This window comes from Salvelinus alpinus, chromosome 22 (assembly GCF_045679555.1).
Source record: "Salvelinus alpinus chromosome 22, SLU_Salpinus.1, whole genome shotgun sequence".
Taxonomy (NCBI): Eukaryota; Metazoa; Chordata; class Actinopteri; order Salmoniformes; family Salmonidae; genus Salvelinus; species Salvelinus alpinus.
The window spans coordinates 13909177-14129743 of record NC_092107.1 but is presented as its reverse complement, the minus strand read 5'-3'; the positions used below and the strand labels follow the sequence as shown (position 1 = coordinate 14129743).

Genomic DNA, 220567 nt, shown 5'->3' with positions numbered 1-220567 from the left:
CTTCTTCGCTTACACGCTTGACAGAAACCTGCGGAGATAGCCCTGTGGAGAGAGGCCTGGCTGGGACACACAGAAAGACACAAGAGAATGACCTCCAAAGTCTTTGCACTTCCACCAAATGAATGAAAGATAGATCTCACATTCTAAATTGATCTGGTGCAAATCCATCCAACCCGCTCTCCAGCTGTCTGGAGAGCGATACAGCCAGGCGGATATCCTGCTCACACTACTGTTAAGCTCTTTTTGGTCCCGAGTTTGAGTTTTACAATGGCGCTTTTACATAGAGACTATCTAAGAGATATCAATGTGCTCTGTCTTTCTTACAGTGGTAATGCAAGATTAAGTTTTTTTTCCCCTGTCTGTTTTTTCACGTGCGCTGCGTACAGGTCTTCCGGGTGGCCACTGTGTGTATGGGCAGCCCCGCTGACTCCATTTATTGGGAGTACAGAGACAAGGACAAGAACTTCCACCGCATGGGCCCCCTGTCCCCCAAGTCCATTGGCAGGTCAAAGTGACATATCTCCTTGGATGGACACACCCTTGCATCCATTGGTTGGTGTTTACCCCTCTGTTATTGGATGAATATGACTGTCAGGATTGTTGAAGACAGTGCCAACCCTTCAGTTAGTATTCAATGTATAATAAGGCAGTCATACAGCATTCTCCAGCTCATACAACTGTGTGCTTATGCTGTCCAGACTCTCCTATTCTCTCCTCACCGGTTATAGGGTGACGCAAGAGCAGCTCCTTCAGTCACCCCCGGAGGACAAGACGTGTGCATACAAAGGATGCTTCCACTGAAACTCAGGTGAAACTACATTAGATATTTGAGATAAGAGATCGAAGGTGATCTGTTGACTGTGTATGTATATTGCATTGTGAGAAATAGAAAACAGGTAAGACATTTGTGAAAATCTGACGTTTTGGGAAATATTTTGTAATTATCATGATGATCCCAAACTGGGAATATGTCTGACCTCACCTGAGGGTCAAATATTAATGGACTGACGGGCAGAAGTTCTGCTAGGAATACTTTCCTTCTCCTCACACTCTGTTTTCCTCTTCACTTTCCCATTCCCCCCCCCCCACCTGAGATCTGTTCATCAGACCTAGGACAGCTGTAGATTATAGTTGACATGTAAAATAGGAGACTGATTTTATTATTACGCATGTTGTAAACTGAGTGTACGAGACATTATGACCACCTGCTCTTTCCATGACATAGACTTACCAGGTGAAAGCTATGATCCCTTAATTGATGTCACTTGTTAAATCCACTTTAATCCGTGTAGATGAAGGGGAGGAGACAGGTTAAAGAAGGATTTTTAAGCCTTGAGACAACTGAGACATGGATTGTGTGTGTGCCATTCAGAGGGTGAATGGGCAAGACAAAAGATTTAAGTGCTAGTTAAATCCACTTTAATCAGTGTAGATGAAGGGGAGGAGACAGGTTAAATAAGGATTTTTAAGCCTTGAGACAACTGAGACATGGATTGTGTGTGTGCCATTCAGAGGGTGAATGGGCAAGACAAAAGATTTAAGTGCCTTTGAACGGGGTATGGTAGTAGGTGACAGGCACATCAAGAATGGTTCACCATCCAAAGGACATCCAGCCAACTTGACACAGCTGTGGGAAGCATTAGAGTCAATATGGGCCAGCATCCATGTGGAACGCTTTCGATACCTTGTAGAGTCCATGCATGACTAATTGAGGCTGTTCTGAGAGCAAAAGGGGGTGGAACTCAATATTAGGAAGCTGTTCCTAATGTTTTGTACACTCAGTCTATGTGTCTGATGTGTACAGTCAATACTTGAGTGATTCCTCTAATGTCCAGTCTATGGAGCTAACAGAAAACCCATTTGAATGGAGCCTGATTAAAAGAGGCACTTCATTCAGCTTTTTGCACCTTTTCTCTTTAATCTGCCTTCCATAATGCAGAGGAACACTCAAAGACCAGGCTCATCAGTGCTGGCAACACTTCTGCATTGGGACAAAAATATATGCTGTTCTTTCATACAATCATTATCTGGTAAACTGCAGCACTAAAACATGCCTTTTCAAAAAGTTTGTTGAGTTTTTATTGATTTGACTATTCTTGATTTCTCAGCTTTTGTACTTCAGTCCTTCTCAACACAGTTTTCTTTCTGTGTGGAATGTGTTGTTAACCTAGTGTGTATGGAGACTACTCACCTACAGCGGCTTGCGAAAGTATTCACCCCCTTGGCATTTTTACTATTTTGTTGCCTTACAATCTGGAATTCAAATTTATTTTTGGGGGGCTTGTATCATTTGATTAACAGAACATGCCTACCACTTTGAAGATGCAAAATATGTTTTATTGTGAAACAAACAAGAAATATGACAATAAAACTGAAAACTTGAGCTTGCATAACTATTCACCCCCCCAAGTCAATACTTTGTAGAGCCACCTTTTGCAGCAATTACAGCTGCAAGTCTCTTGGGGTATGTCTCTATAAGCTTGGCACATCTAGCCACTGGGATTTTTGCCCAATCTTCAAGGCAAAATTGCTCCAGCAAGTTGGATTGGTTCCGCTGGTGTACAGCAATCATTAAGTCATACCACAGATTCTCAATTGGATTGAGGTCTGGCCTTTGACTAGGCCATTCCAAGACATTTAAATGGTTCCCCTTAAACCACTCGAGGGATTTAATGGTGCTCCGTGGGATGTTCAAAAGTTTCTGCAATTGTTTTATAACCCAACCCTGATCTGTACTTCTCTACAACTTTGTCCCTGACCTGTTTGGTGACCTAATTGGTCTTCATGGTGCCGCTTGCTTGGTGGTGTTGCAGAATCTGGGGCCTTTCAGAACAGGTGTGTATATATACTGAGATCATGTGACACTTAGATTGCACACAGGTGGACTTTATTTAACTAATTATGTGACTTCTGAAGGTAATTGGTTGCACCAGATCTTATTTAGGGGCTTCATTGCAAAGGTGGTGAATACATATACATGCACCACTTTTCCGTTTTAATTTTTTTTCATTTCACGTTACCAATTTGGACTATTTAGTGTATGTCCATTACATGAAATCTAAATAAAAATCCATTTAAATTACAGTTTGTAATACAACAAAATAGGAAAAACACCACGGGGGATGAATACTTTTGCAAGGCACTGTAGGTACTACCTCTGTTTGGCTTAGGCCTATAGTTGCTTAGATGCTTGTAGTCTTCTTGAGCTATACATTGGTGGATTGTGGTTTTAACTGGTGGTGTGTGTTTTCATTCTCCTAACTTCAGTGGAGGCTTTAGATATGTGTGTACAGTCGATATACCATGACAACATCATTCATTTCACATTCATTTTAAGACTCATTGAGTGAATAAAGCTGTGTTTTTATCTGAAACCACAAGAGGGCAGCAATTGCTAGCGCTAAATAAAAAAGATTAGCTCTAATTGACACGGATATGGCCCCAATCAAAGTTAAGGCAAAAACAACCTACTGTAGGGGAAATGTAAGAAAGACAAAAATAGAGTACCAAAATACAGTGTCATCTAATTAAAATACACATTTTATTAAGTATGTTCAGAACATTTCTAGGGAAATGTAGTGTGAGGACAGTTCTTTGGGCTGGTGCTTGAGTGGCAGCCTATTCGGCGTCCCGTGCTTTCCTGTGGAAACGGCGCTGCGGAATCCTGCGTTGTCGGAGGCTGATAACTGCTTTTGAACAGACTGAAGGAACAAACGGCATGGAAATATTAGGGATTTCCTTTTTTGTGTTAAAAATAGGAATGGCTATTTCCAGTCACCCCTGGGAGATAGCACTAGCCCATTCTAGTTAGTTACTTCAGTACACAGTGTATTTTTGAACCTCTGCCCTACCCCTCCTTGCCCTTTCTCATTGCCATGCCCACGTGCCCTTTACTCACAGATTGGCCCCTGACTCTCTCTCTCACACAAACAGGATGCGATTCTCTCTCTACTTCCTTAAAGACTTCTCTGTCAGTGACAAGTTGTGTCCACGCCTAGTTCAGGAACACTGGCCCGCCGTGTAGGAGTTCTCCCACTGTGCCTGGCTCACCTTGACACACACTACTGTAACAGCTGCAGGTTCTGACACACACACACCTCATATCACCCTTACAGTGTGAGCGGATAGGACATGAAAGATAGTTCAGACCAGCATAGAGAGAAAGAGAGAGAGAGAGGGAGAGAGTTGGGCCTCCTTCGCCTTGTGTGTTGAGGGATGGACAGCATTGAGAAAGAGAAAGAGGAAGTGTGTGTAGGAAACCTTCAGCCCAGAAAGGACCTTGAGCCTGTCTTCTGTTAATTAATAACTATCTTCTGCATTGTTTCTGGAAACTCATAATTCATAATATCTTGTCCATGATCAGTGTAAACAACAAACTATATCCTTGAACTTGAAAAACGTCTCAGAAAAGTACACTATTAGCGATCACACTTTCAACGAACCACAACGTATAAAGGCTTTATAGGGCATTCAATAAGTCTTCATAAACAATACGTAAATGCTTTACATTTTATTAATAAGCAAAGTCATGCTACATAGAGGGTAATTCAAAAGGTCATTACTTTCGGTGCTTTGCCAAATGAACCTTTTTTCATGTCCATTTCTGGTTCTGGTTGCCTTCTGTTACAGTTCTTACTCTTCCCAGTATGTTCCAGGGACGTCAGTGTGTGTTCTCTCGCTCTTCTCATCCATAACAGTCTGCTAGGCTAAGCCCGGGCTGAGGTCTTGCTGCATCAAGGCCACTGTTTCCTGTTGATGCCCAGCAATCAGGAATACCTCGGGCGCATGTCACAGGTCAAAGGATGTGTGTCACTGTCACTTCCCATCTCAGCAGCCCCCCAGACACTGTAGGAAGGCATACACCAAGGGCCCACTACCACCACATGTACAGTGCTTCGGAAAGTATTCAGACCCCTTGACTTTTTTCCACATTTTGTTACGTCACAGCCTTATTCTAAAATGTATTAAATAATTTCCCCCCCTCATCAATCTACACACAATACCCCATAATGACAAAGAAAAAACAGGTTTTGAGACATTTTTGCAAATGTATAAAAAAAAACCCTGAAATGTCACATTTACATAAGTATTCAGACCCTTTACTCAGAACTTTGTTGAAGCACCTTAGGCAGCAATTACAGCCTCTAGTCTTCTTGGGTATGACGCTACAAGCGTGGCACACCTGCATTTGGAGAGTTTCTCCCATTCATCTCTGCAGATCCTCTCAAGCTCTGTCAGGTTGGATGGGGAGCGTTGCTGCACAGCTATTTTCAGGTCTCTCCAAAGATGATCGGGTTGAAGTCCGGGCTCTGGTTGGGCCACTCAAGGACATTCAAGGACTTGTCCCGAAGCCACCCCTGCATTGTCTTGGCTGTGTGCTTAGCGCTGTTGTCCTGTTGGAAGGTGAACCTTAGCCCCAGTCTGAGGTCCTGAGAGCTTTGGAGCAGGTTTTCATCAAGGCTCTCTCTGTCCTTTGCTCCGTTCATCTTTCCCTCCATCCTGACTAGTCTCCCAGTCCCTGCCACTGAAAAACATCCTCACATCATGATGCTGCCACCACCTTGCTTCACCAAAAGAATGGTGCCAGGTTTCCTCCAGACGTAATGCTTGGCATTCAGGCCAAAGAGTTCAATCTTGGTTTCATCAGACGAGAGAATCTTGTTTCTCATGGTCTGAGAGACCTTTAGGTGTCTTTTGGCAAACTCCAAGTGGGCTGTCATGTGCCTTTTACTGAGGAGTGGCTTCCGTCTGGCCACTCTACCATAAATGCCTGATTGGTGGAGTGCTGCAGAGATGGTTGTCCTTCTGGAAGGTTCTCCCATCTCCATAGAGGAACTCTGGAGCTCTGTCAGAGTGACCACAGCCCTTCTCCCCCGATTGCTCAGTTTAGGCCAGCGTCTTGGTGGTTCCAAACTTCTTCCATTTAAGAATGATGGAGGCCACTGTGTTCTTGGGGACCTTCAATGCTGAAGACATTTTTTGGTACCCTTTCCCAGATCTGTGCCTCAACACAATCCTGTCTCGGAGCTCTATGGACAATTCCTTCGACCTCATGGCTTGGTTTTTGCTCTGACATGTACTGTCAACTGTGAGACCTTATATAGACCGGTGTGTGCCTTTCCAAATCATGTCCAATCAATTGAATTTACCACAGATGGACTCCAATCAAGTTGTAGAAACATCTTAAGGATGATCGATGGAAACAGAATGCACCTGAGCTCAAATTCGAGTCTCATAGAAAATGGTCTGAATACTTATGTAAATAGGGTATTTCTGTTGTTTATTTTTAATAAATGTACAAACATTTCTAAAAACCTGTTTTCGCTTTTAAATCCATTTTAGAATAAGGCTGTAACGTAACAAAATGTGGAAAAAGGGAAGCGGTCTGAATACTTTCCGAAGGCACTGTACAAACAGCCATGCTCTCACAAACATATCTGCATGTTCACAAGGCCGTACACAAATCGTGATGAACACACACATCTAGGGAACACTGTGATGGAGGATAAGAAGGAACAGAAACAGAAGTTATAGAAGAGACACAGCCCACTACACCACACACACCTTCCACAAAACACTATTCAACACAACCACAATCAGTTTCTATACATATTCTCAGTCACCCTCACCACAAATCCCACCACTGACTGACCATATTGATGACCCAAAACATACAGTAATATAGAGCCACTTTTCCTTCACCACTCATACACCCAAACCCATGCTATATCTCCAGACTCAGCAAAACTCAATCTATCATTGATATTCAATCAATATCAGTGTTGATAATTAATATTGTGCGGTGGCATTGCTGAGATCCCTGGACGTCAGTGGTCCAGGGAGGGCAGCTTTTAAAGGGTGTGACTGAGAGGATGCTGAGAAGATGCTGAGAGGATGTTGGTCGAAGGAACAAACAGGAACCTTGGGAGGAGTCACAGGGCACTGAGGGCAGTCAGTGTCACAACAAAGATCAATGGGTTCATCTCTGTGTGTGTGTGTGTGTGTGTGTGTGTGTGTGTGTGTGTGTGTGTGTGTGTGTGTGTGTGTGTGTGTGTGTGTGTGTGTGTGTGTGTGTGTGTGTGTGTGTGTGTGTGTGTGTTTTTACACCATTCTGTCACCCCAGACAAAGATATGGTCACAATGTCTCTGCTTCCAGCCTCTGTCTGATGACCCCCTGGCCTACTCCCCTCTGACCATCTGCCTGTCTACATTAATTAATGTACCCCTTGGGAAGAGGAAACCGAAGACACTAGAAACAGAAGAGGCACAAGTCTCTTATTTGTTTTTGGAGAGGTGGGGGAGGCATGTGGCGTTTACGCATGTCTCCCAGTTGTACAAGGGGCTTTACAAGTAGGCCGTCATTGTAGAGAAGAATTTGTTATTAAATGACTTGCCTAGTTAAATATAAAAGGTTAAATAAAATAATGTAATACAAATATCCAGGGGAAACGTGAGGAGAGAGAGTGGGTTCCTCTGGTGTTTACCCTGTGAACGTTGGGAACGTCCGAGACAGGATGCATGGGTCCAAGAGGAAGCCCTGATACCCGGGCCAACCCAGAGTGCATTGCGCCACAGCGATCTGGTGTGCAGGGACATCAATTATACCGCTGGGCCGGCTGTGGAAAGAGAGCCTGACACAGTGACCATCAACACACATCCTTTGCCTGCTAAGGGGGAATTTGCACTAGAGCACTCTGCACAGAAGCAGGAAACATCCTTGTGCTTTGACTGTCTTGGCCTCGTTTGATAACTGAGAAAAGAAGCATACATGTAAATCACTGTATGTGCGGCCAGTAAAATCATATTTTTCTACTTTAGTTTTACTTTTCATTCTTTCTATTGACAGTGTAACAAAAACTGCCCTATTCCTCTCACCGACGTTAAGGGGAGGAATTTTTCCAAACGTGCGAAGGGGGAATTCATTGCTACGCCGTCAGAAGGACCGAGTAAGTGGACGGAGGACAGAGAGAGACAGAGAGCGAGGGATCGAGAAAGAGAGAAGGAAAGAGAGAGAGAGAGAGCGACCATGATGGAGCTGAGGATCCAGTTGGTCCCTACAGGTGAGATCATCCTGTCCCCTGGGAAGAATGGAGAGAGCTTCTGCCACAGCTGCACCAAGGTGAGTCCATCCATTCAATCTGCTCACTCCTCATACACTTTAAATAACTAGATATCCAAGAGTAGGATTTCCCTAGCCTGGTCCTAGATCAGTTTGTGCTGTCTTGCTAACTTTGCCAACCTTGGCGAGACAGCACAAACATATCTGGGACTAGGCTAGGATCTGCCTGTGTGGAAGTGGAGCTGATGTATCATTTTAGAGGTTGACTGTGCACGGGGGAAAAGTTGTTCCCCTTGGCCACTCACTCTGGTTTTTGCTTGACCACAGGAGGTTGGTGGCACCTTAATTGGGGAAAACAGGCTTGTGGTAATGGTTTCCATGTGTTTAATGCCATTCCATTCGTTCCGTTCCAGCCATTATTATGAACCGTCCTCCCCTCAGCAGCCTCTAAGCGGCTTAACTATGTACGGTAAATTTGTTTGTGCCAAATGGTTGGCTTGACAGAGTGCAATCGATATCATCCTCATTCGATTTTTCCACTCAGTGCCCGCAGTCGGAAAACACCTGCTAGGCCATTGATGTTGATTATGCATGCCGGTCCAGCAGAGTGCCAAGTGAAAAATGTTACATGGGGCTCATAATGTGCTGGCTACTTCAGTGTGTTTGGAGAGGTGTGAAACGTCATCCAATGTAAATGCAGATTCAGAAAAAAGGCAATTTGAATAAATAAATTAGAAACAATAAGAAAATCCAAAACCAACTGAATGGTCGATTGCCACTTAAATAATGATATTAACATAACACATTATCAATGTCAAGAAGGGTTACATGTTTCTCTATGGAATGGGGATTGCACAAGTTCCTGGTAAATGTGAGAGAGTGGTGATAGAGCGGGTGGGACTGAGTCTTCTGTTCACACAATCTAAGGAATGCAGGGTGTGGGGCTTTAAATCAGACAGCATATGGTGAAACAACAGGCTGTACCATAGAAAGCAGTGCAGGTTAATGGAATGTTGGACTAGTACACAAACCAACTTTGACCAACTTGGTTCTTAGGAATAGATAGAGATCTATAGCGTACACCCGGTGAGACGTTATTAACTTTATCTGATACATCTTAGTTCATCAAGTTCAGTTTGAGCCTTATGTTCGTTCAGTGAGCAGGAATGGCTAATGACGGGAATGGTACAGAATGTAGGTGAGGAGAAGACAGAGAAATTCCTGAACAGCACATTCGTTTCCCATGCATCCCAACATTCCACCACGGTCACATCACCCTCTTGTGCCTCTGATTGTGTGTGTGTGTGTCTGTGTGTGTGTGTGTGTGTGTGTGTGTGCGTGCGTGCGTGCGTGTGATTGAACATGTGGACTTGTGAACTGAAGGCACGTGTAGTGTATGAGTTAATGAGTGTGCATATCATATACACTATTTTCTCATTCCTTATCGAGAAAGGAACAATGCCCTCTTCCAGTTTCACACAGATTCTGTGGCGACAGACAGAGACACTCTCTGGAGTACAGTCTGTCTTTCTAATGAACAGGGGCTTGTCAACAGGATACAACCTTTCCTCCCAGCATAATTAAAGCAGGGTGAGGAGGGCTAGCAAAGCTGGGTGGTGTGTGTGAGTGAGAGAGAGAGAGGTGGGCTACAGTACTGAATCGATCACTACCCCCTCTGGCAGGGGTGCCATATTGCAGTCCATTATCTCATACAGGCAGGCAATTGAACTGCAAAGGTCACCTTCACATGGGAAGAGGTGGTGTAATATGGCACCATTAAAAATGCTGACAATAATAAAACAATGCTGACATTGGACTTTTGTTAAGGTGTACATGCCTCAGACCTGTAGCCTACTATGACAGTAGAATGGCATAATATACTAGAATAACATTAACATTTATAACATTTATAGCAATAGCAAATGGTGGAACTTGCTGCCACAGATCTGATCAAAAACGCGCATGGCGGCCACACCCTTTCCAAGAACCACGCAATGCAAGCACGCGGACAGAAGGTGTAGTGGCAGGTCTTCTGACAGTAGAGGGCAGAAGAACACTACTACGAAGTCAGCGAAGGGAAAGTGAGTTGAATGCCGTTTGCGGTTTTTCTTTTCTCGTTCAGGATCATTTTCAACGGCATATTCTCACCTGCACAACAATATTTACAGACACTCTCAACCCATGTTATTCTTAGGGTAGGAGCTATAGGCAAACATCCCTATAGGCATACAATCCATATAGGAAAACATTGAATAGGCTAATCAAAGCAAGGAAGTGTGCTCTCACAGTGCAACATTAGGTTCACACAGGGCTATCCAATGCAAACATTGCATAGACTACTTCCCATATAGCCTATTTAGTGTTACGCCTGTTGAAAACAGTTTGATGTAAAAACAAATGATATCACTCCTTAAGTCTGTGGGATGGGTCTCGAGAACTTCCTGGTATCTATGCTGCGTTCATAACCAAGTGTGAAGGTAGTATTTACCATATACGACTGGGGAAATTTACTTGAATGCCCTTCGAAGTCATACTTGCAAGTAGGAAAGTCGTCTATTGCCCCGTTAGTGCTAGTTGGAACTAGGAAACTCCGAAATGTCTGACTTCTTAACTGGTTGAACGCGGCACGTGCATAACTATAACCAGTTAGCATGTGATTGCCGCATATAAATTCTGCGCTCCGACTTCTCTCACTTGCTGACCTCTGTCGTCACCTACTAAGGAAATTACCTCTTGATAACATAATTTTCAGCAGTTTACTGTAACAACAAAAAATATTCAAAAAAGCAATCTATTATAGGTTTTTGGAACACGATCATTTGTTTACAACCATGACTTTTATACGAATATACCAAATAACAGAGACAAACTTTATACACAGGGGTATACACATTTAAACTAAAATACATAGGCTAAGGTTTCACGGGCATTTATAATTCACTTTGCTTTTACAAGCATGATAGTTGCTCTTTTAGTTTATGGTTAATGCAGCTTGTTGATCATTAGCCAATCGTCGTTTTTCAACGAGTTCAAAGCACGTGAATGCACCCAACTTGTATTTACGACTTCACAACTGGTAACTACCATGTTCCCAATAGGTTGTGAACGCAGCATAAGGGCTGTTGCGTGTTTGAAAGAGGGAGGGGAAATTACTGACATATTCCACGACTCACCAGGGGACTGAAATACTCAGAATAATATAATCATATTTTTTTATGGCTTAAAATTACTGCTGTTGTATACTTGAAGTGTATTTGCTAGACAACGTTACTCTTAAAAAAAGAAAGAAAGTGTATTCTAATTTAAAATAGATGAATAGTGGTGGATAGTCTAGGCTACCAAGGCTGTGGAGAAAAAAAACCTTCACTAGAATTACAGCCGCTAGATTGTAGTTGCTTGTTGGATCAGTAACGAGGAACCGCTGAAAGGACTGGTCCCATAGAGACGGAGTTGAATCTGGGTTTAACGAGAGACAGAACAGCTTGCTGTCTTTTTGTAGCCTACCGGCGAAGAGACATCAGGGCGAAGTAACCCACTGTGTCGTATTGACTTCGGCTAATTGAAGGTATGTATATCTTGAGGTACCTTGTTTTGCCTCCGTTTTCTAAACAGGCTGTTACAAAGTTATTTTGTAGCGGGAAGAAGTTTGCGTGCTTCATATTTGTGACAATGTAGGAAGTCGGCGACGAGGCCGTCTGGTTGTAACTACTACGACAAGTATTTTAATTCGCCAATGTATGGGATCATGAGGCTATTAGGAGTGGCTGGCAGTCATGCCATGCGTGATGTAACAACTTTACCACCTGAACACTTGCCAATCCATGCCCTGTCCTGACTGCCAGCCAGCCCCTCCTAATAGCCTCATGATCCCATACATTGGCGAATTAAAATACTTATCGTAGTAGTTAAAACCAGCATGCCCATTTTAGTGATACTGAACAACCTAACTAGACTAAGCTGCCTGGTGGTTTGTGGGTAGCTGTGTGAGTGTCTTGGGTGACCTGGGGTTATGTCAACAGGACTGTGAGTGTCCACCTGTCCAACCCCGACTGTATACAGGGTTGAGATGTGGCATTGTTCTCCACTCACATCTTATGGCTGTATATGTGAAGAGACAGTAATAAAAACAGAGAAGCCTACAGCTTCATTGTGGTGTTTTTTTGTTTGTTTGTTTGTTCAATTGTCGAGTTAGGCAAGCACTAAAACCAATCGATGGTGTTGTCAGTCCTTTTTCCCACAACAGAACTTCTTGGGGATATTTTGTCTGCTGTTTAACTGTAGCCAAGATTTTCCATTAGACTAGCTCAGAGGGATGCTGTGATTTCCCCCCCCCCCTCCTCCCTTAAAACGAAGTCCTGCTATTCCAGTTTTAGCCCAAGGCAGAACAATTTGGGGATTGAGTTTTTTTCCCAGCTGTCTGCACTCTACTGATATTTAGGCACCTCCCAGCTCTGTCTCACAAAACTTGAGACTCTGACAGCGGCATTCACAGAGCCAAATATAACCCTCTGCTTGACCCCACCACATTGTTTGCATAATATCCTTTTTGCATGTATCACTTTGCCACTGGGCAATTCTGTTTTATGTTATTTAACCCCCCCCCCCACCACCACCACAACAGCAAATGCTTTTGTCATCAGCTGCTACATGTGACCAGCCAATATGTGTTGTGTGTGAACTCAATGGTGGCGACATGGGCGGCTCTGCAGACCTTGTCTTGTTGTGACCCTCTTGTCACAGAGCCAGCTGTCAGTGCTGCAGAGCCTTACCCCAGGAGACTTATTGGATCCACCTGCCTCAGTGCCTCGGCCTCTTCCACCTCTAACAGGAAACTCTCAGGGCTTACTACTCAAACTTGGCCAACATGGCTGATTGCCCTAAACCATTTCGTCGACCCCCCCCCCCCCCCCCCCCCCCATGAAACACTCACCACCAAAGTCACCAACACTGCAGTTTGTTGGATTACCTTGTTAGTTGGAACAGATGATGAACGGTTGGATTTGTACTAGAGACTAATGAACAAAGATTGAGAGGGGATGAGAAGGGAGATTATGTATTAGAATAGGAAAACTCTTGGTCAAATGATAAAAGGTCTTGACAACATTCGTCCAGGCCTTGTGAATTAGAGACCTAGGGACAGCTTGCAAAAGTACTGTACTTTCTCAGTTGCTATGGTATCACAGGTGTGGCGTGTCACACACATTCTGCCCAGAGTTTGAAAACCAAGCAACAGAGAGATGGGGCATGTCTGGGACACGCTGCCCTGAAAACAGCCACGTCGATGTACTTCTGTATCATGTTTCATGTTCTGTGTGGACCGCAGGAAGAGTAGCTGCTGCTTTTGCAACAGCTAATGGGGATCCTGATAAACAACCAAATACTGTGGTAGACAGTGAGGCCACACTGATGTTTCACTCCCTGGTAGGAGTGGATCTGCCAATGTTCATGTATTAGTGGAGGAGGACATGGGATCTGGGCCATAGCCTGCTTCTATTTAGATAGCAAAAGTATATGGTCATCTAGGAAGGGGAGTGGGAAAGACCGACGGAGACTGACAGATGGGAAATGGTGGGAGAAACACACTACTTATTGATTTGGGAGCTCATATGACACGTCTGAGAGAGCGAGGGAGCAATGGGCGAAAAGGGAGGCGCGAGAGAACGTGTTTTGTATGCATTTTCTTTTTGTTTGTTTTGAGTCTCGCTCGCGTCAACATACTATTGGTTAGTCGTCTGAGGTATTTGTATGAGAGCGGTTTTGGAGAACGAAGAAGAGGTGGAGGCCGTGCTTGACTTGGGCAGGAGTTCACCGGAGCTGAGTACCGGCACCTCAAATGTTCTACTGCTCGAGCTCCTGTTCCTCTTATAGGATATTTGCTCAAAAGTATTGTGGAGATCCTGCATCTAAATATAAACAGTACCGGAACCCAAAATGAGTTCTGGCACCTATTTCAGTCCAAGTCAAGCATTGGGTAGAGGAGTGTATGCATGGAATGAGTCAGTCTGGTAGAATGCGAGTCTGGTAGTGAGTCAATGTAGAGTGCTGCGTGTACGCCGGTGAGTCATGAACTGAGCCGGTTGGACGATCTGGAGTTTGTCTCCTTTTAGCTGTGGCTTTTCCACCAGAAATGTCCCGGCCTTAGAAGAGTAGAACGCCCCGCCCTGCTACCAAGTCTTGCTTCCTATCAGGAGAAAACTACTATCAGACTGGGGAACCCTTCTGGCTCAGTCAAACCTGGATTGTGTTCCTTAAGGCACACCGTAACAAAGCTTTTCTAAATGATGAGGAACAGAAAAGGAAAATGGGCTTTTTGTTTTTGGACGGTTTCAGATAGTACCTCCCTGTTTTGGCCAGGTTTCTTTCTGTTTCGTGCCTAGTGAGCATGACTGGTCGAGTATGATGTGTCTCAGAATTCAAGACCTACACCACCCCCCCCCCCCCCCCCCCCACACACACACCCACGCATTCACACTGATAAACCTGACGGACAGGGGTAGAGTGAAGGGTTGTGGGAAGGGAAAGGACAGGAGGTGTGGCTTAGAGATCCTCTTTCCATCGCTAATCCTTCACTTTGTGGTACTTCTGCTCCGTTAAACTAAACATAGGAATTGGTACCAGTTGACCTAGTAAGCCTATAACATCCATGGGTATGATGCCATGATTGAATTGTGGTATTATTGCGATATAGGAGTTTATAAAGCCTTTTATGAATTAACATTTTGTTCATTGTTCACTTTGAGCTCACTGACTGGAGTACAAAGTAAAAGCATTTTAGTGATAGTTTGTGCATTTCGTCCTTGTATCACGATAATCACCACGTCTTCTCTACCAAATGGGCAACAGTTGGACGCGATGCCTTCTGTCCAGACTGGAGACTCCTGTAGTTTCAGTACTGCTCTCAGTAACACTTTACTTAAAGCCTGCGCGTACAATGCTTTATAACCTGCTATAAGCATGTATGGGACTTCATAACTACATTTTTTTATTAACTTGTGGCTCGTTGTATTCCAGCCCTCCTGCTCCACTCAGATGAACGAGGTATGTGCTCACTAAGAAAATGGCCCCTTTCTGTGGTAGATAACCTGTCGCCTTATGGACCTATCTTTGTAGGGCTGTGACGATACCAGTGTCGCAATATTTTGTCCATGGCAAAAATGAAAACACGATGCAGACCATTCTTGGGTCCTTTAAAAACCTGCTGCAGGTACAATATTGCTGTAACTTGGAAAATTAATGTGACTCTGGGTGACAGCAGAATGATGCTTATTTCCAACATCAGGGCCGTTTTTCCGAAAGGAGTTAAATCCACTTTGTGTTTTGTTTCCTTGCCGCGATACTGGTCTCGTCCCGGCCGTACTTCTTTCCCCAATGACTGTACAACACTCATAGCCTGTAAATGGCCCGTGTGCTCCCTCTCTGCTGGCCCACCTACCCATTGTGTCCCACTGTGTTCGTTCCCACACTCTGTGTACCAGCTAGAGCCTTACCTGTACACCTTCCTGGTGTGTGTCTTGTGGTCCTCTGAGAAGTTAACCAGGCATGGATATACCCTGGTTCCAGATCTGTTTTGTGTTGTTTTACCAACTCCCCATTGTCATTGCCACCTTTTTGTCGAGACGGCACAAACGGATCTGGGACCAGGCTAGCATGGAACGTTAGATACATTGACTATACATAAACTTAGTTCCTTTCAGTGTGGTTGCCATCACTGGGACCTTGGCCAGCAACACTGTGCCTGCCCCCCCCCCGCTCTTCCTGATTGGCCAGCCTGCCAGCCCTGCACGTTAACCTTTACCCAGGTACACTCCATGACAGCCTGGGCCGTAAGCCAACGGCAATCCCAACCAGGTGTGTCCTTGTGTTGTCCCAACCCTGTACTGTCAATCACTCAACGTGATGTAGGAGGGGAGGGGGAGAGTATGGGTCATCGGAAAACAAATATTTAGGCCAGATGGATTGGTACAGGGCTGCGTTCAGCAGGACACGACGTTGTGGAATGTTGCAGATAAAGGTCACGAGTAAAGCTGACGTGATTCCGTATGCCAGCTGTCAGAGCGGCGTGGTTGTAGCCCGGTCAAGAGGACCGACCGCTTCGCTCTCGCGCGATCAGGCTCCTTCCACCAGTATCGCATGTTTGTTCTACGTCATATATTTCTATCTGAACGCCAGCCACCCACCCACAGGTGGCGGTGTGGAGGGGGGGCAGTAGTAAAACTAGTAGGAAGTGTCTCCTCTGTCTGTCAGGGAATGGATTGATGAATGTCGACGCAATTACAGTAGAGCCCCTGGATTGGCGAACCCATTAGTCAAACAAGCACAATGAGTTTACCACTGATAGGATCAATTAAATGTAGGGCTCTGAATTAGACATGGATATTGCAAAGTTCCTCTGTCAGCACCAACAGACCTCCTTTTATCTCTTCTGATACATGTAATTAGACTTGATGTATCATCTGTTCAAACGAGACTTTCCAAAACCTCAATTCCAGTGTACTATTACTATCACATACTCTATGAAATAATAGTTTATGCTTTTCATTCAGCTGCAACCGATGGGAGTCTTTCTGTTTCAAACGGAGCAGGGCGTGATGAGCGCTTGGCCCGGGTGCGAGGGAGAGCGTGAACGAATGCAAACACTGCCAAGGAGATGGGCTTGATAAGAGGAGGTGGAACAAAATGAAGTGACACCTGGCATCACCTCTAAGGATCTCTCACCCCCATGGCCTATGTTGTGCCCCCACTACACACACCGCTGTCCGTACAGAACTCCCACGCAAACACACACTAGCCACAGCTCACTCTATGGGACACGCAGCGGTACATTCATGTCACACCCGGGTCTACGTCCAGGTTGGGTTTAACTATGTGCTTAGTGCACGGAGCTGTTCCTTCAGTGTGATCCACCCGCACGCTGCTGCCTATAGGCCTGTGTCTCTCAATAAGCTCCTGTCAGCAGTCATCTGATCCTCTAACTCTGTCCTGACTGGTCCCTTCGGAGAGGAGGCAGCTACGCCCTGTGTGTTCAGACCCTCTCTCTCTCTCTGCCTCGGGGTGTGTGTGTGAGAGAGAGAGAGATGGCATCCGGTAATTGGGGGGGATGTGATGCGTAGAATGAGACGGCGGGGGGGGGCGCTCGTCTGTGTGTCATTGTGTTGTCATGATTACAGTGCTGTCTGCTCATTCGTGGGTAGTAATAATACCCAATGACCTGCCACAGAGACGTGTGTGTGGAAAAGTAAGTGTGTGTGTCATTGCCTCAGCTGTTGTCTGTGTATTGTCATCTAAGCAGCCTAACCCCTGACTCTGCTCTGTGGGTGGTTGGGGACAAGATTCCAGAGATGTTGCGACGTGAAGTGCGTTTGTCCCCAGACTGCTGAGCGCTTCCGTTGGGAAAGAGGCTGTGCTTGCTTGTGCCTGCTCTGTGGGGCCCCAGTTTAAGCCCAGTTCCAAGCCTCACGTTTCGTCATTCCTAAATTGCTGAATTTATTGCAAAGTCAAACCACACACAAACTCACATCATATGGTGGGTTTAATTACAATTCTCCCTTCTGCAAAGTCTTTATCTAGTGTGTGTGTGTCATTGCTTTGGACAATATGGATACTCTAGTATTGAACCATATTCACAAAGCAGCTCTGAGTAGGAATGCTGATCTAGGATCAGTTTTTCCTTTCAAATCATAATGAATGAGAGGAGACCTGATCCTAGGTCAGTACTCTTACTCTGATACCCTGCATGAGTATGGGCCCTGCTCTGTTAGGCTCCTGTCCCCTTGTCCATAGGCTCCTGTCCCCTTGTCCATAAACTCCCGTCCTATATGTTCCTATGAGCAGCCTAACGACAATCTGAGCCTGTTTGTCTGGGCGTGGCCGTGTGTGCTGCATGTCTGACAGTGTCTGCAGCTGGGAGTCAATGCGGTATGTTGGAACAATGTTTTGGTTAGAGAAGTGAGGAGAAATGGCAGATATATGTGCTGGGGGAACTGGTTCCGTCATTCTGATATGCTGTAGGATAGATATAGTGCCGGAGAGGAGTAGAGGGAATTGGACAGAGGATTTTTGGCAGCAGTATGCCAAATCCGTTCTTTAGTCCTTTGTTCGGGCAGCAGTGCAGGTGTTACTGATGTGGAACCGGCACGAGAAGCCACAACCGAGGGAACAGGAAAGGCAGCGTTAGACATTTTGACAACTCGCCGCAAGTGCTTCTGATTCCCTCCGTTTACAGTGGATCTGTGACAGTAAGCAAAGCATAAACATCTCGAAACAAAATGACACACGACCTTTCACCCCGCGCTGCCGGAGAGGAAGGAAATGTCCTCGCTCCCTCGCATATTTAGCTCGGGGAGGATGGAGGGACAAGGAAAAGGGGACTGAATGGAGGAGTTGAGGAAAGGGTGTGCTGCCAGTATTGGTATTCGATCGCTATAGATGATAGGGAGCTTAGATGACCAGGGATGGAAGCGTGTATGTAAACTGTACTTCATACCCCTCAGCCTGCTGCCGGTAGCGGGGGCTGCCCATATAAGGCCGTGTGGGTATAAATAAGCCTGAGAGGGCCCCTCTAGCCTTGGGGAGGAGACCAGGGAGGGAGGATGGGCCCATCTGCCCTATTTGTACTGTACTTTATGAGTTCCAGCTGGTGTGCACAGCAGTCTCCCAGATATTGAGTCTGGGACAAAAGTCACGGTGAAATGCTGTAGGGAGGTCCTCCTACTGCGAGTCTCAGCTCGCCCCTGTTGACTCCAAAGGCTTGTTTGCTGTGTGTGTGAGTGAGAAAAATAGCCTTTGTTGGGTGATTTGCCATTGACCTGATATGCTGAGGTCAGGCTCGCCTCAACTGAGATGATCGGTGTGGGAAAGGTGGTGATTAATCAGTTTAGCCTCTAAACGAGGAAGCGTAAGAAAAGCTGATCCCAGACCAGGGTGTGGCCTTCTTGTGAGGAACACGGCTGCCATCTTCACCTCGCCCATACAGAGGAATCTCCACTGATAGGTTTAGAGACTCTGCTTGTGTGTGTGTGTGTGTGTGTGCGCTGAAACCACTTCCTCCTCCTCATTTCTGCTGTGGTAATAGAGAGAGAGAGGAGGGCTCGTCCGGTTCAGCTGGTTGGCTGGGATCATGTCTTTATGGAATACTGGAGACACTTTAGGAAATGCCTGCACGGCCCAAAGTGCTGGCTCTGCAGAAAAGCAATGTGTGTGTGTGTGTGTGTGGCAGGGTGTCTCTTGGCGAGAAGGAGTGGGAATCAGATGTGCAGACTGAAAAAAAGAGAGACTGCTCTCTCTTTTGGCCTGTTTGCTTCCGTTACCCTAGCAAGCGAACTGCCGTAACATTGCTTAGTCTAACTATCCTTGTTGACCGGATGAACGTTGACGTCGGCGGCGGGAGTAGAATCCTCTGTAGAGAGAGACCAGAGGGCTGTAAGTGACCCGGTGTGTGCTGTAGGGGCGGGACATTTTGCTGATGTTCCCAGGTGATGGACTAGGCTTCTTTTCCTCTCTCCTGCAGATGAGCAGCGTTACACTGCTGAACGAATACTCACGCTTGTCCGTTCTGTTGCACAGTGGGTCCTGCCTCGTGATCTTAATTCCTGGTTTGTTTCCGTGTTTTATCTGCTCTATCCAATACTTTCCGTGTGCACAACGAGCTCCCTCAGAGGAGGCTGGTGGGGGAGGAGCTATACGAGGACGGGCTCATTGTAATGGCTGGAATTGATTCAATGGAACGGACTCCGACGCTGTTTGCGTGTGTTCGGTGTGATTGTTACCATTCCAGTGGTTCCATTCCAGCCATTACAATGAGCCCGTCCTCCTGCTGCTCCATTTGTATTACAGTTTGTGTTGTTTTTATTTCACTTGGTCCCCACGCCCCCCTCAAGTCTTGACTCATGTTGGGGCTCGATGCCTAAGATTTTCGCGGTCCACCCTGCGTATGTGGGGACTTTCCTGCTCCAGGTCCTGCTCAAGTCAGATTCGAGCGAGCCTCCGACAGCAGATGCTCTGTACTAGACAGTCACTCAGGCCTGTCAGGCCTGTTCACCGTGGAAACGTCTTCTCTCTGCTGTGTATGGGAGAAGTAGACGGCAACAGCACACTCACACCCCGGTGCCGCCACAATGATTCACAAGAGGCAGAGGGGCACACGAGTCAGACGAGAGAGAGAGAGAGAAATAGGTCAGTTTGAGTGTATTTGTGGTTGGGAAGCCCCCCGTGTTAATATTACACTGAGTCACCAGAGAGACAGCGTTATGTCACGACAGAGTATGATCTCATCAGCATCCTCTCTGACCACACTGAGGCTGGGTGACTGAGGCTACAGCTCTCTGAGTTTCCCCTCTTGCTCTCCGTCTTTTGTCTTTTGCTATCTCCTCTTCTTCCTCTCTCTCTCTCTGTTGCTCTCCCCTGTTTCTGTCTTTCTCTCTCTGTTGCTCTCCCTGTTTCTGTCTTTCTCTCTCTGTTGCTCTCCCTGTTTCTGTCTTTCTCTCTCTGTTGCTCTCCCTGTTTCTGTCTTTCTCTCTCTGTTGCTCTCCCCTGTTTCTGTCTTTCTCTCTCTGTTGCTCTCCCCTGTTTCTGTCTTTCTCTTTCTGTTGCTCTCCCCTGTTTCTGTCTTTCTCTCTCTGTTGCTCTCCCGTCTCTTTATTTAACTAGGCAAATTGGTTAATAACAAATTCTTATTTACAATGATGGCCTACTCCGGCCAAACCCGGATGATGCTGGGCCAGTTGTGCGCCGCCCTATGGGACTCCCAATCACAGCCGGATGTGATGCAGCCTGGATTCGAACCAGGTACTGCAGTGAGACCACTGCACCACTCGGGACACCCATATGTTGCTCTCCCCTGTCTCTCTGTTGCTCTCCCCTGTCTCTCTGTTGCTCTCCCCTGTCTGTCTTTCTCTCCTTTTCTGTGTTCTTCCCTCTTTTTTTCTTTCTCTCTCCCTTTTTTTTTAAACTGGCTGTTTCCTGCCCACATGGCTTACATTCTTCGGACCTGACATCACAGTGGTCTTTCATCTTCTCCTCCCCTCTCACCCCCCGCCCTTTCTCTTCCAGTCAAGCCTCCTCACATTTGGTTCTTTAGCAAACTGAAGGTTACCGTCCCTCAAATATAGATTCTTCACCTCCCTCCACCTTTCCCTGTTCTTTCAACTGATAGACAGACAAGCAAAAAGAATCACACACACACAAGCATACCGCACACCAATGAATGCATGCACAAACATACGCACAGGCATTTCGCCACACCCGCAATAACATCTGCTAAACAAGTGTATGAGACACATTTTGATTTGATTTGACGCAAACACACTCGCACACCCGTGAGACGGAGACGGAGTGTACGGGTGAGGGAAGAGGAGGCTGACAGTCAGACGGTCTGGTTAGTGTCATCGTGGGTGGCTGCAGGTTCCAGGACAGTTTTACTGCAGTCCGGAGCTAATGGGACCCGTCGTAGCATTGCAGAGGGCTGTGTTTGCAATCGCATGGATTTAGGTAGTGTGTCTAGTTAAATAGAAACTACAGTGGCAATGTCAACCATTGTCCATCACTAGAAAGATAACAAATCAAATCAAATCAAATTTTATTAGTCACATACACATGGTTAGCAGATGTTAATGCGAGTGTAGCGAAATGCTTGTGCTTCTAGTTCCGACAATGCAGTAATAACCAACAAGTAATCTAACCTAACAATTCCACAACTACTACCTTATACACACACACACAAGTGTAAAGGGATAAAGAATATGTACATAAAGATATATGAATGAGTGGTGGTACAGAACGGCATGGCAAGATGCAGTAGATGGTATAGAGTACGGTATATACATATGAGATGAGTACTGTAGGGTATGTAAACATAAAGTGGCATAGTTTAAAGTGGCTAGTGGTACATGTATTACATAAAGATGGCAAGATGCAGTAGATGATATAGAGTACAGTATATACATATGAGATGGGTAATGTAGGGTATGTAAACATTATATTAAGTGGCATTGTTTAAAGTGGCTAGTGGTACATTTTTACATAATTTTCATCAATTCCCATTTTTAAAGTGGCTGGAGTTGAGTCAGTATGTTGGCAGCGGCCGCTAAATGTTAGTGGTGGCTGTTTAACAGTCTGATGGCCTTGAGATAGAAGCTGTTTTTCAGTCTCTCGGTCCCTGCTTTGATGCACCTGTACTGACCTCGCCTTCTGGATGATAGCGGGGTGAACAGGCAGTGGCTTGGGTGGTTGTTGTCCTTGATGATCTTTATGGCCTTCCTGTGACATCGGGTGGTGTAGGTGTCCTGGAGGGCAGGTAGTTTGCCCCCGGTGATGCGTTCTGCAGACCTCACTACCCTCTGGAGAGCCTTACGGTTGTGGGCGGAGCAGTTGCCGTACCAGGCGGTGATACAGCCCGACAGGATGCTCTCGATTGTGCATCTGTAGAAGTTTGTGAGTGCTTTTAACAGAGAGTGGCTGTGATGTGTTTCTGGCCAGGAGGGTTCGAGGTCTATTTCCCCCTGTAGCAGAGCTGCATAACGACATAGCAGGACACTAATAGTCTGATCACACAGCCGGAGAATGGAAAATAACCCTAGCGACCAGCAATACGGACAGGAGGGAGGAAGAGACTGGGAGGAGAGAGCTATATTAAGAAACGGCTAGATGGAGAGATGATACTGCTTGAGTGCGTAAATATTCGCCTGGTGCTACAATTGTTCAAACGTGACTATTAGAATGTTTAAGAGGCCCGTCTTCCTGTTTTTCATTCCAAGGCTCCAGAAGACACTGGTTGAGTTCCAGGAAGACTATACAATGCTGTCGCCTGCCAGATGTCATATCATAGCTCCGTTTGTTGCTGCATGCAGCTCGACTACAATTAAGTCGGTCTGGAACGTGGCCGCTGTCTCCATCTCCCGAGTGGCGCAGCGGTCTAAGGCACTGCATCTCAGCGCTAGAGGCGTCACTACAGACCCTGGTTCGTTTCCCAGGCTGTATCACAACCGGCCGTGATTGTGAGTCCCATTGGAGCGACCCACAATTGTCCCAGCGTCGTCCGGGGTAGGCCGTCATTGTAAATAAGAATTTGTCCTTAACTGACTCGCCTAGTTCAATAAAATGTTGAATCCTATTATGGCCGGTCATAAAATGTATGAAATGAAGGTGGGTTGAAATAGGAGTGTGCTGCTCTGTGTCTGTGTGACGGTAATGGATGGTAGATGTCAGCGGTGTGTTTGGGCACCAGGCCCAAGCAAGGCCGCGAATTTCTCTCCTCCTGACTCCCTCTGTAAACTAAGCTGCTCGGCGGAGGGGCGGGGTAGTATTTACTGTGTACACGGTACCAGATATCATCGTTATCATATTAGACTTCAACCAGATGCTGCTTTAAGCTGATGAGTCACCGGCAATTGTTGAGGGTCGTGTCACAGATTTGTGTCGTGCACTGAGCGATCTCGCGTACCAGCGGTATGGGTTTGCCGCCTACAACAGGGGGAGAGAGAGGAGGGGAATCGTGAGTTTATGGGTTTGCCGCCTACAACAGGGAGAGAGAGGAGGGGAATCGTGAGTTTATGGGTTTGCCGCCTACAACAGGGGGAGAGAGAGGAGGGGAATCGTGAGTTTATGGGTTTGCCCCTACAACAGGGGGAGGAGAATCGTGGGTTTATGAGAGGGAGACAGAGCGAGACTATATGAGGGAGAGAGATGGTGAGACTAGATGAGGGAGAGAGAGAGATGGTGGGCTTAGATGAGGGAGAGAGAGAGAGATGGTGGGCCTAGGTGAGGGAGAGAGAGAGATGGTGGGCCTAGATGAGAGAGAGAGAGATATATATATATATATGGTGGGCCTAGATGAGGGAGGGAGAGAGAGAGATGGTGGGCCTAGATGAGGGAGGGAGAGAGAGAGATGGTGGGCCTAGATGAGGGAGAGGAAGTGATAGAGGAATAAAGAAATAGGGGAGGGGAAGAGAATGAAACTAGATTAAGGTTCCTCAGAGTGAGAGTGAAAATAAGTTCTCATTGCTGATTTCCCACGGATGCAGGGTCCCATGACTTGGGGTTGTGTGTTTTCCCTTCAGCATTGTTTGGTCTGTTTTCCCTGAAGTGGCGTGATTGGAGACAAGTAGTGTTTCCACTCTGGGAACCAATGAGAGAGCAGCTGGACCATAGTCACCATGTGCATCTACTGTCCTCTTCTCTCCCAGATGTGTGTCTGTACAGTATGTCCTGCAGTGTGTGTGTGTCGGCTCTGCTGTGTTAGCTCCAACCCAGGTTCTGTCAACACTGTTGAACTGAGACGATCTGGCACAGTGCTTGGCTGCCGTTTTTAAACTTCATAATGACCCAGGTTGTCCTCACTTCAGACACCCTTGGTGCACATAGTCGATCTTTGAAAATGAGTCTCTTCAATTCATCAAACTCTTTTTAATGTCCGACTTGGTCCAGCAGGAATGTGAGGGAGGAGTATTGAATGACAGAATGAAAGGTGGTGTAATGAAAGGAAGACGAGAGGACACTACATAAGCCTGCATATCAGACAGATGTGCAGAAATAGTTGCCTGACTCTTGATAAGGTTTGTTTTGTTGTTTTTTTGCGTTGCCAAGGTTACATCCCCTTTCCAGTCCCTTGACAACAGCGCGATTTACTGCCGGGCCATCAAGGCTGAATTTGAATTAGTCCTAGACAGCAGACCTGGGTTCAAATACTATTTGACATCTTTCAAATACTTGGGAGTGTTTGCTTTCACCTGCCTGGAGCGGCAGATGGTTGGGGTTTGGCCTTCTATTGGTTCCGTTGTGCCAGACAAGCTCAATCAAGCACAGCTAAAGTATTAGAAATGATTTCTCTAGGGGTCTTGAGGTCCTGACTGAAAGTTGTGGGAGAGGAAAGCATTAACAACCAGGACAGACGGATACCCCCCCCCCCCCCTCTCTGTTCAGCACAAATATGCTACATCAGCATTACCGTGCACAATGTACAGCCACAATGTATGCCAATGAAGCATTGCGCAATCTGACAACATATGCTTGACATTGATTTAATTAGCGTTAAAGTCACGGCAAGTCTTTTTTCTCTCTGTCCATTTCTTTGTTTCTTTTTTCCTTCATTCTCTGTTCATTCTCATGCCCAGCGGTGCCCATGTGAGAGAGGGGGAGAGAGAGAGTGAAAGAGAGAGAGCGACAGACGGACAAAGAGGGAAACTCACACCGTCTGGAAAATATTACTCCGATTCCTGCAGGCGGGGTCTCTGATTGTGTTGGCAGTGCCGAGACGGGGCGAGAGAGAGAATGAGAAACGGGGTATAGGCTACAATTCCTGAGCGTAGCTCTGTAGCATATATTGGAGAGTACAGACAACAGAAAAGGGTACGTTTTGAAAAGTGAAGGTGAAGTTCTCATTTCTGACTGGCTCCTCTATCACATGCTACTACTGCCAGCTGAGCTGTAGGCTTGTCCAGTAGAGGGGGCTGTAGAGCGCAGCGTCAGCAGCAGGCAGGGGGGGAGGCTACAAGGCTGCGGACTACAGGGGGAATATGTCCAGAGCTTTACCTGAGCAGTGTTAGGGGCTTGCCTGGGGAACGCTGGGACCTGTCTGCAGGGTGGGGGCAGGAAAGGGAGAGACACCAACCCCCAACATCCTCACCTGGGTCCTGTTCATTAGGCATGAAACGGAGAAAAACAGACTGAAACCGAGAGGGAGTACCTGGCTTTTCACACTACTGAGCCGAACTGAACAGAGCTAAACCAAGCTGTGCTGAGCTGGCCTGGTTATGCGCCCGCTAGAGCTGTGCTGAAAAGGATTATGTGAGAAATAAAATATCTGAGCCAGATATTACATTTTGGTTCAGAACGATAGTGTGAAAAGGGCACATGTGGCTTGGCTGTTAGCTGAAGCCACCAGGCACCTCCGCAGACAGAAAACACTGCTACCTGCTAATGATTCTCATAAAGTTGGGATTTCCTGGGCCTTTGTAGTTCACCGCCATCCTACCCCTTAACTGTGGAGCTCACCACCACTGTCATGATTCAGGTTTTTCTAATGTTTTTCATTTTATTCGCCTCATTTCCACTCTTTAGGCCAGACGTCTGGACACAGATTAAGCCTACTAGTGGACTAAAAACCCTTTCAATGGCGATTCTCTATGGAGCATCATTTTTAATCCATGACCAGGCTTAATCTATGTAAACCCTCTCTTTGTGTTTAATCAGAGCTTGTTAAAGGGATATTACAAATCTAGAGTGTTTCCTTACCTTAAAAGCAGTATGTGGACAAGAAGAGACTGCAATCCACACTGATCTTGTTATTCCACACTGATCTTGTTATTCCACACTGATCTTGTTATTCCACACTGATCACTTATTTTTTATATATATATAGATTAGGAAACCTATGTAATGTTGCTGAACTATCACTTTTTTTAAAGCTGCAATATGTCACTTTTTGGGGGACCGGACCAAATTCCCGTGGACGTGTGTTATAGATCTGTCATTCTCATTGAAAGCAAGTCTAAGAAGCGGTTGATCTGTTCTATGTGCGCTATTTTTATGGCTTCCCATTTTTAAGTTTTGTCCTTGCGTCTTTTACTTTTAGGTTTCGTACACCAGCTTCAAACAATCGAACATCCAATATTGTTAGTTATAGAACATTGTATTTTACAGCGGTTTAGATAGTAACATGATTCTCTACACCAGGGTTTCCCTAACTTGGTCCTGCCCCCCCCCCCCCCCCCCCCCCCCCCCCCACCTCACCCCCCGGTGCACGTTTTGGTTTTTGCCCTAGCACCACACAGCGAATTAAAATAATCAAAGCTTGATGATGAGTTGGTTGTTTAAATCAGCTGTGTAGTTCTAGGGCAAAAAACGAAATGTGCCCCCAGATGGGGCCACAGGACCGAGTTTGGGAAACCCTGCTCTACACTATACATGCTTGTTTTTTCACATAAACTGAAAATAAGTGAACAATTTTTGAATTTTAGCAACCAGGAAATGGCGATTTCAGCATAGAGCATCTTAAAATGTTTAAGCTAATATTACTTATTTATTTGATTCACGGGGAAGTGGCTAGTGTTGTGTTCAGTCTCTGACCGCCGGACTGCTCTGAACTAACTATGGACGGTGTCCCCAATGGCACCCTATTCCCTACATAGTGCACTACTTTTGACCAGAGACCTATGGAATAGGATGGCGTTTGGGTCGCAGGCCACGGTCATAATAACAGTTCTATCAGAGTAAAGTTAATGATGGAATCCTACTTAGTCACTTGTCAGCGTGGGGGTGGGAAAGAAACTGTGAGCTGCTCGGCAACATTAATCATGGCAATAGTGGAATGTTCTTCTCCTGTTAAATCACTGTCTCCTAAAAGAAAGGAGGGAGGGAGAGGAAGGAAGAAGCGAAGCTGTATGATTAAGCTGTAGTTCATAAAACATTTAGTAAAGTACCGTTTTTGTCTTTCTGTGCGAGTCATCCTGTATTCTCCCATAACTCCTCACAGGTCCCCTTCTCCTTGTACAGAGGGACACATTTCTCTCTCTCCAGGGGTGGTTAAGTCCAGATGTGTGTGTGTGTGTGTGCTTGAAGATGTTTTTGTGGAATTTCTTTATGCCCCATCTGCCTTGTTTAAGAGTAGATGAGGCAGAGAGCAGAGAGAGAGAGAGAGAGAGAGAGAGAGCGAGGAGACAAGAGAAACTAAAACTACTTCACCTTCCACTGTAAATCCCTTGTTGGGCCCTGTGCTGGAGGAGCGAGGGAATGAAAGAGGGAGGGGGAGAGAAAAGGAGGGTGGAGTGTGTCACTCCACAGGGACTGCTTCCTCTGGAGGAGGAGGAGGAGGAGGAGAGGCGGCAGCAGCAGCAGCAGCTGGGTCACTCCTACACATGGCTCCGGAGAAGTTGTAAAAACAAATGTTGCACGATCGCTCTGAAGTGGACGACTCACATTCTGGGAGTATTAAACAATTGTTAAAGCCGACCAATAAACAGGAAGGAGAGAGATGAAGTACAGAGCCACGGTAAGAGAAGAACTGCACGCTCACTCATTCTGCTCAAAGGCATTTGGAACTTGGAAGCAGCACTCTGCAATACAACAGTACACGTTTCATGCTGAGTCGTGTGTGTGTGTGCGCGCTTCAGTTTAAATTGTGTACATGTGACGGTGCTGAAGGACATGCGTCTAAGGGCAGCAAATATATATGGCTGTTCCCTTCTAGGGTCGTTGGAGGTTTCGGTAGAGTGAGTATTGCGTAACAGCTTTGTCAATCCGTGCTCTTGAACTCCAAGGACACAGGAGAGGGAGGAGCGTAGCTGGGTTTTTGACCCCAAAGCACCAGTTTCTCCTGACGCATACCTAGCTATCCAGCTATGAAACGATCTAGTCTTCATATCTAGCTCTCCATCCATCACTTGTAACCGGGGGGGGTTTGACCGCAAAGCCTCTAGCCAGTTTCTCCTGAGTCCTGATGCTGACCCACCTAGAATCCATCTATGAATTCATCTCCCAAGTTCTCTTCCTATCCAGGGTCGTATTCATTAGGCACCAAAACGGACTGAAACCGGAAGGGACTACACGAACCTGTCCAATAAGAAATTCTCGTTCTACATTTCCGTTGCAAAACGTTTCACAAAAATGTTCTGTATTGAATACCGCCCAGTTCTAATTTCTATGCGGTATCTATGTGGAGGTATCTGTTTGTGTTGGTGTGTTTGCGCCACCACAGTGTTGTAATGGCAGGCCTGTGTTGTGAGGCTGGGCCTGGATTCTTTGGCGCTGACTGGGAGTGCGAGGGATGATGTTAATGAAACTACTGTCACAGTACCGAGGCAGCGCTCCAAGTCTTCCCCAACCCCACTGCATATCTTCCGGTCACTTCCGCAGCCCGGGGGCTCCATAGAGAGAGATGGATGACTCGTCATGGATATAACCTTTTTTTTTTTTTAGCATGGACATTGCCATTGAGGACTTCTGCCTTGCTTCGGACATTTTTAAAGTAGTCAACTGGGTGGGGATTCCTATTGGTTGTAGCCTCAACCCGTGCTGCCACAGACGCTATAATGGTACACATATAAAGATGATTCTATCTTTATGTGACTGAGTCTCTGGGGGAGGGGACTGGGAGGGAAGACTGGTAGTGTCCCATTAATCTGTTTCTTCCTGAAGTCTGCACTTGTTCCCTACTCCTATACAACTGTAAAACCATTGGATTGGTCAAGGCATAGGTTAGGAAGTTTCCATCGTTTACTTATACCTGTCATTTCATTCCAAATAATTTCCATCTTTTTATTTTGAGGACAGCACGCCCCAACTTTGGCTCCTACCGGCTCGTTGTCCTCAGCCTGTTTTCAAATCCCTTTTGAGGGGTGTGGTCACTTGAACCAATTCCCATGGAAAACCGTCGATTTGAGTGATATTTCCACCACCTCATTCAAAATCCCAATTCAACCCCTGGTTGTATGTCATAGCGTTTTGATAGACCAAATATGATTTGTACAGTTTCCATAGGTTTGTTTAGTTAACTTCAAGGTCACCGCATGTTATCGAAAGAGTGCTAGTGTGTGTGTGAACCAATGCTGCTGTGAACCTCCAGCTAACTGCACACTGAAAGAGCATCTAATAAGGAAGATGTGGGCTAGCCCCTTTTTGAACAGGGTCGTATTCACTAGACCCCAAACGGAAGAAAACTGACCGGAACTACGAGGGCCTAGTCCACGGCTTTTCTTATTTGTTGCAAAACCAGGTGCCCCATTCCCAGGGTCTCCCATCTTGTAAGGAGTGCATTTAGAAGTTGTCCAGACTAGTTAAGGTGGAATTAATCAAATATTTAGATTTTGGACTGCAATATAACTGATCATTCCTGTGTCCTGCTAGTCTCTCCTTGAAAGCAGCACTCTCTGAGACTGCAATGAAAACTACTCATGCTATATGACTCCCATTGTATACAATACTTTAGCCTGCAATAGATGACCTTGCTATTGCCTCCATCTCTCTCCCTGTCAGTTGCTCCTGATTTTAGAATCTCATTGAGAGGAAATGCTGTTAATTTTAGTGGCACACTGCAATGAGGGGCTGGTGCACAGAGACCCACTGATTACAGAATACACGGAGTGTCCCCTGAGAGACTGAATGTGCAGTCACCGCTGCCTCTTATTGGCAGTACGGTTGCTTTTCGTTTTAATTGGCTGGTCTGCTGTAGTGAGGAAAGGACTAGTTTGCGGTACAGGAAAAGTTTAGCAGAAAGTAAGTTAGAGAATGTTGATTTGAACCTGTTGACTGGTGTTCTTGAAATGCCCTCCAACCATCCGGTTGGGTCTGTGTTTTGGGCTGGACATGAATCTTAGAACTTGTTCTTTTTTGAAGGGGAATATATATATTTTTTGAGTGGGAGATGGAGAATGTTGTCACCTGCTAACTTCGAGCTATTGTTGTCACACCTGTCCTTCCACTTTCCCCTATACACACACGTGCGTGCCTACACGCACCACCTTCACACGCGTCCCTCTTTTCCAAGCCTTGAGGGGGGTGGGGGGGGGGACTCCATAGCAGTCAATCACCATCAAAACATGTCATAGCAAATACTGGTCTCCTTAGACCTCTTTAAAACAGCTCTTTCCAAGTCTGTCATCATAAACCCTTGTTGATTTCACTTCAGTAGGTTCTCAGTCTGTGTGTTGCCGTGTGAAATATTTCTACAGTGACACTTCCTATGAATACCCGCTTTGTAATGTATTATAAGCATTTATAACAAGCCATGCATTATAACACACGATATATGCACTAATAGCAGTTCAATATACCTGAAAGTTATGCTTTAAAAGTGAAAGTGCGTTGTGGTTTGATACATATCTTGACTGTTTTTGAACCATTTTGCTTCCTTGCTAAATGGCCACTTTGACCTCACTTGCTGCCATGGAAAACCCAGAAGCTTCACAGTCTACAACCTTGAGAAAGACCATGACTGCTGTCCCCTATCAGTTCTGTAGTGAGTCACGTGTTTGATCCCATAATGTCTGAGAGACCTAAAGTATCAATCTGTGCTCGCGCTCTTTCCCTCTCGGCATTCCTCCGTTTTTAATAAGACGAAAGAGCGGGGGAGGGTCAGACACCTGATTCATGGTGTAAAAGTGTTCAAATGGGTAAAACTCTGAGTGACTAACCATGCTCTCCGTAGGAGCAGATTACACGCATATTTGTTTTTAGTTACGCTGGCTGAATCAGAACAGAGGAAAATATTCTCCACTCTCCAACAGACAAAAATCCCTCCCTATTCTTACTCTAATGCTACGGTTAGATAGCAGGAGGTAGACTGCAAACCGGATGTAATTGTTTTCAATGAGAGACCGACGGTAAATGTCGTTGAGGCTGGCGGTGAATTCCGTCAAATATTTCAACGTTTGTTGCCCTCAGTAGTCGTTATCTCCCCGATGTTGATTTCCAGTGTTTACTGAAATCACCATAGCAACGGATACAGTCGTGCTGGCTTGCTTTTGCCATCACCGGATTTCTTGTGCTGCTATGCCGACTGGTATGATGTTTTTGCTTCCCTCGTCTAAAATAAAAGTCGCATTAGTTTTACTCTTCTACTGAGATCATTTACCTGAGAAAATATGATCAAGAAGTGACCTTTTTATAAAGAAGCCTTTATTCATGTGTAAACGTCAACCCCCCCAAATCTGAAAAGGCTAATAACATGAAATTCTATTATGTAATAATATAACAGGATACTATGGCTAAGGACCACTTACAGTTGATTCCGTTTAGAAACATAACCACTTACCATCCATTACAGTTACAGAGAGAGACTTGTATGTCAATTTGTCATAGCTGTTATACCTCAGACTTTAAAGATGCTGATAATGCAAATGAACCATTCAGCTGCTTGGTCCATACGCCATTCATAGGGCTTTTATAAACTCAGGGGGAAAAAGAAACGTCCCTTTTTCAGGACCCTGTCTTTCAAAGATAATTCATAAAAATCCAAATAACTTCACAGATCTTCATTGTAAAGGGTTTAAACACTGTTTCCCATGCTTGTTCAATGAACCCTGAACAATTAATGAACATGCACCTGTGGAAAGGTCATTAAGACACTAACCGCTTACAGACAGTAGGCAATTAAGGTCACAGTTATGAAAACTTAGGACACTAAAGAGGCCTTTCTACAGACTCTGGAAAAACACAAAGATAGATGCCCAGGGTCACTGCTCATCTGCGTGAACGTGCCTTAGGCATGCTGCAAGGAAGCATGAGGACTGCAGATGTGGCCAGGGCAATAAATTGCAATGTCCGTACTGTGAGACGCCTAAGACAGCGCTACAGGAAGACGGACAGCTGATCGATGGACAGCTGATCGATGGACAGCTGATCGTTCTCGCAGTGGCAGACCACATGTAACAACACCTGCACAGGATCGGTACAGCCGAACATCACACCTGCGGGACAGGTACAGGATGCCAACAACTGCCGAGTTACACCAGGAACGCACAATCCCTCCATCAGTGCTCGGACTGTCCGCAATAGGCTGATAGGCTGGACTGATGGGTTGTAGGCCTGTTGTAAGGCAGGTCCTCACCAGACATCACCAGCAACAACGTCGCCTATGGGCACAAACCCACCGTCGCTGGACCAGACAAGACAGGCCAAAAGTGCTCTTCACTGATGAGTCGGGGTTTTGTCTCACCAGGGGTGATGGTCAGATTCACGTTTATCGTTGAAGGAATGAGCGTTACACCGAGGCCTGTACTCTGGAGCGGGATCAATTTGGAGGTGGATGGTCCGTCATGGTCTGGGGCGGTGTGTCACAGCATCATCGGACTGAGCTTGTTGTCATTGCAGGCAATCTCAAAGCTGTGTGTTACAGGGAAGACATCCTCCTCCCTCATGTGGTACCCTTCCTGCAGGCTCATCCAGGCTCAACCCTCCAGCATGACAATGCCACCAGCCATACTGCTCGTTCTCTGCGTGATTTCCTGCAAGACAGGAATGTCAGTGTTCTGCCATGGCCAGCGAAGAGCCCGGATCTCAATGCCATTGACCACGTCAGGGACCTGTTGGATCGGAGGTTGAGGGCTTGGGACTTTCCCCCCAGAAATGTCCGGGAACTTGCAGGAAGAGTGGGGTAACATCTCACAGCAAGAACTGGCAAGTCTGGTGCAGTCCATGAGGAGGAGATGCACTGCAGTACTTAATGCAGCTGTTGGCCACACCAGATACTGACTGTTACTTTTGATTTTGACCCCCCCCCCCCTTTTGTTCAGGGACACATTATTCAATTTCTGTTAGTCACATGTCTGTGGAACTTGTTCAGTTTATGTCTCAGTTGTTGAATCTTATGTTCATACAAATATTTACACATGTTAAGTTTGCTGAAAATAAACACAGTTGACAGTGAGAGGACATTTCTTTTTTTGCTGAGTTTATATCACAATTTAGACCTTTTTAAGCAACCAAAGGACACGGCAAAGGGCAAGCATTGTTTTATGGTTATGTAGCAGACCCAGTCATTCCCCTTAGCCACACCCGGTTGTTCACTACTCTGTGCAGATGAGTGGGTGGGTGGGTGGGTGGGTAGGTGGGTGGGTAAGGGAGGGAGAGAGAGAGAACACAGCAGTAGGCCGTGTCGGGCTCCCGGCTCCTTTGTTTTCTCCACAGGATTTGGAAAAGGTGACAGCATGCTGTTAGCGGCAAGTACTGTAACGAGCGCAGGGGTGTTGGTGTGTTCAACAAAGACGTGTGGTGGGAAGGGGCAGAGGGTGGGGAGGCAGGAAAACACAACTGTAAAAGCCTCTTTTGAGGAACAATGAAGTAATGGAGAGAGAGAGAGGTGGTGTTGGGAGAACTCTGTGAGAAGGGGAAACCAAAAGGGGTTCCTCTCCCTGTCAGAGAGAACTCCCTCCCTGTGTTAAGAAGAACGTTGGCACTGTTCCATCGTTTCTTGAAACGCTTTCCCCATAGAAATAGAACCTATAGAACGGTTCATCATGGCATCATTAACTTATATGGGGAAGTCCATTCTAGTAATTCTATTTCTATGGCTTTCCCCTTGCTGTTGGAGCCCCACCCACCCTCAGTCGGTGTCATCAACTTATTGTTGCGAGTTCGAATAGTAGAGTAGACAAGGTGCAATTTCAACATTTGATGGTGCATCAGAAGTTTTTCTCTTATGTCAGTTACTGATAGTCAATCAATTAGCCCATGTCAGCTAAAATGTTTTAGATTGCTAAATTAGTTTTGCGGCCAGCTATCTGAAGTTGTTATTGTGGTCAAATGACCAGTCGGGTGCCCCCCATTGATTTTGTTAGTCAGTCTCATGGATGTGGGTATGCAGACCCGCAAGCAACTGCGGCCCCTCGTGATGAGTTCAGATTTGTGGCCCCCACCCCCTCAGTTTCCCATCCCTGGATTACATGGCCAGATAACAGGTTTCTCACTAACTGGGAAAAATGGTGTTCCTCATCTCCCTGTCAGAGAGAGAACTCCTTCCCTGTGTCAAAAAGAATGTTGGCACTGTTCCATCATTTCTTGAAATGTTTTCCCATAGAAATATAATCAGTAGAATGAATGGTCCACACATGGCATCATTAGGGAAAGGGGGATACCTAGACAGTTGTACCACTGAATACATTAAAATGAAATGGGTCTTCCGCATTTAACCCAACCCCTCTGAATCAGAGAGGTGCGGGGAGCTGCCTTAATCAACATCCACATCTTCGACTAACTGCCTTGCTCAGGGTCAGAACGACAGATTTTTACCTTGTCAGCTCGGGGATTCGATCCAGCAACCTTTCGGTTACTGGCCCAAGGCTCTAACCACTAGGCTACCTGCTACCCCATAATTATATTGCTATGGCTTTCCCCTGGCTGTTGGAGCGATTTAGATGCCCAGATAACAGGCTTCTTGCTAACGAGCCCAACGAACCCTGGGAGAGAGACTACTCTCAGCGCAGCACCGCCCTGAGACGGACCACTTTTTCCTCAGGAACTGCAGGTTCTTTGTTCCTCTGGCCGTGTGAAACGATAGCCCACCAAGACTCGGGTCACCCCTCTCCATACCATTCGTTATGATCTGAAAAGGCAGAACGTATTCCAGATCAGCCCTCCTACTCTGGGGCTGTGAATACGGGCCTACGACTTGAAGGGGGGGATGGTGGAGGAGAGAAAGGAGATGGAGGGGTGGTGTTGACGACCACAAACTACATAAAGCCCCTCGGAGGGATACAGTGTGAATGAAGTGTGAGTTAAAGAGGCTGGTGTGAAAGCTTGAGTCATCACCCTGTAAAGATTACAGATGTTGCATCTTAATTTGAGCCAGTTTGCTACAGCAGGAAAATAAACCTGCAGCAACAGGGAATGTGGATTTTAATTAATGGACATTTTTGCAAGGGTTGATACATCTTTCGTAAGGGAAAATCAAGTCTTAAATTTCAAAATGGAAATTCCGAACTTCAGAAGTCTTTTTAAACTTCAAATATACTGCATTGCAGGAACGTTGTCCTGCAACAGGATGATCACGTTAGTTATTCTAGCTGGAACAACTCACCCGCCATTAATTCATAAAACAAAACAACATGAAATGTTGTAATTAGGTGTTGGTGTGCGGAGTCTCCTCAAGCCGAGGCAATTCATTAGCATTAAAGTCTGAAGGGCTCTACGCAGTCTATGCGAATGGAGCCGGATAGAGGTCCGTTTGCCTCGCTCTTTAGGAAGTTCTACGTATGTTTGTGCGGCTGCATTCATGGAAGGCAAATGGACCTCCGTCTGCTCCGTTTTGCATAGACTGTGTAGAGCCCTTAACGACCAGGGTTGTGGCACAATTGGCACCCTATTCCCTACAGTGCACTACTTCTAACCAGAGCCCTATGGGACCTAGTCAAAAGTAGTGCACTAATGTAGGGAGCAAGGTGCCATTTGTGAAAACTATTGGGACTACTTCACTGTCATCTCTTCTGCCATCTCTCGTTATAGCTCCCTGTTGCATAAAGGTGAAGGAGGGATGAGGGAGAAGAATGAGGGAGAAGAATGAGGGAGAAGAATGAGGGAGAAGAATGAGGGAGAAGAATGAGGGAGAAGAATGAGGGAGAAGAATGAGGGGGGAGCAGGGTAGGGTACCGTGTGAAGCAGGGAGTTGTTTTTGGAACGTTGGGGGGAGTACAGTGATGGCGATGGATAAGGAATGGAACCGTTTCCTGGCACCACACGTTCCTCTCCAGTCTCCTCTCCTCCTCCGCTACACATGCGTGTTCTGTCTGTTTCCTCTGTCTCTCTGTCTCTCTCTCTGTGTGTGTGTGTGTGTGTTTTTGTCCTCTGTGATACAGGCCGTCTTGTCCACAGCTGCCTCACCTAGCCCTTAATTAGGAGGAGGAGCACCCCTCTCCATCCCCTGAGCCAAGGCCCTACTGTGTCAATAACGCAACAACAACACATGCAGCTGCTCTGTGGTGTGTGTGTGGCAATGAACATTTGTGTGTGGACCCGTGTGTGTGCTGGCATAATCATCGGTGCGTTCCCTGCCTCGTTGATGCGTCCAGAGCGTGGTGACAGATCTGTGTGGTACTGTATAGTGATAGTGACTCTACTGTTTAGTGAGCCATGGATCTAGGTAACATTCGCGATCTGGTGCGTAAAACTCAAGTCTCCATCGTAGAAAACAGGTTTCTGGGCAAACGCATTGACAAGCTGAAGGATGTAAGTTAAGTGTTTTGAATGCACGTTTTATTTTTAGACTGGGGATTTTAGCTTGGGTGGGGCCTTTAAAGACTTTGGTTGAAGTGTTAACTTTTTTCTTTCGGGGTTTGGTTTTTCTCCGCTTCTAGTTGTAGCTTGCATAGGCTTACAAAATGAGTTATTTTCTAAGGAGGGCTCTTTGGTGTGGAACGCTGCAAAACTCCAGTTTCTACAATCACTTTCTGTCTGTGTATGTTATTGAATGTGGGGGGGAGAAGGCTCTTGCGCCAACTATTCTTTGTCATATTTTTGAACGGAAATGGGTACCTTTTTTGTGAAGCGTTAAGTGTCATAGTGTGTGTCTTGAGGTACGTAGCTAGATTGAGGTACGTAGCTAGATTGAGGTACGTAGCTAGATTGAGGTACGTAGCTAGATTGAGGTACGTAGCTAGATTGAGGTACGTAGCTAGATTGAGGTACGTAGCTAGATTGAGGTACGTTGCTAGATTGAGGTACGTAGCTAGATTCCGGGGCTGTTCTGAGCGCTTGTCAAGCATAAATGAGCACATTGAGAGATGCTCACGCGCAATGTTGATTTCAACTTAACCAGGGTCTGCTTAGAATGTCTCTTTGCCTTACCAATTTATATAATTGCTTCCTATTGCTAACCTCCTTCTCCCTCTCCCCTCCCTCCAGGCTGTGGGGAGTGACGGGGTGCGGATCACCATGGAGAGTGCCCTGACGGCCAGGGACCGGGTGGGTGTACAGGACTTTGTCCTGCTGGAGAACCACACCAGCGAGGCGGCCTTCATCGAGAACCTCCGCAAGCGCTTCAAGGAGAACCTCATCTATGTAAGGCGCCTACCCAGTTACTCTCACCTTCTGGGTCAACGCTTGTTTTTTTGTGTTCCGTTGCATAACATGTTGCTGACCTAATGAATTTGTGCCTGCTGAAAGAAATCAAAAATGGTGTACGTGTAGATGCAGCCCAGCGTTTTCCCCACTGTGTTGTCACCTCAGACACCATGAAGTCTCTCTCGGTCTCTCTCGGTCTCTCTCAGACGTACATCGGCTCAGTCCTGGTGTCGGTGAACCCCTACAAGGATCTGGAGATCTACACCAAGAACCACATGGAGCGTTACCGAGGCGTCAACTTCTACGAGGTCTCTCCCCACATGTGAGTAACCTGAACCCGGGTATCCCAACCCACCATCTCTCCACCTTCTCCTCCTCTCCCATCCCAGTTGACTGAGTCATGGACTAACGGTTATGTAACGGAGGGTTTTCAGAGTGTCTGCTCAGCATACGTTACGTTGAGCCTGTTTGTTTTGAGTTGTTGGGCGAAGAGGGATTTCCTGGCCGGTTCCTCTGACTCTCTGACCACGGACGAACAATGGACTGTATTATTGGAGAGTCCTCCATGCGCTCAACGTTCCCGGCTTCGCTGCTCCTCGACTCTGTGTTTTTTCCCGTTCTACTCAACCATGTAGCCAAATGTTTTCTGTCTGTCTGAGGGGGGGGGTGTGTGTTTTGGGAAGAGAGGGAATACGGAGGAGGGACAGAGATGAATTGGCGACTGGGTGAAGGGAGGAGGGCTGGGGGGATGGTGCAAGGTGGTACCAGAGGGGCGTTCCTCCTAGGAGGAGATTTTCCTGCCCCAGGCCTGACCCCCCCCCCCCCCCCCCCCACCCTCTCCCGGGGCTTTCAGGTGGTGACTGATAGGGCTCTTATCGAGGGGTTGGCGCTAACGTTATCTCAATTCTATGTTTCAAGGGAAGGGGAAAGGGGGATACCTAGTCAGTTGCACAACTGAATGCACTCAACCTAAATGTGTCTCCCACATTTAACCCCACCCCTCTGAATCCACACCCATGTCATGTGGCAAAACAGGCTGAATAAACATGGAGCCTGGTGAAAATGAGTCATCATAACAGGACCGTCATATCTCACTTACTGTGTGACCACCACACCTACCGAATGGGATCTTATTTCAAAGGGTAGAATCATCTTTATTCACCAGGTACATTTGCATGGACCAGGAATTTGACCTGGTGAAATGGTGCGGACAATAAAAACAATATATAGACAAAATAATTAAAAACGAATCCAAACCTTTTGTATCTGCGCAGTTCTTCCTCCTCTACAGTACTTCACTGACTCATGCTCTCTCTCTCTTCCCTCCTTCCAGCTACGCGGTGTCTGACAACTCCTACCGGTCCATGCGGACGGAGCGTAAGGACCAGTGCATCCTCATCTCGGGGGAGAGCGGTGCCGGCAAGACGGAGGCCTCAAAGAAGATCCTGCAGTACTACGCCGTGACCTGTCCCGCCAGCGACCAGGTGGAGACGGTCAAGGACCGCCTGCTGCAGTCCAACCCTGTCCTAGAGGTGAACGCCGGGGGGATTCCACGTCATCCGTTATCCGTTGCATGTGCCTGGCTTGGTCCAGTCTAAAACAAGATGTCATATTTCTGTGTGTGTATCTGTGGCCTCTCCTGGAGTGTGAGCGGGGGTCTCTACTCATGTAGTGTACTGTGTTGAGCTGTGGTGTGTTGGCTGGGCTAGTGGCGTACAGACCAATGGGGAGCAGGTGTGTTACGATCACAGCAGAGCAGTACAGACAGACAGACAGATGGGGAGAAGATGTGTTAGGATCACAGCAGAACAGAGCGATCCAGACTGACTGCCTGCCCTGTAATCTAGCCCCGTGTCTCAGCCACAGCACAACACACCTGACTGTCTGACCTCACTTTAACACATCTGTCTACCTCCTCCCCTCCCATTTCACCCTCTCCGTCCTCTCTCCTGTCTCCCACTCTTTTCTCTCTTCTTTCTTTGTGGACCCCCCCCTCTTTTATCCTCTGCCTCCCTCCTCTCTGCCTCCCTCCTCTCTGCATCCCTCCTCTCTGCCTCCCTATGTGTGTGATCCCAGGCTTTTGGAAACGCCAAAACGTTGCGCAACGACAACTCCAGCCGCTTCGGCAAATACATGGACATCCAGTTTGACTTCAAGGTGAGTGGTCACAAACACAGACGCACACACAATGACAGAGTATGTTCCGGTAAGGTGGATACCAGTATATAACCACTGCCAGTCCTTCCATATTAACTTGTACAATATGTTTATTTTTCCACTCCTACGTTACTGTACTGTCCATGGGGCTTGTTCGTTTCCTGGGGGCGTGTACACCTGCATGTGGCCCTGTGTCTGTCTCAGTATCCTTGCATCACCACCCTCTCCTCCTCTTCCTCCCCCTTTCCCCGGTTCCCTCTCTCCCGCCGGCAGGGTGCACCGGTGGGGGGCCACATCCTCAACTACCTGCTGGAGAAGTCACGGGTGGTGCACCAAAACCACGGCGAGAGGAACTTCCACATCTTCTACCAGCTGATTGAGGGGGGTGAGGAGGATCTGCTGCGGCGCCTGGGCCTGGAGAGGAACCCCCAGCAGTACCAGTACCTCGTCAAGGTGGGGGACACCAGAGCTTCGCTCTATGGTTGGGTCTGGAATGGGACACGGTTCCCTTTTGGACCAGAGTCTGTCCAGCTGTTTGGGGCTCAGGTCAAAAGTCATGCAATCGTGTGGGATTTGAGATTTATCCCCAAGCCTCTCCTTTAGGGCAGGAAGAGGTGTGTCTGTGGCTGCAGTTATCCCTGCCTTCTCTCTCGTTCGCGTTCTCTCGTTCTCTCTCTCTCTCGTTCTCTCTCTCTCTCGTTCTCTCTCTCTCGTTCTCTCTCTCGTTCTCTCTCTCTCGTTCTCTCTCTCTCGTTCTCTCTCTCTCGTTCTCTCTCTCTCGTTCTCTCTCTCTCGTTCTTTCTCTCTCTCTCTCTCGTTCTCTCTCTCGTTCTCTCTCTCTCTCTCGTTCTCTCTCTCGTTCTCTCTCTCTCTCTCTTTCTCTCTCTCGTTCTCTCTCTCTCTCTCGTTCTCTCTCTCGTTCTCTCTCTCTCTCTCTCTCTCTCTCTCTCTCGTTCTCTCTCTCTCTCTCGTTCTCTCTCTCTCTCTCGTTCTCTCTCTCTCTCTCGTTCTCTCTCTCTCTCTCGTTCTCTCTCTCTCTCTCTCGTTCTCTCTCTCTCTCTCGTTCTCTCTCTCTCTCTCTCGTTCTCTCTCTCTCTCTCTCGTTCTCTCTCTCGCTCTCGTTCTCTCTCTCGCTCTCGTTCTCTCTCGCTCTCGTTCTCTCTCGCTCTCTCTCTCTCTCTCTCTCGCTCTCGTTCTCTCTCTCTCTCGTTCTCTCTCGCTCTCGTTCTCTCTCGCTCTCGTTCTCTCTCGTGCTCGCTCTCTCGCTCTCTCTCGCTCTCGTTCTCTCTCGCGCTCGCTCTCTCGCTCTCTCTCTCTCGTTCTCTCTCGCTCTCTCTCGTTCTCTCTCGCTCTCTCTCGTTCTCTCTCTCTCTCTCTCTCGCTCTCTCTCGTTCTCTCTCGCTCTCTCTCTCTCTCTCTCTCTCTCTCTCTCTCTCTCTCTCTCGTTCTCTCTCGCTCTCTCTCTCGTTCTCTCTCGCTCTCTCTCTCGTTCTCTCTCGCTCTCTCTCTCGTTCTCTCTCGCTCTCTCTCTCGTTCTCTCTCTCGCTCTCGTTCTCTCTCTCGCTCTCGTTCTCTCTCGCTCTCGTTCTCTCTCGCTCTCTCGCGCTCTCTCTCGTGCTCTCTCGCGCTCTCTCTCGTGCTCTCTCGCGCTCTCTCTCGTGCTCTCTCGCGCTCTCTCTCGTGCTCTCTCGCGCTCTCTCTCGTGCTCTCTCGCGCTCTCTCTCGTTCTCTCTCGCTCTCTCTCTCGTTCTCTCTCTCTCGCTCTCTCTCTCGTTCTCTCTCGCTCTCTCTCTCGTTCTCTCTCGCTTTCTCTCGCTCTCTCTCTCGTTCTCTCTCTCGTTCTCTCTCGCTCTCTCTCTCGCTCTCTCTCTCGCTCTCTCTCTCGCTCTCTCTCTCGCTCTCTCTCTCGCTCTCTCTCTCGCTCTCTCTCGCTCTCTCTCTCGCTCTCTCTCTCGCTCTCTCTCTCGTTCTCTCTCGCTCTCTCTCTCGTTCTCTCTCGCTCTCTCTCTCGTTCTCTCTCGCTCTCTCTCTCGTTCTCTCTCGCTCTCTCTCTCGTTCTCTCTCGCTCTCTCTCTCGTTCTCTCTCGCTCTCTCTCTCGTTCTCTCTCGCTCTCTCTCTCGTTCTCTCTCGCTCTCTCTCTCGTTCTCTCTCGCTCTCTCTCTCGTTCTCTCTCGCTCTCTCTCTCGTTCTCTCTCGCTCTCTCTCTCGTTCTCTCTCGCTCTCTCTCTCGTTCTCTCTCGCTCTCTCTCTCGTTCTCTCTCGCTCTCTCTCTCGTTCTCTCTCGCTCTCTCTCTCATCCATCCATCGCTCTCTCACTGACGTTCTCTCTCGTGTTGTCTCTAGCCCAGTGGGAGTCTGCTTAATGGACCCAGTGTGTTATTAGTGTTGCTATAGAGACACTCTCAGGTGAAGGAGATGACTATCCCTACTTACTCCCCCACTGAGACCTACAAGACTTCTGCAAAAACACACACACACACGTCCGCACCTAATTTAGTCAGCCAATGAACGTGTGTGTGAGTGTTCAGTATGTGATGTGTGTCTGTGTTCGCTGAATCTACAATTTAGTACGCATACGTGTACAGCCTGTAGAGATAAACCATGCGAAACATGAAACTGCCCGTCTCAAAATACATCTGGAAATCTCTTCACCTTCACCTTGGGGGATGTTTTGTTTTAACTTCACACCTTTCTTTTGTACTTGTCTTACTAACACGAGCATCTGTCTTCTGTTTCTAACACCGATTCAGCGGTTGGCTGCTTTGTTGAGGGATGTTTTTACTTGCGATGTAGCAATGTGGTGTTTTTGGGTTTCTCAGGGGAACTGTCCCAAGGTGAGCTCCATCAACGACCGCAGTGACTGGAAGGTGGTGAGGAAGGCTCTGTCTGTCATCGGCTTCAACGAGGACGAGGTGGAGGTAAGAACCTGTTATTGCCACCGTGACGTCAGCCACTGAGGTAGTGTGTCGTCGGTTACCTCGAATACTACTACTGAGTACTTATTCCGTTTGACTGTCTGACCAATCACGTCTGTGCTTTGGGTTCCACCCTCTGTTTTGCTACTGTAGTTGTTCAGTGGCATGCTGTATGCCCCTTTTTGTGCTGCGGTCTTGTGCATATAGTCCGGTTGTGTGACTGTCTATATTGACCAATAAAGTGATCTTATCTTACAGGGGGTGAAGAGAGGGTGTGGGTGTGATGAGAGAGCTGATTTGTGCTTTGTGGGAGTGTCTCTTGCATTTTCATGACTGTAGTCTGGGCTTGTGGCCAGAGCTCAGTGTGTATCAGTTTAGAAAGGGGAGAGAGCAGGTGGTTATCTATTGTATACAGTACTTACACACACACACACACACACACACAAGGCCAACTTCACTATATGCTTGCATGTGGGGGGAGGATGGTTGGCCCCCTTTTAGTTAAATTATATTTCATAAAGCCTAATTTAATTATTTCAGCCATCAAGATAGCGTTGTCTTTTAGCACATCGCAATAAAATGTGTGTAATCTTATCATGTCTAATCTTCACATGGCTTCTCTCTCTCTCTCCTCTCGTCTCTCCCTAGGAGCTGTTAAACATTATTGCCAGTGTTCTTCACTTGGGCAACATTCAGTATGGAGGAGAGGACAGCGGCAATGCCTACATCACTACAGACACACAGATCAAATACCTGGCGAGGGTATGACCTCTCCCCCCCTTACTACGGTGTACCCACGGAAACACTACTCGTACTACACTCAGTCAATCGTGTACCGTGTCAATACTCAGTCATAACACATTACTCTCTTCCTAGCTCCGCACTTTCACTACTCATTGTCTCAGTAGGATGGATAACATTGACGCTGGTTTTGAATGAATTTGGATGTGTGTTGATGTTTGTTGTTGTTGACGTTTTGCAGTTACTGGGTGTGGATGGCTTGGTCCTGAAAGAGGCGCTAACGCACAAAACGATCATCGCCAAAGGGGAAGAGGTAGGCTGGAACCTTCCCTACGTGCTCTTTATATTACGCTCTGTGAGAAATGTTCTATAGTCAACATAGAACGGCTCCTCGGTACCTCGGCAGGTGAGGAATTGTGGAAGGACTGTTTCCATTGTTCTCTGTGTGTGTCCGTGTCTGATCTGTGTGTGCGTCCTCCAGCTGAAGAGCCCTCTGAACCTGGAGCAGGCGGCGTCGGCCCGGGACGCCCTGTCCAAGGCCGTGTACGGCCGCACCTTCACCTGGCTCGTCAACAAGATCAACGTCTCCCTGGCTTACAAGGTAAAACACAAACACACACACACACGTGAACTAACGCCCCGTTCACCTCTGACCCCCTCCCCTCCGTTGGCATGATATCCCTATATCTACCACAGTCTTCTGCCTCTCCTGTCAGCCTGCACTTTTGACCTATTAGCTGGCCATTTCATAGACCGTGGCGGTAGGACTCCCCCTTGTGGATGTGTTGTAATACTACGTCAGAGCAGTAACGCTAATTCAACTGCACTGCGTTTCTGTACAGGCTATTGTCTGATGGGGATTAGGTCAGTGCATATTTGAGCTGTGAGGTACTCTCTAACCGTAATGCGTCTAGTCCATGTCTGTTGTGAGTTTGTCATTCAGCAGTGCTTATCATGCTGTATTTAGGTACGCATGTTAACAAATGATGAGTCTGTTGGCTTACACGGTTTACGAGAAGTTTACGAATGCTCCTACATGAAAGCTGTCATTTCTTCTTCTAGGATGAGACTTATAAGAACGCTTCAGTCATTGGCCTCCTGGATATCTATGGTTTTGAAGTCTTCCAGCACAACAGGTACCAGAGGAATATAGAACTCATTTTCCCATAATCCGTTGTATTTTCGACAGCGTTTACCATTTTACTGTCATTTTACGGTTCATCTGTAATCGTGTGTACGTGTCGCAGTTTTGAGCAGTTCTGCATTAACTACTGTAACGAGAAGCTGCAGCAGCTCTTCATCGAGCTCACCCTCAAGTCCGAGCAGGATGAGTACGAAGCAGAGGGAATCACGGTGAGACTGCTCTCTCTTTCTCCTATCAGGCCATCTCGTTCTCCATCCCCTCTCAGCCCTCCGCCTCTATGCTTCTATCCGTCTTGGAGGGACCTTCCCTTCCCTCTACTGCACTCCATCTTTTCATTCTCCCTTTACCACTCCCCTCTACCTCTCTTCTGTCCCGTCCTATCCTTCCACCTTCTCCCTATCGGCTCTGTATGACTGTCTACACGGTGATTGGTTGCTCGCTCCACTACGGTTCAGGGCCCGTGTTGCCAAAGAATCTCAGAACAGGAGTGCTGCTGATCTAGGATCAGTTGAGGCTTTTAGATCATAATGACTGAGATTATATGAAAAGGGGGGGGCCTGATCATACATCAGCACTCTTACTGAGACGCTTTGTGAATACGGGCCCATGAGGGAGAGCGATTAATATCCAGTCACTCATTCGTCAAAGGGGACGTTATTGTACAACGTGTAATGTGGGCTGCATTTGTGATGATGATAATGTGGTGGTAAACCTGTTAATAAAGTGACAGTGAACTGTGTGCAGGAGCAAACAGCCATGAAGGTTTGTTTGACCGTATGCATAGTGTGGGTTCAGAATGTCCTCCTTGTCCCGGATTCTCAGCATTCTGTCAATGTTTTGTTTTACAACCGTTCAAACGGTTGTTCCCGTCTTCTAAACAAGCGATTAAAAGATGCCGTTGTGTTCCTTGCTGTCACAGTGGGAGCCTGTGCAGTACTTCAACAACAAGATCATCTGTGATCTGGTGGAGGAGAAGTTCAAAGGCATCATCTCCATTCTGGTGAGAATCCGTTTCAGTCTCTAATGTAACCCTGAGCTTTTCAAGTTGACCTTTCCCCTTTCTCTCGCCTCTTGGCCCCTCTGCGTCTGGTATGTCCTACTGTCACAGTCAACTGTCCATCTAATGTATTTCTCTCTCTTTCTCTCTCTCTCTTTCATTTTCTCTCTTTCATTCTCTCTCTTTCATTTTCTCTCTGTCAGGATGAGGAGTGCCTGAGGCCAGGGGACGCCAGTGACCTCACCTTCCTGGAGAAGTTGGAGAATACTGTGGGAGGCCACGCCCACTTGACAACGTGAGTCTGCGCACATACGAGCGCACGCGTACAAACCTCCCTCTGCTAACAGAGCAACAGGAGATGTCGTGAGAGCTGGCTGTCAGTTGACTTTGTCAGGACACAGAAGCCCGTAGACAATACATGAATCAACAGAGTTGTAATGCTTGGTCTGCAGTAGTGCATAACTATTAAAAACAAAATATCTGTTGGGAACAAAATGCACACAAGTTAAAGGAGAACTCCTCCCATTAGTCCGTTGTAAGCATAAGTCGTGTTCATTAGGTACCAAATGGAAGAAAACAGGTTGAAACCGGGAGGGATTACATGAAAGTGATTTAATAAGAAAAGCTTGTTTTTGTTTTCCGTTGCAAAATGTTTTGCTACGGGGTCTATGGTGTGCCCTGACGAATAGTCACTTGTTGTTGATGTGTTCCTCCTAGTCACAAGCTGGCCGACGGAAAGACCCGGAAGGTGATGGGCCGAGAGGAGTTCAGACTGCTGCACTACGCTGGAGAGGTCAACTACAATGTCAACGGTGTGTGTGTGGAGCAGCAGCAGTGTCAATTGTTAGGGGGAAGCGAGAGGGAGAAGACCAGAGGAAGGATGTTCCTGTAGTTCTTGAAGTGGTCTGTCACTGTGTGTGTAATCATTCTTTCCCCCAACCTTACTTGGAGTGCATGTGTTCTTACTCTCTCTCTCTCTTCCCCCTCTAGGCTTCCTGGACAAGAACAATGACCTCCTCTTCAGGAACTTGAAAGAGGTGAGAGGGAGAATTCAGGCCAAAAGGGGAAAGGATTTAGATGGTAGATGGATGATATGACTCTGAGATTGTGTTGTTACTTATGTCGACTCTCTCTGCCTCTGTCTTACACCGTGTGTGTGAGTTTGTAGAACAGTCTGGTAGTTCTAGTCGTAGTGAGTTGTACTCATTCTCTGTGCGTTGTCCATCCACAGGTCATGTGTATGTCTGATAATAAGATTCTGACCCAGTGCTTTGACCGGGCGGAGCTGAAGGACAGCAAGAGACCTGAGACGGTGAGAACAGCCATTACCCTGTAGTACCACTCAGAGGGCAAAGGTCATAGGTACGCCCATGGGCACGCAACAATACATGCATGTCTGCAATGTACCCCAAAGCATACACTGATGCACAATCACAGACTCATATATACATGTCCTGTCTCATACACACTTACAAACAGCCACTTATTTATATTCTGTGGATCTTCCTCCCGCCACACTGAAGGGTAGAGTGAGTGACAGGGGAATCTCTGCTCCCCGCTCACACACTCAGGAATGCCCTGACACTTGGTTGCCCTCCACACACACACACACACACACACACACACACACACACACACACACACACACACACACACACACACACAGTGGAGGCCCATTGGTTGTGGGTCGCTGGTGTCGAGTCCGTTGACTGATTGTGTTCATTGTTGACGAGACGCGCTCTCTCTCTCTCTCTCCATCCCTACCCCCAACCCTGTCACTGCCCCCAACCCTGTCACGTCACACTGGGACCTGTGTTCTGTCCAGTCTCGGCCTCAGTCCAGCCAGCAGCCGTCCTTTCTGCTCCTCTCCTCTTCCTGCACCTCTCCTCTCTACATCCCTCGCTCAGTGCTCACTCTCTTTCTTTGTTTCTGTCTCTGCCTCCAGGCAGCGACCCAGTTCAAGACCAGCCTGGCGAAGTTAATGGAGATCCTGATGTCCAAGGAGCCGTCGTACGTGCGCTGCATCAAGCCCAACGATGCCAAGCAAGCAGGTAGGAAGGAACCCAATGCATTGCTCGCACCGCGCTGTCAACAGGGTCGTATTCATTAGGGCACACCGGCGCAAAATGTTTCAAAACGTTCAACGGAAAACTAAAATGAGCTTTTCTGATTTGGTCATGGTAGTCCCTCCTTGTTCTAGTACATTTGCTTCCGTTTGGTGCCTAATGAATACAGTGTTTCACCTATATGCATTTAGCAGTGGCGCACCGCTGCATGAATACATGTTTGTTTATTTTTCGGAATGGTAAAACTCTTTCAGTGTAAACTTAAACGGCTAACACCAGGTATAAAATATGTATAAAATATGTCTTATTATATTTTTAAATAAGATCATCTCTGAGAACTAAAAGTCACCAAAATAAAAACTAGACAGCATCAAAAATTCTAAAAATGGCATGGCTTGGGGCCCTCATTTGATTTTGATATGTTTAAGTAATTCCGATCGCATAAGAACACGGCATAAGCCATTGCAGGAAATTAGCTTTGAAACTGCAATTTCTCTCTCAGCCCCATGACAAAATATGTAGAATTGCCGGGAAACTAACTTTAAAACTGTGAAATTGTCTCTCAGCCGTTAACTATGCCATCTGCTATCACACTTACTTAGGTTTTCTGTGCCAGTTCAATAAAAAAAAAATTATAATATCTTGTCTGTCTTGTATCTACGATTCTTAAATCTGACCTTGCGTTTTGATTGTTTTCAGTGACATCAATGGCAGCACTGTACTTCACACTGCGTTGCTCAGTATATCGAGCTGGCCTTTGTCAATAGATGGCCTTCTGTGTCTTTCCTACTGTTGCTCTTTCTCTCCTCACTCCTACCCTCCTTATTGTCCATTGTCTGCATTTCTGGGACTAAGTCGGAGCAATTGTGTTTTTATGGTTTGCTTGAATAAGCATCACGCGTTGCTGCTAACAACTGTAACAACAAACCATTCAACAGAAGCAAAAAGGGAAAATGTCAATAAAAAGTATTGCAATCTCACCAGTTATGTACTACTGTAACTCAGGCTAATGTGGTTTCTCTCCCTCTCACCTCTATCTCTCTCTCAGGACGGTTCGACGAGGTTCTCATCAGGCATCAGGTGAAGTACCTGGGTCTGATGGAGAACCTCCGCGTGAGGAGAGCTGGCTTTGCCTACCGCCGCCACTATGAGACCTTCCTCCAGAGGTGACTATGGCTCGGAGCTAGTCCTGCCTGGCTCGGAGCTAGTCCTGCCTGGCTCGGAGCTAGTCCTGCCTGGCTCGGAGCTAGTCCTGCCTGGCTCGGAGCTAGTCCTGCCTCTATCAGGCTTGAATGTAGTTCACTGGCATTATAGGTTCATTCAATGGCAGATTAAATAATTATGTTAGCAAATTAATACACCTGTAAGTGATTGACTAATCACCACAATTATTCAAAGTTAGTGATATAACCTAAATGTAATATTTTGCATATAATATTCCAGTGTGTGTTGTTTTGTCTGTCCCTGGCAGGTATAAGTCCCTGTGCCCGGAGACCTGGCCTAGCTGGCAGGGCAAGCTGGCAGACGGAGTCTCTACACTGGTCAAACACCTGGGTTACAAACCTGAGGAGTACAAACTGGGCAGGTGAGACCCTTATCCAGTGACAACAGTCATGACGGTACACACACACACACACACACACGCGTGCTAATTCTAGTGACATGCATGTATCTCCCATTAGTTTATCTACATCCCATCTCCCTAACGAGTTCAGTGTCCACTCTGTGTTGATCTAATCCTGTAACTCTGCCTACTCTCAGGGAAAGGCAGAAGTCCATTATCTCGTCAGGGCTGAACTAAATCCCTCCCAGTGCTGAACACACTCTGAATGCCCCTGTGTGTTGTATAAAGGCACACTGCCAGCTTAGTGGCTCTCCGTTTGCTTTACAGATCCAAAATCTTCATCCGTTTTCCAAAGACCCTGTTCGCCACAGAGGACGCGCTGGAAACGAGGAAACACAGCCTTGGTGAGAGAGTCACGTATCACATGGTCTTAGTTGACGGCCGTCACCTGCTGTCTCTCCGGACTGTAGTATCCGAACCCTCTGAACATCTTTGTCTATCTCTATCTCTCTTCAGCCAGCAAACTGCAGTCATCCTGGAAGGGATACAGCCAGAAGACCAAATACCGCAAACTCAGATCATCAGGTAGGAGGGCTACTCTTAACCTCTACGTCCGTGTCAGCAAGCATTTAGCTCTTCTATATGCACTGTGCATGTCTATTCGATTACATTTACATTTAAGTCATTTAGCAGACGCTCTTATCCAGAGCGATTACTCTTGTCTTGTTCAGTTGGATGTTGTACTAAGCCTTTCAGAGTAGGAGTGCAGGCTTCAGATCAGTTTTCATCACAATGAATAAGATTGCATGGACAGACGGGACCTGATCCTAGATCAGCACTGCTACTGTGAGACGCTTGATACAGACGGGCCCAGGTCTTGATTCTCTCGTCGCTGGATCTCAATGAACTCGGGTTAAATAATAAGTCAATTCATAAATTGTGTGTCCCTCTCCAGCGGTGGTGGTCCAGGCGTGGTGGAGGGGCATCCTGGCCTGTAGGAGGGCACAGCGCAAGAGGCAGGCCGCCAACACCATCCGCAGGTGGGTCTCTATTGGGCACGAGTTTAATACACTGCCAATTTTGCAGGTTTTCCTACTTACAAAGCATGTAGAGGTCTGTAATTTTTATCATAGGTACACTTCAACTGTGAGAGACGGAATCTAAAACAAAAATCCAGAAAATCACATTGTTTGATTTTTTAGTAATTAATTTGCATTTTATTGCATGACATAAGTATTTGATACATCAGAGAAGCAGAACTTAATATTTGGTACAGAAACCTTTGTTTGCAATTACAGAGATCATACGTTTCCTGTAGTTCTTGACCAGGTTTGCACACACTGCAGCAGGGATTTTGTCCCACTCCTCCATACAGACCTTCTCCAGATCCTTCAGGTTTCGGAGCTATCGCTGGGCAATACGGACTTTCAGCTCCCTCCAAAGATTTTCTATTGGGTTCAGGTCTGGAGACTGGCTAGGCCACTCCAGGACCTTGAGATGCTTCTCACGGAGCCACTCCTTAGTTGCCCTGGCTGTGTGTTTCGGGTCGTTGTCATGCTGGAAGACCCAGCCACGACCCATCTTCAATGCTCTTACTGAGGGAAGGAGGTTGTTGGCCAAGACCTCGCGATACATGGCCCCATCCATCCTCCCCTCAATACGGTGCAGTCGTCCTGTCCCCTTTGCAGAAAAGCATCCCCAAAGAATGATGTTTCCACCTCCATGCTTCACAGTTGGGATGGTGTTCTTGGGGTTGTACTCATCCTTCTTCTTCCTCCAAACACGGCGAGTGGAGTTTAGACCAAAAAGCTCTATTTTTGTCTCATCAGACCACATGACCTTCTCCCATTCCTCCTCTGGATCATCCAGATGGTCATTGGCAAACTTCAGACGGGCCTGGACATGCGCTGGCTTGAGCAGGGGGACCTGAATCCATGACGGCGTAGTGTGTTACTAATGGTTTTCTTTGAGACTGTGGTCCCAGCTCTCTTCAGGTCATTGACCAGGTCCTGCCGTGTAGTTCTGGGCTGATCCCTCACCTTCCTCATGATCATTGATGCCCCACGAGGTGAGATCTTGCATGGAGCCCCAGACCGAGGGTGATTGACCGTCATCTTGAACTTCTTCCATTTTCTAATAATTGTGCCAACAGTTGTTGCCTTCTCACCAAGCTGCTTGCCTATTGTCCTGTAGCCCATCCCAGCCTTGTGCAGGTCTACATTTTTAGCCCTGATGTCCTTACACAGCTCTCTGGTCTTGGCCATTGTGGAGAGGTTGGAGTCTGTTTGATTGAGTGTGTGGACAGGTGTCTTTTATACAGGTAACGAGTTCAAACAGGTGCAGTTAATACAGGTAATGAGTGGAGAACAGGAGGACTTCTTAAAGAAAAACTAACAGGTCTGTGAGAGCCGGAATTCTTACTGGTTGGTAGGTGATCAAATACTTATGTCATGCAATAAAATGCAAATTAATTACTTAAAAATCATACAATGTGATTTTCTGGATTTTTGTTTTAGATTCTGTCTCTCACAGTTGAAGTGTACCTATGATAAAAATGACAGACCTCTACATGCTTTGTAAGTAGGAAAACCTGCAAAATCGGCAGTGTATCAAATACTTGTCTCCCCACTGTAACTAGGAGGGTGAAAGAAAGTTCATGAATATTCATTAGCTTGTGACACTGCTCTCGGCTCAATGGGCTCCCTTGGATTACTGACATGAGTTCTACTCATATGGAGAAACTTGTGGAAAGTATTTACCCAGACGACATCCACACGTGTTTTGGGCCACTGTGATGTTTGCGGTGTTGTGTAGAAGTTCTTATCAATTTGTTGACGAATGTGTGCAGGAGTGTTTACAAAGCTCTCTGTCTGTGTCTTCTCAGGTTCATCAAGGGCTTCATCTACCGCCATAATGAGCGCTGTCCTGAGAATGAGTACTTCCTGGATTATGTGCGCTACTCCTTCCTGATGAAGCTGCGCAGGAACCTCCCCAAGTCAGTCCTGGACAAGAGCTGGCCCACGCCACCGACCGCCCTCATCGAGGTAACGCAACATTACACGAGACATAGAACTAGTCAGTAAACAGTCTCAATCACATTTAAACTGTACTATGATGTAGGTCAGGGGTTCCCAGACTTTTTTCACTCAGGCCCCCCCGTCCAGCATTGGGGAACATTGCGCACCCACCACGTCTGTTTCTCTGGGCACAAGCATTGTTCGTGACACAAACTGTTTCTCTCTGCCCTCTCGTTGGCCTGGAGAACTTTTTGCAGGTTTAATGCTTATTTCCTTCAATTCTACACATTTTGTCATGCGGTGCAGAGAACATGTTGCAGTTTAAAAGCAAATTTTCTTGCAATTCTATACATTTTGCCATATCTAATGTGTATTCATGTGATATTTGAGTGACTCAAATGTTCCAACAAAATCTACGGGCTAAAAAACCTAGGGGAAAAAAAGTTAGCTGACATGGGCTAGTTGATCTGGACATTTCTTATAGTTATAAATGGCTCTCTGAGGTATACAATGACTGACATGACAAGAGGAAAACTGATGACTACCCAATTTAGAAATTGCACCTTGTGCATTCTACTATTACAAGTTGAAAGCCAGACTGAGTTCCTGTAAATAAAATTATATATATATATATATACACTGCTCAAAAAAATAAAGGGAACACTTAAACAACACAATGTAACTCCAAGTCAATCACACTTCTGTGAAATCAAACTGTCCACTTAGGAAGCAACACTGATTGACAATAAATTTCACATGCTGTTGTGCAAATGGAATAGACAAAAGGTGGAAATTATAGGCAATTAGCAAGACACCCCCAAAAAAGGAGTGATTCTGCAGGTGGTGACCACAGACAACTTCTCAGTTCCTATGCTTCCTGGCTGATGTTTTGGTCACTTTTGAATGCTGGCGGTGCTCTCACTCTAGTGGTAGCATGAGACGGAGTCTACAACCCACACAAGTGGCTCAGGTAGTGCAGTTCATCCAGGATGGCACATCAATGCGAGCTGTGGCAAAAAGGTTTGCTGTGTCTGTCAGCGTAGTGTCCAGAGCATGGAGGCGCTACCAGGAGACAGGCCAGTACATCAGGAGACGTGGAGGAGGCCGTAGGAGGGCAACAACCCAGCAGCAGGACCGCTACCTCCGCCTTTGTGCAAGGAGGTGCACTGCCAGAGCCCTGCAAAATGACCTCCAGCAGGCCACAAATGTGCATGTGTCTGCTCAAACGGTCAGAAACAGACTCCATGAGGGTGGTATGAGGGCCCGACGTCCACAGGTGGGGGTTGTGCTTACAGCCCAGCACCGTGCAGGACGTTTGGCATTTGCCAGAGAACACCAAGATTGGCAAATTCGCCACTGGCGCCCTGTGCTCTTCACAGATGAAAGCAGGTTCACACTGAGCACATGAGCACATGTGACAGACGTGACAGAGTCTGGAGACGCCGTGGAGAACGTTCTGCTGCCTGCAACATCCTCCAGCATGACCGGTTTGGCGGTGGGTCAGTCTGGTGTGGGGTGGCATTTCTTTGTGGGGCCGCACAGGCCTCCATGTGCTCGCCAGAGGTAGCCTGACTGCCATTAGGTACCGAGATGAGATCCTCAGACCCTTTGTGAGACCATATGCTGACACATGCACATTTGTGGCCTGCTGGAGGTCATTTTGCAGGGCTCTGGCAGTGCACCTCCTTGCACAAAGGCGGAGGTAGCGGTCCTGCTGCTGGGTTGTTGCCCTCCTACGGCCTCCTCCACGTCTCCTGATGTACTGGCCTGTCTCCTGGTAGCGCCTCCATGCTCTGGACACTACGCTGACAGACACAGCAAACCTTTTTGCCACAGCTCGGATTGATGTGCCATCCTGGATGAACTGCACTACCTGAGCCACTTGTGTGGGTTGTAGACTCCGTCTCATGCTACCACTAGAGTGAGAGCACCGCCAGCATTCAAAAGTGACCAAAACATCAGCCAGGAAGCATAGGAACTGAGAAGTTGTCTGTGGTCACCACCTGCAGAATCACTCCTTTTTTGGGGGTGTCTTGCTAATTGCCTATAATTTCCACCTTTTGTCTATTCCATTTGCACAACAGCATGTGAAATTTATTGTCAATCAGTGTTGCTTCCTAAGTGGACAGTTTGATTTCACAGAAGTGTGATTGACTTGGAGTTACATTGTGTTGTTTAAGTGTTCCCTTTATTTTTTTGAGCAGTGTATATATACACACACACACACATTACCAGTCAAAAGTTTGGACACACCTACTCATTCCAGGGTTTTTCTTTATTTTTACTATTTTCTACATTTGTAGAATAATATTGAAGACATCAAAACTATGAAATAACACTTATGGAATCATTTAGTAACATTTTGGAACCATTGATGTAGGCTACATTGAAATAGTTCTGTCTGAATTGAGGCATCTTTCTTGATGACATGTTTGAGTTGTTAAAATGGTACGTGACAAGTCATTCTCCGTCCAATAGGCGTCGGAACAGCTACGTAAACTGTACATGCAGAACATGGTGTGGGGCTACTGCAAGAGGATCAACCCAGAGTGGAAACACCAGGTATATAGCATATTATAGAGTATAGTAGTACATTTTATATGTCTTACAAATGAATGTGTGTTCATAGCTCTTCACCAATACGAGTTCAGAACTTCAAATGTGGGTCTTCTACTTCACCAATATAACTTCTCTCCAAACTGTTTGTCCATTCTCTCTGTCTATGAAGTTGGAGCAGAAAATGGTGGCCAGTGAGATCTTCAAAAACAAGAAGGACAACTACCCCCAAAGTGTCCCAAAGCTCTTTATGGGCACAAGAATCAGTAAGTGCCTTGATAAACACGCATGCATTCACGTATATACACACACCTAACATTCTTCCTGTGCCTCTCTCTCCCCTCAGATGGAGAGGAGATTAACCCCAAGGTGTTGCAGTCACTTGGCAGTGAGAATATGAAGGTCAGTACAGTACTAGAGTGTTAATATGCCCATTTGATTCTCTACTTTGGATTTATGTAGGGTTGTGTACTTGTCTTAATATATACTCAGTTCAGTATATTCATGTGTTACTGATTCTTAACTCTGATCGTGTCTGTGGCATGGCTTATCCAGCCTAGCGGTTAATGCTGTTCCCTACAGCTCAAACGTTTGAAACCAGCCCACTGCCTTTGTGACACACCCTCTGTCTTTCCTACGGTCTCTCCTCTTGTCCAATGAAATACAAAATCCGTGAAGATATACGAACCCCCCACCACCACCAATAATGTCCCCCTCTCACTCCTCAGTATGCAGTCCCAGTGACCAAGTACGACAGGAAGGGCTACAAGGCACGACCAAGGCAGCTGCTGCTCACCTCCAACTGTGCCGTCATCGTGGAGGAGGCCAAGCTCAAGCAGCGCATCGACTACGCCACCCTCAAAGGTCAGCGGTCACATGGTTCGGGGGAGAGGATGGGTTGGTGGTCAAATGGCGTTTCAATTGAAATTCTGTTTACTTCCTAAATTGATTGAATGGAAATGGAATTGCCCCATGCCCAGGGTTACTGTTGTCAGGGGTCCTTACAGAGGCTACGCTGAATTGATCTGAGTGATGCTCATAGTTCTCCCAATTGTCTCTGTCTGTGTCTGTGTCTGTCTCTGTCTGTCTGGCCTCAGGTATCTCAGTCAGCTCTCTCAGTGATGGTGTCTTCGTACTGCACGTGCCCACTGAAGACAAAAACCAGAAGGTGAGGCTGACCTCAGTGCTGTCTTAGTCATAACATGGTCCTAACCCCATGGCCATAACCCCATGAGACACTGGTTATTACGCACTTAACCGATGCCTCTGTTAGGTGTAGCAGTGAAGTAGCCTGATCCCAGGTCAGTTTGTGCTGTCTTGCCAACACCTATTGTCATTGTCACGCCAAACGCAAACAGATCTGGGACGGGCTAGTAGTGAAGCTGTAACTCCTCTCCGGTCTCCTCTGGTCTGTAGGGAGATGTGGTGCTTCAGAGTGACCACATCATCGAGACCCTGACCAAAGTGGCCATCTGTGCTGACAAGGTCAACAGCATCAACATCAACCAGGGAAGGTGAGTTGTTGCACTGAAACGGGCCGCGGTCGGATAGTGGATTTGATGGCGTGTCATTCTGTTTGTGGTGTAGGTGTCACTTCATTTGGATAGTCTATTTGTAGATACTGAGACCCGGAACTAGATAAGCCATGTACTGTGTTATTCAGCGGCATGTCAGCTTTCATTGAAAAACAGGTCTACGTTTCTAACATTTACTGGTCAGATTGTATTAATATAAACTATGGACAATCGACATTCTGGGGTTAAATTGGAATTCTACCACCAGCTGGATTTGAATTCATAGACACCAGCATCACCATCTGCAATCAGATTAGTTTCATTTGTTAGAATATATATATATATTTTCAAAAAAAAAAAAAGCCCTTTTTTCTCCCCAATTTCGTGGTATCCAGTTGGTAGTAGTTACAGTCTTGTCTCATCGCTGCAACTCCCGTACGGACTCGGGAGAGGCAAAGATCGAGAGCCATGCGTCCTCCGAAACACAACCCAACCAAGCCGCACTGCTTCTTGACACTGCCTATCCAACCCGGAAGCCAGCCGCACCAATGTGTCGGAGGAAACATCGTACACCTGGTGACATGGTCAGCGTGCACTACGCCCGGCCCGCCACAGGAGTCGCTAGTGCCCGATGAGACAAGGATATCCCTGCCGGCCAAACCCGGACGATGCTGGGCCAATTGTGCGCCGCCCCATGTGCGCCCTCCGCCTGGACTCGAACCCAGAATCTCTGGGATGCAGTGCCTTAGACCACTGCGCCACCCGGGAGGTGCGGGAAAAAAATATATATATTTTGACTGTAAATGAACTGCACCTCATCTCTTCCTCCTTTCTCTCTCTCTCTCCCAGTATAACTTTCACGGTGGGCCAAGGTAAAGAAGGGATCATAGACTTCACTTCTGGCTCCGAGCTGCTGGTTGCCAAGGCGAAGAATGGCCACCTCTCAGTGGTGAGTCGGAATAACGGAGGGATATAAAGCATCAGTCCTCCCCTACAGGACTAATACAGTAGGTTGGAACATCAATACTGCATGATTGGAGTCAGAGATGATTCATTATTGGAGTCCTGCACTAGTATTTATATAAGCTAACTGTACTTTACTTTTTAAGCAGGTTGTTGTTGTGTGACGTACAGGACATGATAGTTTTGTTAACGCCCCTGTAAAACTGTACATTGATTTTCATTGTAGGTGTAATCTCAGGTAGAGACCATTTGTTCTGCATGTTTACATTGTAAAGATAACTTTAATCAATCATTGATTGATTGGTTAAGTTAACTTATTTGTAATGGTTACCTCTGATGTCTTCCCTGAACTATTTCAGACTGCCCCTCGACTGAACTCAAGATGATAGACATGACTGATCATCTGACCACGCCAAGGAAGTCCTTCCTGGAATACGCTCCTATTCACCAATCACAACCGCAGACCCTTCTCTGCCTAAGCCAATCAAATGCCAGGTCTCGCTACAGGAACGGCATGTGCTTCCAATTAAGAAAAAGTCAAGCGATTTAATTAATTGATATTTATGTTTATATATTTTGGGGATTAATACTTGTTATTTGAAATATTACGATTTTATATATGAAGCCAAGGAATAACAATGTTTTGGTGCATTTTTCCTGCACTACTTATGCTTAATTTGGGAACATGAACAAGCAGTCAATGAGGGTGTATCGGGTCTCCTTTTGCTTTTTCTTTCCGTCATTCTTTTTTTCACAATATTTTCTCTGTTCAGCAATGTAGACTTTGCACCCTCTCTAATACTACTCTTAACTGTTTGGGGGCAGAGGCTTTTGTTAAAGTGGAAATGCCGTACATGGCTGATGGTATGTAGGCTAGGTTTGTTATAAGCTATCGAGGAGCAGGGAGTTTGGTAGAGAAGGTCATAAGGAAAAGTTATTTTTTTCAAACTTGTGTCGACTCGGAAACAATACTCTGAGGTTTTCTATCTGAAGGGATATTAGCAGAAAAGTCATGTGCGTGTGTGACCTTTGACCCAGAGCATACTGGCTAGAATGTAGAGCACATTTGGTCTGTGCAGTGCCATAGATCTCTAAATCATTGTTTGATGTAAATATCATGGTGGAGCCCAAATGAAAGCGTAAACCAAAGCATTTTGGTGAGAAGAAAATTGTTTTTATAATTGATTTATAATGGAAACGCCATAGTGTATGGTCTTTACAATGTATAATAGAGATACAGAAAAAGAAGGTGAGAAAGGAAAAAGGCAAGAGAACGAAAATGAGGGGGGTTGTAAAGAATAGAAAACCGTTTTGTCTTTGCGTTTATCTCTTGTTTACCACCCAACAATTGTGCCTTTCTCCTTTACTAAGTTATTGTTAATGGATTATTTATATGTTGATACACCAATTAAACGATGACACTTTGGGGATGACCTTGATTCCACTGTTGTTAGAGCCAGATGTCTCAGGATGGCCTGGAAGAAGACGATTCAGAGAGAAAGATGCATGCATACTGTATACACACACACACACACGCACACACTTCACTCCAAGTTAGACCTCTGGAGTTGAAGCTTTATGGAATCACGCTATGGTCCACTTGCTTATCTTTTGTGTCACGTTTCCAGGCTGCTGTTTCCGTACTCTGCGTAAGTGTAGCAGCTCTCGTCGGACTATAGTAGTAGTCAGGACAACGTTCACTGCTTCTTTTAACACATTTACCGTTACTTTCCTGACGACGATTTTTGTGCTATCCTTTGTGACGGGGACGATAGTACAGACGAATGCACTAAATAGTGATGTAGAATCTATCCACAGTGTTACGCTACAATACAGCCCAGCCCTCTCAACATGCTTTTAATGTTTTGATTGGCACTTCTGAACACAGGTCTTCAAGAGAGATGAGGCCCCATGCACTGCAGTAAATGCAATCGAGACTCTTCCTGGTGTTTTAATACCTACGTCATAGGATATACATCATAGCCACGGGTGTTCTTCACAGAAAGCACATGGGTCAACGGGAACATCCTCAGGAACACTTAGCAATCTTTGTAACAAACTAGAGGTGTGTTTGGTATAACCCACGTGACACTACAGTTCATAGATGTGAGTTTTAATCTACACACCTCTCCCCAGCAGACTTTCTGAGCAATGTTTCACTCTTCACGTTTCTGTGCTGCTTCTTCCTTGCTTTGCCTCTCGAGCGCCGGCCCCCCATCCTCCTCCTTCTATGACCAAGCCTCTGAGCTGTGTACAGCTGGCAACCCAGTGAAAGAACGGTATGACAGGTGCAATATGCCTAATTAAAGGTGTGCTACTGCACTGACGCTAGCCAAAGACGCAATAGTAGATGTAACGTCTGTTAATTGTCTGTTGTATGATTATATGTCAATTAAAGTGTTATTATTTTCCTGGTGGAAGATGTGTGCTTGGTGAGTCTGGTCCCAGATCGGTCTGTGCTGTCTTGCCAATGCCAGACAGCGCAAACAGATCTGGGACCGGGCTATTGTGTTCTGTGCTCTAATAAGAGATTTGAGCCAAGTGAGGATTTGTAAGTGTAACATTCATTTTGACTTGTTCAAAAATGGTGTGTTGCTAATGTGCCTTGAGTTTAATAGAAATACAACCAATTTTGTATGGAATTCTGTGACAAATACCTCCTTGACGATGTCACTCATTCCAGAGTAAAAACTATATATACCAGAAAATCTGATTCCTCCTTTTTAAAATGTCATAGATAAAATGCTTCTTTTTAAAGCCTGTCTCAAACCAAATCCTATGTTTAATCATTTACAATACACAAGTTATCAGTCCTGAGTTTCTGTATGCACCATCATGTAGAATTAGACCAACACGCTAAAGATAAAATGTCAAAATAAACTTTAAATTATATTATTCTGTCTGGGTCCTTCATTACAAACGTCCTTCCTTGATAATTTGATGCATTTTAAAAATGAAACTAGATTATGCAAGTAAAGTTAGATTTACTCTGAATTTTACTGTGCGGTCTTTATAGTCCCAAGCCAGAACAGCTAAAACCTACCATCTTGCAACATGTTGAAATGACGTTTTGATCTCAAGGGACTGTACGAAGTGACACAATCCTCTGCTGTGATGAGGAACTTGACATTATCTCTAGTCTTGAGTTTGAATAGTCTCTCTGCTCTATAGGTGTATAAAACCAATACACCAGGCTAGACTAGGTATATCAGTGGTTCATCATTCAGGAAAGTTAAGTTTCACTTTCAAAAGGGGTAAGTTTCTTTTTAGTAATCATTCTACCTTTTTGTGTTCTGACTCTTTGACACATTTGACACTGATGCCATAACTTTTATTGAGATAATCATGTTATAACATGTGTAATAAGTTATATTGTAATCTTAGTGGCAACAGGTTATGGAATCTTGCAAACTCAGAGGATTAAACTCTGTTTTATGAAGTCCGATATTACACCATTTAAAAATAAATATATAATTATTTTCTATTTATGTTGACTTAATAATTACAATTCAATAACATACAATAACATTTATAGTTGACAAGTTTGTTTTATAGCCTAAGCTACAATGTCACACTAATATTATCATGCCATATTATTATTTTTAGGCCTACATCAGGTTTTGAAGTAATAATAATTACATTTATTAATGATATTTCCTGTTTTTAGCCATGGCTGAAATGACAACTGCGACTGCGTGGATCTGTATTGTTCAATTTTTTTATGCTGTAAACAATGTCTCAATTTACAGAAAGAAATGTGGAAGAACCACTTCCATATTCAAACCACTTCTCTTGCGAGTCTTGTATGTTGTTGAATAAGCGGGCAATAGACAAATATATTCTGTTAAACCAGTCACCGCAAGAGTGAGTATCCCCAGTCCCCACAATGGCGGTGGGGACACGCAGTATAGAACTACAGGAGCGTCGTGTGCAACTGGTGGAATGCTGGAGCCAAAATGTCACCCATGGGTCCTACAGGAGATGCGGGCCATGCTGAGAGACCTGGGAGCCATGGCCTTCCAGGGCCTACTGGAGCGGCGCTTCCTCTTCGACCAGGCTGAGCTGAGCTCAGCGGGCTGTCCAAGGCCTTCCTGGTGGAGATCCTCCAAGAGGACCGGGCCTCGCTCACCTACCAGAGGAGCTTCCACTTCCTCCACACTAGTGTACAGGAGTTCCTGGCTGCTCTGTACTACGTCCTGCAGGCCCTCTCCGGCTCAGACCCGTTCTCAGGGCTCAAGTCAGCCGTCGGTGTAGCCATGTTTCCAGTTGCCCTGCACAAAGTGTTAACCTCCACTACTAATAAGCTGCTGAGGCCCAGACGGCTCCTGCGCAGATACGTCAAGAAGGCTTTCTCCTGGGGTGGACACCATCAGTCTGGTCACATGGACCTCTTCTGCAGGTCAAATAATATGTGCATAAAAAAACATATACAAAAACATAGACAAAAGTAGTGTTTTGTTTTGTCATTCACTTCATCCCATATTAACGTTCACAAAATGTCTCTGTTAACTTGTTTTTCTCTCCATTAATTGTACATTATTTTGTATTTTTCTCCTTAGATTTGTATCTGGCCTATTGGTACCTCAAACCCGTGTCATCCTGGATGGACTATTCCGAGGCAGATCACAAATACTCCCATCTCTCTCCTCCTCCTCTCTATCCCTGCCCTCTCCTTCACCTCCTCCCACCCCCCCCCCCCCCCTTTCTCCTGAGCCTGCTCCACTCTCAGCTCCAATGTGGCAGACTGAGTCCAGAGAGGCAGGTCAACGTGTGCCACTGCCTGTACGAGGCCCAGGACCCAGGCCTGGCGCAGCGTCTACAAGCCTGGCTGCAGGTCCTGGCCCAGCAACAGGTCCCAGACCAGTCTAACCCAGCCAAGAGGGACTGGAGCGAGCTGGCCTTCCTGCTGCAGCTGATCCCAGACCTGCAGGATCTGAATCTGGAGGGCCAGCGGCTGGACGCAGAGGGCCTGCGCAGACTGTTGCCTGTACTCCCTCTCTTCAGTACCCTCAGGTGGGCTAAATCAGGTGTAACACCTTAAATCAGGCTTAATCCAACCCAAAAATTAAGTCATCTATATTTTTCTCCAAACAGTATTTGTTTCTTGATACATGAGGATGAAAACCCTGTGTATTTATCTCCTGTATTCGTTCCTCATAAAGGCTAGGGCAGAATCCACTGGGTCCAGAGGGGGCAGTTGTGTTAGCCGGTGCCGTGCAGAGCCCAGACTGCCGTGTCGAGAGACTGTGGTGAGGACAGTATAAGGGCTAATTGAAGCAGAGAGAATAGTTGTATAGGATAACTGACATCACCACCTTGGAGGGACTACATGCACTAATTTTTATTTTCTGTTGCAAAGCGGTTTAAAACGTTTTCCATGGCATGCCCTAATGAACACAACCCTGTGGAATTGTTCTGGTTCCAGGGTGGTGGGGGCAGGACTGGGTTGTGAGGGACTCATGGTGCTTACAGAAGGACTGAAAGACAACCACACAGTGGTCGACCTCAGGTAACACAGGATATCAATGCTCTGATAGGCTACAGGTAGTCAATAAAACTCATTATAAAGCAGTCTCTCACCAATCATTGTCTGCCATCATTCCATGTTTTAAGGATGGCCATCAATCACATTGGCGATGTGGGAGCAGGCTGTCTGGCGGATCTACTGCGGACCAATCATACACTTAAAGATATCAGGTGAGGATGGGAAAGCACTGCGATCAAAGATATCATCCTTTGCGGTTAAAAACAGCCTAGTTACACATCTGTGGTCAAGTTCTCTCACATTCAGTTCACACTAGGTAATTACAAGAATAGGGCCTGGATTCAAATGATCGCAGATGTGCACTATCACTGTACTTAGGTTATTAATCTGTCTTGGATTGATCCTCGGCCATAGGCTTTTGGTCAAGTAAAACAATATAAGCAACAGACTTGTTTTTGTGTTCCTCAGGCTCCGTGACAACTAGATTACTGATAAGGGAGCATTACTCCTCCTGGAAGCACTGACTAAGAATACCACTCTGGAACATCTCTGGTGAGCAGTTTACACACACACACAGTGACACACTGTTATACCATGTATATACCATGTTATACCATGCGTTCATCCCCCTTATCAAAGGGGGTGACACTCTAGAGTAGAGGTCGACCGATTATGATTTTGTCAACGCCGATACTGATTATTGGAGGACCAAAAAAAGCCGATACCAATTAATCGGCAGATTTTTTAAATGTATTTGTAATAATGACAATTACAACAATACTGAATGAACACTTATTTTAACTTAATATAATACATCAATAAAATCAATTTAGCCTCAAATAAATAATGAAACATGTTCAATTTGGTTTAAATAATGCAAAAACAAAGTGTTGGAGAAGAAAGTAAAAGTGCAATATGTGCCATGTAAAAAAGCTAACGTTTAAGTTCCTTGCTCAGAACATGAGAACATATGAAAGCTGGTGGTTCCTTTTAACATGAGTCTTCAATATTCCCAGGTAAGAAGTTTTAGGTTGCAGTTATTATAGGAATTATAGGACTATTTCTCTCTATACCATTTGTATTTCATTAACCTTTGACTATTGGATGTTCTTATATGCACTTTAGTATTGCCAGTGTAACAGTATAGCTTCCGTCCCTCTCCTACCTGGGTTCGAACCAGGAACACAACGACATCAGCCACCCTCGAAGCAGCGTTACCCATCGCTCCACAAAAGCCGCGGCCCTTGCAGAGCAAGGGGAACAACCAGAGCGAGTGACGTTTGAAACGCTATTAGCGCGCACCCCGCTTACTAGAAGAAAGGCATTGATGTTTATGGTTAGGTACACATTGGAGCAACGATACGCACCGCATCGATTATATGCAATGCAGGACACGCTAGATAAGCTAGTAATATCATCAACCATGTGTAGTTAACTAGTGATTATGATTGACTGATTGATTGTTTTTTATAAGATAAGTTTAATGCTAGCTAGCAACTTACCTTGGCTTACTGCATTCGCGTAACAGGCAGTCTCCTCGTGGAGTGCAATGTAATCAGGTGGTTAGAGCGTTGGACTAGTTAACTGTAAGGTTGCAAGATTGAATCCCCCTAGCTGACAAGGTAAAAATCTGTCGTTCTGCCCCTGAACGAGGCAGTTAACCCACCGTTCCTAGGCCGTCATTGAAAATAAGAATGTGTTCTTAACTGACTTGCCTAGTTAAATAAAGATTAAAAAAGGTGTAAAAAAAAAACACAGATTTCCGATTGTTATGAAGACTTGAAATCAGCCCTAATTAATCGGCCATTCCGATTAATCGGTCGACCTCTACTCTAGACCCAAACTGTTATAGACCTATATCCATCCTGCCCTGCCTCTCCAAAGTCTTCGAAAGCCAATTTAATAAACAGATCACTGACCATTTCGAATTTCACCGTACCTTCTCCGCTGAGCAATCCGGTTTCCGAGCTGGTCACGGGCGCACCTCAGCCACGCTCAAGGTACTAAACGATATCATAACCGCCATCGATAAAAGACAGTACTGTGCAGCTGTCTTCATCGACCTGGCCAAGGCTTTCGACTCTGTCAATCACCGTATTCTAATCGGCAGACTCAACAGCCTTGGTTTCTCAAATGACTGCCTCGCCTGGTTCACCAACTACTTCTCAGACAGAGTTTAGTGTGTCAAATCGGAGGGCCTGTTGTCCGGACCTCTGGCAGTCTCTATGGGGGTACCACAGGGTTCAATTCTCGGGACGACTCTTTTCTCTGTATACATCAATGATGTCGCTCTTGCTACGGGTGATTCTCTGATCCACCTGTACGCAGACGACACCATTCTGTATACATCTGGCCCTTCTTTGGACACTATGTTAACTAACCTCCAAACGAGCTTCAATGCCATACAACACTCCTTCCGTGGCCTACGCTAGTAAAACCAAATGCATGCTTTTCAACCGTTCGCTGCCCGCATGCGCCCGCCCGACTAGCATCACTACTTTGGACGGTTCTGACTTAGAATATGTGGACAACTACAAATACCTAGGTGTCTGGCTAGACTGTAAACTCTCCTTCCAGACTCATATTAAACATCTCCAATCCAAAATTAAATCTAGAATCGGCTTCCTATTTCGCAACAAAGCCTCCTTCACTCACGCCGCCAAACATACCCTTGTAAAACTGACTATCCTACCGATCTTCGACTTCGGCGATATCATTTACAAAATAGCCTCCAACACTCTAGTCAGCAAATTGGATGCAGTCTATCACAGTGCCGTCCGTTTTGTCACCAAAGCCCCTTATACCACCCACCACTGCGACCTGTATGCTCTAGTCGGCTGGCCCTCGCTACATATTCGTCGCCAGACCCACTGGCTCCAGGTCATCTATAAGTCTTTGCTAGGTAAAGCCCCGCCTTATCTCAGCTCACTGGTCACGATAACAACACCCACCCGTAGCACGCGCTCCAGCAGGTATTTCTCACTGGTCATCCCCAAAGCCAACACCTCCTTTGGCCGCCTTCCAGTTCTCTGCTGCCAATGACTGTAACGAATTGCAAAAATTGCTGAAGTTGGAGACTTATATTTCCCTCACTAACTTTAAGCATCAGCTATCTGAGCAGCTAACCGATCGCTGCAGCTGTACACAGCCCATTTGTAAATAGCCCACCCAATCTACCTACCTCATCCCCATATTGTTTTTATTTACTTTTCTGCTCTTTTGCACACCAGTATTTCTACTTGCACATCATCATCTGCTCATCTACCACTCCAGTGCTAATTTGCTAAATTGTAATTACTCCACTACTATGGCCTATTTTTTGCCTTACCTCCTCATGCCATTTGCACACACTGTATATAGACTTTTTTTTTCTTTCTATTGCGTTATTGACTGTACGCTTGTTTATTCCATGTGTAATTCTGTGTTGTTGTTTGTGTCGCACTGCTGTGGTTTATCTTGGCCAGGTTACAGTTGTAAATGACAACTTGTTCTCAACAGGCCTACCTGGTTAAATAAAGGTGAAATAAAATAAAATATGCTCCAATTAATACATTTCTTATAAAACATTTGAATTCCAATCTGGAGGTATGCATAAAAAAAAAATGTTTTTGCTTTATTTAACTAGGCAAGTCAGCTAAGAACAAATTCTTATTTTCAATGACGGCCTAGGCACAGTGGGTTAACTGCCTTGTTCATGGGCAGAACGACAGATTTTTACCTTGTCTGATCGGGGATTCGATCTTGCAACCTTTCGGTTACTAGTCCAACACTCTAGGCTACCTGCCGGCCCATCTGTAACCTTAACATCTTAGCATCTGTAACCTTAACATCTTTCATCTAGATGACAGAGCATTGATACTGTTATCTGCTCAGTTTCCTACTATTTGAACAAGATACTATTTTACATATGTTGATATTTCATTGTGACTTTGTCTCTTTGCTCAGGATGTTTGACAACAAGTTATCAAAGGAGGGAGTCAGGAAGCTGAAGGAGTTCGCCAGGAGAACGTCTCATCTGGACATCAAAGTGTGCATCTGATTTCATCTGCCTTTCCTGTTGCTGATGATAGACTCCAAGTACTTTATCATTGGTGGATGGTGTGGTTGTTTACAATTTGTGTGATATGGTACTTTTGCACATATACATGGTATGAAGGATGTTATTAGTATTTAATTCTTATTTTTGTTCAAACAACTAAGAGTTTATATTTGGTTGTCAGGTTGTAATAGGTCAATGAATGGAGCCATAGGTCAATGAAATCGTCGGCAATAGGTCTACACGTTTTTCCAATAGGTTGCATTCTTGTGTTGTCAGAAACGCCTCCAAGTAACGAGTTTAAACAGCACTTCCATGTATGGCCAGCAGAGAGCAATAGACCTGCATACACATGACCTACTGGAAGGCTAGGGTTATAGTCTACTATGTGCAAATTAGATGATCATGTTCACTCTCTAACAAAGTTGGGCATTAATGGTTTAACAGTAGTTTGTTGGTAGCCAACTAAATTTTACTACTTAGAATTAATATTGAAATGTATTAAGTTGAGGGTGACAAAATTAAGTTGAGAGTATTTCTTTATTCTACCACAAGATGTCACCATCAATATAAACTTTTCTGCAGTGTTTTTGTTTGCATCCTTCCTAGTCTGGTCCATGGGGACATGTCATTATCCTTTGTTTCACATTTCCATAGAAAAACGAAAATATGTCAAGTACCTGAATAATAAGGTAATTTTTTGTGATGCCCAGGGACAGTGCTACTATTACTACAAATCGAATTATATATGTTGTCACCTGTGAAGGTAGAAACTCATATTCCCTTTGTTTTGCACTTTGGAAAAAGTTTGTCTGAAAATAAAAAAAAAACATCGGGAAAATGCTTCCCATTTAAGTCAACCGTAAACAAGTTTGCTATTTTTGTTTTATCTATAAATAGACTAGGCAATGTACAAAACTCGACATGTAATTGAAAATAAAACAATTCGTGCAAGTCCTTATTTAAGTTCATATTATTTGCCATAACTCCCACGTTTTCTGTGTCAAAACATTAGCTGGCTGTTTTCACCAATTATTTATTTAATAATTTAAGCGCTCTCTGATTGGTTTGAGCTCTTCTCTGGCTCAGGGCCTGGCCAATGGAGACGCAGGCTTGTTTGTGCAGCTTTCGGTGCGAAAATAAAAGCAGGAATCTGCGTTGAAAAGAGAAATGTTGATGCAAAGAAACAAAAGATTGAGTCAAGTCTACAATCTACAGTATATAGATGTTATTTGTTGTTTTGAGAATAACAACTATAGATTTTAATACAAAGACTAAGTCCAGTCAGTGGAGAGGCAGGCGACTTTGTTCGTGGTTCCAGACACACAGGTATGGTACTGCACTTTAGGGATGCGCTACTGTTATTCTAAGGGGAGGAATCTGTAAATTATCTACTTTGCTTTTATTGAAAATTGATCACTGAAAAAAAAAAAATCAGCTATGTTACACTGAGTGCAGAAATGCAATATTGTTTCTATTTTGTCATATCTTCGTAGCCGGCCCTGAAATGATGTCGACTGATTATCCGAGACAAAACATGCAACAATGTTTCAATTGAAACTTCTCTTAAAATGACTGTGTATAGGCCTATCAAGGACAGTATGAGTCAATTATACTATGAATTTGATGTTGTTACATGAGGTGTTTATTGTTGCTTGCAGTGCTGTTAGTTTTCAATATAGCAACTTTACGGTTACATATTGTCTTGTGCACGTGATTTAAGAGGGTGATCATCCCAATTATGTTTTTGTTTATGGTGTTTTGCTTGAGTAGCCTATACACCGTTTGCAACGCTTTCGCTGGTATCTCGAAATGTTTCAATTATTTTAGGGAAATAACAGCATGCAGTTGACTTTTTCACAGTGTCATCTGATCATGATTTTATTTTGCATTTCTACAGATTGAGTTTAAGAGTTTATATTTTTAATGTCCATAGGGATATTTGCTTTGCAACGAAGTACAGCCATATTAGATAATACTGTCCTTACCTGTGTGTCCATTTATTCATCCTTTTGGTAATAACATTAACATTGCGGGGAAATGTGCTGCATAATAATAGTGAAACCATGAAATGTCGTTGCTGCCAAAACAGCAGCAACAAAGGACATTGAGATTTGTGAAACTGCATGGAAGCTGTAGGCTAATTGCAGCTTTGTTGCGAACGGTGAGACTATTCCTATGCACTGCGTGCTGTGTTTACGATGCTGAACAGCTGATCTTCGTGCGAAATAAATGGGGTGGGGGTGCACGAGGCGCATTGAGAGGGATGATAGATTTCAGTCCAGCTCAGACCAGTTTACAGAGCTGCTCATTTCCCGCACCATGCTGTTATTGTTTAAGAACCTCACAAGGACACGGCGAATCAAAATATGGGCTTAATACACATTGTCAATAGTACTGAGGACCTGACCTTCACAGACATAAATAAAATAACTAACATATATAGTCTAATATGTAGTAAAAAATTAAATGACTGAAATCACGAGAAAACGAATACCACCTCATAGACTAATATAGTATGCAATGCATGTCTAATGGTTAGTTGGCCAGTGGGTCTGTTGTTCATCGCTGGTCATACAATTATTTGGGAATGAATTTGACAAAATATGAATGTTTCAGGCTACATTTCGTGATACATAGGCTTAGTACGGGCAACTTATCCTCGTCATTATATATTACGTTACACTATTAGCCCATAGGCAGATATTGATGTCGGGTGAAGATGGCGATGGGAACAAAACGTTCTCATTGCTGAGAATCTCGCGCCGCACTGGTTCGAACCGGCTGGAACTTGGCCTCACGTGGAGTCATTCTTGGTAGCGTTATTAATATGCAGCCAATGGTAGAGGTCCAGGAAACTATCTGCCAATCAGAGGGAGCTAGTGCAGTGTTTTGGGACATGAGTAGGAGGGGTTTTGTAGTCCAGGCACGCTCATTGAAGAGCTCAGCTGTTTTGTAATAGTGAAAAATGTGTATCCTACAAGGACAAAGACAAGGGAAACCCAGTGACTTAAAGGCTGATAGCTTCGTCTTCTACTGTACACATACCATAATTAGCGTAAGTAGGTATATCCCCCTTATGTATTGGCTATCTCTGATGTATCCCTCACCAACTCATATACAGTTTTGTGTAGTATGAATGTCAAACAACTACCAAATGTGTCTCTTCACACTCTTAGACCTGACCCTTAATATGTATCAACCTTATCTTCCAGGCCACCAGCCCTCCTTCGTTCTACGAGCCTCGTTGTGCCCCTCTTCTCCCCATGAAGATGGCACCCTCCCTGGCCACAGCCTTCTCCAGGCGCTGGTGGATGGCTGTGACTGCGGTCGTAGAGAACCTGCTGTTCTCTGCTGTGCTGCTGGGCTGGGGCTCCCTGCTCATCATGCTCAAGTCTGAAGGCTTCTACTCCTACCTCTGCAGAGAACCTGGTAAGGCTGTGTATCATGATGCACTACAATACCCACAATGCTATGTGTTATATATCCTGTTTTGTCACTATAGGCGGTTGGGAAATTAAGACAATTGATCTGATTTATACAGTATAACACTATTCCAGGTGCTCAAAGTTATTTTACATTGTAGGCCATTTTTATTACAATGAATAGGAAACCCCAAAAAGGGAATACCGTTAATACATGTGTTATACCTGTGTTATTATACAAGTATTGTAGATGTGAGAATGATGGAAGGTTTTTGTTGCTTCAGTGAATGCCTAGTTTATGTTTTTTTAAATACTTGTTTTCATTGTGACATTTAGCAACGTTTGTTTTTATAGCATTTTTCCCCTATACATAGTATTGGGGGGAAGGGAAAGGGGGATACCTAGTCAGTTGTCGAACTGAATGTATTCAACTGAAACGTCTCTTCAGCATGTGAGACAGGTGAATGGGTATCACTTGGGCTTGGAAGGTCTGACAAAGATTGAGTGTGTTTTAAGCTATCCTACTTATTATGCTTATTTCATTCAGCAACAAAAGGTGTTTCTATTTCACTACTGTGAGACGAAGAGGACTTTACGTGTCTGTGTAGTTTTAATTCAATCGCGTTTGTTGGACTGGTGCAACACTTCAATAGTGCTCTTTAGAACAATACCATAAGTTATTTCATTGGGGTTTACAATAGAAGGATGTGATAGAATGTTCAGAGCAAATGGATGTTCTGTGGGTGAGGATAGGATGAAGGGGTGGGGGGTTTCTAATCCAATCACATTGAGCAGAGGAATTGTATGAGTTTCCACTTACATTTGACATGATCAGTTCCTCCTGAGGGGCTTTGTCTGCTTCAATGCAAATGTAACCAGGGCCATATTCACAAAGAGTCAGAGTAGGAGTGCTGATATAAGATCAGTTTCTCCTTTTAGATCATGACTAAGGTTACATAGACAGGGAGACCTGATCCTAGATCAGCACTTCTACTCTGAAATGCTTTACGAATACAGGCCCAGAGCAACTACTGCAGAATATGACATAATTGAGGTTTTTGAACAGTTTTTTGATGATGTTGCCATAAAGGACAGCACCTATATAGCCTGGCTAGTGTTGAAAGTGTGTGAGAGGGATTTATTATATCATTGTCCAAAACACTTGCGTTGTTTCCAGCCCAGCCAAAGTTGAGCTTTGAGACAAAAAACACATCAATAGCAGTCAGCCTGTTTAATAAGCCTCTAATGCAGCTATGATTCAGAGCTCTCGCTCTCTCAGTGGGGATTTGATGGTTCCACTAAATCATCCACATCACAGAGATGATGGATGAAACCATGGGGTGGTGGGATGAAAGTACCAGGTACATTTCCAGGTGCTCATAAGGGCATCTTTTGTTTTATTGGTTTATTTGCATCTAAATGCTACAGCAAACCGGTGACTTGGATATTTCTCCTCTCTCGCTCTTTCTTTCTCTCTCTTTCTCTCTCTCCCTGTTCCCATAGTCTATGACTCATCTGTCCTCCTTTGATCTTTCAAATACACAGACACTTAGGGAGGCGTGGGCTGAAAATACATCATCATTATGTAGGTCGTAATGTAATATCATTAGAACATGGCCTGTGATGGACTAGAACATATAATAATATCATTAGAACATGGCCTGCGATGGACTAGAACATATAATAATATCATTAGAACATGGCCTGCGATGGACTAGAACATATAATAATATCATTAGAACATGGCCTGTGATGGACTAGAACATATAATAATATCATTAGAACATGGCCTGTGATGGACTAGAACATTTAATAATATCATTAGAACATGGCCTGTGATCGACTCAAGAGTCCTCTGATCATCTGCCACAGTGTTTTCTATTTTCCAGGCAGCATTTAACATGTGAATAAGCCTTTTTGTTTATGCAGATCAGGTCAGTCTTGACGCTCTTTCATCCTTGCCTTCTCGTATGTTTTAAAAGATGAACGCTTTCAAAGGATATCTGTCAAACAGATTGCTGAGAGTCCTTTATGTGTTTGGTGTCATGGTGACCTCGGTCCCCATATCATTGGTTCCGCTGAAAGGATCTGAGATTGGACCGTGGGCTGCTTCTGTTTTGGTTCCTCACCTATCTGCTAATGGAAAAGTTTGTGGTTAGGCTGACATTGTGAAGTGTGAGGCTCGCATTCCTCCCATATGCAACACCGTTGACTCCCAGTCCCTTCACCTCTGTCTCTCCGGCAGCTCTTGTGTTTCGTCACATAAACTAAACCGTCATCATTCCCCCATTGCATTTATCTTGGTAGAGTCTGTTAGTTTAACACTGTAAGGTGTGTACTGTTGACATAGTTGGGTTTACACTCAGTTTAGCTAAGGCATGGTTCACTGACAACGTGGACAGAACATATTGTACGGGAAATATCAAGCCTCTTTATTTTTAGTATGAAGCATCCAGTGCCAGTACTATTAAAACTTAATTGACACTTTTTATTTTTATTTAACCTTTATTTAACGAGGCTGCCAACAAAAAGAATAGAATACATTTTTTTCTGTAATGGAACCTGGAAAAGCATGTTTCATAAATCTTTCATCATCATGTGTGGTGTCCCCGTCTTTGACCCCGTTCCCCCTCCCCCTCCTGTGATTTAAGGTCAGGTCTATGGCAGGGGCACATAGTTGGAGTGTCTGTGTCAGTGTATAGGCCCTATGAGCCCTGTGGCACCTCATGTCGCTAGCTACTGGCAGGAAACACGAGACCCTAGGGCCCGTGTGGAATGAGTGTTATTTCAGCAGAGACTTGAGAGAGCAGAGCGGACTCCCCGCTGACACCTCACCCACCCTGTGACCGCAACCACCTCCTTGACAGAACTCAGCCTTACCAGCTTCCTTAAACTAGTCTGGTCACAGATCTGTTTGTGCTGTCAACCTTTGTTTGGCTTGATCATAGGAGTTGCCAAGACAGCACAAACAGACCTTGAGCAAGGTACTTAACCCTAATTTGCTCCAGGGGCACTGAACTACTATGGTTGACCATGTAAAAATCACATTTCACTGACTGCACCTATCTGGTGTATGTGACAAAAGAATCATAGCTATTTATTTTTTTATCTGGCACCAGGCTAGCTTTTCCAGCTATTTTAATCAGTGTTGTGTCATTGTTATTAGCGCTCAGTAACAGTGGGATGTTTGCGGTGTTTGGGAGGACATTATCTGGAGCTGATGAATCTTCTGTCTGCTCACTGCTTTGAAATAGATAGTGCTTTAAAGGATTATGATGCCGGAAAATACTGTCAGCTGGTTATCTCTGGTTATCTCTGGTTATCTCTCTTCCTCTGATGAGTTAACGCGAGGAAATGCAGACGTTCTACGCCGATGGCAACCATTTTCTGGCAACAAAGCTAGTCCGCCGGATTCTGTCAGTCGTTTACATTTATCACTGATAAGTGATCGGGTCAGACGCATTGAGATTGACACGGCATCTATGGACATGAGTAAGAAACACATCCATTTCCCACTGATGGATGATCAGGTTAAAGATGACAAATATCACATTATGTTCTTATTATGTTGGTGATGTAGTAATCTTGTTAGAGCATGGCCTTAGAGTCTGAATGTTCTTATTCAGACTCTAAACTACAAGGAAGAAAGCTGCAGACACATAGTAGCTGGAAAGCAGGGCCCGGGCTAGATAAATGCGGAAAAACACTTAGGAAATCAATTTTTCTTTGAATATTGTACGTTAGGTGAACTGTAGTATCATAGCAGTAACGTCACAATAATTTATTTGTTTCATATGATTTCATTGGCTCCGGATGTTCTGCGAGTCATTAGAATCATGTTGTAAACCCTCAGAACTGAGAAGTGAAGTGTTTTGTTTGAAGGCGTTATGAGGTCTTTGTTGCGCTAACACAGTGTTTGTGCTTCGCGTCACTCAGGGCGCTTCCCTTATTGGCTCAGCAGCAGCAGCACAGGCTCGCGTTGTCTAGATTGCTCAGCAGTAAGAGCCCGCCAGGCAGGCCCAGCTGCCGTTGGCCTTCTGCTAACCTATGTGTTAACTACCATCTACCATGACCTTTAACCTACATATTATATAATACAGCCATGTCTACTCACAGCCTCACTCTCAAGAAAACAACAACCTGCTTTTCAAGACTGCTTGAAAAACACCTTGTGTTACCAAAGGTTTTTGGAGAGGTTGTCCAAAGTCACGTGACGTCACCTGAGAATAACACTGAAAAAATAACCGTTTGTCTTATCCTCCCCCAGGCACCAACGCCTTACAGCTCCCGTAGGCCACAACAAAAATGTTTTATGAGACTTTTCAATGTCTGAGTTAAACTCATGGAGACTGGAGTGTTGGCTACAGTTATTTTTCTCTCCTCAACAACAACAGTAACCTGCCTCATAACCAAGGCACTGGTCTCCGGGCTATTATAACAAACAGTGCTATGAAATATGAAAGACGGAAAGAACTAACTGATGATATGATTACTCTGTCTCTATCCTCTTAGGAATTCACTTTGGGAATATTTGGGGGTGCTAAGGGGGTTGGGTTGCCATGGACTTGCCTTGCTTTGGGGGTTCAGAGTAGCTTGTTGATCCCAGCAGTTTGGTTGCAGTATCTTTCACTGAGTTTTTTCTGTTTACCTGACCTGTCCATGGCTCACAGTGTCTCAGGAAACAGACACAAATGAAACAGAAATAGACACGTGCTGTTGAGATGGATTACTTTTCAAGATGTTTCCTCTGAAATCAATGGCCTCTGGTGAGGGAGGACGTTTCTTAGAACACTTGCGCAAGAAATGCTGCGATCCATCCCCAAACAACCCTCAGAAGCATTTCATCATTCAGGTGGTCCATGATGTTCTCCCAATAGGCACATTCTATCTACTCAAACTAGAATGTAAAGTTTCGGAAGAAACTTTAGTGTGATTGTTTCATCTATGGGTCTTCTGATGAAATTAACATGACTGTCTTTTCCAATCCCTCCTTGATGGTCGGATCATGCCTAATTTCTCGACCGAAACATCAGGAATCCCTTTTTAATGTATGTTTTTAATGTCTTCTATGCATGATGTTAAATCTATTTCCCTCTGGGACCATAAAGTTGAATTTGAAGGTTCAATTAAGTTCTCTTGTGCCTCCAGGTAACAGCACCAGTCAGAACCAGTCTGAGACAGTCCAGGTTGGGGATGCGGAGGGGATCACCCAGAGTCCCGTGGTGGAGGAGGATTACCTCCAGATGAACGGCTGGCCCATCTGTAAGGACCAGGATGAGATGCTGAACTTGGCCTTCACCGTGGGCTCCTTCCTCCTCAGTGCCATCACCCTGCCCCTGGGCATTGTCATGGACAAGTATGGCCCACGCAAGCTCCGGCTGCTCGGCAGGTAAGAGAACGGAGACAAGGTAGTATGTACAGTTGCGGCCACTATCATTTAAGCTAAGGTGTTGGGGTGACAGTATCTGTACCTGGGTTCGAGTCCCGGCAGGGGCTATACCCCAAATTAGCTATATTGGTGTCAGAAGTGGGATGGCGCCCGGTATTGTCAGAATAATTGCAGCACTGCACATGCAAACACGGCACTCTAAAGTTTAATTGCGATTGTCACAAAAACCTAAAACTCGGTACAGGGTTTAATACTTTTTAGTGGCCGCAACTTCCTGCTGCAGATGTTTTTATGTTCTGTTTCTGACTTGGCTTTGGTGTGTCGTCGTATGAATAAACCTTCCTCATATTCAACGTTTTCTGTTATTTCAGTACCTGCTTTGCTTTCTCCTGTATCCTGATCGCTTATGGATCGAGCGACCCCAAGAGTATGCATATTTCTTCATTCTTTCTTTACTCATGTTCTATTCGAGTATGTATGTCTGTTCCGTCCCGTCTCCTTAACACATGTGTTTTCCCTGTACAGATCTGTCCATCCTCATATTCTTTGCTCTGGCACTGAACGGGTTCGGAGGAATGTGCATGACCTTTACTTCCCTCACGGTAAGTGGTGTCTTCTCCTGTACTGCAGGGAGAGGCTGGGGAGGGGGACCGAGGGGAGTGAGCGAGGATGCATGTCTATGGCGGGAGTAGGGAAGGGAGCAGAGAGAGGTGGGGATGGGGACAGTTGTGAGGAGGGGGGAGTGCGCTAGGGTGGAATAGGGAGTAGGGAGACAGGGGAGCGGAAAGAGGAGTGGGGATGGAGAGGGGAGCGAAGAGAGAGGGGTGGGACATGGTGATGTCGTCAGCATGGAGAAAGTGCTGCGTCACAGGGAGGCCACATGCAGAGAGAAAAGGAGAGGGATGGGAGATAGAGTGAGAGAAAAAAAGAAAGCGAGACAGACCCTGCATTACAAATCTATTATTCAACCGTGCTCTGGTCCAACTGAGATCCAAAAAAAGACACCTCCTCATTACTTATTCATCATCCTGACAGAGCCCTTTGATTGGGCAGGCCCAGAATGCCAGGGTTCACTGGCAGCTAGACTAAAAGTTCGGACGGGTTTCACTGACACAATAGTGTTTACAGATAACGTGATTTCATTGTTTCATTGTTTATCTGCCCCTAAACACAGACAAAGAAACTCACAACAAGCACTTTGAGAGAAAAGAGACACACTGTATGCTGAGCTGACAAACAGGAAGTAGGAAGTCAGTCACACTTAGCGCTGCTGGGGTTCGTTCAACCCCTCCCTGGCAGTTTCCTGCTCCCTGGCCTCCCCACCACCCCCCACTGCAGGGGCTCAGAGGGGCTCTGTCTGTTTGTCTGGCTGGCACACACACACACACACACACACACACACACACACACACACACACACACACACACACACACACACACACACACACACACACACACACACACACACACACACACACACACACACACACACACACACACTACCACGACACCCAGAAGCTGCCCAACTAGTTTCTTCTGCCCCCCACTCCCACACTGTTCGTGTTGTTTTAATCTTCTCTGGTTTAATTCATTCCCCACGCAAGCATGCCTGAGCCTGTTCTGCTATAGCCGCTTAGTTCCCTCGCGTGTGTGTGTGTATGTGGTGTGTGGGTGCGTGTGTCAAGGAACTGGTCTTTGGTGTTGTTTCAGCTGTTCTGTTGCAGTAACCTCACGGTGGTAATTCCTTGCTCTGACTAACAGTGTGTTTTACACTGCTGGTCCGGGTTCTGGTTGTTTTTGTACAGCCGGACCTTTTTCTTCCAAACTTTCTTCTTCTCCACTCTCCTCCCGGGTGTGGGGGTCAAAGGTTGTCACAGAGGATTTATTTTTATTTTTAATTCAAATGTAGCCTTTTTTGCACAAAAGCCAGATGGATACATTGTATCTCATTCAATCAGTCTGAACTCATTGAGTTGGTCCCCTACAGACAGTTGTGTTAAGGTTTATTCTGCATTCAAAGTCGTCTGGATTGTAGATTTACACAAAAGGAAAGGTATGCAACACGATACCCCTTTTCTTTGTGTCTATGTGTTCTCTTCTTCCTGGCTCTTCTAATTTTCTGAAAGGGGGTGGTTTGGCAGCTTGCCTCCTCACTCCTTCCCTCTCTCTATGATTGCACACTCAGCACTCTGTGTCCGAGGCGGTACAGCTGCAGAAAAACAAGTGGAGGAGAACCCAAGGCGGTAGAAGAGGGCTCTCCTTTACACACCTCTGTTTTCTATCAGTAAACTGCCTAGCCTATCTCTGTCTGCCCCCTTCTCCGGTTACCAGCAGCAGGCTGTCTGTCTCTCCCTCTCTCTTCTCCGTCCCTCCCTCTTCCCTTTAATATCTTTGACCTCAATCTCTCCTTCAGTCCGCTATAGTATTAGTAATCACCACTGCGGATATCTCCTAACCATCCTCTATCCATCTCTCTCTCAACCAGACCCCCCGCCCAACCCCTCTCTCCGCACTCCTCCCACACATACATACACACACATACATACACACATACACACACACACATGCATACATACACACACAGCGCTCCTCCTCTTGTACATTGCGACACTTGTTATGATTATTCTATTATCTCTGAGTCATGTTTTGCATGAAACACTAATCCTTTCTATTTTAGGACTTCTTCATTGGTCCCAATCCCTCTCTGGGATCTGTGTCACTAGGTCCTCGGGGGGAATTAAGTTTCAGTCTGGCTCGATAAACCTAGATGTTTATATACTGCTTCCTGGCACTTGGAAAGAGAACGACGGAGAGAGGTAGAGAGATGAATGTCAAAGGTGAAGTCAACTGGTGCTAGTCCCAGATCTGCATATGATGTTCTCTTGCCAGGAAAGCACAAACAGATCTTGGACCAGGCTAGACTAATGATAGCACCTCTCTACTCAGACAGGGTCACCACCACATACACTGACCCCCCCTGCCTGTAAAATGTCCTGCCATCAGATGTTTACTTGCTAACTGGTGCTTAATGACACTAATAGACTGTGGAGGCACTGATCTCAGGGTCATGTTGATTGACTTATTAAAAGACCGTCAACTGCTGCACATTATGTTGTTTTCACCATGCACTTAGCTTTAGGTTTGATAGGGGTGGATAGGGATTGACAGCAAGGCCAGAAATGCAAAACAAAGTGTTGATGAGAACGGGAGAGAGAGAGTGGTAGAGTGATGGCACAGAGATGGAGATATTCAGGCTGGTGTTGTCTGCGTGTGGTCGTCAGGGACACAGCATGTTGACTCATTTTATGATGGCGTTCTGTCCTGTCAGGATTGGACCGGTTTGTACTGGTTTCCTTTGGCTGATGAGAACCAGTCCAGTAAGCAGTGAAGCTTTTTACGCAACAGCAGCGCCTCTTCTCTTTTTCACTTCTCTGTTTCCCCCCTTCTGTCAATATCCTCCTTGTCTGTTCTCTCTGGCCTTTGTGCCTTAGAGGCTTTTAGTTATTCCACTCTTTCACTCTCCTCGTTTCTCTCCCACTTTTGTCTCCCTCTGTCTCCGTCTGCTGCACTCGAGATAACGATCATTGCTGCCGTCTCACAGAAGAATCAGATGAACCCAGGCTAGGGTTTGTTTTTCAAGTAGAACTACAGTGCACACATTTGAGACACACATGCAATCAATCAATCAATAAAATATATTTATAAATCTCTTTTTACATCAACAGATGTCACAAAGTGCTGATACAGAAACCCAGCCTTAAACCCCAAACAGCACTTCTCCTTGTTATCAACATTTTGATATGGAAAGTGTAGAATGTGTAGTATTTACTTAGATACGAATAGGATAAGACTGCTTCCCTTAATGGCTTTAGAGCAGGTATTCCCAAACTGGGGTATGCACACCCCCAGGGGTACGTGGTACGCCAAATCAATATGTGATTCACATTTGAAAAAATATATATTATTATTATTTTTTCTTCACATTTTCAAAAAGTCCATTTATATTCTCCAACGGGGCTATACATTTGATTGAGGTTTTTTTTGCGCCTGAGTAGCCTCGTTTCACTGCCAAAAATAAAATTAAACCATCTAGTGTCCAGCGAAATAACAACACAATGTCAAATACAGGTAGCCTAGTCAAATAATTAACATCCAATCACATTAACCGTTACTCTCTCGTGGGAATTCCACTAATGGTCCCTATGTAGCCAAACATAGCTGCTGTTCATGTTGGTGTCTGTACTGATGGAGCAAAAGCCATGACAGGGAGACATAGTGGAGTGGTAATGCGTGTGCAAGCAGTTGCCCCCTGACGCCACTTGGGTACACTGCAGCATCCACCGAGAGGCTCTTGCTACCAAGGGAATTCCTGACAGCTTGAAAGACATTTTGGGCACTACAGTGAAAATGGTTAACTTTGTTTAAGCAAGGCCCCTGAACTCTCGTGTATTTTCTGCACTATGCAATGATTTGGGCAGCGACCATGTAACGCTTTTACAACATACAGAAGTGCGCTGGTTATCAAGGGGCAAAGTATTGACACGAGCTTAAAGTTTTCTTTACTGACGATAATTTTCACTTGTCTGACCGCTTGCATGATGACGAGTTTCTCACACGGCTGACCTATCTGGGTGATGTTTTTTCTCGCCTGAATGATCTGAATCTAGGATTACAGGGACTCTCCGCAACTATATTCAATGTGCGGGACAAAATTGAGGCTATGATTAAGAAGTTGAAGGTCTTCTCTGCATTAACAAGAACAGCACACTGGTCTTTCCATCATTGTATGATTTTTTGTGTGCAAATGAACTCAATCTTACGGACAATGTCAAATGTCATATAGCGAAGCAATGAGTGAGTTGGGTGCGCAATTACGCAGGTACTTTCCCAAAGCGGATGACACAAACAACTGGATTCGTTATCCCTCTCATGCTCTGCCTCCAGTCCACTGACCGATATCTGAACAAGAGAGCCTCATCGAAATTGCAACAAGCGGTTCTGTGAAAATTGAATTGAATCAGAAGCCACTGCCAGATTTCTGGATTGGGCTGCGCTCAGAGTATCCTGCCTTGGCAATTCACGCTGTTAAAACACTGGTGCCCTTTGCAACCATGTACCTATGTGAGAGTGGATTCTCGGCCCTCACTAGCATGAAAACTAAATACAGGCACAGACTGTGTGTGGAAAAGTATTTTTGACTGAGACTCTCCAATACAACCCAACATTGCAGAGTTATGCGCATCCTTTCAAGCACACCCTTCTCATTAACCTGTGGTGAGTTTTTACGATGACCAAATTTACGATGACCAAATAAGGTTCTATATGTAAATAAAGAGCAAAATGATTGATTATTATTAGATTATTATTTGTGCCCTGGTCCGATAAGAGTTCTTTGTCACTTCACACTCATTTTTATGTTTAATAAATGTATCGTATAGTGTGTGTGTGGCAGGCTTACAATGATGTCAAAAAAACTACATTTGAGACTACGCTGACCCTGGTGCTAGAGGAGGTTGAATGTTTGAAGGGGTACGGGACTATAAAAAGTTTGGGAACCACTGCTTTAGAGGATCACTGCTTACCACAGGCATTCTTTACTGTCTGCAAACATCACTCAGCATTTCAGATAGGGATTTTCTCAATCGTCTCAAGTGATAACTACTAGCACCTAGCCTAGTGAGTGTATGAAAGTGTATTATAGACGTTTTCTTATCTGTTCAGGGCACAGACACGGCACTGGCTGCAGTTTATAGATCCGGAGTGATCAGCCTGTATTGATTAAAGACTCCGGGATTGCCCATCAAGTTGTTGCTCCCCCACAACAACATAGCAACCTTGTTTAGCTTCCAGTACATCCTATGGAGTTAGATGCTTCTCATAGTCCAACACTCTACAAACAGACTTGTATCTTTTATCTCCATGACTGTTCCAGATCCCATAATGGAGCCAAATAGAGATTGGTAGGTGAACGCAGTCACATTTGTATTGACCTTGCCTTTTCGGCTTGGCTCTGTGCCCCAAATGTCACACTATTCCCTGTATTGGGCACTACTTTGTACAGGGTCCATAGGGACTTGGTCAAATGTAGTACACTAGGCAGGGAATAGGGTACCATTTGGGATGCAGACAGAGACAGTATTCATGAAACAGGAAGAGGTAATGTCTCAGGTGAAGAGTTGGCCAATCATTAACCAGCCCTGGGTTGTTGTTTCTCTCTCTAGAAGACACTGTATTTAGTCATGCCTGATGGTGCCCAATTCAGGAAGTGCTCCGAAATCGGAACAGTGCGCGGTGGCCAGGCAGATTAGAAAGACAAACTCAAGGCTGCACCGCTATCAGGGCCAGGTTCAGTAGGCAAGCATTGTTCAACGTTGCAGAGAGAAATGTCATTATTAGTGCTGACGTCCTTATTCTACATCACATAAAGTATTTCTATCGAAATGTTCTACAACGTAGCGCCCCCAGGCTTTTTTTCTAGGTGTACACAGATCCTGTTTCCCAACATGAGCCTCTCCTCACAAGCTGTACGTCTACCTCCTTCGTTACGCTGACAGCTGGATATCCTTCTTATTATGTCATAGTTATAAGACATGATTATGTGGTTTGTTTCTGCACGTGAACAAGATCGAGGAATCTTGTTTGAGGCGGTTTGTTTTGGGAACCACCACAGTAACTCTCAGTCAAACTGACTTCAGACCACTAAAACTAATGAGGCACCTACAGTAATTGCAGCATTTAAGCTGGGAGCTGGTTTGGACCTTCAGATGCTGTTGATGTTTTAGGCTCTACCTTCTGTTGACAATTCATTACCCCCCCCCCCATGTCCTTAATTTGATCAAAGGCAGGTGAACTCGTTCCATTACATCCAAACCTGGTAAACAAAAATATTAGCAGTACAGACAGACAAAGGGTGACTGGGATATAGGTTAGTATCTTTTTGGGGCTGATCTTGTCTGTCTGCTTGTCTGTCTGTCTGTGACTGACCCAGTGAGGTCATTGTGGTCATGTTATAGTCAGGTGACACACTGACAGTATGGTGGTGACTGATAAATAGGTGAACTGAGGAGAGCAGAGCAATGGAAAGCACATCATATAGCCTCGTTATTGTTATGTCATTTTCTTGTTACTTTTTTGTTTGATTCGATTTTTTTCCTTTAGTTTATTTAGTCAATATTTTCTTAACTCTATTTATTGAACTGCTTTGTTGGTTAAGGGCATTTCACGGTAAGGTCTTGTGACAAATAAAATTGGATTTGATTTGAAATCCCTGGCGACACTCGAGCACATTATTCAGCATATTCCGTATGAGTTTAGTCCAGTGCAATTCCACAGCCAACACTGCTGATTGAAGCTGTGCTAAGCGGAGGTAGGTAGGGTGCTAGGAGAGATGGTGGAGGGGTAGCCTTGCATAAGACCAGTGTTTCTCTCCTCTGTCTGCCAGCCTGATAATATAGGCACACACACACATGTTTGGTCGCTCCTACCAGGTGGTGAATCGCATCTCTGCATGTCTGGCAGACATATCAGTGTGGATGACGGATCACCACCTCAAGCTGAACCTCGGCAAGACGGAGCTGCTCTTCCTCCCGGGGAAGGACTGCCCGTTCCATGATCTCGCCATCACGGTTGACAACTCCATTGTGTCCTCCTCCCAGAGTGCTAAGAACCTTGGCGTGATCCTGGACAACACCCTGTCGTTCTCAACTAACATCAAGGCGGTGACCCGTTCCTGTAGGTTCATGCTCTACAACATTCGCAGAGTACGACCCTGCCTCACGCAGGAAGCGGCGCAGGTCCTAATCCAGGCACTTGTCATCTCCCGTCTGGATTACTGCAACTCGCTGTTGGCTGGGCTCCCTGCCTGTGCCATTAAACCCCTACAACTCATCCAGAACGCCGCAGCCCGTCTGGTGTTCAACTTTCCCAAGTTCTCTCACGTCACCCCGCTCCTCCGCTCTCTCCACTGGCTTCCAGTTGAAGCTCGCATCCGCTACAAGACCATGGTGCTTGCCTACGGAGCTGTGAGGGGAACGGCACCTCCGTACCTTCAGGCTCTGATCAGGCCCTACACCCAAACAAGGGCACTGCGTTCATCCACCTCTGGCCTGCTCGCCTCCCTACCTCTGAGGAAGTACAGTTCCCGCTCAGCCCAGTCAAAACTGTTCGCTGCTCTGGCACCCCAATGGTGGAACAAACTCCCTCACGACGCCAGGTCAGCGGAGTCAATCACCACCTTCCGGAGACACCTGAAACCCCACCTCTTTAAGGAATACCTAGGATAGGATAAAGTAATCCTTCTAACCCCCCCCCCCCTTAAAAGAGTTAGATGCACTATTGTAAAGTGGTTGTTCCACTGGATATCATAAGGTGAATGCACCAATTTGTAAGTCGCTCTGGATAAGAGCGTCTGCTAAATGACTTAAATGTAAATGTAAATGTTTGTTTTACTATCCTTGTGGGGACCAAACAATTGATTCCCATTCAAAATCCTATTTTTCCTAACCCTTAACTTAACCATAAAACCCCTAAACCTAATCCTAATTGTAACCATAACCCCTAAGCCTAAAATAACCTTTTTCCTTGTGGGGACTGGCGAAATCTCCCCACTTCTGGTCCTCACAAGGATAGTAAAACCAAACACAAACACACATGAACACACACGAACACACACACACCTCTTCTTATCCTGCTAACTAGGCACCAGTGCTGAGTTGCAGTAGAGCTTTACTCACTCCTACTGTAAGTGTCACAATAGAGATGTTTCCAGCTCAGTTCACTTCTCCAGGAGGACTGGAATGTGATTGTTAGTGTAGATGTTTTGATTCTGCCGTTAACCTTTGCTCCAATTAGTGGTCGAGGGTAATGACGTCTGGGGAGGCCACGGCACGGGGTGAGAGATTTCCTCCGCGGCTCTAACAAGCAGGGAACCTGTGGTGAGGGTGGATGGACGGATGTGCCATGAAACAGTTATGTTCAGGAGTTGTTACGCTGGTGAATGGCTCAGTCAGTACATTTTTGGTGTGTTTCTGTCAGTGGCGTTTTTTGTTGTTGTTCTCCCTCCATTTCCCTTCCCCGACTCTGTCATAGAGATATGGAGGGCTGCCTAGTCTGCCAGACAGATGTTGCTCTCCCCTTTTTAATTGTTTCTTCCTCTGTCTCTCTCCTTCCCTTCCCCCCTCTCTCCCTCCTTCTCTGCTCAAGGACAGTTGTTTACAGTTAGGAGTTGAGTTGGGAACAACCTGTGCTCTAACCTCAAGTAGAGGGCTAAATATGCAAGCTGCTCTGGACTTTCTCTCACTGCCATAAATAGCGTGGGGGAAGCATCACCAAGACTCCGCCCACATTACTCATTCCATGTCAACAACCTCCAAAAAACATATTCAGGATTTCCTAATGTGATGTCATGCCTTACATTTTTGGAAAAGGTGTTTTTGTTTAACGCGTGTGTGTCTCTATGGCTATGCATGTGTTTTTACACAAGTGAATGCATTGATCTGATTTAAGCGTGGCCTAATCATATATCCTGTCGCTTTCTTGTGTTTTTCTCCTCAGCTGCCCAATATGTTTGGTGATCTTCGTTCCACCTTCATCGCTCTCATGATTGGATCGTATGCATCCTCCGCTGTCACCTTCCCTGGGATCAAGGTAGCTTGCACACACGCACATCTACTTAGCTAGTCTACACATGCATGCATACCATGCACACCCTTATGGAGGTTAGCTATCAAGGCTAACTATGCTTTCTACTATCAGGGCTACCAATTTGACTCTACTTTCCTATTCCCACATGCCAATGTGAAGGTCAGACATAGAGGCTAATGTTGTGGTTGTTGGTCCCTGCTTCCTCTCTCATCAGGTGATCTATGACCTAGGAGCCACCTTCATCACCATCCTGCTGGTGTGGGCTGCCTGCGCTGGCCTCGTCTTCATCAACTGCTTCTTCAACTGGCCCCTGGAGCCCTTCCCTGGACCTGAGGATATGGACTACACGTAAGACACTCCTAAACATCACACTCCTAAACATCACACTCCTAAACATCACACTCCCTAACATCACACTCCCTAACATCACACTCCCTAACATCACGCTCCCTAACATCACGCTCCTAAACATCACGCTCCTAAACATCACACTCCCTAACATCACACTCCCTAACATCACGCTCCCTAACATCACGCTCCCTAACATCACGCTCCTAAACATCACGCTCCTAAACATCACACTCCCTAAACATCACACTCCCTAACATCACACTCCCTAACATCACACTCCCTAACATCACACTCCCTAACATCACACTCCTTAACATCACACTCCTTAACATCACACTCCTTAACATCACACTCCCTAACATCACACTCCTTAACATCACACTCCCTAACATCACACTCCCTAACATCACACTCCTTAACATCACACTCCCTAACATCACACTCCCTAACATCACACTCCCTAACATCACACTCCCTAACATCACACTCCCTAACATCACACTCCCTAACATCACACTCCCTAACATCACACTCCTTAACATCACACTCCCTAACATCACACTCCCTAACATCACACTCCCTAACATCACACTCCTTAACATCACACTCCTTAACATCACACTCCTTAACATCACACTCCTTAACATCACACTTCTAAACATCACACTCCTTAACATAAAATTAGTTAGCTTTTCTATTTGTTTTTTGTTTTACAGCATATTTCCATTCCTGGTAACCTAAATATCGCAGACATCCCCTTAACCTAATATTAGTTTAGTATTACTGGTATTTGTTCCTTATATCATTAGTTATATCCTTAGTTGTAACCTAATAGACAGACAGTTCCTAATATTAGCCAACAATAACAGGTTTAGGGGATAATACTAGGACTTGAGGTTCATCTACTTAAGCTGGAGTAGGAATATTAAGGCCTTCTATAGTCTCCATTCTCCTTGGAGCTCAGTACACTACATCCCCCAGCACACCTTCCTCTGCAGCATGGCGAAGGCTTGAGGCCCTGTAAAAAAGTAAATCTAATGAGATGAGGAGCTCAGCTGGCTTTGCTCTCATTCACCTGGATTTAGTCTCATTCTTTGCGCTGTTTTTTTCTCCTCCCCCGCTCCCTTTCTCGCTCTCTCTCTCTCTCTATCTATCTCCCTATCTCCCTCAGTGTGAAGATCAAGTTCAGCTGGCTGGGCTTTGACCATAAGATCACTGGAAAGCAGTTCTACCGCCAGGTGACCACGGTGGGGAGACGACTCAGCGTGGGGAACAGCATGAAGCAAAACCCCAAGGAGCTGGCCCAACAGGAGGGCAACAAGCTGTGTCTCTCCACCGTTGACCTGGAGGTCCAGTGCAAGTCCCAGGAGGAATGTAAGTGTCTGGCCAGGCCACATCTGTTCATCCCAGACCGTAGAACATGACTCAGCTGTTCATCCCAGACCGTAGAACATGACTCAGCTGTTCATCACAGACCATAGAACATGACTCAGCTCTCTGCTTTTGATGTCTTTCAGATCGAGAGTAGGAAAATAAATAATGCATTTTCTGTGCACACTGTGAGTGTGATGGGGTTCAATGTCTAATTTGCCATAATGGGTTTCAAGCTCTGAACCTCCACAAATCCATACTTCATGAGGCCAAAAGCCAGTTTCCTTGTTACACCATTTTGTATAATTTGGACACAACAAAGGACATGTCTGCCAGAGACCTGTCTGATGTTAAGCTGTCCAACCACTATCCTGCTCCAGCCATGGTGTAGAATTTAGATAGGAGCAGACTGTCAGAGAAAAATAGATCCAACACAACAATACAATGGATCATTGTAGCCCTGCTTTGTGGGTAAACAGAGGTAAACAATCGACCATATGCAAGATCTGGGCCTGTATCTTGTACTGATCTAGGATAAGGTCCCCCCTTTTTCATATAATCATATTTTTAATGATATAAATGGCTAAACTGATCCTAGATACAGGCCTAGATCTAGCATATGGTCGACTGTTCCTCTATGATGTATTGCTATTCCATGAAGCGGATTGCTATTCCATACTCTATAACTCTTTGTAAAGAAGGGCTCTGACTTCATCGGTGCAATGTTGATGTTTCAGAGTGGGCTCGCCCACCAGCCAGTGTTTTGGTCCCAGCCGCCAGCTTGTCTGAGGGAGCGCTGTCATTGGCGCTGAGGTCATCAAGGCCATCCTCTCTCTCCCAAATTAAATCCTGCAAACACACAACTGGCTATGCACTTTGCCTTCACTAACCCAGATCTGTACACTGCAATTAGCCACAAACCTCCAAAACACCCTCAAATCAGCCACGTGACCCCTCCTCACCTCCGCTGTGCTCCCTCCGCACCCCCTCTCTCCCTCGGGCTCGGCCTGAGGGTCACAAACTCTCAGCGGAGTCCCCTGTGGTTCTCTGCAGGCTCTCTTTGGTACCGAACGGACCGTGCAATCGATTCGGACCGCATTCCAAGAAGTGCTGCTCGGGTGGCGGTGGTGGGGCCGGGCCAGAGGGCAGATAGCAGTCAGTAAGGTCCGAGGGGGGTCATTATACACACAGGATGGATGCCTGCGGTTCTGTAACCCTGCTGGACAAGTTCCACGTGTCAGGAGGTTTTCAAGGGGCCCTTGCTAAGGGCCAACTCCCCATGCCTCTCTCTCTTTTCTCTTTTGTCTCTTTCTGTCTCTCTGTTTCTCTGTCTTTCTGTCTCTCTCTCTCTCATATATATATATATATATATATATATAATCTGTGTTTGCCCACTCATCATTCTGATGCATGTGATGGTGGGGATTTATTTGGTTGTTAGGAGTTTTTTTCCTTTCAAATAAGACTCACTCAAAGATACTCTACACAACGAGGACAGTTTTTACAGCAGATACTGTTTGCTGTGAATTCTAAGTATCTTTCATACAAAATCTTAACCTTGTGACCCATTCCATACATCTGTTGTGTGCCATGTAGACTCAAGGAGGATGGACTTTGCTATAAAATGCTGTGGCTCAAACCAGCTGGTTGAGTTCTCAGTGATCACCTCCAGGGGTGATTACCGACCAGCTGGTTGAGTTCTCAGTGATCACCTCCAGGGGTGATTACCGACCAGCTGGTTGAGTTCTCAGTGATCACCTCCAGGGGTGATTACCGACCAGCTGGTTGAGTTCTCAGTGATCACCTCCAGGGGTGATTACCGACCAGCTCCCGTACTGCACTAATTAAATAATACAGTTTGATTGTTTGGAAGAAATCTAAAAGTCTCTCTTTTTGATTACAAAAAATTCCACCACACGGTTCTTATATCAGCCAACTCATTATGGGACTGTTTTGTATTTAAGTAAACACTGGTCATGGCGACTGTTGCCAGTGTAGGCTAGGTATTTTGAAAATGATCACGGTGTGTCCTTACAAGTGTGGTCGCATAGTGTGCCAGTCAAGAATGCAAACCCAAGGTAGGAGTGCTGATCTAGGATCAGATCCCCCCTTTAATTCATGGTGATCTGAAAGACAAAACTGATCCCAGATCCTACTCTGAGACTCTTTGTGAATAATATTCTAACTCATATTATGGGTCCAGGACACAGGGGAGACCCAGTGTTATAGACTGAGACAGACTGTTAGAACCACTTGCTCTAATGTAATGTACCAGCCTGTAAGCCCCTTGTCCAGCCAGCATGTCAACTATGGTCCAGTCTCCAGAGCATTGGAGAGATACCTGCAGCACTGGGTAATAAACGCTGGACACATCTGTGGCGTGACCATTAAAACTTTTCCACTGCCCTGCCGCAGCTTTTACAGCTTTGAGATCAGTAGATGATTAACGGACCATGGCCCCAGGCCCCTTGCTTACAGCATGGGCCCCCACATGTTATCTTGCCATCATGTTACCGAGCTTCCCTGTTTCCCTATCTCCATGTATCTCCCTATCTCCAAGCAGCTATGCCCTGGTAGTTTTCCATCACGGCATGTGGAGGAAATGAAAGAAGGCATATCCTGTACAGTACACACAGGAAAAACCTCACTCCAACCTGATAAAAAAAATATATCATCCTGTGTATCCTCATCCAATAATAAATCGAGTTATTCTGCATTCTGAGATTGAACGCAGCATCACTGTTTAATCTTCCGTTTTACTGGAGTAAATGTTAAGGTACTGTGTTCTGCTGTTGTAGACGTTGATCTGTCTCTCCTCCTGTGTGTCCACAGCCCAGTCCTTCATGAAGAGTGTCCTGAGTCCTATCTTTATGCTCAGCCTGATCACCATGTGTGTCACCCAGCTGAGACTTATCTTCTACATGGGAGCCATGAACAACATCCTCGAGTCGCTGTCCGACAGAGACTTGAGCACAGGTCTGTGTGCGTGCGTGCGTGCGTGACTCTTGAAGATGTGTGAGTGTAATCTTTGGCGGCAATAACATGTCTCTGTCTCTCCTGCCGTTCACAGTGAGTGTGTACACCTCCATTTTCGGAGTGCTGCAGCTGCTGTGTCTGATGACCGCTCCAGTGATCGGGTACATCATGGACTGGAAACTCAAAGAGTGCGAGGATGAGAACGCCAAGCCGGGCAAAAGGTGAGTTTCACATTCACGAACGCACCCGAGCTCGCACGCACACACTCACACATGCGCAGGCACACACACACACACACACACTCCAACAGAGCAATCCCCTGCCTCCCAGATACTCCCCTAGCATCCACAAGACACTACTATGTTATCTGTATAACCAGGGAGTATGTGTGTAACATGTGATGTCCCCTCTGATAGAGATCTTACCCAGCCCAAGCGTCGTGACAGACAGATCCAGAAAATCACCAACGCCACACGGGCCTTCATCTTCACCAACCTGCTACTGATGGGCTTCGGGGTCACCTGCCTCGTCCCCAGCCTCCCTCTCCAGGTAAGTCATCCCTCTGTTTCCTCTCCTCCAGCTCTCCTCCATCTCGCTCTCTTTCCTCTCGGAGCTGTGGAGAAGCACACATTTCACTGCGTGTTTTCCCAGTGTTTTGTAAAGCCCTCCTAGAGCCAAAGGGAGAGATCTTGGTGCAGAGAAAGAAAGAGGGAGAGTGACTCACATGTTATTGCAGCTGATCCATTGTTCAATGCAACAGTGTCCCCTGGTGGACAGAAGTGTCATTACAAGTTATGCAAGTTATTTCCAACCCAGTTCTGGGAACATCTCTGTCAAGCCATTATTTATTAAACATGGACTCCATTTTAGGATGGAGGGACAGGGCACCATGCATGCCCTGGGTCTGTAGATTCTAGAACACATCATGTTGAACTATTTCTCTTCTCTGCCTTCAGATTCTATCGTTTATTCTGCACACCATTGTGAGAGGATTCATCCACTCTGCGGTTGGAGGGCTCTATGCTGCTGTGTAAGTGTCTCAGGAGTGTGTGTGTGTGTGTGTGTGTATGCGTGCCCAGTCCCTTCCACACAAGCACCTCACGCTGGTTGTCCTCCTTAGGTACCCGTCGTCTCAGTTTGGCAGTCTGACAGGCATGCAGTCCCTCATCAGCGCCCTGTTTGCCCTGCTGCAGCAGCCCCTCTTCATGGCCATGATGGGCCCCCTGAAGGGAGACCCCCTATGGGTAAGAGAGCAACGACCTTTCACCCTTTCCAGAGCCAAACTACAGCATACCTATTACTCACCAATGCTGAAGACCCAAGTATACTAATGTGCTATGAGCATAATGTTGCAAAGGCTACTGTATACGACTGATGTGTAGCAGCCACCTTGTTCTAAAGCAATCTTCCCAGAGTACATGTCATAGCACACACTGCTGTCCCGATGTGAAAACAACACAGTCGTTCCCTCCATTCTTATCACTGATGATGTCACTTCCTGTGTGTGGTTGTGCGCAGATCAACGTGGGCCTGCTGGGGCTGACGGTGCTGGGCTTCTGCCTGCCTCTCTACCTGCTCTGCTACAGCCGCCAGCTCCAACGCCAGAAGCAGGAGCGCGAGGAGGACCCCAAGATCTACGTCCAGATCAACAACGGCAGCAAGCCCGAGGCCTTCGTCTAGAGAGACAGACTGACGGACGGGGATTTGTTTCAACAACGAGAAGGAGGAACGGAGAGTGTGAGGAGGGGAGAGGTCACAGGTGTGACGAATCGCAACCTCACCCACCAACTCCGGTCCCTCTAACCGTCTGCACTTGCACTCAGACGATACTCTCACTCTCTCTCTCACACACACACACACACACACACACACACACACACACACACACACACACACACACACACACACACACACACACACACACACACACACACACACACACACACACACACACCACGCCCACTGCCAAACCTACAGTATATGTTCACAAATCTCAGAGAACTACTATGATAAACACACACACTTTTACACTCCCCAGAACATCATTGACTACATACACTGTGAAAGACACGCAACAACACACACGTTGGGAAACCTCTTCAACACACACATACACGGTTCCTTTTCCCGGGACACACCACCAAATGGACATTGTTCATCTTCTCACCACTGAAATGAGAAAGGACAACCGCGGGTCTGTGAACTGAGGAGAAAGGAGAGAAGAAGAGCCTGGAGGATCTCCACGACTTTCTCCTCCCTTCCAGTCTCCTCTTTGTTTCAGTGCTCTATCATTTTTTTAATTTCATTTTTTTGTCAATGATGCCATGCTCACTCCTCCCTGTCAGTGCAAAAAGAGGACACTGATTCTCCGGTCACCCTGCGAAAAGAACTAGAGAGGAAGCAAGCGTTCAACGCCATGTCAAAGACCTCCAGTGCTGGATGTGGTGACTTGAACCAGATGACGTCCTCCTCCTCACAATTATAATACCCCACCACCAGTGTTTTTACATGTGTTTTCAATGATGCCAGTAACGACGACAAGTATCGCCTCACTTCCTAATTCTGATCCAAGTTAGTCTCACACCGTCTCGTACTGCACTGGGGGTCTTCTACTTCACACCCTGAGAACTGGTTTAATGATTAGGACGTTGTTGAAACGTTATCGAAACGTTTATTGGCGATAGGTCTGTATTTCTCTCTGTGGTTGTTACATGTCAATGCTTCTCTGTTGTCACAAGTAGTTTGGACTGGAGGTAGAAGTGAAACAGGTTGTATAGAAGTTCCAGTACTCCAAATGGTGCTAAGAGTTCATCCTGCCATAACGTTCCCATTTGGTTCTGTAACGTTCCCATAACGTTCTGTAATGTTGGGGATAGTCATTGTAAATGAATTGGTAAGAATGGAACCTCATGCAACGTTTAGAAGCTAGTCGATGTAACCTTCTCATCTAGCGAGTGTTCCTTCCAGTGTCTCAAAGAACAAACCTTGTGACTCGGCCTTTTAGTTTTTTTGTTGAAGATAACAGAGGCGTGGAGTGTTGAAGCTGTCGTTTTAACTCTTTCAAACAGCTCTAGGAGACTAGAAAGCAAAGGCATGTTTTTTGTAACACTCAGCACTCTAGGTGCCTGAGGCAATAGCTTTGCTTTGAGTCAATTTGAGCTGAGAGTAAGTGATTAGGCCAATGAGTTTCCAGTGTGCAGGCCAGCGTTTTACTTTTAGGGAATACTATGTGGCTGTGCTTCAAACAAAGCATGGCATAGGTTGAAACAAGCCTCTTAGCGGTAATAATGTGCCACAACAACATAAGGTACAGCACAGCTGTAGAAAAAAAGGGTTCCTAAAGGGTTCTTCGGCTGTCCCCATAAGAGAAGCGTTTTTGGTTCCAGGTAGAACCCTTTTGGACATCCGAATAACTGTTTTAGGTTCTAGATAACACATTTTTTTCTCCTAAGAGTGTAGGCTATGTTATCAAGCACCAATGCATGGTCCTATATCACTCTCACTGGATACACTGACAGGACCACTGACTGGTCTTGTCTTGGCAGTCCGTTTTGTCGTGCAAAAATAATTTCTTATTGACTTGGTGTGTTTTCTTTTTATTTGTGATGACCAGATTTTGTTTTTGTCAGGAGATCTGGTTTTTAAAAAGTAATACGTTTTATCAACTGCATTTTACCTGCAATATGATACTGACATACTGTTCAAGCTTTTGTTCTGTTTCAAGACAAATGTGATTTAGTACAAATGGTTTTACGAGAAATGGTTTAAGATAGATAGATGTGTGGCTTAAGGTGAACTGTGGTTGCTATGGGCCTATACCTGCCACGGTTCTACAGTACCTGAATTACATGGATGAATTTCAATTCTGATTCGCTGTAGCAATACGTACTTATGTGAGTTGCTGAGCAATTCTCTACTCTTCCCGGCAACACATAACTCTGTGAACAAACACTGTTGTCCAAGCACACACACACAGTGCAAGAATGTGGATTGATATAATGTAATGTTTATTACAAAGGTGCTTCTCAATGACAGGAACATGGACTCATATTTTTCTTGATGTACTGGTCAGGTAGTGACCATCTAGTTCCTGCATCTATCAATGGTCTCACTTACAAAGCCTCACTTTGTAGCGACAAATTACTTGAATTATCGAATTCCAACTTGAACTTTGATTCACTTTTCAAATCAAAAAGGGAGATGGAGAGATGCTTGAATATGATATCTGATTCTAAATCCACACTCTTGCAGCTGTTGTGAATGTTGTGATCGTGGGACCCAGGTGGGCGGGCAGGCAGGTCTTGATAGGACGTTATGTTCTTGAATGATCTGTTGCAGGTAACAGACACCGGAGAGAGAGAGTGTGAGAACTTGATTGATGTAGCTCTACGTCCGCAGATGCAGTATTTAGACTGGACGGGACACCTGCTTTTCCTCAGTCACTCACAGAAGCACTTCCAAAGACTATGTAACTAGCAGATTGCCTCTCTATGTGCAGATGATTTGAGACGCGGATACGGCAAGTTGGTGCCCCGCCCTCTCTCATCATGACCCGTCACATTGATCCATCCATGTCCAAACCACTGTCCTGAACTGTTGCACTGACAGACCTGTTTCTCCACTGCAGTCTCACCCAAACACAACCACCCACCCAAGAGATCCTTCACATACTGGCGATGGAACTGAGAGACAATGCTAGAATCCCCAAAAGCTTCAAGAATGAAATAAGTGACAACTGAATGGCACATATGCACCTTAGTCCTCGTATCAGGATCTCAATGCTATTTTTCTGAATGGCCTGCATTGAAATATAACATAGACAGTGCACCTCTTGCTGGTTCTGCATGTTAGCATAGAATGTATTCCCAGTAGTATTTTTTATTCATAGAGTAATGACATCGGAACTGCAAGAAACTGTTATTTTTGTTACTTACCGCGGGTGGTCTTAGTCTCTCCTCTTGTGTGCACCGTCCAGTAGGTCCCTGTCCCTCAATATAGAATGGCTCCTTGCTACTGACTGCTGTTTAGGCCTGTCTGTTTGGGTTTCTCGATTTCAAGGATCTACACACACACACACACTCGGATAGAGAAACAGATCTAGACATCCTCACTTTGAACATCACTCTACTTGTCGTTTACATGAATTTATTTTGCGAAAAGAGAAAAAGCATGTATAGCCTTATAGACTGGTTCTCGTGGCTTGAACATGTGACTAGAGATTGCAGGTGGATTCTGATAATGATGCTATACTGTACTCCAGCACAATGAATGTGGGATTGGGATGATTTTCATTCGCTCAGTATGGGAGAATCAGCACTTTTTACACTGCCATACCTTAAACTGTCATTCTACTCAAAATGCCATCCCCGTAGTTATTTTCTAGATGTGACATACTTTTACTACTATCCCCTTCCCTGGGATGTAAAGTGTGATTGATTGACTGGCTATTCTCTGATGACGAAAAACAAGCAGTGTTTTTTTGGATAGAGTGTTTTAATGGTTTGTGTGTCACTTTTAGACATTGAGCGGGAACTTCAGCTGAAACACCAATGCTTTTCCCTGACTTGTACCTTATTTTTTTACATTCTCCTTTTTGGTGTTTGTTTCAATATTTCATGTCTATATACTGTATATTGGATCTCAAGTTTTTGTCTTATATCACATTATAGCCATTGTTATTGACATTTTGAGTCGTTGTCTAAATGAGAAAAAAATCTATATATGAAAAACATAAACAGATGAATTTGTAAAATAAAGTGTCCGTTTGTAATTATTTGACCTTGTTTGACGTTTTTGCACGTTTCCTCAAAGTGTGGTGGATTTTCAATCACTCTTAATGCAAGATGTGTTATAGAACATGACATATCCCATGTTACAGCTGTATGCAATGTAATGGACAGAAGAAAGTATGGACGGCCTGCTTTAAGTGGAGGAAGCCTGCCAATGCCACCTCGCAACTGCAGTCATTCCTAAATCCAACCACCCTAGGGGGAAATTCCATTTCTCAGGGTTAGGCTATTGTAGGTTTCATATTAGCCACATTTTTTGCAGTCAGGAGGAGTGACATTAATCATGACTGTAATGGCTGGCAACTTTCCAAAAAGAAAAAGGGCCTTTACTGATAAAGGAGGTGTTTCATTATAAAGTCATCCTGTTTTAAGAGTCTCCACCAGAGAACAGGCTATTACAGTTTACTACTACACCACAACTCAGCTGCCCAATTCAAACTATTTTTTTTGGGTGTCGTTAACACACCAATTAAGAGAGTTGGAGTGAAGTGATACTTAAAAAAAGAACAACATGATGACAAAAAACATGTAGGTATTTTAGATGATTGCTTGATCACTGGGGCTTAATTGCTGTGGGGTAATTAAAGTAAACATTAACGTTCAAGTCAAAAGCACAATACAGTAACAATGCATGTTTTCAACTCTCACCTAAAATCATAATGGTACTAGGAGTGTTTCACACATGTACAGCAGTGGAGGCTGGTGGGAGGACCTATAGGAGGACAGGCTCATTGTAATGGCTGTTATGGAATTCATGGAATGGATTCAAACATGGTTTCAATATGTTTGATGTGTTTGATACCGTTCCATTAATTCCATTCCAGCCATTACAATTATTATTTGTGTTGTTCTAGTCTTGCTCAAGCTTATTGAAGGCTAAACCACTGGTTTGACTTGCTACTAACCTGTTCCAACAGACCAACACAAGAAAACACCGGGTGTTACTGAGTTCACCCTCCACCAACTGTCACAGCCAAGAAGTCTGAATGAGGAGTGAAACTGGGAGGACTGGAATAACATTTAGGCTCAGTGAAACTGAACCAATGTGACAGGTGAAACAACTTACAAACCAATGCACTTCACTTAAAACCCCCACAACATTTGACCTAGGTAGACTTCGATTGAAGAGCTTACAGTTAAGTAAGTAAACTATGTACATGACTCTGTGCATGTGGTCCAGGCCAGGCATAAGAAAAAAAGAACCTCACCAGTAAAATAAGAATTTGCATGTGGTTAAATAACTTACTGGTTTTCATGTGTGATCAGGGCAAACAATGGTGTAGTGTGTTTGTTTCAGGTCTATGTTTTGCTTCAAATAAGGATGAGGTTACTGACTGGAGGTGACGCCGCGCCCCTTTCGGCATCTGTCAGGAAGTGAATTCAAGAAAAATAGGAGCGCAAAACCGCGGACACCGTGGGTCGCAGACGGACAAACATACGGCCGCCGATTTTGAGTTTTTACCAGTAAGCTAGACATCTGAACGCTGCATATACACGGACAACACTACCAAAATGCTCATTAAAGAATTGTAAGTAAAAATGTTTGGAAAAATATGGTGTTTAGTTAAAACGTGTTACGCAGGAGAACGATGTCATACACATGCAAACATTGGGAAAATGTCTAGTATAGCCTACTTAACATTTGGGAATTCAAGAAACACGTATTAGCTGTTATCTTTGCGTAAAATGTGAAGTTTGTCAATGGAGAAGGCTATTGACTGCTTGTTGCCTGTCTTCACTGTATGGATAGACTCATTGAATGAAGGCATCAAGTAAAATAATCATGAACAACACATTGGCCAAAATGGAAATGTATTGTCAGTTACCAAAATGATTTACCTTAACTGACAAAGTGCCACTGTAACCATAACTTTTAATTATAATCATCCCATGCATCATCAGGCCTACTAAAAAACATACAAGGGTGTGCCTTTATCTAAAACGAATCCAAAGTATACACTTGCATGACATGTCGTCTAACTCATTGGTTACTAGAACCAACAACTGCCATATCAACATGACAGCCAGATGCCCCAAACCTGCCTGTATCAATACCATATAATTAGTATGGTGCCTGTCTTGACTCTCATTACGCACACATCTGTTATAATGAAATATTCAGTGCTGCTTAGACTGGGGACAGGTGGTGATTATTGCCTATTGTAGACTGGCAGAGGATGGGGCCAAAGCTAATTGTTTTCTGATAGTAGAAATCTACACCGGGCTTCAATTTCCTCTGACAATATTACAGCTAGTATCAGTAGCACGTTCAGGCTTGCAATGTTGGTAGGTAGAGCAGGACAATATGGTCAATAATCCATAACGCGATAAATTGCCTGACTTGATAAGATAACGGTAAATAGAACATTAATGTGCACCACTTTTTTAAATCCTTTTTTAAACTACTACGACTACTGGTTTGATGGCTGTAGCCATCAGTTGTCCCATTTAACAATCACACTTATTTTCTTTCAAACTTCACATTTCTCTAGTATAGGCAACTTATCGTCATGAACGATGTAAGCAAAATGTCTGTGTCGAATATTTAAGATTTATCGTCCCAGGTCTATTAGGCTAAACGTGTTTTGATTAGCATACTCTTAGCAGTTGCTATCAGAGAAGTGTCAGTCGAACTAACAAATCAAGTGATAAATTAGATGAGCAATAACATTAGTCATGAGCTGCAGGTGTTGTAATGTGATGTTGCGCTCTCTCTCTCTTCTAGTCGAGTCATCCTCCCCATATCTGTGGAAGAGGTAAGTAGTGACCGAGTGTCATTTCTTTGTGGCTTGTACTCTTGCTTCATGTCACCTATCAAGCTGGTTAAACTACATTCTCGTTTTCTGACGCAACGGTCAAATTGAGGTCAACCATTACCTAGCCCCATGAACGTGCCGTATACAGCAGCGGAACGTTCATGGGGCGAACCCGTTACCTAGCGTGCCTATGCTCTTGAGGAATCAGGGCAGTCTGTATGTCTAGCAGTTGGTCTGCATTATGTTCCTCTAACCTTCAAGTTCCTGTTTGTACACACACCTTTTATGATAGTGTGTGTGCACAAGATGTTGGCATGGTTGCCATTATGTTCAGGATTGCAGTGGTTAGCCAGCCACACACAGTCAGGTCGGACATTGGCATAAAATATTAGCCATATTAATTAAAACGGAGCACCTTATTCCGACTGAAGCTTTGCAGTTGAAGTCAGTAGTTGTGGGTCGTTCCATGTCATTTCAGCAAGCCATGTCACCCACCATCTCAGATTGTTCTGAAATCGTTTCTGTAATTAGAAACCAATAAGATTAGCATTCCTGCAACATTATTTTGTTGAAATAAAATGTGATCTCTGAGAAATTAAGCTAATTGATTGCACCCAAATTGGCCAATTTAGTTTATAGGATTCATATAATATTTGATAAATATAGTACCTGACATCTGATTTGGACCTAACTTTTTTTTTTAGGTTTATGGCCCATCGCTACATCCTTATATTACCAGGTTCTGACTACTACATGCTGCTGTTCCTGCTATTAGGTGAAAAAAGTTAAGAACTTAAAGGGATAGTGCACCCAAATTACAAAATTACATGGGTTTCCTTACCCTGTAACAATTTTATTGTCAAGGTATGACAGCAAGGAATGCTAATCTTTAGTGCTGAGCAATTAACCGAGGTGTTGGTTATTTTTTTGTTTTTTAAAGAACTAATTGACTGATGTCGGTTCAATTATTTGAAATCCATTTCGTTCTGTTTTTTGTGAGCTCAATGTGCACATTTCACTGCAGTTTCTCTAGAGATAAATCAGATCATGTCCAAACTGTGCGACGTAATAGGGAGTTGTAGTTTCCAAAAGGCCAATGTTCTACAGAAAATGTGCAATCAAGAGGGAACACATAGAGAGCAGTTTCTTTGAGGTATCTCTACCTGCAAATACATGATCTAAGTGGTTGATAGTTGTTATTCAGCAGTCATGAAGTATGCCTTATTTACTTTGAAGAACTACTAAAATAGTGATTTTGTCATGAGATGAGTTGGAATGACAAAGTAATCAAATAAAACTAATGTAATATACACAATGAAATAATTGTATTAATGTGAATAACTGATGATTAGTAAGTGATAAGCAGTCATGGGCAGTCACTACCATCATGGGTATTTCAGTATTATTCTATGTTACAGCATTCAACTCACATAATGCATAGTGCATTTTAAATATCGCAACCAAAATCGAAAATCATGTTTGTTTTTTTTATTCTAACCAAAACCAACCCACCCAAAAATCACTAATCTCTCAGCACTACTAATCTTATCTGTTTCTAACAACACAAACTATTTCAGAACAATCTGAGATGGTGGGTGTCAATCCTATTTCTTGTGCTTTTTGAGGTGGAATGACCCTTGTATGTTCCCGACCAGATTTATTTTCATCAGACATAATCTTGCATTCCATCTTGGCAACAATTTATCAGCAACAGTACTGATTCCACCGTTCTCTCTCCTTCCTTCTCAGTCTCCCTCTCTTTCTCCATTTGTTCCCAGAGTTCTAGTCACCAGCATCATTCCCCGCTCGCTCTTTTTTTATTTTTTTTTAAAGCTGACTTAAATCCAAGTCTCAATCGTTTTCCCCAAAATAAGATCCCAGATCAAGGATCATAACCCTAAATTCCATTCATAGCCTTACATAAGGGTGATTCCTCATTGGAACAAAAACATACCATAGAAAAGGTACTTTTGGAGGAAGGATTCTTGACATTTTCTATCTTTATATTGAAAAAAATAAACATAAACCATTTTAGATTTGGCAAATGTTTCAATATATTGTTGAACATAATATACTCTACATGCATATCAAAGTTCCAGAAGGAGGTCTCTGCTACTTTTACTTACTGTATAAAAATTGATTCAAAATAGTTGCCTTTTGGTGATTTGCAGGATGTGCAATGATACAAGTAAAAGGAGTGCTGTGATTGGTTAAATTGCCTGCTGGTTTTACACGTGTCGTCACATTCCTAACCACCTACATGAGATGGAACCTCCAAAATAACACTGATGTGATTGTACCCCATCTTCCTCCAAACAGAGCTGTTTCACCTGTTGAAAGCATCTCATTTTGGGATGACTTATCAAATCAGCCCGGTACGAACTAGTCAGTGTTTTTAAATGTCTGTTGGTTGTTGGTTGTTGAGTAGTGTCAATGTGCAGCAAGCGAGTCACCAGTTCCCTGTGGGTCACTATCTCCCTGATGCACAGTGGCTACGTTCCAGGACCACTTTATTGCGGTCATGCTGCACACAGCAACCCGTGGTTGCGTGCCATGTCATCGACTGCTGCTGGGTGACTCAAGGCCTGTGGTGGTGGTGGATGGACGGGGTGTGCTGCCTAGGCTGTGACAGCAGAGTTGGAGACAGTAATCCACCTGCCAAAGGTCTTTGACAGAGCTCTACAACCTGAAATCACTGGCGAGCATCTAACGAGGGAATTGTTGGCAGAGACTGTCATTAAAAAAAAACTGCCACAGAGGGCTATTACAGTATTTTCCTTATGCTTGCTGACAGTACTGTTATGCTGAAGTCAGTGTCTATCTGGGCTAAATGCACAAGGAACGGCCAGTGGTGAAAACAGAGAACTGTCCCTGTCCAGGTGCTCTGAGGAGTGAGTGGTTAGGGATGTGTATGTGGGGAACTGAGTTAATATAATCCCTCTTGTTCATGAATGAATTTCTCCCCCCCACATTTGTGCCCACTGAAGTGGTTGCAGCTGTCTGTTAATGCAACTTGTGAACAATGGATATTTATTTAGTCTGTGTGAAACTGTAGCTCACTCCTCTGTCTTCCTCTCCACAGTACCAAGTGGGGCAGCTGTACTCTGTGGCTGAGACCAGTAAGAATGAGACGGGTGGAGGAGAAGGGGTGGAGGTTCTGAAGAATGAACCCTATGAGAAGGACGGAGAGAAGGGCCAGTACACCCACAAGATATATCACCTGCACAGGTACGATTGGTCCATCCACCTATCCATCCATCTACCTAGTGACTCCCATCCACCCACAATCACCCAATGGTACAATATATACCCATGGTTCTTGAAGAATGTAACTCATAAATCCATCATGAGCTCAGTTCAACTGAACCCAAAATATAAGCTTGTTTTACTCCATTGTAAACAATATAATTTTAAACAAATACTGTATAGCCTCAAAACATGGTTAAAACTACAATGGTGTGTCCTTGCATCCATAGTTATGTCTATCCCTCAGCTATTTCACGAGAAATAGGTGGAGTGTCCATTTATTTATTATTTGAACTGCAGATTTCAACTTTTTATAAATAAAAAATTACTTTAAGAAATGATCAAATTGTTTGACAACCCTGTTTAAATGTTTTCAAATTGTACTGAGAAAAAAATATAAATGCAACATGCAGCAATTTCAAAGATTTTACTGAGTTACAGTTCATATAAGGAAATCAGTCAATTTAAATAAATTAGGCCCTAATCTATGGATTTCACATGACTGGGCAGGGGTGCAGCCTTGGTGGGCCTGGGAGGGCATAGGGCCACCCACTTGGCAGCCCAGCCAATCAGAATACGTTTTTCCCCGCAAAAGGGCTTTATTACAGACAGAAATACTCCTCAGCTCCCCTCACTACCCCACCCTCAGACGATCCCACACGTGAAGAAGCCGGATGTGGAGGTCTTGGGCTGGCGTGGTTACACGTGGTCTGCGGTTGTGAGGCCGGTTGGACGTACTGCCAAATTCTCTAAAATGATGTTGGAGGCAGCTTATGGTAGAGAAATGAAGATTCAATTAGCTGGCAACAGCTCTGGTGGACATTCCTGCAGACGGTGTGCCAATTGCACGCTCCCTCAACTTGAGACATCTGTGGCATTGTGTTGTGACAAAACTGCACATTTTAGTGTCCTTTTTTCCCCAGCACCAGGTGCACTTGTGTAATGATCATGCTTTTTAATCAGCGTCTTGATATGCCACACCTGTCAGGTGGATGGATTGTCTTGGCAAAAAATAAATGCTCACTAACAGTGATATTAACACATTTGTGCACAAAATTTGAGAGATACAATTTTAGCATGTGGAACATTTCTGGGTTTAAAGAAATTTTCAGCTCATGAAACATGGGACCAACACTTTACATGTCCGTTTATATTTTTGTTCAGTGTATTTCAAATTCAACCGTTTTGTCTTTTTCAGTGATGACGATACGGATCTCTCATGGTAGGGTGGGCTATATTTAAATAGGGTGAACTTTGAGCACCTATCTCCTGGGGCCAAAAAGGCACTTTCTCACCACTTCTACCATGGGCAAACACGTGTGGAAAGTTTTGTTCAAGTGGGTGTGTTCAATTGGGTGCGGTGGTTGAGGTCAAAGGGATGTGGTCAAAAAGTGATTGAATTCATATGGATCGACCCTAAAATAATAATATATTTTTCTCTGCAGTAAAGTGCCAAACTATGTGCGCATTCTGGCACCATCAACTGCTCTTAACATCCACGAGAAGGCCTGGAATGCTTACCCCTACTGTCGGACTGGTAAGTCCCCTGCTCTTTGTTACCTACTCCTTCTGTAGAGAGAGAAGATGTTGAATAATTAATTTGGGCATACACGCCAGCACTGTGAGGACATGCTATTGGAATCTATGTAATGTCTGGACCAATAGCCAGGCATTGGGTATTAATGGTGTATATAGACAACTTCTCAGTTCGATTGGCAAGGAGTTAGCCAATTTCAAACATGTGCAACTATTGAAATATTATTTTGAAAATGTCTGTTCCCCTAAACATTGTTTACTATCTTTGTCTCCTCATGTCCATCTCTTCCCCTGTTGCAGTTATTACAGTAAGTACTGTTTTCTTCTATACATTTACATATACAGTATGTTACTGTTTACTTGCACACTATTCAGCTGTAAACATGGTGAAAGAGGAGCTGGTAACCTTGCCTGTCAAAAGGAAAGGAGAGAAGTGGATGGGGCTGACTTAACACAGAGAAAGACTGACACTCGTTTTGCCAGGGTGAAAATGCATGTGCACCTCTTTCAGCTGTTTTGTTTATGTGTTATTGACTGTACGTTTGTTTATCCCATGTGTAACTCTGTGTTTTTGTCGCACTGCTTTGCTTTATCTTGGCCAGGTCGCACTGGTATTTAACCTGGTAGGCCAGTTGAAAACTTGTTCTCAACTGGCCTACCTGGTTAAATAAAGGTGAAATATATATATTTTTTAAATGACCAGTACCACTGCTCATAGCTGATGTATGCTTCAAGATGTAATCACTTATAGTCCATATATAAAGGTAAAATAAATATATTACTTTCAGTTTCAAACCTGGGTTCAAATACTATTTGAAATCTTTCAAATACTTTGAATTTCTGCTCTAGCCCTGGATGGGGTGTACCGGTTAACTTCTTATGGCTGGGGGCAGTATTGAGTAGCTTGGATGAATAAGGTGCCCAGAGTAAACTGCCTGCTACTCAATCCCAGTTGCTAATATATGCATATTAATAGTATATTTGGATAGAAAACACTCTGAAGTTTCTAAAACTGTTTGAATAATATCTGTGAGTATAACAGAACTCACATGGCAGGCAAACACCTGAGAAAAAATTCAACCAGGAAGTGGGAAATCTGAGTTTGGTTGTTTTTCAACTCATTCTCTATTGACGATACAGTGGGATATTGGTCATGTTGCACTTCCTAAGGCTTCCACTAGATGTCAACAGTCTTTAGAACTGTGTCTGATGCTTCTACTGTGAAGCGGGGCCGAATGAGAGGGGAATGAGTCAGAGGTCTGCCAGAGAGCCACGAGCTGGCCACGCTCGTTCACATGAGAGCGAGCTCTGTTCCATTGCAATTCTGAAGACAAAGGAATTCTCCGGTTGGAACATTATTGAAGATTTATGTTAAAAACATCCTAAAGATTGATTCTATACTTCGTTTCTACGGACTGTAACGGAACTTTTTGACTGTCTGCTCCTAGTGAACGCGCTTCGTGAGTTTGGTTTTGTTTACCAAACGCGCGAACAAAAGGAGCTATTTGGACATAAATGATGGACATTATCGAACAAAACAAACATTTATTGTGGAACTGGGATTCCTGAGAGTGCATTCTGAAGAAGATTATCAAAGGTAAGTGAATATTTATAATGTTATTTCTGACTTCTATTGACTGCACAATATGGCGGATATCTTTTTGGCTGGTTTGGGCTCTGAGCGCCGTTCTCAGATTATGCTTTTTCCGTAAAGCTTTTTTAAAATCTGACAGCGGTTGCATTAAGGAGAAGTGTATCTGAAGTTCCATGTATGACACTTGTATTTTCATCAACTTTTATGATGAGTATTTCTGTAAATTGAAGTGGCTCTCTGCAAAATCACCGGATGTTTTTGGAACTACTGAACATAACGTGCCAATGGATACTGAGATTTTTTTATATAAATATGAACTTTATCGAACAACACATGTATTGTGTAACATGAAGTCCTATGAGTGTCATCTGATGATCATCAAAGGTTAGTGATTCATTTTATCTCCATTTCTGTTTTTTGTGACTCCTCTCTTTGCCTGGAAAAATGGCTGTGTTTTTCTGTGACTTGGCGCTGACCTAACATAATCGTTTGTGGTGCTTTCGTCGTAAAGCCTATTTGAAATCGGATACTGTTGTGGGATTAACAAGAAGTGTATCTTAAATGGTATAAAATACTTGTATGTTTGAGGAATTTTAATTATGAGATTTCTGTTTGAATTTGACGCCCTGCACTTTCAATGGCTGTTGTCATATCGATCCCGTTAGCGGGATCTCAGCCCTAAGAAGTTTAAGGACTATTCCATTGATTGATTAAGCCAGCATGTTCAATCAAGCACATATAAAGTATTTGACATGATTTCAAATAGTCTTTGAACCCAGTATGTGTTGGTCACTAGCTTGATCTCATTTATGTTATTACTTGCTCTTCCTCCCACAGAATGAATACATGAAGGACAATTTTCTGATTAAAATTGAGACGTGGCACAAGCCCGACATGGGGGTTCAGGACAATGTGAGTGAGCAGCTAATGTCATGAGTCTGAATGTATACCATGTCAAGCATGGACCTCCAGCACATTTAATTCAGTTAGCGGACGTCACTGGTCCTTTAATTTAACGATTTCCCCTTTTTTTACTTTATCTATCAGACTCCAATCAGTCACTTCCATTGATGTCATTTCATTCCACTGATGTCATTTCCGTGTCCGTCCACTAACTTGGTGAAAGGATACGGAAACCCTTCTCGTGTTTGCATTTTTAGTTCTCAGACCTGCTCTGTTGGTTATGACACTGAATCAACATTTACACATAATGTATCAAAGTGCTATGTAATCAGGTTTGGGGTCAATTCAATTTCCTTCAAAATTGGATTTAGAATTTGCTTTTCAGTTTATTTCCTGATTTTGAGTGGATTGAAATGTAATTGGCCCCAAGGCCAACCCTGCATGTTATACCTAGTCTATGTAGTGACTACTAGTGAGTCATTCTTAGCTCTTGAGGTGGGTAACTTACTATAAATGATTCCCTGCATAGGTACACGGACTAGACCCAGACCAATGGAAGAAGACTGAAGTAGTCTACATTGACATCGCTGACAAAACCCAAGTGGATGCCAAGGTGATGGCAGTGATTGATCAGTGTGAATGTACTAACAATTTATTATTAATAATAAGCATGCTTTTAAGCTCTCTTACTGTTCTAAACCCAGACACATCAGGGTCTTATTAAGGCAGCAAATGGTCAAACATTTACTGAAACAGGGAGGGATTGCCTGAACTTGTCCAATAGAAATTCCTTTAACGAGAAGGCAGGCTTCTGTCAAATCTTTTGCCAAATTGCCACAAATTTGTGGCCAGCTCATATTTTAATATGAAATTAGTTTTGTGTCAAACTCTTGCGACAAATTTGCAGCGACTTGTGAACTTCTGGAAAACAATAGTGGGAATGTTGTTGCGAACATTCTGTTTGCTGCAAATTTGTTTCAAACTGATTATGAAAATGCTAATTAAAACAGGATTTTGAATACTTTGTGTATTAACAACATTGAAATGTATATGCGATTTGGTTTGTGTCAATACATTTAAATTAACTTCCTTCTCACAGAGAACTAAACTACTACAGTGCCTTCAGAAAGTATTCCCACCCCTTGACTTTTTACACATTTTGTTGTTACAAAGTGGGATTAAAATCGATTTTTTTTAAATCACCTTGGGCAGCGATTACAGCTGTGAGTCTTTCTGGGTAAACTAGCCAGTCAGTGGTGCTGACAGAACTGATCTAGCTAGCAACAAAATGTGTTTCACACTATCCCATAAAACATGACATGCTTACCAAGCATCATTTAGCTTACACAATTAGAACGTTTATTACGAAGTTTAAGTTAAAACACTCGACAACTTCGGTAGCGGGTTAGCATTTTCCAACCGACGGTTAGTATTACCGTTTCAAATTAATTCATTACCACGGTTTGAAAAACTCATGGTAAATACTGTCCAGCATCAACCAAAGTTAGCAACAGTCTGACGTAGGCGCAGCATGCTTTGTGTGAAAACATGGCGCAAGGCAGTGACAGCGCTCGGGGGATTTCAGCCTTCTAATAGGACCAAATCTGAAGTGTGGTCGTATTTTGGGTTTTACAAGGGTGCTGAAGGAAAACCTAATCAAAGATGGTCACCCTGTCTGCAGAACATACACACAAAAAAATTGCTGCGAAAGGGGGCAACACTTCAAATCTCTTGAGTCATCTTCGTGATCACTGCTACTTTATAGCGAATGCAAGGTAAGTTGACTTTTAGCTCAATTCATGATGTGGGGACTTCGGAATGAGGGAAAATGTCATTGTTTGTCAAACTAATAGGTTGTCAATCATTTTAACGGAAGCTTTCAGTGTTACCTACTCTTGTAAAAACACTGCACGTTGCCCTGCTGCTGTATGCGCTGTGTGTCTGCAGACTCTATTCACCCATTGCACACGATAACTAACACCTTATGTAGTTTAGTCACCCAACCAACTTATTTTGTTCATTTAAAATCCGTCAGTCGTCGACTTGGTTGTGTAAGTGTTCCAACAGGAGAAACACTATAGACTCCTATACCAGACTCCTGTATTTATGTCAATTGCTGGGCTCATTGCAATTACTATCACTGTCTTAAGACTCATTTGTATTTATGTAAATTGTGCATGGGGTCATTGCATATACTCAAATGCAACACAGAAGATTGTGTGAGTGAATAATAATTATAATGTAGTAATACATTTTCTTTTCCCTTGTTTACAGAGTGGACGTGCAGCAGGCAAACCCAGTGATGCTACTGGTCCCTCATCTACAGTTGTGAACTTGTGACACAGACACTCGAGCAAGCTTTTAAAAGGCAGGCTGCTAATGCACCCATGTCAAAAAATGCTCAGGACCTCACTGCAGCCCTTTCATATTACATTGCAAAGGTCACGATGCCATTTCAAATACTTGAGAGGCCTGGCTTTCTGAGGCTGATTAAGGTTGCCGTGCCTCACTACAAAGTGCCATCGCAAACATTATTTTCCAAGACTGAAATCCCAAACCTGTACAACCAGGTTAAAGCTGATGTTGGACAAAGTTTGGCTCAAGGCACATGGTTTGCTGCAACTACTGAACTCTGGACCAGTGAAAGCGGGGGTGGTCAACCCTACATCAGCTTCACTATCCATTACCTCACCCCAGACTGGCAACTGGAATCAAACTGCCTGGAAACACAGTTCTTCTCAGAAGATCACTCGGCGCACAACATAGTTTTTGAGAATATGCTGGAAGAGTGGGGGGATCAACAAGAAAGACCTGGTCTGCATAACCACAGACAATGCAACAAACATGATCAAGGCTTTTGAAGAGTTCCCAGATCTGTGGCTTGGGTGCTTTGACCATAATTTAACCAGGCCACCTTAAAGGCTCTGAAAATTCAGAGTTGACACGACAGCCATGGCCTGCCGTCATCTGGTCCAAGGCTTCTCACGGAGCTAGGAGAGAACTGAGAGAAAAGCAAGCTGCCCTCAACATGCCACAGAAGGCTCTGATCCATGATGTGATGACCCGATGGGGATCTATACACAAGATGCTTGAGCGTTTCCTCAGCCAACTGCAGCCAGTCTGTGCGACACTGGCTGGAGAAAGAGGAACATGGCATCTGATGTCGACATAAGTGTCATAGCGCATCTGTGCCAGCTCCTTGAACGTCTGAGAACGTTTACAGATGCACTTGCTTCAGAGACATGAGTGACACTGTCAGCCATCAATCCTGTCCTGGACCACGTCACCTGTGATGTTCTGGTGGAAAAGGATACGGATCCATCCCTGACCAAGGATATGAAAGGGGTAATGAGAGAAGACCTTAACAACAGATACACAGAGAAGGCAAAGAGTCATGCACATGGCTTGTTTCATCGACCCCCGCTTCAATAGGAGCTTTTTAGATGACCCTGAGGCAGCAGAGAGGTGACGAGGGTCTGATTCTGACCACCCCAGAAGACAGAGTGAAAGAAGAGATCAAGGTCACCTGTCTCTGCCACCCATTCCAGCAGAAGAGGATCCACTGGTGTGGTGGAGGGGCCATGCATCAGAGCTGCCTCACCTTGCCAGGGTTGCCAGGAAGCTTTTGTGCATCCCAGCGTGCCATCGGTGTTCAGTGCCAGCGTGCACGTTGTCTCCCCTTGCAGATCACTACTTAAAACAGACCAAGTAAATATGCTGACATTTTTACATTTCAATCTCAAGTAAACAAAGCTGCATCCGTACAGGATGTTAGGCCAGCAGCACCTTATGTCTTTATGAAGGAGAGAACGGACATACAATCACTGCTGTTCATTTGATTTGTTTATATATTTTGTGTTATTTTAATGTCAACACCTGCACATTGGATGTGTTTACATATGGTTGTATTGTTCTTAAATGCACATTGGATGTGTTTACATATGGTTGTATTGTTCTTACATGCACATTGGATGTGTTTACATATGGTTGTATTGTTCTTACATGCACGTTGCTTTACTTGTGTTGCTTTTATATGCACATTTGATATACTTAAGGTTGTGTTCATTAAAACCTGCAGGGAAACTTGTACCTCTCATGGCCACATGGTGCCATATTTAATGCTATTATTTGAATGTTTATGCACACAAAGTGCATAGTGCTGCTAATTTTATTTGTTTGTTAGTTTTCAATATAAAACTTGGTGAAATTATTGCAGTGTTTGTATCAGTACTTTTTGAACATTTCCGGCACATTAACAATACTGCGATAATACTGATAACCGTGATCATTTTGCTCACTATAATTGTGATATGAAATTTCCATACCGTTTCATCGCTATTTACCAGAAACGGCTTCTGTCTGGTAAACTGTTTGCCACTAGTGGCAATAAATATTTTTGCCACAGGTTTTCCCTTAATGTCTATGGGTTTGCCACAGATTCAAATAGTTCAGAGTTTTTTTTCTGGCAAACATGAAGTATTTGCCACTATTGGCAATAAATATTATTGTTGCCAAAGGTTTCCTGCTGATTCAGCACTAGTGGCAAACTTTTGTAAACTTCCTGCAGATTTGTGGCAAGTTTGCCACAAAATGTTGCCAGAAGTTTCCCACAAGGCATAACACTTCATTTTAATTTAAAATGTTCTACCACATTTTGCTACGGTGTTCCCTAATGAGTACGACCCAGTTACCTAACTAGAACACTGGTATCTTTGCATCCTACTCATCTACTGACTCTGCTCCACACAGGACTATAAGCCAGAAGAAGATCCTGCCATATTCAAGTCAGAGAAGACAGGCAGGGGCCCCCTGGGGCCTAACTGGAAGGTACTACCCAAACCAATATTCCTCCATTGTTATCATATTTTTCACATCAGCTAATTTCACCCGTAGCTGTATCCAGAGTCATACAGTATATTTAGACAGTTGGGCCAGTGTGGTTTCTGTCTGAACGTTCCCGAGCGCGCCAATTTCACCTCCATAGTCGTTGCTAATTGATGTTTCTGCATCGTGCTGTTTATTTCTGATAGTTTTCTTCTAAACCTATGAAGATGTCCCGTGAAAGCAGATATGCAATTTGTTGACACCACCACAACACAGTACCAACTTGGATACACATTATCCCCCATGCTAATAAGTAAAAACGTTTGTGAAATTCGCTGCTCTGTTTTGCTTGTTTACAGCGGGTCATTTCATAGTGAGTTGTCAGAGGCGCTCTCGTATTGTAACATGACCCAAATTTCGAGAATAAAGGTTCCAACATGGCGTCCGTTCTAAAACCTGGCCGAAACTCTCTTGATATGGCTCTGGCTGTATCTATTCCGGTTCGGAAGCTCCATTATGTGTTATGAGTTATTCTGCCTCTGCCTGAGGGTGTAATAACTTTTGTCTTTACCTCTGCAGAAAGAGCTTCCCAGCAACACAAACTCTCCTCACATGTGCGCCTATAAGTTAGTCACAGTCAACTTCAAATGGTGGGGAGTCCAGAACAAAATTGAGAACTTCATTCAGAAGGTGCGGTTTGAGACTTATCAATTATTCCAGTATTTGCATAATATTCCGTTATGGGGCCAACATCTGAGTGCCCAGCCCATATTTTATTCCAGTTCAAACGTAGTGCTAGTACAGAGGCAAAGTCCAATATTTTCATATCGCCCAATGTACATGCAATAAAATTACTCCCCCGTGAAGAAGAAACTAGTAGACAGAGTTGGCTGAGAAATGAGATATCCAAAGCAGTGCGGTCTCTATGGGTGTGACTAAAGACTAGTTTACAATAAAGACAAAGTGTTTTCTGTTCTCTAGTGGACAGACAGTGATTTGCCAGAGAAATGTTACTCCAAGTTGCACATAATAAATGCTGATATTACTAATATTTTTTCTAAGTAATTGTTTTGTCTTTCTTTCCCTTTTTGATTTCCAGCAAGAGAAGCGATTGTTTACAAAGTTCCACAGACAGCTGTTCTGTTTGATTGATAAATGGATCGGACTGACAATGGAGGACATTCGCCGTATTGAAGAGGCGACCCAAAAAGAGCTGGATGAGGTCATTTACTGTACATTTGTTTGGTCTTTGGCATCAATTAACTCCGAATGAGATGTACAGTACTACTGTCTTAACAGTTTTGTCATTAGGCTACGGAAGTGTGTTGTCCTGGATATCCTACGTATTGAGTGTCTGTGTTTGTCTGTGTGTGTGTGTCTTTCAGATGAGGGAGAAGGATCCAGTCAAAGGGAGTTCTGCTTCAGAGGACTGAGGCTGTGCAGCTGTGATTGTGAGTACTGTCTGGTCAGTGGGAATTATGAGACAGTTCAGGGAGGTGTTCATTAGTGCGCGCAATGGAAAATGCTTTAAAGCAATTTGCAACAGAAAACAATGATGAGCGTTTCTTATAGGACAAGTCCAGGTATGTCGTTCCCTGTATTTACAGTAAGTTAATTTTCTTCCGCTTGGTACCTAATGAACACGACACACATGAGGAGCTCAGGACGTGCACCTTACCCCATATGAATCAGCTACCGCGTTATCAGTGTCATAGTGTAATGGCTCCGATCTCATACTCTATATCAGCTTTCCCTAACTAGTGGCCCGCGGGCCGAATTTGTCCCGCATTTGATTTTATTTGGCCCACAAGTTTTCTGAGCAAGGAAAACATTTTCGCCAATAAAAAAGAAGTTGGACATAAGACTGTAAAAACAGCAAATCATCTCCAAGTCATTTTAATTCCCATGCATAATAGCAAGATGCACTGTATGTGATCTTTTACAAATGTAAGCAAGGTTTGAAATGATTGTTTTAGTCAGTTATATTCTTTTTGGGCTTCTTGTGGTATATTTTTAGTCTCCAAATGTATTTGTAATTATGTTCCGGCCCCCTGACAATCCGCTCAAGAAAATAATCAGCCCTTGACTGAATCTAGTTGATGGTCCCTGCTCTATATCTTCAAGCAATACGTCCTCTTATTATTGTGCACAAGGAGACAAGACTTTTGTCTATCTTGCAGATTTGCATTTGACAGATTATAATCAAGTTGTTCACAAAAATCCCTTCTCTCAGTAACAGATCTGAAAAAGTGGAACGAAACACCAGCATCTCTGCCCTGCCCTAGTACTTGGAAATTATATGGCTGTATGCAGACCCCTATACTGTCCAGGCAAGCCATGGAGAGGCCCCAGCAGCCCAGAGGTCCACAGCCACCTTACCTCTGGTGGCCATCACGTTCCTAACTAATTATGTCACTTGTCAAGTTTTTTTAAAATGGGATTTTTTTTTTGAGTTCTAATGCTAGTATTTTCTATTGTCTTTAATTCCTCATGTGTTTTGTGGACAAAGCTGTATTTGTTGGTTACTCCTGTCTTTCAAAGTACTACGATGTCTTTGTATTTCCCTCTTGGTTACAGTACATTTTTCTTGCCCGGGGACAATCTGCATCAGCAGGCCAACCTGAATCAGCAGGCTGAAATCCACTTGTAGTATTATGGCTTTGGGCTTATGTCTTTTTTGGGCAAGAAATATGGAACAATATACCTGGTCTCTGAGTAATAAATCTTGTCCTGTACTGTATTTTTCTGTATTAATTCACAGGGTCATTTTCTCTGATTTAATTGATTGAGCAACATTTATTGTTCTATACAACCTATGTTATTCAATATTAAAAATAGTATATTTATACTCTTTGCATTCTGTGATTGAATTCATTTCATTGGTGCGAGAGCTGTGTTCACATTTTTCATGACTTGCTTGATTTTCTTTACATCCTTTTAAGTCAAAGATTTTCACTATTTCACAGAAATGGTTTAAAAGATCACGATAAGTAAATCTCTTAACCCGTTGTTCATATGGTTTTTCAAAATGGAACTCATGTCAGCAGAGTTTCCTAACCGTAACGCATTTTGATCCCACTTATTTCACCCTGTAACCCTTTTCACTTTTACAAATCTCACACCTTTTATGTAGATCTACAGACACCAATTTAGACTACAGTCAGACTTACTGAACAGAAGCAGGCTGCTCGATCCTGTCTAAGTCAAGGACCGCTACAGAACGTATGTTGGAGGGAAGTATTGCTATGTTGATAAATGGAGAGTGGAGTGATTCAACTTTTAAAGTTGCTTGGGACAGAGGAATAAATCTGTTTTTGATACATAGTTGCTGTTTTTTATATGATGCTGATTTTATGGAGCCAGATAGCTGCCAAAAAGGTTGTATTTACGTTTCGTTAGGATCGTAACAGAAATCCATACATAAATTGTTAGGATCGTAAGAAAAGCCATGCATGAAATGTGAAATTTCATCTGTGAACATACAAACACTGTTACGATTACAGACTAACATACCTTTTAGAGTTTTTGGCAGTTCTCGCCAACAAACAAAAAAACGTACACCAAACGCCCTTTGAAGAGTGCTATGCGAACAAGAATAACACAGTATTTTTAAATAAGATTTTAAAAACTGAAGTCAGGGAAACCAGAAAGAGGTATCCTGCACGTTTTCAAGTAAAGTCTTCATTCTCTATTACTCCTCAGCTGAGTTTACTTCACATTTATGTAGCTAATGTAATAGATTTGTTTGCCAGCGCATGTCTCGATAGCACTAGCTGTATTATGCCTACAACAGGGAAGTTTCAGTCCACTTGGTGTATCTTTACAGCATGGGCATATCACTGGTTGATGTGGACATCCCCATGCATGCACCTTATCAAAATGACTAATTCAATATTGCACCATCCCATTCTCTGGGCTCTGTCTGCAATCATACCCAGTAGTATATACCAGGAATAATGAAATAATAATAGATGTTTGTTGAATCTGTGAATTATGCATGACCACTGGAGTCTTTGCCACTCATTTTTTTAAATGTACACTAACGGTCAAAAGTGTTTGGACACCTACTCATTCAAGGGTTTTTCATTATTTTTACTATTTGCTATATTGTAGAATAATAGTGAAGACATCAACTATGAAATAACACATATGGAATAATGTCGTAACCAAAAAAGTGTTAAATAAAAATATATTTGAGATTTTTCAAATAGCCTCCCTTTGCCTTGACCGCTTTGCACACGCTTGGAATTCTCTCAACCAGCTTCATGAGGTAGTCACCTGGAATGCATTTCAATTAACCGGTGTACCTTAAAAGTTCATTTGTGGAAATTCTTTCCTTTAATGCGTTTGAGCCAATCCGTTGTGATAAGGTAGGGGGGTATACAGAAGATAGCCCTATTTGGTAAAAGTCCAAGTCCACATTATGGCAAGAACAGCTCAAATAAGCAAAGAGAAATGACAGTCCATCATTACTTTAAGACATAAAGGTCAGTCAATCTAGAACATTCAAGTGCAGTCACAAGAACCATCAAGTGCTATGATGAAACTGGCTCTCATGAGGACCGCCACAGGAAAGGAAGACCCACAGTTACCTCTGCTGCAGAGGACAAGTTCATTAGAGTTAACTGCTGTTGACACTGATTTATTTAGAAGTCAATGCACACTTAACCAGTATGGCTACCACAGCATTCTGCAGCGATACGCCATCCTTTCTGGTTTGCGCTGGGTGGGACTATCACTTGTTTTTCAACAGGACAATGACCCAACACACCTCCAGGCTGTGTAAGGGCTATTTTACAAAGAAGAAGAGTGATGGAGTGCTGCATCAGATAACCTGGCCTCCACAATCCCCTGACCTCAACCTAATTGAGATGGTTTGGGATGAGTCGGACCGCAGAGTGAAGGAAAAGCAGCCAACAAGTGCTCAGCATATGTGGGAACTCCTTCAAGACTGTTGGAAAAGCATTCTAGGTGAAGTTGGTTGAGAGAATGCCAAGCGTGTGTAAAGCTGTCATCAAGACAAAGGGTGGCTATTTGAAGAATCTCAAATACAAAATATATTTTGATTTAACACTTTTTTGGTTACTACCTGATTCCATATGTGTTATTTCATAGTTTTGATGTCTTCACTATTACTCTACAATGTAGAAAATAGTTAAAATAAAGAAAAACCCTTGAATGAGTAGGTGTTCTAAGATTTTTGACCGGTGGTGTATTTCATCACTCAAAATCTTGCCAAAGCATATTTTGTAGGAGGGGTTAATATGAATTCAAAATAATTTGACATGATTTAGATGAATCGGGGTCATGAACATACGGACTTTGAAATGAACAAGGGAGAGGTTAAACGTAGGCTAAGTCTGGCATAAGCATATTCCCACACTTTACAATAACTCTGTTGCGGTGGTCTTAGGTAGTCTCCGTATAGGTTATTCCCTCCATTGCGACACTGCTGCCCGGTTGAAGAGCTTGTGATCTCCATGCAGCACCATGCGCCTTCGGAAAAGCACCCCTCAGCCTCAGAAGATGCTCTTCTGGAGGCATGCAGCCATAGTCATACCCTAATCTAGGCCTATTTGCCTACTAGACAAAAAGTGCAGCACATGCATGCAACTCATAATTCCAACATATTTGAACGTTTAATTCATCCTTCATTCAGTTCAGCCAGTCAGTATGTCATCCATTCAGTCATTTGTCTGAGTTGTAATAGGAACTACATCAAAGAAGATAGAACATATCCCTTTGTTGAATAGGCTGTTGATAGTCTTGACCATTTGGGACCCCTTGGCTATTTCGCTCAGGACAGGTTATAGCCTAGACTTAATCGATATTTTGTTCTATCTCATTTATTGATATGGATATAGCCTCTGTGTGATGGGGTACAAGTGGAATTCGCAAATACAACAGTCAAAATGCCTAATATAAAGCCTAGAGTCTGTGCTCCCAAATACTGGAAAACGTGTCATTCACCAGGTTACATGATCACCATAGTTAGCCCCACGCGGCTATAAAAATCAATTATGAAATTATTTGGCCATTAAATAGCACACAACAGCATGGATTATTTAGACAGTGGAGTAGGCCTGGCCTAAATCATATTTACTTTATATTATGCAGCACAGGCGGTTATTCTAGACAAAGCTCTTCTGTGTCTTTTAAAGTATAATTCTCTACTGATATAACGTTGTTATCGAATGCCGTTCTAACACAAGCTCTAAACTGTTATTTTGGAAATGAAACCAGAAGCTGCAAAGCAACTCTAACGTCAGGGCTAGAAGTGCTTGGTTGACTAGCTAACTTCGACTAGCTACGTTCGGTTCATGTCCTTTGCAGATGCCACATTCCTGACAAAAGTTTGTATGTATAAAAAAGATCTGTAACCGAGTAAAGGGAGACATAAAGTAAGAATTTATCTTGTAAATGTTCATTCATAGTCGTAACATAAGGTTTGTACGTTTTACAGATCTAATTGAACAGTTCCGTTTCATGTTTCACAATGGTTTTTCTTACGATCCTAACAATTTACGTATGGATTTTCTTACGATCCTAACAATACGTACGTTCAACCTTTTGGCAGCTATCTGGCTCCATAGCGTTTATTCAAGAATTGTGGCACTGACGGAGTTGAGGAAGAGGCGAAGTGAGAGGATTTACTCCGCCCAAAATCTGTCTATGTGAGATAAGCCCTTTTTTGTATGGAGGTCTATGCGAGAGTGTTAAATTATTTGATAAGAGTATAGGTTTTGTAATGTTTAGTCAGTTAAAAATGTACTGATATAAGAGGTTGCATGTGGCATTTTGTCAACTTTGAGAAAAACGACTGTTGTGCCTGTCGTTCACACGCGTACCTGCCCTCTCATTGGCTAGAATGGTCCCTCTGACCTGACCTCACTTACCCTCACTCATTGAGGAAGTACTGTAGGGAAGATGACTGTTTATCTTATATGCATAGTCACTTTAACTATACATTCATGTACATACTACCTCAATTGGCCCGACCAACCAGTGCTCCCGCACATTGGCCAACCGGGCTATCTGCGTTGTGTCCCACCACCCGCCAACCTCTCTTTTTACGCTACTGCTACTCTCTGTTCATCATATATGCATAGTCACTTTAACCATACCTACATGTACATACTACCTCAATAAGCCTGACTAACCGGTGTCTGTATATAGCCTTGCTACTGTTATTTTCAAATGTCTTTTTACTGTTGTTTTATTTCTTTACTTACCTACACACACACACTCACAAAAAAAACACACATGCCTTTTTTTCGCACTATTGTTTAGAGCCTGTAAGTAAGCATTTCACTGTAAGGTGTACCTGTTGTATTCGGCGCACGTGACAAATAAACTTTGATTTGACATGACGGAAATGTATGTTCTGTTTGAAAGTGATGGCGGGTGGGTAAAGATGAGCGTGAGAACGAATGAAAAAGAAAGGAAACTAATTAAGTGACGTTGTGATAGAAACTAAGATATTCCTAGATTTGTTTATAGTAGGAGTCTTGGATCAATATTACCTGGGAGATCCGTTTGAAGTCACGAAGAGTAACGTATCATGGATGCGTAGAGTGAGGTGGCATATGTGAGAGTCACAAGAGCTGATCTTATTCAGATTTTCTGTGTGTCCGCGGAACGGAAGAAGCTTGCATTCTGCCTCCAAAAGATTTTTGAATGGAATGTTTTGTATATGTATTTCCAAAGCAGGGTGCCGGTCAAGGGGGTTATCTCTTGGGATGCAGATAATATACCTGAGGAAGTAGGTGAAGTGATTGGTGCAGGCCGACTGACATGTATGGTGGATGGAGTAAGAAAACCCACTTCATCCAAATTATTGTTTTTGATAAGTCTCTCCCTTCTCATGTAAAGCTTTATGACATACCATGTAAGCGCTTATGTGCACAAGCCCCTACAAAGATTTGGGCATGTATCAAGTGTATGCAGATGGGAAGAATATCAAATGTCAGATGAGGTTATATGCTGCAACTGTGGAGACTGCACCAGTGAATGTTTCTCGGCAATCAAGGGCTCCTAATATATTACTTGTGAAAAAGGTGAACTTCGTAGCGTTTATTGCAATGGTCATAAACTTCACAGCACAAACAAAGAAGAAATCAGAGAAAATTGGAATCATTGTGAGTGCAGCAGAACGTTTTTTGGGACTCAGCCAAGGCGTTGCAAAAAATCCGGTCAAAGGATGTTCTGCCCTCACAGGCCCCTGAGCCTGTGTCGGGATGTGACTCGAATTGGAATGTGTTTATTTTTGTATGAGGTCGTTTTTACCCCTCTCCTATAATGAATATTTTTTTTATATAGTTTACCATCCATACAGTAGGTGGGGGCATTCACCTCTAATGCTTGTTTGCGGGCTGCCATAACACCATAGAAGTAGAAGAAGAAGCGCGGCCACTCGGCTATCTTCTTTGAGGAAGTGCGTGTGCAAAACGTAAACAAAGTGTGTTGCGTAATCTCACCCAATTGCCATTTTTCGTGCAAATGTCTGTAATCCGAATGAGAGTAGGCTACGACAAAACAACAGGCATTACCAGGTAGTAAGAACATTGTAAATGTATTATTTGTTCTATATTTTAATCGGTTGTAATCCTAAACACAGATACAATAGCTAGCTAACGTTAGCTAGCTAATTTAAAGGAACTACGTTAATTGCTAGCTAATAACTGGGGTAGCTAACTTCTCATCTAATGTGTAAAAACATTCCTAACATTCGGAAATGTCAATTCAGAGAACACAATGTAACGTTGAACGTTTGCAATTCAGAGTGTTGTTTGCATGCAACTACTATATACTGTAACGATCAAGCTAGTTAGCAGGGGAGTTAGGTTAGCAAATATTGATATCCGAAATTACCAGTGGTGGAAAAAGTACCCAATTGTCATACAAGAGTAAAAGTAAAGATACCTTAATAGAAAATGACTCAAGTAAAAGTGAAAGTCACCCAGTAAAATACTACTTGAGTAAAAGTCTAAAAGTATCTGTTTTGAAATATTCTTAAGTATCAAAAGTACTAGTAAAAGTATAAATAATGTCAAATTCCGTATATTAAGCAAACCAGACAGCACCATTTTCTTGTATTTTTTAAGTTACGGATAGCCTGAGGCTATCTCCAACACTCAGACATTAATTTACAAATGAAGCATTTGTGTTTAGTGAGTCCTCCAGATCAGAAGCAGTACTAGGGATGACCTAGGGATGTTCTCTTGATAAGAGTGTGAATTTGATCTTTTTCCTCTCCTGCTAAGCATTCAAAATGTAACGAGTACTTTTGGGTATCAGGGAAATATATGGAGTAAAAAGTACAATATTGTCATTAGGATTGTAGTGAAGTAAAAGTTGTCAAAAATATAAATAGTAAAGTACAGATACCCCCAAAAACTTCTTAAGTAGTACTTTTTAAAGTATTTTTACTTAAGTACTTTACACCACTAGAAATGACGTCATGAGCAGTGGACCCTATTTCACACTAGCTAGCAAGCTAGGGTTCCTGTCTTGACATTCAATACTTTTTTATTTTATTCAGACAACATATTGCTGTGCTTTCATGTCATTTGTTGTTTGTTGTTGTTTGTAACGTTATCATGATTCCATGAGTTTGTTGTTTGTAACGTTATCATAATTCCATGATTTTGCAGCTGGTGAGATTATGGAGAATGACGATGATACCAAAGAAGACCCCCAGTCACAAGTCAAGAACTCAGTCAGCATGGAGGAGAACTGCTGCAACAAAGACACTTTCAGGTTTGAATGTCTCCTTGTGGTCATATGAGCTCCGGCTAACAACTTTGATTAGAGAACATGTTTTGTGCTTAAGGAGACACTGCACATTTAATTTGTTTATGGTCAATGGACACTGCACACCCAGAGTCATATTCAGCAATGCAGGCAGCATTGCATTTGAACTGACAAAGAACTGCACATGGTTGGATTGTTAGTTATCTGATATCTGTGCAGGCAATTCAAAAATGTAATTCTAGTGCATGCACACAGGCATACTATTTCCTTATTAGGTCTGTATTCCCCCAGACAGAACACAGTTTAACCTCACATTGTCTGCCAGTGCCAGCACCCAATACAAAGCTGAGAGCATAATACATTAGTATTATTGTGATTAGGTTTGGCAGTGCATTGCATTCCCACACATATTAGAGAAATATTCCACGTCACTCTTTCCAAATCAGAGGAAAGTTCAGTAAAGCAGATGATTGGGCCCCAAAGTCTACCACCACCACTGCCACTTTGTGTTTCTCTTTAAGCCTTGCTCAAAGTTTTGTCATTGTGGACTGGTGTTAAGCAAATTATTACAGACTAAGTTAACATTAAGGGGTTGTTTTCACATAGTGGGTCTCATGTGGCCCCTTCTTGATTCTGCTTAGCCCGTAATCCTTCTCAGTCTACTTCAGACCCTCCAAAAATATTCTCATGTCTCTCATTCACTTCCAGAGGCTGGATTTTATGTAAGGCATCATTGCTCCGTCTAAAGTATACATTAGTCTTTAGATATGTCCTAGCTGCTCTTCTTCCACCTGTTATACCGTAAGGAATTCCAAGACAGGACCTTTGGTGAATCTGTAGCCATTTCTGTGCTTTTGTGACAGCAGGAGTTCGGTATGGTCTTTCATATCAAATTCAGACTCTCACATGATGCCAAGGGGAAGTGCTGTGATGAAGGTCTCCCTTTGATGGATCTTGGAACAAGAAAGAATCACCAAGGACATACATCTGCAGTTAGACCACTGTAGAAGACCCTGCCTATGATCTCTGCAAATATTCAAGTATCCAAATCTCCATTAAAGGACAAACTAATGATCTGCAGTGAAATGTTCCCCTTGTAAACAAGGAAGAATCACCTGCCTTTCTGAACTGCTCATCGCAACAGTTTAGTTCTCCATATTTTCCTCCTCTCTTCCCGACACTGAGATTCCTTCCAGAAGATCACCCACAATGGATGAGATCCGCCGGTTGTTCGGTTCGCCCGGAGGCTCTGCCAACCTGTCCTCGGGCAGCCGCCTGCTGCTGCGCCAGCGCCTCGCCCAGCTCATGACCTGCGTGGATGACCTGGACCCCTCGCCCCAGCTCCAAGAGCAGATGGTAGGCAGCTTGGACAACACCTTCCTCATCTGTGGTAAAAGGGCCAACCGGCTCAAGAAAGAGAACTTCAGGTGGACATGATAGGCTTTGCAGGGTTCCTCTTTTCTGTTCTCTTTGGCCTTATTTCAACTTGACTTCCACTTTCTCTGTCTTTATAACATCATATGATTTGTTTTTAATCAAAATGCATTGCATATGGTTCTTCGTTGCAAGGGTTTAGTTGATGAACACAAAGTATCGTAAGACTAGATACTAATGATTCTTCTTGACTAAAATGTACAGCAATGACTTCCCCATTTTAGTCCAAATGTGTCTGTCTTTATCTGAGTGCAGAGGGTCTGAGTTGGTGGAGAAGTTAGACATGTTTTTCATGTCTTGATTTTAAGGCTTTGGAGTGGACCCTTGTTTGATCAGCCTCTTGAGCTCAGAGCAGGCAGTGTGTGGCGGTCTCTTCCGTTCTGTATCGTAATCTCTGGCATGCTTATCTTTTTTTAAATTTGATAACACAAAATGCCCTTTTGTTAACAGAACTGAAAGGTTATGATGTTAGAGATCATAAGTCAATGTTCAGTGTTCAATTTATCCTGTGCTTAGGACATGGAAAGGAATTGGCTTAGTTTCTCGTTGAGAAGTGTTCTTCATTCACAGTATCTGAATTGATATAGGCTACGGTTAGAGATATGAATAGGCTTCATCAACCACCACTGTCCATTCAAGACTAGCTAAACATGATGTTGTTGTGTAACTAAATAAGCTTCTGAAAGTTGCAGTCCCATTTGTCAGGCTTTTGCTCAAATTAGTTTTGTGGAAAACTGCTGTGCAAGTGAATCATGATCTGCTGTACTCTCTCGCTCTCGCTCCCTCTCCCTTTCTTGCTCTCTCTTGCTTTCCATCGCCCCCTCTCTAACCACTCCCTCTCTTTCTCTCTCTCTCGATCCCTCCAGGCTTCACATGGTCACGTGGAATGTTGCTACAGCTGATCCTCCAGATGATATCAGCTCCTTGCTTCACCTGAACTCCCCAAAGACCCCAGACCTCTACGTGATTGGGTGGGGTTGCGGAGCTACTGCATGCTGATTGGATATTGATTAAGACACAGTACAATGGCATGACAGGAAAATATATATATTTTTCTAAGTGGTATGGTGAAAATGCTTCAGTAAGTTTATTTGTATAATACTAATGTTACAGGCAACAATAGTGTGTGTGTGTGTGTGTGTGTGTGTGTGTGTGTGTGTGTGTGTGTGTGTGTGTGTGTGTGTGTGTGTGTGTGTGTGTGTGTGTGTGTGTGTGTGTGTGTGTGTGTGTGTGTGTTATAGTCTCCAGGAGGTGTACTCTGCTCCTCACAGGTTCATCATAGACATGGCCGTTGAGGACTCCTGGAGCCATCTCTTCATGTCCAGCCTGGCACCACGAGGCTACCTGAAGGTACAACAGTGGGACAATATGACTTCATAACACTAATAATACCACTCCAGCACCATAGACCGGTTTTAACTAGTTTCATGCCACCAACCTTAGTCTGAGGCAACAGAAGAATGTGCTCCCAACATAGTTTGTCCTCAGTTTATTTTCACCTCCTTGTCTTTCAAAGTAATATCATTTGCTTGTTATGTGCCACTCTGCTTCCACACTTCTGATTCTGCCTTTTTGTCTTTCTCCAGGATACTTAAAGAGCCTGAAAATAGGCCAGGTTTAGATGAAGCGATCTCAGGGTGTCTGCTATCTTGTTGTGTTGCAGGTGTCCTCCATCCGCATGCAGGGCCTCCTACTGCTGTTCTTCTCCAAACTGGCCCACGTTCCATTCATTAGAGACATCCAGGACACCTACTCTCGCACAGGCATCTCCGGCTACTGGGTAAGAACAGGCTCAGGGGATGTTATTAGTTATTATGACAGCTTATAGCGAGTGTTATAATGCACTAAAAGTGTCATAAATGCACCTATAAGGCATTGTGTGTCAGCCTCACGTAAAAAAGGGCTTTTCATAAATTTGATTGATTGACCTTGTGCCCAACAGGGGAATAAAGGCGGGGTGTCCATCCGCCTGTCTTTCTACGGCCACATGCTCTGCTTTCTCAACTGTCACCTGGCGGCACACATGCAGTACGCCTCGCAGCGCGTCGACGAGTTCGAGTACATCCTGGACACGCAGACCTTCGACCCCAAAAAGACACCGCAAATCCTCGACCACAAGTCAGTATACATTAAACGCAGTTGAGTGTGTGTTTTCCTATATTCACACAGTTGCTGCTTCGGTATTATAAATGGAGGAGCTTGACATCTGCTTGTAATATGATTTTAAGTACTACTGTGCTCTCTCTGTGTTGAATGTTCACATTGGCCCCTCTCTCTCTCTCTCTCTCTCTCAGGCTGGTCTTTTGGTTTGGGGATTTGAACTTCCGCATCCAAGATCACGGCATGCATTTTTTGCGCAACTGCATCACCAGCCATAAGTTGAACTTGCTGTGGAGCAAAGACCAGGTCAGACTCATGAGGGATGCATTTGTTTTGCTCTATCTTGGACAATACAGTACTATACATAGATTGGAGAAGGGACCGTGGCTTTTCATTTTACACACGTACAGTTAGCTGTCTTGTTTTCATGCATGTAAGACATGGGGTGTACAAATGGCACCCTGTTCACTTCATTGTGCACTACTTTTGACCAGGGCCCATAGGGCTCTGATCCAAAAGAAGTGCAAGTAGTGCACTATAAAGGGAATAGGGTGCTATTCGGGATGCCGCCATCGTATTTCCTGAGGATGTTGAATGTAATGCTTTTGTTGTCATTCCGTGTGGCTGTATCAGCTGACCATGATGAAGAAGACGGAGGCTCTCCTGCAGGAGTTTGACGAGGGACCTCTGGACTTTCAACCAACCTACAAATTCGACAGGTTCTCTGACTGCTATGACAGCAGGTAATGTAATGGCTGACGTGCAATCATAGGCGTATGGGCACACTCGCACACATATTGAGTTATGCGTGCACAAACACAGTCACTGACACACACACTTTCTCTCCTGATCTGTATTAGTCTTTGGCTCTATAAAGCATCACTCTTTCAGACTTGTCACTTTTGTGTCATCTTTTCTGCGTGCTTTTACTGAGCTGACTCCTGCTCTCCTTACAAGACATCATTTTTTTCAAATGCTCAACTCTGCTCTCTTTCGACTTCACAGGCCCCACGGGACATGGCTTGGTTTCCAGTAAGCTGCTCAAAACACCCCTCTCTTAATGCCCCCCCTAATCCCCCTTAAGCAGTATTCTGCTCCTGCACAATAAGCCCACTAAAACGGTTGCAAGGCAGTGACGGAAAGATTTTTGCAATGGAAAGTCAAAATGCCTCTCTCTCCCACAAAATGGTGCCTACAGAACCCCAGACCTTGCTCTCTCTTTGTGTGTGTGTATGCGCTTCTGGGGTTTTCTGCTGATGTGAATGCTGTGTGATAAATACCATAGTTGTCTACAGCTAACACAGTTGTCTCTAACAGTACATACGGTATATCAAAGTCGCTTTATTCTGCATATGAAGCCGGTGGAAAATTCCATTGAAGCGTATCAGCATTGTGCGGAGGTGGCTGCCATTCTCAGTGGACACGGTGTTCTGGATTTGTTAAGCCTAATTCATTTAACTCCCACAATACAATTCCCACTCATACGGAGAGAGAGGAGCTTTGCTAGCCGACTGTACCATTGGCTCTGTGTGGGCGTAAGCAGCTGTCAGTTTCTAACAGGCATGGTTACTAGCTATATACAGCACAACCTCCTTTCCTGCTGCTTGGATTGTTCACTATATAGTTGTAATGAATCGCTATATGCAGAGCATTCGGAAAAGTATTCAGACCCCTTGACTTTTTCCACATTTTGTTACGTTACAGCCTTATTCTAAAATTGATTCATTCGTTTTTTTCCCCCTCATCAATCTACACACAATACCCCATAATGACAAAGCAAAAACAGTTTTGTTTTTTAAAATTTTAGCAAATTTATAAAATAATAAAAATGGATATTACATTTACATAAGTATTCAGATCCTTTACTGAGTACTTTGTTGAAGCACCTTTGGCAGAGATTACAGCCTTGACTCTTCTTGGGTATGACGCTACAAGCTTGGCACACCTGTATTTGGGGAGTTTCTCCCATTATTCTCTGCAGATCCTCTCAAGCTCTGTCAGGTTGGATGGGGAGCGTTGCTGCACAGCTATTTTCAGGTCTCTCCAGAGATGTTCGATCGGGTTCAAGTCCGGGCTCTGGCTCGTCCACTCAAGAACATTCAGAGACTTGTCCTGAAGCCACTCCTGCATTGTCTTGGCTGTGTGCTTAGGGTCATTGTCCTATTGGAAGGTGAACCTTCGCCCCAGTCTGAGGTCCTGAGCGCTCTGGATCAGGTTTTCATCAAGGATCTCTCTGTACTTTGCACCATTCATCTTTCCCTCGATCCTGACTAGTCTCCCAGTCCCTACCGCTGAAAAACATCACCACAGCATGATGCTGCCACCATGCTTCATGGGACCTTTATATAGACATGCTGCCACCAAACTGTGGGACCTTTATATAGACAGGTGTGAGCCTTTCCAAATCATGTCCAATCAATTGAATTTACCACAGGTGGACTCCAATCAAGTTGTAGAAACATCTCAAGGATGATCAATGGAAACAGGATGCACCTGAGCTCAATTTTGAGTCTCATAGCAAAGGGTCTGAATACTTATTTAAACAAGGTATTTCTGTTTTAAATTTTTTATACATTTGCAAAAATGTCTAAAACCCTGTTTTCGCTTTGTCATAATGGGGTATTGTGTGTGTATATTCATGAGGAAAACGATACATTTGATCAATTTTAGAATAAGGCGGTAACGTAATAAAGTGTGTCAAAAGTAAAGGGGTCTGAATACTTTCCAATGCACTGTAGCTGTACAGTATGTATTCCTGTATGGGCGCACGTGTTTGTGTGTGCATCACCTTGTGTTTGTGTGTGTCAGTGTCGTTACTTACGGTATCCACCGCTGTGCACTAATCAGTACAATAGAGAGGGCACTCACTGTATGAGTCACCCAGTGAGACAGAATGGAAAACTAATCCGCTATGAGAGACTACTAATGAGGAATATGAAAGGATACAAAGCAAGCACTGCGGAATCTGATCCATCATGTCGAGCTGACTGAAATAACACGGAGATGGAGGAAACGCTAAAGAAATCCAGCTACCTTATGAGATGCCTCATCATACTTTCTCCATCTCTAACACACTCTCTCATGTCATTCTCTCACAGGCTTTGTTCAGATATCCATACTAGCAGACTACTAGAATGATTCAATGTATTGGGCATGCATTCTAAGTGATATACTAGTTCATTTGGAACTCAGTCTTTCTGTTTCTCCACATCTTGTTTGTCTCTCGCTAAATCCCTTCGCTTGTCCGTTTGCCGGTTCCTCTCCATCTCCCATTCTGACTTAATCATTCTTTCGCTCGCTCTCTCACTAAATCCGTGTCTCTTCTCTCGTCCGCCCGTCTGTCTGTCTGCCCAGTGGTAAGATGCGTAAGCCGGCCTGGACAGACCGGATTCTGTGGAGGGTGAAGCCTAAAGAGACACCCCCAGAGGAGGAGAAGGACGAGGACAGGGACTCTGGTCTGGACGAGAAGAACACCAAGAAGAAGCAGGAGGAGGAGGAAGAGTTCCCTCTGAAACTCAAGCAGGACTCGTACACCAGCAACATGGAGTATGGCGTCAGCGACCACAAGCCTGTCATCGGCATCTTTACCTTGGAGGTGACTGAGACAGCGGCATTTCCAATTCCCGCATCTGAGACCGTATGAACAGTCTTAAGAGTAGCAGAGCTGATCTAAAATCAGATCCTTCCTGTCCATATAATGTTATTCATTATGATCTAAGAGGCAACACAAGATCAGCACTCCTACTCTGAGGCGCTTTTTGAATACAGGCCCTGATCTTCTTTTCCAATGTGACTCTTGATAGTGAAACCGTGTGATGCAAATATACTGCTTTATACTCCTTCACCCTCTAGCCAATCCTGACTACCTCTTCCCTCCATATGTTCTGTCGTTCCCTCCTGTCTATCCCCACACTGTAGTTGAGGAAGATGTACGAGACGCCGTTGGTGCGCGTGTGTGCCGAGGGTGAATGGAGCGCCGACTTTGACGCCATAGTGATCTACAGCCCCCTTCAGCCCTTCCCTTCTAGCGCCTGGGACTGGATAGGCCTCTACAAGGTCAGAGTCGACTTAACCCTCTGTTCTTTTGAATCATAGAAGTATAGTCGATGTGTCGTTTTTACAGGTTTGTGTTACAGGTGGGATTCAGGAGTGTTTCGGACTACATTACCTACACCTGGGTGAAGGATGACGAGGTCTCGTTTAATGACGAGCTCGCCCAGGTAATATGACTGCGTGCGTGTGTCTTTTGTGTTTGATGACATGGAGATGCTTGAATATGTTTCTGTGTTTACCCAGGTCTATGTGAGCAAGGATGAGATTCCGGTGCTGGGAGGGGAGTGCGTGCTCTGCTATTACTGCAGTACACTCCAATGCATTGTGGGTATTAGCTCACCCTTTAAGGTAAGTGCAGGTTTACCGTAAGCCACCAAGAACAGTCCAGACATAGAGAATATACATACGCACACTCATGCATTCACATACATTTTGGGCCAGTTTTCTGGATGCAGCTTCAGCCTAGTCCTATAACTCCTGGACTAAAAATATTGGAGATTCTCCGTTTGAATGTAGAAATGTCTCCGTCTGATTTTAGGTACAAGAGTCCAAAGGGGCCGTTGAGGAAGGTCTAGCACCGGAGAACATCGACGGCCTTGAAAAGGCCACAGCGAGTTAGGACCTGTGAGTGGACCAGACTTTATTGCTGGACCAAACATGCCCACTAACACTGTCTGTCCGTCAATGCTGTTACACATTTGACCTTTGGTGGCCTATCTGCAAGCTGTGGTGCTGCTGAAGTCATGGAATGTTACTTAACTATAGGCCAGTGCACTTTGTTTTTAATGAATCATAACTGTTTCTGTCTTGTTCTCCACTGCCAGTTGTGGCGGCAACAGTAGCCTAGTGGTTATTTCAGTTCTGTTCAGATGTTGATCCCGCTTTTAAAATCAGTCGCAGAGAGAGATTGGCAGCGTCGTTTTAGGAAAGGTTGTGTTTTTGTTCCGTGTATTTATGCTTTTTTTGTGTGTTTTGTCTCTGGATTGATACAGAACTCATTGGACATTGTCAGATGTTCCAGGTAGGTTGTACAGAAGTTGAACATTAACTTCAGAGTCGTGGCTGTTTCACTTGAAAATTTGACCAATCATATAATGGTATCGTTAATACATGAATATGACATTGTTTTAAATAATGGTTCATACATTTACATTTTCCCTTTGCAAACTTAGTCCTCTGCTAAGAAAACGCTTTGTGCTATGCTGTGCTATGCCATTCCGAGAAAAATATTGCACAATTTGTTCTTGTTCACATTCATGACCATGCCCTTTTTATAGATGTGCGTTACTGGTTTAGGTATTTATTGAAGTAATTTTGGTTCAAGTAAGTGTGATTGGGGATGGAAAGTTATCTAAGAAAACAGTGGATTCAACAAGTGCCTCAATGTTAACAACCAGTAAATAACTGTTCAATGGATGCTTTGGTACAAAACTATGGAATTCCTATTTGATTATTTATTGGTGCGTTTGAAAATGATTATATTGTTCTTATTCTTAAAAAATATGCAAGTCTTTCTTGTTCTGTACGCATCAACATTTAATCTATAGAACTTCTTGTACTTTTCTTTGACCAATTTCAGCATAAGCGAGACCTGTTCAAATGTCTTTATTTGCTTATTGAAAACGCTTGTACATTGACTTGTAAAGATTACTCAAGCCACTTCATTCTGTTTTTACAGTATATTGAAAATTAGGAGTGCTCTATTTTCTCAGTAACGTGGTAAATGAATAAAAACAAATGTTATACTGTAACCTATTTAAAGCTTAAATAAAAAATTCTAAATGATGATGCCTGTCATTTATCACTAGTCTGGAATAGAAATACAATAAGTCCTTTTTAAACCTTTGATACAATGTAGTCTACACTGTTTATGTTATTGTAATAAGATTGTTGACTTTAATCTACAAACTATCGTCTTAGCTGGAAACAAGAACTATACATTTAATATAAAAAGAAAGCTTTTTTAAACATTTTATTAACGGGTATTTGGAAGATTTATGCTAGGATGATAATAATAACGGACATTAGGAACAACAATTCACAACAGTCTCTGAACATGAAAATTATCAAGTATTTTAAACCAGTCAACTGATTTACATTTTAGTCAAAGAGAGAAAAATATAAAAGTAAATAGTTCCAACAGTTATAAAGGGCTTTATAAAATAAATTGATTGATCAACTCAATGGCTTGAAGCAATGTTCCTTACAGTATACAGTAAGCGCCATTTCCAGTTTGATCGGCAAACCGGTCCAGAAGCAATCCAGGATCAAGGTACATAGACATACAGGTTGACGTTTTACTTTTCTAAACACACAGACGCAGTGCACAACGTGACATTGACATTTCAGCTTGCGTTTGCACCACCTGTAACATTTTTAAATGGGAAGTTACATTTAGTGCGTTTTAGAATAGTAAAATGTCACCTCTAGCCTATTCCAGAGTACTACTTATTGGGGTGGGTACTCCCAGCCATAAAAATAGGACTAGAATCTAAATAGATAGGATAGATCTAGGCCTACTTCTATGCTCCCAGCCCCTGTACAGCCCAGACAGTGTTTACAGACAGTGCTCGAGGTGGGCCAGCAGCTCTCGGTGGTGCTGGTGGGGTACTGGGCTCGGCAACTGGGACACTAAGAAGTTCTCGTCCAGCTGGTTGACGACCTGAGAGGGGGAGGTGAAGCTCTCTTTGGACGGCTTCAGGGGTGCTGGGGGTCTGCTGTGAGCGCTGGCATCGTACAGGCAGGACAACTCCCTCTGCCCCTTCTCTGACTCGAGTTTGGCGAAGTGGTCCTTTGCCTTGCGTAACTCCTTCAACACCTTGTGGAGCTGTTGTTGTAAATACTGACAGTCTCGCTTCTCATCCTCCAGGTCTTTGGCGGACACCTGGATCCGCTGCTTCAGAATTGTGATGCGTTGCTGCTCCTCATGCAGGCTCAGTAGGGATTTCTGCAGTAGATTCACCTCTACTAGGAGCTCAGCACACCTGATCTCCTTTTCCTCTAGTCGGGCCTGGAGCTCCTCCATCTCAGCCCACAGACGGCCCTCTCTGTCCCCAGAGCGGCGCTTCTCCTTCTGGACACTGCCGGATACTCAGCCTCTCTGCCTGGAACTGCTGCCTCACCTCTCCCACCTCTCTCTGCTTCTCCTCATACCTACACTGCAGCTCAGACAGTTGTCTCTGGGCTGTATTGACCTGCTCTCTCTGAGTTTCCAGCTCTTTCTTGGTCGTCATTAACAATATCTCATAGTGCTTCTGTATCTGCACTGACCTCTCTTCTGAATGGGTGTCTTTATGCTGCTGTGCGAGGGCCTGCTTGGCCTGGTTCAGCTGCTGTTCCAGCCCAAACACCCGGGCCAACACCACCTTCACATAGGCCTCTCTCTGCTGGTCGTAGGCCAGCCACTACTGGTTCTTTTCCAGGGCATCTCTGAGGTGGTCATGGCTCATTGCAGTACTGGTGGTGGACACCTGTCCATCTGATGGGCAGCTCTGCAACCCACCGCCAGCTCTACTACTCTCCAGCTCCTGCCACTTAGCAGACATGGACACCAGCTTGTTCTTAACATCCTCTGTCTCGGCTTGGAGTGACTGGAAGAGTCTTTTTCTCTGCTCCGCCTCCCTGACATAATGGTCTATCTGGGCCTGAAGACCGGCCACTGTCTCACCCCCTGCCACATGTGGCTGCTGGCAAAGAGAGCAGATTTCCTGGGCCCTGGCCAGTAGCTGCTGAGCGTTCTTCTCCCGTAGTCTCCAGTGACAGGATTTTCGCTAATAAAAGCTTGTTATTTTCAGAATCTGATGGTTCTTCTTTCTGACGAGACAGCTCATCCAATGACCTGAGATATGCATTCTCCTTTCTGAGTTTACTGATCTCCATATTCTTTCTAGAGCAACACAGCCTTCCGCCTATTTTGTCGGCGAAGTTGTTTTTGTTGCTGGATGACATCGTTGCTAAGATAGCTAACGTTGGTTAGCTATCTAACGTTAGTAAATTGCCTCGCACAGATGTTGTTAGAATCCAAATGTACACATCGCTGACCTTTTACATTTCCCGCGGTTGATGGCCCCGCCAAGATTGCAATGTGTTGCGTTGATCTAGCAACCGTTTGTTTACAACCTGTCCTTGAGTTCCTTCATTGCAGACAAGACAGGCAACATTGTTGCAACTTTTAACACGAACCAGTGTTTCACACCGCACAGTAAAGGTATGGTAAGAAGAGAGGTTTGGTTCACTAATTATATTTCAGTGGCATCTTGCAAGCCCGGTTTGTTAGCTAGTTTACTAACGTTTTTTTTTAATGACAACTAGCTATCTTGCTAACGTTACTGTTGTGTAGATCCATTTTCTGTTGATACTAGTTAGCTACTGTTACCAATTGCTATTTAGTTGGTACTTTGGTAGGCTATTTATGTGACATTTGTGTTGTGTCTTTATTGAAAGGAAATATTATTTTTTTTAAGGCTGAAAGAATTGCAGTGGAGAAATGTCTAGGCTGATGGACCCTCAGCCCAAGTTCCTACCAGAATGGAGGCTTGCAAACCAAATACATTATGGGAGTGCGGAGGCTGAGCGTTCACGCTCTGAACGACTCACGGCTGAGAGTAAGAGGCGGATAGAGGAGAGTGGCATGGCAGCCAAACGCATGCAACAGGATGCCAACAAGAGACTGCGTAAAGCGACATCAATAAATAGAGATTATAACATAATCCGTTCCTGTCAAAGTAGTGGTTGATTCATCACTGCAACTGAATGGTCTGTCTGTTCCACTTTATAATAGCACATTACCACCCCTCATAATACCCAACCACATGCCATTCATACCATCCTATCTCTGTGTTCAGAGCAGATAATCTATGACATCAAGTTCTGGAAGTCAGATCTGGACCAGAAACTGGAGGAGATTGTCCAGGAGATTAAGGTGCTGATAACCTGTAAGAGCCGGGTGGAGAGAGCCATGGAGAGGTGTGCCGAGCCCCTCAGAGTCACCCTCCAGTGCCTGACTGAGAGGTGAGAAGTAAACTCCCAGTCAGTTAGAAAATACAGTGATAAACAATTAGGTGGGAAGGAGTCTGCTCACTGTTCCAACAAATCAAATTGTATTGGTCACATACACGTGGTTAGCAGATGTTATTGCGAGTGTAGCAAAATGCTTGTGCTTCTAGTTCTGACAGTGCAGCAATATCTAACATGTAATCTAACAATACCACAACTACCTAATACACACAAATCTAAGTAAATATATGGAGGAGAAAACAGGGACCTAGAGTCACCAGACTAAGACCAACAGATAAGGAGATCCTTCAATGCAACCTCAGAGCATTTCTTATTATTCTGTATGTAAATCCAGGACACTGCATTTAGTATGATATGTTACGAATTACAAGGTTTAGCTAAAAGGTTTAAGGTTAGGGGAAGGGTTAGCTAACATGCTAAGTAGTTGCAAAGTAGCTAAAAAGTAGTAAGTAGTTGAAAACTTGCTAAAATGCTAAAGTTGTCCGCAATGAGATTCAAACTTGCAACCTTTAGGAAGTGATTGTATATACTCCATCAACATGTGTGTTTCAGGCAGAGGCGTGTTTCCATTGACCTGGTACATGAGGAGGTGGAGTGGGAACTGATGAAGGAGAGCGAGGTGATCGAGGGAGTGGCATCACTGCTGAACCGCACCCTGGAGCAGACCAATGAACAGATCAGGTGGGTGAGGGGAGGAAGTGGTTCGCCACACGCACACACGATCAAGTCTCACGATCTCTGCAATGCTTCTAATGCAGGTTTCTGTTCTGGCTCCAGACTGAACCGCTCAGCAAAGTACTACCTAGAGAAGGACCTACGGGACAAGTTCCAAGCAGAGCAGATTGATGGTTTCTGCTCCATCCTCACAAACACCTCCCTGAATATTGACAACGTGACTAGTCAGACAGCACTCGCAGTACCAGGTTAAAACGATGGCACTTTGTATTTGTGTAATGTGGGGCAGTAGGAAATTCAATGAAGGAAATGTCATTATTTCAAACTAAAGATAATCCCTTCTCTTCACCCAGCATGCAGTTTGACCTGCAGCAAACGTCATAATTCTACACATAGAAATAGAAGGCCTGTCACAGTGCCTTGTGATGGACAGTCGGTGCATTCTGCATACAGTAGGTCTATTAGAAGCATTATTCCCTTCAGCCAGCAGAGATCAGTGTAATACCTCCTCTAACCACCCTACTTACAGTTGAAGTCGGAAGTTTACATACACTTAGGTTGGAGTCATTAAAACTCGTTTTTCAACCACTCCACAAATTTCTTGGTAACAAACTATAGTTTTGGCAAGTCGGTTAGGACATCTACTTTGTGCATGACAAGTCATTTTTCCAACAATTGTTTACAGACAGATTATTTCACTTAAAATTCACTGTATCACAATTCCAGTGGGTCAGAAGTTTACATACACTAAGTTGACTGTGCCTTTAAACAGCTTGGAAAATTCCAGAAAATTATGTCATGGCTTTAGAAGCTTCTGATAGGCTAATTGACATCATTTGAGTCAATTGGAGGTCTACCTGTGAATGTATTTCAAGGCCTACCTTCAAACTCAGTGTTTTGCTTGACATCATGGGGAAATCAGCCAAGACCTCAGAATGTTTTTTGTAGAACTCCACAAGTCTGGTTCATCCTTGAGAGCAATTTCCAAACGCCTGAAGGTACCACGTTCATCTGTACAAACAATAGTACGCAAGTATAATCACCATGCGACCACGCAGCCGTCATACCGCTCAGGAAGGAGACGCGTTCTTTGGTGCTAAAAGTGCAAATCAATCCCAGAACAACAGCAAATGACCTTGTGAAGATGCTGGAGGAAACGGGTACAAAAGTATCTATATCCACAGTAAAACGAGTCCAATATTGACATAACCTGAAAGGCCGCTCAGCAAGGAAGAAGCCACTGCTCCAAAACCGCCATAAAAAAGCCAGATTACGGTTTGCAACTGCACATGGGGACAAAGATCGTACTTTTTGGAGAAATGTCCTCTGGTCTGATGAAACAAAAATAGAACTGTTTGGCCATAATGACCATTGTTATGTTTGGAGGGAAAAGGGGGAGGCTTGCAAGCTGAAGAACACCATCCCAACCGTGAAGCACGGTGGTGGCAGCATCATGCTGTGGGGGTGCTTTGCTGCAGGAGGGACTGGTGCACTTCACAAAATAGATGACACCATGAGGAAGGAAAAGTATGTGGATATATTGAAGCAACATCTCAAGACATCAGTCAGGAAGTTAAAGCTTGGTCACAAATGGGTCTTCCAAATGGACAATGACCCCAAGCATACTTCCAAAGTTGTGGCAAAATGGCTTAAGGACAACAAAGTCAAGGTATTGGAGTGGCCATCACAAAGCCCTGACCTCAATCCCATGGAAAAATTTGGGGCAGAACTGAAAAAGCGTGTGCGAGCAAGGAGGCCGACGAACCTGACTCAGTTACACCAGCTCTGTCAGGAGGAATAGGACAAAATTCACCCAACTTATTGTGGGAAGCTTGTGGAAGGCTACCCGAAATGTTTGACCCAAGTTAAACAATTTGAAGGCAATGCTACAAAATACCAATTGAGTGTATGTAAACTTCTGACCCACTGGGAATGTGATGAAGTAAATAAAATCTGAAATAAATCATTCTCTCTAATATTATTCTGACATTTCACATTCTTAAAATAAAATGGTGATCCTAACTGACCTAAGACAGGGAGCAGACAGCTGCTGACATGTGCAGGCAGCACAACGCTACGGGCAATGCCCTCCGGCTGCAGGTCCAGGAGACCAAGGACAACTGGAGGACCACCTGGCAAAGGTCAGCAGCAATGTGAAGAAAAACGTACTTTATATGCATAATCCAGGCCATTCCCGTGATTCTTTTTTCATCATGTAGCAGACGCTCTTATCCAGAATGACTTACAGGGGCAATTAAGTGCCTTGCTCAAGGGCACATTAGCAGATGTTTTCACCTATTCAGCTCAGGGATTCAAACCAGAATCCTTTCGGTTACTGGCCGAAGGCTACCTGTCGCACTGTGTTACTGAAATTAATCCACCTATGATTAGTTACTGGAATGATTCCCCTCCTTTCTCCCTAAAAACTAAAAAGGTTCTGTCAGAGGTGGCTAGCCAGGAGTGGAACCTGGAGGCCCTGCGCGTGGCCATCGAAGACAAAGCAGGTCCCCTGAAGGTGGCTCAGACACGGCTGTCCGCCCGCAGCCAGAGACCCATCATCGAGCTCTACCATGACCCGGTCCAGGTCCGCCTGCTCTCCGAGGTCCAGGAGCTCACTGCACACATCAAGAGGTGACAATGCACCCCACCTTCCTGTCTACTGTACCTAACTCTTCCTACTTGTCTAGGGTCTCTGACCACTATTTTCACTTCCATTACAACTCAAACTATTTTATAGTAGTTTACAGTCATGTTTTAGCTCTGTATGAATTATAAGATTAGTTATCCTAACAACCCACTGATTAGAGATTCACCATACTCATGATTTTGTTACACAAACAGGATATCACAGCTTTCATTTCAAGTCTTTTTTGTTCACCCATCTCTGGTTAAGAGACTCTTCTAAATGTAGTATGTGAATGACATATTGAATGTTTTGCCTATTTGCCATGAGTTGTTGTAGCCTCCCATTTCTCTGTGTCAACTCTGTGACCCCCCCCACTCCCAGACTACAAGAGGCCCAGGCCCAGTCGGAGATGGAGGTGCAGGCCCTGACCCGCTCACAGCTGATCCTGGAAGAGGAGATCCAGGTCAAGTCCCGTTCTCTCTACATCGACGAGGTCATCTGCACCCAGCTCCGCCAGCCCATCTCCACCAACAGCTTCTGAATACCACTCCCACCATGACAAGCCTGGTCCCTGATCTGTTTGTGCTGACTTGCATCAACAGATCTGGGACAAGCCTAGACCATGGCCACACTGACTTTATAGTGGGGCTCTTTAGCTTATGCTGACATACCCGGGCTAGGATTTTCACTGATGAATAAAATATGAGGTATACATTATGCTGGAAAGCTGGAGTGCTTGTATTGTTTGCAGCAATTTTAATACAATATTTGGGTTTGAAGTAAAGGAGGATCAGATTGTGGAGCGTGTGTTTATATCTACAGTGATGGCGTCGTGTATGTGTGCTGTATTTGCCAGACCCATCATGATTGTGTATCAAATTGTTTCCTTCCTCTTACTTTAAATGGTGTTATTATATATATATTTTTAAAGCTGTCTATTTGGACCCATGTATCTGTCAGGCAGGAGTCAGAGCATGGGGTAGGAGATGGCGAAGTAGTGGAGCTCTGAGTTGATGAGTTGTCTGTAGCGAGAGTACACCTCCTCCAGCTGCTCATCCTCGTCCTGAGTCTCATATTTGTTGGTGTAGATGCGCACCTGGGACACAAACACAAGCCGCTTATAAACCACACAGTATATTGCTCACATAATACAGTCAAGCACATTGCTATAGCTAGGTGCAACACGTGAGGTGTCATCAGTAGCTTTTAAAGAAGTAGAAGGAAGGAAATGTGACCGGGCTCTTTAAGAACGGACAAAGATGACTGCCCAGCTTGATGGCTGTTTCTTTAACGACCCAAACAAACTTTATAATGCCTGCAATATCCCAGTTCACTGGGCAGGAGAACACAGCAGGCTAGTGTGGGTCTGTGTTAGTAAATCTCTTCAATGCCAGGACATAGATTGGTACGCAGGTGTGTAGGCCTAGGCCTGTACGGCCTTATCCTAGTTCCCAGAGCTCTGGCTCACCTTGATGGTCCTGAGGATGGTCTTCTTTTCCAGGCGTTTCTGCAACAGCCGGTCCAGGAAGCTGATGTCCAGGAAGGCCCAGACCTTCAGGAAGACCAGCCGGCTGCACAGCAGCACCACCTCCAGCAGCTCCTCGTCCACAGACTCGTGGCTGTTGTTCAGGTCCAGGGTCAATTTCTACACCAAGGAATTGAGGTGGGAGACAGATTCACAACACTTCAACATGGATTCATGTTGTTAAAGGATTGAGTGCCACTGACTTCCTATTGACAATTTAGGGCTGGATTCAATCCATATCGCGGAAGAGCCGCGTGAAAATGTGAAGATCGTTTCCAATTGAGAGGACATATGCAACGTTTTACTGTGGATGCAGTAACGCGGGAACATCGCCTTTCATTTTAAATCGAGCTGTAACACGGATTTTCCGTGATACTTCTGCGATACGGATTGAATCCAGCCCTTAGAGTCATGTCTCTTGGGGCCGGTTTCCCTGACATACAGTGGGGAGAACAAGTATTTGATACACTGCCGATTTTGCAGGTTTTCCTACTTACAAAGCATGTAGAGGTCTGTAATTATTATCATAGGTACACTTCAACTATGAGAGACGGAATCTAAAACAAAAATCCAGAAAATCACATTGTATGATTTTTAAGTAATTAATTTGCATTTTATTGCATGACATAAGTATTTGATACATCAGAAAAGCAGAACTTAATATTTGGTACAGAAACCTTTGTTTGCAATTACAGAGATCATACGTTTCCTGTAGTTCTTGACTAGGTTTGCACACACTGCAGCAGGGATTTTGGCCCACTCCTCCCTACAGATCTTCTCCAGATCCTTCAGGTTTCGGGGCTGTCGCTGGGCAATACGGACTTTCAGCTCCCTCCAAAGATTTTCTATTGGGTTCAGGTCTGGAGACTGGCTAGGCCACTCCAGGACCTTGAGATGCTTCTTACGGAGCCACTCCTTAGTTGCCATGGCTGTGTGCTTCGTGTCGTTGTCATGCTGGAAGACCCAGCCACGACCCATCTTCAATGCTCTTACTGAGGGAAGGAGGTTGTTGGCCAAGATCTCGCGATACATGGCCCCATCCATCCTCCCCTCAATACGGTGCAGTCGTCCTGTCCCCTTTGCAGAAAAGCATCCCCAAAGAATGATGTTTCCACCTCCATGCTTCACGGTTGGGATGGTGTTCTTGGGGTTGTACTCATACTTCTTCTTCCTCCAAACACGGCGAGTGGAGTTAGACCAAAAAGCTCTATTTTTGTCTCATCAGACCACATGACCTTCTCCCATTCCTCCTCTGGATCATCCAGATGGTCATTGGCAAACTTCAGACAGGCCTGGACATGCACTGGCTTAAGCAGGGGGACCTTGCGTGCGCTGCAGGATTTTAATCCATGACGGCGTAGTGTGTTACTAATGGTTTTCTTTGAGACTGTGGTCCCAGCTCTCTTCAGGTCATTGACCAGGTCCTGCCGTGTAGTTCTGGGCTGATCCCTCACCTTCCTCATGATCATTGATGCCCCACGAGGTGAAATCTTGCATGGAGCCCCAGACCGAGGGTGATTGACCGTCATCTTGAACTTCTTCCATTTTCTAATAATTGCGCCAACAGTTGTTTCCTTCTCACCAAGCTGCTTGCCTATTGTCCTGTAGCCCATCCCAGCCTTGTGCAGGTCTACAATTATATCCCTGATGTCCTTACACAGCTCTCTGGTCTTGGCCATTGTGGAGAGGTTGGAATCTGTTTGATTGTGTGTGGACAGGTGTCTTTTATACAGGTAACGAGTTCAAACAGGTGCAGTTAATACAGGTAATGAGTGGAGAACAGGAGGGCTTCTTAAAGAAAAACTAACAGGTCTGTGAGAGCCGGAATTCTTACTGGTTGGTAGGTGATCAAATACTTATGTCATGCAATAAAATGCAAATTAATTATTTAAAAATCATACAATATGATTTTCTGGATTTTTGTTTTAGATTCCGTCTCTCACAGTTGAAGTGTACCTATGATAAAAATTACAGACCTCTACATGCTTTGTAAGTAGGAAAACCTGCAAAATCGGCAGTGTATCAAATACTTGTTCTCCCCACTGTAGATTAATTCTAGTCCTGGAATAAAACACATTCTCAATGGAGAATCTCTTATTCCAGGACTAGGCTTAGTCTGAACTGCATGGATATAAAAAGGCAACGTAGGTACATGAATAAACACTGTTGATATACTGCACATACTTTATCGCCACACAAACCGGTGCCATCATTGCTCCATAACGGACTACTACCGTGTATTGATGGTGATGGGTTCGGATTTCTGAACTTTAAATATGAATCATTAGTTATGCTAGAGACATGAGGGGTGCCATAGTCGAGGGTTTACACCAGAAGTTAGTGGTTATATGTAGGAGGAATGTATATGGTGGGTGCAATTAAGCTTGGAATGTACTGAGTGCAGGGGAAACGATCACATGGCAGGCACTGATAAGGGTGGAGAGCCGTAGATTAGTGATGAAGGGGGTCGAGGTCAGGTCACATTAAGGGAGAAGGAACCGTTTATTGCCAGTATCACTTAACTTCCTGCCTAGCAATAAAGATGTAATGTTTAGAGAGGAGGCGACTCCGTCCAAATTGGGGTATATATATATTTTACCACTGGTGGAAATATATTTTTGTCTGATGCAGCTGTATTGACTCAATGGGTGAATAAACTTGGTTTAAGCTTTACTAATCATCCATGAATTTTATAAGGTTAATTTAGAACCCAACAATGGGTAGAGCAACCAATCCTCACCTGTAAACAGCTCCTGTAGCAGGGCACTAGGTTGGTAAGAGCAGGCTTGGCACTCCAGTCCTGTTCACTGAAGTAGCAGCTGGTGAGACTGAGCAAGCGCAGCGGGATCTCTCTGAGCAGAATCCTCCCCAGCGTGTCCACGTCGAGGATCCGCTCCACTGTGATCTTCACGCGAAGGTCAGGACAATGCTGAGCCAGATGGGACCAGGCATCCCCCCAGACCACCTGGCTGTGGGGCTCGTGGATATGGCATCGTATGGTGAACGTCTGCAGGGACCCTCCCCCGCCCAGGCTCCTACACGCCGCGGACAGGGCCGCCAGCAGCTCGTCCGATACACAGCTGTAGTTGAGGGTAAGGGTACAGAGGCCCTGGAAGCGGTTCATGACCTGGGGGAAGGCAGGGTTGACGAAGACGGCCAGCGGCTGTGAGAAGAAGTCCTCCAGGTTGAGGTGGGTGATGCCGGGCCGGCGGCCCAGGTGGGTGTGCTGCTGAGCTGCAGCCACGGCTTCCAGCACCTCCAGGCCCTGGGGCAGGTTGAGGCGGGCCCCCCGCAGGCTCAGGTAGCCCAGGCGGGAGCCCTCGCGGCGCAGGTAGAAGGTGAGGCTGCGCACCAGCGCCTTGCGTACACTGCGGCTCCAGGCGGCGCGATCCAGCTCCATGTGGTTGACAGTTAGGCGGCGTAGTTGGCCGCCGGTTTTACGCAACGCGGCGAGGAAGGTCCTCAGCGTCTGCTGGAAGCGCCGGGACACCAGAGAGTTGAGGGGGTGGGAGAAGCGGATCTCCAGGTTCTCCAGGTAAGAGCCGTAGGTCTTGGCGTAACACACGGCCGTCTCCAGCTCCGAGCGGTGGGTCCTGGAGATGCGGCCGGAGAAGTTGAAGTTTCGAACCCTCCAGAGGGAGGGAGAGCGCATAACATGGTGCCAATGGTGACACACCAGGGCCGCCTTGACACGGTCGCGGTCCCGCAGCCACCAGAATACCTGCCACAGACACACGTCCGGGAGATTAGCCCAGCCCAGTTTAGGCTTTTTATCTTCCTCCACCTCGCCTTCTTCCTCATCCTCATCCATTATCTCTATTCCTTTATCTTCCCCCTCTTCTTCTTCGTTCTTGTTCTCCGAGAACTGTTCCTCTGGATCCTCGGGGTAATCCATTTACAGGGAAGAAGTGTTGCCAAACCACTAACGTCTCTCAATATTCATCCACCAAATGTAAAGATGCCTGTCGTCTGAAATGTATACTATGTGACTCTGGAGTTAACTTGGACTACAGAGAAGCAGAGGACACATGCTTGTGTCCCACTTGTCACCTAGAAATGACTAGACACCAAAACTGAAGCTCTGGAACCTTGATAGCTTTTATTGTTGTCACCATGAATCCAAAGGGACACCTTGTGACATCACAATAGGAGAAGATAAAACGCTCACAGCATTTGGACCTATTATAAAAAAATATAATCTCCTTATGTGTGCATACAGCAATTTATAATTTTTTTTGTAAATCAGTTATGTACATTTGTAAACCAATATTAAAATGTACAACTTTTGACAACTTTAATGATGGAGAAAACATTCCTATTTTCAGAACATACTGTATTTCTGTTGTAAACAATGTATAAAACTGGGTGGTTCGAGCCCTGAATACTGATTGACTGACAGCCGTGGTATATCAGAATGTACACCACAGGTATGACAAAACATTTATCTTGACTGCACTAATTACGTTGGTAACCAGTTTATAATAGCAACAAGGCACCTCAGGGTTTTGTGATATATGCCCTTAGCTGTGGTATATTGGCCATTTACCACACCTCCTCGGGCCTTATTGCTTAATTATACAACAATCGTAAAATAGGATTCTTATCCTCTTGTAGAGAGAAGAATCCTGACTAATGTAATAAGTCATAATCTCTTACTATTACCCAACCTGTCCAATCACCAGAAATAACTCAACTGCCTCAAATACAGATTTTCTGCAAAAAATAACTTGCAATTTGCTGAAATAAATAACGTCATCACTAAGTTGTCATCCACTATGCCAATTCACCATGGAGTGTTCCTTCAGAAGTTCTGAGCATGTTTCTCATTTCAAGTTGACATGGATCTGACATTTGACCTGAAAGGAGAAAAAAAAGATAGTTAGTTTCTCTCTTTTTCATCACTCCAAATTATTAAAAAAGGGGACCAGGGTTTGGGTCAATTCCAGGGTTGGAGACTGAAGTGAAATGGAATTGACCCAACCCAGAAGGGTAATGTGTTTTTGGCACAGAGCTGTACCTCATGCCATCGTAGTGTGACTACGGGGAGAGCCAGGTGACAGTGGGGACAGGTGCTGATCTGGTCAACTTCCCGCTCCTGCCTCCTGCCTTGGGCTGAGAACAATGCAGACTTCATAGAACTGGTCAAACGAGGACTGGCCTGCTCCTGTTTGTGGCTGCCATTCTCCTCATCATCATCACCTTTAGACTCCTCTGATGTGTGGTCACACTCCAGCTAGCAGTGGGGGAAGAGAATGGAACAAGTGATTTAAACACTAACCTCTTTCCATGGAGAATCTGCATTGAGAACACTTGCTTGTCCGGAAGTAGGCTTAATATAGGCACCGGAAGTGGGCAAAACGAGGAGGGATGATCTGACGACGATGACTTGGGTTCAAGCTGTTGAATAAGAACATACCTGATGCTCCGCCATCTCCTCCAATGGGAAAGACCTCATACAGCTCCTGCAAACCACTGCTGTTCGCCTGCCTGCATCCAGAAAACAGTTTGAATATAACATAACATTGAACACCATAGTATCAATCTCATCTGACTCTATAGTGATTATGATTTCCATTTTCCAATGTGTTGAATATTACATATGGCAAATCAACTTAAACTGAAGTGTAGGGGTTAGCCTCACTGTTGGAGGATGGCGGGGGGGGGTTATCGGGAACAGAGAGGTCAGGGCAGATCTGGGCATGCTCCGGCTGGTCCCTCAGAGTGACGTAGCGTCCGCAGTCGGAGCAGCGCTCGGTGCGCCTGCCACACGCCAGGCTGTGCTCCGCCATGGCCGACAGCGGCAGCTCCACCGGGCAGAACTCACAGCGCTGCAGCCTTGCCTTACACTAGTCCGACAGAGAGAGGAGTGATTCATTCTGTATAACAGTCGTTATTATACACCTGTATCAATTACAGTTTGACTATGACGATCATGTAGAGGAACTAACTCCTTTCACTGAAACGGCATCGTCATGGTGTATGTGTGGCAATGCCGGTGACCGTTGAATAGTCTCACCTCATGGTCCAGGAGCTGGCAACTCTCCACCTTTTTGTCGCACTTGGTGCACTTCACCTGTGGGAGTGACAGAGCGACAATATATTGAAAATAAACAAAATCGGGGACCTTGATCTCTCAACATCTACTCAGGTATTTGGAAGTGATCCTGGTTTCATTACAGCAGTGGTTTACCTGGCTGTGCTGGTTCTGATGGTGCTGCTCCAATAGCTCTCTGGGAACCGGCTCATCACAGTCTGGACACAGGCATAGGAACCGCTGGCAGTGGGACTCGTGCAAGGCAAAGTTGGACACAGCCACCTCCTTGTGACTGACAGTTGGACACGAGCACAGGAGAAGTGTTAGAGGCGCCACAAGCAGACCTGTGTGTGCAGTGGTTTAAAGTACTTAAGTAAAAATACTTGAAAGTAGTTGTTTTGGGCATCTGTACTTTACTTGACTATTTCTATTTTTGACAACTTTTACTTTCACTTCATTCCTAAATAAAATGTACTTTTTACTCCATACATTTTCCCTGACACCCAAAAGTACTTGTTACATTTTGAATGCTTAGCAGGACAGGAAAATTGTCTAATTCACACACTTATCAACAGAACATCCCTGGTCATTCCCACATGCCTCTGACCTGGCGGACTCACTAAACACATGCTTCGTTTGTAAATGATGTCCAACATGCATGTCCAGAAAACGATGCCATCTAGTTTGCTTTATAAGGTATAAGGAATTTTAAATGATTTATAATTTTACTTTTGATACTTGACTATATATTCACTGTTCACGGGCCCAGATGACGTGGATGTTGATTAAGGCAGCACCCGCACCTCTGATTCAGAAGGGTTGGGTTAAATGCAGAAGACACATTTCAGTTGAATGATTTCAGTTGTACAACTGACTAACGTAAACTCACATAAACTCGTACATCACCTTGGTCCGCTTGCCCTTATTTTAGCGGCCCAAAAACGTAATACTTCCAGATCAACTGTAATGTCAATACCATTGTAAAGCACAATTTCTCCCCTTTCCAACATTATCAATTACATGACCTAAACGCTGCCCGTTTCTGCATAATTCAAGCAGGCAATGAGCCCCGTCGGGTCTTTTTAAAAATGGCGGGTGGGGAAGCGAAACTAATGCGTGATAGTGAGAAGGAGAGATGTTGTGTGGGAAAATTGCTTTTTTTCACTCGATCTGTCCTACTTATCACCTTACCGCCTCTAAAATGTAATTAAAACACTATAAAGAGTTTATATAATGTGTCATTACATACCTATTTGAAGGTTTGTGTCGAATTTGAATCGGGTTTTTAGGGCGGTGCTAAAGTGATCTTAGAAGTAAACAGCGGCTTTGAGAATGATGATCGCATGCAATGATGACGCAAAAAATGACTAGGTATCCCCCCCTTACCCCGGTCACTGTCCATTTCTTGTTTTTAAACGATGAGAGAAGTGCTACACCAGGTGGAGAGAGATTGTAAGACAGAAATAGTTGCTTTATGCATGCTGTACGTTACGACACGTCTAGATGTAACGGAGGGTCCGTTTTTTCAACTTTTCTCAAATACTATAGAGCCATTACCATGTCGATCAACGCTTGAATAGAAACCTAGTTCACACCCCCAATTTTGAAGTCAACACAGTCGCTACAGTCCCATTAGTTTTCATTGTAGCCTCGTTTGAATGTTGCGGTTGCGCACATTTGTACGGAATGGGGTGAGTTTACGTTAGGTATAACTCTTTCCCTTAATTTTTGCAATTATATTTACTTTTGATACTTAAGTATATGTAAAACCTAATACTTTTACTCAAGTAGTATTTTACTGAGTGACTTTCACTTTTACTTGAGTCATTTTCTACCTTGGTACCTTTAATTTTACTCAAGTATGAAAATGTGGTACTTTTGCGTTGTGTGTGTTTGATGTATGGTCTGAACAAACTGAACATAGAGCTGAAGAGAATGTCAAGGCCAGCTCTACTGTGATCTGTTCAAGCATTTTCACTTTCAAAGATTCTAGAAATGCCTCTCAACCTGAAATTATGGTAGCCCAGTCAATATTATTGACAATGTATCTTATTATGAAGTGAACAGTCTCTCTCAACAAACTATGTCTTTAGGAAAATTAGTAGCCGATGTATATCCTTCAAATTCATGCTGAAGAATATCCACTACTTTGATGGTTTGTTTTGAACTTTTAAAACACTTTTTTAAATATTCAAATGTTTTAATTGTCTCACCACTGGTCACAGATACGGGTTGTGTCTTCTTCCTTGTCTGCCATCGCGGAATAGGTGTAAATTCTGACCCCAAAATAGAAGTTGCTACGCCCAACCTAGCATTTGAAACCAAATTCATTAAGCCCAACTGGTGACATGGGAAATAGCATTGTGAACTTAGCAGCATTGAGGTCATGTGATCATACGGCAAATTTTCTAAATAAAAGTCCACCTGACGAAATGTTACTTGGCTGTTACAGAACGTTTTTCTGATTTAAAAATCACAAAACAAATATTGTTTAAAGTTACATAAACATACATTTATTGTAAAAATAATCTATATATACGGAACGAAAATATAAACGGACATGTAAAGTGTTGGTCCCATGTTTCATGAGCTGAAATAAAAGATCCCTGAAATTTTCCATACGCACAAAAAGCTTATTTCTCTCACAAATTTGTTTGCATCCCTGTTAGTGAGCATTTCTCCTTTGCCAAGATAATCCATTCACCTGACAGGTGTGGCATATCAAGAAGCTGATTTAAACAGCATTACACAGGTGCACCTTGTGGTGGGGAAAATAAAAGGACACTAAAATGTGCAGTTTTGACACACCACAATGCCACAGATGTCTCAAGTTTTGAGGGAGCGTGCAATTGACATGCTGACTGTAGGAATTTCCACCAGAGCAGTTTCCAGAGAATTGAATGTTCATTTCTCTACCATAAGCCGCCGCCAACGTCATTTTAGAGAATTTGGCAGTATGTCCAACCAGCCTCACAACCGCAGACCACGTGTAACCAGACCAGCTCAGGACCTCCACATCTGGCTTCTTCACCTGCGGAATCGTCTGAGACCAGCCACCCAGACAGCTGATGAAACTGAGTCGTCTTCCTGTCTGTAATAAAGCCCTTTTGTGGGGAAGTTGTCACCATACAAGAGGGGCATTTTAGTATCCTCAGAACCTCTTCTAATAACATCCAGTAAAATTCTGTTGAGATTGACAGCGTAAGATCCTTTTTCGGGCAGAAATCTACTGTCACTGCTGACTAAAACACAGGTCCTCATTACAGCCCTATACAGCTGTTTGCTACTCTACCTTTTAATCTATAGAAGTTGTCATCATAAAAGGGGGGTATTTTAGTATCCTCAGAACCTCTCCTAATTTTCCAGTGTCACACCATAGATTGACCGCCTAAGATACTTTTTTCGGCCAAAATGTACTGTCACCGCTGACGAGCGTTCACATTCTAAACAAACTATGCAAGTATTCCTAGGAATCACCCAGAGAGCTACCATTCCTTCATCTGGAATAACTTCTTCAAGCACATTGACAGCAGATGTTCCCGGCTGCACCTGGGCAACACGACTCACAGCCTGAGTGACGCAGACCTGCATAAGCTCGCCAAAAAGACAGAAGGCTACTCTGGGGCCGACATTAGCATAATCGTACGAGATGCCCTCATGCAGCCTGTCAGGAAAGTACAGTCGGCCACACACTTCAAAAAGGTCACTTATACACGTGATATAGTAAGTGTTTTTTCTCTACTACTGAGGAGATATCATTTTTTGCTTGTGATGGTACTATAGGTGCGAGGGCCATCCTGTGCCAACAGTCAATTGACGGTGGATTACCTTCTTACCCCGTGTTTGCCATCCATAGAATTGACCTGGATGGATGTGCCTGGCAACAAGCTGCGGGAGCCCATCATCTGCATGGTGAGAAACACACATTCACAGCACAGACATACTCCCTATGTTCACTGACATTCACTGCTCACAAACATACTGGAACATGCCGTTTCAACATACACCTCCAGGCATTGCAAACTGACTCTCACATTTGTGTAATTGCTGAACCATGCTCATGATTTTTGTCTTCTTTGTGGGTCCCTCTGTCCTCCAGTCTGACATTCTGCGCTCACTATCCACCACTACACAACCCACAGTCAAAATGGAGGACTTGTTCAAGGTCAGGAAGTTCAGAGGACTTGGGGCTGAGAGGTACTGGTTAGCCGGGGCTTCACTACTCCTTACAATGTCTCTCCTCTCAAGGCCAATTCGTATCAAGGTGTTTTTATTTCTATTCTTTGTACGACTTTGATTTGGAAATCAGTTTAATTTCAGTTAGTTTTCAGATACACTTTACTAGATTTTATAAAAGGTTTTATAAAAAAACGATTTCGTTTTTATATGATTTTATTTCAGTTTTAGTGTTAGGGACAGAAAGAAGCCTACGCGTGGGAGCCTAGGATCCATTTACAGTGCCTTCAGAACGAACAGTAGCGGCTAAAAATGCTTGATTTTGCGGCAGCTTTTCTGAAATTCTGCGATACATTTCGCAATGTTTTTCTTCACGTTAATTTCATATAAAGCAATAAAAAGTCATATGTGCTCAGTTTTAGGACGATCTTAAGCAGAACACATACTACAAAAACAATTAGAAACATCTAAAGTGCTGAATTTAGTTTATTTTCCTGAACAAACAGCTCTGTCATAATCCACTCACACATTCCTCTCCATCAGGCTTGGGGCTTGCTATCAACACGAGATGCACCTCCCATTCTCACTCACACTCTCTCTCTAAAAAAATCCCGAATAGATTCAAAGCTGATAAATTGCTTTCCATTTGAGGATCGATATTTCTTTCCAATAAATTGTCTTCAAAATACTTGAGATTGTGATTTTTTCTGAAAGGATCGTAAGGGAGATTTTTTTTAAAAACAGAAAACGTGGTGTATTGTGGTTGATATGTACTTTTAAAACAGTATTACAATTTTTTTTAATCCAGAAAGATTCGTGATCCGTATTAAGTTTTACACAGTTTAAAACGGCAAAGGTGATAAATTGCACTCCGTGCTTTGAGCAGCGCTCTCCATAGACAGACTGGGGAGAGCAGAGTGCCGACCACCCTACTAAAACCAAGGTTAGAGGATTAAACGTTTGAGTAAAACGCCACTCACCATGATTCTTTCAGCGCTTGCCACACAGTCTTCCCTGCTACCACTTCAGTCATGGTGATCTGCGCTGCTGTGGGAACTGTTCTGACATTCTCATATGCTTTGCTGATTCGAAGTTACTGTTTATTGTCGACTTTCTCTTGTTTCCAAAAACAGTTGGAAATTGTTTCGCACGTTATTTTTGTTGGCAAATGAGATATATATATTCGCAAGTGAATAGACTGACAGGCCAGGAGAAAAAACTTTGTTGACCTGTGGTTGGATTGGGCCATTTTCCACCGTAACAGTGCAGTAAATGATCAAAATTACGAACCCGCTTTCGATTGGACCCTTTATGCGCTAAAAGTGCGGCAATTGGTCAACATTACGAGCTCTCGCATAATATGCGCTCGATTGGTTGATTTTGCATTGAATTATGCGATCGCGGAATCCTGGAGGGACTGATATTAGCTAAAGTAACGTCGTAGTCAGCATAGCTAATAGAACTAAAGCGTCAGCAGGGTTGGGGAGTAACGGATTACCAGAAAACGGTAACTGTAATCCGTTACATTACCAACAAAAATATTGTAATCAGATTACAGATACTTTTGAAAAACTAGATGGTCACTTCGAGGATTACTTTTAAATTCAGAAAGGATGTTTGCGAGAGAAAAAACATTTGAGACTTCTGTTTTCTCAATTACATTCAAATCAGCATTGAAAAAAGGCGCAAATTGAAGTTTGTTCCACCTAAACGAGTCTGACTACAAATCAGACCACTATGATGACACACCAAATGTGTTTGATGGATCGAGAGAAAAGAGCAGGAATAGGTTTAGGCTACAGTCCAAGCTATGACTTCCAATGGTGCGACTGCTGTCGGCATCCAAATATTATCCAATTTGAATAAACGCTTGGAGTTAAGGATGACAGCAGTGATGTAGTCTACGGCGATCACGTATTATTGATATCTACATAGCGAACTGATGCGAATCACAGTGCTGCGCTCTCATTTAGCTATTTGCGCCTAGGGATTGTGGTTGTTGTGGATGGCTGTTCACAAATCCAAATGTGTATTTGAACCCAATAATGGTTGAATTCAAGAGGTTTAAACTGCCTATCAATCATTGTTTTTTAAACTAGTGGACAGCCAGTGAATAATGCGATACTGCAACAGCTGCATAGTGCGGATCCCAGCCTATCGAATAAAAGTGGGGCTTTTATTGCTCAATATAATTCATGCTGATACATTTTTTCTCTCTCGATAGGCCTAATGGACACATGCTCAAACTCGCACACTTTTGATATACATAAAGGGGAAATCTGTAGTTGTTAAATCCAATCTTTGGATTTATAAATTGTGACAGTTAATATAAACTCATGAGGCATTTATACGTTATATTCTTTAAGAATCAATGGATGTATATATATAATATAAGTTATAAATGCCTCATGAGCTTATATTAGCTGTTACACTCCATGAGAACCCCAAATATAAGCTTGTTTTTCTCCTATGTTTGTAAACATCGTAAATGTAAACAAACAAAGTATAGTCTCATAACATGGTTCAAATAATATTAATCTGAGAGTGGTTACATTTCTTCAGGCCCTTCCCTCAGATTTTTACCAAAACAGAGGTGGGTGTCCGTTTTGTTATCGTTTTAACTCTGGATTTGCCCTTTAAACAGCTGCATATTATCATCAAGATATCAAAGTGTCACCAACAAAAAGGTAAACAATAGGCCTATAGCAAATGCAACATCCACTACCTGTCAGAAGTTTTATAACACCTACTCATTCAAGGGTTTTTCTTTATTTTTACTATTTTCTACATTGTAGAATAATAGTGAAGACATCAAAACTATGAAATAACACATATGGAATCACGTAGTAACCAAAAAAGTGTTAAACAAATCAAAATAGATTTTATATTTGAGATTCTTCAAATAGCCACCCTTTGACTTGATGACAGCTTTGCACACTCTTGGCATTCTCTCAACCAGCTTCATGAGGTAGTCACCTGGAATGCATTTAAATTGGACTTGTTTCCACTTCAGAGGTATGGCTTTTTGGCCGCAAGTCTTCCGTGAAGGTCACTTCTTACCAGACTTCTCCAGACAGTAGATGGGTGTACCAGGATCCCACGGTTTTCTGCAAATTCTGAGCTGATGTCACTGCAGGACATCTTCCATTTGTGAAGGGAAGTAAGCATGATGTGTCTTTCATCTGCTGCAGTAAGTTTCCTTGCGTCTACGGTCCTCAACGTTGCCTGTTTCTTTGTGCTTCTTCAAAAGAACTTAGACTGCAAATTTGGAAACCCATATCTGCCTTGAAATGTATGTCTGGGAGAGACCTTGCTGATGCAGTAGAACTACCGTGTGTCTTGTTTCTGTGCTCAGTCTTGCCATGCTGTATGACTTTTGACAGTAAACTGTCTTCAGCAACCTCTCCTTGTTAACTGAGTTTGGCTGTTCCTCACCCAGTTTTCTTCCTCCAACACAGCTGTTTCTGTTTCAGTTAATGACTGTGTTTCAACCTAAATATTGACTTGATGAATATTAGCACCAGTTTGGTATAATTGTTTAATCATACACCTGACTATGTTCCTACAAAATCCCTGACTTTGTGCAAGTGTACTAGAATAATTTATGCTGTTTTGGAGGCAAGGGTGGTCACACCAAATATGGATTTGATGTAGATTTTTCTTCTGTTCACTCACTTTGCGTTTAGTTAATTTATAAATATTTATTTTGAAAGCATTCTTACTTTACAGCATTTTTTTCACACCTACCTAAAACTTTTGCACTACTGTAGGTATACTGTAGCTAAGCAAGTAATACTAAGTGTATGTTGTGTAGTAAGCTGTTAGTAGCCCATGTGCCTCACGCTAGTAATTTCGTCCCTTTTTCCCTCTTAATTTTGCCTACTGTTCTAAATTGGTGGTGCACATGCACATACAGTGGGGAGAACAAGTATTTGATACACTGCTGATTTTGCAGGTTTTCCTACTTACAAAGCATGTAGAGGTCTGTAATTTTTATCATAGGTACACTTCAACTGTGAGAGACGGAATCTAAAACAAAAATCCAGAAAATCACATTGTTTGATTTTTACATAATTCATTTGCATTTTATTTCATGACATAAGTATTTGATCACCTACCAACCAGTAAGAATTCCGTCTCTCACAGACCTGTTCGTTTTTCTTTAAGAAGCCCTCCTGTTCTCCACTCATTACCTGTATTAACTGCACCTGTTTGAACTCGTTACCTGTATAAAAGACACCTGTCCACACACTCAATCAAACAGACTCCAACCGCTCCACAATGGCCAAGACCAGAGAGCTGTGTAAGGACATCAGGGATAAAATTGTAGACCTGCACAAGGCTGGGATGGGCTACAGGACAATAGGCAAGCAGCTTGGTGAGAAGGCAACAACTGTTGGCACAATTATTAGAAAATGGAAGAAGTTCAAGATGACGGTCAATCACCCTCGGTCTGGGGCTCCATGCAAGATCTCACCTCGTGGGGCATCAATGATCATGAGGAAGGTGAGGGATCAGCCCAGAACTACACGGCAGGACCTGGTCAATGACCTGAAGAGAGCTGGGACCACAGTCTCAAAGAAAACCATTAGTAACACACTACGCCGTCATGGATTAAAATCCTGCAGCGCACGCAAGGTCCCCCTGCTCAAGCCAGCGCATGTCCAGGCCCGTCTGAAGTTTGCCAATGACCATCTGGATGATCCAGAGGAGGAATGGGAGAAGGTCATGTGGTCTGATGAGACAAAAATAGAGCTTTTTGGTCTAAACTCCACTCGCCGTGTTTGGAGGAAGAAGAAGGATGAGTACAACCCCAAGAACACCATCCCAACCGTGAAGCATGGAGGTGGAGACATCATTCTTTGGGGATGCTTTTCTGCAAAGGGGACAGGACGACTGCACCGTATTGAGGGGAGGATGGATGGGGCCATGTATCGCGAGATCTTGGCCAACAACCTCCTTCCCTCAGTAATAGCATTGAAGATGCGTCGCGGCTTGGTCTTCCAGCATTACAATGACCCGAAACACACAGCCAGGGCAACTAAGGAGTGGCTCCGTAAGAAGCATCTCAAGGTCCTGGAGTGGCCTAGCCAGTCTCCAGAACTGAACCCAATAGAAAATCTTTGGAGGGAGCTGAAAGTCCGTATTGCCCAGCGACAGCCCCGAAACCTGAAGGATCTGGAGAAGGTCTGCATGGAGGAGTGGGCCAAAATCCCTGCTGCAGTGTGCGCAAACCTGGTCAAGAACTACAGGAAACGTATGATCTCTGTAATTGCAAACAAAGGTTTCTGTACCAAATATTAAGTTCTGCTTTTCTGATGTATCAAATACTTATGTCATGCAATAAAATGCAAATTAATAACTTAAAAATCATACAATGTGATTTTCTGGATTTTTTTCTCTCACATTTTTGAAGTGTACCCATGAAAAAAAATTACAGACCTCTACATGCTTTGTAAGTAGGAAAACCTGCAAAATCGTCAGTGTATCAAATACTTGTTCTCCCCATTGAATAGCCTGTTTTAGAGAAATGTAATCATTGAATATTGTAAGAGCTTTCATTGTCTGCTTATATGCACCGCTATTTATCCTACGGTTCTGACTTGCTGTTCAGGGAGAATAATGTAAGAACGGCCCATGTTCTGAATTCTGTCGCTGTACATTTTAAAAGTGCTGAACAAATAGTTATATTGACGTCCGTCCTAGCTCGCTCCGTCCTAGTGTCCATCCTAGCTCACTCATTAATGTCTTAATCAAAATTACGGTATGGCTCTTATCCGCTCGTCGTTCCCTTATGCCATAGTTTGTATATCTAAACTGTCAGAAACCACATATGTTTTTCAAAAAGGCAGTAAATGACGCTGAATGAAATGTTTCGCTGCCAGACAAGGCTCCGCTGATAGCCAGGTGTGGCAGTGGTAAGGTGTTGGGACTGCTGTTGGACAGCTTTATGTAGGCCCTAACAATCACCGTTAGTGCAATTCATGTGTTGTGTAGTGGCTTTGCCGGCATGCATAATGATATGTAATTTTTTGCCCCACCAAGATTTACATGCTAAAAACATGCAAAATGGATGCATGTTTTGGAATATTTTTAATTCTGTACAGGCTTCCTTCTATTTAGTCTGTCAATTAGGCTAGTATTGTGGAGTAACTATAATGTTTTCTCCTATCACAGCCTTTAAACTCGAACTGTTTCAGTCACCATTGGCCTCCTGGTGAATTTCCTGAGCGGTTTCCTTCCTCTGTATTGATACACCATCCAACATTGAATTCATAACTTGACCATGGTCAAAGTGATATTCAATGTCTGCTTTTTGAAAATATTTCAAGCTCTGCATCGCGAAACAGGCAAAATATAGACTACTACCTACAATTTGTGATATTGTGTTCAAAATAAGACGACTTTTATTTTGAAGCTATTCGCGCCATTTGGACCCGTTAATGTCGCTGATTTCACGGAGCTATGGGAAGTACAGATTGTGAATAAAGTCGGAGTTTCACTTGCCTGTTCATCGTAATAGAAACCGAAAGGATCGACTCCATGACTCCCCCTCTCCATTCCTCCGCAGCTGTGAGAGGCGCGTCACCAAATCGTCTATAATAACCCGTCATTGGTGAACCTGTTGCGAGGCAATTACGGTAATAACGTAATTTAGGAGTGCCATTGCAGTGCTACCCAACATCGTTACATGGAAATGAACACATTTTCTACTTATGTTCAAGTGCATCCAAACCAGGTATAATTTGAAATGTGATGCTGTGTTGTTTTACTGTGCATGCATGGCCCTTTTTAGTGCGTAGGGATAGCCAGGCCCTACCTATCTGATTATCTTTCTTCTCAGGCCCAGTTCTAACTGACCCCAATAACCAACAAAGGGAAACCATTGACTAAGTAGTTTGCCTTAACCCATTTTCTCTGCAAAATACTCTCATGGTCAACAGAGCTGATCATGTGCTGGATATCAGACAAACAGCAGTAATACACAATTGCATTTCTATTGTTATGTAACTACACTGAACTAAAATATGAATGGAACATGTAAAGTGTTGGTCCATGTTTCATGAGCTGAAATAAAAGATCCCAGAAATGTTCCATATGCACAAAAAGCTTATTTCTCTCAAACTTCATGCACACATTTGTTTGCATCCCTGTTAGTGAGCATTTCTCATTTGCCAAGATAATCAATTCACCTGACAGGTGTGGCATGTCAAGAAGCTGATTAAATCATTACACAGGTGCACCTTGTGCTGGGAACAATAAAAGGCCACTAAAATATGAAGTTGTGTCACACAACACAATGCCACAGATGTCTCAAGTGTTGAGGGAGCTGACTGCAGGAATGTCCACCAGATCTGTTGCCAGATAATTAAATGTACATTTTTCTACCATAAGCCGTCTCCAATATCGTTTTAGAGAATTTGGCAGTACGTCCAACTGGCCTCACAACCGCAGACCCACGAGTATGGCGTCGTGTGGGCGGTTTGCTGATGTCAAAGTTGTGAACAGAGTACCCCATGGTGGCGGTGGGGTTATGGTATGGGCAGGCATAAGCTACGGACAGTGGACACAATTGCATTTTACCGATGGCAATTTGAATGCACAGAGAACTTTACGAGACCCTGAGGCCCATTGTCGTGCCATTCATCTGCCGCGATCACCTCATGTTTCAGCATAATAATGCTCTGCCCCATTTCGCAAGAATCTGTACACAATTTCTGTAAATATAATAATAATTAGAGCCGTAAGCCTGATATAGGCCCCCGGCCACCCTACAGTGTGCAGGACCCATTGATTCTTACAATTTGTAACACTCATGTCCCATCGGAATGCTTGAAAAAAACAATGCAAAGTAACAAAATGTGACGTCAGATCACGTAAAACTGGATTACTTACGCCTTGATCACACTGACAGCGTCATTGCGTTTTGATACACCAGAGGTACATTTAATTCCAATGGAATGCTTTGTTTTCCTTGAGGCATTGCGTTGCAGAGGCAGTTGCAGTGCGTTCTGTGTGGTGCATACGTTGGATCTATCGAACGTAAACGTCAAACTGTCTGCGTAGAAGGCTTGACAGAAATGGTAGCAGAAGGGGAATGTTTTTATTTTGTTGCACACGTATCCAGCTGATGCTGTGTTCCATTTTGCAGAATTAAGCTGTCGGTGTGATCCAGGCGTTAGGCTTTAGGAAAATCAACCAACTACAGAGATTGATGGGGAGGGAAGCGGGAGAGGAAGAGGACCCATGTACCCCCGCTTCAATCAAACAGCCTTCAGTCAACCACTTGGCTTCAGTCATCCCCCAAGATTGAAGTGGGAGACAAATCCAGCTATAGCCTCCTCCTTGTCAGGCGTCTCACACTGGGCAGACAGGGGTCCTCTCACACTGGGCAGACAGGGGTCCTCTCACACTGGGCAGACAGGGGTCCTCTCACACTGGGCAGACAGGGGTCCTCTCACACTGGGCAGATAGGGGTCCTCTCACACTGGGCAGACAGGGGTCCTCTCACACTGGGCAGACAGGGGTCCTGGGATGGACAGCTCACACAGCTTCCCCACATACGGTTGTGGACCAAGGGTGATCTCGCTGAAGAGGAGGTCACCCCTGTCTACGCAGCCTGTAATGTTTTTGAAAAGGGAAATGTTTTTTAACCTGTTTGGGCTGCAATCCCCACACAGGTACACTTATGACAACATCCAACTCAAGTGCAGGGCGCGAAATTCAAAATCTATTTTTTAAAATATTTAACTTTCACACATTAACAATTCCAAGACACCAGATGAAAGATAAACTTCTTGTGAATCAAACCAACATGTCCGATTTTTAAAATGTTTTACAGGGAAGACAAAATATGTAAATCTATTAGCTAACCACGTTAGCAAATGACACCACTTTCTAACACCAATCAGTTTTTACCTCCATCACCAGCTATCACTAATTCTACCAAATGAAGATATATATAGCCACTAACCAAGAAACAACTTCATAAGATGACAGTCTGATAACATATTTATTGTATAGCATATGTTTTTTTTTGAAAAATGTGCATATTTATGGTATAAATCATAAATTACATTTCAGCTACAATCAGAAATTGCACCGAACGCAGCCATAACATTTACAGACACCAACGTCAAATACCTAATTACTCCTCATAAAACATTTCTGAGAAAGACATACTGTGCAGCAATTGAAAAACAGGATTCTTGTGATTCCAGACAATATTTCCGATTTATTAAATGTTTTACAGCGAAAACAAAATGTAGCGCTAAATTAGCATAGCCACACCAGACAGACACACTTGGGCGCGCACGACCAGTTGACATGCACGACAGATATATGAAATAACATTATAAATTTGGTCTTACTTTTGCTGGTCTTTCATCAGAATGTTGATCAAGGTGTCCTGAGTCCAGATGAGTCTTGTTTCCATTCAGAATGATACCTTTCCCCTCTTCATTTATCATAGGTACTGGTCGACTGGCACGGATCTGTCCAACGCCAAAAAAGTTTGACAACGGAACACGGCAAAACTCCCGAAAAAATTCAAATAATCTGATTAAACTATATTGAAAAAACATACATTACGATGATATGGTCTGATTTATCAACTAAAAACCGAGCCGGAGATTGTTCCCGTCCAAAACCTCAGCAAAACAGAACACAATGTCACTCCCACGTCGCGCGTTTCGGACTTCCGGAATAGGTCGGTCACGCCAAAGAAATAGCTATTATTCAACCTCTAAACAAGATGAACACCCAATTCCTTCTCTCACGTCCTCTTGACACCCAGAGGAAGACGACTGAAGTGTCAATAGGGTCCTACGTCAAATGACCATGTATAGGCATAACGTTGAAGCGAGCATAGATTTCTGACATTCTACTTCTTGGTCAGGGAAAGTGCTGCCAAATGACTTCTGTACCACTCAGAGAAAAAATTAGAACGGTTTTAGAAACTAGAGATTGTTTTCTATCCAATATTAATATTAATATGCATATTGTAAGAGCAAAAATTGATTAAGAGGCCGTTTGAAAATTGGCACATATTTTCCAGTTTTTCCAATACGCCCCCTGCAGCCATAACAGGTTTTTAAGTGGATAGTGAATTTAATTTCCTTACTACGCTATCAATTCATTGATGTAGTGATTTTACAATGTGTTTTACGGTATTTTCGAAGTACTCAATTTGAAATATGCAGTATTTGGTTGTGCACTTTTTTTGTTAAACTTTTCTATGTTTGTATTTGGAAAAGTTTGTGTGCCTTTTAATGATCAAATGATAATAAATATGACTTACAGTAGGTTGGGTTTGTCTTCACAGGCTTCACATCACAGGCTTCTTTACCTTTATGGAAAGCTGGTTTTGTATCACATTGCTCCCGCTGCGGTGGTTGCCTGGGAAGCCGTGCAGACAGAGTAGATGTTGAATTTTCTAAAATGTCTATCATTACTGCTTGATGATAGTGGAAAGACACAAGGAGAGGGATAGTGATTAGCCCCAATGACACAAGCTACATCAACTGTAAGAACACAACCCACACACTTGAAGGGCATTTGACAAATCCTAACGTTTTACACACCGCAACTCCTTTTGTGGACAACATTCCTTCATCTCAGACTCAATGTAGGGGGCTTGGGGATGGAAGAACAGAAACTGTACAGTGACTTACAGGTGTGTTACAGAAAATGTACTTTTAACAAGTCAAAGCAGCCACAGCCACAGTTGCATTAATTAACATTAGCCCCTCTGTGGTAGCAAAACTCATGCAAAACTCATGACTCCAATATTAGCAGGCAGTGTTTAGACTGTCCACTTTGAAGAGCTGAGACAGAATGGCTATATAAGGAATGGAACATATAGGACCAGGGCCTGCTACCATTATAACCTATACAGCTGTCAGATGTGGGCGTTAACAAGCAAGAACTGAGATGGAAAGATAATGGTGGAGAAAGGTCAAAATAAGCTATTTTCATATAGAGGGAGGGGACTCTATACATTATGCAAAGACAGAATACTATAAAGGCAGGACTCTGTAATATGAGAATTTTGTATTTTCCATGGAAGGGCTCGGCTCTGTTACGTTTGTAATAAAGTCTAAATTGAATTCACAAGTTCCGGTATCTGTGCAACTATTTGACTGTTTTTCTACAACCCCCCCCCCCCCCGATCTCCCCAAAATATTGGCTACCGTGTCTGACTCATCAAACTCTGAAACGTACATTATGGTTAGCACTTGCGAGATCAATAGTCAATGACGCTATAGCATCCGTCTTTAGAATTTCCTTCCTGGCGATACCCATCGAATGTTCTCCCTTTAAAAGATATAGCAACTTCTCTCAAAATGTGCACTGCACACGCGTGACATGATTGTAATTTTCGGTGCAGCCCGTCCACCCAATTAAAAAATATATATATATATTTACACTGCCATTCAAAAGTTTGGGGTCACTTAGAAATGTCCATGTTTTTTAAAGAAAAGCAATTTTTTGGTCCATTAAAATAACATCAAATTGATCAGAAATACAGTGTAGACATTGTTAATGTTGTAAATTACTATTGTAGCTGGAAACGGCAGATTTTTTATGGAATATCTACATAGGCGTACAGAGGCCCATTATCAGCAACCATCACTCCTGTGTTCCAATGGCACATTGTGTTAGTTAATCCAAGTTTATAATTTTAAAAGGCTAATTGATCATTAGAAAATCCTTTTGCAATTATATTAGCATAGCTGAAAACTGTTGTTCTGATTAAAGAAGCAATAAAACTGGCCTTCTTTAGACTATTTGTGTATCTGGAGCATCAGCATTTGTGGGTTCGATTACAGGCTCAAAATGGCCAGAAACAAATAACTTTCTTCTGAAACTCGTCAGTCAGAAATGGAAGAAACTGAAGATGTCGTACAACGCTGTGTCCTACTCCCTTCACAGAACAGCGCAAACTGGCCCTAACCAGAATAGAAAGAGGAGTGTCAGGCCCCAGTGTACAACTGAGCAAGAAGACAAGTACATTAGAGTGTCTAGTTTGAGAAACAGACGCCTCACAAGTCCTCAACTGGCAGCTTCATTGAATAGTACCCGCAAAACACCAGTCTCAACGTCAACAGTGAAGAGGCAACCCCGGGATGCTGGCCTTCTAGGCAGAGTTCCTCTGTCCAGTGTCGGTGTTCTTTTGCCCATCTTAATCTTTTATTGGCCAGTCTGAGATATGGCTTTGTCTTTGCAACTCTGCCTAGAAGGCCAGCATCCCGGAGTCGCCTCTTCACTGTTGCGGGTACTATTTTATTTTGAATTGATATAACATTTCAATTTACAATACAATACAAACATAAGACATCACGACATGTATATTTTTTCTGAATAAACATAAAATAGCATTAAAAGTAAAAAAAAAAATTGACTTTTAAAAGTTAAGGTTCCTAAAAGAGAATCTATAAAAAAAGATAAAAAGCCACGCATCCACCCGAAATGAGAAGCAGCCACTGCTCTCGGATGTCGTCGTTCTTCGGAAAATAGTGTAACGTTAAATGTACAATATGGCATCCAGTCACAACACAAGCATGCTGGTAAGAAGCTCGCTAGCTAACAGTAACAGTCACACCACAAATGAAAGGTTACCAGTGTCTTTGCTAGTACTTTCTGCTTGAGCTAGTAGCTAGCTTAAGATTTGTAAACAAAGCCAAAGCAAGGCGTAGGCGCACATGCGATGCGGTATACATTGAAATAAATAAAGATGATAAGACGCTACCATTGGTGTATAACATTTCTGGCTTTATGTGACGTTGCATAAGGCCGCAAGTAAATCCTTGGTAATGCATGCCTCCTGAACCCAAGTGTTTAACACAGGGGAGGTAACCCTGGGGAGTAACTTTACCAGTCATTTTTCAATTTAGCAGCTACAGTCATTTTCGTACTTGAGTCACCCTACTTTGAATTGGTTTCGTCTAAATATCATCCGATTTCATGAAAAACATGATTTTCACTGTTCTGGACCTTTAAGCGTGTGTGTGTGTGTGTGTGTGTGTGTGGTGTGTGCGTGCGTGCGTGCGTGCGTGCGTGCGTGCGTGCGTGCGTGCGTGCGTGCGTGCATTGGTGCATTGGTGCCTCCCTAGGCAGAGGGGTTGGCTCCCACAATGTTAACAATATAGGTTAGGGATTTCCGAGACTATTGGTGCGTGCATGCATGTCTGTGTGGGTGTGTGAGAGAGAGAGAGAGCTGTTTAGTATTCCGTTGATGTATGACAGTATTGATGTCCATGCCCCCATTTGCCTGTCTAGTAAACATGATGTTATGAGGGTGATTGACCCCAGACAGTGCAGTGCACATGTCAGTGAGATGGAGAGCCCGTAGTGCCCTGGTCAAAACTAGCGCACTAAATAGTGAACAGGGTGCCGATTAGGATGTAGCCTGAGTGTGTCGTGTCAACCAAGGTTATGTTGATAATGGTATTACTTTTCTTATTTATATTCTTCAGACAGACGCCGTAGGTGAATCAACATGTGGCAGGCTGGTTCATTTCCTAATTCAGCCTCAGTAATCAACTGTTAGCTCTACCCTCACAGTCACAGAGATAGGGTGGGGCTCTACTCTACTCTCACAGTCACAGAGATAGGATGGGGCTCTACTCTACTCTCACAGTCACAGAGATAGGGTGGGGCTCTACTCTACTCTCACAGTCACAGAGATAGGATGGGGCTCTACTCTACTCTCACAGTCACAGAGAAAGGGTGGGGCTCTACTCTACTCTCACAGTCACAGAGAAAGGGTGGGGCTCTACTCTACTCTCACAGTCACAGAGATAGGGTGGGGCTCTACTCTACTCTCACAGTCACAGCGATAGGATGGGGCTCTACTCTACTCTCACAGTCACAGAGAAAGGGTGGGGCTCTACTCTACTCTCACAGTCACAGAGAAAGGGTGGGGCTCTACTCTACTCTCACAGTCACAGAGATAGGATGGGGCTCTACTCTACCCTCACAGTCACAGAGAAAGGGTGGGGCTCTACTCTACTCTCACAGTCACAGAGAAAGGGTAGGACTCTACTCTACCCTCACAGTCACAGAAACAGGATAGGAATCTACTCTACCCTCACAGTCACAGAGAAAGGGTAGAGCTCTACTCTTACAGTCCCAGAGAAAGGGAAGGACTCTAGCCTCACAGTCACAGAAAAAGGGTAGAGCTCTACTCAACTCTCACAGTCACAGAGAAAGGGTAGGACTCTACCCTCACAGTCACAGAGAAAGGGTAGAGCTCTACTCAACTCTCACAGTCACAGAGAAAGGGTAGGACGGTAGTCATATTTTCATACCTTCATACCATCCCTGTACCATACTGGGGGATACGGTATTAGCGGCAGTGCACACATAGGGCGCCATTTCTTTCAACAACAAAAAAAACTGAATGACTTGACACACAAAACTAATGAAGGCAGCAGGGATCTTTATCCAGGAGGGGATTGATTGTCTCTACAATAATGGGTGATTGTATTTTCTAGTGTATTCATGTCCTCTACCCGTTTTCCAATTCAATGTGCCTGTTTCATAGACTCCAGTATTCCTGTCTTACAACCATCTCTCATCTCCACTCCCCTTAGTAAAGGTTAAAGGCCAGGATGGGATGGACCTCTCTATATTACAGCCAGGACTGTGCACACAGGAGCTCTTTTATGGTTCTACCACAATTGACATAACCTTATTAAAAGCACACAGTTCAACCTTGATGAATCTCATTTTACTAGTACTTACATTTACGACACAGCCAGACAGCTGTGCTGTATATCATTTCGCCCTTCACTGCTGATAGCTAATGGCATACAGTATGCATAGGCAAAACGCTTCAGTATTCTGGAAAGGTTTCAACAACAAATCCTTCCTCCAGTCATATCATTTGAATTGTAGTCATTTCAAATCAGCTATGTAACTTCTCGTGCACTGAGATGCAGTGTCTTAGACCACTGCGCCACTATAGCCAGTCATGTAGTTGAGGTTGTTGTACTGGCCATAGTATCTCTCATTTGGGTGGATCGACTCGTGTTGCATTCCAAAAACGTTGCACACTACTGGCCATTAGTTACATCATCATGGCTGTGACAAAGCAGTGCTGCACTTTATTGTCAGTTTGATGGCTTGGTTCATTTACATGTCTCTCCACTTTGAAACCTTGAGTGTGGTGACAGACAGTAAGGTCACATCGTGTACTGTATAATAAGGTCACATTGTGTATAGTGTTTGTGGTTTTGTTATACTATACAATAACCAAACCTTTGGTGGACCTCCAGAGAACCCTATCAAAAGGGTTTCCAAGGCAACCCCAGAACCTGCACCAATTAGAACTCACAAAGGCTCTCCCCAACACTAAACTGCCTGGAGATTAGAGAGGAAGGAAGATCAACCGAAAGAACACAGCATTAAACAAACAGAAAAACTGACTGACTGTGTGTGTGTGTGTATGTGACGTCTGTTTGGGGAGTAGATTTGATTAAACATGTACCGAAGGCTTTGTTCCGCTCACTGTGTGACACACGCACGCACACACACTACCTTATCAGGGTTCATGCTCTGTTATTACCAGAGAGCTCTTACAACGCCACAGGGAAAACCAATAGCAAATAGTTTAGACTAGCTGATATGTGTGAACTCTGTTTAGGGTATAGATAGGACACTGCTGTGGCTGGTCTGCTCTTTGGGCATACATGTACTGAGGCAGGCAGGAGGCAACTTTGTTGAAATAGCTGATTTCATGGGTCCCCTGTTTGTGTGTGTGCCAGGGTGCATGTGCCTGCGTATGTATTTGTTTCTGTATGTGTGTGTATGTGCTTGCATGTGTATGTGGAAGGGTGTGGATGTAAGAGTGTGTGTAATTTTTTGGTGTCGCTGATTTCAATGCTGCTGCCCCCCCCCCCCCCCCCCCCTTCTTTGTGCAGTCTCATTTGGCTGTGAGGCGTGTGCGTGGAGTGTGGGTGCGTGCGTGCCTGGGGGTGTGTGAGTGTCTGTGCACTGACCTGTGACTAAGGTGAAGGTACTAAAGACCTCAACCAGTGTCACACTATTGGCTTTAACCCTTCCTTTCTTTTCTCCTCTCCTCGAGGTCATCACCCAACCAGGGAAGAGCTTAGGCGTATCCCTCACCATGGCAACAACATCTTCCCACGCATCCTGCATTCTGACACACTCTCCTCTTGTGTGTCTCTCTCGCTCTCTCTCTCCCTCACTCTCTCGCTCTCTCTCTCTCTCTCTCACGCTCTCTCTCTCTCTCTCCCTCACTCTCTCGCTCTCTCTCTCTCTCTCTCACGCTCTCTCTCTCTCTCTCGCTCTCTCTCTCCCTCACTCTCTCGCTCTCTCTCTCTCTCTCTCACGCTCTCTCTCTCTCTCTCTCTCTCACTCACTCACGCACTCAGTCAATCTCCCCTGTCCTCTCATGCTCTGCCATTCCATCCGCTAATGTTGGACCAGCCACTCGCTAAGACATGTTCTCTACAGCATGCAAGGGATCCGTGGGCGAGTCAAGGTAAGCTTTCACATGAACCTTGAGGAGGACAGTAGTATAGAAGTCGTGTCATACACACTATATTCCTGTTTTGTTTTCTCTGACTGCTGTGACAAGAAGACAGTGGAAGGTGGCATGAGTGCGTATGAGTGACCGTGTTAAACTGTTGCTGTGTGTTTGTCAGTGTGAGAGCACCGCCAGCTGCAGCCTGGCTGCTGTGAGAGAGAGGTGGAAAGAGAGAACGTGGGTCCGCTTAGCTGCCAGTCATATCAAAGGCGCTGGCTGTGCAGAAGTATTTACTTCTGTGTGTGTGTGTGTGTGTGTGTGTGTGTGTGTGTGTGTGTGTGTGTGTGTGTGTGTGTGTGTGTGTGTGTGTGTGTGTGTGTGTGTGTGTGTGTGTGTGTGTGTGTGTGTGTGTGTGTGTGTGTGTGTGTGTGTGTTCATCTGTGTGTATGATTGTGCGTGTGATTCCATGCACACGCTTGTGTGTGTGTCTTGATGAGCACACTCCCTCAGAAGCTTCCATTGACACAGAGGGAATAAAGTGTTCTTAGCTTTTGAAAGCCAGCCCATATAAATAAAGTGCCTGATTGATGGTTAAATTTCCACAGATTCATCTCTGGAAATGGAAATGAACAACATTAGCCACGTTCCGGTACATCAAGTGCAGATTGAGCTTCCTCTGTCTAATATATACACCCAGTCATTCATCTAAAGAGAGAATGTGCGTGAGTGTGTCACATGCATGTGTGTCACTGTGCGTGTGTGTCACTGTGCGTGTGTGTGTCACTGTGCGTGTGTGTCTGTCACTGTGTGTGTGTGTGTGTCACTGTGTCTGTGTGTGTCACTGTGCGTATGTGTCTGTCACTGTGTGTGTGTGTGTGTCTCTGTGCGTGTGTGTATCACTGTACGTGTCTGTGTGTGTGTGTGTGTGTGTGTGTGTGTGTGTGTGTGTGTGTGTGTGTGTGTGTGTGTGTGTGTGTGTGTGTGTGTGTGTGTGTGTGTGTGTGTGTCACTGTGTCTGTGATACTGTAGATGCAAATCTCCCATTGTAATGTTCTGCAACGTCTTGGTTTCTTTCTCGTCATCCTCTTGGTGACAGCTGGAAATAGACCTATAATGGGATCTTCTCAGGTGTACTGCTGCCTCTCAGATCTCTGCCAGCCAGCCAGCCAGCCAGGCTCCAGCTATGGGAGGTGATACGTAGATCAGTGGAGGCTGGTGGGAGGAGCTATAGGAGGACAGGCTCATTGTAATGGCTGGATTGGAATTAGAGGTCGACCGATTAATCGGAATGGCCGATTAATTAGGGCCGATTTCAAGTTTTCATAACAATCGGAAATCGGTAATATATATATTTTATTTACACCTTTATTTAACCAGGCAAGTCAGTTAACTTCTCTGCGCTACGGATCCCTTTTACGGGATAATTTTCCTAAACAACCGCTGAATTGCAGGGCGCAAAATATTACTAAAAATATTTATAATCATGCAATCACCAGTGAAATATAGCAAAACACAGTTTAGCTTGTTGTTAATCCACCTATCGTGTCCGATTTTGAAAATATGCTTTGCAGCGAAAGCAATCCAAGCTTTTGTGAGTGTATCAATCAATGCTACAACAGCTAGAACCAAATTAGCATGGTCACGAAAGTCAGAAAAGCAATAAAATGAATCGCTTACCTTTGATAATCTTCGGATGTTTGCACTCATGAGACTCCCAGTTACACAATAAATGTTATTTTTGTTCGATAAATATTACTTTTATATAAAAAAAAACGCCATTTGGGTTGCGCGTTATGTTCAGAAAACCAAAGCCTCGTTCCGTTCAACGAAAATTCCAAAAAGTATCCGTAATGTTCGTAGAAACATGTCAAATGTTTTTTATAATCAATCCTCAGGTTGTTTTTAACAAACATAATCGATAATATTTCAACCGGACCGTAACCTATTCAATAAAAGAGAGAAAGAAAATGGAGAGCTACCCCTCTCGCGCGCAGGAACTAATCAGAGGACACCTGACTAGTTTTGAAAAATCTCGCTCATTTTTCAAAATAAAAGCCTGAAACTATGTCTAAAGCCTGGTCACAGCCTGAGGAAGCCATTGGAAAAGGAATCTGGTTGATACCCATTTCAATGGAAGAAAGACGGGCCAGGAAACAGATACAAAAAAAAAAATCACTTCCGGGTTAGATTTCCTCAGGTTTTCGCCTGCAGAATCAGTTTTGTTATACTCACAGACAATATTTTGACAGTTTTGGAAACTTTTGAGTTTTTTCTATCCTAATCTGTAAATTATATGCATATTCTACGATCTGGACCTGAGAAATAGTCTGTTTACCTTGGGAACGTTATTTAAAAAATAATAATAATAATCTGACCCCTAGCGTCAAGAGGTTAAAGAACACATTCTTATTTTCAATGACGGCCTAGGAACGGAGGGTTAACTGCCTTGTTCAGGGGCAGAACGACAGATTTTTACCTTGTCAGCTCAGGGATTCAATCTTGCAACCTTACGGTTAACTAGTCCAACGCTCTAACCACCTGCCTCACGAGGAGCCCGCCTGTTACGTGAATGCAGTAAGAAGCCAAGGTAAGTTGCTAGCTAGCATTAAACTTATCTTATAAAAAACAATCAATCAATCAATCATAATCACTAGTTAACTACACATGGTTGATGATATTACTAGTTTATCTAGCGTGTCCTGCGTTGCATATAATCGATGCAGTGCGCATTCGCGAAAAAGGACTGTCGTTGCTCCAACGTGTACCTAACCATAAACATCAATGCCTTTCTTAAAATCAATACACAGAAGTATATATTTTTAAACCTGCATATTTAGCTAAAAGAAATCCAGGTTAGCAGGCAATATTAACCAGGTGAAATTGTGTCACTTCTCTTGTGTTCATTGCACGCAGAGTCAGGGTATATGCAACAGTTTGGGTTGAACTAATTTGCCAGAATTTTACGTAATTATGACATAACATTGAAGGTTGTGCAATGTAACAGGAATATTTAGACTTATGGATGCCACCCGTTAGATAAAATACGGAGCGGTTCCGTATTTCACTGAAAGAATAAAAGTTTTCGAGATGATAGTTTCCAGATTCGACCATAGTGTAACGACCCTGGGTTTATAAGCGCGGAAATCGACTCTGCTGCACGAGCATGCTTTTGCGGCACAGTCGATAGCGCGCCGGACCTCGGGCTAGAAGGTCGAGGGTTCGAGACCTGCTCCCTGCCTGTTTCATTACAATATTAATGACCTAAGGCTCGTATTTCTGTGTGTTATTATGTTATAATTAAGTCTATGATTTGATAGAGCAGTCTGACTGAGCGATGGTAGGCACCAGCAGGCTCGTAAGCATTCATTCAAACAGCACTTTCGTACGTTTTGCCAGCAGCTCTTCGCAATGCTTCAAGCATTGCACTGTTTATGACTTCAAGCCTATCAACTCCCGAGATTAGGCTGGTGTAACCGATGTGAAATGGCTAGCTAGTTAGCGGGGTGCGCTCTAATAGCGTTTCAAACGTCACTCGCTCGGAGACTTGGAGTAGTTGTTCCCCTTGCTCCGCATGGGTAACGCTGCTTCGAGGGTGGCTGTTGTTGATGTGTTCCTGGTTCGAGCCCAGGTAGCGGCGAGGAGAGGGATGGAAGCTATACTGTTACACTGGCAATACTAAAGTGCCTATAAGAACATCCAATAGTTAAAGGTATATGAAATACAAATCGTATAGAGAGAAATAGTCCTATAGTTCCTATAATAACTACAACCTAAAACTTCTTACCTGGGAATATTAAAGACTCATGTTAAAAGGAACCACCAGCTTTCATATGTTCTCATGTTCTGAGCAAGGAACTTAAACGTTAGCTTTCTTACATGGCACATATTGCACTTTTACTTTCTTCTCCAACACTTTGTTTTTGCATTATTTAAACCAAATTGAACATGTTTCATTATTTATTTGAGGCTAAATTGATTTTATTGATGTATTATATTAAGTTAAAATAAGTGTCCATTCAGTATTGTTGTAATTGTCATTATTACAAATAAATTAAATTAAATCTGCCGATTTAATCGGTATCGGCTTTTTTTGGTCCTCCAATAATCGGTATCGGTATCGGCATTGAAATATCATAATCGGTCGACCTCTGATTGGAATACATGAAAAGGAGTCTAACGTGTTATCCATATGTTTTTGATGTGTTTGATATCGTTCCATTTATTCCATTCCAGCATTTACAATGAGCTTGTCCTCCGATCGCTCATCCCACCAGCCTCCACTGGCATAGATAAGGAATACGCTCCAGAGATTAATTTAGACGTTTGGTAAAGTGTTGGCTGTTTCTAAGCAGGCATCATGTTTCTATAAATCACAGCAGATGAGACTTTGATACTTGATGTAGGCCTGTACAGCCTAGCCTGGTCCCAGGTCTGTTTGTGCTGCCTTGCCAACTCCTATGGTCTTTCAGTTGACAAGGTAGCACAAACAGATCTGGGACAAGTCTATATATAAAGCCCCTCTACCCCTTTCATTTGTACAGTGCATTTGGAAAGTATTCAGACCCCTACTTTTCCCACATTTTGTTACGTTACAGCCTTATTCAGAAATTGATAACATCAAAAAAAATTATCTGATCAATCTACACACAATACTCCATAATGACAAAGCATTTTTTAAAATTACATTTACATAAGTATTCAGACACTTTACTCAGTACTTTGTTGAAGGACCTTTGGCAGAGATTACAGCCTCGAGTCTTCTTGGGTATGACGCTACAAGCTTGGCACACCTGTATTTGGGGAGTTTCTCCCATTCTTCTCTGCAGATCCTCTCAAGATCTCTCAGGTTGGATGGGGAGCGTTGCTGCACAGCTATTTTCAGGTCTCTCCAGAGATGTTCGATCGGGTTCAAGTCCGGGTTCTGGCTGGGCCACTCAAGGACATTCAGAGACTTGTCCTGAAGCCACTCCTGCACTGTCTTGGCTGTGTGCTTAGGGCCTATGTCCTGTTGGAAGGTGAACCTTCGCCCCAGTCTGAGGTCCTGAGCACTCTGGAGCAGGTTTTCATCAAGGATCTCTCTGTACTTTACTCTGTTCATCTTTCCGTCAATCCTGACTAGTCTCCCAGTTCCTGCTGCTGAAAAACATTCCCACATCATGATGTTGCCACCATCATGCTTCACCGTAGGGATGGTGCCATGTTTCCTCCAGACGTGACGCTTGGCATTCAGGCCAAAGAGTTTCATCAGACTTGAGAGTCTTGTTTCTAATGGTTTGAGAGTCCTTTAGGTGTCTTTTGGCAAACTCCAAGCGGGCTGTCATGCGCCTTTTACTTAGGAGTGGCTTCCATCTGGCCACTCTAACAGAAAGGCCTGATTGGTGGAGTGATGCAGAGATGGATGTCCTTCTGGCAGGTTCTCCCATCTCCACAGAGGAACTCTGGAGCTCTGTCAGAGTGACAATCAGGTTCTTGGTCACCTCCCTGACAGGGCCCTTCTCCCCAGATTACATAGTTTGGCCGGGCGACCAGCTCTTGGAAGAGCCTTGGTCCTTCCAAACTTCTATAATTTAAGAATGATGGAGGCCACTGTGTTCTTGGGGACCTTCAATGCTGCAGACATTTTTTGGTACCCTTCCCCAGATCTGTGCCTCGACACAATCCTGTCTCAGAGCTCTACGGACAATTCCTTGGACCTCATGGCTTGGTTTTTACTCTGACATGCACTGTCAACTGTGGGACGTTAAATAGACAGTTGTGTGCCTTTCCCAATCATGTCCAATCAATTGAATTTACCACAGGAGGACTCCAATGAAGTTGTAGAAACATCTTAAGGATGATCAATGGAAACAGGATGCACCTGAGCACAATTGAAATTGTCATAACAAAGTTCATTTTTTTTATACATTTGCAAATATTTCTAAAAACCTGTTTTCGCTTTGTCATTATGGGTTATTGTGTGTAGATTGATGATGATTTTTTTGTTATTGAATCAATTTTAGAATAAGGCTGTAACGTAACGAAATGTGGAAAAAGTAAAGAGGTCTGAATACTTTCCCAATCCACTGTACCTGGATGTCTAAAGGTCCATTTGGAGTGAACTCGTTCTCTTCTACGTGTGATCCTCTCTTCTTTTCATTAATTCCATCTGTCATCCTCATCTCTTTCTCTCTCTCTCTAACCTCTCTTCATCCGCTAGCTCCGTTTTCCACCTCACCACCCTGCTTGTCATTCCCTCCCCTAATTAATTGGCCTCCATTCAATCTCAGGATCTCTCATTTCCTTTTTCCCTCGTTCAATTCTCTCTCTGACTGTCGCTCTGTCGCTCTGTCTCTCTTTCGCTGTATCTCTCTCCTTTCACCTCTCCCTGTCCTTTATCGTAGTTTCACCCTAAATGTCTCTTTCTTCTCTTCTCCCTCCTTCACATCCCCCCCCCCCTCTCTCTTGCTCTCTCACTTTCACTCCTGGGGGATAAGCGCAAACTTTGATAAGCTGTCAGATGAGTCACAGGGCAGTTGTCTCTCCAAATCTCAAGTTCATCGTTCACATAATATGTGGCTATCCAGCACATAGTGTGTGTGTGCTGTGTGTGTGTGTGTGTGTGTTTGGAGCGGCGGGGGGGCACTGCGTTCCCACCCAGCTTGCTATAATGACGAAAAACAGCAAAACTGCTTATTGAATGGGTTAAAGGTCGTTTTTTTCTCCTCTCATCAGTGCGTTCTGTCTGGGAGAATGAATGCCAGATGAGCATCAGAAGGCTCAGTAGAAAGTGACATGGTGGTGCGTGTGGTTGGTACAGAGGCAGTTTGTGTAGGCGTATGGTTGGGCCTTATGAAAGATCAGTGGAGAAAATCACTGGGCTCTATGCGCAAACGGGTAACGAGAGGATCAACACGGGTAACGAGAGGATCAACACGGGTAACGAGAGGATCAACACGGGTAACGATAGGATCAACACGGGTAACGAGAGGATCAACACATGAAAGGAGGGAAAAGGGGAGAGGAAAGAGCAAGGGTGAAATGGGAAGTAAGGTCGGCGTGAGGGAGAAAGGAGGAGAGTTGTCAGACAACATTCTTAGGAAAAATAAGTGCTACCTTGAACCAAAAAGGTTCTACCAAAAAGGTTCCATGGAACACTATATACCCTCCACAAAGAACTCTTTGCGAACCCTTTTTTGTAAGGGTTCAGTATTGGGTTGGAGGGGGTGGAAGGCGATTTAAGATAAAGAAATGTAGATTAGCATGAAATAAAGGAAAAAGAGCGATGAGAATGAAAGGGTGAGGATGAGGTGGTGAAAAGGGGGATGAGGTGGCAGGAAAGAAGAGAGGTGGGATGGGGGTCCAGTATTGGGGGTCCAGTATTGGGGGGACCAGTATGGGGGGGGGGGGGGGGGGGGACCAGTATTGGGGGAGGGAGTGTGTGTGTGAGAGAGGAGTGTGTGTGTGTGTGTGTGTGTGTGTGTGTGTGTGTGTGTGTGTGTGAGAGAGAGAGCGGGTAGGGAGGAGGATAACAGAGATAAATAGAGGGGAGGGAGAGAGAGCGAGTGTGTCTGTTTGTGTGTGAGAGAGAGAAACAAGAGAGAGGGGAGGGAGCGAGAGAGAGAGAGAAAGGCAAGGCCATCAATCCGCCAGACATCAACACAACACCCTATTCAGCACTGCAAGCCCGCAGTCCATTTAGCTCCAAGCGTATTGGCATAACCATACATACTGCCTCCAGTATATAATCAGGTGCAACGTCATTATGGACATGTTAAAGCTGGTTTAATTAACGTCCAACTGTGTGTTTAACGGTTTGGCCCATGTGTGTCAATGAGGGTTTCACTGCTCTCTCATGTAACATATTGTATCTGCCTGATTTAAAGTCTAATCTCCGGCACTCCTCCGTCTGTCCCCCTCTACCTCTCTTCCTCCCTTCACCCACTTCACTTTGTGTGCATTGCAACAGTGCCGCCTGGCCCTTGCCCGATTCTCTTTTTCTTTCTCTCTCTCTCTATTGGTTTTCTCTCTGTTTCTCTCTCTCCCTCAGCCCCCCCCCCCCTGCTCTGTATTGCTTGCCCCCCCATGACTCTTAAATCTCTAGTGGCAGGAGGTGGGGTAAAACTCTGGTTGAGACACTGATAGAGCCTTGATAAAGCTGCTTACCTAAGCTAGACAAAAAGACACCATGACAATAAACAGTCTGGAACATCGGTACTGAGCATTGTCACTGTCACTCACTCCTACAGAGCAGGCAGGCATCAGGCTGAGTGTCTGATGGCGTTGACATTGGAACAAAGGTTTATTGATGGCTGTCTCCGTCGGGTGTCAGGGAATTCTGACGTTGGCTATTTGGCATTGTGAAGCTAATTTGTGATGTTGTTTCTGGTCAGGTCATGTGCTCAGGAAAAACTCCTGGGCCAAATAATGAGACACAGGATTGGAGTGGAAAAGCACTTTCATATTGCCTTGAACAATGTATCCCGTCTTGCACGTGCTGCCATGTGCATAGAAATACAATTCTATTTGACCACGTGTCACATGTCTTTATATTCATATTCTTTAGTAATGTGCGAGGACACACACCACTGGGGAGATATTAGAAACTCTAACGTTAATCCATTACTGCAACTAATTGATTCAGGACTTCAACGTACTTCTGGCACTTTGTACCCTCTGTGGGATGATTACATGAACATGGACGTGGTGTAACGTACTCGCTTTATACTGTGTGTGTTCCTGTAAAGTACACGCCGGGACTCAGAAAGCGGGTGCAGAAGGTGCGTTTTAATACTGAACAGATACAAAAGAACACACACGAGCCGCGTACTGAACTTTCCGCGTACTGAACTCTACAAACCAATAGCACCTAAGGACTCATGACAACAGACGGCTAACTAAAGGGGAAGTAATCAGGGACGTGATGAAGTCCAGGTGTGCCTAATGAAGGGTTGCCAGGACTGGTGGTTAGTATAGAGGGGGAGGGGGCATAGACGTGACAGTTCCAAATGGCACCCGGTTCTCTTCATAGTCCACTAATTCTGACCAGCACAATAAAGGGAATAGGATGCCAGTTAGGACAAGAGGAATTGCATGACAGTGGCTGAGTCCCGTTCTTTCACATCAAAGAAGGTATTTCTACCGAGGAAAAAGAAAGCACCAAATACTTCTTCATTCCAATTGGGGCAGAAGGCCACATTGAGCACAACATCTACAGTTCGAAAACGTACATTTGGGATAAAACATTGGGTCAGTTTGGTGAACGGGCTGATGGTGTTGCTGGTTACACTGTATCCTCAGGGTGTTTCTGATCATATATCTGAAGCATGTGTGTCAAGGAACTGAAAAGGCCATTCTTCTGTAAATATGCTGAAGTGTGTGGGGCTGCTATACTGTAAAAGTAGCTTGTGATAAGGAGCTGCTGCCTGCCAGTATTGTACAGTATACACACATTATGTGTCATCAGGTCAGAGCTTGCCTGGTCTCCTTCATGTGAAGGTTTACTGGGGGGACTAAAGTCGGGATTCAATGCAAGGCGTGCTATACTGTACAACCGATAATGCGCCTTAAGCAACGTTCCCTCAGCTGCGGAGATGGCATTCATGGTAAACGCTGCATAATATGTCGGCTCAAGCGGAAATGACATTACGGATGGAAAGTGGGCCTCGGGTTGTACAACTGACACACAACACATTTGACACAATAGTTGTGACACAACATATTTGAGTTTATCTCTCTCATTTATTTTTTGACACAGCTCATGGCCGTCCACTAGACAATAACAATCTACTTGAGCATCGTATTGGGTTTCAATGAGAGCTGTTTTCCTGATGGAGATGGTGATTCATGTCATAATGTGAATAGGCACCGGGCACCCAATCTGGCTCATCTAAAACACAGAAAGACAGACAGACAGAGCACTGTTTCACTGGGAGCGCTGCAGATTGGAGTTCAAGTGATGCTCATCTCATTTAATTGATCTTCCTCTGACACCGCCTGGTATAGAGGTCCTGGATGGCAGGGAGCTCAGCCCCAGTGATGTACTGGGCTGTATGCACTACCCTCTGTAGGGCCTTGTGATCGGATGCCGAGCAGTTGCCATACCTAGCGGTGATGCAGCCAGTCAAGATGCTCTCAATGGTGCAGCTGTAGAACTTTTTGAGGATCTGAGGGCCCGTGCCAAATCTTTTCAGCCTCCTGAGGGGGAAGAGGCGTTGTCGTGCCCTTCTCACGACTGTGTTGGTTTGTGTGGACCATGTTCATTCCTTAGTGATGTGGACACAGAGGAACATGAAGCTCTCGACCCGCTCCACTTCAGCCCCGTCGATGTGGACGGGGACATGCTCGGCCCTCTGTTTCCTGTAGTCCACGATCAGCTCCTTTGTCTTGCTGACGTTGAGGGAAAAGTTGTTCCTAAATGCGATTTTGTAGTCATTACTCAAACCGATAGGGTCACTGTGACCATGTAGGGGGTCCAGATTTGAGTTGTATCAGCTTTAAATGTTTGAGTAAGTCAAAAATGGCTGGAGATACATTTAACCTTCAGCTCATTGTTAATTAAATACAAAAGTTATCAGTGGTTTGAACTCTAAACAGATGTTAAGAAATGTTTTATATGAAGTTGATTGCACTTAGAATACTCTTTTGTAAACTTTATATGACCGTACATTACATATCTCATAAGGCCTTATTTTGAGGCCTAGTTTTACAGGCCACATCAGGCCTGCAAGTAGGGTTGCAAAATTCAAGTAACTTTCTCACAATTCCAAGATTTTCACAAAATCCTGGTTGAAGGATTTCCTGCTTATTCCCTCTCGTTTCCAGGAATCAAATGACCGGTATTTCTGGTCAAATTTGGAAAAATTTCCCGGAATTTTGCAAAACCATATCCAACAGTTGGAATTTTTATTCAACCGCAACCTGCATTCATAATGATTGCCAGGGTTAGGAACATTGTGACGAGACTACCTAAGCCATTTCAAATAGAACAGCCGTTCCAGAAGCGGGTGAAAAAAAATCGAACTAACTGATTGGAATAGTTTAATGATATTTATCTTTGTGTAGTATAAGACCAATCAATCAATCAATGTACAGTGTATCCCCCTCATGTATAGGCTACCTCTGATGTATCCCTCACCAAGTATAGTATGAATGTCAAACAACTACCAAATGCTGTAACGAAACAAAATGTTGAAAAAGTCCAGGGGTTTCAATACTTTCCGAATGCACTGTATATGCAAAAACACAGATATTAAAAACGATTTAAAAATCTACATGAAGTAGAGCATGCTGGAAAATATGATAGTTCGTTCTTCTTAAATTAACGTAAACAATGACTTGACTAACCTCTGCTTAAACAAAGTATACTTTCTGTGTGATATTACCAAAAGAATGTGAGTACCTAGTTGTCCTGACAGGTTTTGAGTTAGAAATACTTAATAGGTTAATGCTCAATAGACAATAAAACAAGTTTTGTGTTTAAACAGTTTAAACTTTACAATCAAGTTGTTTGAACTTGCTGTGACAAAGTTGTACCAATTAAAAAAGTTAATTTGCATCATAACATTTAAAAAAACTTCTCATTTAGTTTTGAGTAAGTACCACATAAATATTTAAAGTAATAAAGACATTTCATTGACTGAGTTAAAAATAAAATTAGGGTTTACAGTAATACCAGATACTAGACAGTGTGGATAAGGCTACTGGCTGCAGTGTTTCTTGTGTTGAATATTGGAAAAACCCTTTATTTCAATACAAAGAAAACAAGTAATAATCATAGTTGTTTATTTTAGTCCTAAGAATGTGGCAGAGCTGGAGCAGGAAGGACCCTCCTTTTGTTCACAGTCACATTGGAGCTGTGTTCCAAAATGGCAACCTATTCCCTATATACAGTAGTGCAATATATAGCGAGTAGGGTGCCATTTTTTACGCATCCTGGCTGTCTCACGGGTCCTGGTTCATTCAGAGTGGCAACCTTGCAGCTCCTACAGTATGTACTGTATGTAGATGGTTATATACTGTACATACTGTATATACAGAGCCTTCGGAAACTATTCAGACCCCTTGACTTTTTCCACATTTTGTTACGTTACAGCCTTATTCTAAAATGTATTAAATTGTTTTTTCCCCTCATCAATCTACACACAATACCCCATAATGAAAAAGCAAAAACAGTATTTTATAAATGTTTGCTGATTTATAATGAACTTTTACATAAGTATTCAGACCCTTTACTCAGTACTTTGTTGAAGCACCATTGGCAGCAATTACAGCCTCGAGTCTTCTTGGGTATGACGCTACAAGTTTGGCACACCTGTTCTTGGGGATTTTCTCCCATTATTCTCTGCAGATCCTCTCAAGCTCTGTCAGGCTGGATGGGGAGCGTCGCTCACAGCTATTTTCAGGTCTCTCCAGAGATGTTCGATCGGGTTTAAGTCCGGGCTCTGACTGGGCCACTCAAGAACATTCAGAGACTTGTCCCGAAGCCACTCCTGCATTGTCTTGGCTGTGTGCTTAGGGTTGTTGTCCTGTTGGAAGGTGAACCTTCACCCCAGTCTGAGGTCCTTAGCGCTCTAGAGCAGGTTTTCATCAAGGATCTCTCTGTACTTTGCTCCGTTCATCTTTCCCTCGATCCTGACTAGTCTCCCAGTCCCTGCCGCTGAAACACATCCGCACAGCATGATGCTGCCACCATCACCGTAGGGATGGTGCCAGGTTTCCTCCAGATGTGACGCTTGGTGTTCAGGCCAAAATAGTTCTGTCTTGGCTTCATCAGACCAGACCGGAAATCAGACCAGACCAGGCTTCCTTTTAAAATGCAAAATCGACAGTACATCCATTATTCAGATATGTCTGAAGCAATGAATAAACAGTACATTTGAATGTACGGTACATATTCGCGGTGTGTATCATTGTATGTGACTGTATTGGCAAGGACCACATTGATATAAATAAATAAAGGAGTTCCCTGATGAAGACAGCTCTGGTAAGTCCAGAACAGAGGAAGTGACACCGGCTGTGGCAACACTTCCTTCCTTCTTGTGGGCAGGTTGGGTGGCTCCGAGAGGAGGGAATGTGTGAGATGTGGGTGTGAGAGAGATTTCAGTTCAGTTCTTTCTCACAGCTTCGTAGACAACAGGTGTAGACTAATAGTGAACCTGACGCGTCTTTTCCCAACAATGCAGTGCTAAAGATCAAATATAAAAGACTGATAGTTACACAACAAATGAATACACAGAGTGTGAAGTCAGTATGGATGTGTGTGGGTACGTGGGCATAGGTGGTGTGTGTGTGTTGGAATCTGTGTAAGTAAGTGTGAGGGTGGAGTCCAGTGTGGCTAATTGTGTGGGTGAGAGAGAAAGAGGAGATAGAGAGACACACACAACAGATGAGAAAGTCTTACCCTTCGCCTGGCCCCTCCCAGCCCCAGGCTCTCTCCTCCCCTCTGTGTGGAGTGGAGTTGAGTTGTGTGCTGAGAAGCTGAAGTGCCAAACTGTGTGCAGCGGCAGGACAGGTGAGGGAGGAGGGAACAGAGCAGGACTGCCTAGACTTCTTCAAAGACCGAGAGAGTGAAAGAGAGAGGAGCGAGACAAAAGACAGTGAGAGTGACAATCCCAGTGCCCCTGTCAGAATGCTGAGAAGGAAGAGGAGTGTATCCTTTGGAGGATTCGGCTGGTACGTTACCTTAACTCTCGTACGGCTGGTGGCTGGCGGTGTGTGTGTGTGAACGTGGGTGTGTGAATTGAGCAGGCTGCCGTTGTTCAGACTAGAGCTGAATGTGTTTTGAAAGGAAGGATGGGTGGAGGGCTTTGTCTGTTCCACTTTGTGTGTGTGTGTGTGTGTGTGTGTGTGTGTGTGTGTGTGTGTGTGTGTGTGTGTGTGTGTGTGTGTGTGTGTGTGTGTAACACTTCTGCAGCAGTTTGACAGGCTGCTGTTCTGTCTCGGTGCGGTCTCTACCAGGGGGAATGATCACAGACGGTTGTCAATGAGTTGCTTTGTGTTATTGTCCTCTCATCTGTAGAACTCTGTTTGTGTTTCTCCAGTTTTTTTTAATCTCGATATTTACGTCTGGAATGCAGAAAATGTGATAGCTTTATGTCTAATGACACAAAGCAGACACCCTGTCACTTTTTTGGTAAACAGCTGAGGAATGGGACCATCCATGAGATCCAAATGATCAAATGTTTCTAAGCTAAACAGTTTTGGTTTATAACTGGTCCCGTGTGGCTCAGTTGGTAGAGCATGGTGCTTGCAACACCAGGGTTGTGGGTTCAATTCCCACGGGGGGACCAGGATGAATATGTATGAACTTTCCAATTTGTAAGTCGCTCTGGATAAGAGCGTCTGCTAAATGACTTAAATGTAAATGTTATAATTATATTGTTTGTGTCAAACAAACTCATATTTTGGGGACGACCGTTGAACTAAGCTCATGAGGCATTTCTAAGTAATATTCATTTGAAAGTAAATACCAGATTGCCACTTTTAAGTGAATTTGTTACACTACTTGTGTCAGCTCATGAATGCATGTATGATCTCAGTTTGCAAGGCCCATATGAGATTTTCATGTGTGAGAGTTTGTTTTTTGTCTGGATATTTCTCTGTGAGAACTGAAAAGGCAATCGCCTCAGAAGAGAGAAAGGCTGACAACGTGTGGTGAATGGAGCTTAGCTTCAGGTACACACGAACACAAACGCACGCTACAATGGACATGTGTACTGTTGGGTGAACCGTAGGACCAGGGTTGGGAAACACCGCTGTAGAGAGACCATGAGACAGCGTAGAAAGACAGCTTTTGAACTACCCTCGCACAGCTCACCTCAATGTTTTACGGTATTGATGCTGTCAACCCACCATGTAGTCAATCATTTAATACACTCAAACCACTTCCTCACGCTGAAACAGGCTGGCTGCTGCCAAGCAGGCACAGTGTTGACTGCAGTAAACCCAGCAGAGGTTGAATGGTGCTGAAATGAATTACTGCATCCACTCTCAAGTAATGGCTGTTTGGATTTTTGCTAAGTTACAGCTTTCTACTGTTGCTCTAGAGCTGGGAACACGGTTATCTGTGGCCTGCCAGGTCTATGCCAGCTATGCCAGTTTGCTGTTGTGGTGGCATTTCTGAAGATCAGGCTGGACATTAGAGACTGAGGGAGGGAGGTGTCAGGCCCATCAGATGGTGAAGGAGAGAGGGAAAGTAATGAGGGATGAGGAGAAGAAGAGGTAGCATAAGGAGAGTTAGTGGAGGAGAGGCATATATCATGGCATTATTCATCCATGCCATCTGTGGTGCTGAGACACAATGTTGTTTTTGATGGAGGAGTACCTCCACTCTCCACTGCATCTCTGTGTATTTATAGTAAGGCACACGCACACGCACACGCACACACACACACACACACACACACACACACACACACACACACACACACACACACACACACACACACACACACACACACACACACACACACACTCCACATGGAGAGATGTAGTCACAGGGTGTGTGCAGGCTTCTTATCAGTCAATGTTCTTGAGTTGGTGTATGTATCAGCTTTGTGGTCAGGGCAGGGCCACTTCCCCTCACTATACAAGCCTCCAGAGATACAGCCCAATAAAGCCTACATCATTGTCCCTCAGCCTCATGGTACACAGCCAGTGTAAGGCTGGCAGGGTGGAGACAGCATAGGAGGGTGGGGAGGCTGACTAGGCTATAGAATGACCACACTGTGATGCCTCTTACGGGGGGGGGGGGGGCTTTATGGTTGTTGTTGACCAGTGATGATGATGATCACAGAGAGGCCATTCATAGAAGCATCCAGAAAGATTGTGATGATGATATTCAAAGCACTGGACAACATTCAACTGATATTTGTTTATGTCTGAGATGACAAGGAAGCTGGAATAGACATCAACTGGCATCCGATTACCTACAGAGTGCACTACTTTTTACCATAGGGCCCTGGTAAAAAGTAGTGCACTATGTAGGGACAAGGGTACCATTTGAGATGCATAGATACTACTAGGCTAAGTGACATAGGGCTTGTAGTTAGGGAGCATAGGTGTACTGTACTAGGAGTCTTGACATTTTCAGGTCAGTTGTCATGAAGGTCATTCATGGTTGTGAGAGGGGACCACTCATGTCTATGATGGCATTATGCAGGCTTCACCACACACAGACAAAACACAACGCCCACCAATATCACTACCAAATATATATAATTTATCTTATTTGTTTTTACAAAGTAAAACCAAAGTGATTTTCAACCTTTAGAATGATCAAAGTAACAGGCAGTGGTTTTAAATCATTAACCATCATTAAAATCCTTCAATCGTTTTTGTTTTTTTCGGTGTTTCCTTATAGAAAATGTTGAAATGTCTATTTTCTTTGTGGATTTCTATTTTAATCACCGGAGTCTGGGACTGAAGTGAACGAAGTACGATAACAACTGCTCTTAAAAAGGTCCAACAACTAGAGCCACAGTCACTGTGTGAGCAGTAGGGGGTGAATGGCTGTTTTAAAGCTTTCTAATATAGATGTAAATGTTGTGGATGGTTTATGTATGTCTGTTATTGGAATCCGCTCAGAGTTCATTCTTGTTTACTGGCCTGTAAATGTGTTCGTGTTTGAACTCCATGCATCTAAAATGCATTTTTTTTTTACAACACTAATTATTTAATCTATTACATTGGAAGGTACCATCCATGTTGCGCCTGTTAGCGACACATAATTAAGTGATAACATAGACAACATCATATTTTGTTTCATGACCAGTAACCTCCCTCTCTCTCCCCTAACCCCACCCTCTCTCTTTCTCTCCTTCTTTTTTCTTTCTTTCTTTCTTTCTTTCTTTCTTTCTTTCTTTCTTTCTTTCTTTCTCTTTTTCTCTCTCTTTCTCTCTCTCTAGGATTGACAAGTCTACCGTCGCAGCGCTGAAAGGCCGGTAAGCGTTCCATTGACACTGAGATTAGAGGAGCCGATTTAACCTCCACTGTTCTATACGCTATTTATTTATCCACAGTCATGTACTGTATCTATTCTACCTTCCCTTTTTGCAACTGTTTTCCCCCTTTCGCTGACTGCCTTGTGGGAGTTCATAAACTGTGATGCAGGGGCTGTCGCAGAACATCTGCATTCACAGAGAGCGTTAAAAGGAGGAGGAGAGCGAGAAGAGCAGAGAAGAAGGTCCCGTGTGGCTTAGTTGGTAGAGCATGGCGCCTGCAACGACAGGGTTGTGGGTTCGATTCCCACGGGGCAACAGTATGAAAAAAGTATGAACATTTATGAACTCTTCTGGATAAGAGTGTCTGTTAAATGATGTAAATTAGAGAAGAGAGAGAGAGCTTGGGCAGCAATAGCACATGCTTGCCTAAAAATACGTGGGTTGGCGGAGAAATGCTGGCACACTCCATGCGTGATTAGTGACAGCCATGCTTTCCCAGCGTTCGAGTTCAGGACTGTGTGAAGTTCCGCTCTTAGTAGTTCCAACCTCCTCCACGGTTGGCTCCACATATTGGAATACGGGCTTGACCCAACAGTGCTGAGGGAAAGGGGTAGGAAGCGATTTCGGACTTGCTGACTCACTTCCCCATTTACCTAGCCGTCTCTCCCGTTATGATGAGCATAGCAGGCAGCCAGGCACACGCAGACTGAGCCACTGTGTGTGTATGGGCCTACCTGAGTGGAGGAGGACTGGTTTAGGGAGTCTTGCTAATAGGGCATGGGTGGCCCATTCAATCCGGGCCGCAGGAGGTTTGAGTAACATTTTTTATATATAAACTCAGTAAAAAAATAAACGTCCTCTCACTGTCAACTGTGTTTATTGTCAGCAAACTTAACGTGTAAATATTTGTATGAACATAAGATTCAACAACTGAGACATAAACTGAACAAGTTCCACAGACATGTGACTAACAGAAATTGAGTAATGTGTACCTGAACAAAGCGGGGGTCAAAATCAAGAGTAACAGTCAGTATCTGGTGTGGCCACCAGCTGCATTGAGTACTGCAGTGCATCTCCTCCTTGTGAACTGCACCAGATTTGCCAGTTCTTGCTGTGAGATGTTACCACACTCTTTCACCAAGGCACCTGCAAGTTCCCGGACATTTCTGGGGGGAATGGCCCTAGCCCTCACCCTCCGATCCAACAGGTCCCAGACGTGCTCAATGGGATTGAGATCCGGGCTCTTCGCTGGCCATGGCAGAACACTGACATTCCTGTCTTGCAGGAAATCACGCACAGAACGAGCAGTATGGCTGGTGGCATTGTCATGATGGAGGGTCATGTCAGGATGAGCCTGAAGGAAGGGTACCATATGAGGGAGGAGGATGTCTTCCCTGTAACACACAGCATTGAGATTACCTGCAATGACAACAAGCTCAGTCCGATGATGCTGTGACACACAGCCCCAGACCATGACGGACCCTCCACCTCCAAATCGATCCTGCTCCAGAGTACAGGCCTCGGTGTAACGCTCATTCCTTCAACGATAAATGTGAATCCGACCATCACCCCTGGTGAGACAAAACTGCGACTCGTCCGTGAAAAGCACTTTTTGCCAGTCCTGTCTGTTCCAGCGATGGTGGGTTTGTGCCCATAGGCGACGTTGTTGCCGGTAATTTCTGGTGAGGACCTGTCTTACAACAGGCCTACAAGGCCTGTACCGACCCTGTGCAGATGTTGTTACACATGGTCTGCCACTGCGAGGATGATCAGCTGTCCGTCCTGTCTCCCTGTAGTGCTGTCTTAGGCGTCTCACAGTACAGACATTGCAATTTATTGCCCTGGCCACATCTGCAGTCCTCGTGCCTCCTTGCAGCATGCCTAAGGCACATTCACGCAGATGAGCAGGGACCCTGGGCATCTTTCTTTTGGTGTTTTTCAGAGTCAGTAGAAAGGCCTTTTTAGTGTCCTAAGTTTTCATAACTGTGACCTTAATTGCCTACCGTCTGTAAGCTGTTAGTGTCTTAATGACTGTTCCACAGGTGCATGTTCATTAATTGTTTAGGGTTCATTGAACAAGCATGGGAAACCGTGTTTAAACCCTTTACAATGAAGATCTGTGAAGTTATTTTGGATTTTTATGAATTATCTTTGAAAGACACGGTCCTGAAAAAGGGACGTTTCTTTTTTTGCTGAGTTTATATAGAGTGTATCTTTTATTTTATGAAATTGTATATTCAAGGCTCCCTTGTAAAAGACGCACTGGTCTCAATGGTGACTTATTAAAGAAAGGTCAATAATATACTGTATATTCCTTTTTTGTGTGGGAATGATTATTATGGGTTAAAAAAAACACTTGAGGCCACTTCAACATCTGCAACTAGATAGAAACGACCTATACAGTATAGTTATATAAATTATAATATACCCATATATTTATATAAATTATAATGGACCTATATATTTATATAAATTATAATGGACCTATATATTTATATAAATTATAATATACCTATATATTTATATAAATTATAATATACCTATATATTTATATAAATTATAATATACCTATATATTTATATAAATTATAATATACCTATATATTTATATAAATTATAATATACCTATATATTTATATAAATTATAATGGACCTATATATTTATATAACTTATAATGGACCTATATATTTATATAACTTATAATGGACCTATATATTTATATAAATTATAATGGACCTATATATTTATATAAATTATAATGGACCTATATATTTATATAAATTATAATGGACCTATATATTTATATAAATTATAATGGACCTATATATTTATATAAATTATAATGGACCTATATATTTTTAAATAACTGCCCTCTTTCTGGCCCGCAATTCATTCTGACAGACAAATCGGTGCCAAAATATCTGTGAATTTCGAAATCCCGATGTGGCCCTCGACCCAAAAAGTTTGCCCACCCCTGTAATAGAGGTTGCCGTAGCGATGAGAGGAGCATTTTGCGGTAGAGATGTGCTAGAGATGTGTTAGTCTGGGTTAGTCTCCCGTTGGACAAGAACATGGATCCTGATTCTGCCTCACAACCCCATAGCTATTCATAGCCACCCCTGGGATGACCGAGTTCACTGCCACGCACAAATAAACACTCTCATCAATTATTTGTTTCTCTCTTCTTCTCTTTCTCCTCCTTGTCGTCTCATTTATACATCTACCCTTTCCACTGTCTCTGTCACCTTGATGTTGAGTAGCAACAGGAGGTGGAGTTAAAAAGGAGTGTACCCTGCTCTGTGATCCATTAGAGACCTCCAAATCAAGGGCTGCCTTCCAAATGGAACCCTATTTCCCTACATAGTGCACTACTTTTGACCAGAGGGCTGTGGTAGTGCACTATAAGTAGTGCACTACGTAGGGAATAGGGCGCCATTTGGGACGCACTCAAGGTGTATTTTAACATGCCGCCCCACACAGGATATGCTAAATAAGGTTGGCCTGTTGCCTACCTGTTTAGTCTGTGGCGGTCCAAGTGTATTATGCTGTTTGGAGTGGGCCTGAATATGAATGAGGTCGTCGTGACTGTGACTGTGGGCCATGCTCCTGCTGTAACGGCACTGACTAGTGCTGGTCAGCTGGCTGGCTGGGTTGTTCGGCTGCTGGGTTGCGTGTCTGTGTGTGTCTGTCTGTCGAAGGCCCCTCCAAGCGAGGTCACGTATACCGGGCATGTTGGTGAGAGAACAGGGGGCCGTGGTGGAGGGAGTGGGAGGGAGAGGGGGAACTTCAAAGCAGCTGGTTGCAGGTGTCTGTTGTTCACAGACTGCTGTAGTGCTGTAGCTCTCCCCCTCTCTCACAGCCCTCATTAGAGCCCTGTGTGTGTGTGTTTTTGTGTGGAATTATTCGTTTTTTTGTGCGCTTGCCCATTTCTCTGAAATCATTAAACAAATTCTGGACAGTCAAAGCCTATTTAGTAGTGTGTGTGTGTGTGTGTGTGTGTGTGTGTGTGTGTGTGTGTGTGTGTGTGTGTGTGTGTGTGTGTGTGTGTGTGTGTGTGTGTGTGTGTGTGTGTGTGTGTGTGTGTGTGTGTGTGTGTGTGTGTGTGTGTGTGTGTGTGTGTGTGTGTGTGTGTGTGTGTGTGTGTGTGTGTGTGTGTGTGTGTGTGTGTGTGTGTGTGTGTGTGTGTGTGTGTGTGTGTGTGTGTGTGTGTGTGTGTGTGTGTGTGTGTGTGTGTGTGTGTGTGTGTGTGTGTGTGTGTGTGTGTGTGTGTGTGTGTGTGTGTGCGTGTGCGTGTGCGTGCTGTGTGTGTGTGTGTGTGTGTGTGTGTGTGTGTGTGTGTGTGTGTGTGTGTGTGTGTGTGTGTGTGTGTGTGTGTGTGTGTGTGTGTGTGTGTGTGTGTGTGTGTGTGTGTGTGTGTGTGTGTGTGTGTGTGTGTGTGTGTGTGTGTGTGTGTGTGTGTGTGTGTGTGTGTGTGTGTGTGTGTGTGTGTGTGTGTGTGTGTGTGTGTGTGTGTGTGTGTGTGTGTGTGTGTGTGTGTGTGTGTGTGTGTGCGCGCGCGCGCTGGCTTACTTGCATGTCAGAGCAGGTCAGTGTGGATTTACTGATGGACCAAGCGGGCGATGCTCCTGGGGATATGAGAGGCTGGCAACAACTCCCTCCCCCCTCTCTCTCCCTCCTTTCTCTCACCCTCGCTCCCCTGCCACTACAAAGTGAGCCCTCTGCATTCAATTTGCACCAAAAGCACACCACCTCATTAATAACGCCACAATCAGGACTGAGAGTGTGTGTGTGTTTATGGGGGGATAGGGAGGACAGAGGGTTGAAAGGAGGAGTGAAGGTCGGGTAACTCGCACCGAGCAAAGATGCCTCGCAAAATGTGGTGAGTCCTCTCTCTCCTTTCTCTGTCTGTAAATGTGGTGAGTCCTCTCTCTCCTTTCTCTGTCTGTAAATGTGGTGAGTCCTCTCTCTCCTTTCTCTGTCTGTAAATGTGGTGAGTCCTCTCTCTCCTTTCTCTGTCTGTAAATGTGGTGAGTCCTCTCTCTCCTTTCTATGTCTGTAAATGTGGTGAGTCCTCTCTCTCCTTTCTTTGTTTGCGTTTTCCTTTTATTTTGTATGTTAGTCTCTTTTTGCTGAGGACGCGTGTTTGACCTGAGTCGTTTTTTCGTGTGGAACACGGAGAAAAGGCCCGTAGTACGTACCACTCCCCAGTCCTTATATAAACGTGCTTCTCTGGTTTCTGAGCACACGTCTGTCTGTCGACAGGTGAAAGTCCCCAGTGGCTTTTTCTTGTCTCCAGGTGTCATTAAAGAGCGTTTTTCTAATCAAGAGTTTTTTGTCGATAGTTTTCATAGGTTCATGTTTTTTTTATGTGGTAACAATTCTCTGTTCTCTTTTCTCGCGTGTCTGGTTCTCACGTTTCTCAGAAAGTCATTTTGGGTTGAAATGTTTACACTATAGTTACGGTATTGAGACTAACTAAGGACTTCCATGTCTGATGTGTGGACGTAGGCTGCGTCTCAATGGCACCATATTCCCTTTATAGGGCCCTACTTATAGTGCACTACCAGAGCCCTCTGGTCAAAAGTAGTGTATTATATAGGAAATAGGGTGCCATTTGGGATGCGTGATACTGTCGGAGCTGGAAGGTGGTGGACAGACACACTGTCATGGCGGATGAGTGTTGTTGTGCTCTTCTTCTTTGTCTCTGTCTCTGCCCCACCCTCCCCCCTCCCTTTCCATCTCCCCGTCTCTCTCCATCTCCTCTCACCCCTCCATCTCTCCCCCTCCCCCTCCCCTACCTTTTTCTCTACCTCTGTCCCCTTTCTCTCCTGTCGCTCTCTCTCTCTCTCCTCCCCCCTCTGTCCCCCTTTCCATCTCCCCGTCTCTCTCCATCTCCTCTCACCCCTCCATCTCTCCCTCCCCCCTCCCCTCCCTTTTTCTCCACCTCTGTCCCCTTTCTCTCCTGTCTCTCTCTCCTCCCCCCTCTGTCCCCCTTTCCATCTCCCCGTCTCTCTCCATCTCCTCTCCCCCCTCCATCTCTCCCTTTCACCCTCCCTCCCTCCCTCCCCCTCCCTTTTTCTCCACCTCTGTCCCATCTCTCTCCCATCTCTCTCTCTCTCCTCCCCCCCTCCCCCCCTCTCTCCCTTCTGTCCCCCTTTCCCCCTCGCCATCTCCCTGTCTCTCTCCATCTCTCTCCTCTCCATCTCCCTTTCACCCTCTCACTCCCTCTTCCCCTCCCTTTCTCCCCACCTCTGTACTTCATCTCCCGTCTCTCCTTCCCCCTCTCCCCCACCCCTCTCGCTCTCTGTGTGACTGACTGTGCAGATGTGGATCCTATAGGGAGATGTGATGTGTTGCACTGTATATACACACACGCACACGCACACACACACACACACACACACACACACACACACACACACACACACACACACACACACACACACACACAGACACGCACGTGTGCACACATGTGTGCCTCTGCATGTGTGCTAGTTTTCTTGGAGCAGGGGTAACATGTCTGGCTCTGGGCCTTTGGATGCCTGGTTCACACTTCACCACATGACCTTCACTTCATTACCCATATTATTATCTGAGAGAAGATGTTTTGTGCTAATTAACCCATTTGCGCTGGTAGAAATGTTAACCATCTTCAAGAAACAGAGACAGGTTATAGAAAATGACTCACACAATGGAACTGACACCGTGCTCCTCCAACAGCCAACAACACAGCAACAGTGGAGCTATTATCTATCTCAGAGGAAGTAATGTATGTTTCATCACTTTTTGCCCAGGTGGAAATGTTAACTGTCAACAAGCTTCAGCGGAAGCTATTTTTGGAGCGTGGCATTTACTCTCTGCTGTTTTTTTTTTTTTGGAAAGCCTTAATTTTCAGGAGGGTTTGGGTAAACGAACGTAGGCCCACCTGTGCTTGTTTGGTCTCCTCTCTTGCAAGGGAGGTTCTCCTTCTTCCTGTAAACGTCTCCTGGCTGTGTTGTACGGTATGTTGTGAAAGTAACTCGCCGTCCTACTTAAGGAAGTGTTATTACGGGTCATGCGGAGGCTGAGTGAGAAATAGGTTGAGAACTGATTCTGAAAGTTGATGGGTTTTTCGTGAAGGAAGTGATGGTACCACACCCATCCCTTTATAGGAAGTGATAGTACCGCGCCCGTCCTTTAACCTCAGGATGGACGTTCTCTCACTCCTCCACCCTGCTTCCCACAGCAAGATTGAGAACACGCTGAACGCAAGGCCTTTCTGCTCACAGATAGCTAATGTTACAGCACGTACTGCAGGAACCAACGGTGTGTAATCACGTTGGCTCCCGTCTTCGAACTGGTCCGCGTGCTAGGCTGTTCTGATGTCAAATGTAAGACGGTTGTGTATTAAGTCCCGCTTTGGGATCAGTATCAGTGCAGTAATACAGTATCCGTGCAGTAATACAGTATCAGTGCAGTAATACAGTATCAGTGCAGTAATACAGTATCAGTGCAGTAATACAGTATCAGTGCAGTAATACAGTATCAGTGTAGTAATACAGTATCAGTGTAGTAATACAGTATCAGTGCAGTAATACAGTATCAGTGTAGTAATACAGTATCAGTGCAGTAATACAGTATCAGTGCAGTAATACAGTATCAGTGCAGTAATACAGTATCAGTGTAGTAATACAGTATCAGTGCAGTAATACAGTATCAGTGTAGTAATACAGTATCAGTGTAGTAATACAGTATCAGTGCAGTAATACAGTATCAGTGCAGTAATACAGTATCAGTGCAGTAATACAGTATCAGTGCAGTAATACAGTATCAGTGCAGTAATACAGTATCAGTGCAGTAATACAGTATCCGTGCAGTAATACAGTATCAGTGTAGTAATACAGTATCAGTGCAGTAATACAGTATCAGTGTAGTAATACCATATCAGTGTAGTAATACAGTATCAGTGCAGTAATACAGTATCAGTGCAGTAATACAGTATCAGTGCAGTAATACAGTATCAGTGTAGTAATGCGTTGAAGTAAATAGAAGGTTTGCACATTAGATACGGTTATATCTCAAGTTCGGCTACTGCTCTGTCTACAGATGTTTCCCCCCTAGCTGCTGTTTCCCTCGGCTTCCTTCAAGAGGGTGTTACTATACAAGACGTAACCAGTCAAATGCTATTTTAATTGAACTGAACACATGTTTTCACATGGATTCTCTGTGAACCGAGCTCACCCTCTGAATCACATTTGCCTTTGAGTCTTTTCGTTTAGTGACCTACAGTATTAGTCTGACGCTGCCGTCAACGTGTCATATATGTTTTGCCCACTGGAGAGAACCAGAGGAGTGAGTCAGTGTATTTCCAGTCTTGTATTGAGGAGAAGCAACGCATTTCCCCCTGTTCTTTCTCATCTCACCACTAGAGGGCGGTGCGTCCTTGGTTCTCCTCAACTCCTGGGCATTATTCTTTTTTAATTTATTTTATTTAAACTTTATTTAACTTGGCAAGTCAGTTAAGAACAAATTCCTATTTACAATGGTGGCCTTCCAAAAGCCAAAAGGCCACCTGCGGGGACGGGGTCTGGAATTAAAAATAAAAAATAAAATAAAAATACAGGACAAAACATACATCATGACAAGAGAGACACCACAACACTACATAAAGAGAGACCTAAGATAACAACATAGCATGGCAGCAACACATGACAACACAGCATGATAACAACATGGTAGAAACACAACATGGTAGCAGCCCAACATGGTAGCAGCACAAAACATGGTACAAACATTATGGGCACAGACAACAGCACAAATGGCAAGAAGATAGAGACAACAATACATCACGTGAAGCAGCCACAACTGTCAGTAAGAATGTCCATGATGGAGTCTTTGAATGAAGAGATTGAGATAAAACTGTCCAGTTTGAGTGAATTTTGCAGCTCATTCCTGTCGCTAGCTGCAGCGAACTGAAAAGAGGAGCGACCCAGGGATGTGTGTGCTTTGGGGACATTTAACAGAATGTGACTGGCAGAACGGGTGTTGTATGTGGAGGATGAGGGCTGCAGTAGGTATCTCAGATAGGGGGGAGTGAGGCCTAAGAGGGTTTTATAAATAAGCATCAACCAGTGGGTCTTGCAACGGGTATACAGAGATTACCAGTTTACAGAAGAGTATAGAGTGCAGTGATGTGTCCTATAAGGAGCGTTGGTGGCAAATCTGATGGCTGAATGGTAAAGAACATCTAGCCGCTCAAGAGTACCCTTACCTGCCGATCTATGAATTACGTCTCTGTAATCTAGCATGGGTAGGATGGTCATCTGAATCAGGGTTAGTTTGGCAGCTGGGGGGAAAGAGGAGCGATTACAATAGAGGAAACCAAGTCTAGATTTAACTTTAGCCTGCAGCTTTGATATGTGCTGAGAGAAGGACAGTGCACCGTCTAGCCATACTCCCAAGTACTTGTATGAGGTGACTACCTCAAGCTCTAAACCCTCAGAGGTAGTAATCACACCTGTGGGGAGAGAGACATTCTTCTTACCAAACCACATTAACTTTGGTTTGGAGGTGTTCAGAACAAGGTTAAGAGTAGTGAAAGCTTGTTGGACACTAAGAAAGCTTTGTTGTAGAGCGTTTAACACAAAATCCGGGGAGGGGTCAGCTGAGTATAAGACTGTATCATCTGCATAAAGGTGCTGCATGGTCAATCCGACTTCCTCATTGGTTGTGCTGCATTTCCGATGATTCAGCCTCTGCAGAAGTCCGGTGCATTCATACTTTTTGTGCTTTGCCGATGCGGTGCAGAGCTGTTGTGAAAGAAGTGAGTTTGTGTTTATACAGGACCTCCCGCCCTCACCTACCATCAACCAATCACGTCAATGTGGAGCTATGTGGAGAGGCGCGGTACAGAGCTCATTTTGTCCTCTGCATGCCTCCGGAGGCTCCGTAATTGGGTCACACCATCCATGCGGAGTCTCCGACCACATTTTCGGATCAAGCATAAATTGCCTCTGAGGCCTATACCTGTTATACCAGGCAGCAGTGTTGGTTGGTGCTGATTTGTTTGTGGAACAGGAAGTGCTTGATCGCACTTACGGTACATGTAATGCTTATCAATTCCAAATATCTGAGATTTATCCAAGAAATGTTGTCCTCACAACCACGGAATTGAACAAAGACGTTTTCCATTTGGTCAAAAGTTCTGTTTGTTTCCGTAAAGTTTAGCCTGCGTGACACATAACAAAGATGACTGAAAAATGATACACCATCCTCGATCTTCTAATTGCTCTATGTGAAAGATCCTTTCTCTTGGTGATCCTCTCCGATGCTCTGACTGACTGCGTTTTGAGACGTAATAATATCTCTGGAGCAACACGTGTCTTAAACCAAGGAGCCTGGGGGGGGAGGCGGAGACTGTTGCCACGGTAACAGGACAGACTAAAAACCCTTATCATCACATGTCCATCACCTGAGGGATCTTCCTCTGCCCCCCATATCCATGGAGATCGGATCTGGGGTTCCATGGCGACTACAGAACGTTCTAATCTGTGTTCCGGATTGCATTAGTTACCAAGGGGACAGGTTGCTGAAGGGTCATGGACGTAGCAGCAGATTGTGCTACAGGGCGTTTTATAATGTGCTTATGTAATCTGTTTGACGTTTAAAAGTATTGACCCCTTTTGAGGTAACGACTGGATAACCTAGTCACTATGTCTGTCTGTGTATGCCATCCGTTCACTCAATGACGGATTGGTCTGGTACTGGAGCTGAAGAGAGAGGAGTGGCTCAGCTGCATGTGTATTACAGTATCTGTTGTAAGGCACAGGGTCTGTATTTGCCGGATCTTCTAGGTAGAGAGCTGCAGTCTCTGATGACATGAACATCTCCCTGAAGGTTAGGCTCACTGCCTGGTGGTAGAATCACAACCATACATCAACACACTCACTCACTCCCGCACACACAGACACACACACACAGGATCACCTGTTACGGCAAACTCTGTCTCCTCAGCCTAAAACCTTCACTGGATCAGCTGCCTCTTTTGAACAAATATTTACTCCTTCACTTCCCTACTTGCTGGGTGCTGACACTCTGATAAGGGCACCAGCTGGCCCCTTGGTTTTAATGGGGCTTTTAAAGGGCCCATAAAGTGGCCCCTGGCCCATTGAGAGCCAGCCTCTCCTCTGTGTTCAATGGCTGAGAGGCCAGGGTAAATACACACACGCATGGGCTAAATGGAAGATGAAATCCCACCCTACACACACACACACACACACACACACACACACACACACACACACACACACACACACACACACACACACACACACACACACACACACACACACACACACACACACACACACACACACACACACACACACACACACACACACACACACACACACACACACAAAGAGGTGGTGTGGGTGGGAGAGATGTGGGGAGGAGTGTTTTTCTTTTCTCTTTTCCCCCTCTCTTTCATGTGTCCTCTTCATTGTGTACATTACAGATCAAAGCAGAGGCTCTTGAGCCGGTCGACATACCAGACAAGCACATCAAAACGCTTCATTCAGTACAGTTGACACACATGTATTTGACCATGTGTTATAAGTTCTGTATTATAGCTTTGTGAAGATGGCAAGAAATCAGGGAATAGTTATACCAAATGGCTAAATAAACAATGCTCTTTTATTAGTTGAAGGCATATACCGCTGTACTGTGGGCCTAGGTATTTTGATATCCTGTTCGATTCTAGCTCCTATAAAACAGAAATCAGACCCTTCACTTTAGATGCAATGCTTGATTTCGATACTGAGTGTCTGTCTGTCTGTCTGTCTGTCTGTCTGTCTGTCTGTCTGTCTGTCTGTCTGTCTGTCTGTCTGTCTGTCTGTCTGTCTGTCTGTCTGTCTGTCTGTCTGTCTGTCTGTCTGTCTGTCCGTCCGTCCGTCCGTCCGTCTGTCTGTGCACTGTATCCTCCTTACAGTGTTTTTAAATGGCTCGTTCCTTTCAACAAAGTCAGCCACTGTTGCTGTTGGAAACAAGCGTCGAGGAAGCGGGGAGCTGTGTGGTAACAAATGCACGTCCAAGCAGCATGTTAAGCCACTCTCCTTCAGCCTCAACCAGAGATAAAAGAGAGAAGAGCTCCGAGAACGAGAGATAGTGAGGCCACGATAACAGCAAAGAGACAAAGTCACTTCACAGTGATTGAACGTCCAGACAGAAAGAGGAAAGAAAGCCTTCCTTCTCTCAGCCCTACGGCTGCCCTTTCTTCTGCTCCCCTTGAGACGGGCTTTAGCATCTGAAAAGGCTTAAAGAGAGATGGAGACACAGGGGAAGAGACGTGGTGATGGAGTACCTTTTACAGAAAAGGACAGACGGGGATAAAGAAGATAGATAGTGAGAGCACGAGAGAGAGATAGAGGGAGAGAGAGAGAATGATGAGAGATAGAGAGACAGAGAGAGGCAGACAGAGAGAGAGGCAGACAGAGAGAGAGAGGCAGACAGAGAGAGACAGAGACAAAGAGAGAGAGAGAGAGAGACTCTTGTATATTGGGGATGGGAAGTGCTGGGCTGTGCTGGGCTGGCATCGGCTGAGCTCACACAGCTGTGACACTGAGACACATAGAGAGCTGTGAAGTCTGACTGGGCCTTGGCCCCGTGCCAGGAGACTCACATGATCAACAGATCTTCTATCAAGTGTGTATGTCTGTTGATGTGTAGATATCATGTTGAGTGTCCTTTATTGTCAGTGTGTATCATGTATGAAGACAGTAGTTTAGAACTGAATACATGGTACAGTATGTGCACGTAAGACAAACACTTGCACAAATACACAGCAATTTCTTTCTCTCAATACTTTTATCTCTCTCATTCGCACGCACGCACGCACGCACGCACGCACGCACACACACACACACACACACACACACACAGCAATATCTTTCTCTCAATACCTTTATCTCTCTCACACACACACAAACACACACACACACACACACACACACACACACACACACACACACACACACACACACACACACACACACACACACACACACACACACACACACACACACACACACACACACACACACTCCTGCAGAATTCACACTGACTCCAACAGAGATGGGACACACAGCTCTGTGTTTCTTATCTGAATTCATAAATTACTTGTCGAAAATCTATTAAAACGGTGCCCATTCCATTTTGTGCATCAGAGACGGCGGAGAAAGTCTGCCTAGCTAAGCTCCAAAAAAGTCACTTGAAGGAGGAATAATTTCTCCCCCCATATTAATATCCACACCTGGGGATGTTTTCCCCTTACTGCTGTTCTTACTCTGCTGTAACAGTGGATGTTTAGATTTGTTGACACACAGCTATGGGTGGATTACTTTCCTATACTGTTGTATAGAGCTTTTCAGTAGGGTTTCAGAAGCGAGGTAGGCTAATAGCAGTGGTGTGTGAAATCAAATAGTCGTGTTGACTGTGTGTGTTTTGTCCCCCCTCTGTACCTTTGTCTCACTCTCTCTCTCTCTCTCTGTTCCTCTCTTTCTCTCTGTCCCTTGCCCCCTTGCTCTCTTCCTCCCTCCCTCCCTCTCTCTGTTTTCTCTCTCCTCCTTCTCTCCTCCCGTCCTAGTGTCTGGCTCCCAGAACCAGGGTGAGTGAATGGTTAACCCCCGCTGTCAGCTCTGGCTCGGTCATCCCTCTCAGCAAATAGAATGAGAACTAGGAAATTGATTTATGACACAAATGTAATAAATGACATTTTGGCCCAGAGGAGGAAGAAAGAGAAGGGGAGATGGACTGACTGGGCTCACTGTCGCAGAACAAAACAGGTCTCAAGCTATTCAATTCAGACATAGATGAAAGGAAGAAGGTGTGTGTTTGTGTTGTGTGTTGTGTGTTGTGTGTGTGTGTGTGTGTGTGTGTGTGTGTGTGTGTGTGTGTGTGTGTGTGTGTGTGTGTGTGTGTGTGTGTGTGTGTGTGTGTGTGTGTGTGTGTGCGTGTGCATCACAGGAGGCTGCTGAGAGGAGGACAGCTCATAATAACGGCCGAAATGGGTGAAATAGAATGGCGTCAAACACATAGAAACCACGTGTTTGATGTATTTGATACCATTCCAATCATTCCGCTCCAGCCATTATATCACTAGCTCGTCCTCCCCAATGAACGTGACAGCAGCCTCCTGCATTAGTATTTGTCCACCTACGTGTGTGTGTGTGTGTGTGTGTTTGGAGGTGGAAGCTGACTCCTCTTCCCTGTAGAGGAGTGAGAGCATCAATTACGTTAGAAATTGCCTTGCTGCTGCAATGGGGATGAGCTAAATACATTCTGATTAGATGACACGGCAATCACTGCGCCTCATAGAAATGGTCTTTGTTATTCCTCATAGATTTGTATAGTAGTCATCCTTTCCTCCTCTGTAGCTCAGTTGGTAGAGCATGGCGCTGACAACCCAGGATAGTGGGTTCGATTCCCAGGACCACAGATACCTCAAATGTATGCACGCATGACTGTAAGTCGCTTTGGATGAAAGCCGTCTGCTTAATGGCAAATATAATGTTTTTATTCTCCTTTTGTTTTCTACAGATCTTCGTTTGACACTTGTCAGAGACCTGTTTTCAGTTTCATCTTGCTTTGCGTCTCCCTCCATTTTCACATCTGGGCCCCCGAGAGCGACAGCGGTTCCAGACGACTGTGTGATCTCACCTTTAAACGGGTTAACATTCGCAAGGCCGCGGGGTCCGACGGATTACCAGGATGCGTACTCAGAGCATGCGCTGAACAGCTGGCGGGTGGCTTTACTGACATTTTCAAGCAGTCTGTTTACATGTTTCAAGCAGACCACCGTAGTCAATGTGCTTAAGAACGCCAAGGCAACCTGTCTAAATGCACTCACATCTGTAGCATGAAATGCTGGACATGGCTCACATCAACACCGTACGGCCCAGAACATCACTGGGGCCCAGCTCCCTGCCATCCAGGACCTCTATACCAGACGGTGTCAGAGGAAGGCCTTCAAAATTGTCAAAGACTCCAGCCACGCAAGTCACAGATTGTTCCCTCTGCTACCGCACGGCAAGCAGTACCGATGCACCAAGTCTGGAACCAACAGGACCCTGAACAGATTCTACCCCCAAACCATAAGACGGCTAAATATTGTAGTTAACCAAATAGCTACCCAGACTATCTGCATTGACCCTCTTTGCACTAACCATTTTGACTCATAACATACGCTGCTGCTACTGTCTAGTCACTTTATCCCTATCTATATGTACATATCTACCTCAATTACCTATTACCCCTGCGCATCGACTCGGTACTGGTACCCCGTGTATACAGCCAAGTTACTCAACGTTTAATAATTCCAATTTATTATTTTTTCTATATTTTTCTCTCTGCGCTGTTGGGAAAGGCCCGTAACTAAGCATTTCACCTGTCGTTTAGGAAGCATGTGACAAATATCATTTAATTTGATTTGATTTCGTTTGCTTGTGTAGATTAATCAACTGGTGCCTTGGAAGGTTGTATGAAGGGGATTGGGGAACCTTTGCCTCATATTCCTGTGCAGAAATTGAGACCTTGTGAGGTCACAGATCCATGCTTTGGCACTGATGACGCAGAGGATGCTCTCTAATGACGACCCGTTTCCCCATAAAGTAGTCTGGTCCAAAGTAGTCCACTACTATGTCTGGGAATAGGGCATCATTTGAGATTTTGTCCAAAGTGGGTGTCTCCAGAGGTTTCCGTCACATTGCCTGGCTACAGAGGGCACCGATTGACCCATGATGGATGGGGTGTCAGACAGGCAGTGCTGTTAGCACCCCGCAGCAGAGCAGGGGTCCTAATGGTCGTCTGGGCTGAGGTGAGGCGATTAGGTGAGGCACTGTGAGAGTGATGAAGTGGTGCCAGCCAGCCAGCAAACGGCCCTTTGCGATTCAGAGCAGAACTGAGAGAGAGAGATATCGGCGAGAGGGGAAAGTGAGAACGGAGAGGGAGCGAGAAAGAGAGAATGGAGAGAGAAAAGAGATTGCTCTTATATCCCTTGGCTTGGGCCCAGGAGGAAGTCGTTGTGTGTGTGTGTGTGTGTGTGTGTGTGTGTGTGTGTGTGTGTGTGTGTGTGTGTGTGTGTGTGTGTGTGTGTGTGTGTGTGTGTGTGTGTGTGTGTGTGTGTGTGGGGGGGGGGGGGGGCCCGGGCATTGTAGCTCTAGAAAGTACCCTGAGGGCGCCGCTGGCTTAGCAGAGTCAGTGTTACTCACAGCATGCAGCTGTTCAGAGCCTCAGGTGACACTGGGGCAAGAACACAGTCCTCCCATCTAGTAAATCACCTTCAAATAATTACAACATTCTGAGTTTGTGGCACTCATAGACACTGGAAAGGCATTGGGTGATGGGGAAACAAGTCATCTTATCCTTCCCTGGGACTGAAACTGACTCTTGTTCCCCCAATGGAAAGTTCCGGAGCTACTACATCTAGGACTTATTTGTCAAGCCTAAACTTTCTCCTCTCCTCCCTCTCGCCTCCCTTGCCATCTGTCGCTTCTTGACAAACACATGGTGTCTTGTTTGGCGGACTCAGCGGCCCCTGGCTCTCTGGCTCTCTCAGCCCCTGGCGCCCTCTCTATGAGGAATGATGGCGGGAGGGAGGGGGCAGGGAGAAATTAACAGAAAAAGATGCCGAGTGAGAGATGGAAAGATGGAGGCAGAGCGAGAGATAGAAAGAGAGATGGTGAGGGATGGATGGAAAGATAGAGGCAGAGAGAAAGAGAGATGGGAAAAGAGATGGAGAGAGTCACATGGATCGAGAGGAGAGAGAGGGGGTGGGGAGGAAGAGGAGGAGAGAGAGGGGGTGGGGAGGAAGAGGAGGAGAGAGGGGGGGTGAAGTCATAGTAATGACACATGGTCACAGGGCAGGTCTACAGTATGTTCAGAGCGCCAAGTCGTTACCACAGTGTGTCCCACTCACTAAAGCGGAATTAAGGAACAGCTCAGCTTGAGGGCAAAATCTCTAGGAATTGGATTGTAGAGGCTCTATATGTCTTGAGTCACTGTATTTTATAATGTGTGATTCAATTGATGTTCCTTCCATTTGACACAACAATATGCCCTTATACCCTTACATAGTAGAATTGATGTTATTACAGTCATAACATCATGTTATTACATTTGCATGTAGTATTGTTGATATGATTTCAAGATATACTGTATCTCTATCTTGTGAGAAAGCAATAACGCCCAAGGAGGTGTGGTAAATGGCCAATATACCACGGCTAAGGGCATATATCACAAACCCCTGCGGTGACTTGTTGCTATTATAAACTGGTTACCAACGTAATTAAAACAATAAATAGTCTTTTTTTTTTGTCATACCCATGGTACACGGTCTGATATACCATGGCTTTCAGCCAATCAGCATTCAGGGCATTCAGCATTCGAACCACCCAGTTTATAATGTTTCTTATAATATTGTTGCATTCCCTTTCATGTTAGCATAGTGTTTACATGATGAGATACTGTATGACAGTGGACCACACAGTCTAGGTCTATTACTACAGTGTATTCGGAAAGTGTTCAGACCTCTTGACTTTTTCCACATCAATTCTAAAATTGATTAAATACATTTTTTGAATGTCGATGATATGTTATGTCATATATGAATGTGTTTCTGTGTATACAGTCTGTATCGAGTCTGTATCTCTGGATTCTAAGCGCTCGCTAGTCACCGTGGCTCATGGCTCTCTCTCTACCTTCCATATTGCTTCTCTTAGCTTATCATACACGATTGATTTGGTCCTTTTTCAGTAACACAAAGGCTAGCATTGATGTTAGGCTCAATAACATCGTGCCTGGAATGCACTTTTGACCAATCAGATTACGTGGTCGTAACTACACTGTAACCTTTTCATAATACAGTAAATTGACTTCCCAGGTTGTGATATATTGATGATGTATTGATTATTTACAGGATGTCATTTATCATGCTGTGGTGTGATGTATATATGTAAGTCTTATGTAAGAGCTCTGTCAACCCTAGATAGAGTGTCACAACCATACAACTGCTCTCACACATTAAGAGAGGAGCGGGCAGGGTGGGGCACTAGGCTAGGGATAACTTCTCAATGAGCTAGCTAGCCACATCTCAATGAGAAGCTAGCCGCATCTCAATAAGCTGGCTCGCCACATCTCAGTGAGCTAGCTAGCCACATCTCAGTGAGCTAGCTAGCCACATCTCAATGAGCTAGCTCGCCACGTCTCAATGAGCTAGCTAGCCACATCTCAATGAGCTAGCTAGCCACGTCTCAATGAGCTAGCTAGCCACGTCTCAATGAGCTAGCTAGCCACATCTCAATGAGCTAGCTAGCCACATCTCAATGAGCTAGCTCGCCACGTCTCAATGAGCTAGCTAGCCACATCTCAATGAGAAGCTAGACGCATTTCAATAAGCTAGCTCGCCACGTCTCAGTGAGCTAGCTAGCCACATCTCAATGAGCTAGCTAGCCACATCTCAATGAGCTAGCTGGCCACATCTCAATGAGCTAGTTGGCCACATCTCAATGAGCTAGTTGGCCACATCTCAATGAGCTAGTTGGCCACATCTCAATGAGCTAGTTGGCCACATCTCAATGAGCTAGTTGGCCACATCTCGATGAGCTAGTTGGCCACATCTCGATGAGAGCTGTAAAGATCCTGGCACCAGCGCTGATAGGGCTGGAGTGAAAACAGAACTCCTTGAATGGGCTGGGCTCCAGAGCCACATGTTTGCCCTGTGCGGTCCGCCGCTATTTTGGGCCTGTTAGTTTAGTTTGGCACCGACCGTTGGTCATTAAATCCTACAGTCCCATGGCCGCAGTCACCTTGGTCGAGAGGGTGTGTTTGTGTGTGTGTGTGTGTGTGTGTGTGTGAGAGACAGAGGAAGTGTGTCTTCTTTTATCATTTGGTTTGCTCCCGTTCTTGAGAGGCTGTGGCTGTCTCGTGAGGAGTTGTCACACTAGAAGTGTGAGATGAAGAGAGAGAGAGGGGAGCGAGGGAGCAGCGGGTGGAGGAGGGGCGCGGAGAGAGGGAAAGTGCTGAGTAAAGTGTGTAAGCGAAGCACTCGTTTGTAGTCCACAGAGATGTGTGCTCCTCTGCACCAGCTGTGAAGGTCATCTCTCCCCTATGCCAAATTCTTGGTGTGGAATCAGTTGTGTGTGTACGCGTGTGTGTTTCTACGCTGGGTGGCGTGGACGATGAGATGGCGTAGTGATAGTGGCATCTCTTTGTTTTATGAGACATAGTTGGTGGTAAATTAAGCATTTCACTGTTAGTTCACACCTGTTGTTTACAAAGCATCTGACGAATGCAATTTGATTTGATTTGCCGTTTGTATGACACTGTGACGTGGCGTAGTGAGGTGGTAGGATGGCTGGAGTGGCTGGTTGGCATTGCAGTCTCGCCCTGCTGTTTGTGTGTGACGACAGCAAAGCGTGCCAGGGTGGCAGAGTGGTATATTTTCATTTGTTACACACTGGGGGAGCTGTGTGGGTGTGCGTGAGTGCACCCTTGGGATGAGTGCTTAGTATGTGTGTGCATGTGTGTTTGTCAGTCTCTATGTGTGTATCAGACAGGAGCGGTGGCTGTCACAGTCGCTTCTGGTTGTGTGTCAGTCTGGGATACAAGCGTCCCACTTCCCACCTGCTGACGTACAAGCACAACAAGCCCCGAGTGATCCACCGCGATGGAGGAGGCGCATGAAATGATCTACCCCACAGGAGAGCAGCATTGGTGGGGGAGAGGAGGAGAGGACTCAGGGTGGGACTGGGAGAGGAGGAGGCATCATGTGAGGAGGGAATGGGAGGGCTGAGGTCTGTGAAGTCTGTGTATTCATGGAAGTCTGTGTATCCCTGTGGAACCTGGCTCTCCAGTCGGGTGGGAGGAGTGGGAGCTTGTTTGTCTCTCTCTCTGTCACACTGACACACACACATCTGCACGCGGACACACATGCATGAACATGCCCGCACACACACGCGCACGCACGCACGCACGCACAGGGGAGGCTTGGAGAATCCTCAGCTGGGATACAGCTGATAAGCTGAACAGACAGATGAGTCTCTAACATGATCCCTGATAAGCTCTACAGACAGATGTCTGTAGAGCTTGGTTCCTCTCTAGGTTCCGCCTGGTTCCTCTCTAGGTTTCTTCCTAGGTTTTGGCCTTTCTAGGGAGTTTTTCCTAGCCACCGTGCTTCTACACCTGCATTACTAGCTGTTTGGGGTTTTAGGCTGGGTGTCTGTACAGCACTTCGAGATATTAGCTGATGTACGAAGGGCTATATAAAATAAAATTGATTGAGATGAGTCTCTAACATGTAATAAAGCATATGAAAGTCAATAAACATGGGTAGTTAATTGTGTATTATTGGGTACAATCTAAAACAGTTACTTTACCTTGACATGACTCATATACTGTTATGACTGTGCTACTCAACCACACATCTCAACAATCTTCTCATAATCACTAAAAAGCGGTCATTAACTTAATTGAGCAGCAACAACAAAACAACAAAATGATTTCCCTCATCTTCTCCGGTCTCCTAAGTCTCACTGGGGTTGCCAAGGGGACAGGTGTCGGTAGGCAAATTAGGGCTTGGCGCAGCGTTACCATGACATAGACAGAACACTGGAGATGCTATGCAGATGGATCTAGTACCTCTACCTTTATTGTTGTTACCTTTGTTGGGGCTGACTTGACTGATTTGCTGTCTGAAATGACTTTCTGTGGAAAGAGAGTTGACGTTTTTCTATTGGGTTCAGACTTTAAGGGTTGAAAGCCCCTCACTGCTGTATTGAGGCTTAATCAGGGTGAATACCTGATGAGGCCCTGATTACCAAGGGAGATTGTAGAGGCAGGGCAAATATCAGAGCTATTATAAATCAATGATTAATTAATAATATGAATAAGCCAAACATCCATTCTCACTAACAGAATACATACCAACGGCATACCAAGCTCATAGACAGGCATTATCATACCATAACCTCCCACACACTATTATCCATTTACTGTATCACGTCTGTTGGCTCTCATGCTGTGTTGTCCACATATAGTTGAAGTCGGAAGTTTACATACACCTTAGCCAAATACATGTAAACTCAGTTTTTCACAATTCCTGACATTTAATCCTTGTAAAAATTCCCTGTCTTAGGTCAGTTAGGATCACCACTTTATTTTAAGAATGTGAAATATCAGAATAATAGTAGAGAGAGTGATTTATTTCAGCTATTATTTCATTCATCACATTCCCAGTGGGTCAGAAGTTTACATACACCCAATTTAGGATTTGGTAGCATTGCCTTGAAATGGTTTAACTTGGGTCAAACGTTTTGGGTAGCCTTCCACAAGCTTCCCACAATAAGTTGGGTGAATTTTGGCCCATTCCTCCTGACAGAGCTGGTGTAACTGAGTCAGGTTTGTCGGCCTCCTTGCTCACACACACTTTTTCAGTTCTGCCCACAAATATTCTATAGGATTGAGGTCAGGGCTTTGTGATGGCCACTCCAATACCTTGACTTTGTTGTCCTTAAGCCATTTTGCCACAACTTTGGAAGTATCCTTGGGGTCATTGTCCATTTGGAAGACCCATTTGTGACCAAGCTTTAACTTCCTGACTGATGTCTTGAGATGTTGCTTCAATATATCCACATCATTTTCCTTTCTCATGATGCCATCTATTTTGTGAAGTGCACCAGTCCCTCCTGCAGCAAAGCACCCCCACAACATGATGCATGACCCCTGTGGTTCACGGTTGGGATGGTGTTCTTCGGCTTGCAAGCATCCCCCTTTTTCCTCCAAACATAATGATGGTCATTATGGCCAAACAGTTCTATTTTTGTTTCATCAGACCAGAGGACATTTCTCCAAAAAGTACAATCTTTGTCCCCATGTGCAGTTGTAAACCGTAGTCTGGCTTTTTTATGGCGGTTTTGGAGCAGTGGCTTCTTCTTTGCTGAGTGGCCTTTCAGGTTATGTCGATATAGGACTCGTTTTACTGTGGATATAGATACTTTTGTACCTGTTTCCTCCAGCAGCTTCACAAGGTCCTTTGCTGTTGTTCTGGATTTGATTTGCACTTTTCGCACCAAAGTACGTTCATCTCTAGGAGACAGAACGCGTCTCCTTCCTGAGCGGTATGACGGCTGCGTTGTCCCATGGTGTTTGTACTTGCATGCTATTGTTTGTACAGATGAACGTGATACCTTCAGGCATTTGGAAATTGCTCCCAAGGATGAACCAGACTTGTGGAGGTCTACAATTCTTTTTCTGAGATCTTGGCTGATTTCTTTTGATTTTCCCATGATGTCAAGCAAAGAGGCACTGAGTTTGAAGGTAGGCCTTGAAATACATCCACAGGTACACCTCCAATTGACTCAAATGATGTCAATTAGCCTATAAGAAGCTTCTAAAGCTATGACATCATTTTCCAAGCTGTTTAAAGGCACAGTCAACTTAGTGTATGTCAACTTCTGACCCACTGGAATTGTGATACAGTGAATTATAAGTGAAATAATATGTCTGTAAACAATTGTTGTATAAATGACTTGTGTCATGCACAAAGTAGATGTCCTAACCGACTTGCCAAAACTATAGTTTGTTAACAAGACATTTGTGGGGTGGTTGAAAAACGAGTTTTAATGACTCCAACCTAAGTGTATGTAAACTTCTGACTTCAACTGTATATGTGTCTATGGACCCTCCACTGTTGAGACACTTGCAGCTTCACAGACAGTCAGACAGACACGGAAAGCCTTTGTCCATCCAGGAGGGCCTATGAGAGTGCAGGGCGAGAGTGGACACTGTACTGTACTGTACAGGAGAGACGGCAGACAATAGGAGGGGAGGGAGAGAGGGGAGGAGAGTTAGTGAGAAACACCACCATTCATGCAAGTCATTGAGCTGTCAAACAGAGAGCAGATGAAAGGCAAACAGCTGGCCAAAGGAGGAGAGGGAAGGACAGACAGAGATGGAGGCAGGGAGGGAGAACAGAAAATAATGTCTCGCTGGCTGCAGTGGGTTCTGGGTAAGAATGATGGTGACTCGTGTTTGCCAAGCTTTGGGGGGGAGCTAGAGCATCAGCTGGTCTCAGACAGAGATGGAGGGAAGAGAGATGGAGGGAGGGAGAAAGGAAGAGAGATGGAGGGAGGGAGAGGAAGAGAGATGGATGGAGGGAGGGAGAGAGGAAGAGAGATGGAGGGAGGGAAAAATGGATGCATGGAAGAAAGAGAGAGGGAGGGAGAGAGGAAGAGAGATGGAGGGTGAGGAAGAGAGATGAAGGGAGGGAGAGAGGAAGAGAGATGGAGGGAAGAGAGATGGATGGAATAAAGAGGAAGAGAGATGGAGGGAGGGTGAGGAAGAGAGATGGAGAGAGGAAGAGAGATGGAGGGAGGGAGAGAAATTGATGGAGGGAAAGAGGGATGCATGGAAGAAAGAGAGAGAGATGAGAGAGTGAAAGAGGTGGAGGGAGAGGGAAATTGAGGTAGATGAGGAGAGAGAAATGGAGAGAGAGAAATGGAGATAGACAGAGATCGAGGGAGAGATGGAGAGAGAGTTACTAGCGTTTGGTTTGTCATTTCTCTAAGCCTATCTTCTATTTGTTCTGTGCAGTTATGCTTCAATTCCAATGTTCTTGGCAACCGCAGAAGGCTTCTGATATGCTGTTTAAAGAGAGAGAGAGTGTGAAAAAACACAGAGGTGAAATCGAACAAGGTCACAGAGGAGATTAGATAGGAAACAAGGACGACAAAATGACAAGCCATTAGCCATACGTTATATACAATATGGCAAATAGCACATATAGCAGTAATCTCAAATAGCAGTAATCTCAAAGGGCACATAGCAGTAATCTCAAATAGCACAGCAGTAATCTCAAATAGCACAGCAGTAACCTCAAATAACAGTAATCTCAAATAGCACATAGCAGTAATCTCAAATAGCAGTCATCTCAAATAGCAGTAATCTCAAATAGCACATAGCAGTAATCTCAAATAGCAGTAATCTCAAATAGCACATAGCTGTAATCTCATATAGCAGTAATCTCAAATAGCACATAGCAGTAATCTCAAATAGCACATAGCAGTAATCTCAAATAGCACATAGCAATAATCTCAAATAGCAGTAATCTCAAATAGCACATAGCAGGAATCTCAAATAGCACAGCAGTAACCTCAAATAGCAGTAATCTCAAATAGCAGTAATCTCAAATAGCACATAGCAGTAATGTGCAAGCGAATGCAGTCAAAACTGTAAAAGCACACAGAGAGCGAGGGAGGAGGAGGAGAAAGGGGCAGAGCCTACACCAAGCCCTGCCTATCAGGCAGAGGTGGGCAGGGATAGAGAGCCGGGAAGGAGGGAGCGAGTGAGGGAGAGGGAGAGCGCATGAGAAAGAAAGAGGTAGACAGAGATGCAGAAATACAGTCAGTCTGCCTGTGCCGGTGACGTTGTGTGTGGCAGTGCTGCTGTACAGTGTGGTCCGTTAGGACCATCAACCCATCAGGGACTACAGCACAACACAGTCTGGATCCAGAACCACAACCAGACACCATGTCAGGCTCCACTCCTGAGCCCGCTCCTCCGAGGGTCCACTCTAAAAAGGCTGGGATCCGGGCTGCGGTGATTCTAATCGGACTCCTGCAAAAGTCACGACGAGCGAAGGAGAGAGAGAGGGAGAAGGAGAGAGAGCGGTGGGTGAACTTTATCTGCTGTTTGGTCTCCTGGCTGGTCTGGTTGGCTGCCTGCCTGTCTGAGGCTCACACTCTGCACTGCGGTGTTAAGTCAAGCTTTCAGAGCAACTTTTATTGCCTGACTATAAGTGCTGTTTGTATACACAGGTCGATGCTTGTCTGTGTCCTTGTCTTTTGTGTGGATGGTGAGTGTGTGTGTGTGTGTGTGTGTGTGTGTGTGTGTGTGTGTTGTTCTTGACACCACTGGTGTCTGTATGTGCATATCTGAGTCAGTAAAATGAAAGGAGAGAGAGAGCGAAGTTAAAGGTGAGGAGTCATTTGAGAGCTTGCAAAAGAGAAAAGAGAGGCAGAGAGAGGAGAGAGAGAGCGAGCGCTATGAGTCCCTCTTCAACCTATTGTACACTCAGCTATAGCTGGAGCCACTCCACTCAGGATCCAAAATACTGTGTTGTTTAATGCTACAGTACATGTCTCTATGTAGGTATGGCTTCCATTTGCCCTCTCTCTCTCTGTACTGTCTCGAGAACACAATGGAACGGTTGCTGAAGACTCAAACTGGTCAGGAGAGTTTGAAAGGAAGGGATAGGCTGTCCTCAGTGTCAACAGACTAACAGACCAAAGCAGATGAGTGTTAGTGACTCAAAGGGAGAGGTCTCAGTGATGTCAGTTTAATGGGAATGTGTGCGTGTGTGTGCGTGTGTGTGCGTGTGCGTGCGTGTGTGTGTGTGTGTGTGTGTGTGTGTGTGTGTGTGTGTGTGTGTGTGTGTGTGTGTGTGTGTGTGTGTGTGTGTGTGTGTGTGTGTGTGTGTGTGTGTGTGTGTGTGTGTGTGCGTGCGTCTATATATTACAAGTAACTTATTGTTTGTTGTTAACAATGGGACTGCCAACGATACAAATGTCAGGTGACAACAGTAAATAGTAATTCAGAGAGAGAGAGACTGACTAGTACAGGTACAGGTAAGTTCTGTTGTTTTTGCCCGTCACTCACGGCTTTCCTTTGGAAAGCAGAAATAGCATGGCTGTGAGAGGAGGTTTATTTTCAACACCAAGGCAATCTGATAGTGCGGACACAGTGAGAGAAGGCAACAGGGGACACGGTGCCCCGAGGTTCTTTATGTTAAAACCAATGTTAAGGAACAACTTGTATGCACACACACAACGAGTCTCACACACGCATGCTGTGCTGCTGTACAAAAAGACATCACCAACACAAACACACAGTCTCACAAACACGTACTGTGCAGTTACGGCACGGCAGACATCACTAATAATGTAAACACTTACATTAACACACACTAGACCTAGATGGTAGGGATTGTGATTTATTGGTTGTGTGTGTTAGTTAGTTTGATGAGGACTTTCTGCATCTGGTCAGACATACACACATAGTCTATGAGAAGTAGCAGTGGTGGTGGGCCTTAGATTGTGTCCACAGGGGCTGTCCTCCTCATTGGACTAGCACAGCTGGGCTGAAGACTCTTTAAAATCCCTTAATGATGGATTTACAATGTATGCTGTTCCCCGTTCATTTGAACAGTGTGGTGCTCCCAGGTTGTGTGTGTGTGTGTGTGTGTGTGTGTGTGTGTGTGTGTGTGTGTGTGTGTGTGTGTGTGTGTGTGTGTGTGTGTGTGTGTGTGTGTGTGTGTGTGTGTGTGTGTGTGTGTGTGTGTGTGTGCACACAGTGTACGAAACATTACGAACACCTGCTCTTTCCATGACATAGACTGACCAGGTGAAAGCTATGATCCCTTATTGATGTCACTTGTTAAATCCACTTCAATCAGTGTAGATGAAGGGGAGGAGACGGATTAAAAAAGTGATTTTTAAGTCTTGGGATTTTTAAGTCATAGGGTGAAAGCCAAAATATTTGCGTGCCTTTGAACGGGTTGGGGTAGTAGGTGCCAGTTTGAGTGTGTCAAGAACTGCTACGCTGCTGGGTTTTTCACGCTCAACAGTTTCCTGTGTGTATCAAGAATGGTCCACCACCCAAAGGACATCCAACCAACTTCACACAACTGTTGGAAGCATTGGAGTCAACATGGGCCAGCATCCCTGTGGAACGTTTTCGACACCTTGTAGAGTCCATGCCCCGACGAATTGAGGCTGTTCTGAGGGCAAAAGGGGGCACAACTCAAGATTAGGAAGGTGGTGTGTGTGTGTGTGTGTGTGTGTGTGTGTGTGTGTGTGTGTGTGTGTGTGTGTGTGTGTGTGTGTGTGTGTGTGTGTGTGTGTGTGTGTGTGTGTGTGTGTGTGTGTGTGTGTGTGTGTGTGTGTGTGTGTGTGTTTTTGTACTAGCTTAGTGGCTTAGAACAGGAACCCAGTCAGTCCAGTACGTTGTTGTGGTTGAGTAGGGTTGAGGGTTCTGGTTCCTGTCTCCTAACCCTCCTCGTTCCTCCTGGTTGATTGGTAGCCCTCCTCTCGTCCCCTGTAAGGGGGGTTAATACCTGTCTAACTGGAGTTAAGCACATTCAATCCTTACTTACACCATGATTAGAATCCCTGCTGCCTGATGATGAGACACTCTAGTCATTACTAGTCCCACATGGACTATGTCCCAGATGACACATTATTCACTATAGTGCACGACTTTTGACCAATGCCAGAGGGCTATTTGGGGCACAGCCATGGATGAGAGTGTGAACAGGCTGCTACTCCCCCCCCCCCCCCCCCCCCCACCACCAGGGAATTGCAGGCTACCGTGCAGCTATTTGTTAATTCGTTCAAATTAAATGTAAACAATTCCGGAAGTCAAGTACATTTAATTACAACCAGGGATTTTTTTTTTGCTACAGGCTGTTATGTTGAAATCCAAGAGCATAATGTGGAATATATATATTTTTTTTTTCTGTGATACACGGCATGACCTTTGCTGAGCATCTTACAATATTTTCTATTTTTTTTATCAGTTCCCTCTCTACAACCTCTTTTCATATTCTGACTCACTCTTTCCCTCCTCCCTTTGCTCATTCTTCCTCTCCCTCTCCCATTCTCTCCTTCTTTCTCCCCTTCCCCCACTCGGCCAGTCTATGAAAACAGTTGTGATTAGCAGCTGTTGGGGATCACAAGGAGACTGCACTGCTAGCCCTCCAGGCATGAACAAAACACACACATGCTACTCACGCACGCACGCACCCATTCTACTCATGCAAGCACACACACACACACACACACACACACACACACACACACACACACACACACACACACACACACACACACACACACACACACACACACACACACACACACACACACACACACACACACACACACTACTAATGCACACACACACACGTTCTACTCAAGCACGCATGCACACACACATGCACTCACGCATGCATGCATACACCTATACACACACACAAACAAACACACAATCAGCAAATATCTACTGGGAAGCCTGGCACAGAGTAGGTAGAGGGGACAGTACAGGGAAAAGGGCAACGTTGGCTTTAGTCATTGCAGTGAACCTCTGTGTGTGGTCAGTTTGTCAATTAATACCTTCATACCACAGAACATACACACTCAGGTCTTTATGTGTGTGTGTCTGAAATTTCCACACTTATGGCGTTCTCCTCTACATCTCACACTGCATGGAGACTGTGTGAGTTTGCTGATGTTGTTGATGTTTATGTCTGTATTTCTGTTCTCCTTTCCTGTGTTTGTGTGTGTGCGTGTGCGTGCGTGCGTGCGCGTGCATGTGTGTGCGTGTGTGCCAGGGTGTGCATGTGGCAGTGCCAGGGAAGGAGCCAGTGAGCTGTGGCTCGTGTAATGGATGAGATGGTATTGTCTCCCTAAGAAGTGCCCAGAGATGGGCACACCGACAGATTGCATGGAGCCCTATTTAAAGAGCACAGCTATGTGAAGGGATTGGGGAAGATATTTTTAGCCCGGGCACTCATCTCCCCTCTCTCTCTATCTTTCTCTTTCTTCACCTGTGTCTCTGTCCGGCTGTCTCTCTTCAAACTCTCACATGTACTGTGGGGGTTGTCTGACAGATTGTGATTTTTAGGAGATGTTGAAAGCATGATGGGTTATTTGAAATATCCCATAGTTGAGTACAGGTCCATTGACAGAGGCGGGGTTAGGTACAGTGGGGAGAACAAGTATTTGATACACTGCCGATTTTGCAGGTTTTCCTACTTACAAAGCATGTAGAGGTCTGTCATTTTTATCATAGGTACACTTCAACTGTGAGAGACGGAATCTAAAACAAAAATCCAGAAAATCACATTGTATGATTTTTATATAATTAATTTGCATTTTATTGCATGACATAAGTATTTGATCACCTACCAACCAGTAAGAATTCCGGCTCTCACAGACCTGTTAGTTTTTCTTTAAGAAGCCCTCCTGTTCTCCACTCATTACCTGTATTAACTGCACCTGTTTGAACTCGTTACCTGTATAAAAGACACCTGTCCACACACTCAATCAAACAGATTCCAACCTCTCCACAATGGCCAAGACCAGAGAGCTGTGTAAGGACATCAGGGATAAAATTGTAGACCTGCACAAGGCTGGGATGGGCTACAGGACAATAGGCAAGCAGCTTGGTGAGAAGGAAACAACTGTTGGCGCAATTATTAGAAAATGGAAGAAGTTCAAGATGACGGTCAATCACCCTCGGTCTGGGGCTCCATGCAAGATTTCACCTCGTGGGGCATCAATGATCATGAGGAAGGTGAGGGATCAGCCCAGAACTACACGGCAGGACCTGGTCAATGACCTGAAGAGAGCTGGGACCACAGTCTCAAAGAAAACCATTAGTAACACACTACGCCGTCATGGATTAAAATCCTGCAGCGCACGCAAGGTCCCCCTGCTTAAGCCAGTGCATGTCCAGGCCCGTCTGAAGTTTGCCAATGACCATCTGGATGATCCAGAGGAGGAATGGGAGAAGGTCATGTGGTCTGATGAGACAAAAATAGAGCTTTTTGGTCTAACTCCACTCGCCGTGTTTGGAGGAAGAAGAAGTATGAGTACAACCCCAAGAACACCATCCCAACCGTGAAGCATGGAGGTGGAAACATCATTCTTTGGGGATGCTTTTCTGCAAAGGGGACAGGACGACTGCACCGTATTGAGGGGAGGATGGATGGGGCCATGTATCGCGAGATCTTGGCCAACAACCTCCTTCCCTCAGTAAGAGCATTGAAGATGGGTCGTGGCTGGGTCTTCCAGCATGACAACGACACGAAGCACACAGCCATGGCAACTAAGGAGTGGCTCCGTAAGAAGCATCTCAAGGTCCTGGAGTGGCCTAGCCAGTCTCCAGACCTGAACCCAATAGAAAATCTTTGGAGGGAGCTGAAAGTCCGTATTGCCCAGCGACAGCCCCGAAACCTGAAGGATCTGGAGAAGATCTGTAGGGAGGAGTGGGCCAAAATCCCTGCTGCAGTGTGTGCAAACCTAGTCAAGAACTACAGGAAACGTATGATCTCTGTAATTGCAAACAAAGGTTTCTGTACCAAATATTAAGTTCTGCTTTTCTGATGTATCAAATACTTATGTCATGCAATAAAATGCAAATTAATTACTTAAAAATCATACAATGTGATTTTCTGGATTTTTGTTTTAGATTCCGTCTCTCATAGTTGAAGTGTACCTATGATAAAAATTACAGACCTCTACATGCTTTGTAAGTAGGAAAACCTGCAAAATCGGCAGTGTATCAAATACTTGTTCTCCCCACTGTATATCGTCTGAAAGCACATTAGAATATTTCAGTGGTTCATTCTGAAACAGTTTTTCTGGTTAGATCCTACTCAGATTAGAGCACTTCCTTTATTTAACTTCATGTCGTAATAATAACTAGGAACTGGGAGCTGACACCAGGAACACCTCATATATACACACGCACACGCACAAGCACACGCACACGCACACGCACACGCACACACACAGAGTTTCCTCTGAGGTCTCCTATTATAACAGTATGGGGTTGGACCAGAGCCCAGAGAGGGGGAGACCTTTACTGGTGTTGACTTACAGAAACACCTGGCCTGTTTACCCTCACAGTGGGTGGTTGAGAGCAAGGGACCGAGGAAAATAAGGGGAGGAGTGGGGGAACGAGGAGGAGGAGTGAGGCAGAGAACGGGTAGCACAGAAAGAAGGGAGAATCCAATTAAACCTCAACAGGTTTCCCTCTTTATGTTAGCTGCTCTGGAGAATAAATAAAAATATGTGAACGCTTGCCAAGTCATTTCTGCCCTTGTTTTCTTGGCACAGCGTAATCCAGAACGTCAGTGGAAGGCTTTTATAGTAAAGTGCTTGATGTTCTGAAATGTTAGTCGACATGAAAATCTACTTTGATGGCAATAATTATCAGTTACAGAGTACTTTTATGGCACTTTAATAGACCTCTACATAAATACAGCTGTTAAACTGGAAGCCTTTATGAAGTTGACAGGGAAAACCACAGTTTTTCTGTACAACATTTTCATGTCAGTTAAGGAATGTTTTTATGACAGTAGATCTCCATATCAATAAAGTTGTTGCAGTACAGTATTAATGTAAAGCTTTATGATGTCAGCAATGAAACCCATAGCTCCTCTGTGAGTTCTGGAAGGGCCTGGCACCCTGACACCTCTGGGTCCCCTCTAACTTCCTGACCTTGAAGGGTCTGGCAATAACAGGCCAACTGTTAACAGGCCAACTGTGCTCTGTTCCCTTCATTTAGAAGGCTGTGCCTCTCAGTTCAGGACTGGTCGTAGTGTTGCTCTCAATGGTCTCTCACCTTGTCACATAGAATAGGCATGAGGATGGTACTGATTCAGCTGTTTGAGTCTGTGCTGTGATTATGGTGTTCCTCTGTGCAGTAGAGAGTTCTGAGGATTATTTTGTGTTTATTTGCGTGCGTGTGTGTGTGTGTGTGTGTGTGTGTGTGTGTGTGTGTGTGTGTGTGTGTGTGTGTGTGTGTGTGTGTGTGTGTGTGTGTGTGTGTGTGTGTGTGTGTGTGTGTGTGTGTGTGTGTGTGTTTGTGCTCATGCCAAAGTGTGTATTTGTGTGTGACAGCAAGAGAGTGTGTTTTCTTGTGTGTTCTGTCCTAATTTCCCTGTCACACATCCCTAACTCTAATGCACACAACACATCAATACTCAAAGCCAATTCTTATTTTCCTCTGCTGGTCATAGATTCAGACAGGATCTCAGCCTCTGTCTCTATTAGGGGCTCATGCTGCTGCTAACCTGAGAGCAGGTGTACAAGGACAAGTGGAAATCATCACCCCCATCAGACAGTATGACAACAGGAAAACGTGGAACTGGGGCGATGCATAAGGCGGAATGAGATTTCACTCTTAAAGTTCCAAAGCAGTCGTTTTTATCTCAATATCAAATAATTTCTGGGTAACATTAAAGTACCTTACTGTGAATGTTTTCAATTTAAAAAATATTTACTTTTTTTTTATCAAAGAGACATTCCTCAAACTAGAATTTTGCTAGGACTGTCTGGGAGTGGTCTGAGTGGGGAGGGGAAAACTGAAAACTAGCTGTTATTGGTAGAGAGGTTTGGAACTCTCTTTTTTTATTGGTCTATTAACTAATTTATCGCCTGGTGATGTCATAGGCAGGAGGCAGGTCAAATCTCCATCCCACCAAAACAGGCAGACATTTCAGGTGGTCTTTTCAAACAGCTCTTACATTAAAAAGTCATTACCATAATTTTCACAATTTCACAGTATTATTCCAACTAGGGCTGTGGCAATCATGAAATTCCTCAGCTGGTGATTGTCAAGCAAATAACTGCCGATCTCACGGTAATTGACCGTTATTTAACATAAACACATTTAGCATCTCCTGGCTTCCACGCATAGACTACAAGCCACTGATGCAGACCTTTGGAACATCAAAATTTGAAAAAGTAAAATAAGTCCATATAATATAGCCTACACCTTCACAATACATCCATTATTTATTTTAGACAGGTCTAAAGAAGCATGGTATGAAGAAAATGTAGTCTATTTCAGAAGAACAGAATAGCATACTCTGAGTTGTCCTTATGTTAGGTCCTGATCTGGCTATGCCATATGGCTGTGGACAACACTAGTTCATTTAGCAGACTTGCTTAGAATTCCTTGGCGTTATTTTATAGTATGAAGAATACAATTGAACAAAGCTGAATAAAACAGAAAGGATATTTTCTCCAAATGATTTGAGGGAGTGCGCACATGCAGCTATTCTCTGTGGAGTGGTAACAAAGAAACCGCTACTCCTATATACTTGATTTAGAGTTATTTTTGTAACTTTAGTTGTGATACAAACATTAGGGTATATGTTTAGATGTTTAATACATTGTAAGGCTGCATGATGCGACTCTAATGATGATTTGAAAAAGTCGCATGAAAGGCATGAGCTCTGCTTAGTTTTTTTTAACGCAGGTTGTACACACTTCATCAAGCACGTGACTATGCCTCGAATTTCAGGGCGGCATCCCCTTTGTGTGGCGGTAATGCCCCCTAAAAAATCCATGCCTTTGGCGGCGAGTGGTTGTTGTGCCCTTGGGCTGAATATAATAATTATAATTCCCTGCTCCCAGCACTCGCATGGCTCTCCGTTACGTGACCGGGTCTTTCTCACAGGCTACAAATGAAAGACAGACACATCAGGGACGCACGCAATCCATTTCTGAGGCGCATATTGAAGATATTGGAAGAACTGTCCACATTTACTTGTCGTCAGCCGACGAGATGAGTAGGCCTAACGAACAGCAAAAGTTGAACTATTCTATTCTGTGCGAGAAATAAATATTCCAAACATAGTCTGGGACAGTTGTGGGATGCGATAGATCCCAAACCACTACCATCAAAAAACCTTTTATAAGCAATAAGGCTGACACAACAGATCATAAACTGATAAACTATTATGCAATTTCTTCACATTATAAGCGCAGCATTGCGCACACGGCAGTAGGCTAAAAGCGCAAATGATCTAGCGGGAAAACACCATTCTGAAAAATGACCAGGAATGTGATTATGCATGCAATGATTTTTTTATAAAGTGCATTTTTATGGTGAAAATTACCTTCCCCATTATGCGCTGCTAATGTATGCCAGTTAGGCTCTACACCGGTTGTAAAGCAGATTAATGTGCTTAATTTTAAGAAGTTATTTGGCCACTTTAGTTGTGATACAAACCTTATCAGAACATATATGCCTATGGGTTAGGCTACATGAGGTGTGTGACTATGATTTGAAAAAGTCGCAAAAAAGGTATGCACTATTTCTTGCCTTACTGCACACAAGATGGGCATCATTCATCATTCAGTGATAGGCTAATATTGTTTCCCCATCAGACTATTCTTGATTTAATCTTGCCTTTACATATACTAAATAATATATGTGTGAAATTTGTTTTGATTTAGGATGGACCATTATCATGCACCTCTATCGAAACAGGTAGGCTATACCCCTGTTGTAAAGAGAAGCGATGTGCTTAATATTATGAAAGTAGAGAAATAAATATAGTAGGCCTAGCCTATAGAAAGCTGATGGGATACTCCTCTTTTTAATAGAGGCCATCACTCTGTTTTCTCACGCCATTGCATAGCCTATAGAAATGTTGCGCAACATGAGCTCATGGGCTCTCCTGAAGTGTTTGATTCGTTTTTCGATTACATTTGCATTGATTTCAGAGTGATTAAAGGGGCATTAGAGTGCTGAGTACCAGGCAGTTAGCAAGTTTGGTAGGCTACTAATGACCATCAGCAGCATCAGAGCTGGGAGAAGTCTAATTATGTGACTAAACGGTCGCGTGGAATTTGACTGCCGTTATGACTCGTGACCGCCGGTGTGGCGGTAATACGGTCACCTTAACAGTCCTAATTCCAACCTCATAGTGTGGAAATATATATATAAAACACAGGAAAAATATATTTTTTTACTGCACTGTGCCTTTAAAAACGGTCTCATTTTCGATACACAGCACATGGTTTCCTCTTAGACAGGACTGCCCAACCCTGGTTCTGGAGCACTACCGTCCTGTAGGTTTTTGCTCCAACCCTAATCTAGCACACCTGATTCTAATAGTTAGCTGGTTGATAAGATGAATCAGGTTAGTAACACCTGGGGTTGGAGCGGTAACCTACAGGAGGGTAGCTCTCCAGGAAAAGGATTCGGCCACCCTGTTCTAACACCAATGGTTGTATTCACTAGACTGGAGGAGTGAGTGTACAGGTCCGGAGTCAGTGAAAGAGGATTTTGATATGAATCATCTGTATCGGCTCTGGCATTAATGCAGTTATCCCGTGATTGTGTGGTTCAATGTCCGATGTCTATTCTCCTCCCAGCAGTTTCCTGTGCTGAATGTAATCAGTCTGGTAATACAACCGGATCGAAGGCTTCATATACACAGTGTATCTCCGCTTACGTTGTGATCTGGAGACGAGGCAAGGGGATATTATGTTATCGTCAGGCAGTTTTCATTTCATTTGTGTGTGTGTGTGTGTATGCTATATAGAAATGCTGACTGTTAGACTACCCATTACAGAATGCCATCGGCGATGGCAGCTGTCTGCTTCTTTCCTTTGAGATCTGGGCCCACATTCATTAAGCATCTCAGAGTAGGATTGCTGATCTCGGATCAGTGCCTTTTTTAATCTTAGTGAATACTATTACATGGACGCAGAGGGACCTGATCCTAGATCAGCGATCCTTGTCTGAGACGTTTTATGAATACAAGCCCCTGGAGTCCACAGTACTGCTCTTCTTATTGAGTTTGGGATTCCGTACTGAGAGAAGGTGTCTTTCTAAGAGGTCATTATCTCAGCAAGGTTTGGTCAATCAAAGTGTTTACACAGTGTTCTACGATTGATTTTTCCCTTTTTCGATGTGTGTGTGTGTGTGTGTGTGTGTGTGTGTGTGTGTGTACATGTGTTCCTCAGCCGGCAGTAATTCTTTTCCCAACTTCATTCAGGTTTCATTTGGGAGAACAAATCAATCTCTCGCAGTATACCCTCCACTCTCTAGAACTCTGCCAGCAAGGTGTGTGTGTGTGTGTGTACATGTGTGTGTGTGTGTGTGTGTGTGTGTGTGTGTGTGTGTGTGTGTGTGTGTGTGTACATGTGTTCCTCAGCCGTGTGGTTGACTGGCTGGGCTCCACTCTCTAGAACTCTGCCAGCAAGGTGTGTGTGTGTGTGTGTGTGTGTGTGTGTGTGTGTGTGTGTGTGTGTGTGTGTGTGTGTGTGTACATGTGTTCCTCAGCCGTGTGGTTGACTGGCTGGGCTCCAGTCCCCTTTCACCCCTTTATCTATAAAAAGCCTTTATATCCATCGGACCCACTGGGCAAAAACTGGTTCAATCAACGTTGTTTCCATTTCATTTCAACCCCAAAATTAGATGTGATGATGTTGAATCAACATGGAAAACTGATTGGATTTGCAAAAAGTCATCAACGTAAGAGAATTTAGTATTTTTTTCACCAAACTTTTAACCTAAATCCAATTACGGTGACATTTTTGGTTGATTTCACGTTGAATTCACGTTAGTTAGGCAACTCAACCAAATGTAAATCAAAACTAGATGTTGAACTGACTGTGCCCAGTTGGGAGTGAGGCACAGCAGGAAACAGGAAGTAGCCCTCTTGACCTCTTCAGTTACCTGGGTGCCTATGGGATTCCTTATGGCTTATGAGCAACTGGCCCCCCTGTAGCCTATGTGGAGATGAGAGGTCCTTGCAGGCTACTGGCCCCACAGTGCCCAGTAAATAGGTAAGGGGCCTTCAATGGGCCACTGAGCTTATTGGCTCCCCTTAACCTTTTGTGGAGGCTACGAATCCTTGTTTAACCACTGCTCCCATATACCTGAAAAATGAAAGGGTCCTGATTGGCTACTGCCACCATAGTGTGCTAACATTTTAGAGGTATATGATTAGCTACTGACTCCCCTGTGGCCAGCGCTGAGGTAAGGGTTCCTTCAAAGGGCCACTTCACTTGTGTTAGCCACATACTGGGAGCCATGAGCCATCATCCCAGCCTGCAGAATGCAGCCCTTTCAACACCTCACACACTGACGTTCATTACATTACACCATTGGTCTGTGTCTGACCGTCCGTGGCGCTGGACGGCCTATCTGATCTGCTAGGATAGATGGGAGGAACAAGCACATCCATCCTCACTGCTATTTTTACAACGGGCAGATCTCCTATTGATACAGGGCTATGTCAGTGCATAATTTATACATACTGTAGAGTACTCTGCCATGGTCCTGATTGATGCAGCTATGTATGCCAGCTATGTCTGCCATGGTGAATGATAATGATGATGATGATGATGATCGTTAACTTGATGGCTCAGTCTATAGGCTGATGCTGCTTATGTCCAGCATACGGACAGTTAAAAGGTTGGGCAGTACACTAGACTCTCCTCTGTCCTCCACAGACGTTAGTGAACTAATCATCAAGCCTTTGACTAATTGAATTAGGTGTGCCAGTTTAGGGTTTAAACAAAAATATGAAATGTCCGGGAGGCGAGGAGAGGGTTAATGGACGGGTAATGGACGGGTAATGGACGGGTTGCACCTGATTCCTCTCAGCCCTGATGTCCTGCTGGCAGATTCATGTATTTCCTCATTTTAGTTTTTGCTGTCTAATAGGCCACATGTTAAGTTCATTAAAGGAATGATTGGGCTTCTGTGATTGTAATTCTGGGGGATCATCAAATTCATTATTGAGTTTCGTAACAAATATCTGTATCTGGCTGGAAATAGAACATCACAATTAGGGGCCATTGTCCTCCCTCCCTCCCTCCCTCCCTCCCTCCCTCCCTCCCTCCTTCCTTCCCTCCCTCCCTCCCTCCCTCCCTCCCTCCCTCCCTCCCTCCCTCCCTCCCTCCCTTCTTCATCTCCTGTCTCTTTCCCCTGTGTGCCCTCTCTCTCTCTCTCTCTCTCTCTCTCTCTCTCTCTCTCTCTCTCTCTCTCTCTCTCTCTCTCTCTCTCTCTCTCTCTCTCTCTCTCTCTCTCTCTCTCTCACTCTCTCACTCTCTCTATCCCCCTCACAATTTCAATACAGCTTAAGGAAACATGTTTACATTGTCAAAGCAAGAAATAGATAATATACAAAAGTGAGATAAACAATCAAAAATTAACTCTCTCTCTCCCTCCCCCTCTTTCACTCTCTCCTCCTCCCTCACCCCCCCCCCCTCTCTCCTGTTTATGTGTTGATACTAGCTGAGGCAGGTACAGTACACTGTTTGCAGTGCCTGTCATTTCTCCAGGGTGTAATCAATATGTGAAACATGGAGGCACGTTAGGTGTTGGTGGAACGTTAGGTAAACAGATGTAATTGGAATTGAATCAGGCCCAATTAAAAACAATAAAGAAGGTGTTGGGTGGTGATTGTGAAAGAGTTAGGCTAGATAATGAAGGGTGTTTATTATATACAAGATAGGAGACTTGTCCTAGGTCATATCATTATCTCCATTCACTTATTTTTCTCCCCCCCCCCCCCCCTTTTCTCCCCAATTGGTAGTTACAGTCTTGTCCCATCGCTGCAACTCCCGTATGGACTCGGGAGAGGCGAAGGTTGAGAGCCATGCGTCCTCCGAAACACAACCCCGCCAAGCCGCACTGCTTCTTGAGACAATGCCCGCTTAACCCTTGAAGCCAGCCGCACCAATGTGTCGGAGGACACGCCGTACACCTGGCGACCGTGTCAGCGTTCACTGCGCCCGGCCCGCCACAGGAGTCGCTCGAGTGCGATGGGACAAGAACATCCCTGCCGGCCAAACCCTCCCCTAACCCGGACAACGCTGGGCCAATTGTGTGTCGGCTCATGGGTCTCCCGGTCACGGCAGGCTGCAACACAGCCCGGTATCAATCCATGGTTTGTTGTAACGCAGCTAGCCTTAGACCGCTGCGCCACTCGGGAGGCCTGAGTCCACACACTTTTATTCATTGATTGTCTGGTTTGTGTGTGTCAGCGTTTGTTTGTGTGTGTGTGTGTGTGTGTGTGTGTGTGTGTGTGTGTGTGTGTCTGTCAAAGTGTTGGAGCTCAAAATAATCTCTAGCTTTAACCTTCCCATTCACTATCAGGCCTATTGTTCTCTCTCTCTCTCTCTCTCTCTCTCTCTCTCTCTCTCTCTCTCTCTCTCTCTCTCTCTCTCTCTCTCTCTCTCTCTCTCTCTCTCTCTCTCTCTCTCTCTCTCTCTCTCTCTCTTTCTCTCTCTCTCTCTCTCTCTCTCTCTCTCTCTCTCTCTCTCTCTCTCTCTCTCTCTCTCTCTCTCTCTCTCTCTTTCTCTCTCTCTCTCTCTCTCTTTCTCTCTCTCTTTCTCTCTTTCTCTCCCTCCCTTCTGTTTTCCTTTGTCATGCTGCGTCTCCGTCCTTCGCTCCACCCCTCCCGGAGAGAGAGCCATTCACAGTGACGCAGGAGCTGTTTCATTAGTACCACCGAGACAAGCAGCAAGGAAAGACTACGCCACCACTGTCTCTCACACACTGTCTCAAACACACACTGTCTCTGTCTGGGAGCAGTGTGTGTGTGCGCGTGCGAGTGTATGTATGTATGTGTGTGTATGTTGAGACTTGGCTGTTATTAAAGCTAAGCTCAGACAACAGTGACCAGCCCCAGGGGC

The 220567-nt window shown here is 44.4% G+C and overlaps 8 protein-coding genes, 2 long non-coding RNA genes and 2 pseudogenes across 31 annotated transcripts in view; 7 read left to right on the top strand and 5 right to left on the bottom strand.

Annotated features, from left to right (window-relative positions):
* The first annotated feature begins 7615 nt into the window (after window positions 1-7615).
* Window positions 7616-60067, top strand: LOC139549052 (unconventional myosin-Ic-like). 7 transcript variants are annotated; one of them, XM_071359139.1, is made up of 32 exons: window positions 7616-8119; window positions 37382-37537; window positions 37747-37862; window positions 38874-39072; window positions 39617-39697; window positions 39971-40150; window positions 42518-42616; window positions 43262-43375; window positions 43596-43667; window positions 43836-43955; window positions 44417-44490; window positions 44602-44707; window positions 45418-45498; window positions 45699-45790; window positions 46213-46307; window positions 46486-46532; window positions 46727-46807; window positions 47441-47546; window positions 48610-48727; window positions 49033-49146; window positions 49453-49529; window positions 49642-49710; window positions 50081-50165; window positions 52010-52169; window positions 54621-54704; window positions 54871-54964; window positions 55045-55100; window positions 55427-55562; window positions 55796-55866; window positions 56115-56212; window positions 57062-57161; window positions 57535-60067. In XM_071359139.1, exons 1-32 carry the CDS (start codon window positions 8027-8029, stop codon window positions 57559-57561), a joined length of 3201 nt encoding a protein of 1066 aa, XP_071215240.1. In that variant the 5' UTR covers window positions 7616-8026; the 3' UTR covers window positions 57562-60067. The 7 variants fall into 7 exon arrangements, with proteins under 7 accessions (XP_071215240.1, XP_071215239.1, XP_071215242.1 ...); XM_071359138.1 differs by having other exon boundaries at window positions 57062-57219; XM_071359141.1 differs by lacking the exon at window positions 7616-8119 and adding an exon at window positions 11123-11624 and having other exon boundaries at window positions 57062-57219.
* A 926-nt stretch (window positions 60068-60993) lies between these two features.
* On the top strand, window positions 60994-66850 carry LOC139549051 (NLR family CARD domain-containing protein 3-like; annotated as a pseudogene).
* A 977-nt stretch (window positions 66851-67827) lies between these two features.
* LOC139549050 (large neutral amino acids transporter small subunit 4-like) lies at window positions 67828-95606 on the top strand. Its single transcript, XM_071359135.1, has 14 exons — window positions 67828-68025; window positions 69912-70128; window positions 75270-75510; window positions 75882-75937; window positions 76036-76112; window positions 85063-85155; window positions 85367-85500; window positions 86675-86877; window positions 89707-89850; window positions 89945-90071; window positions 90267-90399; window positions 90807-90880; window positions 90971-91094; window positions 91369-95606. Exons 2-14 carry the CDS (start codon window positions 69963-69965, stop codon window positions 91528-91530), a joined length of 1734 nt encoding a protein of 577 aa, XP_071215236.1. The 5' UTR covers window positions 67828-68025; window positions 69912-69962; the 3' UTR covers window positions 91531-95606.
* Window positions 95607-96690: 1084 nt separating this feature from the next.
* LOC139549049 (phosphatidylinositol transfer protein alpha isoform-like) lies at window positions 96691-113346 on the top strand. Its single transcript, XM_071359134.1, has 13 exons — window positions 96691-96779; window positions 96960-97168; window positions 98365-98395; window positions 101478-101623; window positions 103087-103178; window positions 103478-103485; window positions 105609-105683; window positions 106204-106287; window positions 110424-110501; window positions 111078-111188; window positions 111598-111720; window positions 111884-111949; window positions 112732-113346. Exons 2-12 carry the CDS (start codon window positions 97152-97154, stop codon window positions 111929-111931), a joined length of 813 nt encoding a protein of 270 aa, XP_071215235.1. The 5' UTR covers window positions 96691-96779; window positions 96960-97151; the 3' UTR covers window positions 111932-111949; window positions 112732-113346.
* Window positions 113347-118277: 4931 nt separating this feature from the next.
* On the top strand, window positions 118278-129624 carry LOC139549048 (inositol polyphosphate 5-phosphatase K-like). Of its 5 annotated transcripts, none has more exons than XM_071359128.1 (14): window positions 118278-118308; window positions 120152-120257; window positions 122552-122656; window positions 122927-123035; window positions 123349-123465; window positions 123628-123803; window positions 123980-124091; window positions 124419-124528; window positions 124791-124817; window positions 127140-127380; window positions 127704-127841; window positions 127922-128005; window positions 128082-128186; window positions 128377-129624. In XM_071359128.1, exons 1-14 carry the CDS (start codon window positions 118293-118295, stop codon window positions 128455-128457), a joined length of 1527 nt encoding a protein of 508 aa, XP_071215229.1. In that variant the 5' UTR covers window positions 118278-118292; the 3' UTR covers window positions 128458-129624. The 5 variants fall into 5 exon arrangements, with proteins under 5 accessions (XP_071215229.1, XP_071215231.1, XP_071215232.1 ...); XM_071359131.1 differs by lacking the exon at window positions 118278-118308 and adding an exon at window positions 118893-119050; XM_071359130.1 differs by lacking the exon at window positions 124791-124817.
* A 771-nt stretch (window positions 129625-130395) lies between these two features.
* LOC139548702 (centrosomal protein of 55 kDa pseudogene) lies at window positions 130396-131981 on the bottom strand (annotated as a pseudogene).
* Window positions 131982-132311: 330 nt separating this feature from the next.
* LOC139548701 (tektin-1-like) lies at window positions 132312-137104 on the top strand. Its single transcript, XM_071358439.1, has 7 exons — window positions 132312-132511; window positions 132683-132848; window positions 133407-133535; window positions 133632-133777; window positions 135630-135670; window positions 135964-136160; window positions 136537-137104. The coding sequence occupies exons 1-7, from the start codon at window positions 132325-132327 to the stop codon at window positions 136694-136696; spliced, it is 1026 nt and encodes a 341-aa protein (XP_071214540.1). The 5' UTR covers window positions 132312-132324; the 3' UTR covers window positions 136697-137104.
* On the bottom strand, window positions 136914-141575 carry LOC139549044 (F-box only protein 39-like). Its single transcript, XM_071359126.1, has 3 exons — window positions 140421-141575; window positions 137624-137800; window positions 136914-137251 (listed from the first exon to the last, which is right to left on the bottom strand). The coding sequence occupies exons 1-3, from the start codon at window positions 141573-141575 to the stop codon at window positions 137123-137125; spliced, it is 1461 nt and encodes a 486-aa protein (XP_071215227.1). The 3' UTR covers window positions 136914-137122.
* Window positions 141576-141760: 185 nt separating this feature from the next.
* LOC139549046 (XIAP-associated factor 1-like) lies at window positions 141761-146100 on the bottom strand. The gene is made up of 7 exons (XM_071359127.1): window positions 145928-146100; window positions 143871-144006; window positions 143697-143753; window positions 143322-143526; window positions 143097-143167; window positions 142698-142913; window positions 141761-142536 (listed from the first exon to the last, which is right to left on the bottom strand). The coding sequence occupies exons 1-7, from the start codon at window positions 145969-145971 to the stop codon at window positions 142504-142506; spliced, it is 762 nt and encodes a 253-aa protein (XP_071215228.1). The 5' UTR covers window positions 145972-146100; the 3' UTR covers window positions 141761-142503.
* An 8878-nt stretch (window positions 146101-154978) lies between these two features.
* LOC139549047 (uncharacterized) lies at window positions 154979-157351 on the bottom strand. Its single transcript, XR_011669824.1, has 2 exons — window positions 157262-157351; window positions 154979-156510 (listed from the first exon to the last, which is right to left on the bottom strand). It is a non-coding gene; the product is annotated as an uncharacterized lncRNA (long non-coding RNA).
* Window positions 157352-164263: 6912 nt separating this feature from the next.
* Window positions 164264-220567, top strand: part of LOC139549040 (rap1 GTPase-activating protein 2-like) — a 96819-nt gene continuing 40515 nt past the window's right edge. For 3 of the 11 annotated variants that reach the window (XM_071359116.1, XM_071359114.1, XM_071359112.1), the window contains exon 1: window positions 177847-178035. In XM_071359116.1, the coding sequence (XP_071215217.1) occupies window positions 177992-178035 (44 nt within the window). In that variant the 5' untranslated portion in view covers window positions 177847-177991. Of the gene's footprint in view, window positions 164401-177839; window positions 178036-181268; window positions 181305-205651; window positions 206003-220567 lie in introns of those variants that run through there. The other 8 variants (XM_071359115.1, XM_071359113.1, XM_071359110.1 and 5 more) reach the window with 7 other exon arrangements.
* Window positions 176538-178739, bottom strand: LOC139549043 (uncharacterized). 2 transcript variants are annotated; one of them, XR_011669823.1, is made up of 3 exons: window positions 178045-178739; window positions 177764-177912; window positions 176538-177547 (listed from the first exon to the last, which is right to left on the bottom strand). It is a non-coding gene; the product is annotated as an uncharacterized lncRNA (long non-coding RNA). The 2 variants fall into 2 exon arrangements; XR_011669822.1 differs by having other exon boundaries at window positions 176538-177912.

Excerpts from the sequence above, each read along its gene's own strand:
- LOC139548701 (XM_071358439.1), top strand. The coding sequence starts at position 132,325 with ATGTCTAGGCTGATGGACCCTCAGCCCAAGTTCCTACCAGAATGGAGG. Across the intron at positions 132,512-132,682 it reads GGATGCCAACAAGAGACTGC|AGCAGATAATCTATGACATC; the intron begins GTAAAGCGACAT and ends CTCTGTGTTCAG. Across the intron at positions 136,161-136,536 it reads CTCACTGCACACATCAAGAG|ACTACAAGAGGCCCAGGCCC; the intron begins GTGACAATGCAC and ends CCCCACTCCCAG.
- LOC139549044 (XM_071359126.1), bottom strand. The coding sequence starts at position 141,575 with ATGGATTACCCCGAGGATCCAGAGGAACAGTTCTCGGAGAACAAGAAC. Across the intron at positions 137,801-140,420 it reads GCTACAGGAGCTGTTTACAG|AAATTGACCCTGGACCTGAA; the intron begins GTGAGGATTGGT and ends TCCTTGGTGTAG. Across the intron at positions 137,252-137,623 it reads CCATCCTCAGGACCATCAAG|GTGCGCATCTACACCAACAA; the intron begins GTGAGCCAGAGC and ends TTTGTGTCCCAG.
- LOC139549049 (XM_071359134.1), top strand. Across the intron at positions 101,624-103,086 it reads AAGATATATCACCTGCACAG|TAAAGTGCCAAACTATGTGC; the intron begins GTACGATTGGTC and ends TTTTCTCTGCAG. Across the intron at positions 106,288-110,423 it reads AAACCCAAGTGGATGCCAAG|GACTATAAGCCAGAAGAAGA; the intron begins GTGATGGCAGTG and ends TGCTCCACACAG.
- LOC139549050 (XM_071359135.1), top strand. The coding sequence starts at position 69,963 with ATGAAGATGGCACCCTCCCTGGCCACAGCCTTCTCCAGGCGCTGGTGG. Across the intron at positions 70,129-75,269 it reads CTACCTCTGCAGAGAACCTG|GTAACAGCACCAGTCAGAAC; the intron begins GTAAGGCTGTGT and ends TTGTGCCTCCAG. Across the intron at positions 75,511-75,881 it reads AAGCTCCGGCTGCTCGGCAG|TACCTGCTTTGCTTTCTCCT; the intron begins GTAAGAGAACGG and ends CTGTTATTTCAG.
- LOC139549046 (XM_071359127.1), bottom strand. The coding sequence starts at position 145,971 with ATGGCAGACAAGGAAGAAGACACAACCCGTATCTGTGACCAGTG. Across the intron at positions 143,527-143,696 it reads GCCAGCTCCTGGACCATGAG|TGTAAGGCAAGGCTGCAGCG; the intron begins GTGAGACTATTC and ends CTGTCGGACTAG. Across the intron at positions 142,537-142,697 it reads TCACACTACGATGGCATGAG|GTCAAATGTCAGATCCATGT; the intron begins GTACAGCTCTGT and ends TTCTCCTTTCAG.
- LOC139549048 (XM_071359128.1), top strand. Across the intron at positions 123,804-123,979 it reads CCGCAAATCCTCGACCACAA|GCTGGTCTTTTGGTTTGGGG; the intron begins GTCAGTATACAT and ends TCTCTCTCTCAG. Across the intron at positions 124,818-127,139 it reads GGGACATGGCTTGGTTTCCA|TGGTAAGATGCGTAAGCCGG; the intron begins GTAAGCTGCTCA and ends CTGTCTGCCCAG.
- LOC139549052 (XM_071359137.1), top strand. The coding sequence starts at position 36,611 with ATGGATCTAGGTAACATTCGCGATCTGGTGCGTAAAACTCAAGTCTCC. Across the intron at positions 49,711-50,080 it reads CCGCAAACTCAGATCATCAG|CGGTGGTGGTCCAGGCGTGG; the intron begins GTAGGAGGGCTA and ends GTCCCTCTCCAG. Across the intron at positions 57,162-57,534 it reads AGAATGGCCACCTCTCAGTG|ACTGCCCCTCGACTGAACTC; the intron begins GTGAGTCGGAAT and ends GAACTATTTCAG.